The 288,358-nt window shown below is 42.0% G+C and overlaps 7 protein-coding genes and 1 long non-coding RNA gene across 29 annotated transcripts; 6 read left to right on the forward strand and 2 right to left on the reverse strand.

Annotated features, from left to right (window-relative positions):
• Positions 1-20,984: 20,984 nt before the first annotated feature.
• Positions 20,985-57,291, reverse strand: CA4 (carbonic anhydrase 4). Its single transcript, XM_073315411.1, has 8 exons — positions 57,213-57,291; positions 30,901-30,954; positions 29,113-29,283; positions 25,185-25,342; positions 24,108-24,200; positions 23,436-23,499; positions 22,636-22,799; positions 20,985-21,316 (listed from the first exon to the last, which is right to left on the reverse strand). The coding sequence occupies exons 1-8, from the start codon at positions 57,268-57,270 to the stop codon at positions 21,125-21,127; spliced, it is 954 nt and encodes a 317-aa protein (XP_073171512.1). The 5' UTR covers positions 57,271-57,291; the 3' UTR covers positions 20,985-21,124.
• Positions 57,292-65,023: 7,732 nt separating this feature from the next.
• On the forward strand, positions 65,024-85,563 carry ZNHIT3 (zinc finger HIT-type containing 3). The gene is made up of 7 exons (XM_073315413.1): positions 65,024-65,040; positions 76,283-76,415; positions 79,729-79,823; positions 81,867-81,898; positions 82,022-82,114; positions 83,423-83,503; positions 84,081-85,563. Exons 2-7 carry the CDS (start codon positions 76,344-76,346, stop codon positions 84,269-84,271), a joined length of 564 nt encoding a protein of 187 aa, XP_073171514.1. The 5' UTR covers positions 65,024-65,040; positions 76,283-76,343; the 3' UTR covers positions 84,272-85,563.
• MYO19 (myosin XIX) lies at positions 84,697-128,917 on the reverse strand. 7 transcript variants are annotated; one of them, XM_073315395.1, is made up of 26 exons: positions 127,034-128,917; positions 116,478-116,666; positions 113,114-113,254; positions 110,875-111,019; positions 109,668-109,816; positions 108,996-109,109; positions 108,130-108,262; positions 107,791-107,860; positions 107,241-107,343; positions 106,897-106,993; positions 106,293-106,369; positions 105,388-105,478; positions 101,336-101,507; positions 99,501-99,574; positions 99,276-99,397; positions 95,715-95,828; positions 95,064-95,240; positions 93,895-94,041; positions 93,207-93,314; positions 91,984-92,054; positions 90,734-90,840; positions 88,759-88,928; positions 87,825-87,954; positions 87,518-87,603; positions 86,684-86,992; positions 84,697-85,761 (listed from the first exon to the last, which is right to left on the reverse strand). In XM_073315395.1, exons 3-26 carry the CDS (start codon positions 113,123-113,125, stop codon positions 85,633-85,635), a joined length of 2,907 nt encoding a protein of 968 aa, XP_073171496.1. In that variant the 5' UTR covers positions 113,126-113,254; positions 116,478-116,666; positions 127,034-128,917; the 3' UTR covers positions 84,697-85,632. The 7 variants fall into 7 exon arrangements, with proteins under 7 accessions (XP_073171496.1, XP_073171498.1, XP_073171497.1 ...); XM_073315397.1 differs by lacking the exon at positions 116,478-116,666; XM_073315396.1 differs by lacking the exon at positions 116,478-116,666 and having other exon boundaries at positions 126,715-128,917.
• LOC140899610 (uncharacterized) lies at positions 106,309-117,789 on the forward strand. Its single transcript, XR_012155389.1, has 4 exons — positions 106,309-107,362; positions 110,102-110,616; positions 115,015-115,106; positions 116,489-117,789. It is a non-coding gene; the product is annotated as an uncharacterized lncRNA (long non-coding RNA).
• PIGW (phosphatidylinositol glycan anchor biosynthesis class W) lies at positions 117,858-124,547 on the forward strand. Of its 3 annotated transcripts, XM_073315410.1 has the most exons (3): positions 117,858-118,885; positions 119,182-119,308; positions 121,839-124,547. In XM_073315410.1, exon 3 carries the CDS (start codon positions 121,847-121,849, stop codon positions 123,365-123,367), a length of 1,521 nt encoding a protein of 506 aa, XP_073171511.1. In that variant the 5' UTR covers positions 117,858-118,885; positions 119,182-119,308; positions 121,839-121,846; the 3' UTR covers positions 123,368-124,547. The 3 variants fall into 3 exon arrangements, with proteins under 3 accessions (XP_073171511.1, XP_073171510.1, XP_073171509.1); XM_073315409.1 differs by having other exon boundaries at positions 117,858-119,308; XM_073315408.1 differs by lacking the exon at positions 119,182-119,308 and having other exon boundaries at positions 117,859-118,885; positions 121,839-124,545.
• On the forward strand, positions 127,268-153,435 carry GGNBP2 (gametogenetin binding protein 2). Of its 6 annotated transcripts, none has more exons than XM_073315404.1 (15): positions 127,268-127,362; positions 128,771-128,895; positions 134,351-134,431; positions 135,958-136,211; positions 137,052-137,150; positions 143,042-143,167; positions 143,287-143,400; positions 146,124-146,333; positions 147,467-147,641; positions 149,338-149,532; positions 150,460-150,610; positions 150,826-150,951; positions 151,045-151,196; positions 151,797-152,039; positions 152,765-153,435. In XM_073315404.1, exons 2-15 carry the CDS (start codon positions 128,803-128,805, stop codon positions 152,966-152,968), a joined length of 2,223 nt encoding a protein of 740 aa, XP_073171505.1. In that variant the 5' UTR covers positions 127,268-127,362; positions 128,771-128,802; the 3' UTR covers positions 152,969-153,435. The 6 variants fall into 6 exon arrangements, with proteins under 6 accessions (XP_073171505.1, XP_073171502.1, XP_073171506.1 ...); XM_073315401.1 differs by lacking the exon at positions 127,268-127,362 and adding an exon at positions 127,564-127,670; XM_073315405.1 differs by lacking the exon at positions 127,268-127,362 and adding an exon at positions 127,564-127,670 and having other exon boundaries at positions 146,124-146,327.
• Positions 153,436-167,579: 14,144 nt separating this feature from the next.
• Positions 167,580-234,004, forward strand: DHRS11 (dehydrogenase/reductase 11). The gene is made up of 7 exons (XM_073315525.1): positions 167,580-167,801; positions 214,147-214,356; positions 222,961-223,055; positions 224,546-224,675; positions 226,003-226,095; positions 228,361-228,426; positions 230,265-234,004. Exons 1-7 carry the CDS (start codon positions 167,670-167,672, stop codon positions 230,304-230,306), a joined length of 768 nt encoding a protein of 255 aa, XP_073171626.1. The 5' UTR covers positions 167,580-167,669; the 3' UTR covers positions 230,307-234,004.
• Positions 234,005-247,616: 13,612 nt separating this feature from the next.
• Positions 247,617-265,543, forward strand: MRM1 (mitochondrial rRNA methyltransferase 1). 9 transcript variants are annotated; one of them, XM_073316074.1, is made up of 6 exons: positions 247,617-247,685; positions 249,900-250,783; positions 254,177-254,270; positions 258,677-258,797; positions 264,517-264,636; positions 264,742-265,543. In XM_073316074.1, exons 2-6 carry the CDS (start codon positions 249,936-249,938, stop codon positions 264,780-264,782), a joined length of 1,224 nt encoding a protein of 407 aa, XP_073172175.1. In that variant the 5' UTR covers positions 247,617-247,685; positions 249,900-249,935; the 3' UTR covers positions 264,783-265,543. The 9 variants fall into 9 exon arrangements, 7 of the variants coding, with proteins under 7 accessions (XP_073172175.1, XP_073172174.1, XP_073172170.1 ...); XM_073316073.1 differs by lacking the exon at positions 247,617-247,685 and adding an exon at positions 247,694-247,911; XM_073316069.1 differs by lacking the exon at positions 247,617-247,685 and adding an exon at positions 247,918-249,237.
• Positions 265,544-288,358: the final 22,815 nt, after the last annotated feature.

Raw genomic sequence — 288,358 nt, forward strand, 5'->3', positions numbered from 1 at the left:
TTCCATTCTCAATCTAGTCAACATATTTTTACTTAAAGTATAAGCATTTCCAGCAAGTACAATTAATAGACATTTGTTTACCAAGTGGTCTTTCCTTGTTCCTCAGTTGTAACTATAACAACGTGTTGCTGTTTAAAGGACAAAAGCAGACTAAATCCCTCAGCCTCCCACCAGTATTTACTGCAAACACTTGCATCCCCATAATAAATTACATTTATCACAAGGAGAATTTTTGTAAGATCCCCTTGATAAAACATTGGCAGCATGTCACTGCACAGATCCAACTATTCTTGGCTGGTGGCCCAAGATGAGATTGAGGGTACCTCACTGAGTATTATATTCCTTACCCATCTTTCTACTTTTATTTATTTTTAATTTAAATTACTACTAGTGAAATATGAACCATGGGAAAAAGTAGCCTTTGGAGTACATAATGTTTTTAGATAGAGTTCGCCAATTAGAGAAATAATGAAGGATTGCTTTCATAATCTTCCAGGGATTTGATTACGCAACAAGATACAGGAGGCAAAGAAAACTGGCAGTGGCATGGGGATGTGTAATGAGGATTATCAATAACCAGAAGAATATGGGGTGGGGTCTTGGGACCAAATTTGAAGGAATATGAAACAATGGAGTTATTGTTTTAAAAAAAAGTATACCTCTAAATATGTTTTCCTCCCCAAAATAAGATCCAGAAGTATTTATTAGGGATTTAAATCATTCTCAATAGCTACGGCAATTCTCAAAGCACTTAATGCTTGGTATACTTAAGTTTTACCCAAGAAAACTAGAGATAGAGTTCAATATAATACAAACTTCAACAGGCAAGGAGTCTGAGTCATGAGCAGAGCTAGTCTACGTAAGTCCTTGTTGCTCTTGCAGCTCTGGAAGGTGTATGGCAGATAGATGCATAGTCAGTTCTCAGATGAGCTGGATTAGCTGTTTTCCTGAGGATTTTACACACTCTGAAGTGTGGTGTGTTTTGTTTTTTCTTTTGGTGGTTTTGTTTTTTAACACTCTGCATGAACGTTGTTTCTGCAATGACTATTATATGCACTAGCAAAGAGGCAGAATTAGGTATTGTAGGTTAACAGAGATGACAGTAAAGACATAAATAGTGATTTTATTTGTAGATGAAAGCTAAGAAAACATCCTCTCTGGTTCTGAACAGTCAAATTTTCAGCCAAGGAAACAATCTGCATTCTTTGTATATGTTTGTAAATAATGTACATACTTATGATGGGCTGTTCACTACCATTTCATAGAATCATAGACTTTAAGGTCAGAAGGGACCATTATGATCCTCTAGTCTGACCTGCACAATGCAGGCCACAGAATCTCACCCACCCACTCCTGTAACAAACCTGTAACCTATGTCTGAGCTACTGAAGTCCTCAAATCGTGGTTTAAAGACTTCGAGGTGCAGAGAATCCTCCAGCAAGTGACCTGTGCCCCACGCTGCAGAGGAAGGTGAAAAACCCCCAGGGCTCTGCCAATCTGCCCTGGAGTAAAATTCCTTCTAGACCCCAAATATGGCGATCAGCTAAACCCTGAGCATGTGGGCAAGACTCACCAGCCAGACACCCAGGAAAGAATTCTCTATAGTAACTCGGATCCCACCCCATATAACATCCCATCACAGGCCATTGGGCATGTCTACCACTAATAGTTGAAGATCAATTAATTGCCAAAATTAGGCTATCCCATCATACCATCCCCTCCATAAACTTATCAAGCTTAGTCTTGAAGCCAGATGTGTCTTTTGCCCCCACTGCTTCCTTAAAAGGCTTTTCCAAAACTTCACTCCTCTGATGGTTAGAAACCTTTGTCTAATTTCAAGTCTAAACTTCCTGATGGCCACTTTATATCCATTTTTTCTTGTGTCCACATTGGTACTGAGCTTAAATAATTCCTCTCCCTCTCTGGTATTTATCCCTCTGATATATTTAGAGAGCAATCATATCTCCTCTCAGCCTTCTTTTGATTAGGCTAAACAAGCCAAGCTCTTTGAGTCTCCTTTCATAAGACAGGTTTTCCATTCCTCGGATCATCCAAGTAGCCCTTCTCTGTACCTATTCCAGTTTGAATTCATCTTTCTTAAACATGGGAGACCAGAACTGCACACAGTATTCCAGATGAGATCTCACCAGTGCCTTGTAACTTGTGACTTGTAACACCCCCCATCTCTACTGGAAATACTTCACCTGATGCATCCCAAGACCGCATTAGCTTTTTTTCTGGCCATATCACATTGGCGGCTCATAGTCATCCTGTGATCAACCAATATTCCGAGGTCCTTCTCCTCCTCTGTTACTTCCAAGTGATGTGTCCCCAGTTTATAACAAAAATTCTTGTTGTTAATCCCTAAATGCATGACCTTTCACTTTTCACTATTAAATTTCATCCTATTGTTATTACTCCAGTTTACAAGGTCATCCAGATCTTCCTGTATGATATCCCGGTCCTTTTCTGTATTGACAATACCTCCCAGCTTTGTGTCATCTGCAAACTTTAATAGCACATTCCCACTTTTTGTGCCAAGGTCAGTAATAAAAAGATTAAATAAGATTGGTCCCAAAACCGATCCCTGAGGAACTCCACTAGTAACCTCCTTCCAGCCTGACGGTTCACTTTTCAGTGTGACCCGCTGTAGTCTCGCCTTTAACCAGTTCCTTATCCATCTTTCAATTTTCATATTGATCCCCACCTTTTCCAATTTAGCTAATAATTCCCCATGTGGAACCGTATCAGATGCCTTACTGAAATAGAGGTAAATTAGATCCACTGTGTTTCCTTTGTCTAAAAAATCTGTTATCTTCTCAAAGAAGGGAGGTCAGGTTGGTTTGACACGATCTACCTTTTGTAAAACCATGTTGTATTTTGTCCCAATTACCATTGACCTCATTGTCCTTAACTACTTTCTCCTTCAAAATTTTTTCCAAGACCTTGCTTGCTACAGATGTGAAACTAACAGGCCTGTAGTTACCCGAGTCACTTTTTTACCCTTTCTTAGAAATAGGAATTAGCAATTCTCCAGTCCTACGGTACAACCCCTGAGTTTACAGATTCATTAAAAATTTTTGAAAATGGGCTTGCAATTTCATGTGCCAGTTCCTTTAATATTCTTGGATGAAGATTAGCTTCCCGCCCCGCCCCCCCATTTAGCCCCATTAAGCTGCTCAAGTTTGGCTTCCATCTCAGATGTGGTAATATCTACCTCCATATCCTCCTTCCCATTTGTCATCCTACCATTATCCCTAAGCTCCTCATTAAAGATTGAGGCAAAGTGTTTGTTTAGATATTGGGCTGTGCCTAGATTATCCTTAACCTCCACTCCATACTCAGTGTTTCACGGTCCCACTTCTTCTTTCTTTGTTTTCTTCTTATTTATATGGCTATAGAACCTTTACTATTGGTTTTAATTCCCTTTGCGAGGTCCAACTCTACATGGCTTTTGGCCTTTCTCACTTTATCCCTACATGTTCTGATCTCAATAAGGTAGCTTTCCTTGCTAATCCCTCCCATCTTCCACTCCTTGTAGGCTTTCTGCTTTTTCTTAATCATCTCTCTGAGATGCTTGCTTATCCAGCTTGGTCTACAACTCCTGCCTATGAATTTTTTCCCCTTTCTTGGGATGCAGGCTTCTGATAGTTTCTGCAACACTGAGGTTTTTGTGTGGTTCCCTTTTTCCAGAAATTGCATATGCAAATTACCAGAGAGAATTCTTTAGCATTTGCTATTTTAAACTGTCTCTAAAAACATCTGAATCCAAGTATGATCTACAAAAAGGAGTCCAAAGCTCCTAATGCAATGTTTGTTTGACTGGACTAGTGAACATATGAAAGGGGCTGAGTAAGAGTTTGGGGAAGACAGAACAGGCAGCCAAGATCTTTAAAAAGCAAATCCCAAACACACACAGAGCATTTTAAGAGTCTCCAAATGGCTATTTTTTTCTCATTTATTCCGCTTGGTGCTGTACTGCTGGCTGAAAGGGGAATCTAACATTGTCATCTTTTTAGATGAGTTTCTTTTGTCTCCCAGTATCGAAAGTCTGCACTTAAAGTAGTCAAATGGCTTGCAGAAATTAAGTTTAAACAATCATATGGGATAAAAATACAAGTTACACTTGAAAACTTGACTTCTGCTTTCCCTTGAACACAGGCCTGGGTAGGACTGAGAGTAATCGACTTAATCTGAATCAAGGGAGATTTATGTTAGGTATTAGGAAAAACTTCCTGACTATAAGGATAGTTAAGTAGTGGAATACATTACCAAGGGAAGTTGTGGAATCCCTGTCACTGGAGGTTTTCAAGAACAGGTTAGACAATACCTGTCGGGGATTGTCTGGTATACTTAGTTCCGCCTCAGGGAGGGGCAGGAGAAGAGGGTGGATTAGAAGCCTTCTATAGGTCCCTTCCAGCCCTACATTTCTATGATTATATTAATTTCACACAAGAAATGGCATAGGTTGATTAAGGAGAGGGGAGAATGAAGTGTAAATAGCCCACAAATCTAGAGTTAAAATAAATGCAGGCAAAAGGACTTCCCTAAATTGGAGTTCATCTTATGAAATGAAAGGGAGGCCTTTCATTTTACTTCAGCTGAGTTTGGCCTCATCCACTTTTGGCTAGGCTTCTGGCTCAGTGAGGCCAGATACAGGTGGTATATTCTTTGTTCAAGGGGAAAGTGTTAACTCTTTCCCTGACCACCATTGGAAGGCAGACATACACCTTGTAAGACTATTTTTCATCTTGTGTATAATTCTTAATGTCCTTTTCAAAACAACCATAGAGCACCAGAAGGAAACAAAGTTATCGGTGAAAAAACTGACATGCAGACAGCGTAAGCTCTGAATGACGCCAGTAAGATAACCAAAGAGCAAAGAAAAGGAAGTTTATTTTCAGAAAAATAAACAATCCATGTATTCTTAGCTGGATTCTCTGTCTCGTGGTTTAAATCTAAACTACTTGCTGGAAAAATGCCACATCTAGCTACTGCCCCACAGGAAGAAGCATGCAGTCCAACTTACATGAAGGAAGATCCTTCTTTATAAGTGAACTGTCGCTCACGAAACCTTATGCTCAAATTGGTTAGTCTCTAAGGTGCCACAAGTCCTCCTTTTCTTTTTGCGAATACAGACTGACACGGCTGCTCCTCTGAAACCGTCTTTATACAGATACTCACCTGCAAACTGTATTCTTATCAGTAACCTTCTTAATACTTGGAGACTTGCATGTCCCAAAGAAAATACTTTTATCCGTTATTCCCTGGGCTGAATTAAAGGCAAAAGAAGGTTTTCCCACTTGTCCAAATTCACACAGTAAAAGTTGCCTTTGATATGTTTGTAAAAGATGTGTTAGATTCATATGTATAATGTTAGGGCTAGTGCTTTATCTTCCTTCCATTTATTAGATATTTGCAACATCTTCAGGTTAAAGTTTTCATAGACAGACATTTGAGCAAGCCTCCCTAGAAGAGGGAGCATTTCATTTTCGGAGCCAGATTTTTTTGGTGTGGCCTTTCTTGTGTATCACTTCGAGAACAAAGTTGGATAATCCATACACGTACCTTGCAATTGTTTTCAGTCTCATAAGTCAGACAAAACTGGTTAAAATAAAACCGTGTCCCTGCTAGCTCTGATGAATAATATTAAGAATCGTAGGCTTTCCCCATATCCACATTAAAACCTTTATAAACTGTTCTCGTTGTGCTGTCCTTTGAGTTCCTATCCCATAATCCCTGGAACAGCTCCCAGAAGGAATAGATGGTGAGCGGTGGGAAGTCTAGTTGAACTGTGTTCAGTCTGTCCATGTCCACACTGGCACCAGCATGGTTCAAATCAAGCAGATTGAGACTGAACCACTTCTGAAATGTGTTTAAAACTTGGTTTACTCCAGTTGGTTCTTAGAATGCTCAGTGCTGTCAACTTTCATGATTTTATTGTGAGTCTCCTATTTACTGTTTTTGTTTCAAAGTCCCAACTTTACAATTCATGTAATTTCATGAGAATTTCAGCTTTTGTTTAGAAATAAGTTTCTATCCATCGTAGTTGTACAGAAAAGCTTGGAAACGTGAGCCAAGTATTCACTGACAGCTCAAACAAACAAAAGGCAAATAAAAAGCACCTCCAATTATTACTTTTAAAATTTGATTTTTAACCAATGTAATGATTTGGGGGGGCTGACTCTATTTTTTTTTAATGCTCAGGATTAGCAATACTGCGTGCTTGTAAAAAAAATATGAAGCACCTTTATGTGGAGGCATTGAGGGGTAAACGTTTTAGGGAGCTAAACTAGTTAATAGGATGGTAAAATTTATTTAATATAGTCTCATTGTAAGGAGTGTTCTGGCCTTGTCCCGTCTCACTTTTCTAATTATTGACCAGTAATATTGGTTGGCAGACTTAAGGCCCAGAATACTCTGAATTGAGTTTGATCTGAATTGGGCAGCAAGATCTCCTGGTTTCTGCAACACTCTGGGCCAAAGAGTAGAGCTTTTTTCCACCAGCTTCAGGTAATTAAAAAGTTGTGAGGGTCTCATTGCACTTGATAGGCAAATTAACAATGCTATATACGTACATGCAGTATTTCTTGTGATGTAATGTGTTATATTGAAATCAGTTCATTTTAGGCCATCCCTACGTTTTAAATACCGTGTAGTTTTTTAGATGACAATGCATAACTGTATTGTAGAAGTTTTCAGGGAGTGAGGCTAGAGATTTTGGCAACTGAAGACATAGTGGCAGTTGTTGACATATGGAAGGTATTGGGAAGTGGGCTGTAAGTATCTACCTGGGAAACAAATATTTGGTAATGGATTCTTCAGTCTAGCAGACAAAGTTATAACAAGATCAAATAGCTAGCAAGTTTAATTTAGACAAATTCAGACTGGAAATAAGGTGTAATTTATTAACAGTAAGGGCCATTAACATTTGGAATAATTTAGCAAGGGTCATCATCATGGTAACTTCTCCGTTACTGGCAACTTTTAAATAAAGATTGTTCAAAATAAATTATATTGGGAAGGTTCTGTGGCCTCTGTTACACAGGTCAGATTAGATCAGTGATTCTCAGCCAGGGTATATGTACGTACAGGTCTTCCAGATGGTACAGCAACTCATTTAGATATTTACCTAGTTTTACAACAGGTTACATAACAAGCATTGGTGAAGTCAGTAAAAACTCAAATTTTATAGAGACAGTGATTGTTTATACTGCTCTATCTATTATGCACTGAAATGTAAGTACAAAATTTATATTCCAATTTTTATTTTATAATTATAGGGTAACAATGAGAGAGTCGGCAATTTGTCAGTAATTGTGTGCTGTGACACTTGTGTATTTTTATGTCTGATTTTGTGAGCAAGTCATTTTTAAGTGAGGTGAAACTTGGGGGTACGCAAGACAAATCGGGCTCCTGAAAGGAGTACAATAGTCTGGAAAGATTGAGAGCCACTGGACCAGATGATCTCAATGATGGTTCCTTCTGGCCTTGGCATCTACTCATTGGAATTTGGTAACCCAACTCAAAAACGTTATTTCTAATAATGAAATCTTTTAACTATAATTTAACTCCTTATCTCCAAGACCTAATCTTTCCTTCCTGTATAAAATATAGCCAGCTATTACAGAATTTTACACTGGATTTATAGCTTATTATAACAATCTGTAACACACTAACCCCACTTTTTTTGTCCTATGACTGCAGAGGTTTTAACAGGCCACTTCACCTTGATTGGTCTCTTAGAATATGTGTTAACTACTTATGCTACACAATCTGTTCCACCTTGTGCTTAGCTGTGACACTGAGGCTTTGCCTACACTGGACTTTCGTCAGCAAAACTGGTCATTCAGAAGTGCGAAAAACACACACACACACCCCCGAATGACAGAAGGTTTGGCGACGAAAAGCACCAGTGTGAACAGCGCTTTGTCGGCAGAAGAGCTCTCCCCTGCCAACAAACAGCGGTTACACTGCACCCCTGTTAGCAGCACGGCTATGTCGACAAAGCCTGAGTACTTTTCCCAGACCTGAAGAAGATATCCTTGTAGCTTGAAAGCTTGTTTCTTTCACCAACAGAAACTGGTCCTATGAAAGGTATTACCTCACCCACTTTGTCTCTCTAATACCCTGGGACCATTACAGCAAAACGACATTGCAAACAGTATCTAACTGATCAGTATTATCCCACCATGTTTTAGAAATGTCTATTTTATCTAAGTCCTCTTCAGTTGCTAGACATTCTAGTTCATCTATTTTTGCTGTTTAAGTTTCTTGCATTGGTGTAGTCAGGTATGTATAGATCTGGACTCAAACATTTTCCTGCTGCCTGTTAAATCACAGTTCCTATAAAACTCCCTCTGTTGTGCCAGGACAGGTGCAATTTTAAGGCTCAAGGATTATGTTGTGTCGCTTTTCATTCTTGTATGTGTGTATAAATGTATATAACCCGTAATGAGTTGGCAATGCTGTATTTTGTTGTGTATTTTTTGTAGTGGTGAGAGTCCTAAAAATGAAGGAGAAGATGAGGTAAAATTACTACCCTGTCGGTTAAAACTGGAAACGGTTGTATTGGTGTTTAAAATACCCTTTGAAGAATGTTAAATAGAAGAACTGCATCACGCCACGGAAGATGCCATTGCTTGGCTAGACTAAATAAATAGTAATTAATAAGCATCTGACTTCGGTAACAATCCACTGCAGTTTTTTAGTTGTAGGGAACTTTTTTGTGTGGAAAACTTCCTCAGCATAAATTTTGGATCATTGTACTCTGGTACAAAAATATCAATTTACAAGGCATGTAATTGGGCTGGGCACAAAATAGCGGCACCGTGCAGTGATAAATTGGTCAAAGCACCAGGAGCAGTGGTGCTAAATCTCTGGGAACAGAACAATGATAAACTGTGTGGTAAATTTACAATGGTGCCTCCTCTGCGAGGCTGAGTTCGTTGGAGGTCTTAGTACAGCAGATGAGGCATTAAATCTGCCAGGAGTGTGGAGTGTGAAGTGTTCAATCTGTTGCAGAGCAGGCCAGTGTGCTATTAAATTAACTTGATTTTGAGGAGGGGAGGATGCTGCAAGAGGAGGAAGGGGCAGCAAGGAAAACCGTAGTGATTTAGTGTGGAAAGATCTTAGGTGGAAAATTCTGAGGCGTGTCCTGCGTTAAGGTGGTGGCTTGGACTGGGGGGGGGAGAGAATTTTGAGGTGGCTGAGGGAGAGGGTTTGGGCGGGAAAATGTTGAGGAAGGTTGCACAGGCAGCTGCTGAGGGACACCGTGGGCGGGCAATTCCTGAGGGGGCTCACTGGGTTGGGGGTGGCTTGCGCTTGCAGGCAGCTCTTGAAACATTGGAGGAGAGAGAGAGGGAGGAACCCGGGGCAGAGTTGCTGAGCTGGAGCTATGCTGTTTGTGGTCTGGCCGCTGTGCGGCGGCATTATCATTAGCGGCTGCTCAGCTGCAGCAGGTGGTCGAGGGATAGGGTGACCAGATGTCCTGATTTTATAGGGACAGTCCCAATATTTGGGGCTTTGTCTTATACAGATGACGACTACCCCCTACCCCCTGTTCTGGTTTTTCACCCTTGCTATCGGGTCACCCTATTGAGGGATGGGGGAGCATTGCGTTAGAAGGAAAGCTACATAGCCTTGGCTTTGCGGATGATGGGCTCTCAGGTTGCCCTACCTGATGTCCATCTCCAAAGGAGCAACTACCAAGGGCTACCAAGATACAGTCACCCCCTTCCCATTGTAATGGGCAGCATCTTCCTGCAATATCTGAATGGAGAAAATACAATAAAGCTTTGGTGTTGGGTGGGTAACATGTGCATTTTGTGGAGAGTGCTAGGGGAAAAACATCTCTTATAAGCAATTAGGAGAACAAATGTGCCTCCACCCCCAGTTTACATCTTGAAAATTTTGGGGAACTTGGAATTGCAGATAAGAATGCAGAGACCACCACAGATAGTCACGTTTTGTAAATATAGATAAATGTGGCCACTAGTGGGGTGAATAGCAGCCAGTAGATGTTGCAGCTCTGAAGTGTCAGCCAAGCATGCCAGAGAAGCCGCTTACAGTATGTCTACACTGCCAGGTGAAGTTGTGATTGTTGTAGGGGTAGGCATACCTGTGTTAGCTTTAATCTAGCTAGCCTGGATAACAGTAGCAGTGTATCTGTGGAAGCATGGGTTAGCAAGCCTAAGTACAAGCTCTCAGTGTCCCTGCAGCACAAACATGATTTCTGTTGAAAGGTGGTGTCTGACTGTGATTCTCCAGCAACAGAATCTGCTCGTAGCAGATCAGGGTTTGATTCTTAATCCCTTGCTTTGCCCTAAGACATGTTTCCATTACATGTATTGCTACACGTTTAAACGTTCCCATCAATTAAAATTTGAGAAGTCAATCACAAGCACAGTCTGACATACAAGAAATACAGCTGCTAGTCCATGCTACCCACATTACTTGGATACCCCCCGTCTACCATTTTCCAGCCTTCTGCATCCTCTCCCTGACCGGGAAGCGAGCCTCCACCGGTTTGATAGGTGCAATCGAAGTTGGCATCAACCTATTCTGCTTGAGGAGTTTGCAGCTTCTGCTTTTCTCCCAAGAACAGATCATTCGAGAAGCTTGAGGAGGAGATGCCCAAAACATGTTAAAACTGTTTGTGGTTTTGCATTCCAGTTTCTTTTAGATCATATTTCTTTTTACTACAACACCTGCCTACTTAGAACCACAGGACAGGGTTGGAACATGAGTAATGGCCCCCCTGTCTCTCCAGCACCCAGGGGACTAGCCCCTACGGCTCCCCCAAGGTTTGTGGGTCGGGGGAAGACTCTGAGGCAGACGGGGAAGGGACAATTTCTCCAGCATTTGCTAATTTGGACTTGTTTCTACCCTGGCCCCATGCCTGTGGGCTAAGCTGCTCGCAGTACCGGCTGTGGTCGCTAGGGGTCGTTGTACGGCTTGTACAGCAGTGAGCAGCTGTTTGAGATCTACAGTCCCAGGTGTGAGACCCACAGACCAGAGCCCAGCAGAGCCTGCCAGGCGAATTCCCAGGCAGCCGAGGCCTCATCCCCTCAGCAATGGTGCACAAAGCAGGTAAGAAGGACCCCCTTGCATAGGGAACCTCAGCTTTTTCCTAGAGCCTGCAGCCTGCTGGGAAGAGACTAGGGAGTGGACTTGGGGCTTGCATGAGGAGAGGGGAAGCAGACATGGAAGCCGGCGTAGGGGCATTAGTGGCTGCCGTGTATGCGTGGGAAGGGGAGCTAGACTGGGCAGAAGCTGCATGGTAAGCAGGGCTTCAGGAAGTGGGAGCTGCAGAGGGGGCCTGGTTGGGAGCCATGTCGTGCCCAAGGTGCATGAAGGGATGCCCTGTTTGTCCCTTTCAGGCTGACATTTAACGTCTCATTTGTTTTAGCCGGTGTTAGGATTATTGTGGGTCTTCCTCATGGTTTTGTCAACTCCTGTGGGTGACAGAACTGAAGAGAATTCCGTTCTCAGCTCAGAATGCCTTCTGCCAATGGGGCCAAGGTCCCCAAGGTGTGTGGCAGCAAACCCTGGCGCTTATTCCATTTGTCCCAAGTATTTGTGCTGAGCACCCAAGAGTTTGGCTTCTAGGGTCTTTTTCCCTCCTGGACCCCCCATGAACTCATTTGTACCAGACCTGGTCTCTTCTTTGTGCAGGTCACCAGACCGAATTGCCCTTGTTGGCATTCTAGGGAAACAATTGAGAGGGAAGAGGGTGAACCTGAGGTTTAACCCACTAAGTCAGCCCCTTGTACAGGGTTAAGGGATGGTCTTGTGCATAAAGCTCTGTATTTCTAGCTACTGCCGCAATGGGCCATTACAAATGTGATGACTCAAACAGAGACATTGCTGATGGAATGAAAGAGAGATCTGAGTGATGCAGAGAGAAACTAGACATTACATTGGGTGAAGTGTGGCCTTGCAAATACAGTGTTGGCCTGGGATTTGGGAGACCTGCATTTTACTGCAAGCTATGCCCTGCTAGGTGACCTTGAGAAGACCACTTCACTTCTGTGTCTGTTTTTTCCCAACTGTAAAAGGGGAGCAATGATACTTGCCCGCTTTGTAAAACTCTTGGTCATCGATGGGTGAAAAGGGGTATGTAAGAACTAGGTACTTTTGTTGTTGTTAGATTGGGTTTCTGGATTCTGTTCCCACATTTGCCACTGACTTGCTGTAGGTCCCTGGTCAAATCACACCCCTTTTCTGTGTCTCACTTTATCTGTACAATGAAGATGATGCATTAGTTAAAGAATAGACTCACAGGGGTCTTTTGAGTGTGTGTGTGTAAAGCACTTTGAGAGACTTATGTGGAAGGCACTCCAGAGGGGCAGAAATATTACCTTTTTGTACTTATCATTGTATATTATTCATTCACTAGTAAATTCAAAGGCAAATACAAACCCAAGTTGTCTATGAAAATTACTTTTGTTTCCAGATTCCTCATTTTCCACAGTCTGGTCTGACTGCACAGCGCTGTTGTGTTTCTTGTTTTTCTTTTTTTAATCCTCTGTAAAGTGAAGTGTTCTATGTTTTAGTCATGAATTCTATAAAAGATGACACCACTGAGATCTATTTCTAGCTATATTAAAAAGGAATTTACCTTTGATCACTAACATTTAGCTTTTTGTCTCCAAAGTGTAACAGTTTGGCTTGGAATGTATCCCCCCTTTGCATGCATAGCAGCAGAAAATATTCACATATTCTGTCTTTGTACACTTCTATATAAAATCTGGTAGTGATTAAAAATAATTTATTAAGCCTCATGAGCAGCAGTGAGATATGCAAGTACTTTTGATATCCATTTCTGTAATGGGAAAAATTGAGGTACAGTTCACATTGGGACCACTGAAGGGTGTGTTATAAGCATCTGCTCAGAATAAAATCTGGTAGCTGTGTTGTCATTTCCACCTGCCTCTTCTACCCTTAAAGGCTCGATCTGGAAAGAAAAAAAAAAAAAGGCAACTTCAAATCTTGCTAACACTCACATGAAAAATGCTTTTTATATACTTGAACTCCTGCTTCAAAAGTTCAATATGTAGAAGGACGTGACCAACACAGCTGCACTGACGACATGTTCCTTTCCAATGTCTTGCAGATAATTCTTGATGGGTAATATAAATATGTGCCTTATGAGTATTATCTGGCATTTCTTGTCTCTCTCAGCTTCCTGAACTGCTGTGACCTGACGGAAAGCTTAATTGCATTTAGAGTTGTTTACAGTGACTCTTTCAATGAAGAACTGACTTCATTTAGCTAATAAGTTAAGTGTGATTGCATTAGAAATTAAAACTGAAAGAGGACCCAAGTTAGTACCTCAAATCTGCCACCCACACTCAAAATTTTGAGAAATATGGCAGTTTCAAATGCATGGGCCCAAAGCCAAGTATGATTCAAAATTGGAAGGGGCTTGACTTCTGGATCTATAATTGATATTACATGTATATGGCGTGTATATGCTCCAAGTGGAGATTCCTTTAAACAAGGAAAATAGAAGACTCCATGAAGTCCAGTAGGGACCTTAGTGCTCTATACAGTCCTAAAAATTACATGTGCAGTGTTTGAATGCTGCAGTGATAGCTACTAATAGAAAACCCTAAGAAGAATGATTCAGATGTAGTCCCAGAATGGCAGAGATATCCTTAAGAACATCTACATCTAATCTGGTGAGATTTTGCCATTCTGGGCCATAATCTCAATAGACAACTTTAGAAAAGTTTTGCACTTTCAAACTTGAACATTAACCCTATTCCTGTCTTGAACCCAAACGCTGACCAGCCACTGTACTGATCTGGATTGAAGCACCTCCTCCCTGACCCATTTTTAGTTAAGATCTTGTTCTCTTGATCAATAGCCTCTAACTCTAAAGTTGCCCCAATGCCCATTTTTTCAGATAACTTCTGTGTATAAATCCCTTTAATTGCCTTTAACCCCTTAAAGGAGAATGGATTAAAAAAGACTAATGGTAACTTGAAGGGGCAAACAAGGGCTTGTAATTTCATAGTTTGGCTATTAGAAGCTATTAGAGCTTCTCTAAATTGGTATCATCTTTGCAGTTCAAGCAGATGCACTGGCTAATTCATTAGAGAAATAGAAATGTAAGATGATAAATGGTTATGTATGTACAACCCCTGGAGCCTGCAACCGAAATGAACTGCGAATGACAAATTATTTTTCCTTAACTGTCTTCTAATGAAAAACCAAAGATCCTGCTTTAATCTTCTTTTTATCAAATAGTCCTTGCTGTAGCTTTCCTTGGATTTACCAAGTAACTGACATGTAGCCCTGTAATTAGCGCACTCAGATGTGTTAGCACGGAAGGTGGCTGGCAGCTTGCACAATGGTGATTCTGGCAAAAAGAGTATATTGGGCCAGATCTTCGACAAGTGTCAATCGTTATAGTTCCATTGGCCCATTAATATCTCTTCACTTTGCAGATGGCACCAATTTCCAGTTTGGTTTCAGGTGCAATTCAAAATACTGTCTTTAACCTAAGTAGCCTTTTGTGGTTTAGCTACTGGTTGTCTAACAGACCTTGTCTCTCCTTCTGTTCTACCGGGGTAGCTGAGATGAGCTGGCACACTTCCATCTTCGAGAATGCCTAGATTTTTCCATGCGGGGGGGCTGATGTTGGTGGATTCTCTGTTAATGGCCCTGGACTCCTGAATTTTCTCCCCTCCTCCTAGTCTCTCAGAACATGCATTAATAACTTTCTGTGTAAGTTGCAAGGCATTACATATAATAAAAATACATAGACTTTTTTTTCCTGAGGGGCAGGTAGAATGGTGGAAGGAGTCTTGTGTTTTGTTTTGTTAGGGAGTGGTGGGTTTTTTAATGACATGTCAAATTAATGTAATTGTTGTAATATAGGTGTTTTCAGTACTGAGCTTCGTGGACCGAGGCTTCTGTGATGGGTGCATGGTATAAACGGGAATAGAGTGCTTGAGCCTTAATTTTTTTATGCAACAAGAATAACGTGCTCCAGCCGCATGCCAAGTACTGGTGACAAGACATCAAACTCGTTGCTTGGAAGGGAACAGAACATTCCTGAGCTTGCACCGACCAAAGATAGGCTGATGCAGTGCATTGCCCGACAGCTGGTGCTGCATACTGATGAAAAATGATTCTTTAAATAAGTTGAACTGAAGACACTTAGGGAGAAATACACCCTTGTGCATAAAGACGGCTCAAGTCTCTTATCACCACTTGAGCCCCACTTTAAGGGCTTGAAGGTCAGCTTTACTCCAGACTGTGATCGGAAATGTTCCACCTTCTCCTCCAATAGGTCTTTGTGTCTGTGCGGAGTCACATCTGCTTACGCTGCTTACAGTACATTTTTATTACTTTTGTTTAACCCTCTTACCGTTTCAGAGCCAACACAACCTTGCAAGAGGGATCTGGGTTCTATTCTGCCTTAAGCATCTTGAACAAAATTATTCATTAAATTCCAAATAGAAAACCATTACTGTTGATGTGTGAGCCAGTAGGAATTTCAGCATATGATGGGCTGACAGTTAAATCAACAACTATCTTTTAAAATGTAAACTGAGTGCGGATGATCTGGCCTTATAAGGCGGAACCCCCTAATGTTCTCTTCCCTCTGTCCTGCAAAGAACTCCTGAACCTACACAAAGTTCCTTGCGAGACTGGGGCTTTACTTCTCAGAGTATAACTGCAGTTTAGATGATAAGGGGATTGATGCAGGCCCTGTACACTGGGGTAAATCTCACCCATATAGAATAAGAAAATATCCCTAGAGTAAGCTTGAAGTCTTCCACATTGAGGCATATATAGAATATGAAAGACTATTTTGTATAGAGCTGAAGCAATTGACTTTGTCAGCAGCGTTTTTGTTCTTCCCCCCCATCCAGCAGCTAAAATATTAGGGAGTGAATGAGTGTTGTCTCCTTCACAGTAAATCACATTTTCTAACTGCTTTTTGCTATAGTAGAATTAACATAGTTAATTAGTAGCACTTTGTCCATTTATAGGAGAAACTCAGTGCTTTGCATACAACTAATTCATTGTCTCAGAACCTTTGAAGTGCTGAAGGAGTACATCCATTTTCCAGTTGGGTAAACTGAGGAACAGCGAGGTGCCCAAGGTCACTCATGCAGTGAGGGACAGAATTGAAAATAGACCCCCACCCCACCCAGGAGTCCTGGAGCCCAGCACTGTGGTCTAACCACTCTTCATGCAGTTTGACAGCCCACCCTTCTGTGGTTGTGGAAATGAGTGAGATCTCAGTGAAGAAGGCTGTGACTACACCTTAAGGACTCTCTCATTGGATGCAGAGGTCTTGTTGCATGAACGGAGCATTGTTCTCGGAGAGATCATCTTGGGGAGTGATCACCTTGCTAAGATCTTAAACAGTGAAGACGCATGGCTTTTATACAAGATTGCATTGTTTCTGTTGTTGCCTGGAAGTCTGGATGGGGCAGCAAAACATGAGGCTGTCAAATAACTAGTTTACTACACGTTGTGAAGTCTCTTTGCTCCATAGCTTCTTAATAGTCTTCCTGGTTTTGGGAAATGGGTGGAAGTAGTGGAAGGCAGGTAGAATCATAGAAGATTAGGGTTGGAAGAGACCTCAGGAGGTCATCTAGTCCAATCCCCTGCTCAAAGCAGGACCAACCCCAACTTAACCATCCCAGCCAGGGCTTTGTCAAGCCGGGCCTTAAAAGCCTCTAAGGATGGAGATTCCACCACCTCCCTAGGTAACCCATTCCAGTGCTTCACCACCTTCCTAGTGAAATAGGGTTTCTTAATATCCAACCTAGGCCTCCCCCACTGCAACTTGAGACCATTGCTTCTTGTACAAAGATGTTTAAGGGATGGATGGATGCCTAGCTAGCTAGCATCTCACTAAATAGCCATGTGTCCATTCTGACATGAAGATGTACTGGGCGACCCCATGGCTCTGATTCCTTTGGATAAAATGGAACGCCCCCCATTTCAACAGGAGTGGAAGGGCACACAGCACCGTGCAAAATCAGCCCCTATAGTCTGCGTAATTCCAATATGTGCAATTAGTATCTTGGAGGCCAATGTAAAGAAAGGATCCTCCCAAAGATCTCTGGGACCATTGACATCATAATACACAAATGGAACAGGGAACGCTTCCAAAGGTACAACCTAAATTGTCTAGAAGAGATGGGGAAAATACCTTCCTCTTCTTAGCACTTGCTGTGAGGGCAGAGAGAGAGAAATGCAGGCCGATGGAAAATTGAGACATCACCATTCAATCACAAGCTTTTATTTTTATTCAGTTCTTGAAATCTCCTAAACGATATAAAAATACACTTACAGTCTTGGATATTCTCCTAAAGGTATAAATATCAATCTGCTTTTCCATTGTGGTTTTCAAGTCTTCATAATCAACTTAAATAGATACAGTAGAGAAGAAAATAATTTCCCACCCTGCCATTTGCCCTCAGTAAACTGTGTCCAGGCACCCTTGTATATCTCTCATATGAGTGACTATATGGATGTGATATTATAGTGTCCTGTACAGAAACATAGCCCTAAAGAAAAAGGCATAACTGCACTCCGAGTTTAAAATCCCTTTTTGAGATAGCCAAGATTTAAAATTCACGAAGAGGCTGCAACATGTTACATTACATTGGCTCAAAGGATTAAATCAGCTGAGACACTGCATCTCTCTGCATGTTGAGGTGATCAGAATTTAACAGGAGAAACCCATCTTCACAGTGTATTTCCAGTGTGTGATTGGATAAGCTCTGAAGATAACAACCCAAATCACAGAACAACCCCCTTTATATATGTATAGGTCTTACCTATCACACAAGTGTGGGAGTATTTTATAGAGCTGGTAAAAATCTTTCCATCAGAACATTTTTTTTTTCAACAAAACGGAAATGTTCACAAAATATCAATTCTAAACCAAAAAATTGGAGGGTTTTGATGAAAACCTGAAAAAAAAATTCAAAGAAAAATTCCACAGGGGGAAACATTACCTGAACAGTTCTCGTATTTTATTATTCAATGGGAGACAATAAAGGATCATCAAACCTCACTCTTCAGATTTAAGCCTCCAGTGGGATTCAGGAAGGAATTTTCCATGTGTGTGAAGCTAGATGTATTGGGTGGAGCTTTCCTTTTCCTCTGCAGCATCCGATACTGGCTACTGCCAGAGGCAGGATGCTGGACTAGATTGGACTAACAGTCTAACCAGTATAGTAACTCCTATGTTCCTAAAACCCAAGAGCAGTAGATTTAAAAAATAATCAAACCCTTCTTTAAAATTAACCTTAAGGAGAGAGAAGCAAGAAAATGTTCCCCTCTGGGTGAAGCGTGCCATGTATCCTGCAATACGTAGGATGAGCCCTGTATTGCTTACTGATTGATTGATTATTTTTTTTAACAGGTTGTGTTGTGCCTTAGTGTTGGAGGACATAGTGGATGCTATGAGTGACCAAAGCAGTTTCATGTCCCTGATTTGTGGTGCAGCATATAAATATATTGCCTTCAGAACCTCACTTTGGCACTCCGGCTACAAATTCCTATAAGTCCTCTGAATGGCTCATTAAACACACTTGCAGTGTTGCTTTAAAGTTATAGGGTTGCAATTAATACATTTTATTGCTTTAAAAAGAAAAGTCTTTTGTGATTTAAAAAGGGCTTCTTTATAGCTTTGTATTATATTTATCATGAGTGTTGAGGATGTTTCCTGAAATTAATTTTTATATATAGGGGCTGTCAAGCGATTAAAAAAATTAATCATGATTAATCACACTGTTAAACAATAATAGAATATAATTTATTTAAATATTTTTGGATGTTTTCTACATTTTCAAATATATTGATTTCAAATTGAATGCAGAAAACAAAATGTACAGTGCTCACTTTATATTTATTTTTATTACAAATATTTGCACTGTAAAAAAAATAGAAATAGTATTTTTCAATTCACCCTAATACAAGTATTGCAGTGCAATCTCTTTATCATGAAAGTTGAATTTACAAATGTAGAATTATGTACAAAAAATAACTGCATTCAAAAATAAAACAATGTACAACTTTAGAGCCTACAAGTCCACTCAGTCCTACTTCTTCAGCCAGTCACTCAGACAAGCAAGTTTGTTCACATTTGCGGGAGATAATGCTGCCCGCTTCTTGTTTACAATAAGAAAAGGAGTACTTGTGGCACCTTAGAGACTAACCAATTTATTTGAGCATAAGCTTTCGTGAGCTACAGCTCACTTCATCGGATGCATACTGTGGAAAGTGTAGAAGATCTTATTATATACACATAAAGCATGAAAAAATACCTCCTGCCACCCCACTCTCCTGCTGGTAATAGCTTATCTAAAGTGATCACTCTCCTTACAATGTACAGCTCACTTCATCGGATGCATTCTGTGGAAAGTGTAGAAGATCTTATTATATACACACAAAGCATGAAAAAATACCTCCTCCCACCCCACTCTCCTGCTGGTAATAGCTTATCTAAAGTGATACACAGTGTATACACATTGTAAGGAGAGTGATCACTTTAGATAAGCTATTACCAGCAGGAGAGTGGGATGGGAGGAGATATTTTTTCATGCTTTGTGTGTATATGATAAGATCTTCTACACTTTCCACAGAATGCATCCAATGAAGTGGGCTGTAGCTCACGAAACCTTATGCTCAAATAAATTTGTTAGTCTCTAAGGTGCCACAAGTACTCCTTTTCATTTTGCGAATACAGACTAACACAGCTGTTACTCTGAAACTTGTTTACAATGTCACTTGAAAGTGAGAACAGATGTTCACATGGCACAGTTGTAGCCGGGATCGTAAGATATTTGCATGCCAGATGTGCTTAAGATTCATATGTCCCTTCATGCTTCAACCACCATTTCAGAGGACATGTGTCCATGCTGATGACGGGCTCTGCTCGATAACGATCCAAAGCAGTATGGACTTATGCATGTTCCTTTTCATCATCTGAGTCAGATGCCGCCAACAGAACATTGATTTTCTTTTTTGGTGGTTCAGGTTCTGTAGCTTCCGCATGAGAGTACTGCTCTTTTAAGACTTCTAAAAGCATGCTCCATCCCTCTTAGATTTTGGAAGGCACTTCAGATTCTTAAACCTTGGGTTGAGTGCTGTAGCTATCTTTAGAAACCTCACATTGGTACCTTCTTTGTGTTTTGTCAGCTCTGCAGTGAAAGTGTTCTTAAAACGAACAATGTGTGCTGGGTCACCATCCGAGACTGCTATATTATGAAATATATGGCAATATGTGGGTAAAACACAGAGCAGCAGACATAAATACTCCCCCAAGGAGTTCAGTCACAAATTTAATTCATGCATTATTTTTTAATGAGCGTCATCAGCATGGAAGCATGTCCTCTGGAATGGTGACTGAACCATGAAGGGGCATACAAATGTTTAGCATATCTGGCACGTAAATACCTTGCTTCACCAGCTACAAAAGTGTCATGCGAACGCCTGTTCTCACTTTCAGGTGACATTGTAAATAAAAAGTGGGCAGCATTATCTCCCATACATGTAAACAAACTGGTTTGTCTTAGCGATTGGCTGAACAAGAAGTAGGACTGAGTGGACTTGTAGGCTCTAAAGTTTTACATTGTTTTGTTTTTGAGTGCAGTTATGTAACAAAAAAAATCTACATTTGTAAATTGCACTTTCACAATAAAGAGATTGCACTACAGTACTTGTATGTGGTGAATTGAAAAATACTATTTCTTTTGTTTATCATTTTTACATTGCATATATTGTAATAAAAATATAAAGTGAATGCTGTACACTTTATATTCTATGTCGTAATTGAAATCAATATAGTTGAAAATGTAGAAAAACATCCAAAAATATGTATAATAAATTTCAATTGGTATTTTATTATTGCTTAACAGTGTGATTAAAACTGCGATTAATTGCGATGAATTTTTTTAGTTAATTGTGTGAGTTAACTGTGATTAATCGACAGCCCTATTTTTATATATATAAAAAATCCTATTGATAAGCGTTAGAAAAAACAGCAAGGCTATGGTGTACAATCAGCTGTAGTCTAGAGCTTCTCAACTGGAGAGAAGTGCTTGAAACAAAAAATTAAAGCCCAGAAACCTGGTAGTGTTTACTGGAAAAGAAGACTCATGAGGTAGATAAGTGTTGGGATCACCAATAAAGCCTTTGCAGGAGGCTGTACAACGCTGACATCAGAGCGGTACACAGTTCTGTTCCCGAGAGGTTGAACAGGTCGGAAATTGTCGGTCATCTGTAATGTTTTATTCTCACTGAAGTAAAGCTTCTCCAAGAAGTTCACCACCTGCACACCACCATCCAAAAATAGTTGTTATTTTTCTGAGGGAAAGAAAAGGGAATTGTCCTATCTTGAGTCTATAGTTCCTCTCACTGTGGTGTTGCTCTGAACCACAGAGTATATTAAAGCTTAAATGGAACGAGTGCCACTAAAACTTGTCCCCCAGATCACTGATAGATGCTTCCTTCTAGCCCAGGCAGACTCTTTAAACTTCCTCCCAGCTAAACATCCTAGTTCTGTCTAAGCACAAGCCACCCTGGAAAGACAGGTCTTTTCTCTATGTTCAGCTCCTGCCCCCATCCCTCAGGTCCCTGTGACACAACTTGCGGGGATCAAGATTACATGCCTCATCTCCTCTGGTTCTTCTCTAGAGCCTAACTCCTGGCTACTTGAAGCAGAAATTTAGCCAGCAGCTGCCAGCTGTGAGGCACACCCCCAATTTCTGTCATCCCCCACTGCACTGGCTCACATCTGGCTGGGTGTTGGGTTCTCAGCAAACACCGAGCAACTATTGTTAATCTAATGGACTCAGTCTGATGGGGTATCACACTGTGGACATACTGATCATGGTCACTGTTTGCCGATGAACTGACCCAGAGGGGTTGTGCCTTGTCCAAGCCCACTCAATGAGTTCATGGTAGAGCTGAGATGGAAGCGCGAACAGATCATGACCAATTTAAAATATTCTGTTCTATTAAAATAAAATTCTAATGAGGCTCGAGGAAAAATTCATTATTCAGTTCTCAGAAGCAATTCAGCGACACATTCCAAAACATCTGAAGTTAGGGGATGATTCAGACCCTCATTTAGAGGCACTATGGGGCATTGGATAAAGCACTGAACTAGCATTCATCTGAATTCTGTTCCCACTTCTGTCACTGACTCACTGTGTGGCCTTTGGCAAGTCACTTAATTACAATGTGTTTTAGTTTCCCCACCTTTAAAATGGTGATGTTACTAACATTGCTTTGAGAATTGCTCTGAGATCCTTGTATACAAAGTGCCATATAAGATCTAGTATATGCCCACGCCCCTCTTTTGGAGCAGGGAAGGATTCTGAGTTTTGTTTTGTTTTTTCACCAAAATGAGTGGTGGGACAGATGGCAAACACGCTGGTCAGTGTGTGATCTGTTGTGGTGACATGGATTTAGAGTCTCTTAAGATTGGACTGCAAAGGTAATGGAGAAGGGGACAATCCTACATTGGACTTTGTGCATATGAGATCATATGTGGGAGGGAAGAAAAGAGGGTGGGGAGGGGAGTATGAGTGAGACAGACACAAAATGACCTCACTGCTCCTTTCAGTCTGTTACTCTATGCATTACCTGACTTTCACTCAGTATGATTGGCTCCTGAAATATTGTCCAGACGACAGCCTCGTAGCAGTTGGGAGTGGTCAGGGAGCCACTGTACCGATAATAGTGTGTGAGATCCTCTTTAGCTGGAATGAGCGATTCCAGGGGCAAAGACGGCATATTTTTTTGAGACCCTAGGAAAACAATGGAGAAACGTCAGCTGGAATGGACATGGTTACAGGTTCTCGGTTTACAGCTACCTTCAACTCTGGCTGCTACTACCAACTCTGTTGCAATGCCACCCTCATAGTCCCCCATCGCTGGTTGTGGGGGGAGGTGGGGGCTACTGGATGGGCATAGCCAAGGAACCACTGTGCCTGCCCTTCTCAAGAGCCCCTGCAGAGCACAGCTTCACAATATGGACACCTCGTGTGAGCTCTCCACTCCCTGCTTCCTTGCTGAAAATCACTTCAAAGTTTCTTCTGAATTGAGGGCAAGTCTACGCTTAAAATGCTACGTGGGCGCAGCTGCCCCTCTATAGCGCTTGAATCAAGATGCTCTAAGCTGACAGAGAGAGCTCTCCCGTCGTCTTAGTTAATCCACCTCCCAAGAGGCAGTAGCCATGTTGGCAGGAGAAGCTCTGTTGCCGACACAGCACTGTCGACATGGGAGGGTAGGTCGTGGATTTTTCACATTCTTGACCGACGTAGCTATACCGGTATAGCTCTGTTGTGTAGACCAGACCTTAGCCTCTGTAACGCCTAGGAACGTATAATGATTATCTTGTTAAATAAATTCAAATTGCTCGATGATAAATCCAAGCTCCTTACCTTTGACAGCAACTTCATTTAATATCTCTATTAGAGATTTATAGTTTTCATTTTTTGCACCGGTCTGAAACAATATTTTGAGTCAGAAAATGTATCCCTTTCCTCAGACATTTCCCCCCCACCCCCGACCCGTAACTTTTAATTTAATTATTAATGAAACAGAAAAGAAGTGGGAAAGAAAGCTGAACAAAAATCAATGAGCTGAACGTAACAGAAAGTCACTGCGGATAGGTCTACTCCACAGTCAGAGGTGTGACTGTTGCATGTGTAGACATTCCCAAGCTAAGCTATGATCTAGCCAGCTCGAATCGCAATACAGTGAGGCTGCCGTAGCATGGGCTTGGTGTGTGAGTACACACCCAGGGTCCTGGGTGGGCTTGTGTAGCCTGTGCTGCTTGTGGCATCACTGGTATTGTTGTTCACGCTCGCAAAATCAAAGCTAGCTCAGATGTGTCTACGGGTGCTATGCTGCAGTCATGTCTCTCTGAGTGCAGTGCAGACCTTCGCTAAGCACTAGAGGTGAGGCCAGACTTAAATGATTGATCTGGACCCCTGAAAACATTGGGGGAACTTTGGCTCCTGGCCAGTTCTACAGCCAAACCCTGCAACTTGGTCCAAGCTTTGGTAGGTGCCAGTCTGAGGTGGCCAGTTAAAAAAATCCTGGCAACTTACCTTTATAAAGAACCCCAGCACGGCCAGACCTTCTTCAACTTTCACTGCCTGCTCTATAGTGGAGAAATCCTCTTTCATGTGGACTATATGAAGCTGTAATACAGGCATTAAAGGTCAATTATTACTCCCTTTATAGCCATTTATCAGCAAATCCTGGCCCCTTCCCTGTGCCCTGGGCGTGGAGAAACCCCTGCTGTTCTACTGTGGAGGTGGAGCAGGGCTACTCCCTGCCCACAGCTGGCGAGAGGCACTGTGGAAGATATGGGACTGGTGACTTTGCAAAGACATGCACCCAAAGGCAGTTCCACCCCCCTTCTCCCCCATCTGTATAAGACAGCGGTTCTCAAACTGGGGGTCGGGACCCCTCAGGGGGTCGTGAGGTTATTACATGGGGGGTCACGAGCTGTCCGCCTCCACCCCAAACCCCGCTTCGCCTCCAGCATTTATAATAGCATTAAATATAAAGAAGTGTTTTTAATTTATAGGGGTGGGGGGGTCGCACTCAGAGGCTAGCTGTGTGAAAGGGGTCACCAGATCAAAAGTTTGAGAACCGCTGGTATAAGAGGAGCTTATGGGCTACTGCTGCCCTGAATCTGCAGTGGTTCCACTGTTACTCCATGACCTGAGGTGGAGGGTGATTTGCTCCCACCAACTCACTTGGGACCTTCCTGCATCAAGCCCACCTGGTTTGTCTACGGAGGGTAGGATTTGCCCTCACTGCTATTCAAGGAATTTATACCTGTCCCTGCACGGTCACAACAGAAGTATCTGAATAAGCAAGTGTGAGACTGGGAGATGGATGCTTTATAGCCTGAAATGCTACTGCCGTCTCTGAAGGCTAACTAACCCTGGGTTTTACTGCCTCTCCACATTTGCCTTTGCCATGCAAAACATCCAGACCCTGATCGTTTTCCCTCTGTGATCTCCACAGGGCTCAACAAACAATAAATTCTCAGTTATTTAATTCTCCTCCTGGAGTCTTGAAAAAGAATCTGTTGGTTTATTTCATTCAACATTAGTTTAAGAAGTCAGAGTTCTTGGACCCGGCTGCATTAACAGAGAGAGAATCTCGCCTACCTCCATAGCGTATCTCTCTCCATCGATGCTGTGTTCCGATCCAGGGCTGTACCCTTTGTCTAGCTTCATGCCCCAGTGGAAGTGAAACTCAATAGCCTTGTATTTATTTTGAAGACCTCCACCTCCAATCTTTGCTGACCCGCTAAGAGAAACTTTAACTGGTAGAAACAAGTAGTTAAAAAGAAATAAATTGTTTGGCTCTGATTTTAAGAATAGTTGAAACGAGCGAGGGGCATTGGTTGAGAAAGCTCTGGATCCAGAGTTTCCCAGAAGTTCACTGGGTTTTGGATTCAATGCTTTGGCTCAGCCCTTTATATTGAGTGACCTAGATTAATGAACTTCAGATCCAGATCTGACTCTGAACACTCCTGAGTACCGGTTCAAATGTAATTAAAATGGGGAACAGTCCAATCCCTATATCCAGGGCACAGGACTAGGAGTTCAGATACTGGATGATTTAGTTGGGGATTGGTCCTGCTTTGAGCAGGGGGTTGGACTAGATGACCTCCTGAGGTCCCTTCTAATCCTGATATTCTGTGATACTTGAGTTTCTGATTTGCTACATGACCTTGTGCTAGTCACTTAGGGCCTGATTTGCCAAAGTACTGAGCACCTGTGGCTCCAGTTGAAGTCTATGGCAACTCCAGGTGCCACAACACTTCTACAGCTCAGGCTATTAACCTCTCTGTACCTCAGTTCTCTCATCTATAAAATGGTGATAATGATACTTACCTCTCCTTGTAAAGGGGAGACCTATGGATGAAAAATGCTACATAACGGAAAAGAATTTGTGTGCTGCCATCTATGGATTATAGTTCTATTTATTTTGGTGAAAGCCAGTTAAATGAGCTTTTGTGGAAGCATCTTCATCTTCCTTTTTGTAATCAATCAATTGTTCTCATCAATTTAATTTTTAAATAAATCAATACTAGCTTTTCAACGCAGTGTAAGGTTAATTGACCATCTCTTCCTTGCTGGGAGCGTCCAAGTGACTGGTTTTTGGCAGGAGAGAAGCAAGAGCCTGTGCTTCTCTCACTTTTAAGACAAACCCTAGGTTTCTTCCTCTGTTATCTAGAAAAGCGATGTTGGACCAGGGATTTTTCCCTTTAAATGTACAGAGCTGCATTCTAGAAGGTGAACTTGGTCCCAAGAGGTTTATTTGCAGGTTTCTGTTTTTGTCGCCAATTGTGTGTGCTGCAGTATTTATTTGCTGTGAGGGTCTTGCAGGGTTTAGAGTTAAAGACACTGTTACTATGTCTCAACTGTAGGACTCACTTTCACTTTACACCAGTCTAACTATAGAGCCATGGTTTTCAACCAGTGGTTTGTGGGACCCCTGGAGGTCTGCAGACTATGTCTCAGATTTCCAAAAGGGTCTGCATTTCCACTTGAAATTTTTTAGGGGTCTGCAAATGAAAAAGGGTTAAAACCAATGCTATAGAGTAAAACTAGGTAAGTGAAACCCAGGTAAGAGCAGAGCTTGAGTCCGGTATTAACAGGAGAATAAAACGTGTCTCCGGGAAGAATAAAAATATTTTCTAGTGATAATTTCCCTTAACCGTCCTCTGCTTGAGAGATTTGTGATGCATTTGAAAACAGCAGCCTTTGTGCTCTCTGGGAGATGGAATTCGGACCTCCCTGAGAGGAAGGCTGGTCTGGTAGATAAGGCCCTGGATTGGGACTCGGGAGACATGAGTTCAATACCCAGCTCCCAAAGACTGGCTGTACTGTATGTCCTTAGATGAGTCATTTCATAGCTGTGTTCCTCACTTCCCTGTCTGTAAATGGATTAGTAACATTTCTTGTGTCTGTTTAGACTGTCAGGTCTTGTTGGCAGCGACTCTCCTTTACTATGTGTATGAAAGACACCTAGCGCAATGAGGTTCCAATCTCAGAGCAGTTAGGTGCTATTGAAATCTAAAAATAATAATTGCATCCAATCTTATTCTCATTGCACTTGCTCCCCCCGCTGCAAACCCCGTTTTGCATGTCTTGGGGACTTAAAGTTCTAAGCTGTTTCTACGATGGTTGATTTTTTTATACAAAGACATTTCTCGGAGCATCAGCCACGCTTTGAAGATTCCACAATTTTATATTGTACCAAAAAGGCTATTAACTTTGTCCACATTAGTGGAAAATCAGAAGAAGTTTGTAAGAAAAAACAATCTGCCTAACTACTGAATTTCAAAACAAAAATCTCATTGCCCAATCCATCTGTAAAGTGCTTTTTTAAATTTCAGCTGTCTCCCAGGGGAGCACTTTGCATTGGGGCCATTCAGATTCGGGGCTGGCTGTCAAGCAGCTGGTTCTCTTGACAACAGCCCAGGTTTTTTCAACTCTCCTTATGCTTTGGGGTGTCTTTGACAAAAAATGGATGCACACAAATATAAATACAGTTTTTTCATGCCTGTCCTGTACCTCTTCATACATTATTGTCAGAGTAGGAGGAGGTCAATCTTTTTGCATTGATTTTATCCTACCTGTTGTGGGTTTTGTGCAGCAAAAAAAAGTCACTGAGAAGGTCACTGGGGTCAGTTAGACCCCTCAGTGTTAGTCAGTGGGGAAATGAAAGTATTGCATATCCAAGGTCTTGGGGGGCGGTCTCGGACTGCAAACGGGTACAAAAATTTGAATAAAACATGATGGGCAAGCCATAGCCTCTTCTTTCTTGAAGAATTCTCAAGCTGTGATGAGCAAACCTGTTAGCATTTGTCTACATATCTGTTGTGGTTTTAGCATAGTGAAAACAGTCACTTAAAAGGCATTGGGGGCCCCCAAATTAATTATGCAGGTATTCCAGCATCAGATTGTCTTTATTTTGAGGCAGCCATTATTATATGATTATATGAATCCTACATAACTGTTTTTATCATCACAGTTTCAGTGTTCTTCTCCCCTCAGCCCCCACCACGCAAAAAAAAATACTGAAATGGTCTGTTGGTCTGTGAGACCACAGATAACATTTGCCTCATGTATCATCACAATTGTAGAGCAAATTGCGTTTCTTTGAAGATAGTTCCATCAAACTGATTTTCTGGGAAGCCTGCACTTGCTAGGAAAAGTTTCCAGGGAAGCCACGATTGTTGGATACATTTTCTGACAAGCCCACACTTGACAGATGCTGTTGCTGGGGCATCTGAGTGTGCTGGGTACTGATCCAGAGCCAGAGAAATGGAGAAGATATTATATCTGGTCCAGAGAATGAGTCAGAAAAATACATCAGAAATGTGTGAAGTGTAAATACTTTGCATGTTCAGAACCTGGGTCACCAATTTTTGCTCCATTTTTTCCCCCAAGTATTAGGCCATTGAGTTGCTAGTTTGCTGTATCTGTATTTGCTTTTATATTATTACTGTTGCTATCTATTTTCATTGTTCAAACATGGGCTCGGTTAGACCCTGACACTATTGTGTAGCTTTCTTTAAAATGTGTTTGATCCTGGGGTCAGTTAGACCCCAACACAAGTACTGTGTAGTACGCATCTGAATCTAGGAAAGTTTTAACTTGTGCATAGTTGTATAGTTCACTGGTTACAGTAAAACCAGCTTCAAATGCATCCCAATTCCCATGTCCCTGTCCCTCCCCCCCATTTTGACATAACAATATAGAAATAGTTGGGTGATTTTTGGTCCAATATGAGGGTTAAATCAGCACTAAGTTTTTAAAAAAAAAAAAAAGTTTTTTTTAGACTTAGTAACCTGACACCACACAGCACTGCCGCAGAGTATCCCCAGTAATATTTCTTCCCAATAGACAGACAGCCTGGCAGAACATTAAAGCTGAATCCGTAAATAGCTAATTAATCAGCTCTTGCCAATTAACTTCAGTGTGTGAAGAAAATAATCTCAACAGTGAAAATGTTTGACAGCAATTAAGGAGCTAATAAAACAGAGCAAATAAGTAAACCCCATTCATTGCCATAGCTTACCCGTATGCCCATTATTTACTATGGTCCAGTGAGGGGACTGACTGGTATTATAGCCTTCAAAAGTAAATGGTTTCAGGTCCCCTTTGTACTCCACTTTGTTGGTGACAATATTGATAGGTGACTGTTCATTTTTTCCACACTCCATATTTACTGTATTCCAGAGACGGGGTTCTGTTTAAGAGAAAGGAAAAATGGCTTTCATTGAAGGACAAAAACAACAGGGAGTCCGGTGGCACCTTAAAGACTAACACATTTATTTGGGCATAAGCTTTCGTGGGTAAAAAACCCCACTTCTTCAGATGCATGGAGTGAAAATTACAGATGCAGACGTTATATGAAGAGAAGGGAAGTTACCTCACAAGTGGAGAACTGGTTCTCCACTTGTGAGGGAACTTCCCTTCTCTTCATACAAGTTCTCCACTTGTGAGGTTACTCTCTTCTCTTCATATAATGCCTGCATCTGTAATTTTCACTCCATGCATCTGAAAGAGTGGGGTTTTTACCCACAAAAGCCTATGCCCAAATAAATTTGTTAGTCTTTTTAAGGTGCCACCGGACTCCCTATTGGTTTTGTGGATACAACTAACATGGCTACCCCCTGAGAATTGATGGACAAAGTGACTTCATCCTGATAAAGCCAAACTACCTCTTGGTAGATCTACATTTGCTTCTGAGCTTGGGAAAATTCTTTCAGTGGCAGAGTTTAATAGAGAGATTCCTTGACATGTTTACAAAATACTTAAAAATGCAAAACAGTGAAATGTGCCCAACAATGACTGATTGGTGCAACTGGAAAATGTAAGCAGATGAAGTGTGTAGCAATGCCCGATTAAATGGGAAGCATGCCTGTGTCGGACTTAGCTAATTGATCATAAACAGTAAAAATTTGTAACCTGTAGCTTAGAATGTATTTAAAAAGGAGGGATGGGACAGGTTTAAATTGCAGATCCATGTTCTAGTGTTTACTGAAGGCAGCACTGGGAGCCAGGAATGCCTGAGTTTTATTCCCAGTATGTTACATCTCAGCCTAGGTGAGACTAGATGCTCTGACTAGCATAGAAGCAAAGGAGCGAATGTGGTACAGCTGGCTGTTGTATCACTGGGCTGAAGTAAAACAAAGGGTACAAGTCCAGTTAAAATATAAAGACTTTTCTTAATGTAGGCCTCAAGTATTTTTAAGGAATTGCATGCCTGCCTGGTGCCTGTGGGTTATCTTTTGGGTATGTTGTAAATTCCTTTTACATTGACAGGAAAACCAGGAGGAGTCCAGTGACACCTTAAAGACTAACAGATTTATTTGGGCATAAGCTTTTGTGGATAAAAACCCCACTTCTTCAGATGCACTTTAGATCCACTTCTTATATTGGCAGGGTTTTCTTCAGCCAAAACCAAATTGGTAGCCAGAACAAACATTGGAGTCATTAACATATCTCTGTCCCCTTCTCTTAAATATCCTAATAATCATTTAACTTAATTGGACTGGGTTTTCCTCTTTCCGATGACATACAATCAATCGGATTTACTACATTGACATCAATGTTCTTGCACCTGTTTACCGTAGTGATGAATTTGGCCCGAGAATGGAGGCACAAGATATAATCTCTGAGCAGGACTGGCTCTAGGCACCAGCAAAGCAAGCACGTGGAGCTGGCCCTGTCTCAGAGTATAATGGAGTGGCATGTGATATCTGAAGCTGTTGTGGGAAGATTTGTATCACTGCTACAAGTAGGCCCTTTGTAAAACAGCACAGCACTAAAATGATTTCAGAAATAAACTGCTTAGAATTACCTGCACAGCTGGGGTGAGTGCATTTTTGTGATAGGTAGCACCATTCTTTCTCACCTGCAACAGAAGAAATTAACATTTCAGACAAACTTTACAAAATTGCATTAAAATGAGAAGCTGTATGAGTCGTTGATTAACTTCAGAATGACCACATAGAGACATTGGCTCTGGTACGGTGATCTAGGGAGAGAGCTAGCTGACCACACAGCTTTGACTCCCACTCCTTATTTCCAGCTGCTAAATTGCTTTAAAAGAAAGCTAAAAGTGCACAGGTACTTTCCTACTGTATAGTTGACAAAAGTATGTTATGTGATCATGCATGGGAGAAAAGGTGGTCCCTGGAGGAGAGAAGGTGTCCACAAGACAATCTCTCTCTTAAAATGTGTCCTGCTCTCCAAAATATGTGAGAACCCCTGGCTGATGACACACATAAATGTTGTGATTGTACAAAAAGCTCATTAGCGAATATTCCCCAGCCATCGTGTAAATCAGGTTGAAAGCTATGGCAAGCCTAGTCTTTATTAAAAAATGCAAAACCAGAATATGGGAATTGTTTTACTGGATCAAACATGAGTCCAGTACTGACAATGGCCAATACTAGATGCTTCAGAGGAAGATGTAAGAACCCTGCTGCAGTGAGAGGTTGGATAATTTCCCCCCTTCATTAGATCTGATCCTGGTCTTTGATACAGATGGCTTCAACCCTGAAACGTGGTTTAATATCCCTTTCAAAACCTGTGTTAGGATTAACAATTATAACTCTGGATATTCTTGTGTCAATGTCCAATCCCTTTTTGAATCTTGCTAAATTCTTGGCTTCAATGATTTTATATGGCAAGGAGTTCCACAGTCTGAATATGTATTGTGAGGAAAATGTATTTCTTTTTATCAGTTTTGAATTTGCCACCCATTCATTTCATGTCATGTCCCCTTGTTCTTGTCTACAAGAAACCTCATCTCATCTCAACCTAACAGGGATGGAATCTTTAAAAAAAAAAAGTTAGACCTTTAAAGATGATATGGTGGAATAAGGAATTTTCTTAAGAAATAAAGATCTCTCCTCATTCCAGCTCAGCTGAATTTGATCTCACTCAGTATGCCCAAGAGTTTCCCTCTGGAGCATCTTATTCTTGCTGTCTCAGGCCTGGTCTGTGCCAGGAAGTTAGGTCAATGTAAGCTGTTTTGTGTTGACCTGGTTGTTGTCTACAATTAAATTTGTCTCCACACCTGTGGAACTCCTGAGCCAGATAAGGAGGAGAAAGAAGAGCACTTGGGATGACATTCAATGAGATCCTGCAAGCTAGTGCTGCATGACGCTACGCAAAGGGCCTGGAGGGTGAACATCGCAGGCAGCCTGGAGAAGGAAAGAACGGACAGGAAAAAGGCCCAGGAATTCCAGCAGGAAAAGCAGAGGAAGATGCACAAGGATATAATGGAGCTTCTTCGTCAGCAAATGCGCATGTTGCAAACTCTTGTGAACCTTGGGCTTGTCTCCCTTTGCAGTCCCTGCAGAACTCCAGTGCAGCGTCTTCTTTCGCCACTCCCCACCCAACATTCCATGTGACACTGGGCAGCATCTCTGCCCCAGCAGATGTTAAGGACAACCACAGTTTCACATGCACTGTCCTCCAAGAAATCGCCATGTTCCCTGCTGATTTGGTTTTTCTTATGGCAGGGTTGGCAGTTTCCCAGGAAAATCTAGTTTAGGACAGAGTGCTGGTAAATACCGGTTTAAACTGGGAAACAAGAAAAAATAATTGCATCAGTGTCTAAAAAGCATAGAATGCATCTTTTCAAACTTGGATTCACCCATTCCAAACTGAGCAGTAGACTTGGTCTATCCACTACATCAAAGTTGGTGTTCTGCTACACAATGTGGCATGGTTAAACAGACCAGCTCTGGTAGCCTGAAACTCTGTATGCTTCTGATTGCTTAATGCTTCAAGCATACAACTCTGCATTATTGTCTTTCATATAATCAAATGTTTTTGACTTTTGTTTATATAATATTGAAAACTGAAATATGAATCATGATGTATAGCTTTCTTGAGAAAATACCAAACCAAAATATATACATTCTGATGTTCAATATTATAATTATATACATTAGTAGTACCCTCTCTGCAGCTTTACTTTTTATTTGTACAACCCTAAATTAATCTCTGAATCTGATCTGTGCCTTATGTAACATAAACATGATAACATAAGAATGGCCATACTGGGTCAGACCAAAGGTCCATCCAGCCCAGCATCCTGTCTACCAACAGTGGCCAATGCCAGGTACCCCCAAGGGAGTGAACCTAACAGGTAATGATCTAGTGATCTCTCTCCTGCCATCCATCTCCACCCTCTGACAAACAGAGGCTAGGGACACCATTCCTTACCCATTCTGGCTAATAGCCATGAATTTATCTAGTTCTCTTTTAAACCCAGTTATAGTCCTAGCCTTCATAACCTCCTCAGGCAAGGAGTTCCACAAGTTGACTGTGCGCTGAGTGAAGAACTTCCTTTTATTTGTTTTAAACCTGCTACCCATTAATTTCATTTGGTGGCTCCTAGTTCTTATATTATGGGAACAAGTAAATAACTTTTCCTTATTCACTTTCTCCACACCACTCATGATTTTATAGACCTCTATCATATCCCCCCTTAGTCTCCTCTTTTCCAAGCTGAAAAGTCCTAGCCTCTTTAATCTCTCCTCATATGGGACCCATTCCAAACCCCTAATCATTTTAGTTGCCCTTTTCTGAACCTTTTCTAATGCTAGTATATCTTTTTTGAGATGAGGAGACCACATCTGTACGCAGTAGTCAAGATGTGGGCGTACCATGGATTTATATAAGGGCAATAAGATATTCTCTGTCTTATTCTCTAACCCTTTTTTAATGATTCCTAACATCCCGTTTGCTTTTTTGACTGCCGCTGCACACTGTGTGGACGTCTTTGGAGAACTATCCATGATGACTCCAAGATCTTTCTCCTGATTAGTTGTAGCTAAATTAGCCCCCATCATATTGTATGTATAGTTGGGGTTATTTTTTCCAATGTGCATTACTTTAAATTTATCCACATTAAATTTCATTTGCCATTTTGTTGCCCAATCACTTAGTTTTATGAGATCTTTTTGAAGTTCTTCACAGTCTGCTTTGGTCTTAACTATCTTGAGCAGTTTAGTATCATCTGCAAACTTTGCCACCTCAACTGTTTACCCCTTTCTCCAGATCATTTATGACTAAGTTGAATAGGATTGGTCCTAGGACTGACCCTTGGGGATCATCACTAGTTACCCCTCTCCATTCTGAAAATTTACCATTTATTCCTACCCTTTGTTCCCTGTCTTTTAACCAGTTCTCAATCCATGAAAGGATCTTCCCTCTTATCCCATGAAAGCTTAATTGACATAAGAGCCTTTGTTGAGGGACCTTATCAAAGGCTTACTTAGATTTCCAGAATCTAATTTTATTCTTCATGGTCAGTGTAAGGTGCTGGCTTGTCCCCAGCCCATGGGGGACCCACTGCCACACCCACTCCTGCTTCCGGGCCAAATGCAAGAATCTTCTTTGTTCTTTTAACTGACCACTGCCTCCTAGGGCTCTCTCCCTGGAGGCACATTTCCCCCAGGCAGTTCCCTCTGCCATGCCTCTTGGACTTCGGCAGCCCACCTTGGGAATTCTTCCCAGCTTCAGCTCGTCCTTCCTTATTGACAGCCTGGTTCTTCATTGCCACAGCTGCTGCTCTGCCCTCTTCAGTTGCCAAACTGGGAGCACCTGTTTGAGCACAAGGAGCTGGACCTGTTCTTTTAAAAGGCATCAGTCACCCAGTGACAGAGAGCTATAATGTATGCCTTCCAGACCATTAAGAAGTGGGTGCCTAAAGAAAAATGTTCTCAAAATGAAAAGGAGTACTTGTTGCACCTTAGAGACTAACCAATGTATTTGAGCATAAGCTTTCCTGAGCTACAGCTCACTTCATCGGATGCACACTGTGGAAAGTGTAGAAGATCTTTTTATACACACAAAGCACAAAGCATGAAAAAATACCTCCTCCCACCCCACTCTCCTGCTGGTAATAGCTTATCTAAAGTGACCACTCTCCTTACAATGTGTATGATAATCAAGGTGGGCCATTTCCAGCACAAATCCAGGGTTTAACAAGAACGTCTGAGGAGGGGGGGGGGTAGGAAAAAACAAGGGGATATAGGTTACCTTGCATAATGACTTCGCCACTCTCAGTCTCTATTCAAGCCTAAGTTAATTGTATCCAATTTGCAAATGAATTCCAATTCAACAGTTTCTCGCTGGAGTCTGGATTTGAAGTTTTTTTGTTGTAATATAGCAACTTTCATGTCTGTAATCGCGTGACCAGAGAGACTGAAGTGTTCTCCAACTGGTTTATGAATGTTATAATTCTTGACATCTGATTTGTGTCCATTTATTCTTTTACGTAGAGACTGTCCAGTTTGACCAATGTACATGGCAGAGGGGCATTGCTGACACATGATGGCATATATCACATTGGTGAATGTGTAGGTGAACAAGCCTCTGATAGTGTGGCTGATGTTATTAGGCCCTGTGATGGTGTCCCCTGAATAGATAGGTGGGCACAGTTGGCAACGGGTTTTGTTGCAAGGATAGGTTCCTGGGTTAGTAGTTCTGTTGTGCGGTATGTGGTTGCTGGTGAGTATTTGCTTCAGGTTGGGGGGGCTGTCCGTAGGCAAGGGCTGGCCTGTCTCCCAAGATTTGTGAGTGTGTTGGGTCATCCTTCAGGATAGGTTGTAGATCCTTAATAATGCGTTGGAGGGGTTTTAGTTGGGGGCTGAAGGTGATGGTTAATGGCGTTCTGCTTTCACCCTGACCACACCACACGATCCATCGTCTATAGCCAAGCTCTGCGATACAACCGCATTTGCTCCAACCCCTCAGACAGAGACAAACACCTACAAGATCTCTATCAAGCATTCTTACAACTACAATACCCACCTGTGGAAGTGAAGAAACAGATTGATAGAGCCAGAAGAGTTCCCAGAAGTCACCTACTACAGGACAGGCCTAACAAAGAAAATAACAGAATGCCACTAGCCATCACCTTCAGCCCCCCAACTAAAACCCCTCCAACGCATTATTAAGGATCTACAACCTATCCTGAAGGATGACCCAACACTCTCACAAATCTTGGGAGACAGGCCAGTCCTTGCCTACAGACAGCCCCCCAACCTGAAGCAAATACTCACCAGCAACCACATACCACACAACAGAACTACTAACCCAGGAACCTATCCTTGCAACAAAGCCCGTTGCCAACTGTGCCCACCTATCTATTCAGGGGACACCATCATAGGGCCTAATAACATCAGCCACACGATCAGAGGCTCGTTCACCTGCACATCCACCAATGTGATATATGCCATCATGTGCCAGCAATGCCCCTCTGCCAGGGACATTGGTCAAACTGGACAGTCTCTACGTAAAAGAATAAATGGACACAAATCAGATGTCAAGAATTATAACATTCATAAACCAGTCGGAGAACACTTCAGTCTCTCTGGTCACGCGATTACAGACATGAAAGTTGCTATATTACAACAAAAAAACTTCAAATCCAGACTCCAGCGAGAAACTGTTGAATTGGAATTCATTTGCAAATTGGATACAATTAATTTAGGCTTGAATAGAGACTGGGAGTGGCTAAGTCATTATGCAAGGTAACCTATTTCCCCTTGTTTTTTCCTACCCCCCCCCCCCGACATTCTTGTTAAACCCTGGATTTGTGCTGGAAATGGCCCACCTTGATTATCATACACATTGTAAGGAGAGTGGTCACTTTAGATAAGCTATTACCAGCAGGAGAGTGGGGTGGGAGGAGGCATTTTTTTCATGCTTTGTGTGTATAAAAAGATCTTCTACACTTTCCACAGTATGCATCCGATGAAGTGAGCTGTAGCTCACGAGCTTATGCTCAAATAAATTGGTTAATCTCTAAGGTGCCACAAGTACTCCTTTTCTTTTTGCGAATACAGACTAACACAGCTGTTACTTTGAAACCTGTTCTGAAAATGGTGGAGCTTTACATATAGTTATATAATAGGTCTATCTAGCTAATCATTATATATATATATATATATAATCTATCTCCACATACACACCCATATACTTATCTCATATGACTTATAAGAATTGTAAGCCCTTAACTCACTGCCAGGTGAAGAAAGAGAACCAAATTAGCTTAGCTTATCACTTTAGCATGAAGGAAAGTTTCTAAATTATAACTCTAAATGTTTCCCTTTCTGTTTTCCAGCCATAACCTATGATCTTGTCACATCAATAAAATTCCTTTGTAATAAGCTATTGCGGTGAGGTTGATTGTCTTATCAAAGAAGCAAGTTGGCGTTAAATAGATATGCAGGGCTAAGGTGAATCTTGCTTATCTTCCTTTATTTAAGGTAGTACTAGATAAAGTTTGGGAGCCCTATTCAATACGATTATGACTAACAAAAAAAAAAAAAGGAATAGAATTCTTTTGTAACATTTACTTAGTTTTGCTGTTGTTTTATGTACATGTTGGTAACTTGTATAGAAATGTGAGTGAAAAATCTAATAAGGGGCCTCTGGGCACATTGTATCCTTTAAAAACAAAACATCCAGTAAAGTCAATATATGGAGAATGGCTATCATTACTGACCAATCTCCCACTCCAACTAAAAAAAAAAAAGAAAAAAAAATTCCAAATACGTAGCCCAAAGTACACTATGTCCACTGGATCCCCCTTGTCCACAAGTTTGTTGACCCCCTCAAAGAACTCTAATAGATTAGTAAGACACGATCTCCCTTTACAGAAACCATGTTGACTTTTGCGCAACAATTTATGTTCTTCTATGTGTTTGACAATTTTATTCTCTACTATTGTTTCTACTTATTAGCCCGGTACTGACGTTAGACTTACCGGTCTGTAATTGTCAGGATCTCCTCTAGAGCCCTCTTAAATATTTGTGTTACATTACCTATCTTCCAGTCACTGGGTACAGTAGCTGATTTAAAGGACAGGTTACAAACCATAGTTAATAGTTCCGCAATTTCACATTTGAGTTCTTTCAGAACTCTTGGGTGAATGCCATCTGGTCCTGGTGACTTGTTACTGTTAAGTTTCTCAATTAATTCCAAAACCTCTTCTAGCGATAGTTCAATCTGTGACAATTCCTCAGATTTGTCACCTACAAAAGACGGCTTAGGTTTGGGAATCTCCCTAACATCCTCAGCCATGAAGACTGAAGCAAAGAATTCATTCAGTTTCTCTGCGATGACTTTATCGTCTTTAAGTGCTCCTTTTGTATCTCGATCGTCCAGGAGCCCCACTGATTGTTTAGCAGGCTTCCTGCTTCTGATGTACTTAAAAAAACATTTTGTTATTACCTTTTGAGTTTTTGGCTAGCTGTTCTTCAAACTCCTTTTTGGCTTTTCTTATTACATTTTTACATTTAATTTAGCAGTGTTTATGCTCCTTTCTATTCACCTCACTCAGATTTGACTTCCACTTTTTAAAAGATGCCTTTTTATCTCTCACTGCTTCTTTTACATGGTTGTTAAGCCCCAGTGGCTCTTTTTTAGTTCTTTTACTGTGTTTTTTAATTTGAACCACAATTTGAATATGTAACTAAAACTAAGTGTGATGTGGTATGTGCATTAATGGAATAGTTTTTAAAATATAGAAAATTCCTTAAACTGGGACTCGTTTTTCCCAAGGTGGTAAAAACCATGCTTTTACCTGGTAAAAACCACCTATGATAAATGCCATGCCATTCCTATATTGTGGCTCTGCACACACTGGAGGATTGCGCATTCTATGCTTGCAACACTTATGCCAGTAGTGCAGAGCTGGGCAGACTTCTTGCTTCTGTCAGAGATGGCAGACAGCAAGGAGGGCCATGTCAGTTCGTGAAATTTTTAAAAAGGTGTGAAAATTAAGGGATATAGACGATATTAGGGGATGAATGCAGTGTTGTTGTAGCCATGTCTGTCCCAGGATATTAGACAGACAATGGTGGGTGAGGTAATGTCTTTTATTGGACCAGCTTCTGTTGGTGAGAGAGACAAACTTTCGAGCTTACACAGAGCTCTCCTTCAGGTCAGGGAAACTTACTCAGAATGTCACAGCTAAACTAATTAAGTAAAAATATATATATTCATGTTATAAGAAGAATAAATTTTACACTTTAATTAGAGCTTTTATAATAATATTTTGCATTGACATTTTTCATGAAAAAATTGGGGTTTTAATTAAATCTTAATTTTTTGGCAGGAAGACTTTCTACATGCAAAATTTTTGGCCAGTTCTACCAAATATTTAAAAATTTACAGAGCCCCAAAATGTTTAGCTCTGGCTTTCTCCAAATTGATTGAATCTAGGGTTTTGATTCAGGGCCATTTCCGTTGAAAGAATTGCCACACCTCCACAACTGATAACCAACACATCTTCTATATTATGAGACAGTAAAATGTGATGTGACAAGTATAGGATGGGATGGGATGGCTGGCTAACTTAATCAGAAGAAGCTTAATTAATAAATGCTGTCATAAATATAAAGGGAAGGGTAAACCCCTTTGAAATCCCTCCTGGCCGGGGGAAAGCTCCTCTCACCTGTAAAGGGTTAAGAAGCTAAAGGTAACCTCGCTGGCACCTGACCAAAATGACCAATGAGGAGACAAGATACTTTCAAAAGCTGGGAGGAGGGAGAGAAACAAAGGGTCTGTGTCTGTCTGTAGTCGTCTTGGCCAGGGACAGAACAGGAATGGAGTCTTAGAACTTTTAGTAAGTAATCTAGCTAGGTATGTGTTAGATTATGATTTCTTTAAATGGCTGAGAAAAGAATTGTGCTGAATAGAATAACTATTTCTGTCTGTGTATCTTTTTTGTAACTTAAGGTTTTGCCTAGAGGGGTTCTCTATGTTTTTGAATCTAATTACCCTGTAAGATATCTACCATCCTGATTTTACAGGGGGGATTTCTTTATTTCTATTTACTTCTATTTTTTTATTAAAAGTCTTCTTGTAAAACACTGAATGCTTTTTCATTGTTCTCAGATCCAAGGGTTTGGGTCTGTGGTCACCTATGCAAATTGGTGAGGCTTTTTATCCAACATTTCCCAGGAAAAGGGGGGTGCAAGTGTTGGGAGGATTGTTCATTTTTCTTAAGATCCAAGGGTCTGGGTCTGTAGTCACCTAGGCAAATTGGTGAGGCTTTTTACCAAACCTTGTCCAGGAAGTGGGGTGCAAGGTTTTGGGAAGTATTTTGGGGGGAAAGACGCGTCCAAACAGCTCTTCCCCAGTAACCAGTATTAGTTTGGTGGTGGTAGCGGCCAGTCCAAGGACAACGGGGGGGAATATTTTGTACCTTGGGGAAGTTTTGACCTAAGCTGGTAAAGATAAGCTTAGGAGGTTTTTCATGCAGGTCCCCACATCTGTACCCTAGAGTTCAGAGTGGGGGAGGAACCTTGACAAATGCCTAGCGGACTCTGGGCAGGTCAACCTGCATGGCGTTTGACAATCATGTTTTTTAATATTTAATATACCGTTGCAAAGATGAATGGCTGCCAATGTATTTTTGGCATCTCCAGCTAGCACAGTGGCTCATCATGTGCTTTAACACCAGAGTTGCATAGTGCAGTGAACTCAAGCACACTGAAGTGGCAGCTTCCTTTAGTGTGTGTTCTCCCAGGAACTGCTGGAAAAGAACTACTGCACCTTGAAAGCAACCTTGGTTCAGACATTAAGTGATTATTTTCCCTTTGCCCAGAAATGATCTGATTAAGTTCAATATACATGTTACTGGTTCATATATTGTGAGCTCGCAGGGGCATGGGACTGGCTTTTTATTCCGTGTTTAAATAGCACCTAGCACAGTAGGATCCTGGTTCATGACTGGGGCTCCTAGGTGTTGCTGCAGTCTAAATAATAATATACAACGTGATTTAGATCTGAGGGATGCATGTATCAAATGCATATTTCATTGGCTGGAAAAGCAGAGGCTGCTTCTTGGAGCTTTCAGACTATGGGGACAAAAGCCATGCAAATAGGGTCATAGAGGGACACGGGGAATCCCTTTGGGAGCAAAAAGGCATCACCGGGATGGTGTTAATAATCACAATCCACTATCTCCACATCCGTATGCCAGGGGAGCAAATGCCTCTGGAAAAGGATAGTGGGATATGTATGGATCCTTTCATCACCTGCCTGAATCCAGCCCAGTTCACAAATGTGATCAAATGTCCTCTGACACCCTGTTTGGCCTGTGTCAAAAGAATTTGTGGGTCTCCGTCCAGTTCCAGTGGGCAGGTGAATTCATCAGAAAAACCTTGGATCTTTAACCAAGGAACCTGCACATCCAGATGCTGAAAAATAACTAGAGAAGACGAGAGAAACTCCAGACCTCAGGCAGGCTGGGCTGCTTTATATCCACTACACGTAGAATGCACGGAGGCATATAATTTAGATTTGTATAATTTGTATACGAATTGTATAATTTGTTTGTACAATTTGGATCTGCATCTGACCTTGGGGGACTTTGTATGAACCTTTTAGAAGTTCAGAAATTACTAATAAGTATGTAGCTTTCTCCTATCACAGCTCTGGTTTAGAATGACAGATCATAGTATGGGCTAAATACTCAGGAATTCCTCAGGAAAGTAGTCAATAAATCTGAATGTGGGTTTCACAATGGGTGACAAGGATTCTTTAGTAAATATTAATTTTAGTACTTAGCGCTGAATTAATATTGGTTGTGAATAAGACTTTTATTATTTTTCTTAAGAAAAGTTGAGAACCAGGATGTTTACTGTATTTATGACTTAGTCAGAAACCCGCCTAGGTTATTGAAAAATTTGCATTATGAAGCAGTATTTGAAAAAGGTGTGATTTCTCCCTGTGTATGGGAGAACTTTGAGTTGTAAAAGTTCCCTTCACCCACTGGATTTGGTTTCTGAACCTTTCATTGGATAAGATGCAAATGATGATGGTCACATCCAGCCGGTTACTCATGGACTACAGTGCAATTATCCCCTAGAGTGTATTGTCTAGTTAAAAAAACAAGGACTACTTAGGGTGACCAGACAGCAAGTGTGAAAAATTGGGACGGGGGTGGGGGGTAATAGGAGCCTATATAAGAAAAAGACCAAAAAATTGCGACTGTCCCTATAAAATCGGGACTTCTGGTCACCTGAGGAGTCCTTGTGGCACCTTAGAGACTAACAAATTTATTTGGGCATAAGCTTTCGTGGGCTAAAACCCACTTCATCGGAGTGGAAAATACAGTAGGAAGATATATATACACAGAGAACATGAAAAAATGGGTGTTGCCATACCAACTCTGAAACTTGTCTAGTTCAGTTTTAAATATCTAAAGCAGGGGGCTCCTCCCACTTCACTGTCAGGAAACATTTCCTGGTGTACAGTGTACATTTTCCCTTTGCTTATCTTTATCCTTCACTCCTAGTAACACTCTAAACAATTCCTCTCCTTCCCTGGTGTATACAGTCTTCAAATACTGTCTCCCTGGTTTCCAATTCCTAATCCTGTTTAAACTATCTCATTCGGGTTTCTCTTGTGATCCCGATTTCCCCAGTCTATCCTGCCCCTCCCCACCTCATAGCCATGTCCGTATCCTTTTCTGGGTCTTTCCCCTCTCTTGAGTCCTCTTGCTTCTCACAGATCCTTCTAATTCTCTGCTCTTCCTCTGAACCTCCTTTCTCTCCTGTGCCCACTTTGACCATCTGACTCTTTCTCCTATCCCTCCCTCATTCTCTTTCCCCTTCCTCTGTCCTCATAATTCCTTTTCCTACGGCCATCTCTTACCTTTTTTCTTTTCACCCTTCTGGTGTTGATCACATTAGCAATTAGTGGGCAGATCCAGGAGATTCTTGGCCACCATCTGGTGCCTCCCCACTGTTTCTGCTTCCTGCTGGATGCAACCTAAATGCTTAGCACAGGAGCAGAAAGGGGGAGACAGCCGACAGGCTCAGCAACAACAGAAGGGAACCCTTGCTCCCAGGACAGAATTGTGGCTTGGTTGGCTACTTTGAAGAGTCACCAACCTGGGTGGTGGCATAGTTACTCTGCAGCTGGTAGTATTATAAATGAAGAATTGCTCTCCCTGGAGCTGCTGTTTAGATATCTTTCGCTAACACTGGAATCCATTTAATTTCTTCTCAAATCACAAGGAGCCTGAACGAGTTTCTAATTCCCATTAAGTTATACAGAGTTTCAGAGGGAATGTAACCTGCTTCCTAAAACTTCCAAGGCCTAAAAGCCAGAAGGTGATGGAGCAGAGCTTGTAGATAAAGGTTTTCCAAGTCTTATTTACAATAAGATTTTTTTCCCATCAGCCTCCCCTTTTCCAAGGTTGCTGTATTCTTTACTGGCTCTGCCCAGGACAATGCAAGGAAATGCTTCTTTGTGACTGAAATGCTGATATTCCCTTCCACAAGTGTCTGCTTCAAGGATGCTGCTGAATCACTCTCACTGATGCCAATAGCCTGGTTAAACTCTCTGCTGGAGTTTAGTTCCCAAAACTTTTGCCAGTTTTATTGGCACAAATGGGCTAAGCCATGAGCATCCACACTTAGCCTGAGTCTGGCCAAGATCTCAAAAGCCATGTGCCCCACTGGCCCAGAATGGAGCAGCTGGCAGTCGTTCTCTTTGATGCAGCCCTTCGAGTAGGGTGACCAGGTGTCCAGTTTTGGACTGGTCCAAAAGGGATCCTGGCAGCTCCGCTCAGCGCTGCTGACCTGCCCGTTGAACGTCCGGTTTGTGCCACGCCGCAGCAGGGCTGGCAGGCTTCCTGCTAGCCACTGCACTACAGACCGCACGGCTCCCAGGTCGGGAAGCAGCTGAGAAGTCCGGCTCCTAGCCTTGGCGGCTGCCGGGGGGGCTCTGCTGCTGCCCTGCTCTCAGGCGCAGCTCCTATGGGTGGGTCAGGGCAGGGGAGGAACTAACATCACGCAAGCACTCCGCAAGCGGCTGTTGAGGGGTTGCGTGGCACGCGTCTCTCCCGCTGTTGCCCGGCCCTCTTCTCCTCGCGTGGCAGGCCTCGAGCTGCAGCACGTGCCCTGCCATGAACCGTGGTCTGTGGCCCCAGCACTGGCGCCCAGGAGTTGAAGGTATGCGTATCCCCGTCTCTGAGTGCTAGGAATGGGGCTGCACCCCATCCCCCTCACTGCATCCCTCCCTGTCGCGCACCCCCATCGTTACGTCCCTTCCTGTGCCACTCCCAGCGCCCCTCACTGCATCCCTGTCCCCTCCCGTCCTGCCCCCAACACCTACCCATCCCCACCCTGTACCCCATTCATCTCCGTACACTGCTGCATTCCCATTATCCCCCTATACACCCCTGTGCCCTCCCACGTCTCATGCACCTGTAGCCTTCTGCCTCCCCCTGCATCCCCATCCACCCCGCATGCCCCCCACACCCGCTCCTCTCATCCCCACCGTGCCCTCTTTCCCTCCCCATCCTCTCTCCTCCACCCCCTGCATCTTTTCCCCTCCAGCCCACCCTCCTCCCTTCCCAGCTGCGTGATTTAGGCAGCCCCTGGAAAAGTGTATGAAAGTGTCTCTGTGCAGGCAAGTCGGTGCATTGTGTGTGTGGAAGAGACTGCGTGCCTTGGTGTCGGGAGGTGCGTGTATTGCCACGTGTGTGTACCTGTGTGAATAAAATTTGCAGCCTAACTCCTTGACTTTTATTCCTTTGGCTGGCTTGCACACACGCAAATTGATGACATAAAATATCTGTGTATTCATTTCATAACAAGTTTTTAAAAGAGAAGGGAACTCTAAAAGAAATGTATTATTTCTTAAAAAGTGAATGTTGTTGACTAGTAATTGCGGAAGAGCCAATCTATCAGACATTTCTTCCCATCTTTGTCTAGCTACGCTATAAACTCTTTGTTGCAGATTCTCTCTTTTTACGTGTATGTCCAGCACCTACCACCCTGGAGCCCTGATCTTAGCTGGGGTCTCTAAGCGCTAAACAACAATTGTCTTAATCCATAATGTGGAAGTATGTGTGTTAGTGCGTGCTAGACGTGTACACACACGTGTCTCCGCAGGTTTCAGAGGAGCGGCCGCGTCAGTCTGTCTCCGCAAAAAGGACAGGAGGACTCGTGGCACCTTCGAGACTCACCCATTGATTTGAGCATCAGCTTTCGTGAGCTACAGCTCACTTCATCGGATGCATACTGTGGAAACTGCAGCAGACTTTATATATACACAGAGAATATGAAACAATACCTCCTCCCACCCCACTGTCCTGCTGGTAATAGCTTATCTAAAGTGACCACTCTCCTTACAATGTGTATGATCATCAAGTTGGGCCATTTCCAGCCCAAATCCAGGTTTTCTCACCCTCACCCCCCCTCCCCACAAACTCACTCTCCTGCTGGTAATAGCCCATCCAAAATGACCACTCTCTTTACAATGTGTATGATAATCAAGGCGGGCCATTTCCAGCACAAATCCAGGTTTTCTCACCCCTCACCCCCCTCCAAAAACCACACACACAAACTCACTCTCCTGCTGGTAATAGCTTATCCAAAGTAACCACTCTCCTTACAATGTGTATGAAAATCAAGGTGGGCCATTTCCAGCCCAAATCCAGGTTTTCTCACCCCTCACCCCCCCTCCAAAAACCACACACACAAACTCACTCTCCTGCTGGTAACAGCTTATCCAAAGTAACCACTCTCCTTACAATGTGTATGAAAATCAAGGTGGGCCATTTCCAGCACAAATCCAGGTTCTCTCACCCCCCCCAAAAACACACACACACACAAACTCACTCTCCTGCTGGTAATAGCTCATCCAAACTGACCACTCTCCTTACAATGTGTATGAAAATCAAGGTGGGCCATTTCCAGCACAAATCCAGGTTCTCTCACCCCCCCCAAAAACACACACACACACACAAACTCACTCTCCTGCTGGTAATAGCTCATCCAAACTGACCACTCTCCTTACAATGTGTATGATTATCAAGGTGGGCCATTTCCAGCATAAATCCAAGTTTAACCAGAACGTCTGGGGGGGGGGGGGGCGCTAGGAAAAAACAAGGGGAAATAGGCTACCTTGCATAATGACTTAGCCACTCCCAGTCTCTATTTAAGCCTGAATTAATAGTGTCCAATTTGCAAATGAATTCCAATTCAGCAGTTTCTCGCTGGAGTCTGGATTTGAAGTTTTTTTGTTGTAAGATAGCGACCTTCATGTCTGTAATTGCGTGACCAGAGAGATTGAAGTGTTCTCCGACTGGTTTCTGAATGTTATAATTCTTGACGTCTGATTTGTGTCCATTTATTCTTTTGCATAGAGACTGTCCAGTTTGACCAATGTACATGGCAGAGGGGCATTGCTGGCACATGATGGCATATATCACATTGGTGGATGTGCAGGTGAACGAGCCTCTGATAGTGTGACTGATGTTATTAGGCCCTGTGATGGTGTCCCCTGAATAGATATGTGGGCACAGTTGGATGGGTTATTACCAACAGGAGAGTGAGTTTGTGTGTGGGGGGGGGGGGGCAGAGGGTGAGAAAACCTGGATTTGTGCTGGAAATGGCCCAACTTGATTATCATACACATTGTAAGGAGAGTGATCACTTTAGATAAGCAATTACCAGCAGGAGAGTGGGGTGGGAGGAGGTATTGTTTCATGGTCTCTGTGTATATAATGTCTTCTACAGTTTCCACAGTATGCATCCGATGAAGTGAGCTGTAGCTCACGAAAGCTTATGCTCAAATAAATTGGTTAGTCTCTAAGGTGCCACAAGTACTCCTTTTTCTTTTTGCGTATATCTGCATGTAGGTGTGGGAGTCAGTTTCTACAGATTTAATTATATAGGTATCTGGACAGGTGCATTTCTGTGGTTGTGCTCTATGGATTTGTATTTGGGCTTCAGGAGTGGGCCTTTAAGGGACTGTCCTAATTCCACACATACAATTACAATCACTTTAGTGAACAAAAAACATGGAGCAAGTTACGAAAAATGAGAAGAGGGGAGGGAAAGAATCATGAAAACCTTTTGTGAAATTTCTTTTTTTTTTAAATGACCCTTTTTGACTATTTTGCTGCCAGCTCTAGCGCCCTGTAACAAATAAAACCAGAACTTAGCATAATACATCTGTCAAAACAATAAATATGCCTGTTTGGGCCTTGCAGTGAAATTGAGCATGTGAGTGAGGGTGGGGGAGAGCAAGGGATGGAGGGAGGTGGGAAGGAGTGAGCAGGGGTGGGGCAGCGGGGAAGGGGCGGGTCAGTGGGCAGGGCAAGGCTGTTCAGTTTTCTGGAAATTAGAAAGTTGGCAACCTGACCTTCAAGACACCAAGGCCCAGCATGCCATGCTCCACTGGGAGCTGGGTGGCTGTTATGAGACCTGTAGTCTGCATAGAAGGACCTACATCTTGTAACAGATGAAGTCAGCTGAGGCTCAGAACAGCCAAGTGAACCATATTAGGCCCTTGTGCTACATTTTAGCTATCCCAGGGTCAAGCTGTGATGCAACACATACAGGATGTAACTCCATTCACTTCCTTGGTGTTTTATACCAGCGTGTATTGTGCCTCAGGGCCTCTTCTTCCTATACAAAGTTCAAGGTAGCAGCGTCCGTTAAACCCAGGGAGTCTTGTTTGTGCGTTTGGCAAATAAGTGCACACTTATCTCTGTTTCTACTCTGTCCAGTTTGTCGCTAGTTTCCTGACTAAAAGTATTTCTTGGCTCCCCTGCAGCCATGAAACAATACAGTTGTTTATTGTTTTGTTTTTTTTGTGAACATTATCATTTGTTTTAGCTACCACAGAAGGCACAGGGAAAGGGGCAGCTCCGTTTAGTTAGAACCCCACCCTCTGCTGTTTAACAGTTTAGTGGATAGCACGCTTGGCTGGGAATCAGAATACCTAGATTCTATTCCCAATCCTTGCCAGTGATCTACTATGTAGATCTTGTACAAGTCCCTTGACCTCTTTTTCATTAGTGTGCCCTCCTATAAAAGAGAGATATTAAATGAACTGTTTACCCATCTTTGTAAGGTGTCTGGAGATCTGTGGATGAAAAATGCTAAATGGTATTATCTATTCATTATTGTTAAACACACGGATTAAATCTCTGAGATTTGGAAAGCCTTTATGGCCCTAAGTGCCCTAAAGATTGAGATGCCTTTGTGATAGATAGTCCCTTACATAAAAAAATCACAACAGTATTCAGGTTACGCCCTGTCCCAAAGGACCAGCCACTTACCCCAGGACAGTTGCACGTTTGATCTCACAACAAAGACCACGCTTGTGGCCAATCCTATAATGATCTATCTAAAGATTTATTAACTAGGAAAAGGAAATAAGAGAATTGTATGCAAAGTTAAAGTAGGTAAACATACACACAAATGAGTTTTAAGTTTCAAAAGGCAATAGACACTTCTATAATAAGCAAGCTCTATAAGTCCCTTAGAGCTACTCCAGGCTAAACACTGGGGAATCTGTTTATGCCTCAAAAAATCTTGCCTTCAAGAATCCAAGCAGCACAGAGGTAGTTTCTTCTTGTCAGAAATTTTTATTTCCTTTCCCCTTTCTCTGAGCTACCAGCTCAGCTGATGGGAGGAAATCACTTGCACGTCACCTTTTCATGGGCAGGCTGGGGTGGCCATGGGGTGGGGAGAACAATCAACAAAGTCTTTTGTCCTCTGATGTTCCACAATAGTTTGTCTGGTGTCCATTGGCCTTCTCTACTGTGCAGGGCCTAACACCTTCTGTTGGAAGCCAGCATTTCACACTATTTCATATTACAGTGTTGTCTGGTGATTACACAGTTAGAGAGAATTGCAGTGTAAACACTCAAATATTACCTTACAATATGGGATACAGGTATTGTAAGTGAGATTAAAGCATATTTTTTTTTAACAATACTAACACCCAGGGGAGCTAGTCTACTTCCAGATATGAATATGTCAGTATCCAAGGGAGACATGGAGACCTTGGCATAAGCTGGTACCTGGTTTCCCAGCATCACAATCCTTCTTTTGATAGCTCTTAGTTTCCTAACATTACATTAGTCTTCCTGACGTTACGTTAAAAAAAATACTTAAACTGACCTATATGTTGTACTTCTGGTTACTGCTGTATTGTAACACTGGGGGGAAATTAATCCCTGGTGTACTCACCTGCAGCTTACAGCGGTACACCAGGAAGGAATTTGGCCCTTTAACTCTATTAGCAACGTTTTTGCATGCGGTGGCTTAGGGGTCAAAGTCACCCTCAGCATTAGTTGTGTTGGGCTAGCTTGTTTTAGGGGACAGGGGAAGGAAACCACTATCAGTTAACGTGCTGCTCATTTCAGGGAAGTTTTGGTTGTCAGCCTCGATGGGTAGACTCAGCCTCCAATATTTAACTTCTCGAGTGGTGTAGCTGTACCAGCTGGGGACAGAGATTTGTTCAACCAAGTGTCTCCAGTTCCCAGTATTTCTTCCCTTTGTATGATAATTTTATTCTTCACAGTCAGTGTAAGGTGCTGGCTTGTCCCCAGCTCATGGGGGACCCACTGCCACACCCACTCCTGCTTCCGGGCCAAATGCAAGAATCTTCCTTTTAACTGACCACTGCCTTCTGGGGCTCTTTCCCTGGAGGCACATTTCCCCCAGGCAGTTCCCTCTGCCGTGCCTCTTGGACTTCAGCAGCCCACCTTGGGAATTCTCCGCAGCTCCAGCTCCTCTTTCCTTATTGACAGCCTGGTTCTTCATTGCCACAGCTGCTGCTCTGCCCTCTTCAGTTGCCAAACTGGGAACACCTGTTTGAGCACAAGGAGCTGGACCTGTTCTTTTAAAAGGCATCAGTCACCCAGTGACAGAGAGCTATAATGCATGCCTTCCAGACCATTAAGAAGTGGGTGCCCAAGGAAAAATGTTCTCAAAATGGTGGAGCTTTACGTATAGTTATATAATAGGTCTATCTAGCTAATCATTATATATATAATTGTGACAAAACTCTGTCCTTGTCTCCGTGGGTCCCACATTTCCTGGAGGATTTCGCTAGCCTCAGAGGCTCACCATGACCCTGCACGTAATCCTTCTCTCTCTAGAGACAAGGGTTACAGTCTACTGAGCCATTTTCATCATAAGCCAGCGAGGGAGGTGAGGAGAAGTTATCCTTCCTTGCACAGTCTCTGTTGTCTTCCAGTCTCAGTGATTAATCAGGGGGCAAAGGTGGCTGGGGGGAGCCCAGGCCCACCCTCTACTCCGGGCTCTAGCCCAGGGACCCTAATAGTATCAGCTATGGTAGCTGACCTTTTAGAAACATAATACGTACAATTCCCTGGGCTACTTCCCCCACAGCAGCCCCCACTTCCTCAAGCTCCACTTCACCCTTACCTCAGGGCCTCCTTCTTTGTGCCTGATATGGTGTGTACTACCCAGCCTCTCTAACAGCACAACTACCTTCCACAGCTCCTGATGTGCACACCCACCTGACTAACTGGGAGGTTTTTAACTAGTTTCAGCCAGCCCCTGATTGGCTTCAGGTGTCCCAATCAACCTAGCCTTCTCCCTGCCTTCTGGAAAGTTCTTAATTGGCCCCAGGTGTCTTAATTGACCTGGAGCAGCTGCATTTCACTGATCCTGTTACCAGGGATTTGTTTAGCCTGGAGCTATCTCCCACTAGTTTTCTATGGCCATCTGGCCTTGCCCCATCACTATCCCCACATACACACCCATATGCTTATCTCATATGACTTATAAGAATTGTAAGCCCTTAACTCACTGCCAGGTGAAGAAAGAGAACCAAATTAGCTTGTCACTTTAGCGTGAAGGGAAGATTCTAACTTATAACTCTAAATGTTTCCCTTTCTGTTTTCCAGCCATAACCTATGATCTTGTCCCATCAATAAAATTCCTTTGTAATGATAAGCTATTGCGGTGAGGTTGGTTGTCTTATCAAAGAAGGAAGCTGGCGTTAAATAGATATGCAGGGCTAAGGTGAATCTTTCTTATCTTCCTTTATTTAAGGTAGTACTAGATAAAGTTTGGGAGCCCTATTCAATATGATTATGACTAACAAAAAAAAAAAAAGGAATAGAATTCTTTTGTAACATTTGCCTAGTTTTGCTGTTTTAGGTACATGTTGGTAACGTGCATAGAAATGTGAGTGAAAAATCTAATAAGGGGCCTCTGGGCATACTGTATCCTTTAAAAACAAAACATCCAGTAAAGTCAATATATGGAGAATGGCTATCGTTACTGACCAATCTCCCGCTCCAACTAAAAAAAAAAAAAAAAAAAAAAATCCCAAATACGTAGCCCAAAGCCTTGGACTTGTTTACTGGGAAGATGAACCTAATGCGACACATGCTGAAGGCCTGAACACTTGGGCTTCGTGAACAGTCAAAGGGAATGAGTTTCACATGCCCTTCTGCTTTCAGAATTTAGATCTAGGGACTGTGAGCAGAAGTGTCTCTGATTGCTATTGCTGTCATGAAATGAGCATATGCTCTCGCTGTTTTGAAATGACGCTTCCTATGAATGGTGTATCTGTCTGTCCAGGTGCTTGTCTTGCACCCTTTGCTGTAGCAGAGGGGAATAATCTTTGACGTGAAACTGGTGGGAAATGTCATTTTCCCCCCGGACTGGCTAATCGGATGGTCCCTTTCCTCCTGCAGGATGAGTGTACTGGATTGAAGAGCACTGGGGAGAAGCATGTAATAAACTGCACCTACACTGCTACGTGAGAGGGAGATGAACAGGGTGAGTGGATACAACATGCTGACCGTGCACTGTACTGACAACACAAAGGCCGATCCTTTAAAGAAGTTGAGGTATTAATGATGTTGACTCCGCTTTTTTACGAGAAGAAATTCTACCCAGTCATTAAATATTACCAGAGACAAAGTGAAAAGTAGGGGAAAACAACCTGCGAACTTTCAACTGTGATGCCCTTGGTTGCATTGGCACAGCAAAGAATGCACTCTCTTGCGATCCTTAGCCCCTTTATTGGCTGAGGAGCTAAAGCGTGTATCCAGCACGGGAGGACTTGTACTGGCCTATTGACTGTGGGGTCAGGCATCTGCTCTTGCACTATCAGCCGTATTCGTTGAGCGGTTAAAAAGACGTAAATGTTCCGGAGCTGCTGGTATGGCAGCAACTTGTTTCATACTGTGAGACAGGCTAAGGAACCGATCCTGTATAATCTTTTGAGCTCTTTACATTCGAAAAGTAATTCAGATTAAGGTACAGTGTGAATTTAAAGCACAATAGCTATTCCAGAATAACTCCATGTGTGGATATTCTTTCGGGAATCAGAGTACCTTATTTCTGTTTAGCTTGCTTATATCAATGAGTTGATTAATAAGATAAACAGGAACAAGGAACTCTGATTCCAGAATAAGAGCATCTGCACATGGAGTTGTTCATGAATAATTCCATGTGTGGACAACTCCTTAAAAAATGGGACTTGCAGGAGGCTTTGCAGAACCAGGCTCTGAATTCACTCCTGAAGTTTGATGGGGACTGGGGTATCCGGAAGATTATGTGCTTGGTATCCATGTGCTGTTGACCATACTGCTTTGAAATCCTTTTACAAGAAGACTGCTAAAGAGGGATATACAGTGGACTTATAAGAAGCTACGTTTTCTTCCTTCTCTGCCATATGTAATGAAGCCATGTCTGTCTGGCTGGAGGGTGTGTGGCTTGTAAAGGATTAAAACTGTTCAAGGTTTGTTTCATACAAGGCTATAATACCCTTTTGGACACCTCTGAAGAGGCTTCCTGCCATACTACCGGTAAGAACACACAAAACACTCTTTAATTAAAGAGCAATTGGGGCTTCTAACCCGCCATAGCCTATTACATTTCAATTCAGTACACTGAAAGTATATTCATTTAAAAGGCCATATTGTGCCTGAATATGTGGTACACCTGGTAATGACTGCAAGTGGGGACAGCTTCAGATACACCACGTAGCATATAGTGGTGTCTCCTGGTCTGCCACCAGTTAGGGTGTCTCATAAAAATGGAAGCGACTAAGTAAGAACAAACCGTCTAGGTCTCTGTCTCCGCAGTAGGAAGCACTTGAATGCCTGTGCTGCTTTGTTTTTATCTTTCGTTGGACTTTTAGCATTAAGAAGTGAATTAGACTGAAGTTGCTGCATTTCCATAGCCTCCAATCTTACTATAATCCTAAAGAGATGAATGAGTATGTCCTAAATTCCCCTCTATTCCTCCCCTCGTATTCCTCTTCTGTCTCTTTGCCATGCAGTCCGTCCACGCCTTTCTCTTGCTCACAGAAGCCCTCGGTTGTGGGCCAAATCCTCCATCCCAAGTGAGGTACGCTCCTGCCTATTCTGTGGGCTTGTCCAAAGCTCAGTTATTACTCCCTTATTAACCGCTCTTATTAGTTTAATGATTAATTGCAGGATTGATGTTTAATCAGAGGGTTGATGTGTTAATATTTTTACAGGACTTTGATGCTGTAAAGCACTATATAAATGTTAAATATTCTCATTGTCACAGCATAGATTGTGGGGCTATCAGTTCCTATGATGACTGAAGCCTGCGTTTCAGGCTTACAGGGCCAGGAGAAGAATAGTGAGGACAGAAAAATATTGGGCTGAGCATCTCCGGTTCTTGGCACATGCTCAGTAACCTGCAGCACGTAGTATTTCCTTCCTTCATGCTTACACTGGGTCTGTTGAGTAAGAGTTTGTCACGCTGTAGCTATGTATGAATGTTCGCAGGCCAACTCAGATAAGGCTTTACGAGTGTGCTGGCAGCCGCTCACTGAATGCTTACAAGGAAGAAAGAAAAGGAAGCACCAAAGAACCTATCCTGCTTAAGGATATAAACTTAAGATCAAAAGTCTGCCTGTGTTGTTGTCATAAATATCAAGGGAAGGGTAAACACCTTTAAAATCCCTGCTGGCCAGAGGAAAAACCCTCTCACCTGTAAAGGGTTAAGAAGCTAGGGTAACCTCGCTGGCACCTGACCAAAATGACCAATGAGGAGACAAGATACTTTCAAAGCTGGAGGGGGGAGAAACAAAGGGTCTCTTTGTCTGTGTGATGTTTTTGCCAAGAACAGAAAAGGAATGGAGTCTTAGAACTTAGTAAGTAATCTAGCTAGAAATGTGTTAGATTCTTTTGTTTAAATGGCTGATAAAATAAGCTGTGCTGTGTATATTCCTGTTTTTGTGTCTTTTTGTAACTTAAGGGTTTGCCTAGAGGGATTCTCTGTTTTGAATCTGATGACCCTGTAAGGTATTTACCATCCTGATTTTACAGAGGTGATTCTTTTACTTTTTCTTCAATTAAAATTCTTCTTTTAAGAACCTGATTGCTTTTTCATTGTTCTTAAGATCCAAGGATTTGGGTCTGTGTTCACCTATGCAAATTGGTGAGGATTTTTATCAAGCCTTCCCCAGGAAAGGGGGTGTAGGGTTTGGGAGGATTGGGGGGGGGGGCGGGGGAAGACATTTCCAAGCGGGCTCTTTCCTTGTTAGACGCTTGGTGGTGGCAGCAATAAAGTCCAAGGCCAAAGGTAAAATAGTTTTTACCTTGGAGAAGTTTTAACCTAAGCTGGTAAAAATAAGCTTAGGGGGTTTTCATGCAGGTCCCCACATCTGTACCCTAGAGTTCAGAGTGGGGAAGGAACCTTGACAGTTGTAATGGCCAAGGTAACTACTGGGAGAAGATCATGTTTTTGATAACTTGTTAGTGATATTTAATCTTGTGTTGGATGGTGAGGATAGGCAGGGAGGCGATCAGCGATTTCTTTCCTCCTTGGCTCTCCAGTACTAACCTGTCTTTGTGTTCTTTTCGTGTACCTCTCACTCTCCTTAGTTTTACATTAAATCTTAAGGTGACAGTGTCATGGTTCTGCCATCTTGGAGCTGGGTATGAAATATTAAAGTGTGTTTGTAAAGAGTTCTTGCCCCAGTAAGTGGAAATGGAAAAAGTTAAAGAATTCTTATGCCTTTATTTGTTCTGTTCTGTTTTATTTTTTTTGTTCTTGCAACTCTGCATTGCTATGAACAGCACATACTTTGCCTTTGCATGGCCCAGAGAGACATAAGGCTAGAATTTCGTGCAGACCCCGTCAGTGCCAATGTACGTTACAAAGTTTTACCTCCATGAGAATCAAAAATACATAAAGTAGAAGTACAGAAAATGAAAGGAACAAGGTCTGCCATATGTGTATCCTTTGAAGTTCCAGAAACTAATAGTTTGGGGTGGTAAATCTGTAAATCCTGTTCAGTGCTCAAGGGGAATGTGAGAACGCTCCAAGGTCCCTGCTAATATGCCCTGGGGAGAAATTATTTCCCTATCCCCACTTTGGCAGGTGTATCCCTGTTCCATAACATCTGGACCATAATGTGCTAACAATGGTGATGGCACTACAGATGGTTTTAAGCAATCCTCTCTCAAAAGGTTTGAATGTCTCTGTTGGAGCTGCCCAGATCTCACACGGATCTGTCATGTTCAGTCTTGCCCCTACCAGTGATCCCCAGGAGGCACTGAAATGGGATGCTTTGGGGGCACATTATGCTGCTGTTGATGATGGAATAACAATAGATATGTAGGAGCCGATTAACATCATTAAATTATTTCTGATGTTTCATGAGATGCTACCATACTGAGAGACAACATGGCCCAGGTTAGGATGTTTGCCGGAGAGTTAGGACTTCTGCATTTTATTCTTGGATCTGCTCCTGGCTTCTGGTTGACCTAGGGAAAGTTGCTTCAGTTCTGTGCCTCAGTTTTCCCATTGATAAAATGGGGATAATACTTAATGTACCTACTCTATAAAGCACTTTAAGATATATGCATGAAAAGAGCTTGGTGGTGGTGATGTTATTATTCTCTTACCAAAGGTCAAGGCTTCCTACAACTTGAGGTCCCCAAGCTATGGTCCCATCAAACCTGCTTTTAATTCAGCTCTGATCACTCATGTTTAGGGAGAACCCCTAAAAGTATAAACAGAGCCCTAGTAACTTAAGCTCTGTCTTGTGAATACAGCAAACTGTTATAGATTGTCTCTTATTTAAAAGCACAAACCTCTTTTATAAAAACAGCCCACCAAGAGTGCAGTCAGAGAGATGTGTGTTAGTAGCTGTGGGCTTTGAACCAAGTGGGAGATATATTAGTTGCTGAATACTTTGAAAAGCAGAGGCTTGTTGTGCATGTGCATCTGTACTAGATGTGGATGGGGAAGTTTATAGGAAGGAGGTTATTGGAAGTCTTAAGTGACAGAAGAGCCACACTGGTCAGATTGAGCAGCTGCAACTGTATTGCAATGTCATTCTCAAAGGATGGATGAGGAAAAGGGTAAATTACTGGATTGTTGATTTGGAGAATTAAAAAACCCCTCGCTGGGGTTAAACTCCTCCGTTTCAGTAGTGTTCTGTTCAGGTTTTAACACTGTCCTCATCACGTTCAACGTTTGCTGCTTTCAACTACTTTTGCCAGTGGATCTTGAGATGGGTTATCTTGTTGAAAGCTGCATCCCTTTCACAAACTCTCAGACACAGGGCAGCAATACATTAGATGCATCTGATAATACTGAATCTTTTTTCTTAATGATGCAGCCTGCTCCTTTTTAGGACAAAAACTCTCAGAGCCTTCATCGCTACTTAAGGACTGTTGTGTTTATTTTTAACTTTGATATTTACATGGGGAAGGATATTATTGAATAGTACTGCATTCCTGATCCAATATAAGCGTACAAAAGCCATCTGAAATTTTTGCAGTGCTGATGATAGATCATTATCTGGTATTAACACAGTCATCATCAGTGGATAGCAAAAATTTAATTAAAGAAAGAAAGAGAACTATAAATGTCTGTTAGTTTTTAAACAAATATATGGCTCTATCAGGCTAAAGTAGCATAAGACAAAGAACCTGAATTCTTTCATTTCTTACATTATTTCTTAGCATTATTAGAAGAAAAATAAAATAATTAGGCTACCTATAGTTGTATGCCATTTAAATCAGCATAGTACATAGGCAAAGAAAATACATTTTTACGGAATCTTTGACATTTATAATTACATATAGAGGTAAAGTAAAACCTGATGGATTTTCTTGGGGTGAAAAAATACTGTAACCATAAAGGTAAAATAAAACAGTCAGAATAAATCCACTTGTGATACCAACCCATAAATGACCTGAGAGAGAAACAAACAAATACCTCAGATTTATCATATAGAAGGATTAAAGAGTTTGAACAGAATTCAGTGGTATTCAAAATTCAAATAATCAAATATGAATAACCTTGATACCCAGGGGTGGGAAGAACAGCATGGTCTTCTTACCTTCTGTTGCTGTCTTGGCAGTGTGCAGAGAGAGCAGAACAAGAAAAATCAATTCCATTATCTATCTCCTATTCTAGATAAGATGAGTGAGGAGGCTAGAATCAATTAGGATGTGATCATATTTCTGCTCTGGGAGTTTTTATACAGGAGTAAGTAGTCGTGGTCAGTCCTGATAGCTGTAGTCAGGAAGGTGAACTCCTCCCCTTTCTAATTTCTCCAGGTATACCCTACTCCTGATTTGATTTAATTTATTAATTTCTCCCAAAACTGGAATTGTAGAAGGGGTGAGATTTTCCAGCACTAAATAAGTGTCTGGGGCTAAATGACAGATATTTTACTGACTGGGCAGATATCTTGTAGCCGATTAGTTTAGTGTTTCATTTCTATCCACTGAAAAATAGCAGCTTCTCTGATAGTGCACATGACCTTCAGATTAAGTGAGAGTATGTCCATTATGGTCAGTGCTTTGTAAAAATAAGAAGCTACTCAGACTTGTAGCAGGGTTAGAGACTGAAAAAGCAGGATCTCTTTGTGCAATTACAGTCAATGTTTTATCAAGTGCCATATGGCTTTCATGCATTTTGCCAGGCACCTTATGTGTGTGTGTAGTTTTAACTTGCTACAGTTAAATGAGAGCGAAACTTTTTCATCCAATGCTCCTTTAACTATAAAAAAGTGACGCAACTCTTCTGATTGCTGTGCTGTGCCATGCGATGCAGGTTCTTATACTGCCTCATCCCTGTAATATTGGAGTGCACTGATTCAAGGTGCCTGATTCACAGACAGGCTTTATGCTCTGCCAGTAGAGGTGTGATGAACAAGTCTACTAGCAAGCAGCATTTCCTTTCATACAGTGTATCTATTCAAACTGTATTGTATGCATCTGAGTTAGGGCCAGGTTATGACCCAGCCATGCATGAAAATAAAGGGGTAAAGGAGAGAAGATCCTTCCTGTGGCCATGTTAGTGCACTGTACGTCCTGGCTTGGATAGAAAGAGAAGAGTTGGAGTTGTCTGCCTGCTGCTTGCTCCATCAAACAGAAGTATAGGGAGCAGCTGGAGATGAGTATGCTGGGGCTCTGAGTCTTAAAGTGCCATCCATCAGAACTGAGCTGGTTTGAAGGGAAAAGCAAGGGTTACCCAGTAAATGTCTGCAATAATTTCTCCCCACGCACCTCCCAGTGCAATTACTTGACCCAGCATCACCTCGTATGAACGGAGCCTTTACACTGGAAGCCCCTGGTGCAGGGATCCTCTGTGTGCAGGTACATAGTAAACAACAATAATGGGCCAGATCCTGCAGACTCTTCTAAGTCTGTACTTGGGCAGATCTCCCTTTGCTTTCAGTTGGTGTCTTTCCTGAATAAGGTTTGGGGCCAATAATAACAATTTAATATCTCCCAGCTGATCTGTGATGCGCTGGCCTTTGTTTTCCCCCCAAGAGATGATGACTATAAATAAAGTTGTAACAATGAAGAGTTGCTATTTTTCCATCCTGGATTGGGTAGATTTAGAAACATGAATGGACAATAATGAACCTAGCACCTGGTGCTGAGCTGAATTGTTACTGCAGTAACAATAACAAAGGGGTTGGGGTGGGGGGTTGTTGGAGTTTAGAACTTCCTAATTTGGCAGCCTCTGTGGAGTTTTCCAAGCTAAGCACGTAGTCAGAGATGGGGGCGTCGGAGGGAGGGAGGGAATGGGTCGGTGTCAAGCGGAGGCCTTGAAGGTTGTGTTTATCTTTGAAAACTCGTGGCGAACGGGGGAAGTCCCGGATGACTGGAAAAAGGCTAATGTAGTGCCAATCTTTAAAAAAGGGAAGAAGGAGGATCCTGGGAACTACAGGCCAGTCAGCCTCACCTCAGTCCCTGGAAAAATCATGGAGCAGGTTCTCAAAGAATCAATCCTGAAGCACTTACATGAGCGGAAAGTGATCAGGAACAGTCAGCATGGATTCACCAAGGGAAGGTCATGCCTGACTAATCTACTCGCCTTCTATGATGAGATTACTGGTTCTGTGGATGAAGGGAAAGCAGTGGATGTATTGTTTCTTGACTTTAGCAAAGCTTTTGACACGGTCTCCCACAGTATTCTTGTCAGCAAGTTAAAGAAGTACGGGCTGGACGAATGCACTATAAGGTGGGTAGAAAGTTGGCTAGATTATCGGGCTCAACGGGTAGTGATCAATGACTCCATGTCTAGTTGGCAGCCGGTGTCAAGTGGAGTGCCCCAGGGGTCGGTCCTGGGGCCGGTTTTGTTCAATATCTTCATAAATGATCTGGAGGATGGTGTGGATTGCACTCTCGGCGAATTTGCGGATGATACTAAACTGGGAGGAGTGGTAGATACGCTGGAGGGCAGGGATAGGATACAGAGGGACCTAGACAAATTGGAGGTTTGGGCCAAAAGAAATCTGATGAGGTTCAATAAGGATAAGTGCAGGGTCCTGCACTTAGGACAGAAGAACCCAATGCACAGCTACAGACTAGGGACCGAATGGCTAGGCAGCAGTTCTGCGGAAAAGGACCTAGGGGTGACAGTAGACGAGAAGCTGGATATGAGTCAGCAGTGTGCCCTTGTTGCCAAGAAAGCCAATGGCATTTTGGGATGTATAAGTAGGGACATAGCGAGCAGATCGAGGGACATGATCGTCCCCCTCTATTCGACATTGGTGAGGCCTCATCTGGAGTACTGTGTCCAGTTTTGGGCCCCACACTACAAGAAGGATGTGGATAAATTGGAGAGAGTCCAGCGAAGGGCAACAAAAATTATTAGGGGTCTGGAACACATGACTTATGAGGAGAGGCTGAGGGAACTGGGATTGTTTAGTCTGCAGAAGAGAAGATTGAGGGGGGATTTGATAGCTGCTTTCAACTACCTGAGAGGTGGTTCCAGAGAGGATGGTTCTAGACTATTCTCAGTGGTAGAAGAGGACAGGACAAGGAGTAATGTCTAAGTTGCTGTGGGGGAGGTTTAGGTTGGATATTAGGAAAAGCTTTTTCACTAGGAGGGTGGTGAAACACTGGAATGCGTTACCTAGGGAGGTGGTAGAATCTCCTTCCTTCGAAGTTTTTAAGGTCAGGCTTGACAAAGCCTTGGCTGGGATGATTTAATTGGGGATTGGTTCTGATTTGAGCAGGGGGTTGGACTAGATGACCTCCTGAGGTCCCTTCCAACCCTGATATTCTATGATTCTATGATTGTGCACCAAAGTTTGTTCGAGCTCTTTTCAGTTGTACTAGGTGCAGATATAAGGTCTTTGGTGGGGAAGAGGGCGGTGGCTCCTCCAGAACAATTTCCTCTCACTGGTCTGGTTGCACTCCCTGAAAGCCAAGAGCTTAATTCCACACTTCATATACGTCATCCTTATTTAGGACCAAAGAATCAGGTTGAGAAACTTTGGCCTTCAAATCGGACTCTTTCTTTTTTCCTGTATACCCATGTTCATCCTCTCGTTATTATTTAATTTACATTACAGTAGTGCTTAGGGTATGTATACCCTGCAGCAGGGAGCAAGCTTCCCAACACAGGTAGACGGGCTCACACTGGATCAGCTTGAGCTAGCATTGCTAACAATAGCAGTGTGGACATCATGGCTCCGGTGGAGAGACAAGCTAGCCACCCAGGTTCAGACCCAGGAAGTTGGGTGGGCTTTTAGTGAGCTAGCTCCAGCTGAGCAAGCACAAGTCTGTCTACCTGGGCTGGGACCCTTGCTCCTAGCTGCAGTGTAATGTACTCTTAGAGGCCCCATTTTGTGCTAGGTGCTGTACATACATATAGTCCCTGCCCCATAGAGCTTACAGTCTAAATAGAGAAGATAGCTAGAGGGCAGGAGAAATGAAGTATTGTGATGGGGGAATTTAGGCATAGAGAGACTCAGTGTCTTATCCAGTGTCACACAAGAAGTCTGTGGCTGAGTTGGAAAATGAATCCAGGTCTCCTGACCTTTAACCCCAAGGCCATTCATCCCCTTCCATAGCTGTTCCTCCACAGAATATTTTGCAGTGGTTTCCTTGGCCATGGGTGGGCTAAGAACTGGGGACATTCAGAACAGTGGGATCCCCCCACACTTTGTGGTCTCTCTCTGCAGAGATTCTCCTTACCCCAAACCCTGGCCTCAGAAAACATTTTAAGTTCTCCCAGTCCAGACTAGCCCTTCCACTCTTTTGTGAACCCCTACAAGCCAGAGGTAAACCCTGTATTGCCTGGTAACCTGAGCAGCAAGCATCCTAAAAGGTATGCCATCATGCTTGGCGCTCGGCAGCAAAGACTTCTGGGGATCTCCTGCCGGGGCTTGGATCCTGGCCTCCAAGAGATCTGACCTTCGCCAGCCACTCCCCACAATGCTTCAAAGGATGTGCTGCAAGAATTGATGTGATCCTTTTTGTAACGTTCCTGAGGACTGTTTGCATATGACTAAGCCAGTCTGTTTCTGCAGAAGCCTGGAGACAGGAAGTAAAAGCAGTTTGCATCCTCTCCAGATGAATGGCTGGAGGCCTCTTGGATATCTGAGGAAAGCAGCCAAGGGAGGATTAAAGCAGGATCCTTTGGATCAGAGTACCATGGCTGGGGGGTGGTGGGGGGGGACACCAGATGGAACAGAGGCAGAGTAGCGGGCCACAGGCACCGTGCTCAGCGTATTGCCTCCAGTCAGCTACCTGCTTTGGTCAGCACCTGTCTCACTTCGGATGGAGATCAGAGAGCAGGAGAATGACATGAGTCCATCTGGGGAGGCTGGGGGCATTTAGAGGGACTAAGAATGCTGGAGGATTGACCCTTGATCAACTAGGGGCTCTCCAGTTGGGAAACCCGCCCTCAAGAATGAGAGAACGTGTGGGGTTGCTCCTGATTACACTGTGTGAAGGTTTTCTGCCTACGGGCTGGGAAAGCTGGAATATCTCTACCAGTAGGTGCAGGAAAACCTGGAGAGATCCAAGCTCCCAAGGCATCTTCTCTCTCCATTGAGTTAGCTCTGATCCTTCCCAGCAAGTCTGCTCTGCCATGCGGCTGCAGCCACAGTGCTCATTCTGGGGTGAGGAAGGCTGGCAAACAGTTCCTTCCAGACAGTGCATTGATCTGCTGAAAGGTGATGCTGGTTGAGTGTCCCCTTGCTGGTTTGAAACAAGACCTTTCCAAATTTGCTCATGAACTTGGTCGGGGGGTTTTGTCTGATAGTTTATTTTTTAAGGGAAGTGAATTTTTAGTGCTGGTGGAATGTGCCAAATTGACTTCCCTAGAGACTGAAGTCCTCTGTCTACAGACACGGGTACAGCATAGGTGGTGGCAGTAAAAGGCCACACAGCCCCATGGCTGCACCTTAACCCTCTCCTCGCAATCTTAGATGGCCAACAGATGTGCCAGTTTTGGAGCTTGCTTTTGCACTATGGACATGCCTTCTCCAAGAACAGAACTAAGACCCGTTAACCACCCAACCAGTTTGACGAGCCTCTGCCAGATTTGAACAGGTGATGAACATTAACAGCAGAGCCCTTTTCACTGTGGTGTGGGGAACTTATCCCAGTAACAGATCATTGTAGGTGGGGCATCCAGAGAGATTTGCAGGGCTTCTTGAGCCTTTTGGCTCAGTTCTTGTGTTACCTGCTTACTATCTGTTTTGTGTTATATCTGAGAACTGTATGCGGCATTATGTGCTCCAGTAAGTCTTTACCATCAACTATTGTGACTCTGTACCCACCTTCATGCAGTCTTTCTGGTCTACGGCATGACTGTGTGTGTATGAGTATGTGATGTTTCCGTCTCATAGGTAATGAGAGAGTTGTAACAGAAAACTTCTCCTTTAACTCAGGTGTTAGATTGTTTTGGTTTTTTTTTAAACTAAAGGACAATGGCTGCTACTCCTAGCCCTCAGGTGTGTGCAGGTGGTTTATCTAGGCATTGTGTTGGCCTTTTACAGTACATGGATTTGTTACACTGCTTCTATTGCAAGACCAGTCCCTTGTGCCAAACATTCCTCTAGTCTGAACATGGGTATTTTGGTTCAGGCACAAGTTGCGAAAAGCAGGAATGTTGAGACAGATGGGTTTATGACTGCAAATACAGGAAGCATTGTCTTCTTTAGAATTAAATTATAGGTAGGGGACTTCGCTGCATGACACGCAAGTTCCCTTTTTCAGTGTTGTATACATCAATGTCTTTCTCTTTTTAGACAACCTCATAAATTCTACGCAGGTTAAAAATTACAACCCTCCATTTGGGTGAATTGTACAGGCTGTACCATGCCTAAATACCTTTAAAAGTTTGAGCTTTAGTCTCTCTGTGCCTCAGTTCCCTATCTCAAAAACGGGAATAATAGTACTTCCTTCCCTTACAGGGGTGCCATGAGGATATGTGAAAGCTATGTGCAAGATTTTGAGATGCTCTGATATAGCAGTAATGGAAGTCATATAAGTACCTAGATTAGATAGATAAATTTTAAGTTTTCCTTCTCTTGATCTCTAAATCTATTTTTGGAAAATTCTTGATGAAGTATAAATGTGATTCTTGTCAGTTATAATAATTACTATTATTTATCGAGTGCAGGTAGTATAATAATTGCAAACTGTAATATTCCAGAAAATGTTTTTTGTTTTTGTTGTTTTTCCTTTTAAGGCTGTCCATGTCCAGGAGATGAAAAGGAAAAAGGAGTTTATTCACAGGGCCTGCCAAGGCCATTTTAGTGGATGTGCAGAGCCCGGAGAAGATTTTCAGGAGGAGTCTTTGGCTCTGTAAATTGGCTCCCATTGAAATCTGTGGGAATTTTGCAAGATTGGGCCCTTGATCTAGTCAGACTTGGGGTAGAATTTTCAGAAGTGCCTAAGTGACCTAGGAGCTTAAGTACCATTTTTCAAAAGTGGCTGTCAATCTGGCCCTTAGTCTAACAATGACTAACAATGCTGATAGGTGTCTAGAGGGAATTACAAAACTGCTCGTACAATTTAGACACCTAACTCCCACTGAAAGTCAATGGAAATCAGGCACCTAATTCACACAGTTGCTTTTGAAAATCTCACCTATCTGTGTCTTTAGGTGCCTAAATATCATTTTAAATGTGGCCCTAAGTCATCCTAACTTTCAGTCAGATGAAGGGTTTTTCTACACATGGAGTTATCCCCAGTTAGCTCTGTGTGTGGACACTCCTATTCTGGAACAAGAGTACTTGGTTCCTATTCATCTTAATCCACTGGGTTAATCGGTAGAGTTAATCAGGAATAATTCCATGTATAGACAAGCTCATGCATGCCTACATCACTTTTAAAAATGGAACTTACACTCCTAAGTAACTCAGGCACATTTAGAAAATGTTACATCTGAGAACTAGATTAGTATAGCCTTGGGTCATGTGCTACTTTGGCTGCGCAAGGTTTTCACTCCCTTCTTTTGCTTCTCCATCTGTGGCTTGTAGCTAATGTAGTTCTGTTAACTGGCTGCTGAACAATGATCTGAGACATTAAATCCTGATCATCTTGGATTCAAATTCCTGCTGAGGGCCACACATTTATGGCTAGAACATTTTCAGTTAACTGAAAAATTAGGACACAGAAATTCTAGAGTGGGACGGGATGGGGGAGGGGCAAAACCGTCCGTTTTGAAAGAGTCCCAGCAAAAATGTTGGAAAGAGATTATACACTCGACTCTTGTCTTCCTATCCAAAGAGGAAGGCTTTAATCCACATTAATTAAAACAAAAATTGGGTAAATAGGCTCCTTGTTTTTACTACCCCCTTTGCTGAATATTCCTTCGTTGCAGGCCTGCTGGATCTAGATTGAAATGCTGAGTAGATGCGTATTCTTGTGTCAAAACTGTGCTGGAGGTCATGGCAAGCAGGAATGGTATGTTCTTCCTTAATAAGGTCCAGCCTGCTCTTTGCCTTTCATAATTTGGGACAGGATATTTGCTGTCCACAGTTTGTTAAAAAATATTTTTAATAGAATGAGGGGATGGTTGGAAAAAATAGTTATTGTATGTTGGGCCTGTGGAATTTCATAGCAAGAAAGGTCTTGGGGCTCAAGCATAAAATGGTGAGCCAGACCTGGGTTGTGTTCCTATTCCTACCACTGCCTTTCTGTGTTTCCATGGGCAAATCACTTAACCTCTCGGTGCTTCACTTTCCCTATATGTAAAATAAGCATAAACGACTGGAGGGATAACACTGGGTGATGTGAGGTGCAACGGAGACACAAAATATTGTCTTACTCATCACATTGCAGTGCTGCATCTTCTATAACTTCAGGAACAGTTTTTGCGCATTTATTTAAAATCACGGTAAAATTCTGCAGTCTTCAGACAGGCACGTCTCCCGTTGGTGTCAGTAGAAGTTTTGCCTGAGTAAGGACTTGCAGAATTTGTCTTAGATATTTTACAAACTGCTTTTTGGTTTCAACACAAAACCCAGGATGCATGATATCCCTCATAGGACAAATTCTGACATGCCTTGTGCTAATGTATATGGACAAAACTGTGCATGACTTTCCCATAAAGTGGACCCCTCTCAGGAAGCCCGCCTAGGTGCGATTCTACCCAGATCCTGGCAGATAGTATTACTGACACTCATTATTTGTATTACAGCAGCACGTAAAGGCCACAACTGAGACCGAATAACATTATGCTTGACACTGTACTGATATATAGTAGGAGATGATCCCTGCCCCGAGGTGTGAGAGGTGTGAGAGGCTAGTTGTGCATGTGCCCTGCACTTCCATCTGCACAGAGAGAAAAGGGGGTGTCTTCAGGGGGAAAGTGAGCATGCTTAGCTCCATTGCACACTTCCTGCAAGCTTGACCCCAGTGACATGCTGTTCAAAACTCTATAGTCCAAGCTCTCTCTTGGTGCCAGTGGGCATTTTGAGAGTATTGGGCCTTCCATGGTTGGGTGTCACAGTTTCAAAGTGAATGTTTCAATGTAAGACCAAGACTGAAGGACTCTCGTTAAATTATTCAGCGCTGGGTGGCTCAATATTCTTAAACCTAAGCTAATGTATACCAGAATGTAGCACTTAAAAGTCATGTGACACTGTGGACCTAAAGGGTTTGATGTTGGAAAGTGACCTCTTGTACCCATAAACATGCTACTTTACATTCTCATTTGTCTAGCTAAAAAAATTATAGTTTATTGGGACTGTTTTTTGTCTGCAAACTTCCTGCAAGCATTCCTGAGCTCTGGTCTATCGGTAATAAAAAGGCCGTAATTTCCTATCTCTTTATATCTGTTTGCTGACCGTAAGAATGGTTAAAGTCACAAGATGATCTTTCTGGTGCCATATATCTTCTGCATGGTACAGTACATTCCTGCAACATAAAATATGGCATTTAAAACAAAGCAATCAGCAGGTTGACTGATGGCTGGGCAAGTGGCCTGTTAGAGATGCATTCAATCTCATTTAAAAAAAAGACTGAAAGCTGCAAATTATGCACATAGCTAGTCCAAGTAACCATGTGTTCCTAGAACCACTGTCCTGGTCTTTCACCTCCTGCCAATGACCTCTATTGCAGGCTATGACCCACCTGTTGTCTCATGTTTCGAATTAGACTGCAAAGTCTTTGGGGTGGGGACTGACCTTTTTTTTTTTTTTTTTTGGTGGGTTTATACAGCACCCAGCACAATGATGGTTCAGCCTGACTGGGGCCTCTGAGTGCTCCTGTAATATAAATAAATTCTTAGATTTAGAAGAGAGCTAGCGAGAGAGAGGCCTGATCCAAAGGCCTGACCTGTATTTTTTTCTTGTCTTGCCACAACAAAATTTGGAAATTAAATATATCAGCAAACTCTTTCCCATTTTAAAAATTCAAATAATATTTTTAAATTAGGCTAATGATTCACTTGAAAACCTAACAGACCTCAAGACAATTTTTTCCTTTATAGTGCTCATAAGAGATGACGTTGTTTAATGGTTATCGTGTGGGGGCTGAGTGTCACGGCTTCTGGGTTCTACTCCCTGTTTGGAAATTGACTTGGTGTGGGACAACTAGGACCTGATTTTTCAGAGGTGCAGACAACCCACAACTCCAGCTGAACACCAAGGGATCAGCATGTCTGAAATCGGACCCTAATTGTTTCAGGCTGGCACTCAAGAACTGGGGCACCCACTAGTAGTGGACATTTTAAAAAAACATGCCTCTCCAAATTTCTGTCTCTCACTTTATCGGTAAAATGAGTACACTAATACTTGCCTGCCCCACAGAGGTAACAGGAAGCTTAATTAATGTTTATAAAGCACTCTGATATCCTGGGGGGAAAGGTGATACAGAAGAGCAAAATATTGTTATTACTTAGCATTTGTTTTCACACTATATAATATAATAATACCTACCTCTTATATAGTGTTTTTCATCAGTAGGTATCAAACAGCTAGATATAAATCAGTTACTTTCTGGTAACACCAGGTACACATCTAAACCTGTTGAGCTTTTGGCCAAGGGAAGGTGGAAGGAAGGATGTTCTAATGGTTAGGACACTAGCCTGGGACTTCAGTGACCTAGGTTCAATTCCCTGCTGTGCTACAGACTTCCCCTGTGACTTAAGTAAGTCACTTAGTCTTTCTGTGCTTTAGTTACTCATCTGTAAAATGAGGACAATAGTACTTCCCTACTTCTCAGCAGTGTTGAGGCTAAATAAAGATCACCAGATGCTCTGGTAATCATAGGACTGGAAGGGACCTCGAGAGGTCATCTAGTCCAGTCCCCTGCACTCGTGGCAGGACTAAGTATTATCTAGACCATCCCTGAGAAGGTGTACGTCTAACCTGCTCTTAACAATCTCCAGTGATGGAGATTCCACAACCTCCCTGGGCAATTTATTCCAGTGCTTAACCACCCTAAAAGTTAGGAAGTTTTTCCTGATGTCCAACCTAAACTGCCCTTACTGTAATTTAAGGCCATTGCTTCTTGTCCTATCCTCAGAGGTTAAGAAGAACATTTTTTCTCCCTCCTCCTTGTAACAACCTTTTTTGTAATTGAAAACTATTACCATGTCCCCTCTCAGTCTTCTCTTTTCCAGACTAAACAAACCCAGTTTCTTGAATCTTCCTTCATAGGTCATGTTTTCTAGACCTTTAATCATTTTTGTTGCTCTTCTCTGGACTTTCTCCAATTTGTCCACTTCTTTCCTGGACACAATACTCCAGTTGAGGCATAATCAGCACCGAGCAGAACGGAAGAATTACTTCTCGTGTCTTGCTTACAACACTCCTGCTAATACATCCCAGAATGATGATCACGTTTTTTGCAACAGTGTTACACTGTTCGCTCATGGGGAGGCCCAGGATAGATGTTCAGCTCTGGCAGAGTAGGTGGTCCCCAGTCTAGCATAGCTTTCATTCTCAGCTTTAAACCATTCCTTATATATATTTTTGAAAGTTCAAAACTCTCTTGCAAAAAGCTGAAAAGAGAGAAGTCTGGCTTCCTCTACATAAATGCATAATAAATCAGCACTCTCTACTACTTCACTAATATCTCCTTTAATCTAATAATATCGGATGGATTTTTAAAATTTTATTTGGCAAATCCAATAGAGAATTAAGAAGATCCCTGAGCTTTTCACAAAAGTTATTTATGCTCTGTTTGATATTACTCTTTAATTAGGCTATCACTTCACATGATATTTCACCCCAGAACACTAGATTCCCAAGAGACTTAAGGTAACGTTTTCAAAAGTGTTAGCTTCACTTTGGAGCCTCAGTTCCATTGAACTTAGGTGCTTTTGAAAAATTTACCCTTAATAACTTTACTGCTGCTGGTCCCACTGTTCTCCCCTTTTGTCTGACTTGTACATCAGTGGATGCAGTGGATCTAGCTGGATGCTGACAGGAACTGCTGCCCCTCACGGTATTGCCAGGGAGGTAGTGATAGTGGCAGAAATAGTAAAAGAGGACACAGCAAAACAACATGCCAACTGCTTGGACGATGAAGTCGTAAGAGGACAAACAAGAGTGTATAGACAAGCATTAACACACAACTTTTTGTTGGTCACGCTTTGCACTGGGTATGTTTCTAAAGGGTTAATATAGCATGAATAGATTTTTTTTTTAATAAAGGGTTGATCAACTGTTGTTGAGTCAAACAGGTCGATAGTTTGCTTATAGCCATTCATAACACCTTGGCTGATGTTCTTATAACCCTCTATAATGCATACTATTTACATTTGTAACATGCTTACAACACCTATTAAGCCTTTATCAACTTTATAAAGGCATCCTTAATATAAAGTGGGATTATTTTGGTTTCCTTTTCATGTCCATCCAGCCTTTTCATATGGATTTCTTACCTTGGGTTTCCGGTTTGCTGAATTTTGTAAAATGCTGGCAGAACTATTGTGATTCACAGATTCATAGATTTTAAGGACAGAAGGGACAATTTTGATAATCTAGTCTCTGACCTCCCATATAACATAGTCCATAGAAATTCACCGATGCTAGGAATTCCTGCATCAAGTCCAAAACTGCTGTTGGAGTTATAGTGTAGTGACATTACCATTTCACTGTAATAGATGCTTATTTTGAATAAAAATTAATCCTATGATTATAGAATAATGATGCAGACTCATGACTTGGTGCATCATCAGCTGATTTAAAATTATTCTGTAATTATTCTGTTCTATAAACTTTTCGGTATAACCCAATTTGGTTATTTTGCTCACAGGAAACTTGTACCAGTGGGTCCTCATTTTGGACAGCCAAATAACAACATAAATATTTCAGCAGGTCCTCTGTCCAGAAGGTTTTCTTGTGATAAAAAGAGAGGGCTGTATATAAAAAAAGATAAAATTTTATGGACCAAAAGCAGCTGTTTGGGTATAAAAAGGTACCTGTGTATGTGTACCAATGCAAATTCACATATTGATTCACTGTTTGCATTGGCTGATATGATGTAAGAAAAGAAAGCCATCAGACTCAGCAAAAACTTTCTAAGGGAGGATTATGTGAATATTTGCCCTTTTGTGGTACTCCCAGAGAGCTCTGATACTGTCCCACTTTCTTCATTTTTCCCACTCACAATGTGTGTAGCTGTAGAACATTCTTTATAACAACAGTGACCTCTACTGTCTAACATGCGTTTTTATAATGTACATTCCAACACCAGCCTTCTTCCAACGAGGCTGAAGCACTTTAAACTTGGTTCTTGAAACTCATATAGCTTTTTAAAAAAATAGATCAGAAAGTAGTCATTAATTGTGCTGGTACCACATGGAATAGCCCATAATGAATATATGCAAATACAGATGCTTGTCATTTGCCTTCTACAAACGTGTATCAGGACTAGATAAATACATATGATGGGATTTCAAAGCACCTAAGTAGCTTAAGTGCTTAACTTCCATTGATTTCATTAAGAGTTAGGTGCCTAACCTGCTTGGATGCTTTTGAAAATCCTGCGAATAGACTAGACCCTCTTATTCAGTGTATGTTTTAACTTAAAAAGAAAACAGTAGGAAGTGTTCATGATTTACACCATTGTTAGAGAGAGGAGACTCAGGCCCTTATATTTAGCTATTGGTCATGAAGCATTTTTGAATGTCCTGCCTGAAAATGATGTTTCTGCAAATATAGGTTTCAGTTCTGTAATTGGCTCTGTTTGGGCAGACCCTTTCACCTGCATGAAGCCCCTCTGGGACATTGCAAAGGGGTTTGATTGCAGGCTTGGGGATCTATTGTCTTACCATGTCTGTACTGTGCTTAGAAAAATTGAACAGCTACTGTTCAGACCAATTGCAACTGTGAGAAAACAGGCATTTAGCTACTAGATTGTTGGTTCTATCAAATTGCTGTTAGAAATTCTGATGTATTCCCTATGTAATGTATTAGGCACACATGAACTATATGTATTTTTGTGCATAAAACAATTTTGAATTTTAACTCAGGGGATGCTGTGTTGTATGAAAGCTTTAATGGTTAGTAGCATTTCTGGTACTTCAGAATCATTCTGAGATGAAAGTACAGCTCACAATTCTGTGTGAGAGGCTGGATTAAGAAATTATCAGCCCTGACTCATATCGGGTCTAGAAAGAGGCAGAAAATGGCTGATTTTAGTTAAGAACATAATACTAGAGGTCTGTAAACCATCCAGGATATGAGACGCTTTAAGATTTGCTCTGAAATGAAAGCTGGGCAATAAATTGGCATCTTTTTCTACAAAGAAATTGAATTGAAGACTAGGGCCCTGAGCCAGCAAAAGCATGTAAGCACATGCTTAACTTTAAGCACATGAGAATTCCACTGAAATCAATGGGACTACTCACAAGTTTAACTTTAAGCATGTTTTTAAGTACTTTTCTGGATTGGGGCTCAAGACAGTGAAGCTAAAATATTGTTTTCCACATTTAATTTCCACCCAATGACATGCTCTGCTAAATATTACCATACTAGCATATCTATCTCTGTCTAATCTATCTATGAATCAGGGCCCAAATTCACATTAGTTTCTATTTTTTTATACCGTCAGAGACTTTATAATTACTAATCTGATCATATAATGCCACTGTAGGCAGTGAATATTTACTGCTTGATAAAGGTTGCCGTAGGCAGGGGAATGATACTTTATTGAATATGTTTGCCACCTTTGGTTATCCTAGCAACCTGAAGGGGTTTAGCCATGCCCCTGAATTGATAACCAAAGCGCTTAAATGCACCAAGGGTTGAAGTTTAATCCATTATTAGGATGATATCGTGGCAACAGAAACTCCATCAAAAAGATAAATTTTTGAACTGCCGAGCAGGGGGGCAGTAATACATCTTGTAGTATTCACTCTCATGGGATATAGGATATACAAAGCAGTGTTTTTTAGCAGTTTAAAATTGGATTTTCCACCATGAACAGATACCTGAACTGTTCTGTCAACAGCACTGAAATCTGGAGCTCCAATCTAGTCCTTGCACTGGGTATCCCTCAACTGATCATGAACATAATATCTGTGATCATCAACTGTGCGGTCATCATTACCATATTGTCTACAAAGGATCTGCATAAACCCATCTTTATTCTTTTCTGCAATTTGGCTTTTTCTGATCTCCTCACCAGCTCTTCAGGCTTTTGGATTTCAATGCTGTTCATCACTAATCCAGAAAGCACAATCTTTGGATCCAAAGATATCCTCATAGTTTATGCCTTTTATACTATGTCTATTCTGTCCACCATCTATAACTTAGTCAGCATTGGAATTGAGCGCTACTTGGCTGTGGCAGAAAGCCTCAGGATGAGATGCAGGGTTTCCAGAAACCAGTCGCTGGCTGCAGCTCTAATTAACTGGGCAGTTGCATTCTTTTTGGGTTGCATACCTCTAGTGGGGTGGAACTGCTTGCACAACAAAGAAAACATCTCTGCTCTCTATAGCCCCTTTTGTGTTGACTACCTCATCTTAATCACCATCCCCAACTGTGTGGTGGCTTTTATTTTGCCTCTGTTCACCTACCTTAGCATCATTGCCGTCTTGAGGAAACAGAAGTTCACAGTGGGAGCGTGTGGACAAACCACTGGCACCTACAAATCAGCTGAAGTCCAGGTTGCCAGAACTGGTGTCTTTATCTGGCTTCTGGCACTGTTTTCCTATGCACCTTTCGTTGTAGGAGTTGTGTTAGATGCAGCCAACCGTCTGTGCCCCACTGACCTGTATCCAAGTGTCTATGTGTTTCGAAACTTTACTGCTATGATGATAACCATGAACTGTCTAGGGAACCCCATCATATACACGCTCCAAGTCAAAACACTGGGGAGTAAGCTCAAGTTTTTGAAGTGCCCTGCCAGCAACCGGGTACAAGTCATTGGGAATATCTGACCCAGTCTGGAATTGCATATGACTAACAACACATTCTGTCTGTCTGTCTATCTATCTATCTCTGCATGCATGTAGTTCTTCAGATGGACTATAGTTCTCTCTCGCAAAGCTACACTCAGATTTTAGCATGCCAAAGATTGGCCTACAACCATGGGTCAATTTCAGAACTAGGGCAAGTGGACAGCTCCCTGTTGCAACTTTGGCAGAGGCAGGGCTGGAACTGCTTAACTCTTTCATAGGCACCAACATCACTGATTTGAGCTCTTCAAGTCTTTGCTTTGTAATGCACCTATGGAGAAATTCATACTGAGTGCCTGTGGGAGCAAAAAACCCAAACAAGGGGAGCTTTTTTTAATGAGCAAAAACTGGCTGTGAACATTAGCCTACTTCAGTCATTGGACTATAGAAATGCAATCATCCAAATGGTCTGTTAGGTGCTTCTCTGGATGCACCCCTGTTGGTCTTGCTGTGATAAAACAGCAATGCTGTTGTCTTGAAAGGAAAGAGTTTTGTGAGTTAAATCAATTTTCTTTACATTATTTTAATTTTACTCGATTATTCAGTTAACCCTTGACCCTGAACACAGGAATTGTGAGTAGCAGTTATTTGTCTGCTGACAGTTCTGTGTATGCCTGATTTGTCTCTCTTTATTGGAAACATAAGATTTATTTTGCATTAAGAGAAAAATAAATCCATGGATACTATTTACTTTGCATTGGAGATGTGCTTTTGCTGTGCTTGCATTACTACCAAACTTTCTTTTTTTATATTGTTTCACGTTGTTAAAGGAGACTTTGTGTTCATTTACACGAAAATTTTCAGAAATAGTGGAAAAAATTAGTTTCAGCTATTTATTTATAATCACTTTTCTGTGTGCAAAAATTTATTTCTTTTTCTATTAACATAGCACTCACTGTAGTTTACTGTAGACCTTTTAATTGCAAAATATAGATGAATTGTGTCTTTTTTTGTGAAACATTTGTGATCCTATACTTTCTACCTTTTCAGTTCTTCATATTTCTACTTTTCACACTGCATCCACTTTAAAACTTGAACTATAACCTCAGTTAAAAACACACTTCAGTTTTACAATATCAAGACTGCAATGGAGTTAATCGTGTACCAAGAAAATTGTTGGAGTTTTCAGATAAAAAGAGCAAACATTTTATAACTGGTATTAAACTTTGTTCATCTGCATCTAATTAAAAAGAGGGAGGGTTCCCCACCCCCCAAAAATTGGATACTTGAATAGTTTATTTTTTCATATTTCCTTACGTAGACTAGAAAATGGAAAACTAATTTTTCAACTCTGCCCCTTATTGTTCAAAATAAACTTTTGGGATAAATGTTTTGGGGGGATTTTTGGGATAGAAGTTTTGAGTGATCTGAGGTAGTCCTAAAGCACTACACATATGGTTGTGAATACAGAAATCTGCACTTAGAAATCCTTGTTACACAAGCTCACCTTTTTGATCGAAAAGGCTACTTAAATGGACATTGTCTGGTGTGTGAAAATACAGTAATATGGATTCATAGTCACAAAACAAACACACACATCACATAAACAAAACAAAATCATCATTTGAAAATCAGCCCTTGAATTGCTGGTTTGGAGTTTTGAAAATGAAGCTGTTTATTTTTATACATTTCAAGGTGGTTTTTGTTTGTGCTTTGGGTGGTTCTGGTTTGTTTGTTTGTTTTGCTTTTAATTATTATTCTGAAACCTCTAAAGACTTAGGTGAAATTTTCCTTAAACATCATCAGCCTTTTATTCAGAGGGTCTGAAACAGCAAGTTTAGTTTACTATGATGGTAACATGCATCAGTTAAATTAACACATAGGTAAATTCAACATTTACGTACTGGCAATTTAGTGTTTTATGGATATTGGTAACAAAAGCCATCTTGACTGTGACACTAAATATGGAAAATCTGGGAGGTGTTTTTATATTTTTTTAAGCAAGCATTTAAAAGCCATCCATTACTTTTAAGGAAGTGACAGTACCAGGTAAACAATAATGAATAATCATTAAAATAAATGATGTCCTATAGGTCAAGTAGGACAAATTCTCTTCTATTTCTTTTAAATATTACTGTATTCTTAATTGTATTTCAGAAGTTACAACATCTAAACAGCTGTTTCTCACTAATTATATTTCAACCTGAGTTGTAAATCAGGAGATTATAATCTGCCCTTTAGTGGGTTTTGTTTTTAAAGATAAAACTGGGGTGTGATATTTATTTTGCTTAGCTGCATTAACAGCCATGTTGACCTTGGCAAGCTGACATGTAGCAACCAGAATATTTCATTTACCATTTATCTATGCTGGTGATTGTAAAAGATATTGAAATTCTTTTAAAAGCAAGATAACAGACAGTTGGCCCGTAGCCAGAAAAAGAAAAGTTAATCTCAAACCTATCAATTCGCAAATAAAACTTTGTACTGCTACAGCCCCTTTTGTTCAGGCACAGTGCTGTTCCTACTAAAGTCAATAGCAAAACTCACATTGATTTAACTTGAAGGAAATGTGGGCTGGGATGTAGAAGATTGGGGTTCTCTTTCTGGCATTGTCACTGATGTGTGACTTTGAACCAGTCACTTCACTTATCTGTGCCTCTACTTCCCCTCTCATGCTGTGTCTATTTAGACTGTAAACTCTTCACGGCAGGAACTGTCTCCTGCTCTGGGTGTGTTCAGTGCCTCCCACAATGGGGCATTGATTTGATTTAGGGTGTGTAAATATTGCATCAGTAATAACAGTAAGAAGCAGGAGAAGGTACAGTAATTAGGAATCCAGATTTGTTTATTTTTTCAAATTTAAAAAGCCTTCTGTCTAAGATACAGTCGATACTATGTACACCCAGAAATATATTAGATCATTGACCTTAAATAAGATCTTCCAACTCATCCATATAAATTCCTCCGCCCCACTTCATCATGTTATTCAGCCCCCTCCTCATCGCTGCCCCTGTAAAAGCCTGGTAACACAGAAGACCCTTACGGCATAGCCCAGGTTCATTGTATCCAGGCTTTGTTGGCTTTTATAGGGCAGAGTTAATATCTTAAGATCCATTCAGAAAGCTAGAGAGAGCACAGGTGTGAAATGTGTGTTCTGCTTGGAACACCACAAGAGGGCAGCTGCATTCCGCACTGTAAACTTGTGAGTAAGTGAAGCAGGATTTGCAAGTGGTCCTCTAGTTTCACAGGAACTGTAGATCCAGTGCTGAAAATATGAAGTAAAATACTCTGGATAGTTACAATATGCTTATCACTGTGGTACCTGAGTGTGTATTGCATTTTCCTCATCAGTGTGCTGATAAACCTACAATGCTGCCTGTCACTTCTGTTGATCATTTATGCTGCAAAACAAATGCAAATCATAAATCCAAAGGCACCGAAACTCAAACTTCCCTTTACCAGGCTGCTGTTCGTGAGTGATCACGTGAGTATTGTGCTTGTGCTTTGTGCTACCCAGACTGTAAGATGAATTCTGGTAACTAACATTCATTAACATAAGAATGGCCATACTGGGTCAGACCAAAAGTCCATCCAGCCCAGTATCCTGTCTGACAGTGGCCAATGCCAGGTGCCCCAGAGGGAGTGAACCTAACAGGTAATGATCAAGTGATCTCTCTCCTGCCATCCATCTCCACCCTCTGACAAACAGAGACTAGGGACATCATTCCTTACCCATCCTGGCTAATAGCCATTAATGGACGTGACCTCCATGAATTTATCTAGTTCTCTTTTAAACCCTGTTATAGTCCTAGTCTTCACAACCTCCTCAGGCAAGGAGTTCCACAAGTTGACTCTGCGCTGTGTGAAGAAGAACTTCCTTTTATTTGTTTTAAACCTGCTGCCCATTAATTTCATTTGGTGGCCCCTAGTTCTTATATTATGGGAACAAGTAAATAACTTTTCCTTATTCACTTTCTCCACACTACTCATGATTTTATAGACCTCTATCATATCCCTCCTTCATCTCCTCCTTTCCAAGCTGAAAAGTCCTAGCCTCTTTAATCTCTCCTCATATGGGACCCATTCCAAACCTCTAATCATTTTAAAAAAAGAAAAGGAGTACTTGTGGCACCTTAGAGACTAACAAATTTATAAGCTTTCATGAGCTACAGCTTACTTCATCGGATGCATTCAGTGGAAAATACAGTGGGGAGATGGGGAAATAGTTTTACGTTGTGTAATGACCCATCCACTCCCAGTCTCTATTCAAGCCTAAGTTAATTGTATCCAGTTTGCAAATATAATTCCAATTCAGCAGTCTCTAGTTGGAGTCTGTTTTTGAAGTCTTTTTGTTGTAATATTTTGACTTTTAGGTCGTAATTGAGTGACCAGAGAGATTGAAGTGTTCTCCGACTGGTGTACTCCTCCCCCCCCCCCCAATTGCTCAGACAGTCTTGTCAACTGCTGGAAATGGTCCACCTTGATTATCACTACAAAAGGTTTTCTCCCCCCCCCCATTAGCTCATCTTAAGTGATCACTCTCGTTACAGTGTGTATGGTAACACCCATTGTTTCATGTTCTCTGTGTATATAAATCTCCCCACTGTATTTTCCACTGAATGCATCCGATGAAGTGAGCTGTAGCTCACGAAAGCTTATGCTCAAATAAATTTGTTAGTCTCTAAGGTGCACAAGTACTCCTTTTTCTTTTTGCGGATACAGACTAACACGGCTGCTACTCTGAAACTAATCATTTTAGTTGCCCTTCTCTGAACCTTTTCTAATGCCAGTATAACCATTCAGTTTAACCATTAACTCTGCAAAGAAGTAAATGTTTGCTTTAGATTATCTTGTGGCCATTTAGGGGGTTCCTTCTCCCTCTACTTGTTTTCAGATCAAACATGGACACTAGCTTTCAAGTCTAGCACTCCTGATCACCTTGCATGGAACTGAGACTTGTTGATCAACCGGCAGTAACCTGCAGGATGCTATTATCACTTGGAGACTGTATAATGTGCTCTACAGTGTCCATCCCTTTGCGGTGTCTTATAAAGGGATTCCTTCCAGAAATATGTCACTCCATGTAGCAGATTATTACCATAGCCACAGTACAGAGCCAGTGGTTCTCTCTTTTTCTTTTCAGAATCCCTATTTTTTCATGGAGAATTCATATTTTTTCCTACTCTGTCCCTCTCGTCTGGAAGAGTGCCTCTCCTTTTATCCATCTAAATTCCAGACTATTTCAGAATCTCATCTCAGCTAATGATGCCTCTAACCCTCTTCCAGGCCCATCCCTAGACCAACAAAATAGAGAGAGTGGGGGAGAGGGAGAAATGTATGAGTATTTTGTAAGAGGGTCCCTCTATTTCTCACAAGAAGCCTCTCCAGAGCAGGACTATGTGGAAAACAGCACTGTGAGCAACTCCCTCTTTAAAAGCGAGAGCAAAGCAACATGTATGGTAGTTTATCCAGGAAGGAGACATATGCTTTTGTTTGTGGATTGCTGTGAAAAAGAGAACAACTTTTAACCTTGTCTCCTTGTTGTAAACTACCATACAGCCTTAAATCCAATATACATATGAGAAGGAGACATACTATAAAACTATAACTATATAGTTAAAACTATAACTTCTTCTTTTAAGAGATGTGATGGTTTTAACATTTCTTTGAACATGTGTGCTGTCCTTGTATGTATTTTGGAGTTAAGGCTGCATGGGACTGTACAGAGCCAGGGGCATGAACGAGTTGTAGAAGGAGGATAGCAATGGGCAAGAGTTAACACATTTTATATGGGTATAGACAGAGCAATAGAAGCGTGGTTCTTAACTATATGTCTGCTAGTTTTTCAGTACTTGAAGAAGATGTTATTGAAGGTGACAGTGTAACCTTAACTAACATTAAACGAACTAATGTTTTCTTTGTGTGAATACAATAGATATTTAATGTTCCAAAAAGTGATCCATAGTCTGAGGTTCATCAAATTCACATTGATTTGTCTGTCTGTCTGTCTAATTTTCAGGCTCCTAGTGAACAAAGCAGGTCATGCTGATGTAGATTGCTTGTAGGTAATGTTTCTAGGAAGAATAGAATAGAATGAGCCCATAGTCTCCCAGGTAAAAAGTGCCAAATATCTGTTGAAGTTGCATGAATTTACAGGGAGATTTTCAAAGGCACAAAAGGCAGCTTGAGCCAAACTCTCAATGAAAAGCTAATCAGAGTTGGTCACCTGACTCCTGTTTTATGCCTTTGAAAATCTCCCCGTAGTTGACTTTGTAGAGCATTGAAAGGTTCATTCCAGCAGGTGTCACTATAGTCAACAAAAATATCCAGTCTGGATGCATCAAACTAAATTCAACCATCTAAAAGGGATGGGGGGAGGGGAGAGAAGAAGAGTGACTCAAAAAGGAGGAGAAAAAAATTCTTCTGGGGCAGCAGACCTGACCTTCTCTTTTATGTGGGCCTCTAGTGTAACTAAGTGTATGTCTACACAGCCTGTGAGAGTGAGGCTTAGAGCCCAGGTTGACACATTTAGGCTTCGCCTACAGTTCTAAAAACAGCGGTGTAGACATTGCAGCTCAGGCTAGATCTCGGGCTCTGAAGTCTGGGGTGTGATATCCTAGAAAAAACTATAGAGAGCTTTTGAGTCTGTAAATATACTGGCAGCTGTAAGCTAAGAAAATGCTCAGGTTGTTTTTGGTTCTTCCGATGTTTGTGAGGAGTGGGATTTTGTACATTCCTTGTATATAAACAAGATTGCACCAAAGAAAATACCAGATTCAATCAATTTCTCCTTCCAGCTGGAATATCCCCAGGGCCCTGAAATTGGGTTGAAAAGCTACAGCTGCATGCCCACCCTTTCTTTGCAAGTGGAAGCCACGCAAAGGTCTCAAAGGTAAGTCGAGTTATCATAAATTTAGCTAATGACAATAGAAACTCCAGCCAGGAGAAGAGGAAAAATGCTTTGTTAACTGGAAAGCAGCTCAATATTTAGAAGCAAAGTAAAATGAGTTAATGGGTTCTCAGATTCTTACACCATGTCCATCAGCACAGTATCTGAACTCATTGCAGGACTGAAAACAAAAGTGGTGAGGTGTCCTTCCTTGGTCCTGTGGGAGTGAAGTTATGGGCCCATCCCTGCGATAGTGCTGTCTCCTCAAGGCATGTGTGGTACCCTGGAATCTCTAGACAGGGTCATGGTTCTGGGGAGTGGCAGAGGCACGGATCTGGTGGGTGGAGGAGGGTTTTTTTTTATGTACCTTGGAACCAGACCATTCTGAGCCTTGAAAATAAGGTGTAAGAACAAGGTTTTCAAAGGTATTTAGGCACCCAAAGATGCAGCTAGATGCCCTATTGCTGTTTTTAAAATGCCTGTCTTAAACCTGGAAGCAAACAATTCTATGACTATGGGTGACAAAGGAGGAAAAAGGAGAGAGTTTTGTTTGTATTTTAATTTCTGGGAAGTGCTCCGCCGCTCCTGGGCCGAAGGCAATAGAAGTAGGTTGAAGGGGTGGACAGAGGAGGGGAGCCAGTCAAGGAAGTTGAATACAAGGGTGAGATGCTTCAGTCACCTGAGGCTGGTCTATCCAAATATGTAACACAGCACCCCTCCGCTCCCAAGGTAAGGAAGGACAGGGTGGGGAGTGGTTCTCAGTTAAGGGCTGAGAGGCCACAGGGGCTCAGACCCAAGGACCGGGGCCCATGCCAGGGCCCCCCGAGGGCGTGAACAGAACAGGGGTTCAGCCAGCGCTCCGTACGTGCACCCCTGGGTGGCAGGAGCCTGCACGGCCCTAGGGCCCAGTCTCTAGGGTGCCGCAAGTCCTCCTCTTCTTTTTGCGAATACAGACTAACAGGGCTGCTCCTCTGAAACCAGACACGACCCCGTTCTCGCCCCAGGGGCTGCCTCAGAAGCACCGGCGTGCCTCTTGAGGGCGGCCAGCAGTGATGCTCTCTGTGCTAAGCGCCTGGCCCTGGGTCTTGTCTCCTTAATTCCTCTTCTCTTCCCGCCCATCTTGTCTCCTGCTGTTGCTCGGGGTGTCCCCAGCGGCCAAGGCCCCCAGTCCAGCGGGCAGGGGCTGACCCGGGGCCTCCAGCCCCCCCCGCCCCCGCGCTGGGGGCGGCGCGCATCGGCGATGGATTAGTAGAGCCGGGTGGAGGCGATGGGCGCGCGGCTGAGCGGGGCTTGGGGCGGAGCCGGAGCGCGGGCGGCGGCTGGGAGCGGACGGAGCATGGAGCGGCAGGGCGGCGGCTGCGGCGTGTGCGCGGGGCGCGGCGCCCCCCGGTACCGCTGCCCGGGCTGCCGGGCCAGATAGTGAGTGCGGGGGGCGCGGGCTGGGACCCCCCCCCGGTCACGGCCGGTTAAACAGCCCCCTCCCCCCCCGGTAGGGGCACCCGGCTCCCAGGCCCGGCAGGTTCCTCCCGTGACCCCCCCTCCCGGCAGGGGCCTCCTGGCTCCCGGCCTGGGCCGCTCCCCCTCCCCCGTGCAGTAGCGGCCCGTGGCCCCTCAGCTGCGAAGGGAGCCTCGTGCCGGCTGCCGGGACGGGTCCGCCCCCCCCCGGGGCAGCGGCCTGCGGCAGGGAAGGGGATCCTCGTTCTCCGCCCGCCGCCGGTTAGAGCTGGGCGCGGCAGCCCCCGGAGCCCCGCGATGGCTCTTTCCCCCTCGGGGGGGGGGCGCCCCCTCTGTCCTACAAGTGAACCAGCGGAGCCGCTTCGTTTCTGCCTATTCGCCGGCGCTGCTGGGCCCAGACCCCGTGCGGGGAGCGGGGATACTCGCTGCGCCGCGGGGAGCCGCTGCTTGTCCCCGAGGTTGCTCGCTCTGCAAGGAGCGTGGCTGCAGTTAGTCTCTGGCGGCGCCCAGGCACCCGCTAACGGGTGTTTTATTAAAAAAAGGAATGGCTCTTTTTTTTTTTATACTTACTTACACTGTTCTTTGTTGTAGTTGTTCTGTCCCCTGCTACAAGAAGCATAAAGGTAAGAAGATGACTTTGGCTCAGCGCTGTACATTGTTCGAAAGGAGTTTTTAAGATACTGCTCACTTGCAGCTGTGTGACCTTCCTACTGTGGAGAATTCATGTAACTTTGAATTTTTCATAGACCAGTGTAGACCCAAACAGGATCAGGTTGGAAAGACGCTGATTACAGACCCATCCTCACCTTTCAGAAGAGTTAAACCAGTGGAAAATGAAGGTATGTTTACTTCCTTTATAAATATACTAAAAGCATAAATTCTGGATATCGATTACCAAATGAGCCTTCTGTGGCTTCTTAGCAGAAATGGTCACACAAAAAGAACCAAAGAGTTCATCTTTCATCTGCTTGGTTACTGCTATTTTCTCATTGGAGAAAGAAAAATAGCCCAAAACCTAGGGACTGGGAAAAATTAACACGCCAATTATGTACCCAGAAAAATAGAGGACAAATAGGTATTTGGTTACCATTTATTCAGTATTCAGGCAAAAAACATTTGTCTGCTAAAGGGAAAAAAAAGTACAACTGTCCACTTATTTTATATTAACAGTGGATAGACATGCCTGATTTAATAAATGTCATCAAAAGTTTCACTCTCTCTAATAAAAGTACCAGAAACACCACATCCTGGATATGGTAAAGAGGCTTTCTCTGTAATATAGTTAGCGAGATCTAATGATTAGATTACTATGTAATGTTTTTCTAAACAAAAGCTCATTGTGGTAATGATTATAATTTTGTCTGATATTTAAATGCAGTGATTTGTAAACCTGTTAAAACTGCCTAAATACATTTAATCCCCCCATAAATAGACAGGTTTTTAATACATAAAATTAAAGCACATTATTATAAAGGCTGTCATTTGAAACAATCTTATAATTGTTCCTACTTTTTGCTGAATACTTGCCTGTTTTAGCAAATGCCTGCTATTGTTTATGTAAGGGAGGGAAAGTTTTTCTATAACTGTAGAATGTAGCCTGTTTGGTTGGAATAGTACTGCTTCCTAATAGAATTGTTCCTTTAGCTGGTTAGAATATGCTTAGAACCCAGAATCCTTCTAAATAGCTATCTTTTGTAAAGTACCTTGTGACAAGCTAATGGGCTCTACAGCTAACACATGTGAGTTTAATCGGAACATCTGCTTTTTTATTTTAAATTAAATATGTAGCTAAGACTAAACTTGAATGGGTAGTTGTCCAGATTTTCAAATGAGTCCTCTACATTTATACCAAAAGCAGAAGGGCCAAGTCCTTTTTCTTTAGAAAGTGCCATGTGAGTGAATACCTATTCAGTGTTTCAGGTATTACAATTGTGTAAGGTCTTGTCTAGGAGACCTCTACATTGAATGGTACTCAGAAGGTTACAGGAAAGTGGGATGAAGGAGTCTAGGTATTTCACAGCTGAGGTTTACCCCATTGCCAGTGGGTGATCTGAGTTCTAAATGAGGGATAGTAGATAGGAGTCACAGCAACAAGACGAACATTTCTTTCTATTTTATCAGTTAAACCACATTTCTGTTTGTCTTAGGAAGCCATTGGTCTGTAGATGATATCCTGACAGAAGATGATGAGGTGGACAGAGTTCCACTGCAGAAACTCAAACTCTTAGGTAATCTTTAAAATTAATGTGTGATGTCTACGGTAAGACCTGACACCAGTTCTGCTTCAGTCAACACCTAAGAATTCTATTAAAAGCTAAGTTGAGAAATTCAGTGCTCGGTCTTTAGTTCTTCATGGGAATCTTTATTATACCATTAGTAAGGTGTGTGTTAGTTTTTGTACAAAAACTAAGAGTAATTTCCAAATAAACTGAATTGGGAGTACCATAGCACATACACAAGGACAAATAAGCAACACATTCTTTGACTGTACTGCTGGACTTATTCTCCAATTGCAGGAAATTAGGTATTTACAAAAGTAGCATCTGCTGAAGCTTTGGGGGGTGAGTTTAAGTCCTCTTAGACAACAGATAATGGGAAAGGTTGGGCTTGGGTTTTTCCTCTTAAATATGTGTGTAAGTTTCCCTCCTACATATTAAGTTTTTCTGGTTTCCTCAAGCAGATGCAGCATTAGGTTGATTTTAAAAAACAAAAAACACACTTTCAAACCCATGATTAATCCCCTGCATGTTTTAATTTCAATGTGGCACTCTTCCTCCTTTAATTAAGTTTCTATTTTTAAAATAGGGGAGTCTAAAGAACTGAGAAGCTTACTACTCAACCCCCATCTGCAGCAACTTCTGTTAACTGTAGATCAAGCCAAAGAAAAAGATTCCCTCATGAAAATATATATGCAAGAGCCATTATTTGTGGAGTTTGCAGACTGCTGCTTGAGGGTTGTTGAACCTCCAGAGAAAGAGAATTGGCTTTTGGAGTGAGACTCTTCAGGAACAGAACTAATCATGAATTTTTCTAAACCTGGAAGAAATGTTTTATTACCATGTGCTTTGCTGAAACAGCCTCAGATGGTTCTCTCTCTCCCCCCCACCCAGTAAAACATATTTAACTCCTGGATGTCTGCACTCTAATTCTCACCTCCAGCGTTGTCATATGGTAAGCTTTGTCACAGGTGGCTGAAGAGAGGGGGAATATGTATGCATCTACTAGCTGTAATTGAAGGTTAGTGTTTTAGTGCTGTGACTTACTTTCTCTTAGTACAGGTTCCATTGCCAACAGTAGCTGTGCTAGGCATTGCTGCTGTCAGGTGTGTAAGGAAGGAGAAAGGTTAGATTAAGTCCCCTAGTGTTTAAAACTTTATCCTTCAAGCATTTGACAAACCTTGCTGAGAAATTAGAGTCCAGAGAGCTGCACAAGATATTTATTAAAATGCTAGGTAGGGAAGATTAACAAACAAAACATACATTTCCCTGCTTCAGGTCAAGCAAGAGGAAAAGAGCCCTTTTGAGCTCTCTTGCTCTAAAGGTTCCCATGCTAAGAAACACTTCTGCCCCTGCACAATCTGTGACCCTAATCCTGGGGATGGGTGCAACAGTGAAGGGCTCTGGACCTTAGCAGCATCAAGAGGGCGAAACTCGTTATATACTTTTTAAGCAGTTAAATTGTATTGGTCCAAACTCAGATAAAGCAGCATGTTAACTTTTCTTCAGCTGGTCAGATACATTGAGTCCAGTCTTATGATCCCACTTTTCCTGAGCCAGTTGTGTCCAGCACTAAGCTCCACCAATTCTTGTATTTTATTCATAAGCATTAGCAACCTGTTGAATTTTAGTGCTCTTCGAGGTAAATGGCTGTATGTTTGCCTTGGGGGGGGGGGAGGAGAGATTGGGGGATGATCCCTAGTAGTGTTCAGATTTCTTGAAAAACTCACTGTTGACCTCTTACTTTTCCCTATGCAGTGGAGGGCTGGAAGGATATTTTACATCAGATCATAGAGCTACTTGTTCAATTATTTCCCCCAAAATATTTTAGTTCTATTAAAGGTTGTTGTGATTTTGTTTGTCCTACTGTAGTGTTTTCTTGGTATTAATACTTCCTCTATTACCTGTAGGAGAAAGTAAGAAATCTGTGCTAATGGCCAATATATCTGTAATACTTACATATGTGACTGGGGTGGGGGGAGGAATCAAGGTTCCAGGGTAGCAGCTGATATTTTTAAAATTGATCTGTCTCATACATGAATATTGTAGATCGATTAAAACATTTAGAAGCAGCAGCTTGAAAGAAGTCCTTCCTTGAAGGAAAAAGTGCAATAAATATTTATGGTGGCCAAAAGTTCAAATTATGTAGTGAGCAGTTTTCCCCTATCTAGTAAGATTTGGTTGAATCCAGCGATCATACAGGCTTGGTTATGTGGACTGATGTTTGCGTGAGGCAGTGGAGACTTCTTGCAGTGAAACTTGACAGAGCCCTAGGAAGAAAAATAATTAGTTTTTAGTTGCAGGGGAGGGGGAAGAAATCAGCCACACACTGGGCTCAGTTTGCTACCAGTCACCAACCCACTGACGTTAGACTACGTGCAGAGCGAATAAATACAACTCCCTGTACGTGGGGGTGGGGAAATCTGGCCCTCAGACTTCAGGGAAGTTACAGCAGAGAAGAACTTGTACAATAAGCTCTTCAAACCAGCAGGGGCTACAGTACTACATTTTTAAATAGGAGATTTTGGTTTTGAATGCCAACGTGCATGCAACCAGTGGTTGGAATTTAGGTCCCCCATGTGCTGAGGCTTACACAAATGTTCCTTCATGCTTAGCATCCTATGATGGCATCTGAGTTTATTTCATGCTGAGAAACAGGACTAAAAAAAAGCTAGGCCTTTAAGTAAAGAGCAGTTCATGGAGAAGCAAGTGTGGGGTTGTGACTTGACCAGTTGGGGGCAGTTTTACCTAACTGAATCTTTCCCCAATTTGCTCTCTTCTGGAAACAAGTGGGAGAGGAGATAGTTCAGTGTTGCCCTCCTCTGAATTCTAGAAAGCCCTGGTGTCGCAGATTTTTTATAGGCCCATACTTAGCACTTCTGCAAGCATTTTCGTATCAAAAATGCTTCCAGCACTATATTAACCTTCAGCGTCCTGATGGAGTGCACAAGTTATGAAACTGCAGATAATTATAAGTTAAATGACATGCCTAAGGTCATAGGAAGTCTGGCTGAGCCAGGAAGTCTCGCTCAGCCTTGGACATTCGTGGGGCAAGGCTGTGGCTTACAAGCACAAAAGGCTCAAGTTTGGACAGTAAATCTCACTAGCTATGCCGTTACGTAATAACCAGAGTTTGTTGCATGTCAGGTCATACTGCTGACTTTGAAGTGTTCTCAATATTAGGTACGTTACCTGTGGGAGTGCTCTAATGGAAGTGATGCCACAGCTGAACAGATTGCTCTCCACTTTGTAACCGTGGTTCCGATGAAGTATTTTCAAGCATGCCAGAAGGGACAGGTCTTTTCGAAACCCAACCACTGTAACAGGTGCAGTAGAAAGAACTAGTCCAAGAGGCCAGAACTGGATTATTGCACTTAGAGGCCAAGTCTTTTCCAGTGGACTAGGTGACCGGTCTAAGGAAACGGTAGCACCAGGAACAGGGGAATGGAATTTTTCTTCAGCATAATCCAGCTCCTCTGCTGCTAGCGCATCCATTCTTGCCTTAGGGAAGAGAGACAAAGCAATATTCCTGAGAGACTGAAAGGAGCAGAGGTAGCTAGTTCAGAAGTAGCCCCCTATGCCCTTAAGTTATTAGAATCTTCCAAAAACAACATGGGCAATTTAACCACTAGGACAACATTCTGCAGAATTAAAAGAGTCTAGGTGACTGGTTAAAACACTAACTCTCCATTAAATGAAGCTGAAGAGCAACTGAGGAGTTGATCCCGCTGCGCTCAAAGGGGACTAACTGCAGGATTGAATTCTTGCCTTTCTCCCATCCTTCAGCTTGAGAAAACTAACTCTGGTCCCAGGAGAGGAGACTACAGAGACTGGTTTTCTCCTTTCCCATTAAGAGAAACAGAGGAGGCATATTTATAGTAATGGGAAGGAAGGAATAAAACAGCAAGTCACAGCACTGTACTTTTAAGTTGTCTTATGACTACCTGAAGGAGGAGAATATTTTTAAACACTTAAAAAGAAGCAGGCAACCAGACACTGACTCAATGCAGTTCGTATGGTACTTACTTTCCATTTCCTCCAGGCACGCTTTATAACAGTAGCAGCCCGGCGCATTCCTTGAAAATGTTTCTTTGCTAACCAGGAGCGAATAGCTGAAGATTTAATCAGAAGAGTCAAGAATAAAGGAACTGGTGTATAGAGGATCTCAAAGCCTTTACCTGTAACAAAGCCAGTTGTATACATTTCCTAATTGTAAACTTTGTGCCAATGTTCAGTTATGGCACCCAGACCCTGGCACTTTGAATATTATTTAACCCATCTGGAAAAATTACCTTTGGACATCAGAACCACACCTGTATCGGCTTTCACCTACCAGCTTGGATGATGGTAGCAGACCATCTCTGCTTTGATAGCTTCCTCTGCTTAAATCTTCTCCAGCAACACTGAATGCAAAATGCTTTCTCAGATAGTACTGCTGCTCTTCTAGCTTCAAGTTGTTCTAGCTGTGGCAAGGAAAAAATCTTGCCATTAGTAGACTGCATATTCATTCAGTCATTTAGGAAAAAGCTGTGATTGGCCTCTCATTTTTCATTAATTTAGAAGATGGATCCTTTGGTATTTTGCATGAACACATTTCAGAAAACTATTAAACAGTGGTGGGTTAATGTCTCCATGGAGACATGAAAATATTTCAGTTTCTAGAACTGTAGATCATGTTTTTAAAAGCCAAAGAAAAGACATACTAATTAGATAGTCTGCTATTCCTAAAGTGAGAGGGAAGAGACCTAGGGGTGGGGAAGTGCCTAGAAGAAAAAGACTTTCTATCAAAGCCAATGCAAGAAGCTTGTTTAAAGTGGTCTGCTTCATTAGCCTAGGCCCAGTTCAGCAAAGCATGTAGCTATGAGTTCAGCAACATGTTAAGCACGTTGTGAACAGGAGATTTGACACATAGGAGAGGAATGAAATTTATCAGCCTGAAACTGAATATAATCTTCAGTGCACCTGTGACGAGCAATAGCAAATGAGTGGGCATGGAAACAGGTACAGTCTGGGTGAATACCTCATGTCCCTGACACAATGGAGATGGGGTTTTTAAAAGACTAAATGCCTACTCCCATTGGAGCGTTCTCACCACATACCAAAGTGTAAAAGGTTTTTTTTGTTTTTTTTTTAAATAATGTGAACAGGGTGTGAAATTCTGGTTCCACTGAAGTCAGTTTTGTCATTGTCTATAATGGAACTGGGCTTTGACTCATATTGCAGAAGCACACCCTTGTTCTTCCAGGAGGTGAATGTAACGTGCTTACCATGAAATTGGTCATAAAGATTTTGGTTTTTCCGCAGTACATCAAAGAGTTGTTTGATTTGGTCTCTGTTTGCTTCAGGGAAATAGCACTTTGTCCCACGGTCACTTTCTGAAGAATATCATGGATGACAAAGCGGAACGCTTCATCATCATCTGCTGTTGGAGTCAAACCTGCAAAATGCAAGATGTTGAAGGGAGGGAAAGTCAAGCATCTAATTAAAAAGACTGGAAAATTGTCTCAATATAAGTGAAAGGGCAGAATTACTGCAATGGTTAAAACCACCTACGTAGAAACTGATCAGAAACAGTCAGACTTGATTTGAACAGATAAACAGATCCTATGCAATCTAGAAAACAAAACTGAGAACAGGAGCAAGCGGCAACGGATTTAGACCTTCAGTGACAATGTTCTGCAAAAAAGCAAAAGCACTGAGCAGGACTTCACCACAGTGCTTTAGATTGTAGTTTTAAAAGGGAAACATTTGATACACCTAAATAGGAGATGATTCTGTCAATGAATGAGGGATTATTCTGGCCACTTTTGAGATAGGATGGACACAATTCTAGTCACGTTATTAGGAAATTGCCAAAAAATAAAGAATGGACAGCAGAGTGAGCACGAGAATGAGGGAAATTGGTTGAGAAAAGGTTTCACATGGTAATTTTTCTTTTGGAAGAAGGAAGACTGGAGGATAGACAATTCAGGCTAGAACTACTACATATCTCTTTCCGAGTATAAAATAGTGCTGCCTGGTGATTCTGAATGTCAAATATAGGAAGCTGGAAATCCCTGCATCTTTCCACCCCTAACAATGCATGCGTTTCTGCTTGTTCATTGCAATACTTATTTCTCTTTAGGAAATGGAAGAGTTGGAATAAGCAATACATTTAGGCTGAATGCTGAAGTTTTGCTTTTCTTGCCAACAGAACACCTGGGGATGAGCAGTGCTTCCATTGGCCACCACTGGGAACCAATAGCCGTATTGCTTATTCAACAGGAAATAGTTTCCTCCTCTTCATCCTCAACCTGTTACCTACTACAATAAAGAGGGAAAGTAGCTAGTCAGGAGAAGGCATTTCCCAGGCCAGTGTCCAGTAAATTTGTAATGGCGAGCCACAGACAAAATAGTTATCTGCTTATACTTTACTGCATATAACTAACCAAAGCTAAGCAATCGTTATTTTCCCAGATACAAGGAGACTGAGCGAGTTAGAACCTCTTGCACCAATGACCAATGTTTCCTAGCTTACCGGGCTTCCTTTTTTATGTTAAAAGTTAGATGTACAAACTTAATTAGATTAAGGTTAAAAAATGGATTAATATGGTGCACGTTGCAGATACTTTCCATGCCAAATTTAACAATGAATGAGCTGGTACGTCTCCTAATAGCCCCTCTTTCAGGAATTCACAGCATATGTATTACCTTGTGAATAGGATTACTTTTTACAGTGCATCCTCAATTGTTGCTCTGAAATACAGACTCGCATAGAGAAGTTTGCGAAAGGTAGAAGAAGCAGTATAATAGCAGCAGCAGAATCCAGTAAAGCTAGAGGCCAATTGTATATTTGGCAACAGATACATGAAACAGAGAAAGGACCGTAAGCAAACAAAAAGAAACACTAAAATTCTTCAGTTTACTTATCTAATGCAAAAAACATAAAAATATTCACAAAAGAAAAAACAGGATCATTTGAAAAATTGTATTCTACTCCAGATGAGAATACAGCTATCTGCACAAAGATGGAGGGTTTAGCATGGAAGTAATTTTAGTTAAACAGTTTTAAAAACCTGCCTTAAATGCCAGATTGTATGGAAATTAAATTAAATGACTAGAATGTAAAAATACTATGAAAGCTCAAAAATGAGGTACTTCCCCAAAACTGAACATGTGATAATACAGTAGCTGTATTTGATTTATGCAATATCAAGAAATTCTGTATACTACAGTGAGCTGAGTGAAATGAATAAAACCTACCTCTTTTCTTCTTAGCGGGAGAGAAACCATTTTCATCTGGCATTGTATTGGATGTAGGTGATTTTCCCAGCACTTTATAACGCTCAGTAAAACTTTGGAAGGAGACCCTGACAGCCAAAATGAAAATCAATCCTACATGAGTACCATTTACAGTATGGCTCAAATGCTTAAAAATGATCTTTTAATGAAAAAAACCAAACTAATTTTTGGTGTGAATTATTAAAGGAAAGGATGAGCAAGGTTCCATTGCACACAGGTATAGACTTAGTTTTTGTTTAGGAAATTCTACACTGCAACAGCAGATATTCCATGCCCTGGTTTAAACAGGATTATTCCATTTTTAGTTGGTTAAACCCACAGAGTTTTACTACTGGAGGCAAGCTAGCTATCACTGCGACTTACTGCATCACAAAGCTATTCTGCTGTGTTAAGTCTTGGCTCTTAAATACAGGACAACCCTGCAAAAGAATTGCTCAGATGGCTTTAAAAACCCACTGTTTCTATGAGAAAAATCCAGAGACAGCACTCATGATAGCTGTTTTTCAAAAATCTCCACCAAAAGCTAATGGATTTAGACATTAGCTAACTAAAAATGAGTGGGAATTGTGTTGCTAAATCCCCGGTTGGTTCTCCAAATCTCAGTCTCAGAATACAAAATTCCTTACTAAGAACAGAATAATTAAGTGACTTGTCTGTGCCACTGGCAGATTTCAAAATTGTCATGTACAAAGGCTGACCTGATCTAGTGGCAGCATAATGAACTGTTACACTGATGTGGGGGTGGAGAAATGGACATAGGTGACAAATCTTATACCCATATTTCTTAAGCCAACAGGTCATAGGGCTGTTTCCTTTCAGCATGGAGATTTTAAAAAGGAAGGTGGGGAATTTAGGCCTCTTCTGTTTAAATAAGCGGAATATGCATCTAAAATTCTCTACACTATTTTGAAATTCTTCACCAAGGTGCATTTGTCTAAATAAGCCATACAGCAGAATATGTAGGTTTCCTGCCAATTTACATTTGGCTAATCAGGTAAGAGCTTATCTGTCCACTCAATCTCTATAATAACAAGTACTCAACAATTACGTTGTAATATAAATATGTAGAGAGGGATGAAATTGTCCCTGGTCAAACTCTGTGGAAGCCAGTGGAGTTACACTAGACAAATCTGTCTTATGAAGACTAAGCAGCTATATTCTGAAGATAAAGTAAAGTAAACACAAGAAACTTAAAATTCATTAGGACTTACCTAATAGGAAATCCAGCTGCACTGATGCTGATAGTTTCTACTATGCCACATGCCTCAAGCTGACTGAGAACCTATAGCATGAATGTAAACACTTTCATTCTGTTTAGGTATTGTTTACCAGGGTTTCTATCAGTGCAAACTACCTTTGATAACCTACAAGTTTTTCAAAAGACTTGAACCTTTCTATTCAAAAAGTTTCCAAGAGCAATTAACATTCACCTGTTCAATCTCTCAAATCTGTTGATTCTTTGAAAGATGGCAAAGTTATGGAGCTCATCTCCCACTTACTACAGTGGGAGTTTAGCTTAAGTACTGTAGCGTGAGTGTGTTAAAACAAATGATACATTACATTTAACTCTGAGCAGAGAGTTAGACAGGACTGTCCTATCCCAGACAGTTTGCCAGAAGTCTTGAAACTTAATTTCGTTAGGTGTCCGATTTCCACCCCCTCACACATTCAGCTCATTCACTAGTGGCAGAAGTTCCTTTACTTTGTGAAGTAGGTTGTTTTGCTCCAACCCCAAGCTAAACTTTTACCTGCAATTTGTACTGAGGATTTGCCACCTATGTGCCTCACCACAAATGGCAGGAAACTTATCCTGAATTTTCCAACCAGATTCTTGTTTTGAATGTCAATAAAGGACCATCAAGGTAGATCCTTTGTAGATATAAGCATCAGCGTAGCTCCATTCAACAGAGCTTTTGATACACCAGCTGAAACTCTCCAAGTTTAGCTACAATTGCTCAGCTCCCAAAGAACCTCCCACTCAGCATGCATTTCAGCTGTTCTCATCTGAGTTGGCAGACCTCCTTCTATAGAAACTAGGAGTAGGCACAGCTTAAAGGTGTGTATTCTAAAATAGACTGTGCCATTAAGATGTGTCTTGACTCAGAGCTAGGTTGAGTGAGCGCCAAGCCCCCCAAACCACTAAATCCAAACTTGTACTGAACAGCATCATCTAAGAGAAACTGAGGTTTCACATACACAGTATTTATCAATGAAGCTGCAGTGAAGAGATCCTCACTGAAGATTCACCCTAGTTTGGAGAAGTTTAAGTATCATCTATGATACCTCTGGTAAGTTCCCTTGTCTCAAATGAAACTTTCAAGTTATTTGCTAAGAAAAGTGCTTTACAATCCATATCATACAGGGCCTGATGCAAAGCTCAGTATGAAACCAATGGAAAGACATGGACTCTGAGGAAAATTCTTTGTAGAGTTACCTCCTCTTTTTCAAAGGTCATTGCCTTGCAATCAGCATTAGGCTTGATGCATCTGATGTAATGAGGTGTAGTGCTTTGCAAGATCCGCATCAGACGTTCAAGTGAACCCTATAGAAACAAACATAGCAATTATTAATGACCATGCCATATTGAGTCCCTTTTGTTTTTCCAGAGTAGTTTGGCTAATCAATAATTATGTTTTTAAAAAATCCTGATGTTTATTCATGGCAGTGTTCACAGGCCCACAAGAGCAGAACTGCTTAATTTCAGCATAATAAGCACAGCTGGTTTTTTTTTTTTTTTAGGACAGCTAGAACAAATGATCAGTATTCCTTTAAAGATAGCTTCTGGCACTTTTTTATTTTGGGGGCAATTCAATGTTTGTACGTGGATTGATTGCTCTCTGCCTGGGGTTGTAGCAAGTCCGGAGACGGAGGTATCGGTTTGACATACAGCCACAAGATGGGTTAAAAAGCACAAAGGAAGTACAACAGACTCCAACTTCTACTTGTTTAAATACAGAGGCTCTCTACTCAACAGTGGAGTTTTATACCAGTGTATCAAAACATTATTTGGCACAGAGTCAGGAAATAAATGGAAGGATTTTACCATAAGTTACTTGAAGACAGCAGCAGAAATCAGGCAGAAGGATATAGTATGTAAGTAGCATCACTCAAACAAAACAAACCTTGAACTTGGAGACCACTGTAACTGCTGCTGCTCTGTTCTGGGTTTTGGTATCATTTTGGCACTTTTCTGTCATGGGAAAGAACTTCTGAAGCAAGCAGTCTTGGGAATTCTTCAGAAGCTGGAGTAACTCCAGTGGAACTGGGTCCTATATCAGCAAATACACGTCACTAGAATTTGGTGGAGTTACTTGGATACATAAGGCACCCTTAAAGATGTAACTAAATAGTCATCACATTTGGCATCAATAAGGTTAGTAAATAGGCTGTATCAGAATTTTATTACACAACAAAAGCAATGGTTTAGAGACCATTTCAGATCTGACCCCATGTATTGAATATGAATTCACAAATACAGGAAAATGCTGAGAGTTAGACCATATTTACTAAAAATGGTGTCTGTTACTAGCGTTTTCTTATGGAGGGATGGCACAGTGAGAAGACTAAAGCACTCATGGAGTTTAGTTTAAGTTAAGCTGCCCTAGGGCTAGTTAACTAATCATCAGGTAGTCCTCATAATGGACATTAAAACACTTTCCTATGCTGAATAAGAGATGATATTCACTGCATCACGATACCATTTCTTAAAAGTTCCTTGCAAAAAAAGGTGACTTGCTGTATCAGAAATGACATAATATAAAATAGATTCTTGTGTTCACAGATTACCTCATTAACTTCCTGGTAGGCATGGTGCAGAAAGACGCTAAGTTTTAAGTTTCCATGTGATATTAGTAAACGGCCAAAGGTAAGTCCATGCTGCTGTTTCCCTGATCATGTGGAAGTTTAAAATCTGAATTTAATATTCATAATTAAATGCACGACGACAGTTTTGGAAGCTGATGTCCGCTAGTCACAATATGCAACAGTAGTGCAAACGCCTCGACGCTGCCCCAGCAATATGACCAAACCCTGGAGAGAACATCTTTAGGGGCGAGAGGTCATGGAGTCTGCATGGCTCCCTTAATCCTTGGGCCTCTGAGCCTGCTACCAAAGGTGCTACCTGTCCTGGTGATTGTTCACTAGGAACTGGACTGAGATGATCAACCCCTTTCACATGGCCAAAACAGTCATCTACTAGTAGTGGATGCATGCACCATGTTAAACAGCAGTTAAACACTATTTTAAGGCTAGCTTCTTTCATGAGCCATGTGCTTATTTTTAAAATACATACCCTGTTTTTCTCCACCATACCTTCCACTTGGTAACAGACTTTGCCAGCATAATGGAAAACAACAAAGTTTGGCTTCTTACTAAACTTGTCCCGGCTTATGCACCCATTATGAGACAAAGCGTTCTCAATTCGGGTTTGGAACTGGCCGACATTAGAGGACCTGTTCAGACGACACTCCTGTGTAATGAAAACAAAAGGCAGAATTGCAGCATGTCCTATTTGATATAGGCAAACTTTACCTGCGCAACAAATAAAATCTTTCAGGCATTAGTATACTTAGACAAGTAAAATGCCTTAAGGTCGATGTTGCATTTGGTATTCCAAGTCCTTTAATGTTAAAGTACTTTAAAAAAAAAGTGACCCAGTCATTGGGGTTCTATGTTTGACATCAGTGGAGTGCCTGGGATACCCTGCAAGACTGGGGGAGGGATGTGGGGAAAAGAAGCTCCCATATAGTATTATGGGAACAGTTGGCTCTTTCGCCTTTAAGTGAATCTACTATGAAGCTCACTGCTGGCAGGTTTCGTGCTAAATAGAATGTACACACTGTATACCTGCTATCAGACTGGTTTTCTTTGGTCATTTTCGGAGACAGTTGAGGAAAGGAAGAAAAGCAGGCGAGACAGAATTATCAGTTCAGCTCAAACTTACCTCATTCAGCAAAGAAAAGATGCTGACAGGGTTTCCTTCTATCAGATCTAGACAGCTCTGGTTATCCTGATAGTTTATGAAAGACCACTCTAGACCCTCTGCTGCATATTCTTCCTAATACAAGAGAAATGGGGAGAATGTTCTCCTCAGGGCCCCAGTATTTCACATAGGGCTTTTGTCACTCGACATACAGTTGTTTCATGTTGGCTTTTTAAAGAACAAGTCAGTTCATACCCTTAAACATCATTTTCTGAACTACAAATGTTTGGAAGTTTTTTCTCACATAAGAGCTCTAAAATCTTTGCCTAATACCTAGTACCAGAACCCCACAGGGCCATCTGTAGGGGATAGGTGGGAATTGTGCAGCTTTTCATAAAACTGCAGAGATGCTTTACAGAGCAAATCACACAAGGTTAAAGCCAAGTTGTGACTCAGATGCCCCTTCAGGGTTCCCTTAAAGGGAAAGGGTGTCCCACACGGTCACCTTTAGGGCAGAATTAAGCCCTAAGCAAGAGCTCACACACCCACCCGCTAACAGTTCTGTGTTTGAAAACTAAATTAGATCCAAAAGGAAAAGGATTGTATTGCAGTTAAAAATCAATGTAATTGATTGGAGTACTGCAGTTGTGATGCAGAGTTCAGCATTCTTACAAAACAAAACAGACAAGTGATAAAGCAGAACGAGTTCTCATTTTTGTTAACTTTAAAAGTGTGTGGCAAGTTAAACTTGCTTAGGCAGACTCACGAATGGAACGTAAACTCTTTGGCATGCAGCCATATCAAGAAGGGCAAGAAGTCAAGCAGTGACTTGCAGCTGGCATAAAATGGCTCTGTAAATGGAGATTAGGATTTTGTTTCAGTCAGAAGGGGAAAAGTCATTTGCGCACATGCGCAAAACCTGGTTTCCATCTGTACAGATGGTTAACCCCTTGTGTGCTGGCAAGTTGTACACAGTCATCCCAGGAGAGCAGTTTAAGAAAAAAAGTCAGTGGAACACACAAGCGTACAAGATCGTGAATTTCTGGATAACTTACACTCGGGGCCACTTTTGCACTACTATGCTATCTCCTCACTGCCACAAATACTAGATAGCGTTGTATCCTTCAGCTCACTTGAAAGGGCAAAAAGCATAATGGGGATATATGAGTAATAATGGGCTAGAATGCAACAAGTATGTTACAGTAGCAGCCACAAGCCCCAGTGAGGGTTGGGCCCCCGTTGTGCTAGACACTGTACAACTTGGCAAATTTAAACACTTACAGTCTGAAGGTTTATAGGTCTGAAATTTATATTCAGATGCATCAAGATCTAATTAGCAATGAATTTGTTTGTTTCTTGTGATCTAGCCAGTGGTTGCAAAAACAGCTTCGCAAAGTGCAAAGTATTTTCATAAATGTTTGTATGGTTCTAAATTAACTCAAGCCCTTCTTTTCTAGTGGTTGAAATGCAGAGTAGGAAATACTGCTCGTCCTTTCCCAGGGCTATTTCCCCACTCATAACACAGGGCAGACAGTAAGTGTAGGGACAAGGGAGTGGCAACTTGGTTTATGAGGAGTACTGCCAAGGCAGAGGGCCCACGCAAAGCATTAGGTATCATTTAAGCGCTTATTACAGGGCCCCGCATGAGCTCTCTGCCCGGGGATGAATTTTGGCCCTCAGGAACTGCCCACAAGACCATTACAGAGCCATGGGTTTAACTCCTTTGTTCCTAACAGGAAAGGGGTGCTGGGGCTGCAATTTCTGAGGAAATCGCTGTTCAGACTCCACGTACCTTAAGAGATGCCCAATAAATTCAGCAGCACCAATATGCCCCCGGGATGAGCTCTGAACATTTCAGCAATTCCCAATGTCACCGGACCCTCGGTGACAGCTTTTTAATATGTACGTGGATACACGTTTTATTTCCTCCACAGATGGTCCCCCTCCCTGCAAGGGCCCCATCCGACAATCCTTGGTCAAGTACGCCCTGGTCTACTCTAGGACTTTAGGTCGAATTTAGCAGCATTAAATCGATGTAAACCTGCACCCGTCCATATGATGAAGCCCTTTATTTCGACTTAAAGGGCTCTTAAAATCTATTTCCTTACTCCACCCCGACAAGTGGATTAGTGCTTAAATCGACCTTGCTGGCTCGAATTTGGGGTACTGTGGACACAATTCAACGGTACTGGCCTCCAGGAGCTATCCCAGAGTGCTCCATTGTGACCACTCTGGACAGCACTCTCAACTCAGATGCACAATTGTTTGCCGTTGCTCTGATGCAGGGAGGGGTGACTGAGGACACGGCTTACAGGGTTGGCTTCAGGGAGCTAAAATCAACAAAGGGGGTGGCTTTACATCAAGGAGTATTTCAGGCAGGACTTCATGGAGGGTTCCAATAAGAAATGGTGCACCTAAGTTATTGTTCTTATTGGAACAAGGAGGTTAGCCTGGCCTCTGATTGATACATGGCTAGATTTACCTCGCTGCACCTTCTCTGTGAGTGATTGCAGTGTGACCTAGAGGAATGAGTCCCCTAGACAGCGGAGCGGGGGAAGCAAATGAGTACAAAACAAATCTGGTCTATTTCTTGTTTTGATCCACTCCATCTATCTTTTAGATCTTTGGCTGGCGGCAGACGGTGCAGAAGGAGTGCTAGCCATCCTCATCTCTTGCCTGCCCAGCAGAAGATGGTACAGTATGACTGCTAGCAATCCGTATCGCCTGCCTGCTCACCATAAGACGGTTCAATAGGCCTGACTGCAGGACTAAAGAGAATGGCCAAATTTAGTCCCTGCGCCCATGTCTGCCCAGGCGCTCCCAGCCAACATGGCCAGGAGCACCTTGGACACGACGAGGACGGCTACCAGTCGTATTGCACCGTCTGCTGCCAGAAGGCAATGGATTGCTGCTACTGTGTAGCAATGCCATACCGCGTCTGCCAGCACCCAGGAGACATACGGTGACGGTTACCTGAGTGGGCTCCATGCTTGCCGTGGTATGGCGTCTGCACAGGTAATTCAGGAAAAAAGGCGCGAAACGATTGTCTGCCCTTGCTTTCACGGAGGGAGGGAGGGATGGAAGGGGGGGGCCTGACGATATGTACCCAGAACCACCCGCGACAATGTTTTAGCCCCATCAGGCATTGGGATCTCAACCCAGAATTCCAATGGGCAGCGGAGATTGCGGGAACTGTGGGATAGCTACCCTCAGTGCAACGCTCCGAAGTCGACTCTAGCCTCGGTACTGTGGAAGCGCTCCGCCGAGTTAATGCACTTAGAGCATTTTCTGGGGGGGGGGGGGGGGAACGACACACACTCGAATATATAAAACCGATTTCTAAAAAAAAGACTTCTATAAATTCGACCTTATTCCGTAGTGTAGACATACCCTAAGTAATCCTGACCGACCTGTGCAATGCCCATTATTTCTGTGACAGAGTAAAAATTGCATAATCAGGCCATAAAATAGAGTTTTAGGTTAAAAAACCAAAATCAGTCTTGTAATCAGGAATTTAGCAGTATAGTGACGTAGGAATAAATAAAATGGCCTTGTGTTAGACATCTTGTGGAGGGACAGTACCTGTTGTGCCTTCAGATAGTGTGCTACAAAGTGCTGTTGCAGTTTCTCATTGGCATAGTTAATACAGAGCTGTTCCAAGTTGTTTTCAGGAAAAGATTCAAAACCATAAACGTCTAACAAACCTGGAGAAATATGGGAAAATATTTATTTTCTATCAGATCTAGTGTGTTTGGGTCTACAGATTTACTTTCTACTCTTGAATTAAAAAGGGACTAGAAACCATACCTATAAAGTTGGTCCACACAAGAGAATCTGCATAGATGCTTCCATTTATCACTAAAACCAGCCAGTCAAATAATCTGTAAATAACAGAACCCTGATTAGCTGAAAAGATTTATATTTACAGGGTAAGTGATCAGTTGATTTATGTTTTCCAGTGATTTTTTTTTCTGATTCCAACTGTTACTGCCAGTGCCCCAATATTTTATAGCTTCCCACTTTATCTTGGCAGCTAAACTAATTTTTATGAAGTCAGTGGTAGGCCATGACTATTTGAATAAAGTTAAGAGACCTCCTCAAACAAATGAAGAGCCCACACACCCCTGCCACTAATTCACTTAATTGTGTCTAATAAGTTTTGAAGAGCAGAAGACTATACTGTAATATGGGAACACAAGGTCAAGACCCTATTTTACTGTGTTTGTTCCCTTTACTCCCTCTAGTCTCATGGAGTTTGGTGGGAGTTTAGCAGATTAGTACACGTATTTAGGTATTGCTCTGCTCAGCACTGTAACGACTAATTGACTTAGGAGCCTATGGCCCTTTTGAAAATGGCACCTAAAAAACTCCTGTGGACCTAAACCCTTAAGGGCTTGATTCAGTTAAGGACACAGGGCCTTATTCTGCCTTACTTTACATCACGTTGTCTCACTCAAATCAAAGGGAAGTCAGAATGTGAAGGCAGAATTTGATCTAGAGTTTCTTCAAGAAACACAAAAAGAAAAGGAGTACTTGTGGCACTTTTAAATAAATTGGTTAGTCTCTAAGGTGCCACAAGTCCTCCTGTTCTTTTTGCGAATACAGACTAACACGGCTGCTACTCTGAAACCTGTCATTCAAGAAACGGTTTTCTTTATTTTAAAATCACCTATACCATGTTTTTTATCTTCGACTGAAGTAGCACCAGCAGTGTGGCCCCATTGTGCTGGGAGCTGCACAAATACAAGACCAATTCCCACAAAAAGCTTACAATCCAAGGCCCTAGTCATACAATGAGGTACGTGCTAAGCCCCTTATCTATGCAGAACTTATTGTAGGATCAGGGTCTCGAAGTGGGGAGGAGAGGGAGGGAGAGAGAATATGCACATTTGTTTCTCTAATGTTTATCAGAAGGCAGAATCACATAGGGCTATCATGGAAGTTGATGAGAAGAAAAAAATTTTCATAGCACTGACCCATGTATTCAAACTATTTTAACTTGGAGATATATCTCTAGTGCTGCATCTAAACAACAACAGTGACTCGTGCAATAAGCAAACTTCCCGCTTTCAAAACATAAGTCAAATATCTACAGTGAGGAGCACTGGCTCAGGATTCCTAAGCTTTTTCATAATATAAGCCACATTTTTAATGTATTTAAATCCCACTAGTGATTGCACAGACCACTTCTCCTTCCCATTTGTAATTGCATAACATCCATGTAAGCAATTGCTGTATTTGCAAGAGAGAGGGGAAGAGTAGTTGTTTTTCAGTTGTCTTAATGCAATTTCACAGCTGAAACTGAAAAAGCCAGTGCTATAAAACAAGAGTTTGGAAAGTGCTGCCATATTATGCTTTTTTAAAATGTTTATATACATGAAGCTATTAGAAAGTTGAAAATGCTAAAAAATCCTCAAATGTTCAAACATGTAGAAGATAAAACTTAACCGATTAGAAATGTTCTTGAACAGACATCACATGGCAAGCTTTCCAAGGACAAGTACATGTAGTCATGCTACATAGGCTGCAGAGGAATATAGTAGAAATGACTGACTGGACTAGGATAAAACCCTGTTGGTCACGTTGACACTTTAACTAAACCTTGTATAGGCAGTCAGGGCAACATTGCTGATGGAACTTACTTAGCATAGATCACTTTAGCCAGGCAGTCCCTTCTTGTTTCACATTCTAATCTGGAGCATGGCTTCTTGAAGACTTGTTGCTGTTTTCCAGCAGTTATAGTTCGAATTCTTAGTGTTTCCAGTAGCTCCTCTACAGATACTTTTAGCAAGTTTGCAGTTGTCTTCACAAAACCTTATTCAAAACAGCCAAAAAAGTATCATAGGAATATAATCTGTTTCTTAAAACCTAAGCACCTTCCAGAAATTTAATATATATTAAAAAGTGGCCTTTGGATAGCCCACACTGAAGCTTCTGACTTCATGGAATATGCTCTTTTACTTTTAAGACAGAATGTTGTAAGACTAGCCTCTCATTTTGAATGCCCACTAATTTTACCCGAGTTGCAGGTGCTCAACAATGACTGTTTAAAAAACACACACCTGTAGGGCTATGTCTACACTGCAATGAAAGCCCAGGGTTAGAACTTGAGTCAGCAGACCCTGGGTTTGTTAACTTAGGGCTTGAGCATCTACACTTATTTTTAGCCCCAGGTTAGGAATTGTTGAACCTTGAGTCCCAACTTGGAGCTCAAGCATCTACACTGCATGATGTGGACCCACAGTCCAATCACTCATATTCCAGGACTTCCTAATGCCCACCCAAAATGTGGCTGCTCTAGCTTTTTGTTCATGGTGCAGTGTGGGAAAACTTGACTGTCCAAACTTGACTGTCCAGAGGACAAAGGATTGGCCTGTGGGATTGTGGGACACTTTTGATGGACTCCCAGAACATGAGTCCAGTAGTGCTGAATCTACACTGCAAAGCAATAGGGCTTGAAGCCCAAGGGGTCTTGGGACCCTGGGTTAGCACTATTTGTGTGTAGACAGACAGGCTCAAACCTAGCGTCCAAAGTTTGAAACCTGGGCTTAAAATATAGTGTGGACATATCTTCAGTGTCTAAAACTGGCCACCCGAAATTAGGTCACATCTCTTAAAATATACCCTTGCCTGTTTACTTTGTCATCTCACATAAGCCCCAGCATGCACTGCCCAAAGAGGTCTCTAAATCCACGAAGGGTAGTATACAAACAGTTATTGCTAGGAAAATAAGAAACGTATCTGGCATAGTTCAGGAAAGCAGACTTCGACTCCCTCAGGGAACGAATGGCCAGGATCCCCTGGGGGACTAACTTGAAGGAGTCCAGGAGAGCTGGCTGTATTTCAAGGAATCCCTGTTGAGGTTACAGGGACAAACCATCCCGATGAGTCGAAAGAATAGTAAATATGGCAGGCGACCAGCTTGGCTTAATGGTGAAATCCTAGCGGATCTTAAACATAAAAAAGAAGCTTACAAGAAGTGGAAGGTTGGACATATGACCAGGGAAGAGTATAAAAATATTGCTCGGGCATGTAGGAATGATATCAGGAGGGCCAAATCGCACCTGGAGCTGCAGCTAGCCAGAGATGTCAAGAGTAACAAGAAGGGTTTCTTCAGGTATGTTGGCAACAAGAAGAAAGCCAAGGAATGTGTGGGTCCCTTACTGAATGAGGGAGGCAACCTAGTGACAGAGGATGTGGAAAAAGCTAATGTACTCAATGCTTTTTTTGCCTCTGTTTTCACTAACAAGGTCAGCTCCCAGACTGCTGCGCTGGGCATCACAAAATGGGGACGAGATGGCCAGCCCTCTGTGGAGATAGAGGTGGTTAGGGACTATTTAGAAAAGCTGGACGTGCACAAGTCCATGGGGCCGGACGAGTTGCATCTGAGAGTGCTGAAGGAATTGGCGGCTGTGATTGCAGAGCCATTGGCCATTATCTTTGAAAACTCGTGGCGAACCGGGGAAGTCCCGGATGACTGGAAAAAGGCTAATGTAGTGCCAATCTTTAAAAAAGGGAAGAAGGAGGATCCTGGGAACTACAGACCAGTCAGCCTCACCTCAGTCCCTGGAAAAATCATAGAGCAGGTCCTCAAAGAATCAATCCTGAAGCACTTGCATGAGAGGAAAGTGATCAGGAACAGCCAGCATGGATTCACCAAGGGAAGGTCATGCCTGACTAATCTAATCGCCTTTTATGATGAGATTACTGGTTCTGTGGATGAAGGGAAAGCAGTGGATGTATTGTTTCTTGACTTTAGCAAAGCTTTTGACACGGTCTCCCACAGTATTCTTGTCAGCAAGTTAAGGAAGTATGGGCTGGATGAATGCACTATAAGGTGGGTAGAAAGCTGGCTAGATTGTCAGGCTCAACGGGTAGTGATCAATGGCTCCATGTCTAGTTGGCAGCCGGTATCAAGTGGAGTGCCCCAAGGGTCGGTCCTGGGGCCGGTTTGGTTCAATATCTTCATAAATGATCTGGAGGATGGTGTGGATTGCACTCTCAGCAAATTTGCGGATGATACTAAACTGGGAGGAGTGGTAGATACGCTGGAGGGGAGGGATAGGATACAGAAGGACCTAGACAAATTGGAGGATTGGGCCAAAAGGAATCTGATGAGGTTCAATAAGGATAAGTGCAGGGTACTGCACTTAGGACGGAAGAACCCAATGCACAGCTACAGACTAGGGACCGAATGGCTAGGCAGCAGTTCTGCGGAAAAGGACCTAGGGGTGACAGTGGACAAGAAGCTGGATATGAGTCAGCAGTGTGCCCTTGTTGCCAAGAAGGCGAATGGCATTTTGGGATGTATAAGTAGGGGCATAGCGAGCAGATCGAGGGACGTGATCGTTCCCCTCTATTCGACATTGGTGAGGCCTCATCTGGAGTACTGTGTCCAGTTTTGGGCCCCACACTTCAAGAAGGATGTGGATAAATTGGAGAGAGAGTCCAGCGAAGCGCAACAAAAATGATTAGGGGTCTGGAACACATGAGTTATGAGGAGAGGCTGAGGGAGCTGGGATTGTTTAGCCTGCAGAAGAGAAGAATGAGGGGGGATTTGATAGCTGCTTTCAACTACCTGAAAGGGGGTTCCAAAGAGGATGGCTCTAGACTGTTCTCAATGGTAGCAGATGACAGAACGAGGAGTAATGGTCTCAAGTTGCAGTGGGGGAGGTTTAGATTGGAGATTAGGAAAAACTTTTTCACTAAGAGGGTGGTGAAACACTGGAATGCGTTACCTAGGGAGGTGGTAGAATCTCCTTCCTTAGAGGTTTTTAAGGTCAGGCTTGACAAAGCCCTGGCTGGGATGATTTAACTGGGAATTGGTCCTGCTTTGAGCAGGGGGTTGGACTAGATGACCTTCTGGGGTCCCTTCCAACCCTGATATTCTATGATCGTTAGAGAACTTAACCCTGTCACAGTAGGAGGAGTCAAGATTTCCTAGTCCAACGTATGCAGAAAATGTAAACTACTTAAGACCGTGCTAACTCAAAAAAGCAGCTGAAGTGTACTAGAAATTATTGGGCCCAAATTAAAGCCACTGGAATTTGTCAGAACTTGTGAAACAGAAATATGAAGCCTTCCTGATTAAGCCACTGTTAGTTCCATGGAAAACTGGGGCCATTTAAATTTAGGTCATAGAGATGATCTTTGGATAGAAGGAAAGCAGCTTAATATATGTTCTCCCTTGTAAAGTATCTAAGGCTGCAATTTGACAGACTTGCTCAGATTGGAATCTCAAAATGGAATTACAGCCTGAATATTTAAGCACATAGATATATATAAAACCTCCAGTCTAGGTCTCTTTGCCTCCAGGGGCCATGTGGTGTAAGTATACGACTAAGAACAAGGATCATGATTCTTCCAACAACTCACTCTGTGCCTTTGTGCAAATCACTCAGTTCCCCTGATCTGAAAGACAGGGATCTCTCACTGGGGTGGGACGATTACATTAGCATTTGTGCAGCATTCTGATGTTTTATAAAAACAGATAAAAGGAATAATGGAGAGGGTACAATTAACTGACAGTTCTTGTCATTCCTCTCCCCACTTTGGTCTCCTAATGAAAGGAAGAATACAGTATATGAGATTATGTACTTCTGACATCATTAGGTCTTTCTGGTGCCATTATCTTTCAATAGTAGTTACCCAATAGGAAACTAAACACTAAAACTACGCATGTTTGGGGCCTCACCTTTGGCATTATCTTCTGGTTCACAAGGCTGGGATTCATCCACTGAATCAGAGAACTGAATGTTACCAAGGTGTAGAAGTCCTGCTAATATCTGCAACATAAACAGTCATTTGAATTCTGGAGTTCAGATTCACCTATCATTTTTAGAGGCATCTGGGTTCCAAATACCTCAGAAAAACAGCACAGCAGCGGAAACATTTGCGCAAATATGCAAGCCAGAAATCATTTGAAAGACGCTGCTTATATTTTTTTAAGCCACTAATTTAGTGCCTGATCCTGCACTATTCAAGTAAATGAAAATTCTACCATTTATTTCAGTGAGAGCAGAATTGAGCCATTGGAAGTTAACATTTACACTTTAGATAGGATATCCTAACCAGAACTACTATTAGTTTAACATCTGTCTACAAATTACGTTGAACAAATACAGTCAACTGCTGAAATGAAGCATTAGAAGCACATCCTCCCGATCGTCCCACCACCCTGCTCTGCTGCTAGCAAGGGCTCTGAATGCAGCTGAACAGATGCCAGGAGTGGGCAGGATCGTCAAAAAGATCTTGGGGAATGCCAGAGGAGAGCCATTTTCCGCACCCACAGACAGAAACGCAGAAGTTGTGGGGACTACTGCAACAATAGCCAAACAGGTTCCACAGTCTTGGGGAGGCAGGGTAGGATTCCTTACCCAGGATTCTCACTCAGGTTTAGGATTTGCTGCTAACAAGTCAAACCCTGCAGTCCTTACTAATGGGAACTTTGCCTAAGAAATCAGTAGGAGATTTGCCTGGTAAGGCAAGGACTGCAGAATTTGGTACTAAGACCGATCACACACCAAACAACCAAATGCATACCAAGATCCTTAGTTTCAAAGATGAGTTTACAGATATTGCAGAGTGTTTTTATCTGACCTTAAAAATATTGTTCTGTGTGGAGCGGTCAATGCCCAAGTGAAACATTGCCTCTCTGGTCACCTCAAAGCAGTCCTCTGGAAAGCCAAACGGGTGTTGTTAAAAAAAACAAACACATAAACAAGCCACCCAACACCACTCTCATCCCTCCAAAACAGCAGTGTAGACAGGTCAGCTGAAATTTTCAGAGCCTAAGGTGGTGGGGCACCCCTTTGAAAGTACCAGCTGCAAGCACAAGACCATCTGCTTTGCCAAACCAAAGGAGCAGAAGTCATACTATTAATTATACTACTGCCACTGAGTGACTTAATACTGAACCTTTGTGGGCCCCAGAGGTTAGGCAGCAAGTTGTTGAAGCAGCCAGGTATCACACGAGGTTTGTAAACTTAGCCTCAGAGAAATGCCAAGTACAAATTCTTAACAGTGTAAAGTGAAATCTGAACAGAGTCAAAGTCAGGCAGGTGGCTTTGTGAAAATGGAACATAAATCCAATGTACCAGAGCCCTAAGTCTCTATAGAGTGATTTTTCTTCCTTAAGACCATACTCCTATGGGCCATTAATATTCTACATACAACAGTCTCAGTTGTCAACTTTAAATCTTACCTTCCAGTGTTCTTTCAGAATTTGGCAGCCAGAAGAAATTGGCACCCTCAGGCAGGTTCCATTCCAGTCTTTCATCCTTTGTGGCACCTTTTGTGATCTTGCAACAAAAAAAGAAGACTACTGAATCCTAATATTGTACGAAACATAAATGGCAGAGTGATGATTAGCAAACTGGGAACATACTTAATGGGATGATAACACAAGGTCCAGAAAACTGAATTAAACCATGAGTAAAAAACTGAACTGTTCTAAACAGGAAGTTGCAAGCAGATCTTCTGCCAGATCTAATGGTTCTATCACTAATGTACTTTAGAAATACCTAGATAAATTAATCGAGTACAAACCTGATAAAAAATATGAAAGTTTCTTTCACGCGGGGCCTGATAAGCAACTCTGGTTTTCTCCAATAGAAATGTTTGGATGGAAGCGCTAGTCAGATGTTGTGATCTAGAGAAACAACAAACAGGTTAGTATATGCCCTTAAAAACAGAAGTCTTATGGACAGCCCGTTGTCACACAGCATGCAAGGTGCCCCATATCTTTTAATGCTGTTTTAAGTTTCTGGTGTCTTTACTTAATTTAAGAACTCTATCATAGTATCTTTAATAGATTAGCCATGCAAGTGCAGAGTAGTCCATAGGTACAGTCTTCTGGACTGAAAAGCTATCTTTGCAAGATAGATGTCCTTTCAGTGTTGACAACGTACTTGGTAAATCCAGGAAACATTAATTCATCCCAATATACCAAGGTATGTTACAAAAAACACTCCATTCCATGTTCTGTGGAAGACTCGAGACACACGTTTGCAAGAAGAGAAAGTTGTGAATGTCAAAAAAACAACAACACAACAAAAAACCACCACACAGCTTGAGCATTTTACATAATAATTAATACCTGTTTAATTGAAGCTGGATATATTTTCCAAAACGGCTACTGTTGTTATTCCGAAGAGTACATGCATTTCCTGTGAAGTCACCAGGAGCGGGGGGACACAAAGCATAATTATTCTCCAATAATGGGGAACCAAAAAAACCAGAGCTTGTTTTAGTCTTCTTCTAGGGACACACAAATATATAGGATGATTTGCATGCTGCTTGAGTATTTCAGAGGTGATTTTTTAAAAGAGTAATAATGGGGAATAGTGAAGGTTTGAATAAAAATTAAAAACGCACAAACTGACAATGTAGTCATGGTTTTGTTTCTCCTTACTATTGACATAAAAAAGGGCTTTACCGAAAGCTTCCATAACAGGGTTGGAGTCCAGCACTCTCTTCTCTATCCTCTCCACTGTTTCATTGCCTTTAGGAGAGGTAGATGATGCAGCAACAGTAGCATAAAATTTCATAAGACATCGGGAAGTCCAAGTCTAAAAAGAGAATCTTGACAATAAGCCTTTGTCTGCTCTCACATTATTAATTAGATGCAAGTCTGACAAGAGCTTTGGCTATGAGAAAACAACATTGTGCACCTAGTTATTATGTTGAGGAAAGTGATTTTTTTTTCAAATGCATGAAACAAGCTTACGTGCCTTACTGGACTAGGTTCTTGTAAGAAAAATGAAGGTACAGCTATTCAGAAACTATAGCCAGAATTGACAGCTATAGTTCACATACAGCTTTGCTTAAGTGCTTTGCTGAGCAGGGATGGACTGTTGAATCAGGGTCAGAGTTAGAAGCTGAACTCCTCAAATCTTGTGGATGTGTTGATACAATTTAGCGTAAGCCCCACGTGTCAAGTCCTAACAAAGGGCCAAACTCAGCTATCCTTACCTTGATCTCAACAGGAATTTTACTCTATTAAGAACTACAAATAGGGTCCAGAGAGCAGTTTTACTGAGCATGGCACATTTGAATTTAACCAGAGTGCATTCCCCTCCCATCTGTCTTCCCCCATACTATAATGGCTTACAGTTGGCTGCTGTATTTTGTACCAATTGCATTGTGTTTCTCTCTTCCTTCTTCAAATTAGAGAGCTAGCTGAAATGCTTTGTACCACATTAAAGTCTCAGAACATGCTAACAATGTCAGAACAGTGGCCTGATTAAAAAGGGGAGGCAAAACAAACAAACAAACAAAAACAAAAAAACATCCTATGCTTACCTTTCCAGCACCACTTTCACCACTAACAATTATAGACTGGTTTATCGGTTCAATCTGGCTTTCAACATTTCTGTAGGTCTGTTCAGCCACAGCAAAGATATGAGGTTTCAACTCCTAACAATAAAGAGTGTGAATGTATGTGTATATATATATAGTTTGAAAAGGAAGACAGTTATGTTTAACACAAAGCAGAGTCTATTACTTAATCCTCACTCGCCCAGTGAGGTAGGGAAATAGAACTGAACAGAAGAATTTGGGCCCAGGAAACAGAAGCAGAAGGATAAACTATGTAACCTAAGGCCACACAACAAGGATTAGACCTCAGGAGTTTCTGACTAAGCTTCACGCTCAGGTCACTAGAACATACTGTCTCTTCTTCTAGTTGATTGAAGAATTTGAGCACAGAAATATCAATCACATCTTTTCTTCTACATAGAGCTCTATGTTAGGTTCTAAATCTAAAATTTGAGAAGCGCACTTAACTATACACTATAGGAATGAACCTGGCAAATAGAAGAGTGCGAGAGGAGAAGGCAAAAATGCACAAGAGCCCTGGCTGAATAAAGCATATAGTTTTGCTAGAAGTGGTTCTAACACAGCTGGTTTATTAGTTCAGATTTGGATGACTTCTCATCTCTTTTGCTTTGTAAGAGGAACAGTCATCACCGTTACCTGAGGGCGAAGTGCAGTGTGGTACTCTTTCATAAGCTCAGGCAAATAGAGGTGACAGATAGGTTGAAATGGATTTACAGCCACAAGACTGCAGCCAGCGTATGTATAAAACACATCTACTGTGTACCTTGCTTGCAGACATTTCAGTACTGAAATAAACATACGTTCTATTAGCAATTATTGGAAACAAATGTATTTTGTTTTCCCCAGTCCTATTTGTATAAGAAATATTTAGGAAATACTATCTTTTCTACCTATTCACAGATGGATTTAAATCTGATTTTTACAGAGTTTGAGAATAGTCAAATAAGATAATTTCTAGCATGTCTACCATGAATAAATATTCATCTTATAGGTTCATTTCTGGTCTTAAAAACAAAAATTTAAAGAACACCAAATTTGACTAATTAATTTCTTATGCATTCTCATTATAGGTTCCACATACACAGCCCTGGAGATTGAATCATCTATTCATTCACAGAAAAAGGAGAAAGCATTGGAGAATTCTCCACATTGTACCATCAATATGCCTCATCTCAGTCTACAAAGGACCATTTTTAAAGTTAAGTGAAGACTGCAGTTTCCAAGCCTGATTTCAATCCTTGGCTTCTCTGCAAAGACTATTACAGTAAGAGGGCTCTACTGTTTGTGATGGTGTCTTGAGATAAGGAAATCTGTTAATTGAAACTGGACAGAGCACAAAATCCTTTCGCATAGCCATGTAAGAGCCATCCAGTAACAACTGCCAACCACTACCAATTCAAGGTGTATTTGAACCAGTGACATAGGTGAAAGGTTTTTTGTTTAAATCTTAGTTCCATGTTGCTGAAAGACCGGTGTGGGTTTAAAGCAATGCTAAAGAATATTGATCAAGCCAAGTTTAAAGACTGATCTCAAGTCACCAGAAATCTCTCCATTGATTTCAACAGGCTCTGGATCATGTCCGCAGGTACTATTTTCATGCTAGTATTACAGGGATCAGAATAGCTGACCACAATATATTTTGTATGCAGTATTGTTGTAGCTGTGTTGGTCCCAAGATATTAAAGAGGCAAGGTGGATGAGGGAATATCTTTTAAATATATTGAAGTTGATCCAATAAAAGAGATTGCCTCATCCATCTTGTCACAGTATATGTTGACAGTTATTTGTTATGTGAAGTGAAGTAATCTTTCAGGAGATGCCCCAGACGGCCACAAACACTGACCTGTTGTTGTGGTTACAGGATTAACTTTGGTAAGGTCATCTAAGAGATGCAATTTATCTTCATCACTCAGAAAAGCTTTAACCTCTTCTTCGAATGAGTCATTAAGCTCATTCTGGATGGCAGGATCTCTCTTTGGGCCATTCACCTGGAAAGCACATATAAAAGATAACACCTGTAACAGACTCAACACCAGGGTGGACTTTCACCTCTTCAACTGCAGTTTAAAGTCCCTTTCCAGTTTCCAAATAAGACAGATTTGATTTAAGCTCAGTCTTAGCAAGAAACAAATAATTCAGCACATTTTTACTACTGGTCTGACCTCTCTGCCCAGGAAGTATTAAAAAAAATTATTATATATCTCACTACCGTGGAAGTTGTGTTTCAGTCTTTAGACATGCTTTAGAAGGTGTTTATTTGATGCATGAGAGATCGTGAACTAATGACAATTTTTATGGGCTTAATTCATCCCTGGTGTAATTCTGACTCAAGAGGAATGACACCATGGATAAATGTGTCCCTAGATGTATAGTTCTTGATGTTGGCAACTTTGTGATTCTTTAAGAACAAATACACTTACACAGTCGTTCATGACCAGGGGATTTTGACTCCTCTAAACACCATATATTCAACACAAGATCTGACTCAAGGAAATGGCCTATTAGCCTTAATGGCTGGTGCACAGATCATATTAGTTGTCAGAGGTACTAAGGCTAATGGAGGTTCCCCAGGCTTGCCTTTTTTGGAGCCAAACAGTGCTCCACAACTATGGTTTTGCAATGTGTATATATAGTGCCCATTTGGAGAGGTGAATGGAGAGGTTATGCTATTTTGTCTGCATGAAACCAGAATCTGGCCCTCTACAAATAACTTATTTAAAGGTTTTAATCGGAGCCTCTGGGCTCCAGTGTCCTTGAAAACACTGTTTGGAAGGTCACTTGTTTGTTAAGCGTACATAATGAAAAGCATAGCCAGTACACACAGGTTTCAGGTGCTGGGTTGTTATTTTTGGGCAAATGCTGATTTTTGCATTCCTTCCTGCAAGCGTTCTGTCGTCCCCCCCCCCCCCCCCAAATTATGTAACTATCATTAGCGTTACAAGTTGACCACGTCTTAACACGCTGTTTTTTGTTTATACCAAAAAGCTGCTGCATACAGTTAGCAAATACAATTTGTTAACTGACCTCAGCAGCATTCAAATGGACAAACAACATCCTCTAGACACCACTTGCACATATGGCTCTGCAAGAATAATATGCAAACTAGAATAATAATTCCTCAAAATTAATATATGCACTTGGGGATCTCCAATTTCTTTCCAGATTGGATATAACTGGATTTAAAGTCATGCACAATTCTATAGCATACGAATAAAAATGTGCTTACCAGTAAAGTTGAATGAGAGAGAGTAGGTCAGATGTTGACATGAACATGGTTTTCATTATCATACTATGTATGAGCATTAAGGGACCCAATGAGTTCACAGCTGGACATGCTGAACTACACAAAGCCAAATACTGCTCTTCAGATAATACTCGAGTTTTGTTGTTGTTGATTCCCCTATCTGTGGAACAATATGCATTGTTCTCCCCCGGCCCTCTCATCGGTTTACTGTTTAATGTTTACGGTAGATAAATGGTTGCAAACTCCATTGCAGAGCTGGCTGTAATAAGTCCTGGAAAAGGAGGCTTTTTTGCTGGCTTGTATTAGTTAGCCCAACTTCCTTGCATTCACTTTCATCTATTGATATTTATGGCTAAAATCAAAAATATGCAAGAATTGGCTCAACTCTTAAAATCCAGGTAGGAGAAAAAAAGTGCACATTTTAACAATGTCATTGAAAATTTAATTTGAAGAACGATGATTAAAAAATAGTGATAGTCTATTGTAATCCTGCAATTTCTAGTTTTAGTGGTTCTACATCCCTGAATGCAGGCCTACCTAAATTAATGAATTGCCAGTACTCACTAGTCTTACTCATTTTATCAGCCATATATAAAAAACAATCTTTAGTAACACAGATCAAAACCTTAAACTTATCAAATCTAGTGTCTTGATATTACCCAGAGGTTATTCACAAATTTGTGGAGCAGCTGCAGGGCAACAAGGGAGGGGGAAAAAGAGGAAGAGCATACTTTAACAATCTCCGATTGTGGATTACAAATCAACTGAACCTCAGCCCAGCATTATTTTATGACAAAAAGTTTAAATTAGTGAAGACGGACAATATTGGGGCTTTTACCTGTTTTGGCATATTATTCAGTTGTCTGATGCTGTGTATGGGTGAATTTGTAAAGCTCTAGAAACAGGACTCCTGCGTAGGAGAGTTGATACCGTGAAGGCCTTCAGACTGGTGGACCTTGTTCAAGTCAAAGTGGAGGTCCTAAAAGAAATCAACTTTGTTATTTCAGAAAGAGTAATGCAAACCACATAATTCTGCACTGTTTTCCTGGAGAAGAGACTCAAGCCTGAACTCTAGTACGGATGTAATATTCTTCTCTAGAGAAGCCAGCCCCACCAGAATAAGGAGTTAGTTAACAATGGAGCTAGCTAGTTTATACATGTTGTTACACTAACAATAAAAATACTTGGTTTGCCCTCAGCCAACCACTTTTAAGCAACTTGATCTGTAAAGGGATTAAAAAAAAAAAAATTAATACTCCCAACATCTGTGCTCCACCAAGTTCTACTACCAAAGAGGGGGCATAAAATATTTTCAGCCATGGGGTTGAAAGAAGCAAATTGAATGAGTTTTAAGTGTCCTAACTAGGAAACATGCAGAACCAAGAACTACTTGGCTTTAGATGCACTCCTCAATTAGATTTCAAAAGAATTAGCCTGTTAAATACATTTTTATTTAAACTACTTAAACTTACGGAGCCTTACTTATAGAGCTATTTCTTTTGGGCTCATTTAGATTCCAAGTGGCCCATTAATCCTGCCCTCCCCTTTGTTGCTTTAATTGGGCCAAATTCATCACGAGTGTAATTTCAGAGGTTCATTGACATACGCTAATGATCAGTTTGGCCCATCATCATCAAATCATTCATCACCAATAGAGCAGTGTCAAATCTAGTCTTGACTATTTCCAGCAAAGGAGATTCCACTATCTGTCCTGGCATCTTGTTCCATTGTCCCAAACTATTCTTACAATTCAGTTTGCACTAATATTTTAACATGTGTTCTCTACAGAAGTGTAGACTTATAGCTACTGTTTGATCACTTCTAATCCATTTCATCCAGCCAGACCACCAGACAAGAGCTTCCCTCAAAGACACCTTTGTACTAAACTAAGTTGCAGGTGCCCTCCTGTCCTTCACCCAAACTTCCCAGTGAACATGAACTTGTTAAGCTCTTAGGATTCCCAGCCAGGTTCAGAATCAAGGTCCTTAAAGTTGCAGAATGCTGTGATACCAGACCAAAGTGTCCTATTTTTAACAAATTCTGTATTTCAGTGCAACTTTCATTATGTGTTTAAGTCTCAGAAGTCCAGGTGAATAACTTGATTGCATTATGCATAACCAATTCTAAAGCATAAGTCATTTTGGCCCAGATCCTCAAAGGTATCTAGACACCTAGCTCCCATTGATTTAAGTAGGAGTTAGGCCCCTCAATGCCTTTGTGGAGCTGGCTTAAGAATGCGGGGTCAACAAATTCAATTCTACTTCCACTGAAAATAACAGGATCTTTGCCCTTTACTTGAGTGGAAGTAGATTCATGACCTAACTGAGTACATTTATTTAGGTGCATCTCCTCTAATTCTCTTTGTACTCACTGAAGGAAGAAAAAAAAAAATTAAATAAAGCTTCTTTAGGAAAATGAGTTGTGTGAACATTTATTTACTGCAAAATCAGCTACTTGGTTTCTCTTGGATTAAGAGGAGTAAAGCATAGTGTAAATTCCTCACAATGAAAATAAAGTTTATCTTCATTCCTGCGGTTACATCAGATAGGAAAAGTTAGTGGGTCTGATAGCATCAGTGATGTCAGAGCATTTCTGGATAGGGTGCGACTCTTGAAAGTTAAAGCAAGACATACTTGCTCATTACTGGCTTTATTCTGCTTCCCCTGAAATCAAAGGGAGTGTTCCTATTTACTTCAATTGAAGGAAGGTTAAGCCATATTTTTTGCTTTCTTATTCTAGCAATGAAAAAGGATTGATTGTCTAGGCTTCAATAACTGTATCCGTCCTACCACACATCCTAGATGGGTGAACTGCCGTGGTTTTAGTTTCATGTAAGTGGTGTTTAAAGATAAGACTTGTTTAATAGTACAGTGATCCTTAATTTGAAAGATCCAGAGAGCAACACATGTTATTAACAGTTATGCATGGAACTGTTATACCCCACTCTGCACTTCTCTACCTCCTTCCAATCTTAAAATATGTAAGTGCTTTACAAACTACTGATTTAAATCTTACAAGCTGTTGAAACAGGGCAGGAGAGAACAACTCCAGTTTACAGATATCAAACTAACTGCCCAAGGTCACACAGCAAATCTGTGACAGAACCAAAAATAGAATCCAGATCTGACTCCCAACCCCATATTTTAACTATTAGACTATACTTCCATCCAAGCACAACACCAAAAAAAAATAGCTTTTCCTGACTACACTGGAGACATCTATTAGAAAGTGATTTTTAAAAAGGGGAGGGAGTTTGCACCATCTTCTGCATTGTGTTCAAAGTTATTTGTTTTCTGCCTTCAATTAATCTCTGAAAGGGGTTTTATTTAAAGTTTTCCCTGATTATGTTTCTATTCAAACACACACAATTTAACCTTGACTGAAATTATCTCTTTGCGGTCTAGGAATTCTAGAGTAGGCTTTGCTAGCATTTAGTTTAGTGTTACCCTTCCCATAAGCAAAAGGACATGTAAAATAAGCAGACAACCCCCTCTAATCCAGATTTGCGACCAAAAGACACTTAGGAAGGAAACTCCATTTCTACAGTAAAAAGAAAAGGAGTGCTTGTGGCACCTTAGAGACTAACCAATTTATTTGAGCATAAGCTTTTGTGAGCTACAGCTCACTTCATTTCTACAGTGCCTATATAAAGTTAAAGATATAGTTCTGTAGTGCATAAAACAAACTATTTATCTAATCTACAGATGTATGCTGGATGCTTTATAGTAAAACAGTTAGCCTTATTTTTAATTTAAGGCATTATTGCTGATTTTAAATATGATTTTTAGGCTTTCAAGGGCACCCCAATGACCTTCTGAAGTTGAAAACTGTTTTTAAATGCAGTCAGTGAGTGGTTAATTCTGTGGATTGGGCTGAAATAGAAAGAGTTTACACTCTACGCATCTAGAAAGGTCTATAGCAGAAAAGCGTAAAGCAGAATGGCTATACCACCAATCTCTTCCTGATCTCAGAATGCGTAAAGTGGAGAGGACTGTGTAGAAGTGCAGGGAATAAGGGCGAGTTTGTGCAGCTGGGGGAGAGAATTTGACTCAAACACTCCCATCATTAGAGATAAGGGGCGGGGGAGAAGGAGCAGATCAGACGTTAAACAGGGGAGAGCGCGGGACGTGGGAGAGCGCCGCAAACGTTAAATGGGGGGAGAAGAGCTGGAATAAAATAAATATCCCTAATTTGGGACTCACCCGTTCCATAGGGCGCGCACATGAGACTGCAACCAGGCAGGCGGGCAGCCGGGAAGGAGAAAGCTGCTGCCGGGGCCGGGCTGGCCAAGCAAGGAGGAGTTGAAGGCGCAAGGGCGGAGGCTGCAGTTTGAATCCGGAGAAGAGCCCGGTCCCACACCCTGGCCGGGCGCCACCCCGCCCGCAGACAGCCTGGAAAGAAGAACGTGACCGCCTTGGCCTTGCCTGCCGAGCCCAGCGCTTCTCCCGGCCGGACTGATTCAACCGCGGCTAGAACCACGTGGCGCCAGGAACACACGTGTCTCTGGTTCCGGCCCTCGCCCTCCCTGCTGTGGGTTTTTTGGAAGCAGGAGGAAGGGGCTGGGAACGTTGCTGGCATCGATCTCTGGAGTAGGGGCTGGTGGGGCTTTATGGCAAATCCAGGGGTGTTGTCCTGAATCTTTAAAAGCAGCCCCTAATGCAGAGATGCTAACAACATTTTCTCCCACTTCCTCCTCCCAAACTTGTATGTGCCTGCATCGGTCATGTACATACATACGCTAAGGGAGAGGGCATGTGGGTGTTTTGGTACCACAGGGGCGTGGCAGTGGGGCTTTCTGTTTTGCAGTGTCATTTAACTGTGCCTCAGTTTCTCCGTCTGTAAAATGGCAATCTCTGTCCCAGGGAAGGATCATTCGAGAGTCTGAATTCATTAATATTTGCAAAGTGCCTTGATAGAAGTGCTACATAATTTTTATAACCTTTTCTGTAGTCTCATTTTCAAGAAATACCACATTTAAAATGTCATTTCCCACTCCTGCAAAGACTTAAAGTACATGCTTACCTTTAGGCCATTTTCTTCAATAGGACTGTCACATGCATGAAGTTGCATGTGGCTTTGTAGGATCAGGGCCCTAACTATTGACAGTAAATTATCACTCAGAACTAAAAATACAAGTGTTTTTATTTTAAGTGCTTATCTTTAACTCTCACACTTCAAAATAATTAAAAAAAAACAATATTTCACATAAAATCTAATGCCTAGACCACGTGAAACCTCTGTATGTCAACAACAAAGCTCAAACAACTAATTGATAACTTCAGCATCAAACCCTCAACCATCTTATTCCATAAACACTCAGAGGCAGGGGAAAAGTTGTTTTAAATGGTCTGTTTATGTAAGACAACAACACCTACTCTGGGTGGCTTTGGGGGGGTCACTGATGGGAGGGCGGATGGACCGGGGGAACAAAATGTTCATGGGCAGCCAACAGCAAGACTGGGAACTTCTGGTGTCTCAAACAGCACGAGATTATAGGCCCTATAGGGGATCAGGACTCAGAAGAAGAGTTTCCACCCATTTTAAACTGCACAACAATCCTGTTTTTTGAGCATCAGGCCTATATCCCATTCTTCTGTTTTGCAGGATATTAAGGAAAGTGTTAAAAAACTCAGTGCAGAACAAAAATTAGGACGGGGGAGGTACTAGAGTAGTTTTCTACCTAGTTGTCTCCTCCAAAATGAAATGTTCCAGTATTTTGTGAAAACATTATTTTAGAGGTCATTGTTATAACGGTATATCAATTTACCAAAACAGTAACTGCCAAATTCCACCTATGGATGCTCATCTGCAATTCCCATTGACATTAAGGAAAGCTGACTTCAATTGAAATTGAAGGTACATATCTGAGGGTGACATTTGACCCTAAAAAAGCAAGTGAATTGCATCTCTTTGTATTTACAAGTGTATGGGGATTTAGGCAACTCTTATATTCTCTACCTCCCTTGCCAACATTTGGAAAGTATAAAAGGGACATTTAAAGAGAAAAATAGAGACATTTAAGAGAGAAAAAATGTGTCTTTTAATAACAATGCTTTGCATTTCTACCGAGTATCTTGCATCCAAGAATCTTAAAATATTTTACAATCTTTAAATAATTAAACAGCAGAAAATCCTCATTATGTAGCTCAATAAACCCCTAGATTGGATTGGAAGAGATTTCTGGAAGAAAAGAGTGAAAAAGTAAATATTTGGGTTGCACCTAAGAGGGACAGTAGAGATATATTCCACACCTGCACACTCCCTAATCCAAAAAACTGTATGTAGTGGTAAATAATCAGGTATTGTCCTTTATATGAGTAGAAAGTAGGGCATGGCTCCTCCCCCCCCCCCATTTGTTTTTCGTGATGGCAGCTTTATACTAAATAGAGAAGAGGTTATTAGCCAACTGTGTGTTGAATCAGGCAATAAAGTAAAGCAGACTGGTTCCCTTAATGGTGAAAATGTTTGGAGGAAACAGAGTCCTCATTTACCTCTCTAGATGTGGATTTGGGCAGGCTACTACCGGAAGTAAAAGCAAGCAGAAGAGAGAGAGAGGGAAGAAGAACTTCATTTAACAAGCAAATTCCCTTCCTTACAGAGAACGCTCATGGTGAGAATCTCCTGCATAATAAATGTCAGAGTCACAGAAGTTATAGAAATTATTAAAATAAACCGTTATTATTTTTCATATGCTGGCTAATGCCTCAGAGCTCTTCCAAAATTACTTGGTATCTATCATCTCTTGTGGGATGTCACAAAAGTGTAAAGAAAGGAAACTACTAGATGGAACCATTGCTTAAAACCGTCTTTGAACTCATTTTATTTAATTGACTTAATGTTATATGATGCAATATTTTGGTTAATTTATTCCCGTTATTTATCTAGTGCTATTTATGTACTTTACAGAGAGAGAAGAGAGCACGCTTGCCCTAATGCCTTAAAATCTAAATAGACAAAATACAGACAAACTAGGAGGGCCAGGAGTCCAATACGAAAATGAAGTGATTGATCAGTTGAATTTAGCTGTATCTTGGTATGCTATATATTTGCAGTGTTCTTTGTTGTTATTTCTGTGAATTTAAATTAAAGAATTATGAGATTAAGTAAGGCCCCAATCATGGAAACACTTACACACTTTCTTAACTTTACTGCCATGAGTAGTTCATTTCAAAGGAACTACTCACGAAATTAAAGAGACAAGGTGGGTGAGTTAATATCTTTTATTGCAGTGGTTCTCAACCAGGGGTACGCAGAAGTCCTCCGGGCGGTACATCAATTCATCTATCTATTTCTCTAGTTTTACAACAGGCTACATAAAAAGCACTAGGGAAGCTAGGACAAACTAAAATGTCATACAGACAATGACTTGTTTATACTGCTCTATATAATATAAGCTGAAATGTAAGTACAATATTTATATTCTAATTGATTTAAAATTATATGGTAAAAATGAGAACATAAGCAATTTTTCAGTAATAGTGTGCCGTGAGACATTTGTATTTTTATGTCTGATTTTGTAAGGAAGTAGTTTTAAGTGAGGTGTAACTTGCAGGTACACAAGACAAATCCTGAAAGGGATATAGTAGTCTGGCTCTCAACCTTTCCACTGTTTTTACTGGACCAACTTCTGTTGGTGAAAGAGACAAGCTTGTGAGCTTACACAGAGCTCTTCTTCAAGTCTGGAGTAGGTTCTGAGATCTGAAAACAAGCTCTGAGTATGGCTCAAAAGCTTATTTCTTTCACCAACAGAAGTCGGTCCAATAAAAGCTATTATCTTATATCTAATATCCTGGGACCAACACGGCTACACCACCACTGCAAACACAGTAATAAAGTTAAACGTGTTTAAGGCCTAAGAGAGCAGGGGTGGTGAATTATTACAACATGCTGTGGATGGAGAGAGAGCTAGTTTCAAAAGTATTTATAGTGGTAGGGAGACAAGGTGAAATTGATTATTTAATACTTAGTCCTGCCATGAGTACAGGGGACTGGACTAGATGACCTCTCGAGGTCCTTTCCAGTTCTAGGATTCTATGATTTATTCCTATTTCATAATCCTGAGGCGTCATCTTCTAAGGAGCATTTGACAACAAAGTTTGTGCTGGATAAATTTTCTAGGTAAAGAAAAGAGAGAACAGATGGTTGCTAAAGGTGAAGGCTCCAAGAATTTTAGCATGACAGCTGTCAATGTACATCAGTGCCCCTCAGAATTTGTGTTTGATTAAGCTGCTTGAATCTTTTTTTTTTTAAATGGTATTAATGGAAATGTAAACTAATATGTTTGATATGCCTTTTTAAAATCCATTTTTGTAAACTTTTGCTGGGTTTGATCTACTAATTTGAGTTAAAAGAAAAGGAGGACTTGTGGCACCTTAGAGACTAACCAATTTATTAGAGCATAAGCTTTCGTGAGCTACAGCTCACTTCTTCAGATGCATATCTGTTGAAATCATTCTGCTTGCCTGGCTTCATCAACAAGTAAGCTTTCAAATTTATTATTTAACATTATATGCAAAATTATTGTTAGTGCTTGTGAAAAATGAGGGATTAGCTTCACTGAAATGTTCTGTATGTATCCATAAAACAAGTGAAGCATGGGCAGGAGCAATGCTAATTTTCCCACCAATATGCCTCCAGTGTAACCTAGGTCCTTCTGAATGCTGCTCCACACAGGCCTATATGGAACAGCTTGCAGAACTGGGGCCTTAAGAGGATACTTCAGTCAGTTTCTATTGTATTTGGTTTCTTCATTGAGAATGTAAACAAAGGTGCAAATTGTGATGATGTTTCTGATGTGGACACGGGCCACAATCTTCCAGACTGTTTTGTGTTGGCAGATCACTGCACCTGGGTGGAGTAACTTGCAGGGTTGGAGTCTTCTCCATGAAGGCCACTAGTTTAATCCGCACATGCCGCCGAACAGCTGTCCAATAGATAATGACAGCTTTTTTGTTGCAGCATATTTAATACCTCTAAATGTATTCTCTAAAACAATGCTATGAGACTAGTTACATATATATTTTAACATTAATAACTTTCAGAAAAAATCCTTTGGTGTAACAAAACTATGTTTAAAAATACTGCTTCTAAATGTCTCACTATAACAAAGCAAAATTTGTATGCTAAACCTTGGGCATAAATCCTGCAGACACTTACATATGTGTTTAACTTTACTACTGTGAGTAGCCCCAAGTTAAGCACATACATAAATGTTTGCAGAAGTGGGCCTGTTATTGTGTGGGGTGGGGAGCGGAGGGGAGGGGGGAAGGAGGCTTTTATTTTTTATTTTTTTTAATAGATATTTTAAGAATCATTAAAAACCAACAAGATGGCCAAAACACTTCTTATGACATTGCATCATTTCTTATGGGAAGCGTATGTTTTGGGAGGCAAAAAGAATTCACCTGTAACTAAAATTAAGTTGGTACTTATGAAAATCATTTTTATTTAATATGTCTTATGTTTCCATATGTAAAAGGAAGCGGAGCGTAAATTAAACACAAACTTGCAAAACATTCTTGCACTACAAAAATTAATCCTAGTTTACATTTTGAATTGCATAGGAAGAAGAATGTCACAAAAGCTGCTGAAAGAAGCCTTTATCAGTAACTTAAATGGAACGAGTTTTCTAGAAATTTCAGTAGGTTTAACTCTAGCTCCACTGTGTATAGCTTGCAGAGGTTTGCTGTTAATTTTGTATAATCTGCACAATGGAAGACCTTTACATTCAAGAAAGTATCATCTACTACTCGACTTTACAGTGCTAGTAGTTCCTTTTGTGCTCAGCTGTACAATTTTGTCCCCTGTACTCCCTCTTTTGCCAATAACTATTGGGGCCTTCTGTGCAGGATTATTTTATAAAATATACAACAGACGAAATCATTGTATCAGGACTCCTCTGAAGCAAATCATACATGATTTCCTGAAGACTAGCTTAGAACCAGACTACATTCCGTCAATAACAGTGTTTCGTGTTTATGTCAACATGTTAACTGCAATCAACATTCTAGCAGTGGATTTTCCACAGTACCCCAGACGGTATGCTAAAACTGAGACCTATGGAACAGGCGCTATGGATTTTGGAGTGGGAGCTTTTATTTTTGGTAATGCTCTTGTTTGTCCTGAAGTTAGACAAAAAACAGGTGTGGTGCAATCCAAATTCTCCTGTCTAGCAAGACAGTTGTTATCTGTTTGGCCATTAGTTTTTCTTGGCTTGGGACGACTGATCAGTGTTAAAGCTGTAGAGTATCATGAACATTTTTCAGAGTATGGAGTGCACTGGAATTTTTTTTTCACTTTAGCAACTGTGAGAATGACCGCATCACTACTTTTAACTCTATTTCCAACCAACAAATCATGGATTGTTTCTATGATCCTTGCTGTATTTTATCAGCTTATTCTTGACACTACCCATCTGAAGATGTTTGTTTTATATGGGAGTGATGGCAAAGATACAAGGGTTGGATTTTTAAATGCTAACAGAGAAGGAGTGTTCTCCCTTTTTGGTTATCTGGCTATCTATATGGCTAGTGTGCAAGTGGGGTTATATTTGTTAAAGAAGAGAACTTTAGTCAAGGACTGGATTGAAGTAATATGTTTCTTTCTGCTGACAGTTTTCATACTCTTTATATTTCTTCCTATGTCTCAAGTTTATGTTGAGCCTGTGTCCCGCAGGATGGCTAATCTGCCTTTTTGCATCTGGATAGTTGCTCAGTGCCTGATATTTTTAATCTGTTTTTTAGTGACTGATCTTATTTTGGTGTTTACAAAACTTCTAGTAAATGGGTCTCGAGTGCCTTGCTGTTGGAATTTTACACAACCACCTAATACAAATACAAAGCACGATTCAGAGCCCACATCTATCAAAAGAGAAAGACAGTGGCTAAGTATTTGCATAATTAATGCTATTGATAAAAATCAGTTAGTTTTTTTCTTGCTAGCAAATGTTATGACTGGCATAGTGAATATGATGATCGATACAATCCACAGCAATGCCACATTTACCTTATTTGTGCTACACTTGTATATGTTTACTAACTGTTTAATTATGTATATATTGCATGCAAAAAATGTAATATTAAAATGCTGGTGACTATTGAAACTACTTGTGTTCTAGTACTTTGTATCTTAAGTGTACAAGTAAAATTTATATTTTGTTATCCATGCTCAAGTGATAGTTTTAATGGAAAATACAAATTTTGTCTTAGATTTATTTCTGTGCAAACACGTTGGTTTGTAGTATACTGTGAATTTATGATTTATATCTAGGCTTGGCAGGATTCAGTTTAAAAAATTTTTTGACAGCTAATATCAGTGTTTATTTTTAAGCATTTTCCCTATGTTTACCAATTTAAATTTCAGGTGTGCAAAATTATGGGTTTTAAGCATTTTTTTTTTTTTTGTATTTTTATCTATTTAAATTTTCACAATTGCGGGAAATTATGGAGATCAGACATTGGGGAAGGTCAGACAATCATTTAATGACAGTAGACATTGAGATTCAAGAAGTTAAAGCTTTATAGCTATTAATGCACAAATTGTCAACATAACAGAACTTACTAAGTAAATATCCTTAAATCAAACTAAGTTTTTAAGCAGCATTTTTCTTACTATGCTTTTCTGTAAATTTCAACTATTATTGATGGAAATATTTTTTGTTGTTGTTGATTTATGTCCTGACAGTGAAATTGACATTTACTGGAAAAAAACCTAATCCTTCCAGGTCTATTTTTACCAAATGATATCATCACCCAGTGAAATTTATGGAAAATGTTAACACTTTTTTAAAAAAAATAAACACCTTATTTACATTTCTGGATCTCTTTATTTTTAAAAATACATTTTAAAGTATTATCAACAAACTGTTTATTGACCTTTGTCTTGATCTTGCAAACACCTGTGCACAAGAGTAACTTTACACATTGAATACAATAGGACTATTCACATGTGCAAGTGTTTGTAGGTTTGGGGCCACTGAATGTACATTAACAGTTATTCCTGGATAAGGCCCTGGTATGAATAAGGTATTAGAAACAATTATTTTGTAAAAGGAAAATTTTATATTGAATAAATGAATATATTAAAAACTGTGACTCCAATCCAGCAAAGATTAATTTTTTGAGTTAATCATGTGCGTTAACTGTGCTTAATTGACAGCCCTAATTCATAGTACAATTTTCTGATAACCAATAGTACATATTTATTAAAAAGGATTCAAGCGTTACTTTAGGTGGCAACCAAACTAAGGCCTCAGTCATAAACTCAGAGTGACTCACGTGTATTAATGGTTGGGAGATTTGGAGCCTAAGGCCCAGATCCTACAACGACCTCTGCCTGGGTGCAGGATAGGGATGTATATGGGTATGATAAAGTTGAATTGTCTGTTGGTAAAAAAAGCAAACTACATCTAGCAGGCTGGGCAAGGTATTATTTAAATTGCACTTTGTTGAGCAAAGGTTTAGGTCCTGATCCTGCAACTGGTAGAGCGTAGGAGTACGTCTATGCAGGAATAAAAGACCGGCAGCATAGCCACAGCTGGCCCAGGTCAGCTAATTCAGACCCTCCCGCTTTGTGGGGTTGCAGAACTCAGGCTCCAGCACAAACCCGAACATCTACACAGCAATATTACAGCCCTGCAGCCTGAGTCAGATGACCCAGGCCAACCACAGTTTTTAATTGCTGAGTAGATTTACCCTAGAGGAGGCCCGCTGTATCTGTGCAGTGCCCCACTGACTCTAGTTGGGTTCAAGTCCAGGAACCTGCTGTTGATTGCAGGACTGGAGGCTTGGTTTGTAATGAAAAAGACTAACAATTGACCCCTGTAAACCAATAGGATTGTAGTATGCAAATAAATTATGAAATAGGGGATGGGGTTGGCTCTTTTATCTCTGATGTCACAGTCCCAACAATGAACTATTCATAGTAGGTGGAAGATGGCAGAACTCCACATCATGGGTCAGTCACCCATTTTTAAATCTATATAAAGTAAGTCATTCACCACTGAATTAGTGAGAGTACCAGTTAATTCATGTTCCTTATTGTCAATAACAAGCATAACAACTTCTGGCCTGAGGCAATTGGCATAGTTTTTAGGACAGAATGTTTAGTCCATGAATAGTTACAGATAGCTAACCATATTTCATGGGCAGGTTAAAAGAACCAATAAATGCAAAGCAGAGTTCTTTGATTAACAAAGCTTTTCAGGTTAACTCCTGTGTGATGATTTGAGAAGCTAGCACAATATGAACAAGACATTAAATCATTTTTTTGCTTATCACTTTCTAATGAGAAATTAAGTGAGTTTCCAGTCTACAGTACCAAGACCCTGCTGGAGAATTTAGGCTAGAGTACATGGGGCCTTGATAATGATGGTAGGAGAATCTGAGATTGCATTTTGATGTTTGTACACATTTTAGCCGTGGTTTCAGAAATGGTTCTGAACAAGTTTTCTCCTGCCTACACATGCACTCTAATCATGTTCAGCAACAGCTATTGTAGTATCTGTTAGCAGCAACAGCTACTTTTCATGATGTACACAAGGCTGGAGAAGTTACCTAATTTGTCCCAGATGACACTGAAAATAGGTGCCCGGTGGGAATTAAACCTAGTTCTTATTTTAACCCCATCCCACACTCCCATTTTCCCCTCTACCTTAATCAGCAGTCACATAAAATGCAGGGGATTTCCTTTTTAACCCCCAACTTTTTCTCCTTCCCTTACTAGCTTTCTAATTTCTCTTTCACCTTACCCACTTCCTCTTTATATGCCCTAGGAGGGAGGGTACCAGGACTCAAGCAATTTTTTTTCTTTCATAACTGATGCTGCAAGCCCAGAGCTGCAAAGCTGTCTTCTTTGGGTGGAGCTCATTAACCTGGCCTCATCTGTCTTCTTTCAAGGGTTGGGGACGTGTGTGTGTTTCTGGGAGGCAGCCCTTCCTTTCCCCTTAGGCCCAATTTTGAGCAAGGGTGTTTTTCAATTGTGTTAGCTCAAGATTTAGCTTAATAACCTGACTGAAAAGCCCTGTTAATACTTGTATAATGTAGGCAAACGCAGAAGAGGGCCTGTTAGCGGGTGATAGTGTAGCCCAGTACCTCATCTAGAACTGGGTTTTAAAGGTGTGAGCTTAGCCCATGCTAGAAAAATCTAATTCTGTATAAACAAGGCAAAGGGCATGCCTGATAGCACAGCTTCAGACATGTTAGTCTGTGTCCTCACTGGCATTAACAGAGTTTTTCAACTATGTTAAGCCAACCCGCCTCAGCTAACATGACGGAAAATCCTCTCACCTTTTTTCCCCCCTCAAGACAGGGCCTTCGAGCTGGTCTACACATAAGTTTTACTGGCATAGCTATGTTGGTCAAAGAGGGCATGATTACTTTTTTTTACCAACATAACTATGACCACAAACGCCCTAGCGTGGACACAGTTAAACCAGCATACCTGCTATAGCCAGAGGAACTCCATAAACGACGCCCGTGTAAGGATTTTAATACCCATGTAACTGTGGCCAACACTGGAGCATTTTGCTAGTAGTTTTATTGGCATAACCAAACCCTCCAAGTCAGGGGTGTCTCTGGGAGGTGCCGTGGACTATGTTCCCACAGAGGGTGGAGAAGTAGCTGACTCTCCATAAGGCCCCCCTCACGGGGTGTGTACCCCTCTTCAGACAGGGGGCTCCAGGTCCCCTCAGAGGAGGGTGCCCCCCACCCTCTCTCTCTCCCCAGAGGGTCTCCCCCCGTGAGGGAGGTGCCCCCCTTACCCGCACAGCGGGGAGCGCGTTTCCTCAGCCAGCGCCTCAGGGCAGACGGGAGGGGCGGACCGATCCCGCCTCGCCGGCGCTGCCCCGGCGCCTCTCCATGACCCGGGGCTGCCCCGAGTCCCCTCACACTCCGGTTCAGCGGGCACTATCCCCAATACCCCGGTCCCTGAGAGCGGAGCACTTGACGCCCCGCCGGACTATTTCCCGAGGCGGCGGAGGGAGCCGGGCGCTGGGCCCCCGCGGCTATTTGTGACACCTCCGAGGCTTCCCACTGCCCCGGTGAAGGCCGAACCCAGCTCGGAGGCCCGAGGAGAAGGCGGTGGCGGGAGGTAAAAGGTCGGCAGGGCTGGGCGCGCGGCCTGGGCGGGTCACTCGCTCCGCCGCCCGGGAGCCGAGTGGGTAAGAGGGCGGGGGTCTCCTTTCAGCGGCCTAGGCCCGGGTGACTCCGGCGGGCGAGGCTCCCCTTCGGCGAGGGCGCAGGGCCGGGCGCGGGGACGGTGGTGGGGGGCGGTTGGGCCGCGGTCTCTCGCGAGAGGTAGGCGGGGCCGGGGTGGCGCTGAGGAGACGCGGTAGCTGGGGCCCGGGCCGTCCGCTGGCTTGTCACAGCGCCTCAGGCTGCGGACTCGCTCGGGAGCCGGTAAAGGCCGCCGCGGGGCGAGCGGGGCGGCCTGACAGGCCCCGCAGAGGGTGACGGGGGCGGCCGGACAGGGGAGGCGGGCGCAAGGGGGCCGGGGAAGGCCCGACGGGAGGGGAGGGCCCCGCTGTCGGGATCCCCGCCCGCCGGCTGGCTCCGGGCTGAGCGGCCCCGGTCGGCGCCCAGGCCGGGGAGTTGCCTGAGCGGGTGGGTCGGACGCGTGGGCCGCAGGCAGCCTCTGGTTCCTCGGCGTGCCCAGGAAGCGGCCGGGGCAGGGCGCTACTGGGCCCCGGGGCGGCGACGCTTTGCTCTGAGCTGGCGGGGGCCGGGTCTCTGCTGGGGGGCCGCGGAGGGAGCGGGCCCCTCTTTCCTCCTCCCGAGGCGGGCGGCGGCGCCCTCGGAAGAAGGGGCCCGGTGGAGGGGAAGGGGCCCCGTCCGGGAGCGGGGGGGCCGGGCTCGGGAGAGAGGAACCTCCTCTCCGCTCCTTACATAACCGCCGTGCCGGGAAGCGCCCAGGTGCTGCACGGCGGTGACCGCCCCGCAGACGGGGCTGAGCCCCACGAAGGGATGGGCGGATCCTCCCGGCCCCCCTCTGTGTGTGTCAAGGCTTCAGGGTAAAGGCCTATTGACAGCCCGGGCGGATTCTTCTTCTCCCCCCTGCCCCCGGTCGTAGTGATCCCGCAGGAAGGGGGTTGAGTCCTAGTAAGCCCTTGATAGGCCTGGGCAGACTTTCCGTGATCTGCCACAGTGCCTCCCCGTGGTTTGGTGACACCCCAATAGAGGGTCAAGGTTTGACTCCTCCCACGTCCCGCTGTCTCCTCCCACATGCTGTGTCGCATTTCCCAGTCTTTACACCTTACGTCCCATCTCTTATCCGTCTGAGTTTCTTCCAGACCCAGAAACAGTGACCTGAGTACAGAAAATGGGTGTGGGCTGGGCGGAGGGGGTCTTTTGCATTGGTGCCTGGAAAGATGAGATTTTTAATGTACACCCTAGTGTGTTGAATCAGGCGATCTGTTGAAGTGGACTCATTTCCCTGCTGGTGAAAGTGTTTTGTAGAACCTGTGCTCTTATTTACCTTTCCGGGGCTTGGCTGTTTGCAGGCTGAAGCTAGGAGGAAGCAGCAACAGCAGAGATGGCGCGGCTGGCTGCAGTTTGCAGAGACGGGGAAGAGGAATTTCCCTTCGAAAAGAGGCAGATCCCCCTCTACATAGATGACACCCTTACAGTGAGTGTCTGTTGTACAAGTGACACCTAATCTCTATATGTATCTAGCTGAGCACCTAGCAGTTACAACATAAACAGAGGATATGTTGCAATTCCTAGGCGAGGCCTTTCTCTTTAGACATGCCTCTTAGGCTCCTCCTTTGAGTTCTCTCAATGCGATAATCTTTGGGAATTGATAACGCTTAACGCAGCAATGCGGTTTTCACCAGACTTCTTCAGAAAAATATAGGTGACAAAATCAGAAAATACTTTTTGCTTATTTGGGGCCCATGTATGTACAATTTCCAAGAAGTGGTAGGCATTGTGTCTGTCTACCCAAAAGTAAGGCAAAGCAATCTTTAAATAATATAGGATTAATATAATCGGTGAATCATGAAACTCGGGTAACAAACGAGGCTGGCCAAATATAAGTGACATTTTAAAATAAGTGAGAAGAGGATTAAGTGGATTGGTGGTAAATTTGTGTTTAAAATAAAACAATTTAGGGATGTTGATGTTGTTTAGGTCCTGCATCAGAACATTGTCCTTTGTACAGTTCTCCTTGAATTGCTTGATGGTTTGGTTGTCCTGTCTCTCATTGCACTCTTCTAATGTTCAAAATCTACAGTCGTGTGATTTTTTTTTTTTCTTCTCCCCTCTTCCCTATCTGGTGAATGTGGTAAAATTAACTGAATGTAATTTGGGGGGCTTTGGTTTGGGATCCTCTTGGGTGTTTCACTGGAAGGTGCAAGAAAACCCATAATTAAAAACTGTGGCACAACGTGCCTATAGAGGAAGTGTCTTCCTAACCCTAGCTGGTTAGTATTTGCCTTATCCCTGAAGCATGAAACTTTATCCCTAATTTTATTTTTATCCAATCTAATGGAACTGTGGATAGTCTCATCCATATTAATGTCCTCTTTTTTAATCCTATTAAGTTGTTGGCCTTGATCTATCTGGTGACAATGGATGATATATGTTTATTTTAGAGTAACAGCCGTGTTAGTCTGTATTCGCAAAAAGAAAAGGAGTACTTGTGGTACCTTAGAAACTAACCAATTTATTTGAGCATAAGCTTTCATGAGCTACAGCTCACTTCATCGGATGCATACTGTGGAAAGTGTAGAAGATCTTTTACACTTTCCACAGTATGCATCTGATGAAGTGAGCTGTAGCTCACGAAAGCTTATGCTCAAATAACTTGGTTAGTCTTTAAGGTACCACAAGTACTCCTTTTCTTTATATGTTTATTATGCATTGTGTAAAAAGTTTCCTTTTATCTGTGTTAAATTCCTGTTTTTCTATTTTGGTGATTTTCCTGGCTTGTATTATGAGATGATGAATAGGAGTGCCTGATGTGCTGTATTTTAGCTGTTAAGTATTTTGTATACGCATTTCTCCTCTCTGGACTAAATAGTTCAGTCTCTTCATATGGAAGGATATTCCTGCTTCTAAGCATTTGTTACCTCTCTAGACCTCTTGTATTTCTCCTGTGTCTTTTGAAGTATGACTAAAATGAAATACAGACCAGGGAAGTCTTGCTGTTCTGCCTAAGTCACAATTTGGGTAATTTAAATTTTGCTTACCTAAAATTCCTTCTTATTTTAGTGGGCTGAAATATTTTTCTCTTCCTGTCCTAAACGGTTAGTGTTGTTCAGTGCCATCAGACTGTCATTGTGCTTTTAAACAAGAGGTAGGCTACAGTTGTGATTGAAGAGGTTCCTGTGTATAGCGCTAAGTTGTTTTGTGATCCCTTTAGGTGAAAGGTATTTGTATAAGTACTGTCATTCTCATTATATAGAGACATTACTATTGGTTCAGTCTCATTCTGTTACCACTATGGAGTCACAAAAAAATTTCACGTTTCTACATATGCTGGAAGCTCCTCTTTAACAGTTATGGGAATAGTAATTGGGTGGTCTCCTTGGGTTTTTTTGTTTGTTTTTTGTTTTGTTTTGTTTGCCCTAGGTCTTAAGTATCTATAATACTTTTTCAGATACTTAAGAAAAAAGTAGTGCATGTTCTGCAGTTGTCTGCAAAGCTTAGCTCTAGTGCTTTACTTTTTTTTAAATTTAAAAGTTATCAAATGAGTGTTTGTTTGATGTAAACAGGCTGGTAGTAACCCATCTAAAACTTAATTAAAAACATAGGTGATTGAGAAGGTCTGCATCTGTATAAGTCATTATGCAAACTTAAACTCTAACTGAAGTTTAGAAACAAAACATCAAAGTGACCCGAAATTGGTAAATGTGTGTTTGAACTAAAATGTGGTAGAAACTTCCTGCATCATCTAGGAATAATGATAAAGTGGCATAGACATTGCACAGATGCAGTATCATTTTGCCCCTTTAAATGAAGAGTGCGCTAGCTTTTGTGTCCTGTCTTCTCATAAAGAGAAATTGCTGAAAGATTAAAATAATTTACCTTTTCAGTTTATGAAAATAACATACTCTATATGATTTGTAGAGGGGATGGGTTTGATTTGGTACTGTGGGGACTTCCTCTTCCATTTCAGAACCTCAGGAACTGACTGGTTGCTGTTGCTCCTGTCCATAGAACTTCATCCAAAAGCTTAATCTTTGACCGTTTCACTGTACTGTTCAGGAGCCTTGGAGGGCATTCTCTGATGTTGGGGTGGAAGACAGAAATTACTTATTGGCCTTTCTTCACTAATAGCAGCAGATCATTCTGGTACATAGCACATTCCCAGTTGGAGTATGATATCAACACTGACAAAGAACGTCAGTTTCAGGCAGCTGGTGGAAATTGCTATGTGCAGCATGATTGCATACCATATGTGGCATTAACTGGCAGAGAATATATAGGTGCAGGGAACAATTATTTATATTCCAGTAGCACCTACAGGCCTGAACCAGGTTAGCCCATTGTGTCAGGCACTATACAAACATAGTAAATGTAGGAAACCAAAATCCTGCACCAAAAATGACATGCTGTTGCTCGCAAAGTGTTATGGACCACAGAGGCATGTAAAGTGGGACCAAAGGAAGGGCAAAAAAGAAGTAGAAACCATAAATGGCACAGGGTAGTAAAACAGAATCCTCTAAAGAATAGAACGAAGCATTCATGTTCTAATGGGACAAAGGTGCTTTCAAGGCTGGGAGAATAGATATTATCATTCAAGTAAACGTCTTTCTAGCTGAAAGAGTAGTATTGGCTGGCTCTAAAGAGAGATGCATCAGAGCTCTGGAGTTGGTTTCAGTGTTGTGGGGGAAGCAGAAGCACAATGAGGATTTCAGAAGATTGCGCCCCTCTTCTCTAGCCAATTAACGAGGCAAAGGAGTTGGTGAAAAGGAAAATGGAAGCAAACTACTTCATTTTTAGAGTTGACATGTTAGTTCAGCTACTTGTCCAATTTAAAGGGACGGTAACAACAGAGACTTCTGTTAAATTACAGGGTTTTTTTCCCCCACACGTTAGCTCACTGAAACTGAATTTTAAAAATAAATTTGACTTCTCTGCATTTCTCTGTTGGAAAATGAAAATCGGTTAAGCAAACTTCACTTTTTTTTTAGTCAGTCTTTCTTTGCCTCTCCATGGTGCAATTTGAAATGTAAACGCTGAAGCAGGTTTCTTGTTTAAAACAAGGATGTTTCTATCCAATGGAAACAATTTTTTAAATAAAAATCTAAGTTTGGGACTGAATTTGAACTGGTGTGGGCCCTGATTCCATAAAGAGCTCTGTGCAGGCTGATCCTTACTTACTTTAGTGGGGCTCTGTGAAGACTCAATGATCCATGCACCTGGAGCCAGGTGTAGCATCAGGGCTTCAGTTCTTTCAGTAGTTATAGTCAGCTGAGTTGGAATGTTCTCTGCAAGGTTGTTAAATGAAATTAAAGGTAATAAGAGGAAGAAATTTAGCTATAGTTATTTGGTAAGCTACTAGAGTAAGAGTGGCATTGTAATATGTTACATTTTTTAAGTAAATGGTGTTTAAATTAAAGGTACACAAAACTTGGACTGTCTGCAAAAGATTAGCAGATTAGTTTTCTGCATCTCCTCTGTTATCTGTTATACACATTGGAGGAACTGTGAAGAGACGTATCTTAATTGTACCTTTGAAGGAGTCCAGTTCTGTATGTCTTGTGGAATGCGATGAAGGCAGGGAATAGCAATTTGAATACTAAAGGAAGAGACTTGTGTTCTCCTAACTGCAGCTGGTAAAATGTTTTTTTTATTGTTCCAGACAAAATATTTGTGCACCCTTGTTAAAATGGTAGAACAGAATTGCCTGTTGAAACTCCCGATCCATGATGTGATACTGAAATTTAAAATAATATTAACTGGATTGAGGGAACTTGCACTTTGTAAACAAGAAAATATTTTGCTGGGTTTTTGGGTGCAAAATAGATTTTAGTGCTTTTCATTATTTAAATAGTCATGTTGTTTGACTCTCCGTTAGCAAATGGCACCATAAGTGAATACCAAATCACCTTATTTTTCCATCTTTTGGCTTCCATGGTGCATGATAAGTAATTAGGCAAGAAATAGTATGAAATATTGTACCAATTATCACATAGCTCTGTGGATTTAACATCTTGCTTTGAACCACTTGAGAATTGCACCTACAGTCATCCAAAGCAATGTAAATGCCTTTGGAATACCTTGTTAAATTAATATTTTCTTAAAATTGATACTTTGCAAGAATAGACTGTGAAGTGATTAAACTGTCGTACACATGTTTCCATAACTTTTTTTTTTTTCTGTAGTTGAACTATTGGATCACTTTATATAATGCCTTGCAATAATGTGTGGTGGGTTTTCTTGTTTGTTTTTAATTGAAGCACTTCTTCAAATATTGTAGATCAGGGTTCTGAACCTTTTTCTTTCCGAGCCCTCCCCCTCCCCCCAACATGCTATAAAGACTCCACAGCCCACCTGTGCCACAACTACTGGTTTTCTGCATATAAAAGTCAGAATTGGTGTTAGCAGGTAGCAAGCAGGGCAGTTTCCTGGGGGTCCCCACAAAACTGTTTGGCTTTAGCTTCAGATGGCGGGGCTCAGGGCCCTGGACTTCCACCCCATGTGGTGGGGCTTCAGCTTTCTGCCCGGGGCCCCAGCATGTCTAACACTGACCCAGCTTGGTGGACCCCCTGAAACCTGCTCGCGGCTCCCCAGACCCTGGTTGAGAACCACTTTTGTAGATCATATTAGTAACATAAATATTGCTGTCTAACCTAATGATTGTTGCCACTTCCTAAAGAAATGTTTTAGAAAAGCACATGTTCTAAAGTGTCTTCTAAAACAGCAAGACAAAGTTGAATGCTTTGCTGACCATTCTGATACCTCTGTATGGAGTACTCTTACATTTAAAGTTTCCATTATTGTAATGTGAGAAGAATGAGGCGATTCAACAGGCAACTGTACATGGATTTTTTTTTTAAAGGAAGTAGAATAAAGTCAGGTCTGGATTATGTTTGAATTTTTGTGTTCTGAGAGGTTATTTTTTTCTTGTTTAGATGGTGATGGAATTTCCCGATAATGTGCTAAACCTTGATGGACATCAGAATAATGGTGCACAATTAAAGCAGTTCATTCAGGTAAGACACAATCCTTAACTTCCTGTCAGTTTGAAAAATCCATTTGCCAGATTTTACTTTCTCTGGTTACTTGCTTTATGGTATGTACTTCTTCAAAGCTGTATCAGTCACCATGTTGATAAAGTACATTGCTAGCTTGATGTGCAGTGAAATGTGTCTTGGGCACTAGCACCAAAAGACACTGGATACATTACGCTTTTGTCCCATTGCAATTGCTGCTCCTTTATTTACACTCTCTTCTTTCCAAAGATGAAGTACCATGTTATTTAAAACAGAAATTTTAGCAAAGTGACATCTGGTTGTCAGTGTGTATTTGTGTATTATACTTTACAGAAACTGTGATTCCTAATTCTATTTTAATCCATTATTTGGTTTCAGGATGCTGCTAATCTGTTTATTCTATTATAAATAAATTTGTCACTTCTGAACATAAGGTGCCTGCATCTACTTCCAAGGCAGGGGTGAATGCACTAATTTATAGTATGGTTAACAGTGGGATTCTAAAAAAGCAAATTTGTGGTTCTCACAATTTTTGGTGTGGAAAACTGTATGTTAATGAAGTTGGCTTTTTGGGGTGAGGGGGATATCCTGTCTCTCCTTCTTTATTCTACCTCCTTTAGGCTGGGGTTGTCAGCAGTAGACAAAGTAGCTTCTTTCAATATTGTACTTTAGTTTTAACTGTGGTATTTCTGACACAGATGCTGCATGTAAAGTATTGCTATGCAGGATAATTGCACTGTTTCTTCTGCTGTTAGTCAAGTATTGAGTAGACTTGCGGCATAGCATCATCACTGCTACACTGTTGCTTTATTTATCTCTGACATTTTGGTAATATTTTTATGTTGGTATTCCTTTAAAGACTTCTATCTGCATTTTTTACATTTGTTTCAAGTAACAATAGAAGATTAGTAACATATATTTTTTTTAAAATGCTTTTCCCTCATTCATACCCCCAACTTGTGCTTTTGATATCTGTTTGTATGGTCAGTTTCACTGACCACAGGGAAGAGAGAAACATGCTGTGTTGGGTTTTTTTTGTTTTTGTTTTTGTTTTCTTAAACAGGTGTTCAGGCTCCTGCAACTATAGAAATGTAATTGAAAGTTGAGGGGCTCTTTATTGTTATAGGTGTTAAAATCAAAGTCTGAAAGTTGTATCCCATATTCAGTAAATGATGATGATTAAGCAAAATGTTTGTTTCCAAGAAATGGTACACACTCTCTTCTTTTAAGTTATTAATTTTTTAATATGAAATTGCATGTAGCTTTCAAGAAAAAATCCTTAAGTGTGGCCTGAATTCTTAATAGGAGGACTTCAAATCTCACTCTCCTCTCCCCCCCCCCCCCAAAAAAAATGATATTTAACTTGACGGAGTGAGCTGGTGACCTGAAATTTTGGAGCTGCAGACAGTATCCACTAAGGAATTTTGAAAGGAAACTTCTGTGAAAGTCTAGAATTCTATAATAAACAACTTTAAAAATCAACCCTTTAGAAATCTTAATTCATTGCATCTCTCTCTATCTCTCAGCGACATAGTATGCTTAAACAGCAGGATCTAAATATTGCCATGATGGTGACATCGCGTGAAGTCTTGAGTGCACTTTCTCAGCTTGTCCCATGTGTTGGCTGTCGTCGTAGTGTGGAACGTCTGTTTTCCCAGCTCGTTGAGTCTGGAAATCCAGCACTTGAGCCCCTTACGGTAGGGCCAAAGGGAGTCCTTTCTGTAACTCGAAGCTGTATGACTGATGCAAAGAAGCTTTATACTCTATTTTATGTGCATGGGTAAGTTTAACTTCTTAGTGATGTATCAAAATGCAGTCACTCGGCTTATTCTTTCCATGCCCCTTTCTGAAAGAAATAAGCTAACTTCTGCATGTATGTTTTGCTTAGTTTTCTTGTTGCAGATATGAACGTATTATTGGCACTGTGATCAGATGCTAATTAACTCAAAAGCAAAGCTGAACTGGAAATTGTGTGATCTGTTAAACTATTAAAGTTTAAACTAGCTAATCTTTCAGATGACAAGTTGAATTTGTTGCTTTTTCCAGTTGCAAAAAGGATTCAGAATTAGTATTAAGATTCTTAGCCAATGGCTTCCAAGTGGCCATATGTGACTTTCGTTGGCATGTCTAGAGGAAGGATGCTTGCAATAGAACAGGATTTTCCTTTTTCTCTAGATTGTAATCATTAAAACAAATGATATTTTCTTACCATTTTATACTACAGTAAGTTTGCGCGTGGGGTGAGAGGAAGGAATGCTTTAGTGTAGGAAAGGTTGGACTTAGTAGGCACAGAAGAGGCTTTGTTTTCTATCGATAAAGGCATAAATGTGTCTGGATGGCATATTGGACTGTGATTCGTATTGCTTGCTAGAATGGTTGGTTGGGAAAATGCCTACTGCCCTCCCCTCCTTTACCTGAAACGTTTTACCGGCAAAGGCAATAATGAAAACAGGAAAAAGAAAAGCTTAGAGTTAATAAAGGAGTGGCACAGTATTTGTATCTCTGATAGTGTCTGTAACAGGTTGTCTTCATTTAATGTTTGCTGGATAATCTTGTAAAGATTTGTTTGCAAAATTGTAACTTCAATTTTAAAACTGATTTCTGAAATGTGTCTACATAGGTCCAAATTAAATGATATGATAGATGCAATTCCAAAAAGTAAGAAGAACAAGAGATGTCAATTGCACTCCCTAGACACGCACAAGCCAAAACCTTTGGGGTAAGTTAAGAGAACTTGGATACTACGTCACTAAAGTATATTGTGTACATTTAAAATCTAAAAATGTTCAAAGAACAGAATTATAGATGAGTAGTATTTCCACAATTTGTTGTTATGAAGAGATAGTGAAAATTCTGTAGGTTTATCTGATTTTTGTAGGCAGAGAGATGGGGGGCCAGCAATATACAGTATGGAACTGCATGCATAGGTCCAAAACCCTTTTAGCAGCCTCGCAAAAGCAAAATTTTATAGCTATAAAACTGTTTCGAAGGTCGTATTCCACTGCTGTAACTTCATGTCTGTGAACTTTGAGAGTAGAAATCTTCACCAGAAAAATCTGATTTGAAGACTTTGAATGGCCCCATCTACATTGGCTTTCAAACCATATTTTAAAAAGTGCATATATATATTTTAAACATGTATAGCATTGTGGATGGAGCTAAACTAGTGTGCAGCTGTTCTTAAATATGGTTGGAAAGCCAGCACAGATGAACACTTGCAGAGATTAGAGCAAAGTCTGTCTTTCACTTAAACAGTGGAAACTTATAGCTCTCTCACACTATTACTGTTATTTTTACAAGCCAATTTACTGTTCGGTCTGCTGTCAAACTGAAACAATTGTACAGTGGTGTGAACCTCATTATGTTAGCTCAATGTTAATTTGAAACCCAGATATGTTCACTTATCCAGTCCACTTAACCACTACTGAAAAATCCAACCAATGCATGCACATCTTAAACGTAGTGATATTTTTATATTGTTAGCTTGAAACAATATTTCATAATGGGTATAGTCAACATTTTTTAATTTGACAATTCTTTGCTGATTTTGGAATGGGTGGGTGTCACTTTTTTGTTATCTTCACAAAAAATTGCATAATTATGAAAATTGTGAAGAAAATCCCCTCTTTTACCAGGTCTTTCCTAGGAATAGCGCCATAAGCTCTTTGAAGCCGGGACTGTCATTATCTTTTACTCGTAAAGGTTTACATAATGGGATCCCAGACTTACTGGAATCTATACATTACTATAATTTAAATGTTAAATAAGTCTTTATATACGCAAATAGCTAACTGTTGTACAGAACATTCCGATAATTGTTTTCTACTGTCCTGCAAATCTGAGCTAAAGAAGTGTTTGTTTATATTGCTGTCAGCTAGTGTGTTGGACTCCTGTGATAGTTTTTTTTATGGATTATAATACTTGTTTAAAGCAATAGTCAGTTTGGTTCAATAAGCTCAGTATTTTAGGGCAAGACTACTTGCCACAAAATATAAAAGTTGAAAATCTGGGAGTAGCAACATGCAGGATTGCGATCTAGGGTGACCAGATGAGATGGACAAAATATTGGGACACATGGGGGAAGCAAAAAAAAAGGCGGCCAGAGCCGAGCTGCTGAAGCAAAAAAAAAAAAACGCCAAAGCTGCAATATCGGGACAAATTTTTTATCGGGATGTCTGGTCACCCTATCGCAATCATATCAATTTGGGGATAGCAATATGCAGAATAACAGTCGTATCTACTTCCCCATGTCCAATCCTGTGAGTATTTCAGGTGGGATGTGGAGTTATTGCAGTTTTCTACTACCTCCATCCTAACAAATATGATGTCAGTATCAAATGAACGAAGACAAACTGTTCTGAGTGGCTCGTTCTGTTGTCACAGTTCCTCTGCCCAGGTAGCTGTTCTCACATCAACTTGAAATATTTTCTCTCTAACGTGACCACTGAATCTTCTTCTTAATAAACAATTAGGCCTAACTTAGTCCCTAAGCCCTTGGTCAGAGCTCTGATGTGTATGTTAATGCATATTAGTAGCCCTGATTCTCTTAATGTCGTCTACTGAATTGCTAATTGTTTTTTTTATCACGGTTATTTGCTTTATGTGGCTGGATTTTTTTGACCCTGTGGAAAGAATTGAGGGGGGCGTGGAAACAAATAAAACCACAGTTCCTTTGGGTGGAGGGGGGGAATCATGATACTAACATTACAGTTGCAAACCACCATTCTGTCAGCTCTGCTTCTATGTTGTATCTCTTTCCCTTTGTCTGGTCTATTTAGATGATGATATCTTCAGCACAGCGACTGTTTTTCATGTGTGGGGGTTTTTTTTTTTTTGGTACAGTACCTAGCACTGCAGGGTCTCATTCTTGGTTGGCCCCTAGGCACTGCTGGTAATCAAAAGAGAATGTGTAATAAAGATAAATTAGATCAGTTTTCATGTGTTTAATTGTGCTTGTAGAAGCTTTCTGTAAGTCTTTCATACATCTGTGTGAAAGTGTGCAAGATTCATTGACTGCAGATTTTATGAATAAACATGTTTTGAATTGAATATATAGTATGTTAGTATAAATAGACTCAAGTCTAGTTAACCATATCGTTTATTCAAAATGTGATGCCATAATATTTGACTCATTTGGACTGTGCAGAGCTTGAAGTATTAAAAATGCCTAAAATTCATTAGTTCCCTCCACCATCATAGGCGTGTACACACTTCAAAATATAGTTGGCTTTTTAACTGTAAAATTTACTAGTTGGCTGCTGCTATGACATCTTGCCATTCATGTTGTCTGTCTTGTTTCCATATTAGGTCGTGGTCTTTTGATTTTAAAAACAATTCAGGCAAATAAATAAGATATACTGAATCTCTAGTTGGGTGGGATTTACTTTGCTAAGTTGAATGGTGTAATAACGGACTGCAAGGGATGTAAATGTAACTAAGCCCGGGTCTACGCTACGCACTTACGTTGATATAATCCCCTGAGCAACGCAGTTATACCAACTGAACTCCCCCTGTACACAGCACTATGTTGATAGGAAGTCTTCTCCCATTTACATAGCTACTGTCTCTCTGGGAGATGGAGTACCTACTGTCGGCATAGGTAGCGTCTTCAAAGCGCTACCGTGGTGCAGCTGAAGTGCTGCAAATGTAGACAAACCCTTAATTAGTAAAAGAGAAATTCTTAGAAAATCTTGTGATCAAAAGTATAAGACTAAGTGAAACAAAGATCCAATATAGTCAATGCTGGAGTTGCAGAACATACCCTTTAGAATACTGCAGCATGAGTTAAGGAAAAGGAGAGTGCATATGTGTTTACAAATATGTATAGGGAGATGGAGACATTACTCCATTTTAGCTTTTCTTTCAGAAGTCCAAATGAAAGCATGAATTTATCTGATCTCTGTTGGTTTTGGAGGCAATAACTGAGGATTAGTAGGGGGCAAATAACCTAACTTTTTTCAAGACTAAACTTAAGTTCGTGGAGGGGATGCTATGATGCAGTTGCCTACAATGGCATGTCGCTCATGTGCAATTGCTATTAGTAAACAACTCTGGGGGCTAGAGATGGGATAGTAAATGGGGAGAACTTTGAGTTCCTCGAGAATTCTTTCCTAGGTGTCCGTTGTTTGGGTCTTTCCCACATGATCAAGATCTAACTGATCGCCCTATTTGAGGTCAGGAAGGAATTTTCCCTAGTTCAGACTGGCAGAGACCCTGGGTTTTTTGTTGTGTTTTTTTTGTTTGTTTGTTTGATCTTCCTCTAGAGTTTGGAAGCTTGCTTGTTTGAACTAGAGTAAATGGTAGACTCTTTGTAACTTGAAGTCTAGATCATGAGTTGAAGATTTCACTAACTCACCCAGAGGTTATGGGCGTATTACAGGAGTGGGTGGGATGAGGTTCTGGGCAATGTGCAGGAGGTCAGACTATATGATCATGATGGTCCCTTCTGGCCTTATAAAGTCTATGTAAATGTTATCCCTCATTGGAATGTATAGGAACCTTGTCAGTATCAGTTGTGCTCTGTCTTTGGCAGAGTAAACAACAACATGTCAGAGCTTGATCAGAAGTTTCAGGTTGTAGGACAAACTTTTTTTTTTTTTTTTAAACACAAACTTGTCTTTCATTTATGATGTCCATTCTCTGAGAGGCTGGGTAGGAGGAGGGAAATAAAATTGATACTGTTTTTTGTTTTGTTTTAAACTCTGTATGTCTTGAACTTGAGATAACAGTAGCTAGTCATTAGTTCCATCTCTGACTAGATTAAATATTTCAATAAAGAGAAATATAGTTGGTAGTACACACTGTTTTGTGGCATAAGCAGAGGCATAGAAGCTAGAGTAATATAGCAAATCCAAGGGAATATGACAACTTTAGTCTTTTTTGCACGTTGATTTCTGTAAGATGAATCCTCAAAAGCCGCTTTTTCTCTAATAAATGAATATATATCTTATTCTCAGGTTGAATCAGACCAAAGAGGATTATGAAACAGAATGGTTCATACATGAACATAATTAAAATTTTGCCTTAGCTCTCTCAACTTGCATTTTATATATATATATATTCAATAGTATGCAAATTGAGGCTTCCAACTCTCAGATAATGCTGTATGTAGTCAACGTGTGTAGGAAGTTTAAATTACATGGCTTGCGGTTTGCTTAAAATATACTGTTCAATATAGTACTGCATATACTATTATATATTGCAGAAATCCTCAGGTACTAGCAATATTGCTATCAACCCAACTAAATTTGCAGTTTTGAATGAAGGCAAATGTATTAAGAGCTTAACTGAGGAGGTGGTATAGAATTTACGTGTGTGTCCAAGAATAAATAGTTGTGAATGATCTTCAAAGTAACTTCTGACTGATTTTATTTTTCCTTTGCAAGAAGCCTTGCCTTTAAATAAGATAATCACAGCTTTGCATTATGCATCTTATATATAAGATTTAACATGGAGTTTTAATTTGTTTTCAGTAACATACTAAATTTGTAGTTATAATTACAAATAGTCAACTACTGTGGTTATTGGCTGACAAGTAGTTAGGAGCCTATAGTCATACCATCTATTGAATTGTAAAAAGCATATCATTATTGTGTTCCCTTTGGGGCTCAGAAGATAACTTTAGACTCCACTTCAAGTCTTAAGGATTATTTACACTTGGAAATTTTATCAAAAGAACTGTTCTAAAATAGTTATTTTTGACAAAAGCCCCAGTGTGGACACTCTTGGGCCTGGTCTACACCTAAAACTTAGGTAGACCTAGCTGTATCTCTTAGGACTATGAAAAAAAAAGTCACTCCTTGTGCAACATAGGTTGTCCCACTTTGACGGAAGAATTTTTCTGTTGACATAGTTGCCGCCTCTCAACAGGGTGGATTTACTAGTGACCGAAAATCCTTTCCATTGTCGTAGTGTGTCCACACTACAGCGGCATAGCTGCAGCTGTGCTGCTGTAGTGCTTGTGTAGTGTTGACATACCCTTATTTTGGAATAAGCGTGTCCTTTTCTGATTTAGATACATCCTTTTCGTCCATAGGCGTATTAATGCTGGAATTTATACAGAAATAAATTTTCCAGGGTAATTGTTTCCAAATCGCTGTTTCGGTAAACTTCCAAGAGTCAGCAAGCCCTTCAGTAAAAGTGAATTGTTTCTTCTCTGCCATACAACTGCTAATTCTTTCAGCAAATGTATGCTGTTTAAGATAACTGAAATATGGTGTTTTAGCTTTGAACTTGAAGTAGTTGATGGTATTGAAGCATGTCTTAATTTCAGATTGCAAACTAAATATCAATTTGCTGTGGAAATAAAGATTGTAGATACTTTACATGAAAAGTAGTACTTGATTTTGGGGGTGGGGGAAATGTTACCTACAACTTGTCATTGAGATCATGATTCTTGCAGAAAACAAATTCCATTTGATAGTCCTTGTCACTGATTTTATGGAAGAATAATAATTTTTCTGGGACGTGCAATGCTTTCCTGTATCTTGGAATATATAGGATTCAAACTCAATTAGCTACTGTAGGATTTTGATAGCATGTTTCAGGAAAACATTGTAGTTTACTCTAGACGTGTTATAGCTGTAATTTTTTTTTAATACTATGCTACAGTGAAGGGAGCAATAGCACACTCAGTACAGAGAAATTAGGTGCAGATAAGAAAAATAGTGAAGACAACAGGAAGGAGAGCAAATGTAGGATCACTTTCCACTATGGACCTTTCCAGGGAGCTGCCAGGTAAAATAATTAAAGAAAAATAACACTACTGCTTTCCTCTCTCTCTCTCTTTCTCTCTCTCAAAAGAAACTAATGTGCAGTTTTTGTTTTTAATTGGTATGGTATGTTTCTTTCTGCAGGGGTTGTTGGATGGATGTGTGGGAACTCATGTCCCAAGAATGCAGGGATGAAGTCGTTTTAATTGATTCTAGTTGTCTTTTAGAAACATTAGAAACATATCTGCGAAAACACAGGTAAGTTAAGGGAATTAAAATGTTTTTTACACTCTATACCTTACATACTGGGGATTCTCTCATGAAACAAAGTATATAAAGAATACAGTTTGACGTTAAAGGTCAATTGAAAAGGTCTTTGTTGAGCTCTGACAATTTTGCAAAGCTCTGCAATAGTTGATGAGACACCAAAAAACAAGATGTACTATTTGGTTGCTTGATAGTAATAATGCGTCATAGCAGGAGAAATGTAGAACCCTAAGATCAGGCCTTAGCTTACTTTCCATTTATGATTTTTAGCTAGTACAACACTGTAACTTGTATCTTAATTCTAGCTACGTAGTCACTTGAGATATGAAATGGCATTCTTTTTTTTAATATATTTCCTTTCCCATTCAATAAAGATTGTGGAAGTCTTATTTGCAACTATTAAACTATCATGTGGCAGCTATTAGAAAAATATCAGAGGCAGTTGACTTATCTGAGGCATCAGCATTTGATTTGATGTAAACTATTCTCAGAAGATAACTTAAGAATCAAACTCCACATGTTTACACTCTGTGCCCCTTTTTATTGAGTTTGATTGAAGAGTATGAGCAGTACTTCCAAAACTATTTCTTGATCTGAGAGAATATTGTGCTATAATTGACCTTTTTAACTTGCTCTTGTAACTTAGTCTCACAATTTAATCAAAATGTAGTAACAAGGCAATGCCTGGATAGAACTTCAGACCATTATTTTAACTTTCTAGATTGAGTGTATTTAAAGCAAAACAATGGTAAAAGTTTCTCAATACTGTTTCCTGTTATACTTTTAAAAGAGCAGGTAAAAATCAACCATATTTAACCATCAAAATATGCCTATGTTTTATGTATTAAGTTAATAAAAACAGTATTTCCAGTGTTTGACATTTTAGGTCCTTTATACCATATTACACTTTGTAAAAAGTGTTTAGTTTACCCCTTGCATTAGAAAAATATATGAAGTAATTCTTTCCTAAATGTGCAATTTCTGCATTTTTTTTTTTTTAAACGTATACTTCTCTTAGAGTTCAATTGATCTGTGGATCAGCCGGCTGGCTGTTATAGCTGTATATTTCCAAAAAGGTTCAATAAAAACTTGTTTTGCCATAATATTTATGGGCCCCGTTCAGCAAACTTAAGAATTGCTTTCCGTTTAGAATTAACTGTCTTAATTTGGAATTACTTTTATGCTTACACTTTTAAAATAACAATGAGAACAAAACCAGTGAAAGTAAGGGTGTTCAATTAGGGTTGCTATAGCATCTAAATTATTTTTAATATTGTAAAGTTCTTAATGATCCTTTGGCACCATTATCTCTAATGCGTAGGAAAATATAGGACAGTGTTTTTTTTAATATTCTGGTCAGTGTGGCAACTGGTGAGTGTGCACTAAATCACAACTGCATATGCATGGCAGCTATCTTACCAAATTAAATTCTTTACCTTACAACAATCCAAAGGTACCAATATGTATTATGAGAAAAGAAAACCTTAAAATTCATAGGAACAGAGTGTTTGATAAAACTAATCAAACAGCTGTCTGTCACAAACAGCTTAAGTCTTTTTACAAAATTCAAAATAGCCTTTAGTTGGCAGTATGCCTAATATAATATGTTACTGGAACCTGGATAAATATTTCTATTTTCCCTCACTTGACCAAATAAAAATAGGATATAAATGGGCCACTGCTTAGCAATTGAAACGTGGTTGACTTATAAAATATTGTCTCTTTCAGTAGATAAAACAATTTTTGTGGGGGGGGTTAGTGGGGAAATATAACACCATACAACCCAAAGTTGACATAAGTAGGCATGCAACTTTTCAGAATTTAAAACTGAACTAGGCGCACATTGAGTTTGGACCATAGACTTTTTTCTGTAGCTGTCAGTCATTTGAATAATTAAAGCCTTGAATATCAATATTACTTCTCAAAATAGTTTTAAGCTTGGTTCTATTTTTTTAGATTTAGCACTTTTCTAAAAGTGAATAATGCACTTCACAGCTAGTTGAAAGCCCTTAGTGCACTGTTTTATGACACACTTAAGGTGAATTAGATACCTTGTATAACCACACATCTTTGTGCAGCTACTTGCACACATTTTATTTGTTTAATATGTACACTTCGCTGTAGTAAAATCTAAGGCACTAAAGTAGTTTATAATGGAAATACTGATCTTATGCAGCACATACTAGGTAAGAATGTATTCTTTGATGTCTCCCATTATTCACTGTAGTTACTTAAAACATTCTGAAGTCGCCTTACAAAGTCACTTACAATGTGCCATAGATGGAAAAATAATTTTAAAGGTACAGGAATTGTTGTGCTGGCTTGGACCAGTGATTCACCTGGTCCAATATCTTGCAGGAATCTGCATAATAGACAATATGGAATAATCTGTCCATAGGGGAAGTTTCTTCCTAATGCTAGCAGTTTGTGGTTGGTTTATGCCCTAAAGTATGAAAGGTCATATTAACAACTTCATTATATTATAAAATCTACTATATACTTTGGATATTATCAATGTAAGTCTTTTTAACATTTTTGTTTGAAATATCTTAACTTATAGTGGTTTAGTTTAATAAATGTAATATGCACGGTTATATTCCTAAATGACACTTATAATGGTATTAAACTCTGTTCTAAATTGCTACTTCAATAAGAATACTCACTCCTACTCTTTTTTTTTTTTTTTTTTTTTTTTTAATTTTATTTTAATACAGGTTTTGCACTGACTGCAAAAATAAAGTGCTTCGGGCATACAATATTCTTATTGGTGAACTAGACTGCAGCAAAGAAAAGGGATATTGTGCTGCACTTTATGAGGGTTTGCGTTGTTGTCCACATGAACGTCATATACATGTATGCTGTGAAACAGACTTCATTGCACATCTCTTGGGTCGAGCTGAACCAGAGTTTGCAGGAGGGTATGAGTATGTAATTTGCTAGAATGGGCTATCTAGCGCTTTGCTTCTTTATTTTATTTCTGAACATATGTTGCAAGAGTGATGATTAATATTTTCTGGCTCTGCTGCATAACGGATTTTTAGATGTAACCATTTCTGTTTGATCTATACCTTCATGATAATGTTTCAAAGCAGTGAACATTTCATTAATCTCTTGGCTCATTTAAATCTATAAGCAAAATTGTAAGAAATTGTTAAATGCCTTGAAATTAATTTGTTCACTCGTTAGGGCTGCCTTGCTTTCCCATTGAGGTGTTCAAGATATGTGAAATAGAACGGGAATCCTGAATGAAAGTTTTACTGAGTAATTTTATATATATAAAATCCATAATTTAAAGATTAATTTAGCCACTGTCCTAAAATCTTCCACTGGTAATATAGTTCTGAACTTGAATAACTTAGACTTTTCCTCACTGTTGTGCGTGTTGTGAGAAAAGCAGAAGCATGATGTTACAAATACTTGTTTTTAATAGATAATGGTTTATAAACTGGTACTGGGATACAGTTGCTTTATTGCAAGGTAGGTAATTCGTAAACTTGCATTCACCTTTTTTGAAAGATGTTATAAACATTTTGTTTCCTACTTTCTCTCTTAAAGGTGCAACTAAAATTCTCACTAGACTATAAACTAGATAGACGATGAATCCTAGAAAATCAAATGTTTAACTGTGCCCTACTGACATTCAGAATTATAACAAAGTTCTTGCAATATCCCTCCACCAGTAGAAATCATGTACTGGTGGGATAACTCCCCTCGAAAGCCATAGAATGGTAGATGCAATGCAGCCTTAAGGTGCTGTGCACAGGTGAACGTGTCATGAGAGCGATTGATGCAGCTTCAGATTTTTGTTCTGGTTCCTTGTATTTTGCATTTGCATGCGGCACAGCAGAACTCTATACAGTCATTACTGTCATTATGCAAATGTCTCTTCAGATTGTTTTATCTTCTGTAGAAATGTTCACATTCAGCTGCCTTAAATGTACAGTAAATAGATTCTGTTGACTTTCTTAATGAAAGGAATAGTTTATTACTGTGCATATCTCTACATCAATAAATTGTTCATCATAATCCAAACCAACTCAGTATAATCTTGTTCCAGACGAAGGGAAAGGCATGCTAAGACAATAGACATAGCCCAAGAAGAGGTTTTGACTTGCCTGGGTATTCATCTTTATGAAAGACTACACCGAATCTGGCAAAAGCTACGGGCTGAAGAGCAGACATGGCAGATGCTTTTTTACCTTGGTGTTGATGCTTTACGCAAGAGTTTTGAGGTAAAAATGGGTGGCTATTTTAAAGTCTTATGACTGAGCATTTAAACTAAAGGTTTTCTAAATTAACTATTAACTTACAAAAATTATCTAATTCTTCACCATTTATGATTTTCATTCTGACATGAAATGCAGCTTCGACAATGGGAAAAACACCCCATTATTTTATTTTCCAGTCCAGTGCTGTTGTACGCTGGACTCTCCACAGTGAACTAGGTCACAGGGACATGGTGAAATCTTCTCTGTGCTACAGGTTTTAGCTATGCTGTAATAAGGTTACCTTATTTAGTTTTAACTATGGTGAAGAATTGGAAGGATGGGGAAGCCTTTGAATTACAAATGCTATAGCAAAATGCCTACACTCAAACAAAACTGCGTTCACTGGAAACTTCCAAGTACTTGGGGGAAGGGGAGAACCTACAATACCTAAATTTGGGTCAGAACCTTATCTGAGTGTCCTTTTAACATTTACTCACTCATGATCTCATGCATCCTTCAGTGCCTTTGACACTAAAATTCCAATATTTTTATTGGAATAGTTCTGTTTTCCTCATCTTGTATATTATATGGTTTTTCTTTTTTGCTGGTTCCTTTTCGTAATGACTGTTCTGTGTCCAAAATCTTTATGAACAAGTTTAAAGAAAAAGAAAAAGATGAAAATCCCCATTGGGTGAAGTTTTAACTAGATTAAGGCTCAACTTGTTCCCACCTTATAGCCTTACAAAACATTTTGTAAGAATTTTTTGTTGTTGCTATAGATGTGGCTCTGAATTACCAGTGCTTTGCATTTCCAATTCCCTAATAAGGGAGCTGCTTTAAAAACCACAGCTATGGGGGAGCCTGATTTTTAGTCATAACATGACAGGTTTTTTATTTTGCAAAACCTAAAACCTTTGTTTTCCAATATGTTAAAACACACGCTTGAAAATTAAAATCTTCCTGTGATTTTTTTCGAAGGGCTGGTCTACAAGGGTAGGATGTAAATATAAACCATTATAGTGAGACTGGTATAACTCCCCAAAGCTTGTGTTGCTTTGGAAGTGGTTTAAGCTTAACCAAGAAAAGCCACTCTTATTCCAAGATGAGTGTCCACATAGGGAGTTATGTTTTGTCAAAGTTCCCATATATGCACGCCCTTATTGTGATATTCTTAACTCTAAATACATTATGGAAGATTCTGATGTTTTTTTAAGGGTTTAGATTTCTCATCTTGCTGATGCTCCAGGCAGCTATACCCATGAGAATACTGCTATGTCTTTATCTGTGTTGCAATAGTACTATAATTATTTAAACAGAACATTTTTCCAAATCAATTTTCTTGCTTTACTCTTCCACTTTTCACGTTGGACAAGGAACATTCACAAATCTGTTTCACTAATGTTTGTTTTCAGGTTTTCAATGCACTTCAATTCCACTTACATTTCTTGAAATAATTAAATCATTTAATAAAATTTATATTGATGCATTTTTATTCATAAGTCTTCTAGGAGCATCCTTCCCAAAAATCTAAATTTGGGGCCACATTTGAATTGACAGTTTTCCTTAAGCACTGGGAGTGATCGTGCTATGATTGACTCAAAGTGCCTTTGAGTCAAACTACTTACCAGTATATCCTTTTTATTGCCCTTTCTGTTTTATAAATGGAGAAGCAAAAGTTTAGCTTTAACTCCTTTAAACAGGCTTTGAATTTTATTAACAGATGGCTGTGGAAAAAGTGCAGGGTATTAGTCGATTGGAACAACTCTGTGAAGAGTTTTCAGAAGAGGAAAGAGTACGAGAACTTAAACAAGAGAAGAAGCGCCAAAAACGGAAGAATAGGCGGAAAAATAAGTGTGTGTGTGAGATTCCTGCTCCCTTACAGGCAACAGAAGAGAAAGAAATAAGTCAGGAGAAGGTAAATATTGCTGATCAATTGGTTTAACAGTTTCTGTTGCTATTGATTAACTAATTTTGAGTTAATAACACTCTGCGTTCTCTTGTTCATCACGTTGTTGGACTCTACAGTGCTTTTTTTTTTAATTTAATTTATGTTTATTGAGGGACTAACTTTTTTTTTAAAGCGTCTCTCTAAGGAACTTTATACTTCTTTAGAATAGTTTTGCCTTCTTGTAAAGGAATAATTTTCAAACAAGAATTCTGATTTATGGAATTACTAAATCTAACTCTGGTTATTTGAATAGGTAATAACCTAATTTTTTTTAAAAAGATGACTTAACTAAAGAGAACATCAGGTTTTGCATGCTACTCAAAGACAAGTACCACCAATGATGGCCTTTTATAAAGAGACTAAGGGTATGCCTACACTTTAATTAAACGCTTGCAGCTGGCTGATGTCAGCTGACTTGCGTTTGCGGGCTTGGGCTGAGGGACTGTAAAATTGCAGTGTAGATGTTTGGGCTAGTGCACAAACCCAAGCACTGGGATCCCAGCCCGAGCCCTGCAATCCCAAGTCAGCTGACATAGGCCAGCCACAGGTGTTTAATTGCAGTGTAGAGACACCATAAAGTACTCTTCCTTACAATGGCTTCAAGTTCTGTGCTGCTGAATCTAGCTATCAGTAAATGTACCTATCTTTGAACTGTTGGAACAGGGTTCTCCATGGCCATGTTCTGGGAAAGAAAGGATGTCTTATTTAAGTTTGATATTTTGCTTTTTGAAGTGATACAAGCAATATGATATTTAACAGCCTTATCTGACCACAGTAGTTTCTCGTGTGGTAGGACTATCCTTTCTAGAGATTTAAAGAAAGCAGAAATAGACCAACGTTATCAGCTGGCTGGTTATTTCAACACTTGCGTACCTCTCTTGGTTTTGTTTTAAGGAAAACGCAGACTTCATGGACAATAGTTGCAAAGCCTGTGGTAGTACAGAAGATACTAGCAGTTGTGTAGAAGTAATTGTTACCAATGAAAGCACTTCATGTACCTGTCCCAGTAGTGGCACTCTTTTGGGTTCGCCTAAAATAAAGAAAGGTATGTTAAACTCATTTTTTATAAGTGGTTATTCTGAAAACATTTTAATGTAGGGTGAGGGAAGATATTTTCAGACACTTTCTTTTGGAAAAAATAGTTGGAAGAAGTAAGAGAATATGAATTAAAAATTTAAGAGCTTCTTGTTTGTAGATCCCTAACTAAAGAACCTATAACTTAACTGCTGTAGATTACAGTAACTTCTCATTTCATCTCAGGTTTATCTCCACATTGTAATGGTAGTGATTGCGGCTATTCATCTAGCATGGAGGGCAGTGAAACGGGATCTCGGGAGGGTTCAGATGTAGCCTGCACTGAAGGCATTTGTAACCATGACGAAAATGGTAGGTTCAGCAAGAACTTAATGTTAACATTATCTTAGTGTACAGAAAGCATAGAAGATGTGTTTGAGAGAGGAAATCAACTGTCTTTCACAGGTGATGAGTCATGTGTCCACCGCTGTGAGGATAAAGAGGAGGATGGGGATAGTTGTGTGGAATGTTGGGCTAATTCTGAAGAGAATAACACAAAAGGCAAAAACAAAAAGAAGAAAAAGAAAAGCAAAACGTTGAAGTGTGAGAACGAGCATGTAAGGACAACTGCTTGCTTTAGAATTCTAACTTAGTTATGCATGTATTATAAAATAATTATTGCAAATTCCCTAATTTGGATTGTGGCTAATGCTACAGGTATAAGCAAGATGGTGTGGGTTTTTCATCTCCCTCCCTCCCTCCACTTTCTCATTCAAAAAAAATCTTTGAAGCAAGTATCAGATTGTCTTGAAAAAAGTCTCTTTATTCATCAGCTACCTATACACTTTAGTAGTGCATTTTTCCCTTATGCCCTTTCCTCTTCCTGTATACCTCAACCCTGTTCAGGTGGGACACACCTGTGATAGGCTAGTTATCTCTATGGTCCCGTAATCAATAATACGTAGGTGAAGGTAGTAAACTAGCATACCAAGTGCCCATTTCCCATCACCTGAAGTATTCAGCATTTGAACTGGCCTTCTCTACCCCCTTTCTAAATACTGCTTTGTGGAATTGTTTTTGTGAGGAAATACTGTCCGGTGTGTCTACCAAATCGTTGTATCCCAATCATGAAATCAATTCAATATTACAGGTTTAAAAAAAAAAAAAAAAAAAACTTCCAGTAATCCATTGTAAATTATCTTAACTCTTTGATTCAGAAGCGTGGAAGTTGTATTGCGGACCCAAGTAGCCGGGAGACCTCAGGAAATACCATGTGCAGAGAGTTTCCCCTTGACAAGCCCAGAGACCCCCAGGCTGAAAGCTGCTGCAACTCAGAAAAAAATGGGCAGCAGCTGCCTTGGTTTGACCCCAGGAAAAAGGTGTCACGATTTGCAGAATCTACAGAACCCTCGCTTGCTCCTGACTCGGGAAAGGGCACCAAGAGCTTAGTGGAACTCCTTGTAAGTAACCGTTCGTTTGTTTGAAGGCATAGGTTTGTAGCCTGCTGCTCTGAATCTTAGGTTCTGAGGAATTCCAACTCTGTATGTGGTATGCTAAGGCTTGGTACAGGGAAGAGGTAAGTGGAGATGCACCTCATACCTTGTTCCCGGTGTTCTGTTCCCGGTGTCTGGTTGGTTGGTGTTGGTGAGACAGCCTTATGGGAGACGTCTCATTCTAATTTTTGAGTAAGTTGAGTCAGTGGAATGAATAATAGTGGCAGAATGGCAATCTTGTAATGAAGATGTGAGCACCATTTGTGCTCTTGTGGAGCATGCTAGTGCGAGCACAGATTTTCTCAGACCATTTCCCCCTTTTTTTCATTGATCTGCATCACTCCTTATTTTGAAAGTTCCATATTAATGCCGTAACCTTTCACCTGAAAACAGAATAACTCTCTAAAGTGAAACAGTGCTGCTGCTTAATTTTGCCAGAGTTCAATGCTGAGTAGACACCGCATGTAGCAAAGCATTGTGAATCAAACCCAGATCACTGGGCTAGCTAGTTAGGACTTATGTGTTGCCACCATGTGACAATTGTTCTTTGTTCAGAGCAACTGTAAACTTTGAACAACACTGTACATAGGTATGAAACTTGAACTGGAGACACTGTCATTTTACAGATTAGAGAACGTGCAGTGTTGGAAGAGCAATGTTCATATTTTTAACTATCTTTTTTTCCTTTGTAGGATGAATCTGAATGCACTTCTGATGAGGAAATCTTTATCTCACAAGACGAAATACAGTCATTTATGGCAAACAACAAGTCTTTTTACAGCAATAGAGAACAGTACCGACAGCATCTGAAGGAGAAATTTAATAAATACTGCCGCTTAAATGATCACAAGAGGCCCATTTGTAGTGGTTGGTTGACAACGGCTGGAGCGAACTAAATACAATAAAATAGCTCTCTTTCATTGAAATCCTCAAGATGACTACTGCGCCTTCTCTTTCAAAACCTTAATTTAGTGACTTATGGCAAAATTTTATCTTAAAATCAATGTGATCCTTTTTTTTTCCTTTTTCTTTTTCTTTTTTTTTTTTTTGGTGGGGAGATTGGTGGAGGTGATTTTGTTAATTTTGATCTTTCTTCAGGCTTGTTTCTTTAGTTGAGTAGCTGTGCAAGCCTCTCATAATTTATGCCATCTCTTTTCATTACATGTTTCTCTTACTGTGAGACTTACAAAAAGCAACCTAGTGGCAAAGTAATGTTGTACCTATAATTCTGTACAGAATGACAATGAGCTGAATATAAGATTTTACAAATAGACATCCATTTGCAAAATGTTTTGGATGTAATATGTTAAAGCGCAATGTGCAAAATTTAAATAAAGAATATTTATTAATATGCATAGTAAAAGTTGGTTTAGATGTTTCTACTTTTCATAACATTGTGGATATAAGTATTACCAAGTCTTTTCAGTGCAGCTAAACTACTGTACCATCAGTCCCTGTTGGTAGGTTTTGATAGCAGAACTGAGTTGAGTTGACCTGCCCTTTTCCATACAAACTGATTAAATGCTATGTCTGGACAAGACAAATGCTAGTACTGATGAGTAGTATCCCAGCGTCTCTTCCTTATTTTCCTCCTTACCTCACAAAACAGACTGGAAGCTTCATTTGAACAAATGAAAAGCAGACAGTATTTCAACACACGTGGAGGGTTGCTTACTGGAGTGGTGGATGCCTTGGCTGGTGGAAGCCTGGAAGATGGTTTTGAGTAGGTGACTACAGGTGCTTTTGCACAAATGTACATTCAGCTTTGGTTAGTTTAAAAATACAGTAACATAATGTTGCAGCCTATTAGTCTCATGGGATTATTTGTTCAGTACTGAGGACAGGAGGGGTGGGAGAGGTATGCCAGCATGAAAAATGATTAGCCTTCTGATTCTTGGTAGATGTGGATTACACAGGTTGTCTGCAGTAGACTACATTCAACTGGAGTAAATTGGTACAACTGGCGTTGAAGTCGTTGGGAACTATCCCCTTACTTTATGGTGGATTGTAACCAATTGTGTCCTGCTTTTACCGTACGCTTCATTCAGAACTTGGTGTTAATAGTAGTGCTTTTTCCAAAGACTCTGCAGGTCATGGAATCATCCGTGTACTTCATGGGATGGGGCTAAAGGAAGTAGCTTTTTAAAAAACAAAAAACCCAAAGCACGCAAATTTTTCAACATGCAAAACTCAATTAAAATTGTTGGTACTTAGAGCAGAAACTTCCACGTTTATATTTTGTACAATGAAATTGGCTTGCACTCCACTGATTCAGAGTCTCACTTCATTTTTGTAGACTAATATTTTAAAAACACTGTTTTGGTAAAATGTGGTGGTCTTGAACACATGTTCTCCCTTAACGTGGAAATGGTTCTGTTGCTGGTTAACTAGGAAAATCTATGGTTTGGTAAGACTAAATCTCTGATGAAAAATACAGGTAAATCTCTGATCACGCTGCTGGCCTACTAAGTATGCAGGAAAGAACAATCTAGTCAAAAGAATATCCAAAACTTTCTGTAGCCAATAATCAAATTGCTTGTGATGCAACTGCCTTTGCTGGGAAAGAGATGCAAGTGATTACACAGTCTTTACACATCTTTGAATTGAAGTTCTCTACCATAAAAGTTGATGTTTTTGGATTGGCATAAGGTTTTCCTCACTTGGCTTCCACCTCTTATTTCTGTTGATAGGAGACTTCAGAAATAGAGATTCTCTAGTATCAGTAAGAGCGTGGTTGGTTTTCTTTGCTTTACAAAGCAGGTTCATATGTCTGAAGTCTAGATCAAAGTTTCATTTTTTATTTTTTATTTTTTGGCTGTAATATGAACAGGCTGGGAGGGAATCTTTTCTTTCCTTGGGTCCTCTTACTAATTAAAAGTAAAATACTAATGTATAATTTAAATATAGTAAAAATGTCACTTTCAAGCATAGGTGCCAAACTACACAGCTGAATGCAACTGTTTTATGCAAGTACAAAGAAATAGATGAGTAAGTCTTAATTAGCCATGTGACTACTGAAACCATTTTTGTGGATCATCTGTTTGACTTTGTAACATGGGAGTGTTAAATCAGTTATTTCTCAGCAGCAACATGGTACATGTTAGATGGGTTAAAAACTGGCCACTGATGAGTCTTAATAGACTCTTCATTGTCAGTTATTTCTGTTAGGGTCCCATTTCTAGTAGTAATCTGTTCTAGGCCCTATGCTATTTAACACTTTTATTAATGACCTGAAAGAAAACAAAATCATCATTATTGATAAAGCTTGCAGATGACACAAGTTAGCGGAATGGTAAATAATGATGGATCACTGATACAGAACAACCTGGATTGGTTGGTAAATGGGGCACAAATGAGCAATCATAGAGTCCTAAGAAGAATGTAGGACTGGAAGGGACCTCAAGTCAACTAGTTCATCTGCCCACATGGAAACACAGAATTAAGTATACCCAGACCATGAATTTTAACAACCCACTCTTCTTCCCTGCTACTATGGAGTCAATATAGTCTTGATTCTTGTATTGGTGAAGAAAAATGGTGATTGGCCATTCATTGCCTTTCTATCCTCAGGTAGGGGTGTGAGGGCATGCATGGCATAGGTGCAGTCCCAAAAATACCGCTCAATAAAAGAATGATCTTGTGTATGGAGAGAATGCTCACTTACAGCAGGATTCACATGGACAACACATCTTGAAGGATTACAGTTATTCTAAGGTGTAAGTAACCATTCTTTATCAGGGCCACTGTGATTCATGTGGCTAAAGTTTGCAGTGGTGTGTTTAGCCATGTTGGTATCAGGAGTTTAGAGCAACCAGGTGGGTGAGGTAATATCTTTTATTGGACCAACTTCTGTCGGTGAAAGAGACGAGCTTTTGAGCGAGACAGAACTCTTCTTCGGTATACAGTGTAACCCAATTATCTAGAGCTCCCAACTGTCTGAAACGTGGTCCTGTTCCTTTGACATCTATTTGAGGGAGTTTATAATATGATGATTGATTGACTGCATGAAAAATACCATCATTAACCAAAACCTTTAGTTAGGTAGACTCCATCTCCCTTATCCCAGAGTTTGAATTATCAAGTCTGTAAGTAGAATTATTTGGATAGAGCATTCTACGCCTTAAGGACTTGCAGAGGTGGGCTGTAAGAAAATAGATGCTTGCCCTTTTTATGGAGGGCTATATAAAAGGAAAGGGACAAGATGTCTGGAAAACAAAATGGATAGCCCATGTAGAGCTGAACAAATTGATTTTTGGTGTGGCCATTTTTGGTTCAGCTTCACCCAAAATAGACTTTTTGTGGGGTTACTCAATGAAACAAAAACCTGAGAAATTCATTTCAGGTTAAATTAAACATTTTGTTCAACCCAAACTAACTATATTGTTCTGGGTTGAGCAAAACATCTCATTCAGCACCACAGGATATTTCTCTTTGTTTTTGTGTGTGCTCTGCTTTTTTTGTTCTTTAATCTAGCTAAATGTCAAAACCTTTCATTTTAAAAAGTTGAAACATGACTTAGAAAAATTATTTAAAAAAAAAAAAAGCTGAAACTCTTCACGGAATTAGACGCAAATTTGCGAGTACTCATTCCTCTGGAAACTGCATAAACTATTTTGTCCAAAAAACTTCACGCTGCTCTAATGACATGCCCTTGTAAAAATTGCCCCCTTCTCTTTAAAGCACCTCTTTGAAATAATGAGAGAGTGAGTCTCTTGAAACTGTTCTTTTTAAAAAAAAAATCAAGACTTTTCTGTTTTTTTGGTATGGCAAATCCATGAGTTTTTCAGCTCCTTACTATGCTAAAAAAGACCGTTACAAACCAAAGGAATATGTGTGTTTAGTACTATTGTCCACTTGATGGCGCTTTTCTGGTTTCGTGTTGCATTTGTTGAAAAACACTAAGGATACTTCAGCTTTTAAGGGAAGAGAGCTCTTTCAGTTCCCTATCCTCACAAATGAGCTAAAGAAGTGCTACTTTGTATTTAAAATAAATCCATATAACCCAACCTTTCATTTTTTGTAAAACTAGGTATCTTCATACTTCAGTGAAATGCTGAATACTTGTGACTCTTGGATTTTGCTCTAGGATTTGTTGGTTTCCTACAGACTTCTGTAATTTCATTCTTGTATGTTGGAAATGGAAATAAATTTTAAACCAATTAAAACTTGATGCCAAACAGCACTTTAGGAGAGTGAGAGTGTGAAGGTGGAAGGAAAGCATCTATTTCAAATCTGGCTGGCTTTTTTTTCAAAGTGGGCTCCATAGTAGGTGGTTACTCCTGATGATTTCAACCAGAAAGCTAGAGATTGTAGTTGGTAGATAAATCTTGAGGGAAGGTATTTGGGCATTTTTATTTTCCTGCTCTGGATAGGAGTAACGCCAGATGAATTCACTGAAAATTTCTTGTATTTGCTGGCAGGAAAATACATCTAACAAGAGAAGTTGCATCCAGCAGGGGAGTCCAGGGTAGAAGAATTCTGTGGAGTTCTTAGTTTCCCTCCACCATTGCATGAATTCTGATTCGGGAGCATGGTCCATATAGTCTTCTTAATAAACATGGACCTGAAACCCTGAAAAATGATTACCCTCAGCCTAGAGGAAAGACAGACTTGGATCCAAACTTTGACTCGGGATCTAGTTTTTAGAACCTGTACCCTGTATTAGGGCCATCTATATCTAGCCAGACTGTAAGTGCATGATTGATTGTTGCTCTCGCAGAAATAACGTGTGCCCATAATGACTCAGAAATTACAGATTTTGACCTATAATAGACTTCTGCATATAATGACCCTGATACTAGTGTATGGTCCTTGCCACGTACTTAGTCATCAGAGTACCCATATAATATTTCTGCACTGCTGCTTAAGACATTATCACTGTCCTGGTTTTTATTTTTATTGGAAGAGCAGATTAGCAGTTGCAAGTGCTCAGCACCTTTCAAATTCATGCCCTTTAACTGTGTATTTATTGCCTTTAGGTTAAAATTATTTGCCCATTTATTTGCATCTAGTTTTCTAAACTAAGACCTGACCATTTGTCTGGTGTGTAAAGAGTATCTAGAGGGTCTTTGCCTTCATAATTTCTAGAATATGGTTGAGATCATAACACACACAATGTTTGGAAAAACAGGAAACTTGGTATGTAGTCTGAGAGCCCAGCTTTCTTCTTCTTTCATAAAATCAAATATCCTTGCTTTTGTATCAGCTGTTTTTATTCAGCAGTTTCCTCAAAAGAATTTCTACAAATTATTAAAACATGATCTTCATTTCTTACGAAGGAAGCTGACAGTCCTTAATTAAGCTTTGCTTATCCTGTGAACCTTTTTTCCTGTTTGATCTTATGAAATTTTTCCCCTCAGACTTCTTCTCACAACTGAAATTAATGGAAGTCTTTTGTAATACCCTACTGTCTGTGTCCCTGCATTTTTCTTTTAAAATTATATGACCTAGGCCAGATGTTCTACTGTTGAGCAGGGCTAAGCACTTCTCTGCAAGAACCTGATTACACCCAAATATATCTTTCACGTTGACAAGGGTGGGGAGAGGGAAGTTGCTTCTGGATGGCAGTAATTTATAGGGCTGACATAGGGCTTGTGGTGATTTGGCTCCATCAGTGGCTCCCAGAGGCCTATCAAAAAAGATCGCACGTGAACGACCACCCCCACATGCACTAACATTAGACTGCCTCTTCCTAGTCTTCTGGGATGCTTCCTAAATTGAGTGAACTTGTAAACGTGTCTGAAAACCACTCTTTCAACATCTGCAATGTATTTGAGTGCACACCGTTTGGTTTGGTGCCCGATTGATTTTAAAGGCTTCCAGACTTCAAAGAGGCAGCTCTTTTCCTTTTTATATTAAGATGCCTCTTGGGATCCGCTTTAGGCTTAGGTTTTGGAGAAAGTTGATACTCTTCTGAGCTGGCTAAATTTTCTTAGTTTCACTCTGTCGCTGTCCTATTTTACTGAAAAGCTGGTCTGTGTGTATGAATTTCCAGTTTTTAAATTCTATTTAAAATGTGCACCATCAATAACAGTAAATGAGTTTTAGTGTGATACGTAACCGTATTAGAATGATTTGAGATAATAAACTGGAGTATGATTAGGAGAAGTGGGGTGATGTTAAAGGAAAGCTTAGGCTGAATATCCGGAAAACTTCTGCCCATGGCAGACTGAGTTGATAGTTCCACAAGGAGGTGGTGTTAGCCCCTTTACTTGAAACATGTAAACCAGACTGGACAACATGCTAGTAAACGTGCGCTAAGAAACAATCCTGCATTGGCAGGGACATGGACTGGATGGCATAAGGGAGCTTTTTCATCTGTTATTTCTACAATTCTATGATGTGGAGGTGGTGATAAATCTTTGCAGGAGTGGGGGCCCTTGTTTGTTCTACACATTAAGGTAACGGGCTTGACCTGCATGCAAATATGTTACCCACAAGCAGTATGGGCAGACACCTGCAGTAGCTCTATGTTTGGGGATGTAAGGATCTAAACAAGCCATCTCAGCTACTCAAGCATATTAGGCGTGTCTATGGACAAATAGGATTACAGCAAAACTCAGCTGCAAATATCCCTGCTGTTTATCTGAGAGGCTCAGTGTCCCCTTTGGAGGCTTCCTTGTCTCAGTTAAATATAGTACCTTAGAGACTAACCAATTTATTTGAGCATAAGCTTTCGTGAGCCACAGCTCACTTCATCGGATGCATACTGTGGAAACTGCAGAAGACATTATATACACAGAGACCATGAAACAATACCTCCTCCCACCCCACTCTCCTGCTGGTAATAGCTTATCTAAAGTGATCACTCTCCTTACAATGTGTATGAAAATCAAGGCGGGCCATTTCCAGCACAAATCCAGGTTTTCTTAACCCCCCCCCCCCCCAAAAAAAAAACCAAACACACACACACACACACACACACACACACAAACTCATTCTCCTGCTGGTAATAGCTTATTCAAAGTGACCACTCTCCCTACAATGTGCATGATAATCAAGGTGGGCCATTTCCAGCATAAATCCAAGTTTAACCAGAACGTCTGGGGCAGGGGGTAGGAAAAAACAAGGGGAAATAGGCTACCTTGCATAATAACTTAGCCACTCCCAGTCTCTATTTAAGCCTGAATTAATAGTGTCCAATTTGCAAATGAATTCCAATTCAGCAGTTTCTCGCTGGAGTCTGGATTTGAAGTTTTTTTTGTTGTAAGATAGCGACCTTCATGTCTGTAATTGCGTGACCAGAGAGATTGAAGTGTTCTCCGACTGGTTTATGAATGTTATAATTCTTGACATCTGATTTGTGTCCATTTATTCTTTTGCATAGAGACTGTCCAGTTTGACCCATGTACATGGCAGAGGGGCATTGCTGGCACATGATGGCATATATCACATTGGTGGATGTGCAGATGAATGAGTCTCTGATAGTGTGGCTGATGTTATTAGGCCCTGTGATGGTGTCCCCTGAATAGATAGGTGGGCACAGTTGGCAATGGGCTTTGTTGCAAGGATAGGTTCCTGGGTTAGTGGTTCCCTGGGTTAGTGGTTCCTGGGTTAGAGTATTTGCTTCAGGTTGGGGGGCTGTCTGTAGGCAAGGACTGGCCTGTCTCCCAAGATTTGTGAGAGTGTTGGGTCATCCTTCAGGATAGATTGTAGATCCTTAATAATGCATTGGAGGGGTTTTAGTTGGGGGCTGAAGGTGACGGCTAGTGGCGTTCTGTTATTTTCTTTGTTAGACCTGTCCTGTAGTAGGTGACTTTTGGGAACTCTTCTGGCTCTATCAATCTGTTTCTTCACTTCCGCAGGTGGGTATTGTAGTTGTAAGAATGCTTAATAGGTGCCACAAGTACTCCTTTTCTTTTTGTGAATACAGACTAAAACACGGCTGTTACTCTGAAACCTGTCAGTTAGATATGTAATTAGGCAGGGTTTCCCCCACCTCACATTGATTATTGTATAATTATGTAATTAAATTAATGTGCAATTACAAAATTAGTCCATGTAATTATCTTTTCTTACCACTTTTTCCTTTTCGGGCTCAGCACACTTACTATATGGTTAGTTACTTCTTCCCAACACAGTTTAACACTCATCAGTTGGTCCAACCTTCTGATAAGCTCTTTCATGTGCTTCTGTGTGGTTTCATCCAGAACAACTCCTACAGTTTCAGGAGGTTGGGTTGTAGATTTTTCTAACACTCCACCAGCATCTTGGCTTTGCAACCTTTCCATTTAGTCTCTTGTACGCAGGACTCCATGTAATTATGTGGTTTAAAACAAAAAGGTTGTGAAAAATGTTTACTTCTCTGCTGTAGTGAAAAGTGTTTGCTTTTGTAACTTCAAAATCACTGAAATCCCCATAATTTTTTCTAAATCCCATCCTCCGTGCCCCAGTGCACCAAAAAAGAATGGAAAGGTCATCTTCAAAACTTTGATTATATTGGGCTATATTCATTCCTTTTGTAACTCATCTGCTTTCATTAGAATCACACCTCAAATTTAGCCCGGTGATTGTTTTGTTTGTCTACTGCAAAAACGGCCACATGATTTCTCTTTAATTGTGTACATTTTTTTCAAGCAGAGTTTGTATGTGAAGTTCCAGTCCAGTGTGACTGTTTAAATCCCATAAAGCTGAACTTAAAATGGAAACACTGGCACAGTTCTAATTATAGCACACTGGAGACTGCTGCTATAATTATCCTGTGACCCCAGGTGCACCATCAACTTGTATCTTATTTATCATACTTAGGTCATTTCCTGGTACTAAGTAAAATGTAGTTTCTGATTTTGCTGGTTGTCGACCAAATTAATTATTCCTGTAAATATCTGCATGTAAGTGAAATCATACTCAGTTTACTGTATTTTACAGAACTCCCTTATCTTCAAGGCAAAAGCTTTCTGACTTTTGGGGGGAAGTTGCCCTTGAAGTCGATGATGGTTCCTGTACTGTACTTTTGTTTTGTTTAGAACTATATTATCTGAATTCAAAAACACCTGCCATAGTGGTTAGCTTGTAAATGAATTTCCTTAAAAACACTACCACTTTCACCATGCAACAAATTCATTCCTGGTGCTATTCCATGGGCATCAACAAGATTACAGGCGGGGATGAATTTGGCCCAGTCGAGGACCCACTGACAAACTTTCATTGATAGCAGGAGGATCGGGCCCATTATTGTCAATCTCCTGGGTATTGTTGGTTGCCTTGTCCTACTGGGTTTTTTCTTTCTGTTAAGGTATACACAGCCTGATAATTTTGTATTCTAGTCAGTGTCTGAAACTGAGTAAGGCTTAGCTAGTCCCAATGACATGTGCTGCTTCCGTTTTGCGTGAGTGTCACTGACAAGCCCCTTTTCCAGCCTAGTGAATTGTAAGCAGTTTTCTTTAAAGATTTCATATCCCTTCAGATGTTCCCATCACACAGCTTGCATTGCTCAGGTTATTTATTTAGGGCCTCATCCTGGGAAGCGCTGGGCAACTCCTGCAAGCTGTTGAGTGGCCTCAACACTTGGAATAGCTCAGTGGTTTGAGCATTGGCCTGCTAAACCCAGAGTTGTGAGTTCAATCCCTGAGGGGGCCATTTAGGGATCGGGGGCAAAAATTGGGGATTGGTCCTGCTTTGAGCAGGGAGTTGGACTAGATGAGCAGGGAGTTGGACTGAGGTCCCTTCCAACCCTGATATTCTATGATTTTATGAACACTCAACTGAGCTCAGAGTACTAAGGATTGACCTACATCTTTTAGGATTGGGTCGTTAACTTTAAAGGTCCTTGGAGCATGACCTTGTTTTCTTATGTGTTCAAAGGGGTGTAAGTGCTAAAGTGCTGTAGGAATAGTAACAAGTAGTCACTGGAGGCTTGACAGCTCTGCTCAGAAGTTGAATTAACCATATCACTGCAAAATGACATTTGTGACATCAGTTGTCTGGTACAAATACATTCCTTCTAAAGGATGCTCTCTCTCTCTCAGAAATACTTAATTAGAAGAAAATGTAAATGCCAACCTCCCCTAGTTTTTCCTCAGGTTTTCTATACATTTCAAGCCTTATAGATACTGCACATTCAAAATCATAGGGATAAACCAAGCATGATCTAGTGGATAGGGCACTGGACCTGGAACTAAGAATACCTAGGTTTTATTCCTGACTCTCACTGAGTGGCTGTGTGACCTTGGGCTAGTCATTCCACCCTTCTGTACCTTTGTTTTCCCTCACATCTTTTATCTGTCTTGCCTGTTTAGATTGTAATCTCTTTGGGGCAGGGACTCTCTCTCATTGTGTGTGTGTGTGTGTGTGTGTGTACACTGACTAGCAGAATGGGGCCTTGTTGTCCCTGGGACCTCTATGTTACTGCAGTACAAATAATAAGCATGGTAGGCAAAAAGAGAAACTTACAGCTTCCAAGGGGTGGGTTTGTCTGAAGGCAGATAGCGTCCAGGTCACTTTTTGCCTAGCTTTCGGAAGTGCTGAGTACTCCCATGTCCCATTGTGATGATTGTTCAGCACCTCTGAAAATTCAGCCCTAACACTGAGAGTCTCAATTTCTCAGGACTAACTTATTTAAGAACCTCTCTACCTCCTCACCTTGGGAGGCTGCCAAGGCTCACTCGAAAGCCATAATTACACAGTTTCCCTTTGACTCTCCAGATTTTCCTTATTCATAACGTGACTTTTGAGCACTTCGCAGGAATAAATCAAATTTGTTCCATTTAATGGGCACTTGATTTGTTTCAGGTTTTAGGACCTGCGCTCCGGAGACTTGTCACCACTTGTGGTGGAGAAGGCGATAATTGCCTACCTAAGCCAGGAAAAAAGGTGTTTGCTTACTCTCAAGTTAAAACAAGAAGTCAAAGTGAAGGAAGGATGGCTTTGCGGTTAAGGCACTGGACTGGATCTGGATTCAGTTGGCACTTCGGGCAAGTCACAATCTCTCTGTATCTCAGTTCCCTATCTGTAAACTGGTGGTGGTGATCCCTTTTTTATTCCCTCCCATCCTGTGTCTGTTTAGCCGTTAAGCTCCTCAGACAGGGACTTACTATGTGCATGTACAAAGACTACCCCAATGGTGTTCTGATCTTGGCTGGATGCTCAAGGCGGTACTATAAGGCAAATAAATAATGCGAGAAGCCAAGGTAGCCATGTCTTCATCTATTTGCCCATCAAAGCTGTTGGGAGAATTTTCAGTTCAATTTGACTGGACTGAGTGATCTTTTTGCCAAACAAATAGAAAGTTTGATTTGAAAAGTTCCATGTTAAGGCTGAGGTGGCAAACTCTGTAGAAGAGAAGCTAAAATGTTATGTAGTCTAACCTGTCTATCCAACCCATGCTCATCACTGGTAGCAATAGACTTGGTCTTTGAAAGAGATTGGGGCAGTTGGCCTCCTTAAGGCATTGATAGACATACAGTCCTCAGTCTAGTGGCAGCAGCACTGGGAGTCAAAACAGGGAAGAATTGGGTTGAAGAGGGGTGAAACAAATATAAAACTATTTATTTAAAAAAAAAAAACAAAACCTGCTTGACAATCACCTTTAACTGTCCCCAGATACATGGTACACAGTCATTCTGGATGAAATGCTCTGTCCTACACACAGATTTGATTTATTCCCATTTATTGTTGCTATAATTGGCCTTTACCAAACCCTCCGGTTTAATGTAGTTTTTTTTCCTAATCTGTAAATATACTGGCTCTTGCTGGTTCCTCTCAATGGCCTACAGTTGTGTTAAAAAGATAACGGTATTCCCATTGTTTTTTTGTATCTGAAGTTAATCTAGTTGGTGATCTATATAAATATCTCACATTTTATAGCCCCTTTGAGCTCAAAGATCACAAAGCACTTTGCAAATTATATAAATATGCAACATGGAAATGCAGTCATCGGTGGCATTGAGGGTGGCAACCAACTAATCCAGCAATGGTGGAGAGGGGGAAATGTCGGTTAAGAACCCTGAAGTGAATCTCTGCACCTACAAGAAAGGCCAAGGGATCTTTGCTATCCATGCAGAGAAGATCAAATCTTCCCTCTACACTGCCTGGTACACGGTTAATCTACCTTCTAAGTGATGATGGGCTGAGTCCACCCTGATGGAATTTAAACTTCAAGTCCCCGAGAGACTAGGTATTTCAATCCTGATGTTTAGTCCTAAGAGGGTAAGTTCCTATCTCCCCATCCCTGCCAGACCCAATTCACTTCTCCAAGTCTTTATGAAACTCCCCCATGCCATCATAAGGGTCTCATTGCCCCCACTACCCGTTTCTCATGAAAGCATCTTATTCTATTGCAAAGAGAATGTTACTACATTGTTACAAGTGTTGCCTTCCTCTGCCTCCTGTCAATGGTCTGAGCTTTGTTCCTTCCCTTTGTGCTTTTTCCTGAGCAGTGTCAGCCTGATGGAGAAGAGGGTACTATGGACAGAATAGACCCATGGTTGACTGCATATTCCTAATGACCCTTGGCCTGGCTCTGACTAAGCCATCCTCACCTCCTTCCGTTTCTTTCAACAAAGGCAAGGTTCATCTATTTGCTAAAGCATTAGCTTAACAGTTGGTTTAAAAGTAGGAAAAGGCTGTTTTCCAAAGGACAAGAGGTGGGTAGCAAGTTGGCTGGTGGTTATTGCTGCCTGGCTCATCTGTTGTTTTTATTCTGCATAAAGGGCCCCAGACTCTGAAGACTTGTATCTATTTGTTACATAATATCTTGTTAAATATGCACCTCTCCTAATCTTTAGCTGCATGTACAAAGCACTGCAAGTGACAAAAAAGACCTCTCAGAAATTTCCTTCAGCTCACAAACAAAACTCCAACCAGCTCTAGCCTCCTGGGAAACCCTCAGTGCATAGGTAAATCCACAGGGCCTGCTGCAGGAAGAACACAGTCAGGCATTGTCAGACTCATGGAGGAAGTAGGTTACAGAACCCTAGGTGCAAAGCTCATCTCTTTAGCCAGGTCTTTGGGTGAAATGCTGCATTACTGAAGCCAACGGTAGTTAAGAATCAGGCTCTTTCTTTGAAGTAGGTAATCTCAGAGCCCAACGTTGCTTCCATTGATACAAAAGCTCCTTGGGTGTAGAATCAGGCCCTCCGTTCTGTAGGTCACAGGTTCTGAGCAGTGACAGTGTGACACTAGTGTATTCTGTGTTTTAAATTGATTTTTTTTTCATGGATGTAGATTTTTTGAAATAAGAGCATTGTATAAATTAAAATAAATAGCAGCATGTATACAGGAGTCTACTCCTTTTTATTTAGAGGCATTTCTAAGATGCCTATAATGTCGAGCTCTTCACAAATATTCGTGAATTTATCCTGATAAACCCCTTTCCCCTGTGCGGCAGGGGAAGTGTTATTATCCCTATTTTACAGGTGTGGATTCTGAGGCACGGAGAGGTTAAAGGAGTTGCACAGGGTCACGCAGCTAGTCTGAGGCAGAGCTGAGACTGCAGCCCAGCTGTCCTGACTCTGTCCTGTGTCTTAACCATAAAACCATCCTTCTTCTATTACGGTAGCCCTGGAAACCCCCTCCAAGATTGGGGACTTACTGTTATTGTTGCTGTACGTATATATGAGAGGGTCCCTGCTCTGAGGAGGTTACAGTCTAGAATAGGCAAGGTGAGAGAAAAGAAGTATTTATTATCCCAGGTGAAGGCTGGGATTATCAAATGAACCAGTAGTCTAACTCCCTTCGGCTCCTTGTCGTGACGAGCTCAGGCTCACACAGGCAGGTCCTTAGCAAAGCTAGGACCAGAACCATGAGTTCGGGACTCGCAATGGGGGGGGGGGGGCGAGCCCACCCCTTCCCCTCTTCTGTTTAACCTACCTGCAGTAGAACCTCAGAGTTACGAACGCCTCGGGAATGGAGTTTGTTCGTCGCTCTGAACAAAAAGGGGTTCTTTCAAAAGTTTACAACTGAACATCGACTTAATACAGCTTCGAGACTTTACTACGCCGAAGCAAAATGCTGCTTTCCCTTTGTTTTTTAGTAGTTTACATTTAACACAGTACTGTGCTGTATTTGCTTTTTTTTTTTTTTTTGTCTCTGCCGCTGCCTGATTGCGGCCTTCCGGTTCTAAATGAGGCCTCTGGTTGACTGCTCAGTGCATAACTCTGAGGTTTTACTGTGTCTTATTACTGATTATACTTTATTATCTGCACCCTGGTAGCATGGAAGTGCATGGACCAGGACCCCACTGCGCTGTGTTTGGCATTGTACAAATGCCACAAAAAGACAGTCTCTGCCTCCAAAGAGTTTAAGGGCTTTGTCTCATCTGCTTTGCATTCCCTCATTTTTATAAAAAGAACAGGAGGGCTTGTGGCCCCTTAGAGACTAACCAATTTATTGGAGCATGAGCTTTCCTGAGCTGCAGCTCGCTTCATTGGACGCACCCCGGGGAGCTGCAGGGCTGAGGGCGAAGAAACCCAGGGCAGGGCAGGGCAGGCTCCGGGCTGCTGAATATTGAATAGGGCGAGGGAGAGGCTGGGCTTGGAGAAGGGGCGGGAGGAGAGGGGCGGGGACGGATTCATCCTCCGCGGGCAGGAGGCTGGCTGGTCTCCCGTGCCGGCCCGGGGGACGGCGGCTCGGCCGGGTGCGGGGAGCGAGTCCGGGGCCATGGAGCGCTGGAAGGGCAGAGTAGCGCTGGTGACCGGCGCCTCGGTGGGCATCGGGGCGGCGGTGGCCCGGGCTCTGGTGCAGCGGGGCATGAAGGTGGTGGGCTGCGCCCGGAGCGTGGACAAGATAGAGGTAGGGAGGGGATGGGGAATGGGGGGGGGGGGGAGAGAAGGGGGCTAGGAAGAGAAGGAGCAATGGGGAAGGCGTCTCTGGGGGATCCCCCCCCAACCCCTGAATTTTGGGACCCGGGAGGGGGGACACACTCATCCCCTTCCCCACTGGGGCGCAGCCTCTCCTCCCGCCCCTTAGCGCTCCCGGTGCGGGCTGCGGACAATGCCGGATTCCCACCCCCCACCCCCGCACGTGGGGGAGCCGAGGTGCCTGGGGAGGGGGCAGCTCGGAGCCGGGGGTCTAGGGGCAGGTTGACGGGTCCCTCTCAGCAGCTGTGAAGGGGGGGGGGGGGGAAACCTTCCAAGGGGCGGCCCGGAGCGGGAATGGGGGATGAAAGAGATCTGGGGACTCCGTGCAAGCAGTCCCTGTCCCCATTATTCTTCCAGTGCATTTTGGGGGCAGGGAAGCGGTTGGGAAGTTGGGGGGAGGCCCTCAGTTAAACTCTTATTCCCCCATCTGAAATTGACGAGAGCTCTTCCCTTCCCACCTCTCAAGTCACCGGTTAAAGTTGCAGATCCCCTGTGTTTGTTTATAGTCGCCCCCCCAGCCTTACACTCTCTATTGAGCTCTCAGGTTAAAATTCAAGGCCAAGATTTTTCCAAAGTGACTGGTAATTGTGGTTAGCTCCATTATGCTGGGGGGGGGGAGAGTGGGGGTTTGTCTCATTTGAGGTGCCTTGAAAGGGACCTGGTTTCCAGAAGGTGGGTTCTTAGCACTTTTTGAGCTTCAGATCCTTTGAAGGGATCTCAGGCTGAGCACTCAAAACCACTAGCCGTTTTTGAAAATCATGGCCCATATTATTTTGAAAGGATCTCCTGTGTGTATTAGAAATAACCTATTTAGCTTAAATTTTAAAACTCAACTGAGTTCTCCTAATTTTTGCTGTTTGTTTACTTTCCACACTTTTCACCTTGGAAAATAGTCCTGTCAATTTCACTTCTGTTTATGAGCCCAGTTTACTCTCTGGTTCTAGCACAATGCTGCAGTGTAGGGGTTGCAGACATTTCAGGGAAACCATGACAAAAACTGTTGCCATTGAAATTAAATTGTAAAAATTCCTGGAAATATTTCTATTGGTGTTAGGATTTCTAAAGATGAGTTTTTACAAAACCTAAATTTAGGGGAAAAATTGACCTGTGTCCCTCTAGTTAAATAATACTAATAAAACACTTTGACCTCAGTAGATGAAAAGATGTATAGAAGTGCGAAGTATTACATTATGCAGCTGACTGTATTTAAAATGAAGCAGAAAGGAGGGTTGGATAGTAAAGGGTGTGTTGGTTAAGGAGGACTACAGGGAAAAAAGGTCAGATAGTGTTATGAGGGTAGGGTGACCAGACAACAAATGTGAAAAATCAGGACAGCGGGTGGTGCGGTAATAGGAGCCTATATAAGAAAAAGACCCCAAAATCAGGACTGTTCCTATAAAATCGGGACATCTGGTCACCCTACATGAGGGAGATTGTGCAGGGTAGTTGGGTAAGGCGGCATTTTGCTTTACAAGGGCTTACCTCCATTGCAGAATTGTATGGTGTTTGAAAATGATTGTGAACAAATAAGTTAGCCGACATGATTCTGACCACATCTAAGTGGACAATTTGTATTCAGAATCATCATCAGGTCAGCTAAGTGTGATTCATGATCAGTCAGCTGATATGAAGCTAAACACCATTTGTCCTGGTCTAGACAGACCACTCAGATATGGTCAGCAGCATCATGTCAGCTAATTCAACTGTTAAAAGTTATGTTCCGGCACAATACAATTTTGCAGTGTAGAAAATCCGTAAGGGATAATAGAGGGATAGTGGTGAGATTACAGAGGGAGTTTGGTGCATAACGGTGAACATATCTTATAACAAGATAACCTTAACAACTAATGACAGGTTTCAGAGTAACAGCTGTAGCTCACGAAAGCTCATGCTCAAATAAATTGGTTAGTCTCTAAGGTGTCACAAGTACTCCTTTTCTTAACAACTAAGTGACCTCATGACTATATTTCTGTAAAAACCTCATGTGCTCATCCTCCTCTTTCCCTCATCTGCTATGGCTTTCACTTGTTGTGTTATGGCTACCAATATAACCTAAACTCTTTGGGGCAGAAACTGCACCGTGCTCTGTTAGAAAAGTTTCTGGTACATTTTGACTGTTACCCACATTAAGATAATAAATACCATAGTATAAATACTTTGAGTGTAAATTTCATAAAAAGGTAGCTGGAGAGGTGAAGAATGGTTTAGTATTCTGCATAACTGTTCATGCCAGTTTGAAACCTAGTGTTTATGAATGTGTATTATTTCCAGAAAGGGCTGTGAGTGAAGTTCACTAAAGATACTCAAGTCACCTGTGATTGTAAGGGTGAAATACATTCACGTATACACTTTTTTTGGGTAAGACTACACGTTGTCTCATATCTGGTGGTTGCTGTTGTAATGGTCAAAGGCACATTTAATTGACTCACCTAGCAATAAATGTAAAATATATTCTCTCCTTTGCCAGCTTGATTACACTTTGTACAATAATTCAGTTTTATTACAAATCTTTTAGGCCCCCAACTCATCAAAACAGTTAAACACATGTTTAACTTTAAGTTCAATCTTGAATTCACTGGGTCCTACGTACATGCTTAAATGCTCTGACGAACTGGGGCTTCAGTGCGTAAGTTGGAAAGTCATTTTTGGAGTCGAGGTACACCACTAGCCAACTATAATTATATTCCTCTCAGAAATCACTGGGTAGCAGTTACTTATTATATTTTTATTAGGTTACATCTAAAACACACACTGTGTGTGCTATTTTGATTGTTAAATTTGTTGCCTCGCAGTTTAGGTTTAAATCCTTTGAGGGGAAGTAGCTTGTTAATCTAGTTGGGAAAATTTAGGTTTCGCTAGAGAGTGAGGCATGCTTTTTTTCCCTTTTTATTATGGAAAGATTCCCAAAAGCTTGATTTATCCTTTGTCCAGACAGATCTTTCTGTGCAATGTTGGCTCTACAGAGCTAGTTAAAAGCTAAGCAGTAGCATGGTTTATGTAAATATTGACGACACCTAATGATCTCCAGCAATGTATTTGGAAATTTGAGGTACTAAAAATGCTGGCTTTATTGTTATGCCCCTACAGAGAGAGGGAAAAATTACTTCCCAACAAGCCTGAATTTGGAGGCTAGAGCTTGGGGGATGAGGTGGCAAGACTCTGAAGACAGAAAATACATGTAAATAGAATATGGTGAAGCTTTGGGAGAGTGGCTGTAATAGAGAAGAATACCTGAGACATCTAGGGAACATGGGAAGGAGGATGTAAATATCGTGGCCAATAAGGCTTTGGGAAGACTTCTCTCTCAGAAGGATTTGATATCCCAGCTGCTTGTTTATTTTATTCAGGTCAGTTTCTTGGCTTTATTATCAATAGGGCTGCTGCAGATACATGTTTAATAGTCTCTGTTTGCCTTGTATAGTCTAGCCATGCAAATTAATTTCAACTTTTTCTTTCATCAGCTCTTCCCCTGAGATTTCTGCCCTGTTTCTAATCAGATTTTTCACAAAGCTCTTTGTTCAAAGAGAAGAATTGGAGGTTGTACCGTTAAGTTTTAAACATAACCAAAATCCACCTTTATTTACCACCTACTGCCTGTATTTAAGATATCATTTTATTGTTTTTTAGCTTCTGTGTTGTAGGAAAGTATTATTTTAAAATTGTCTGAAAAACAGAATTGGTTTATGTTCTGAGCTGACTGGGGGCCATGCAGCATTTTAAGGCACTTGTATTTTATGTGTGGTTTAATACATTTTATCTAGGCCATGTAAATCCATCTGAACATTGGAGAAATGCTGATCTTGCCATAATTGAGGTTAAAATAGCTTTTCATTTTAAACACAGTTTTGTCCCTACAGCAAACTTCTCCAGAACTAAACCAAATTAGCTGAAATGTTATAGATGTGATTTTTTTTTGTAATGCCAGTGTAAGAAATTTTTTGGGCAAGCCTAAGGTATATTAGTTATTTGGGACCATGTTGATATATATATTTTTGGGGACACCAAAACTCCAAAATGGTTTGGCCTAAAACCTCCAAATCGGTTTTAATCTGTTGGGGTTGGCAAGGACTGGTACCATGGAGTAGTTTTGTGGATGGAATTGTGCAGTTATTTGAAGCAGTTTTTGCATAGCTTAACAACTCCGTGGAGTTTATAAACTCTGGATGGCCACCACATGGGGAGAGGCAGAGGGAAACCACATAGGGTAGAGAGGAGTGGGCTGGTATTCAGGGGAGCAGAACAGAGAGAGCCGCATGGTTGCGAGATGAGAGTTACACCTAACCAGTCAGGAAGCAAAAACAATGTCATGTGACCCATCTAGCCAATCAAAATTAATGAATATATTTTGAGTTTAAAATATAGATAACCACAATTACCTTCTTCTAAGCAAGCTATGATAGTAGTGTTTGCCAGATAACTCTGAACAATGAATGAATCTGAAAAATGTATAAGTTGGTTGTGGATGATTTGCAAATAGAGAATGGTCATAAGGGCAGATTCTCAGCTGTACAGATCAACATCACTCCAGTGAAAGCAAGGAGCTAAGCTGATTTACCAACTAGAATCAGGCCTTCAATTCATTAAATATATTGTTCCCTATGAGTTATTCATTTTGCTTTAGTTTAAAACCAAAGCCAAGTACTCCAGTCTTGACTCCACAGGTAAACCCTGCAAAGAAGGGGAATTTATGTCTGTAGTCACAGGCTACAAACTTCTTAAAATCTTCATCAGGTCCTACTTCATTTAAAAGTCCTCCATCAGATATCTCCATCTTACAAAAGGTAAAAAGGTAAAATCCTGACTCCACTTAAGTCAATGGAAGTTTTGCCACTGACTTCCGTGGACAAAGATTTTACCCAGAGTCTGAGCCAAAGCCTATTGAAGTCAGTGGAAAGATTCTTATCTACTTCAGAAAGCTTGGGCTCAGTCCCTGTGAGCACAGGGCAGAATTAAGGAATTTGGAGTGGCCTCAAATCAGTATTGCCAGCCCCAAGCATTCAAAACTCACAAGTCAGACTCCAAAATACAAAACATTTTTTGGGGACTGATCTTTATTTGTCCTCTGGTTTTTCAGCCATTGCTGTGTTTGTGGGTAACATTTTCAAACTTTTCTCCGCAACCATGAGAGCTAGTAGCTTACTTCAAAAAAAGCGGAGTCTCGTGTAATCACGTGACTCCAAGGGCTGGGGCTTTAAGAAGAACACCTCATATTTTGAGTCTCCATAAATGTGTGACAGTAGCAACACTGCATTTCCATACATTCTAATATTTTGAGGGTCAGGAGGTGCTGTGTTTTATTTTTAAAGATATAATCTTAAAGGTCACCCATACAGGACAAAACAAACAAAACATCTTTATGAAATGTAACCAAGGCGTGAAAGGTGTTTTTTTGGTTTATTTATTTTTTTTTTGTGTGTGTGTACACTAGAAATTCAGGTTTTGTCTAACCGGATACTTCATGAAAACTACGAGGATGATGAGATCATAACAGATGGAGAGCTGAGCAATTTGTCATGGGGGAAACTGGTTTATTGTCAGATTATTTAAAACTCTATTGTCTTTTGGCTATTTAACATTTCCTTTTCCTTTGTAATATCTTGTAAATGATGCCATTGTATGAGTTTTCCTTTAAAAAAGAAGCCATTTCCAGTATTGCCTTGGTCACAAGTCCTTCTAAACTAGCTCTATAATAGCTTTCATTATGGGGTGATTGGTTAGCATCAGATCCTCCTAAAAACTTGCTGTTTGCTATAGAGGCATAGCAGAATTTGCCAATAAGATTGTGATCTGTGGAGGGTCAGGTTAGTCCATTATGATAATGAAGCGCTCTAATCTGAAGTTGGATAACATTATACATATGCAAGAGTAATGTTTTGTCATAATCTGTCAACGATTGTTTACCCAAATTTTTTATAAAGTCAGAACTCCTGGGTTCTGTTCCCATCTTTGTTTCTGTGCCTCAATTTATTGATCTGTAAAAGGGAGATGCTCTTGCTTACTTAACTCACCAAGTGTTTTAGGAGGCGTAATTATTTAGGGCTTGATCCAAAAGCCCATTGAAATCAGTGGGAGTTTTACCATTTATTTTATAAGGCTTTGGATCAGGCCCTTAATATTTGTAAAGCAGTTTGTGGTTTTTAGGTGAAAGGAGTTATACAGATGAAAATTATTATTGACATTTCATGGGAGGCTTTGGTAAAGTGGCCTTTTATCTTGCTATTTCCTTTTCATTTAATCTTCATTATCATATCTTTAGACTGGCATTAAATCTGCACAGTTCCTAATACACCTTTGCTTTTTTAGGTATCCATAAGCACTGGCATATGGTAATGCATACATCTGAACTTTTTTGAAAAATTGCAGATAATATCCTGCAAGTGGGTTGCGTGGTTTACTTGGAGCTAGAGTTTTTATATATTTAGTTAATCGAGTTGGACTGGTCTTTGTGAAACTGTACTCCTCACTCCACCCAGCTACATTATCCATCCATTCACAAAGGAGTTCTGCCCTGCTTGTATGAAACACAAACATGAATGAATGTTCACTCTGAAACTTGAATCACAGATGATCACCTTTCACAACATTTACTATCCGGTGGAGCAACATAAGCACCATTGTAACATGTATACAGACTTTCATTTAAAGTGGTGTTTTACTGAATATTGGACTTCTGCTGGGCCTCTCTGGTACAGTAGTACTGGTTAGTTTACTGAGTTGTGTAACTGATGTTGGTAATTGCACAAAACTTTTAAAGGAGAGACTTTCCAAAGCATCTGAAAGATTTAGGGCAGGAAAGTCAATGAGGCTTGTGCTCTCTAAATCTCATAAGTGCTTTTGAAAATCTCAGCTTAATGGTCTTTGTTACTCAAACTTTTCTGGCAAAAGTACATTGTGTATAATGTGGACCTCAGAAATGCTATCTTTTAAAATCTTTGCTTTTTATTAAAACCAGCACAAAATGCACATTTTATACTTGTAATTTATTTGTATATAGATTGTGTTGCAGAGTACCCAAATGTCCCAGATAAGATCAAGTTCCATATTCTAATTCTGTTTAGATTCTTATGTCACTGTAGAATCTGAGCATCTTCCAGTTGTGCATGAAGTAATGCACTAACATCTGTCTTGTGTGGGCCATTCTTTCTCTCAGCCTGTCCCCAGGGTGGAATTGGATGTGCAGTGTAGTGATTTGTTTTGCTAGGGTTTTGGTTGATTGGTTGGTGGTCATAGTTAAGTGTCCACACGGCTCTGTTTTTGCGTTAGAGGAGACAAGGTTAAAGAAGTACAGCTTGCACTTGGAACAGAGGGTGGGAGGTTTCTGGTGGTCCTTAGCTCCCAGGGAAGGTCATTCCGCCGTCTCAGACTGGCCCCCAAGAAAGCTGTTTCCTGCACTGACAAGCTTTAACCTTATGTTTGTAGAAAGTTCCATTTTGGAGTGGAGTTGTTAACCATAGTCCTCATCTTGGAGATGTAGGTGATCTTTTAGATATCCTGGGTGTAGGCCCTTCAGCACCTTGAGGATAAAGGCCTTGAACTTGACTATGGGAAACTAGTGTAAAGAGTGGAGGTCAGGTTTGTGTGCTAGGCATTATACAAACACATAGGAAGACATGAAGCCTGCCCCAAAGAACTTAGAATCTAATTTGAAAGTTGCAAAATGCACAACACAATTCCCATTGAAGTCGATGGAAAGTCTCCGGTCAACTTCAGTGGGAACTGGATTGGGTCCCAAGTGAGTGAAACCAGGGGTACTGGAACATTATTTATAGTGGGGGTGCTGAGAGCCATTGACCTAAACTGTAAACCCTCTAAATGATGGAAACCACTTGAAGCCAGAGGGTGCAGCAGCACCCCCAGCACCTGTAGTTCCAGCGCCTATGAGTGTAACAAATATTAGCTGGGAAGTGGGGAGAGAGGACAAAGACAAGGTTAAAAAGAACATGTGGTTACATAGATTCATTTAGAACTTGGTGATTTCAAATAAGTCAAACCGCTATCCCTGACTGCGGCTCCTCTGAGCCATCACTCTAAGGCTGGTTTCTTGAAGGCATCACAGGGGCAGTGGGTCTTGAGTAGGGAGAGGGATAGCTCAGTGGTTTGAGCATTGGCCTGCTAAACCCGGGGTTGTGAGTTCAATCCTTGAGGGGGCCATTTAGGGATCTGAGGCAAAAATTGGGGATTGGTCCTGCTTTGAGCAGGGGGTTGGATTAGATGACCTCCTGAGGTCCCTTCCAACCCTGATATTCTGTGATTCTATGATATGATATGAAAGATGAGTGGACCTATGGATTAGTTCAGGGAGAGCATTTCATGTGTAAAGGGCAGTGTGGAAGGAAGCCTGGTCATGTTTGGGAGAGAAGCAGGCAAATGGAGAGCTCACGGCTGGCATCAGTGGGAGCGATGGGAGCAATGCAGTGAGAGACAGGAGCAGATGAGCCAGGAAGGGAATTAAAGGGGAAGAGAAGCAACCTGTGTTTGATGCAGTGGGAAATGGGAAGGCAGTGGAGGGGTCAAAAGGAGCCACGGTGACATGGACTATTTGAATGGATTGGAGAGAGGCAGTGTGGGTGCTGAAGAAGCAATAATGAGGGAGGAGGCAAGAGTAGGCAAGACGGTTGGTACAGTATGTATCTCACTGATTAAAATCTAATACATTGATAGATAAACCATTGTAACTCTTGTATATAGAAAATAAATTCAAGCCATCTTTAACTGGGGGAGCATAAATGGTACGGTTTAAAAACAAAACCAGATAATCATATTCATAATCTCTAATCCTTCTAAGGTAAACTGGCTGGAACCACCATGTGTAGATGTTTTATAACCTACTGCAAATTGGTGACTGAGAGAATATGTAATCTTGTGGGGGAATTTATCTAGGGCAATAAATACTATGTCAAGATTTCTTAATCTCTCGGAAAATCAGATAAGAGGAAGAGGCAAGATTACAAAGGAGTTGCCGATTTGTGGTTTGGGGTTTTAAGTGGTGGTGGGAGTGGTACGCTCTTTACTTGACTTTGAATAAAAGTAAAATGTTAGAGCTGGTCAAAAATGTTGTGAAAAATGAAAAATTTTGGATCAGCTCTATGAAACAGAGCATGGGCCATTATTATTTAGTTAGACCATCATTTGGTTTCAGTGAGTACAGTACTTACTGTGTGGTTTGATTTGGATCGATAGTTATTTTATCTGTGTGGCACAATAAAGAGCTAGCTTAGTCATTTGGATTTATCCTATATAATAATGTCCCGTAGTGATGGTCTAAAATAAAATATTCTACAAGCCCAATCCAGCAACTGTGACTCACGTAAAAGTTCATTACTCAATTTAAGTCAGTTTCTCACCAGCGAAAGTCTTTAAATCTTAATCAGTGCACTACGCTTGTGAGTAAGGGTTACTTGTGTCAGTTGTACAATTGTGGTGGTCTTCTATAATTAAAGTTTGGAGGAATAAGATAACCCTGCTTTTTCTGTGCAAGTCTGCTAAATTAATTTGTCTAAAGACTTGTTTTTAAGTGGGAATCCTTGAGGCATTTAAGCAGTAATACAGTTCTTGGTGGGTACGGAAACCCAATATTTCCAACGTTTAAGTACAGGTGTATTCAATGTTCTTGAAGGGTACAGGCACTGCTGGTCAACCTTGATTCCGCATTACTAAAGTTTTTGGGCAATGCATGTATTAAAGTCAAGCATGTACTTAAGGGCTTTGCTGGATTGGCCCCAGAGCATTTAGTACTTTGCATTAAGTGACTCACTTGTGTGGTTTCTCTTATCCTCTGTGTGGGAGAAGAATTGTGTGTACAAGCAGTGTTTCATTCTGGGTGTTGGACTCTGTGATCTGCAAGGCTTTTTCCATCTTGAATTTCTGACTTCCGTTTCATAAAACCATTCTGTAGTCTGAAACCTGCGTGTGTGAATATAGCATTTTTCGCTGGGTGTTGAGAAGGGCACCCTGACAAATTTGTGAGTGTTGTAACTGAGAAGACTTGGTAACACAGCTGAATATTTAAAAAACTCAGATGTTTCTAAAGTAACAAGAAAATTCAAGCAATATTTGAGATCTGTTCATGTCACTGAGAATAAAATATCCCATCTCCTGGCTGTACTGGCTGATACAACATTCTCTGCTCCTCTTACTTAAAAATGTAATGCATCAGTTACATTTTGCAACACTCTCCACCTGAGATAAAATTTGAGTATTTATTGGTAAGCATAGGGTCTATATGGCTTGGAGGCATAATAAAGGCAGCTGAACATCCTGTCACTTGTAACAGTGTGCTTTTTTTTATTAGAATGCAGGAACATATTAAATGTTTTCCTCTGTAAGAAGAGGCTTAGAGTAGAGAGAGAGAGAGAGAGAGAGAGAGAGAGAGAACAAAGCTGCTCCTATGGGATATGAAAATGAATTCCATGTGTAAGAATGAAACCAGATAGCAAGTCACTCTGCTGCTACTCCTTTCTATCAGCCAGCAGAACATTACTCTGTGTAATTTTCAGGGAACATATTTGTGCTAATTTAACCAGTACAATTATAAGAAGGCTTTCAACGTTAAATCATGTATTATTAACACAGTGCAGTAGGTGGTAGAATGCTGCACAATAAGACAAGTGGGCTAAGCATAGAGTCCCTCTGCCTAGAGAATTTACAGTCAAAATTCTATGTCATCCTGTTCTTTCAGGTCCATTCAGACTGGATTGTATACCCTTAGCTGGTGGATTTTTTCTTTTCCCTACTGACCTTAGTCGTCAATGTATGGGTTGTATATTTATGTGATAAAAGTGCTCAGCTGGGCTGGAAGAAATCCACTCTCCTCAACCCCTTGGCTGTGGAACTATACCTAAAACTACTATTTTAAAACTCTGGGGCTGGATTAACCCCCCTCTCTTGTCCTTATGCACATCCCAACCAATCCAAATAGACAAGAAAAACAAAGGGTAAGAGAGAATACAGGCACAGAGAGGCGAGGTGACTTGTCCATGAACAGTGTCAGGAGTAGAATCCAGGCCCCCTGTGTCGCGGTCCAGTGCCCTATCCACTGGACCATGCTGCCTCGTGTACAGCTCTCTAGTTTTCTATTTAACCAGATGGGTTTGGAGTACAGAGGTCGATTTTTCGTTTCCTTTTGTCTAAATGTAATAGACTTCAGAGGCGTATTCACCTCACCCGTGATAATTCTGTCCATGTTTTATTTATGTGTATTCTTCCTTTTAACGGTGAGATGCTAGTTGCTAAAGAGGACGTTGTGGTTCATGTCGCAGCATTAAGCGTGGGACACAACATTACAAGACTGAGACAGGGTTAAAGTATTTCCTTGGCTCCCTGCCACTCCACCACAAGAGGGGAACATCAGAGACGCGTGTTGTCTCGTCGTCTGTGTGCTGCACACACAACACAATCCAGACACAGCAGGGGGAGGCAGGCGCGTTACGCTGACGCCCTGGGGACACAGCTGCAGCAAAAGTATAGCAGACGGAGCACAGCTCTGACTGTAGCAAAAGGATGAGTTCAGTGGGACTTGATGCAACTGTGCTAACCACTGCTCAGGGGGCTACCTCGTATTTCATTACATTTAGCGGCTGCTTAGGGAGATTGAAAACTGTTTCTAAACTAGCTGCTGGTATGCACAGGGCTAAACTGTATTCACATCTGCTTTGCCAGGGTCAGGATGAGTTGTGAAATGCTTTTTAAACACCTTTCTTTCTAGTTTATATAGGGATCATCCTCCCATCCTAGCTGTATTCATTTGGGGCCAGATCCTCAGCTGGTGTAAATTGACTTTGCCCATGGAACTGTCAGTTTAGACAGGCTGAGGATCTGGTCCCATTTCAGAAAAGTTGATAGGTCATTAGGTTGTTGGTTTCCCTATAGGAGAAAAAGTTTCAAGGTGAATTTTTTGGTGGTTTTATCCTTCTCATTGCTCCTTACTTCCTCTGCCACTCTTTCCTTTTCGCTAAGATTTGCAAATACATGTTCTTTATTTGCCAGCACTGATCATGGTTGCAATGTACCTTGGAGATAGGTGGCAAGGTGGAGTGAGCCTTAACTATGTTCTAATACCGGTATGCATTATGAAATTGTGCTCACGGCTGCCAAGGAATCTAACTGTAGATAATTTGACAGGTACCCAAAGGTACTTTTGCTCTTTTCGTCTGTAGATCTCAAAATGCTGTAGAAAGATGGGTATCGTTCTCCCCATTTTACAGACGAGAAAACCAAGGCACAGATTGATAAAGTAACTGGCTTAAAGTCACATATCAGGTCAATGGCAGGGCAGAGGGTAGCACTATCTCCCAGCCCATGACTCTTTCCACTGGACCATACTACCTCTTTCTATGATTTGTGTTTCTCTTGGTGAATAATTTTTCCATCTTAAATTCTCCTTTAAGTCCTGCGTTGAGGCAACTTTCTAGCTGAGGAGGCCTAGATGTGGCTTCCTCTGGAAACAGGCAGTGTAACCCCCGGAAACATTTGAGCAGTGTGAGGTGCTTCCTTTCTTCTCCTCTTGGTTTTAACACACATCCTTGAACAGTCAGAGATCCATACATGTCTTCCCTTTGACGATTTGCATTAAGATCGCCCGTGGCAGCTGTCACTTATTTCATTAACCTATAGGCTTTTTAAAAATGTTGTGAATTCATTGCTTGTGAACGTTCCTGGATTGACAGCCCAGGAAACTGAGGTCTTCTATGTACAGAACATGCACCGCTTACCCACACAGCCCCACCTGTGTTCCTTACCCTGCCTCAGGTCGTTCAGCCTAAGGATGAGAGGGAGCTCAGCTGTCTCTTTCAATCTTAGCCTCTCTGCTAAAAAAAATAACAAAATGGGAGCTTTTTTCCTTTTCTCTCTCCACACATCTGGCCATTAGGAATTGGACTACTTACATTGGAAGCTATTTGAGGCAGGGACCATCTTTTTGTTTTGTGTTTGTACAGCGCCCAGCACCATGGGGTCCCAGTCCACAGCTGGGGCTCCTACGTGCTACTACAATAAAAAATGGATGAATGAGTTAGTATCTTATTATTATTTATTATCACACAGGCCACCCAATGTCCACCAAATTCAATAACTTTCAGCCACTACTAATCTAGGTTGGATTAGGATCAGGGACTGAAAAGTAAAAGGTTCAGGATCCCATTACATAGTTCCCTTAGCCAGCCATTCCCCCCATGTTCTTAATAAACAGGACAAAACAGGAGGACCAGAGAGACCCAAACTAGCAAAGGGGAGTGTTGGGAGATCAGACAGGATATAACTGGTTTCACAGGTGTGTTTTGATTTTTCCTTGGATTGCTTTTAATAATTGATATTGTGTCCTACAAAACAACTTATTTTGGTAGGCTGTACACAGCGTGATACAATGTGGCTCCAGTTACAAGCTTTAACAGGTTAATTTTAATGCATTTGTGACAGTTATTGATCAAAGGTAACATTTATAACCAAGGCCTACTTTGTCAAGGTTAGATGTTGCTCAAGAAACAGCCTTTGATAAGATGAGCTATTGACTGTAAATTCTAGACGCCCAGCTTCTTAACAGATTAGTGCTTTCCTTTTCAAGCAAGCTGTAAGTAGGAGGAGGGGGAAGAGAAATGCCGGGCCTCAGTCTCCCTGCTATATGCACATATATAAATGTTCACTCTTTAAAACCTCCCGATATATCCCACTTGTATATTTATTATTTTTAATTACTGGTAGTACAGTAAGGCCAAGAGAGAGCCCAATGGAGATCAGGGCCCCAGTATGCCTGCAGTGAAGTCCCTCCTGAAAAGTTTGCATTCTAAACAGACAGACAAAAGGAGGAACACAGGCCCAGAGAAGAAATGATTTGTCCAAGATTATTGCCAGAGCCAAGAATTCAAATCAGTACCGGTCAAACGCCCTATTCATATACAGCTCATAGAGTAAATGCAAGCAACCTGCATAAGAGCTGTAGCCATATCAGGTGCTACTGTATTCCCCTCTTGCAAAGAAAGCCCCATTGCGTTGGGCTAGTACTTGGATAAGACACCGCCAAGGAAAAGCTAGGTTGTTTGCAATTCAGTAGCCAGCACTCTTTCCTCCTAGTCAGCACTGAACCAAGGTACTAGGATGTGTTGCACCGTTTTTGACATGTGACCTTGTCAGGCTCTTGCGGACATTAACAATCCAATGGCATTTTCCACAAGAACAAGAATGCTGGCCCAATTCCAGCTCATTACATTCTGTCTCCTTAATAAATTCCCCCTCCAGCTTCAGGTAAACATGGCAAATTTACTTTGTCCTAAACAGTTGTGTAGATTTTAGGGTTGCCAGGCATCCGGTTTTGGACCAGAACACCTGGTCGAAAAGGGACCCTGGCGGCTCTGGTCAGCAGTGTCGACGGGGCTGTTAAAAGACCGGTCGGCGGCACAGCAGCGCCAGGGGCTAAGGCAGACTCCCTGCCTGCCCTAGCTCCATGCAGCTCCCGGAAGCGACTGCCAGGTCACTACAGCCCCTAGGCACCGGGGCGGCCAGGGACCAGGAGGCTCCACGCGCTTCCCCTGCCCCCAGCACCGGCTCCACAGTTCCTGTTGGCCAGGAACCGCGACCAATGGGAGCTACGGGGGGCAGTGCTTGCAGGCGGGAAGGCAGAACACACCGCGCAGAGCCACCTGCCCATCCATGCACCTAGAGGCTGCAGGGCCCTGGCGGCTGCTTCCTTGGCACCGCAGTAAGCGCCGTCGGGATCCTGCCCCAGCCCGGAGTCCCCTTCCGCACCCCAAACCCCTCATCCCTGGCCCCCACCCCCAGACGGAGCCCTCATCTCCCCCAACCCCCTGCCCCCACCCAGAGTCCCCTCCCAAACCCCATCCCCGGGTAGGATTTATTTTATGGCAGTGTAAACTGCTTCAGTAATTGTGGGTCTTTAAGCTTAATTGGTTCATATTTATCAAATTATCCTTTCAGTTCTTTTGAGTCCAACCCGAACTTCCCAGCATTTGGTACCTCTGGTTCAGTTTGGTATATGGGTTGCGTTCAAAATCTTTCCCAGTCCTGAACTTGAAGTTCCCAGAACACTAGACCACTAAGACTTGGGTAGCCTTAATTTTCTGAATACCACTAAATGCTGATCACTTTAAACCACAGTAATTGGTGCCAGAATTATAAAATATAAAGCAAGAGGAAAGCTTTAGACCCTATATGTACTTTGTACAGTATTTTGGTTAGTTAACTAAATGGTAAATTCTCTCTCAGTGTATGCACATGGGAGTAAATTAGGTTCTAGGAAAATTGCAAAGGTGACTCTCAAAGCTACCCTTCTACTCCAGACTTATTTCTTTCTGTCCAGTCTAAAATCTTGGCCCGTCTCTCTGATATCTAGCCATCAGCTGAAGTTCAGCATGGCTAAAACAGAGCTCTTCGTCGTTCCTCCCCCAAATCCCTCCTCACTACTTCCTTTCTTGATCACTGGGGACAACATTAGTATCCTACCTGTCACTCAGGCCTGTGATCTGGGAGTCCTCTTCGATTCGGAACTCTTTCTAGGTCCTCACATCCAGGCTGTGTCTAAGGGTTTGTCTATGCCAACAGTTAGACCAGAGTAAGCTGGGGTCTGACTCTACTCCACACTAGCCTGCTGTGGTCTAAGTGTCCTTGTGCACACTACCACTGCATGTTCACAGTTTGTGAGAATGCTTCGCTCTAGTCCTCCTTCAAACAGGACAAGATCAAAGGGCTCGAAAGAACTGTTAAATTACCTCAGCAGCATGCATCCAGGTAGTGAGGCCGGTCAGTGCCAAGTAGATTTACAGCCCAGCTTACTGAAGTCATCTTCTTGTAGATAAGACCTAAATCTTGCTGATTATTTCTGTATAACATCTCTCACATATGACCTTTCCTTTCCAGCCACACAGCTAAAACTCTTGCCTAGGCTTTCATCAACTTGCCTCCTGATAACTGCAGCATTCTTCTCTCTCGCTTTGTGAAGTGCAGTCTTGTCTTGCTCATGTCCGTTCAGAATGCTGCTTCAAAGGTCATTTTCCAAACCCATTGCTTTTATCATGCTGCCTTGCTCTCTGACTCACTTCACCAATGGTCCCTTCTCTATCTCAACAAGCACCAGCTGCTTGTATCAGAGGGGGAGCCGTGTTAGTCTGTATCCACAAAAACAACAAGGAGTCCGGTGGCACCTTAAAGACTAACAGGTTTATTTGGGCATAAGCTTTCGTGGGTAAAAACCTCACTTCTTCAAATGCATGGAGACTTGTTTTCACCTTCAAAGCTCTACATGTCTTATTCCCACCATATCTGCCATCTGTAGTTCACTATTGAAATGTCAATGCCCGCCTCCAACTGGCCATGACGTTAGCCCCAAGGACCTGCTTGTTAAATTTTCAAATAAGCTCCATCATGCTTTCTCCTACACTGCCTCTCACACTTGGGAGGAGCTCCCCATAAACGTCTGCAAAGCTACCTCATTCTCCTCTTCAGTCCTTCCTAAAAACTCTCCTTTACTACGATTCCTAAAAAAAAATTGACAGCAGCTACGCTGGTGTACTGAGATCACGGTCTGTCATGCTGACCAATATTGTCTCATTGGTTCTTTGTACTTCCCCGGCAGTCTGTCTGTGCCCCTCTGTTGATCTCTTGTGTTATACTTAGATTGTAAACTCTTTGGGGCAGGTACAGACCGTCTTTTTGTTCTGTATTTGTACAGCGCCTAGAACCATGGGGTCCTTGTCTATGAATGGGGCTCCTAGGTGCAATGGTAAAAAAATAAATTTCCTTTCTTGTTGAGGGTAAGTGGTACATTTTTGCTAGTGATGTTTTAGCCTGCCCCTAAGTTAATTAGCCTCGGGACAGAACTGTACAGAACAGAATCCAGCTTGAGAACGGTTAATGAGAAATGTACTCGATTCCAAAATGATTAGCCTGCTACATCAACCTCAGAAATTGCCTTGGAATTTTCTAGGTTAAATAATAGTTAGGCATTTTGTTAATAGCTTCTTGGTAATATTTCAGTTCATAGTGTCTCTCTAAAATAACTCCGTTTTACAGGTGACAAGATGGGTGAGGTAATATCTTTTATTGGATCAACTTCTGTTGTCTCTGCATGTCTCAAGAGCTTCTCTCTCTCGCCAACTGAAGTTGGTCCAATAAAAGATATTACCTCACCCATCTAGTCTCTTTCATATCCTGGGACTGCCACAGCTTCAACTATACTGCAAATGTCAGTTTTAAGGAAGACAGTCCCGGAAAGTAATATGAGAACTTTATCCACTGTGATTTTTAATCCTGTATCTTTAAGAAATAAACCGAAACCAGGACTATTTCTCTTGTAGGTAGAAGACACAACACAAGTCGGTAGTGGCTTGCTCCTTCATGAACAGCCCTTTGGTTTATTTGACGTCAACCAGACTATCATGTGTGCTAAGTTACTCCTGTGTGTTTGCAGGATCAGGCTCATGTGCCGTAACTTGAAAGGATAAAGAAAAGGAGGACTTGTGGCACCTTAGAGACGAACAAGTTTATTTGAGCATAAGCTTTTGTGAACTACAGCTCACTTCATCGGATGCTGTAGCTCACAAAAGCTTATGCTCAAATAAACTTGTTCGTCTCTAAGGTGCCACAAGTCCTTCTTTTCTTTTTGCAAATACAGACTAACACGGCTGCTACTCTGAAACTTGAAAGGATAAGGCCAGGTCAGCGTGCAGGGCTATCTCCATTGTCTCCTCTGCATAGTAATGGTGGTGTAGTAGGGAGCTGTTGTGGTCTGAGGATAAAGTCACTGCCGGTAGGCAGTTTAACGGGGTATTGATTCAGGAAGTGGCAGAATGTCGATAGGGAGCACAGGCAGGCGTGTGTGTGTGTGTGTGTGTGTGCGTGTGCCCAGCTGGCTGAGGAGAATATAAATGCTGGGCGGTCTAATAAAGACAAGGTGAACCTTGCTGGCCTGTGTTGCAGTCTTTGTTGTTACTTTTCTCATGTTCAGAAAACTGTAACAACCCCTCAAGCAGCTGTCTCCTGAGTGAACAAGGCGGAGGCCTGATTTTCAGAGGTGCTGAGCAGCCACCGTGTTTACTGACTTCAGTGGGAGAAATCTGGCTCTGAGTGCTTCCTGGTTGTGTTGCCATGGTGGTCTTGGAAGATGCTGCTGCCTGCTCTTTTTGTCTTCCCAGGGGGGTTAGAACCTGCCCGCTGCTTCCCCCCCAGTGCTGACCACTGTTATCGAGGAGTAAAAATTGGTCTCCTAAAAGGCAGGGATTTTTGTTTGGGCTGGATTTCCTCTTATTGACAGGAAAGGATTGCAGAGGCTCTGTTAGAGGAAGCCCCCCTCAGGAGCACGCAGCTCAGAAAGCTTCTGTGCCATGGGGGAGCCCCATTAATTTGACACTAAATTGGGCCCCAGACGCAGCTTGCCAGAGGCTTTTTTACGACCTTTAAAAATTTTAATGACCTTCAAAATTTCCTGGCCCCCTGCAAAGGCTTGTTTTTCTTTTGTGGAAGCAAGGGCTGAGAGACATTGAATACTAACTGCCTCTAAGAAACCACCCTTTATTGCCCCTTGACCAGATTCCTTTCCTGATCAATGTGAAAGAGATCCTGTAATTGTGTTTTGTGAGCAGCTGGAAGAAATACTTCACTGCACTAAACAGTTTCTCAATCCTTGAATCGAGTGAATTGAACATGTTTTAAAAAACAAATTAAAAAAATAACCCTTGGGTGTTTATATTTTTCAACTATGCTTTGAAAATCTCCCATCTCTTCCCCTGTTCTTTTCTATTATTATTTCTTAATGAGGTTAAAAAAGGACAGCCTCCGATTCAGTACAATCAAGATATTTTGCCATCCAAGCCCGTTATTGTGCCTCAATGGTTGAAATAGAATAAGCGTTTATGGAGGAAGAATTAGATAAATTAGACCATCTGCCTAGTCCCACATCTTCCGAATTCATCTTCTGACCACAGTGCTCTGGATCTGTAGCACTGAAGAGGTGGACACTTTTGAGGGTTGGCTATGATTTATATATAGTCCTCTCTGCTTTCTAACCAAAAATAGTCTCGCTTTTTACAGCACAGTTAGAGGTGGACAGAACTGTAGCCAGCCGTAAGAAGGGTGATTAGATTGAATGGAAGGATGGGACAGTGGTTAGGGGATGTACCCAGGGGCGAATTAAGAAATATTGGGGCCCCGGGCACAAAGAACATTTGGGACCCCTACATCCCTCTCTGCCATAGGGCCCCACCTCCAAGGCCCTGCCCCCTGGCCTGGCCCAAAGCCGGGTCATGGTAAGAGCTGCCCAGGGGCCATTGTGAGGAGCTTTGGACCCTTCACTTGCCCTGGGGGACAGGGACACGGGCTGGGGGCTGCTCAGATGCAGGGTCCTGGGCTCCTCACAGCAGTCTGGGCTCACTGGACAGCTCTTACCACAGCCTAGGGCAGTAGTCCCCAAACTGTGGGGCCCACCCCCCTAGGGGGGCACAGAGGAGTTTGGGGGGTGCAGTGAAGCCCTGTCCTGCCCCCAGCTCCAGCTGGGGCTCTGCTCTTGGCTGCTCCCCCCACTCACAGCCCCCAGCCATGGGCCACAGCCCTGGCCCTGGCTCCCGGGAGAGGCGCAGAATGGGTAAGAGGGGGGTGCATGACCGAAAAAGTGTGGGGACTCTTGGCCTAGGGTGACCATGCTTCCCATTTTGGCCCCAGACGTCCCGACTTTGTGCGTATGGCAAAACTGGGCATTTGTCCCATTTGCGCTTGCCAGCTGATCATCACGGTGATTAGCTGGCAAGAACAAATGGGACAAATGCTCAGTTTTGCCAAAAAGGAGCTGGAGGCAGTGTGAGCGGGGGAAGAGGTGAACTTCGGTGCACTCGGGCCAGCCCTGCCCAGGGGAGGGGAGAGGGACGCAGGCGAGCTCCGCGACGGTGGGGGTGGGGGGCTGAGACCATCTCCACGTTGTGGAGGGGAGGGAGAGGGGCTCGTGAGTGAGCTCCATGCCGGGGGGGGGGAAGAGGGGCTTGGTTCAGTCCCTCACAGGACGGGGTGGGGGTGCCTCATTCTAGCGCTGGGTGTAGGGGTGCATCTCGGTCCAGCCTTGTGCTGCGTGGGGTGGGAGGGACCCCTTGGTCCAGCCCTGCGCCACACAGGACGTGTGTGGGGGTGCCTCGTTCCAGCCTTATGTGTGTGGGGGTGCACATTGTTCCAGCCCTGGCCACACAGGGTGGAGTGGGGGCCCTTGGTCTAGCGCCATGCAGGGTGGGGGGCTTGGTCCAGCTGCACGCTGCGTGGGGCAGGGGGCCTCCTCTGTCGGAGGGGGTTTGGGCCAGTTCAGCGTGGCGCTGGGGCGAATCGGCACCTCAGCCAGCTCCGCCTGGAGGCGGGGGGGATATTACTCACCTGGCGCTTCCCCAGGCTTCTGGCTTGGCTGGAGGTGAGCCTCGGGGGGAAGAGGAGGAGCAGGGGGTGTGGCCAGAGTTCTGGCTGCTCCTGTGCGGGCCCCCAAATTGGTGGGGGCCCCAAGGCATGGGCCCCATTGGCCCATGCGCTAATCCGTTACTGGATGTACCTAGGACCCGGGAGACCTAAGTTCAAGCTTGAGGGCTATCACTAACTTCCACATGTGACCTAGGGTAAGTAATTTAACCTTTCTGTACCTCAGATCCCCGTTTACAAAATGCGGAGAGATACAGTGGTAACTGAGAGATACAGTGGTAACCCAGGGCCATATAAGTACAAAGATAGTAAAACTTTCTTTAAAAAAAAGAATGGGGTGGACTCTTACTGGCATTACTTACCATTTCAAGAGAATTATATCAGTAACAAAGTATTGAGTCAAGATCAAAGACTCATATCATACAATTATTTATTTATTCATTTATTTGTTTATTATTATTATTTATTTCATTTATATCTATAAAGCAGCTCCAGTATAGAGAAGAAAACATCAGGTGCACATTCTTTACCCTTTGTTTATTTGCATTTCCACAATGCCTAGGAGTTCAACTCATGGTCCAGGACCCTTATGAAGACCTTGTCAGAGCAATGAAGAAAAAGAGTCCAAATTACTTTAGGGATGAATAGAAAAGGAAAGTGAACTGATGAATTTAAAAAAAATTTTTTTTTTAAAGCTGAACTTACATAGGTTACATTTCAATTTTCAGTATCTGTTAGGAACATAAACGACACAAACACCGATTTATTTGAGCATAAGCTTTTGTGAGCTACAGCTCACTTCATTGGATGCTCACGAAAGCTTATGCTCAAATAAATTGGTTAGTCTCTAAGGTGCCACAAGTACTCCTTTTCTTTTTGCGAACACAGACTAACACGGCTGTTACTCTGAAACGAACACCGATGTAAATTAGATCTGAAATTGGCCCATTGTTGCTGGTAGCCTAAAGTACTGTTGGTATTTGTGCAGATATTTAATTACAATATGTCAAATCTGCAGCTGTGTGTTTCCGCTCAGAAGTTGGAATGTCTATCTCTGTTGTATGTGTCTTTCACTCTGAGTATTACTATACCACTCTATGCTGAATCCTTCACTTCACCTGGCTGGGGGTCATAAATCCAAAACATATTAAAATTCAGTAACCATCAACTATATTTTGCTAGTGGGGAATATCAGAGCCTTGTGAGAGAAGCCTGCTCCTTTCCAAACATATGTTAATCTTCCTTTTCAGAATTCATTCAGGATTATAGTGGCATGTAGTAGTAGCCAATGAATCGGAGATAAATGCATGAGGAATATAATTTCCTCTCCTGTACACCCCTGGCATAAATATTTGTCTGAATGACATTGGGGGCTGTGTGGGAAAATATCCAGCCCTGTATTTGGATGTTTAAAAAAAACCAAAACACTGGGGAGTGTTGAAAAGGAAAAAAAGACTGATCTTATAGCAGGGACCTGCTGTTCTTGTACTGTTCTTTCCATGATAGTGTTTGAGTGATTTCCAACCAGTCAGCAGGCTGCTTTACTGACAGGCACGTTTCTTATAGTGTGGCACAGATTGCAGCTGAGTTGTTGGAAGTTTATCTGTCTCCTTCCAACTTTGTTGCAACTGAGCAATTCACGCCTGGAATTTACCAGACTCCGTCCTTTGCTGTTACTAACACTTTGCCCTCCTACCCAAGGTTCTCAAAGCCCATGAATGGCTCATCTCGCAATGCCCTATTTTACAGGTGAGGAAACTGAAGCAGAGTATGGTTAAAGTGAGTTGCCCAAGGTCAAGTAGTGAACCTGTGGCAGAATTGGGAATATGGCTCTATTCTCCTTGTTCCCACTTCTGAACCTTAGCCCCAAGACTGTCTTTCCTAGACCCCCCGTGTCAAGTTGTTGTTTATTATTTGTACATTGGTAGCACCCAGGTGGCCTGTTCATGGACCAGGACTCCATGGTGGTTGGTGCTGTACAAACACAAAACAAAAAGAAAGTGCCTGTCCCTCAGATTTACAATTGACATAAGTGTGCGAGGTCACCCTGGCCATCTTGAAAAACTCTTGTGCCAGTGTTGGGTGGCACTTTATCATTTTGCCCCTGGGTGACATTCAAATCCATGAACCCTGTTTTACAAAGAAATGTTGTCCCCATGTGCCTGCAAGCGCCTTGGCCCAAGATTGCAGAAGGTATCAGTATGAAGAGAAGGGGGCAGAGGTGAAGCAAGACATTCAGGGCCTCTGGCAGATATGAGCAAACTATCTAGCAAATCTGAAACTAGCTGGTTTGGAAGCTGGGAGGGTCAGTGATCCTTATTAGGGGATGTGGGAGAGTTCTAGAAGTGGGGGTGGGAGGGGATCAGGTGGGAAGTAATATGCTGGGTCAGGAAGTATTCATCAGCTATATGGGGATAGGGATAGTTTGGGTAAGTTGGAGCGGGTTCAGCCATACAGTTCATCTTTCCTGAATGGATGTTGAAGGGAGGAGGAGCTTAAAAATTAGGGCTGTCTCCAGAACCAGGGAATGCCTTGTGGCTACATGCTCGGAACAAAGGCCAAGTCCTGCTTGGCAGATCCCATTGCACAAAGTATTTTCCCTGCTCTGTTGTCAGTCCCTCTGGGTGTGCATGGGATGTAAGAGGACTCAAAGAGCCTACTGTTCAGTTGTATTTTTTTTTTCATATGCAGGCATAAGCATTTTGGAGCCCATTGGTGCAGCTTGATTTGGTGAATACTGGGCTGATTAGATGTAGACACTGCTGTTTAGGGTAACTGTGGGGGAGGAGGCGAGGAAGGTAAGTATGTGTGTGTATGTCCATCTATAAAGCAGCTCCAGTATAGAGAAGAAAACAGCAGGTGCACATTCCTTACCCTTTGTTTGTTTGCATTTCCACAATTTTGGCTTTGATTTATAGCTGTTGTCCGTACAAAGGCTCACACAGCAAGGTTTTAGGGGGGAAAAAATGAGAGCAGAGGCCAGTGTTCTGAGTATTCTGGTGGGAGGCTGGCTGAACCACTGTGCTGTTACAGGGGACTGTGGTGTATGATGCTGACACTGCAGGGGAGGGAAGCGCTGACCACAGATGCTGCCTCAATATTGTTGCTCTGAAAAATCCTTCAATTGTGACATCTTTCCCCGCTCTCTGCCAGCCCCCAAGTGTATTTTACTTGAGGGGAGCCTAGAAAATCAAGACGGAGGCGGCCTGTTAGATCATCTACCCCATCTCCTGGGAACCCCTGCAAGATAATTTCCCATGAAGTATTTTTCTAATGCTTAGCCCTGGTTAGTTTGAAAGATTCACCACTTCCCTTGGGAAACTGATCCACAGCCCAAGAGATGTAATTGTCAAAAACAGATTTCTATAACATTCAGCCTAATTTTTCCCTTTAATTTAATCCCACTGCCCCTAGTTGCATCATCATGACTTGTTCATTAATAAAATAATTTTATGCAAGGGTATGTGTGTTTGGGTGTCTTTCTATTTACTTCGATGAGCTTTGAATCAAGCCCTAAATTCATACAGTGTATCCAGAGGTGTTTCCCACCTTTCTGGAGCAGACTTTCATGGATACTCCCACAACTGCCGCAAGAACTGATCAAGCGTAGTTGAATTAAAACAAATTAGCAACATCTAACTGTATACAAATATCGTCAGTTGTGATAGAATAAAATAGAAGTGTGTGTGTGTCTGTGTAAAAGTATCTCTCTAGCTGATATTGAAATTCAGATCCTCCCCTCATATATTGCAAGCACACACTGCTCTGTATCAGCAGGTTGCCTTGGAAATTTACTCCCAGGTAGGCAGTGATCCATACTGTAATACATAACAAGTCAGGCATGCTGGGTGGAAGAACTTGCATGTATTTTGGACAACACAGTCTTTCACTAAACCCTCCCCACTGTGAGTTACTCAGACTGCCGAGTGTCTGGCAAATGGACACGTATGACTGCAGAACATTTACTTCCTTCTTAATGGTAACAATAATGTTCTGATAGAAAACAAGGGTGGGGGAGGGGTGAGTTTGAATTTGTGTTGTGGAACTAACTGCCTTGTGGAATTAAGGAAAATGCAGAAATCTAAGATGTTCAGGATATTCACACTTCAAGGAAAACATTGTTTTAATGAGCTGTCACAATAGAAATGGCATATTCCCCTCCGTGTATACTCCCAGCCCAGAAGAACACTATTAGCAATCACTGCAAAGCAGTGTCTTTAATCTTGATGTGGAGAATGATTATTTATGTGCTTTAAGGTAGCCGGAACACTCATTAAAATATAAGCGGAATTATTTGACTTGTACATATCAGACTGGACATTTCATAGAATCATAGAATATCAGGCTTGGAAGGGACCTCAGGAGGTCATCTAGTCCAACCCCTTGCTCAAAGCAGGACCAATCCCCAACAAAATCCTCCCAGCCAGGGCTTTGTCAAGCCTGACCTTAAAAATATCTAAGGAAGGAGATTCCACCCCCTCCCTAGGTAACGCATTCCAGTGTTTCACCACCCTCCTAGTGAAAAAGTTTTTCCTAATATCCAACCTAAACCTCCCCCACTGCAACTTGAGACCATTACTCCTTATTCTGTCATCAGCTACCACTGAGAACAGTCTAGGTCCATCCTCTTTGGAACCCCTTTTCAGGTAGTTGAAAGCAGCTATCAAATCCCCCCTCATTCTTCTCTTCTGCAGGCTAAACAATCCCAGTTCCCTCAGCCTCTCCTCATAAGTCATGTGTTCCAGTCCCCTAATAATTTTTGTTGCCCTCCGCTGGACTCTTTCCAATTTTTCTACATCCTTCTTGTAGTGTGGGGCCCAAAACTGGACACAGTACTCCAAATGAGGCCTCACCAATGTCAAATAGAGGGGAACGATCACGTCCCTCGATCTGCTGGCAGTGCCCCTACGTATACATCCCAAAATGCCATTGGCCTTCTTGGCAATAATATAATACCTTGTTCTGTGTGTAGAAGGCTTCCTGAGTTAAATGAGGGTTCCTCCTGTTGCCTGGCACACCCTGGCAAGATGATTTATGAGGTTGCAGAAGCTATCAGAAGAAGGTGGAACACTCAGGTGGAGCATCTGTTCATTGTTAATGATTCCCTGTAACAACTGGATTCAGGAGCACCGTTTTGAAGGGATCATTAATGACACCTACTACACAGATAAACTGGATAAACACAGAACAAAAAGAGGTTTCCCTGTCCCAAAGAGCTTACAATCCAAGTAACACATGCAGAGCTCGGTGGGTTGGGGCCAGTGCAGAAACCCTTTCAAGTGCCCTTATAAACATGAAGCCAAATACACTCACTTATGCTAATGACGAATCTCCACTGACCTCAATGGAGTTGTGATTTCTCACACCAGCCAGAGTTCCTATGATCACCTGTAACCACCCTGAAATCACCTTTGCGTTGCATTGCTTCTGCCATAGCAATTCATCTGAGCTACTTGACTGGCAGTTCAGTAGATGCTGATAAGACAGCATTTCTAGCACTGCCGGCATCCAATCTCCCTTCTTCCCTCGCAGAGTAGCTGCGACAATGACTAGTGGCAGCTGTTCCCTAGCTGCTTCCCATGGGTGCTGCCTGTCACTGTGCACTGTTAATAGACGGTGAGTAAGGCCAAGAAAATCCTTGTGTCGTGTTCCCTCCTCCACAAACATCAGCTCTAATAATTGATCTGCATTACATATTATTTAAAGGTTTCAGAGTAACAGCCGTGTTAGTCTGTATTCGCAAAAAGAAAAGGAGTACTTGTGGCACCTTAGAGACTAACCAATTTATTTGAGCATGAGCTTTCGTGCACGAAAGCTCATGCTCAAATAAATTGGTTAGTCTCTAAGGTGCCACAAGTACTCCTTTTCTTTTTGCATATTATTTAAAATAGTTTATTTTGCATGCCAGGAGCAGGTCTTGACTAAGAATATCCTGTTGTAATATTACAATTATGGAGAGTGAAAATTGTGCGTTGGGAGCTGAATTCCCTATAGATTCCACCAGCTTTTGATCACATCTTCCTTTGTCGAAGCTTAGAGGTGAGCCTGACGGTTCCTGGGGCAATGTTATAAATTCGTTCCTGCTAATGAGTCAGCACTTCAGATTCATTTGGTGTAAACTATTTAGAAACTGCAAGACTCCTCCGTTCTCTGTTAGCTCCTGGTGTTGGAGTTCCATGTTGAATGCTGATGTGATGTCTCGTTAATCTGCATGTGTTCGCCTTTCCACTTGCAATGTTCTATTTCAAAAGCCCAGATCCTCAAAGGTATTTAGGTGCCTAACTCCCACTGAAATTAATAGGAGTTAGATACCTAAATACTTTTGGGGATCTGGGCAAAAGTAGTCTTTCTCTTCTACCATGCCTCTTGGAACAGAAGATCTGAGTTGAGGAGCAGTGTACTCACTATGTTTAAAATACATTGGTTTAATCCATTTAAAAACAAAAAGTTAGGGGGATTTAATACCCAAATATTGCACCAGTTTAGTTAAACTTGTTTTGTAAATTGATTTAGTTAAACTGGTGCATGTTCCTGTGTGGATACACTTAAATCTGTTTGAAAGAATTTAGTTAAATTGATATAACTCAGACACTGTTTGAATGTCTCCCAAGAGGGCTTTCCACCTGCTTAATGAAATCATTTAAAAAGCCAATTGTAGTTAAACAAGGACTAAACTTTTGTTTATAGGCAACCCCAATTGCTTTTGGTGATTTAAAGATAAACAAAAAAAAATCTAGTTCCTATTTAGTGTTTTCGTCTGTAGATCACAAAACACTTTACAAAGGAGATAAGTATCATTATTCTCATTTTACAGATTGGGAAACTAAGGCACAGAGAGGTGAAATGACTTGACCAAGGTCAATCAGCAGGGCAGTGACAGAAGTGGCAAGCAAATCCAGGTCTCCTGTGTCGCAGTCCAGTTCACTATCCATAGGTGCTGGAACTAGGATCTGCTACACCCCTGGCTTGAAGTAGTTTCCATCATATACAGGTTTCAGAGTAATATATACATATACAGGGTTTGCAGTTTGGTGCAATGGCTCACAGCACCCCTACTATAAAAATTGTGCCAGAACTCCTGGTGCTGTCCGCTGGGCTGCAGTGCCTTTCTTGTGTTACCATCCTGGCTTTACATCTTATTTAAAACAAGCATCAAACTTGTCAATAAGTAAAAATGGAAATAACTTACAAAACCCAATTTCCTTTCACCATTGATGCAGTTTTTTTGTTTTTTGTTTTGTACTTCACTCACCTTGGAAAATGAAAATAGAGGAGACAGTTTCACTTTCCTTTCTAGTCAGTTTCTTGTTATGGAACATTTGGGTTACAACACTGCAAGGTGAAATATTTAAGACTTTGATATAGCAAAGCGCGTAAACATTTACACCAGTCTGTCCCTTTCAGGAAAGTGCTTAAGTACATGCTTAACTTTAAGCCAAAGGGATTTAAATACCTGTGATATACAAGTGGATGGAGTAGATGTTCTTATGGTTCGTTCTGGCCTTCAAGTATATGAATTAAGCATAGAGTTAATGGGTTAGTTTGCCAAATCAGGGCCTAAACCTTTTTTAAGAGTCATTTAAATATTTATATTAAGTTTTTGTAAAATCTTTAAGAATTATTTACTGGATCCTAAATTTTGGGTCTAAAATATGTAACTGTGTCCTTTACAATTGTCTAGTGCACAAAAGTCTTGTGAGGACTGCTGCTGTCTATTTTTAATATTCATGGCACATGTCATATACAGCAAGATGCAGTTTTTTAAAAAAAAGGTAACCAAATGTATCCTAAACAGCTGGACCAGATTCCTCCTTTGGGTCTTTATTGGAGACCTAGTTCTTCTTTCCTTTATGCTAGTTTAGGTCAAGGTTAACACAGACACAATCAATAGTAAGACTGGTATAAGTGAGAGGACATTCCTGCCCTATAGATCAAGTATCTGATGCAGTAGAACCTCACTGAAGGGATGCTCCTTGCAAAACATTGTGCTTAATGAACAATTATAAGTCTAACAGGATGTTGGGAATGACCTGCTCAAATCCTGCTTTTGTATTGGCTACTTTTCAGGCTTAGCAGCTAGGAAATACTGTCTCTATTGCAATGGGTGGTTCCATTTTTAACTTTTGAACATGTGAAGTAATTATTTTTTCTTTGTTATATTTTCCTAATATATAATGGTACTAATGGCCACCTGGCTGGCACTTAATGACAAGCTGGGTTAAAGGGCTAGGGCTTCATCTGAAATCTTCAACTCTACCAGCTGGTGGTTAACTGCCAGGAAATAATCTTCCCCCATAGGGCATCCTGGTTTAAATGAGATCATGACAATGAGATTGATTGTATAGGATCAAAAGGAGTTGGGATTGGGCAGGAGCAGTGATTAGATCTCCGGTTAGACGCTAGGAAAACATTCCCAGCCTGATTCCAAATCGTGTTTAACTGCTTACACGTTTCAGACCCATTTTTCACTGGTGTAAATAACCCCACAAGTCACAGAGCAATGAAGAATCAGACCCTTCGGCCTGGTTTACACACAGATTTTGCACTAGTATAACTATTTTGGCTAAGGGTGAAAATTTTTCCCGAAATTATTATACTAGTACAACCCCTAGTATGGAAGGAGTTATACCTGTATAAAAGTCCCTTATTCTGTGAGGCTCATTCCACCTCCTGTGGGAATAAGCTGTACCGGTATAAGCACTTTTAACTGTGTCTATGCTGTGGGGGTTTTGGTGCTGTAACAGTAGTCATGTAGTTAAAGTAATGCAACTCCTGCATGTAGAAAAGGCCTTAGTTGAAACTGTAGCAAGGGTATTCAGCTGATAAATCTGTCCTTTGAAGTTCACCTTCATGTACCAAATGCTTACCGTATGCTTTTAAAATTTCCTGGCTTTCCCATTTCTGTATCAAAGCTGTCACTTCATAGACATCAAGGTGATTAGCTTAGTATAAATGTCTAGAGAGACTCACTGTATTACCTTTTGTTCACCCCCTGTAGGTGTGATCAGAAGCTGACTAGTCTCTGCGTAAATGAAAATCTGGCCTATGGAAATGGTCCAGCCCTATTTGAGTTCTTGATCATCTTAACAGCAGGGAATTTACTGTTCTGATCAATGTCTATTTCCAATGGAGAATGTTAGGAGGGATTAGCCTAACAAGCTAGACAAATTCAGACTGGAACTCAGGTGTACATTTTTAACAGCAAGGATCATTAACCACTGGAGCAATTTAGCAAGGGTTGTGATGGATTGTCCATCACTGGCAATTTTGAAATCAAGATTGGATGTTTTTCTAAAAGATCTGCTCTAGGAATTGTTTTGGGGAAGTTCTATGGCCTGTGTTATACAGCAGGTTGGACTAGATGATCACCGGGGTTCCTGCTGGCCTTGTCGAGTGTAGTGGCAACTAAACTACAGGGTAAGGACTCAGATCTGGGTTTTGGTCCTTGTTCTGTTAGTCACCTGCTGTGTTACTTAATGCCTAAATATTTTCAAATCCTCTATCAATTTTCAGTGCCTCACTTTTTGGGAACCCGATTTGAGACATCTCTCATCTCAAGTTGAGACAGAAGGCTATATAAAGGCAAAAGGATACAGTACCAGACTGGAAGTCAGGCGACCTCGGTTCTCTCTGTCACTCTGTTGTAGTGTGACCTTGGCCAAGTCACTTCACCTCTCTGTGCCTCATTTCCACTATCTGTAAAATGGGGATAATGGTGTGCACCCACCTTTTGTAAAGTGCTTTGATATTTATGATTAAAACAGGCAATATTGGTGCTAAGTTTTATTATTAATATTACTATTTAAGAGCTGTGAGCAAAGACAGTAAAATGTATTATTTATATAAGAACATAAGAATGGCCAGGTCCATCTAGCTCAGTCTCCTGTCTTCCAACAGTTGCCAGTGTCAGATGCTTCAGAGGGAATGAATAGAACAGGGCAATTTATCAAGTGATCCATTCTGTGTTGTCCAGTCCTAGCTTCTGGCAGTCAGAGGTTCAGAGGCATGGGCTTGGGTGTCCCTGGCCATCTTGGCTACTAGCCACTGATGGACCTTTCCTTCGTGAACTTATCTAATTCTCTTTTGAACCCCATTATAGTTTTGGCCCTCACAACATCCCCTGGCAACGAATGCCACAGGTTGACTGTGTGTTGTGTGAAGAAATACTTCCTTATGTTAGTTTTAAATCTGCTGCCTATTGATTTCTTGGGTGACCTCTGGTTCTTGTGTTTTGTGAAAGGGTGAGTAACACTTCTTGATTCACTTTCTCCACACCATTCATGATTTTATAGATCTCTACCATATCTCTGCTTAGTTGTGTCTTTTCTAAGATGAACCTGCCCATATGGAAGCTGTCCCTTATCCCTAATTATTTTTGTTGCCTTTCTCTGTACTTTTCCCAATGCTAATATATCTTTTTTGAGATGGGGTGACCAGAACTGCACGCAGTATTCAAGCTGTGGGTGTGCCATGGATTTATGTTGTGGCATTATGAGATTTTCTGTCATATTATCTATCCCTTACATAATGGTGTGTAATGTTCAGTTAGCTTTTTGACTGCCACTGCATAATGAGCAGATGTTTTCAGAGAATTATCCACAATGACGCCAAGATCTCTTTCTTGAGTGTTAACAGCTAATTTATACCCACAAAATGATGGGGTCTAGTTGGGATTATGTTTTCCACTATGCTTTACTTTGCATTTGTCAACACTGAATTTCCTCTGCTATTTTGTTGCCCAGTCACCTAGTTTTGTGAGATCCCTTTGTAACTCTTCACAGTCAGCCTTGGACTTAACTGTCTTGAGTAATTTTGTATCATCTGCAGACTTTGCCACCTCACTGTTAACCCCCTTTTTTTCCAGCTCATGTCTGAATATGTTGAACAGCACTGGTCCCAGTACAGATCTTTGGGGAACCCTGCTGTTTACCTCTCTTCACTGTGAACACTGTCTGTTTATTCCTACCCTTTGTTTCCTATTTGAGCTCTCTGTTGGCTCAGCAGCTGCTATCCTTCTGAAACCCAGAGAAAATGTCCCTAAGAGTTAAATGATGCCCTGGAAGAATATCACAATCTCCTTCAGTTTGTAGAGTTGCCATCCATATTTTCCATAGCACCATTTCTTTGCAAACTTCCATGAGGCTGGTCTATCTTTGAGGAGAGCCTGTGACTTTCCTTTATTCACAAGATCCCATTAAGCGATTTTTGGCTCAGACTGAATGCCAGCGATGTACACCAGGCACTTTGTTCTCAAAGAGAATTTGCTAGAGCAGACGTAACCTGGGAGATGAAAAGAGCCATCTTGATTCATGTTTCTGCAGGTGGCAAACTGCAGAGAACAACAACAACCAAAAAAATAAACCCCTCAGGAGATTTTCTGGGATGATTGCTGTGGTCAATCTTGACAGCGGAGCCCTTCATTAAGTGAGGAAGAACTACATGCTGTTGTATGTGGTTTCTAACCCCAAGATGATGAGATTAACTAGAGGCAACGTGTGTCCTTTGCAATCCTCAGGAAAACAGCATTAGCAGCTCTGGATCATCATCAGCTGGTCTACCCTTCTGTTTTGTTTGAATCTCCATCAAGGTCCATATGCTTGGGTTTATGGCATCTAGGCCTGATCTTTTTTCATGCCAGTGTTGTACTGAATGTTTAACAACACTAGCCAGCTGAATGTGGAAACAGAGAGGTTAGAAATGTTGGTTTCTCTCTGGCTCACAACAGTGCACTGAAAACTTATGCTGAAAGCCAAACCAAAGAAACAGCAATGGATCGCCTGAGAAGCCTGAAATTGCAAAACTAGTTTCTTTCGGTGCAGAATTAAAAATTTTCCCCATGGAGGGGAATAAGGGGGGCAGAATCCTGGAGTGGACTTTAAATGGCATGACGGATCTCTCTCTCTCTGGATACATTTGAGGGTATGTTCTCATTCCCCAAGGGAATATGCAAAACGCTTCCCCCAGGCTTCCCTGTGGTCTTGTCCACACAGTCAGTCCCGTGAGTGATGCCAGCTTCAGCACACCCAGGGGGCAAAGGACTGAAGTCGAACCTTTAAATATAAATCACTGTCTGCTAGTGTTTCTGTTCTTTTCACATCACCATTCGGATGCTGCAAGCATTGGCAGATCTATTCTCTCCCCTCAGTCTTCCCCTATGCGCTGGCCTACGGCAAGTGGGCCTGATTCTGGTCTCTCTTTCTCCAGTGTAACTACATTGACTTCAGTCATATTATTTCTAATTTACCACTGATGCAAGTGAAATCAGAATCAGGCCAAGTAGTAACCTTTTGCTGGCCAGGGCTAGCTCTGTGAGGGCCAGATCCTAAGCTCATTGAAGTCAATGGAAAGCATAGATCAGAGCATGAGGGCTTGTCTATGCTACCGGCCAGATCCACGGGCAGCGATCACTCCAGCGGGGGTCGATTTATCATGTCTAGTATAGACATGATAAATCGACCGCTGATGGCTCTAATGTTGACTCTGGTACTCCACCTCAATGAAAAGCGCAATGGGAATCGACGGGAGAGCGTCTTCTGTCAACACACCACAGTGAAGACACCGCAGTAGGTAGATCTAAGTACATCAACTTCAGCTACGTTATTCACGTAGCTGAAGTTGTGTAACTTAGATCGACCTCCCCCCCTCCCGCCCTCCCCTCCTTCCCCCCTGTAGTGTAGACCGGCCCTTAGTCACCTTCTGCCACCATCCCACCTTTACCTATTTGGTTCTGTGTTACTTCTTCCCTAATCTAGCAAAGATGAAGGGGGTGAAGCATGTCCTAAAGTTTTAGTTGTTCCCTATTCTTCTGAACTGTCCCATGGCTCTTAGATCAGCCCTCAAAACTGGAGAAGCAACAACTGTTTAAACCTCCCTTGAGTAGGCATGTGCCTCAGAGTAACCGCAATGATTTGTCCTATGTGCAGAAGTGTGCTGGGAAACTTGCATATACAACTGGAGACCATATAGACCTGGCTGGGGGGGAAACTTGATGAGGATTTGATTGGCTTCCCCCCCCCCCATTTATTTTAAAAACATTGAAATTACATTGAATTTCAGCCAGCTCTACTGATCTTTGGGGTCGTGTGGGGAGAAATGTGTGTACGTGTGTAATTTCCCACACACAGTTTAAAATTCCCCCTCTCCTACCATTATTTTGAATCTTAGAATTCAGAATTAACTCAAATTTGAAACATTTTGGATTGCTCCAATAAACCTGCATCAATGAGAATGAAATAAGAAAGACTGTGTGTGTGTGTTTCTCTACACTTTTACAGCTTGTAAATGTATGGTGTTGGGGTGTTTTTTTTGTTTTTTTGTTTTACTCTTTCTCTTTGTTATCCAAGATGCACAATGATTCTTGGTAACCTTGAGATACAGTGGATGTCCTGTTTTTGTTTTCTGTACCTTGGTACATTAACATCCAATGACTGCATCCTGCTTTACCATGATGGAAAGTGACAGTGACCGTTAAAATTCCAGGCACTGCTGGAACAGTAATTGAACAAAATTCTCACATCATCTTTGGGTGTACTGCAGTGCACTTTGTAAGTTTTTTAAAAAGAAGAGCAATTCAGGAACATTAAAAATGGCCAAGACTTGCGAAACTAAGACTAGCTCAGTCTTGAGCCTACCTGATGTTTTATTTCATTCTTGTTACATCTCTGCCCAGTTGTCTTGCTGTTCCCAGTAATAAGAGACAGGTGAAGTCAGTTTGGAATTAGTTGTTATTAATTTTCTCCACTCTCTTCCCAGCCACCCACAGTTAGAACTTTTTAATGTTCTGCAGATGCCAGAATTTGGGGGTATTGCCCCACTTGCCTCAATTAAACATTTAATTACAAGATGTTTAATTACAAGATGTTTAAAAAAAGAAAAGGAGTACTTGTGGCACCTTAGAGACTAACCAATTTATTTGAGCATGAGCTTTCATATAATAAATTGGTTAGTCTCTAAGGTGCCACAAGTACTCCTTTTCTTTTTGCGAATACAGACTAACACGGCTGTTCCTCTGAAACCTGTCAAGATGTTTAAAAAGGCCCTTTTACACTGATCTGGATGTAAATGTAATTCATGCCCATTTTAAGGCCCCTCTGCACTGTAAATGAGAATCTGATCCAAACAGTTTTGACACTGTTTCACAGGATCAGGTCTCCAGTAGGTTTACTCATGTGCCCTGTGTTCTGTTTTCTTCTGTATCTTGGGGGAGCAGGGACCTGATGGGTGTGTGTGTGTGTAAAATCTCTCTATCTCTATCTATCTCAAGTGAAATTTCTTAGGGAGACTCAGCGGGGGAGAGAATTATCTTATCAGGAAGAGGACAGAAGGAAATATTCTTCCAACTGACCGAGCTCTTTGTGCTGCGTGTTAACTGCAGCATTTGGACTAGTGTATCTTAATTTCCTGAAAAGTTTATTTTACACGGCAGTGGGCATGATGGCTTAACATGTGCCGTCTGCTGCTCAGAAATCCTAAAATCGAGAGTGACCTTTGGTGTCTGAGTGCCTGGCGTAGGTTGTTTACTAGGACTTCCTGTTCCCTTGGCACGACGTACCAAGATACAGTGATTGCATTTGGGAGCAAATTAAGATCTTATCCCAAGTACAGAAAGTACATGGCCATGGACAGGCTTATGGGAGCAAAGAATGTGACCGCCAATGCTGTGGAGACTCTTCCGCTGTGATACTTTGTAACAGGCAAATATGGCGTGATAAGCTCTCCCTTTTGAGGTATTGGCATCCAGGCTGCAAGATTGTTTTCTGGCTGGGAAGATCTCTGAACTTGGGCATTATGTCTCTCTCAACCACTGAAATAATCATGAAAGCTGACGTCTTGATGTAAAGCTACGATCAAAAGGGATGAATGGCCCCTTCCATCTTATCAGCTGTGTCCGTCTAGAGTCTCATACGGTCATTGCTGTATTTGCTTTCTAAAACCAACTCTCTGTATAACTTGGATGCTATATTAAATTTTAATCTAAATTTGGGTTATTGCAGATTGTTTTGTATGTAATTTATGACTTTTAAAACCAACTTTGTAATTTTGAATTATCTAAGCCCTATACCCAGATCTACAGACACTCCTTCCTTAACCTGTGTATTATATAATTTTAACATTAGCTTTGATTAAATTTTAAAATCTGAACACCTCCCAGCAGCTCTGGATGCTTCTTTTAATTTGCCTAACTGCTGCTGGCCTTTTAAAAATGTTTCTTTAAGTGTATGCTACAGTCTTTTCCCCTCTTTTTAAACACACATCTTCCTTCAAACCTTATCAGCACACAGTGGCCTATCAGCAAAATCACATAGATGGCCAAATGAAACCACGCACAATAAGGGGGCGGAGGGCTATCGTTCAATCAGAGGGGCAATTTTATGCTGTGTTCTACAGAAATATTGGCTAGCTCAGAACAAGCAGAGCCCGACAGACAGAATGATGCTATTCAAATGTATCGATTTCCCCGTCATTTAGGCTGAACTCAGCAAGTGCCCCCCCTTTTGTTCTGTAATGCTAGTAATAATAGTAATCACAGTTTGCGTTAGTATAGCGCCTTCATTTAAGTAATTTGAAGTGTTTTAGGACCTGATCTAGTGCCCATTGAAGACAATGGGTTTTGGATTAGACCCTTAGACATTAAGGCTGAGATTTGCAAAGTCGCCTAAGAGATTTGGATGTCCAACTCCAATTAAAATAAATGAGAATTGGGCACTCAAACCCAATCTCAGCCTGTGAGTCTCCTCATCCCAGTGGAGACTCATTGGAGGTTGTGACTTGCCTAAGGCCACACAGCAAGTGATCAGGAGAGCTGGAGTCAGAACCCTGATCCCCAGTTGTGCCTCCCAGGTCACACTTTTAGGATGCAGAATTCATTAAGTTCTGCTAGGGAGAAATTTTCTTGTTAGGATTTTCTGGCCTCTTTGACCATGTTGCTGTCTCTCCTCATATCCACGAAAGCCAGAGGAGTGAATGAGTTGCACAGTTCTGAGTTATGTTGCTGTCCTAATTTCTGCTGGCAGATGAACAGAATGTTGATTCTTGCAAAGCTGTAGGGGGCCGTATATTTCAAAGTTCTCTCTCTCTTGTTCGCACATTGCATTGAGGAATCTGTCGCATCAGAGGCAAGCTGGAGAGGAGCCAATGCTCACGCTTTGGTTTTGTGGTTAACAGGTCCCGTATTATTTGTAAATACACTGCAATCACACATCAGTTCACACTGCACTTCCTCCCATTTCTCTCTGCAAATCTTGTGACATGTAGAGAAGATTTCACAGTGTACTTTCCCCCCCATTTTCCTTGTGCGCCATAACATTTGTTTTTTCTCTGTCTCTAATGTTTATTTAGAAGATGATCATTTTTCTTGTGCCCCCTTGGTGACTCTGACAGATGCTCTCTACCTCCCTGGGTAATTGTACAAGTGGAACAAAGCATTCTGAAAGCAGAATTCCCACTGCCCTTACAACAGCAGATTCAGGGTGCATTGTAGCTGCTTACGTCCTTGGAACCTGCATAGTTTAGCTTTCCTATGTGCAACAGGGTTAAGAGAATCTGTTTCCTTCATTCTTAGTCATGGACTGATGAAAAGGAAAACCCTTTGAGAAGTGCCTGAGCTGCAAAATTTGGCTCTGGAGTCAGATCTCAAACACTCTGAAAGTTCAGGGAGTGAAATTGCCAGTGAAGTCAATGGCAAAGCTTCCAGTGACTTCATTAGGGCCAGGATTTTAACCAGGGTATTTAGATCTGTGGGCTTTGGCTCATTATATTGATATGGACCAGCTGCAAAATTCAGATCTGGGTCTTGGTTTCAATTCTGACCAACCCCAAATTTCATAGCATTTGGACCTGGAGGTTTTGTTTGAAGTTCACCTCTGTGATAGCTGACAAAAAAATAACTCTGTTAATAAGCAGTGAAAGTTGCCTGCCAGGCTTGTTAGCGTCCCCCAGACAGGAGATACCTTTAATGCATTGGTTTATCACTCTTGTTATACTGAACCTCTGTCCTAAGTGGGAACTGGGATGCAGAGGAGCTGCAGGGGCAAAGCTGCTGTCCATTTACTGGGACGCTTTTGGGGAAAACATGGAGGGTATCCTTGCAGGGTTTTCAGCTTCCAAGCCTCATCTCACTGGTGTTTCTGTAAGACAACGCAATCTGTGCCACTGTATCCCGTAGAAATGTAGTTGGAATTTAGATAGGCAGCCTTGTTGGCCACTCAGGTTCCAGCTTGGATTAGCACCTTACCCGGATGGGGCCTAATTCAACAGCCATGGAAGTCAATGGAAGGACTCCACTGATTTCAGTCGGTCTGGAGATGGCCCATGAGGAAAACGCTGCAAGCAGCTAACGCCTTAGTTTTACATCTCATCCAAAAATCAGCACGTGCTCTGAAATCCTAGAGCCACACTACCACAGTTATTCACCCTGGACATGGAGGGAATGGTGCCATCTCTGAAATCCTTGACCACACCCTCTCAAGATGCTCCTTGAATGCCTCCTGTTCAAGCACTGACCCTGCACAAGGCTGCATAGATCACGAGAGCAGGTCAGATCACAGCACAAGTTGGTGTGGCTGTGGGCCATTTACTGATTGAATTTTTGCAGAGGCAACATGTTATCTGTTTGCATTGTCAGGATGCAACACAAATCAGTCTCCTGTGGAGGAAACTACTTATGATACGTGGTATGTCACATAGTCATGCACTGTTGTGTCCCCACTGTCCTGCAAACGCATAGGCCAGTCACTTTGGATACAGAGAGAAGGGCTATAAAGGAAAAGAAAGCTCCCTTTAATGCCATGTACATTTTATTTCACCCGCTGAAATGTCACATTGGTGAAACGGCTGCAGGCTACAGAGTTTGCAAGTGATTTGGTGGATGTTTGTAGCCAGAGTCCATCTCTCCCCAGCAGCCAGACATCATGTGACTATCGCCTCATACTGGAAGCTGTCACTGTCTCTAATGTGACATATCAGCGATGAGATGCTGTTTCTCATTAGCATCAGGGCCCTTTGGAAGGGGTGAGAGGGGATCCTCTGGAGAATTTTGGGCTGTGGCTGTTGAATGATTAACACACACAGAGAGCCGCAGAACCTCTCATTTCATTAGCTTTGTATCATTTAGTTTGATAAAAGAGCTGGATGCTTATAATAATCGCCGATCATGATTAATTAGCAACGGTAATGCATGCAATTGCTGTGTCCTTTATCCACACTTGTGTGTGTTAAGCCTACAGCTTGTCACCCTCCATGCTGTGACATTATTTATTCTCTTTATTAGTGGCTCCGATCTTGTAACGAGACCCCTCTTGTGCGGGGTGCTGTACAAGTATAGAACATGTGTATGCAGTTAAATAGTGTTAAAAAGACTTTCACATCCAGATTCAGAATCTTGTCTGTGTAAATATTTTTTTTAATATGATCATTTACATTTTTTCCCTCTCAAATGACCTGATTTTTGCCTTTAAAAATTCTCATGGAGATGATTAAGGGTTTGCTCAGATTAGGTCACAACCTCCCAGGCGAATGGATACAAAAACATAGGATAGATAAGCCACATGGAGCTAGATCATTGTATTGTTTAGATCATTGTATTGTTCTTGATGCAAAACCTGATACAGGGAAGCAAAAGTCTATTGCTTTCATGCCCCCTTCTGATCCCAGGGGCTGTTTGGACATGGCTTTTGCCCTGTGTGCAAGTTTGAGGAGCCTCAATGTTGCTCTAAACTAGGGCAATTTTAAAGCAGTGGAAGCAGAGACCAGGATGTGGCTTCCAGGGTGCGAATGCATAGAACAAATGCATTACAGTGTGTAGGTGATGCACTGGAAAGCTATTCAAGCTCCTGCAATAAAAGATGAAAACTAAGCAAGGAAACAAAATACAGTACCAATGTTAATATCCCCTGTGAATGTGTGTGAAGATTCTATTCCTCTCTGCATGCAGGCAGGATTAAAAAAAAAAAAAAAAACCTAATAAACTCTGGGCCTGATTCCCCTCTGACTTACACCAGTGTAATACCATTGACTTCAAATGACTTACACTGCTGTGAGAGGAGAATCAGGCCCTTAAAGCGGCACAAATAAAGAATAAATTGAGCCATATTTATGTTGGAAGCATACACATTAGAAAGCACGTACATACAAATTCCCTTTGGTTCCCGTAATGTAATGCTGCTTTATGAGTTTTGCCTCTTAAATTCAGGGGGAAAACAGGACAAACAAACCCAAGTACAATAGAACTGTGGAAAAAAATGTATCCAATAATCTTCATCTTTCTGTTCAGATACAATGAGCCCTAAGCCTCACCTGCACAAAGACCTTTTCTTAGGCTTCTTGTGAAGGAAAAGAATTTCACCCTGTTCTCACTTGCCAGGTTTTTGATACCGGATCATTATGCTTTTCACAATGTAGAGTTTGTTGTTTACTATATGTAATGAATCCCAGTGCCCTCTGAGCATGGTATACATGTCCCTTTTTTTGTTTTTTAAGGGCAAATATTCAACAAAATTGAATATAAAATTACATTGTGCAAACTGACAGTGACTTGTAACAAGGCGCTTTTGCTGGGATTTAGTTGCTATTTAAAGGTATGACTGTGTGATTGCAGTTACACTGGTGTAAACCAGGAGGAGCTCCAGACAAGTCAGTGGGGGTAACGCTCAGGCCAGTATTAGGGAAGTTGGTTTGTAGTTTAGGGAACAATTTCCCTGCACCTTTAGTTATTTACATTAATGCAAAATGGGGACAAAAGGCTACCAGATGATAATGGTAGCACTTTAAACCATTTTAGCGTGGTGTGATTGTATACGATGCAGGAAATCGTGAACTGGGCCCACAGCTCCTGATTATTAGTAGTAAATAAAACATTATTTTTATGACTGTAGTGCCAAGAAGTCCCAGTCATGGACCAGGCTGTCAATATACTAGGTGCTGTCATCTCTTGTTTACACTGTTTTTAATCTGGTAATGCCATTAATTTAGTGGAATTATTCCTGGTTTGCAATGGTGTAGGTGAGATCATAATCAGGCCTTGTCTTCATTGCTGAAAAGGTGTGTGTGTGTTTTTTACCTCAGGGTAACTAATATGGTAAAAACATGGTGAAAGCCTGGCATTTTTGCTTCACCTCAAGGTAAATTAGGCGAGGTCAGCACTATAACTCCACGTGAAGTTTAGACTTTACCCAGTTTACCTCATATAAAACTTAAGTGCCTGGTCTTTCCTGTATTTTTAATTCAGGATGGTTCTTGCATGTTAGTTACCCTGAGATAAAAAATGCGTCTTTTTTTAGCAGTGAAGTCAAGCCCTAGGCCCAAAGCCTGAAACCCTTACTGCATTCAGTTCAGCGCCGTTATTCCTGTGGGATTCAATAGAAGAGGTGTGTCTGGGGAGAAACAAAACACAAAGACGTCTTCCTTTTGCTAATGTCACTTGGGGATGTAGGGACCAATTCTCATTTACACTGTGTAGACACGTAAAATGCTACAGCAGCACACATTCAGCGCTGCAGCTGTGTCGCTGTAGCTCTTCAGTGTAGACACACACAGCAATGCTGGGAGGGGTTCTCCTGTCGGTGTAGTTAATCCACTTTCCAGAGAGGCGGTAGCTAGGTTGATGGAGGAATTCTTCCATCGACCTGGTGCTGTCTACAACAAGGGTTAGAGACAGAGACAGCGACATCTCTCGGGGCTGTGGATTTTTCACACCCCGAGAAATGTTGCTGATGGACATTTTCAGTGTCAACCAGGCTTAACACTGCTTTGCATCACTCTAGCCATGTAAAAGGGGTGTTAAAGGTGGTGTAAATTACCTCTTGTTTGGATTCAGAGTAGCAGCCAGAGTAGCAGCTCATCGGAAGTGAGCTGTAGCTCACGAAAGCTCATGCTCAAATAAATTGGTTAGTCTCTAAGGTGCCACTAGTACTCCTTTTCCTCTTGTTTGGAAGCTCTGAGAACTACTTTAACCCTGAATTACACTTGCATCCACTCTTAGTCCCATCGCTCTTTTATGCTGCCAGTGTAGCATAAAAGGGCCTTCGCATAACTGAGAATCAGGCCCAAGGTGACCAGCTAAATTTCAAGGAAATAAAGGACAAGGATATGGAAAAAATATCAGAGAGAGGTTAATTTGAAAGGACATCACCTTACAGACTCTTACTCGTGGTACAGACTTTTGTATCACTCTGTACTATTCTTTGCATATTTACAGCTTGATTTTTTTTTCTCTTTTATCTGGGGCAGGGTTTGAGTCTTGGTTGACTTACGCCTTGTCTCATCATTTGCACCAGTGCTGAGTGAATGATTCCCGAAGGATCACGTTCCTTGCTTTGGCACAAACAGTGCTGATCTGCTTGTGACTTAAGTCCCTCCCCCAACCTATCTGAGGTCTCACCACCTCCCCACAGGTCAGCAGGCAACCTTTTGCTTCACTGCAGTAGCCTGCAGGATGTGAGATTGTCTTTCCTTCTCAAGTGCTTTGTCTTTTAAATGACTCTTGTTTTATGTATTCAATCCCCCCACCCTTCCATCTGGCTTTTATATTCTTACTTTTTAGAGGTTTTAACCATTCTTGTTTCTTATGTATATCGTTTATAGTGACACAAGGCCCTATTTGGAGGTGCCGTGTGTGTACATTGAAAGCTTTATGAATATTATTTTACATGGTCTCCAGCTCAGATACCATGATAATGAGTGGAGGGTGAGAAAACCTGGATTTGTGCTGGAAATGGCCCAACTTGATGATCACTTTAGATAAGCTATTACCAGCAGGACAGTGGGGTGGGAGGAGGTATTGTTTCATATTCTCTGTGCATATATAAAGTCTGATGCAGTTTCCACGGTATGCATCCGATGAAGTGAGCTGTAGCTCACGAAAGCTCATGCTCAAATAAATTGGTTAGTCTCGAAGGTGCCACAAGTACTCCTTTTCTTTTTGCGAATACAGACTAACTCGGCTGTTACTCTGAAACCTGTCCAAACCTGGAATACAGTAGCTCTTTCCCACCCAAGATCTCAAAGTTCTTCACAAACATGAATGAATAAAGCCTCACAATATGCCTGTGAGGCAAGTCAGAATTAGGCTTGTCTACACTGGCAATTTACAGTGCTGCAACTTTCTCACTGAGGGGTGTGAAAAAACACCCCCGAGTGCAGCAAGTCTCAGCGCTGTAAAGTGCCAGTGTAAAGAGTGCACCCGTGCTGGGAGCTGCGCCCCTGGTGGAAGTGGTTTTTTTTCGAGCGCTGGGAGAGCTCTCTGCCACAACCACACAAGCCACATTAAAGCGCTTTAGTGTTGCCAGTGGGATACGTTCAGGTCAAAATGTTCAAAAGTAGCCGCTGATTTTAGGTACCCACCTCTGAGATTCTTTGAGCTGGATTCTCAGCTGGTGTAGATCAGGATAGCTCTGTTGACTTTGATGGAGTCCCAAACTTCCTGAATTTTAAGAGCTCTGAGAGTGCAAACCTCCAATTGAAGTCAGTGGGAGCCGAGTGCCTCTGAAAATTAGGTTCAAAGGAGAAGATCAGCCTCTAAAGGTGGAAGTACATGAAACAGTAACTTTTGAAAATGTGGCTGTGATACACAAACGAATGCAGTAACTGGGAACAAAACAGAGGTTTTCTGACTCCCCCTCCCTGACTGAGCCCCCCGCCCCAAAAAAAAACCCCTCCAAAACACCCCTGAAGCAGTTGCTAATATTTTAAAATTCTGACTGGAGCTAATCAGAAAATGAGTAGGGGAGAGAGAATCACATTTTGTTGTGATTTCTCTCCCCGCCCAACCCTCTTGGGCAAAAATAGATATTTCAATGGAAAATGTAATCAAAAAGGTGAATTTTGAAAAATGTGAACCAGCTGTAACCCTCATATTTTATGGAAAAGGAAGGGGAACAGTTAAGAGAATCCAGTTTCATTTACTGATTTGGTTTTTAATTTTTTCCCCCCAAAGAAAGGAACTCTTTATATGCTATATGTTGTTATTTAACATTCCAACTGAGTATTTATATTCCAAGAAGGCAATGTGTGAACTCTGGTACGCTTTCACTCTGTCTTATATATTAATTTTAAAAGACAATGTCAAGGTAACTAGTTCCCAAAATGTACACACGGTGGGGGATCCTGGTTTCATTGAAATCAATGGGAGCTTTGCCATTGCCTTCGGTGGGGCAGAATTTATTTCACCCCGTGTCTTTTAAAAATGAGCTAGTTCTTTTAATGTCGATGTTCCACTGATGCTTCTTTGACAAACTGATTGTTGCGGAGAGCTCAATTTAAATCACTCAACCGCTCCTGCTGCTTGCATTAACAAAGCTCTGCGTCTGTATTTTTGAGAGTGAATTTCACTCAGACCCTGTCCTCTACAGGACTCACCAGAAGCCAGGCATGGTTTTTGCTTGCCTTTTAGTTGTTGTTTAAATTACTTGTTACTGCAAAGACTGGTTTATAAAACAAACGCCTCAGTTCAACTGGGAAGAGCGAGGTTGGGTGTACAATAGTTTAGTCACCGAAGGCCGTAATACAGTACTTTGGTCTAACTCTGGTTGTTGGGTTGAGTATGGGTGGTTTAGTGGCCTCTGATATACAGGAGGTCAGAATGACCTAAAAGCATTAATGATACGTTTTAGTCCATTTTGTAGAGCTAACCCCTTTGAATATATCACTTGGTAAGGGAAGGGTAATATTTATTATTATTAATTATTTAATAATAATTGACCGATTTAATTATTTGTATCATTATTAATACTACTAATATATATTATTATAGATGGTACCTTTTACGTCTGTCACAGTAAGTCACCTTGGATGATCAGGGCTGGATCACTAGCCTGGGAATCATTCTTGCACAGCAATGCTAATGCCTCATCCAGTGCCCGCTCACATCCAGGGGAGTCTTTCCATTGACGTCAGTGGCTGCTGGATCTGATCCTTAGACCTTTACCTCGATCGCTTCCTTGTGGGCAGCAGACAGGCCAGTCCTCCCAAACCTAAGTGCCCTTTAGGAAGATTCCTTCAAGAGCTGGTGCTTTGTAATTTATTTTGGCTAGTTAAACCACATGAATGAAACTTAAATCAACAGCAAGTCACCTCCAGGCGTGGACTCTGTTACTGTACATTTTGGGGTGTGCCAAGACCTCAGACCCTCGGTGGATCTAAATCAGTGTTTCATGGTGCATACGCTGTAGTGCGGATGGCGCTGAAAAGTACTTGTATGGAAGCCAGTCAGCTTAAACCAAGTCCCTGATGCAGCTAAGACCTAAACATGTGCTTAACTTTAAGTACATACTTAAGTCCTATTGAAATCAATGGAAAGCTGAAGCTAACAGTGCAGGATTGGTGTGTTTGGAGGACCTTTGACTTGAATTCATTCCTCCCCAGGCCTGATCCAGTTCCCATTGAAGTAAATGGAAAGGCTCCCATGGTTTACAGTACTGGATCGGGCCCTAAATTTGCTGACCATCTTCAGGACAGAAGGCAAAGCTATCTGTTTTACAAGGCTTTCTCTCCTTTGGGTGTTTTTGGGGGGATTATTTGATAAGAGCATATGTTTTGTTTGAGTTACTGCCCAGCGGCTCAGTGGACAAATTTTGCTTTTTGTTGTTCTTTATTATAAATGTAGAGGTTGACAATTATGTGCACCATGCAAGGCGGCTGAATTAAGTGATCTGAATAATAAACACATTTAAGTGTTTAAAAAATGACTTCAGTGAAGGATAATTGTCTTGTCCAGTGAAGAGTCATAAGGGCCAAGACTGAACTTTATATAAATCCTTTAATGGTTCTGAGAACACAGTCCATGCTGTGCCCTGGTTCAATTTCTTCAAGCTTCTTGGAAATGTCTGATATTTAAAAAATCTGCCAGGTGCAGAGGTGATCTTCTTACTGTAAAATACTACAATCCAGCACACACATTAGACAGCATGGGGCCAGATTGTCAGCTAGTGTAAATCAATGTAACTCCATTCACTTCAGTGGAATGATGCTGATTTACGCCAGCTAAGGATCTGGCCTTACAAATGCAAACCAAGGGGAATTCAGTTTTGAGTGGTTATGTCTGTGACATTTATAGCATCCAACCCAAGAGGATATGCTCTGTGGAGCTGGATGAGCAAATGTAATGTGCAAGTGACAGGCAATTAGCAAGACAGCCTATGCTACACATAAGATCAGGCCTCCTCTTGCCAAGTCTGAGACCTGGTTTACACCTAAAACTTAGGCTGATGTAGCTACATTGCTCAGGAGTATGAAAAAATCACATCTTGGAGAGATGTAGTTAAACTAAACTAATCCCCGATTTAGACATGGCTTGGTCGATGGGATGATGGATGAATTCTCCCAACTACTACCTCTCGAGGACGTGGATTTACTACAGTGACTGAAACCCCCCTTCCATCGCTAGAGCAAGTGTCTACACTACTGTGCCTCAGTGGCATAGATACAGTAGTGTAGCTTGTAGTGTAGACCTAGCCTTAGTCCCTTTCTGCGAAGATGTTTTAAAATCAAGGGTCAAGGACCATAATTTTAGTCATCAGAACAGGAGATTCTGGCAGCCTTATCTGCAGAGGCAGCGTGGTCCAGTGGATAGGGTACCACGCTGGAATTTGGGTTCTGTTCCTGGCTCTGTGACCTTGAGTGAGTCACTTCCCCGTCTGTGCTTCTGTTCCCATTGTCTGTCTCTCCTATTTAGACTGCAAGTTCTTTGGGGCAGCGACTGTCCCGTACTATGCATTTATACAGGTCTAGCGCAGTGGGGCTTTGATCTTGGTTGGGGCTGTTAGGTGCTGCTGTAATACAAACTAATAACGAAAGTACTTGCTGGCAGAAATGAAGTGCACAGCTGATCAGTTGAGCCTTTCCCAGGGAAAGGGATTCTGATTGCTTTTCTCTTCCTTCCTTTTTTCTTTCTCTAGAAATTGGCAGCAGAATGCCAGAGTGCGGGATACCCTGGCATCCTAATTCCCTATAAGTGCGATCTGTCCAATGAAGAGGAGATCCTATCTATGTTCTCTGCAATCAAGACTCTACATCAAGGGGTTGATGTGTGCATCAACAATGCTGGCTTGGCTCGCCCCGAGCCCCTGCTGTCTGGGAAAACGGAGGGTTGGAGGATGATGATAGATGTGAGTAGTTTGCCCGCGAGACAATGGGAACTATGATGGGCTGGACAGAGAGAAGTGAGTCTTTGCCATGACCAAGCGTTTGGATGCAGAGACAAGAGTCGCCTGCTGGCTGGGTGCTAGGGGTGGGAAAATGTGTTTTGCCTGATTCTTGAACCATCTGGAATGTAGCAGTGATTAGAGTAGGGCACAGATTGGGGGAAAAGGGAGCAGAAAGGGAGGGAACTCTCCACTGGAAAAAATAGGGCAAAAAATGGAGCAGAGACCAGGTGGAGTGAAAACCAAATACAAAGAGACAGTGGGGAAATAAGGAGCAGGGATGGTGAGAGGACATCCTAATTAAAAAATACACTGTGGTATGTCTACCTAGGTATTTATCTGGCCCTCATCACTCTAGTATCTGGGCACCTCACAGTCATTCATGGATTTTATCTTCAGGCCACTCCTGTGAGGTAGAAAATTCTGTTGTCTCCACATGGGGAACAGAGGCATTAGGTAGATAGTGTCTTACCCATGGTCACCCAGGCAGGGTGTGGCTGAGCCAGAGATCAAACCCAGTTTGAGTCACAACCCAGTGTCCTAGCCAATAGACCCGCCTCTCTATCTTGATATGCTGTAGGCATCCACTGGTCCTGGCCTAGTTTGGGGTGAGGAGTGATTATTTTTCCCCAATATAGTACTCATCACAGGCTTCTCTTTACCAAGAAACATAAGTTTTGGTTTTAAATGAGATCACTTTCTGGCAGGAGGTGAAACATGGGTATAAATTTCATGGGAAAAAGATTGGCAAATGTGAAGGCACAGCCTAACAAGTAGTCTTAGAAGTGTTGCAAAATCTCCACCCCCCACAAAGGTTCACCATCTCAGTTGAGCACTGTTGCTGTGTGCTGTTAAACAACTGCTGTGTTCCACCCTAGAAGTGTTGCCTGATCTTTAGATTATGTATTAATTATATTGATTACTTAAGAATCCTCAGTTATCACTTTGGGGGCTGCCAGATTCTTGCCCCAAGATCATGCCCAGTATTATTTAAATTATTATACAGTTGGGAACCCTGATGTACACAGTTGCAATACACACACTATAGGAACTCTCTTATATTTACAAATATAGTTTATTAATATATTTAGCACGGTCACAAACACCCCAACTTAGGAAGATAGATAGAAATACGACAGCATGTACATCTGCACACCCATATACTCACACCATCCCTTGTAGAACAGCCTGAAACGTTAGCCATCGTCTTCCTCATCACCATCACCTTCCTCATCTTCATCAGTGGCCATCATTGTGGCACCTCCCAAGGACTAAATCTCTCTCTCCTACCCCCCTTAAACTTTTATAATACATTATGCTGTTGCCGCTATGTTTGATGCATGTTCAGTAGGGGATTTTTCCCTTCTCCTTATTTGTATTTCCTCACCTTACTGATGTTGGAGTGTCTTTTTCCTACAGGTTAGTTTATCAATGATCCTAACTTATTATCGTATACGTCTGTTCGTTACCATGGCCCTTTTGTGGTTAGGTATCACATTTGTTATTTCTGTCCTAACTGGTTATTTTGGCTCTTTCCAAGTTCCAAGTGGTGGTGTACCTGTTAAGTTTAAAAGGGTATGAACTTAGGAAAGCCCCTATGCCAACCTACTTCAATGCATTCTTTATGTTAAAGGTTGCAGCCATATATGAACCATATGCTTTAGTTCATCACCATTTATCTAGTGAAAGGTCCCAAACCATATGTATGCTAACTTTGCCTTAGCTCAACATACAGGATGTGGTTTGCAGGTACCTTATGTTACAGCCAAAATATACGCTAATATAAACCTATTATAATAAAACAAATAATCAAACCCATAAGAAACGTATAAGAAAAGATATATAGGCAAGTAAGCAGGCCAGCCTTAAATGTATCTCATGTACCTGTTATGTACGTCAGTTCGTTGCCAGGACACTTCTGCAGTTAAATTATTTATCTGTGGTCTGAACTTCCCCTTAAACTCCCCAAATACTTGGGGTTTTCGGTTGGGCCGTTTATCTGTGCAAAGTTTATCTGTTCAAAGTTCACAGGGTCACAGGTCTTAGCCTTATGCTAACTTGCTGAAGCTAATGTCTTACAGGATACAGGCCTGTAGGTTTCTTGCATTACTGCTAAATCTAATGCAAATCAGAATATAATGCAAAGCAGTAAATAAAGGCAAACTAGCCCACTGGGCTACAGAAGTGGCAGCATTCCAGGAGAGTCTGCTACATACCTGCAGGATGACTTCATTACATGGATAGGTCTGCCGTTGCTGTCCTCTTTCGTGAAGGCAAAGACCACAGTTTGCTTTCTTGTGGCTTTGCCACTTGTGGACTATTCTGCTTTTTCTTGCCAAAACTATGCTTCGTCATTTTGTGTTACATGGATTCCAAACTATGGATTGTGATATTACTGGGGTCTGCAATACTGCATCACTGTTTAATTCTGAATTTTAACTGGATTATATTTTACCTTGGGACTGATTTTCAGAGGTGCTGAGCTCCCATTATTTTTAACTTGGGAATGGCCTCGTTTTCATTTTAATTGAAAAAAGGACCTATTTTCAAGCAACCCCCTCTCCAAATCACCCTCCCCCCAAACAAAAATATGACAAATCCAGTACATGAGCCCCCCCCTTTTTTTTTTTTGACTTGGTACCAAAATACAAAAGCTTTCAATTTCATGTAGATTTGCATTTTGTCGTGATCGTGTCACACTTCTTCAACACGGAGGTCCCCTTTATAGTAGACAAATGCTCCAAAGGTCTCCTTGGAAGTGGATGATGTATCTATAACCCACGGCTGATTAATAGATTTCATGTGATAGAATGTTCTCTCTTGGTCTGTGTGTAATATTGGTGACCTGGAATCTGTGGCATGCTGATTCCAGGAGCCCTAGAGGATGGTCCTATCCCTGCACACTCAGGGAGTCATTACCACGTAGTTGTGTCAAATGTCCACTCACATAAGGGTATGTCTAGACTGCAGCCACTGGGTGTGATTGCAGCCTGAGCCAACATACCCCAAGTTAGCTTAAATCTTGCTTGCTCAGGTCCGTAGTCAGCCGCCCCTCAGCCTAATAAGCTATAGCATTCCTTTTTTTCTGGTCTTTATTACTTTATTTTCCGTTCAAAATCTGGTTAGAGCTGGATACCACTGAGCCGATTTCACGTGCCGTACTAGGAAATTGTGAAATTCTATCACATTATTTACAAAAACAGTCTTTTATGATATGTACATACAGTACCTAGCATAATGGGACCAGAATCTTAGCTGGAGATACTACTGTAATATTAACAATAAGTGCATGTATTTATGGTTCTGTTTTCTGTACCACACTGTGCCTTTAAAGGTCAGAAGTCCAGCTGCAATGGAGGCAGGGTTGTGAGGTGATGTGGGATCTTACAGCATTAAAGATACTTTCTGTTCTCTCTCCCTCTTCTGGAAACTTTATTTTTTCTAATGTTAAGTTATGGGAAATGACAAAGAGAGTCCTCCATACTGGAAATGTATGTTTTGCTCATTGTGTGCAGACAACATACCTGTGTGTGTCTGCTTTGACCTAGCTGTGGCATTAATTGTCAGGATGATGTTACGCCGCCTGTGATAAACCGGGATGTCCAAATATTATCCAAATGACGGCTTTATTGAAAGCTTGCAAGCAGCTGAGAGCTGAACCTAACTTTTGTCTAATGAACCCAGTTTCAGTGGCACTTTCAATCTGGAGGGAAAGTCCATGGAAACCACAGGTCCCCGTGTGCTATAAGCCATCCTGATCTGAGCAGCTTTACTGAACCTGGCTCATGACTTTTAACCTGCTAGTAAACATTGAAAATGCCATTAAAAATAGCTCTGGGTTTTTCTTCCTCTCTGAATAGTCCCCTTTTCACAGCTTGGAAATCTCACTCTCTGAACACACTGTAGCTGAGTATAACTTTCGGTCTGGTAGTGGGGCTTTTGCTGTCTCTCTCTAACTACATATGCATCAGAGGGATATGCTTACTGAGTGCCACATGTGTGCCTCTAATCAACATCTGTCTGGTCTGGTTCTGATGCACTTTCCAAAACTTTTCAAGAATTTCTTGAAACGGAGGCTGCCAGCTCCTTTCATGGGCCATTGGATCTTCGCAGTGCTCTGAATAGTACGTAGAGAATTTCTTCAAATGTTCTGCAGGAAGAAAAGCATTAGAGAACGCTTTTATTTTGAAGGGTGTTACGGAAGCATTTCAAAGTCCAGCTGTGCTGAAGGAGAGGGGAAAAAAAATCCCCAAATAACCGTAGATCCCTTCATTAGGAGACATTTATGGCCTTAAATCTACTGGAAGGGTTTTTAAATTGTTCCTTCTTTCTTTACATCATTTATGAGCTTTTGAGACTGACTTTGACTTTTAACGATCCCTCTTCCCATGTTTCTTCCTTGAAACCTGTCCCTGTAGCTCCACCAACCGAAGATGTGCTATCATTTATTTATTACAGCCCCTAATGCTCTGCTGCAGGATTCCAGATCCTCATCACCTGAACTGTTGTCTGTTGTTTATTCCCTCCGCGCCCCTGACTGCTGGCTTCTTAGGGCATGGACCACATCCGCTTTGTGTCCTCTACAGCACTGAGCAAGCTGTTGGCATTTAACAAATGCACAGTGCATGAGTGTGAATTTTATGCCACTCTGGCCCCATAAAAGGGCCTTAAAATGAGTGGAAATATCCCCTAGCCTGAAAGTATCCACAAAATGCCCCTTGTACAGAGGAGCTCCTTTGAATGGTGTGGAGAGAGCCCCTGGCTCCAGCCCCTGGTGTAGGGGGACGTCGGGGGCATCACGGATGCATACTGCATTACGGCTATTCTTTGTGTCCCGGGGCTCACAGAGGGCTACATTCGAGCAGTCTCAAGGCAGGGGCTAGCCAGGCTCCTGCAGGACCCCAGCATATGGGGCTTACAAAGGTGGTTTAAAGCCACCCTTGTGCCCTTCCCCTAAGTGCAAGAATGGAGCAACTGGGAAACAAACCCTGAGATTTTTATCAGTCCTTGGTCGGATGCACTCCCATTGACATTGGCCAGAATCTCGAGAAGGACCTCCGATTTGGCTGGTATTACAGCATGGTTTTGTCTGAATTTCCCCCTGATTCTGTTTCCTATTAAGGTACTTTGTCTCCAGCTGGATGGGCAGAAAAATGGCCTCTTGCCAATCCATTGCTGAGAGAGGAGAGGTATATTGGTAGGTATATTGCTCAGCTGATTCTATTTTGGGACTCCCAGCAAATTACCAACTTTTCCAATATCTCTTTATTGAGTTTCTTTCTTTGAATCACTCCAGGTAGAGCCAGAAAGTAGCGGAGAAATTGAAAAGGTCAGAAATGAGAACTGGCTGATCCCAGGCAAGGTGGATCAAAGGCAACAATCCCTCTGATCAAAAATAGGAAAGGTTTTACATGTATTGGAGCAGGTCCTCAGCTGGTGTTAATCAGCGTTGCTCTGTTCACTTTGATGGAGCTGTGCCGATTTTACACCAGTTAAAGATCTAGCTCATAAAATCACAGGCAGAATGAAAACAATGTTTGCTTCCTCAGCATGGCTCGTCTCCACATGTACAATGCAGCTCCCGGCTAGGGTGTGAACTGGGGGTGGGGGTGGGGGGAAGGGTTCAAAAGCACTTATATGATTTAGGGATATAAAACCCAGTGGGGTTTTGAAAATCTCACCCCAAATCTCAACGCCCAACGAGTCATGGGATGGCTCTGCATTATCACAAGGTGGTGGCTTTGGGATAGGAGTGCACACACACCATACCTGGAGAACAATCCCTGCATCTCCTGGCACAGAGAGGCTTCCAGCAGCCAGGTTTATGCCCAGAAAACAGATAACCAAAGGTTAACGTTTAACACCAAATCAGAGATCTAGGCTTTCAAATTCCGCAAGAGCCACCACCTTGTGCAATGTCTGGTAGGCCTTGAAACTTTAATGGCGTGATTTATGGCTGCCCCCTGCAAGGGTGCCCAAGTGGGGGAGGATGCAAAGAGCCTGCATCCTCAGTGCAGAGGTGGGTCATAGTTATAGCCTTAGCTGTATAGGGGACACTCAGGGCTAAGCTCCTCCAAAGGGAAAGGGTTAGGAGGCAGGGCTGTAGTCCCACCTGTCATGCCCATCCACACCAGCCCAAAGACTCAGGTTCAATTTCTCAAAGGTATTTAGGTGCCTAACTCTCACTGAAATAGGAACCTAGATACCTTTGAGTGCCTGGGCCCCAGTATGGTGCTTTCACCACAGGACTATCCTTCCTCTCTTTTCGTAGAATAGTAGGACTGGAAGGGACCTTGAGAGGTCATCTAGTCCAGTCCCCTGCACTCAAAGCAGGACTAAGTGTTATCTAGACCATCCCTGATAAGTGTGTATCTAACCTGCTCTTAAAAATCTTCCATCTCCTTTCCTCCGGTTTATGAGATTTCCATTCTCCCCTCTATTCTCCCAGCTTGTTTATAATATTGTGCTCTAAATGAGACCGGACTAAAGTCTGCTCAGCCTTCTACATTCTGCTCAGGAGCATCTGGAGTCCTGTGCTGTGTACACACCTTATTTTACACAGTAATCTTTGAACAGCTCCTTCACGTTTTACCCACTGACCTTTACAGTCACGAATTCAAGCAGAACCTTCCATCCACTCCATGTGGGCTACGTTCCAGCCCAGAGGCAAAAGATACTAGTATGCATACTACCATATTCAGTAACTCTTGCATGGTGCAGGGTTGGGTGAAAAGTCCTGGCTCTCTGGGTCTTTTGACAGTTCTTCATTGACCGGGGGTGCTTTTTGCAGTTTGTTTGACTATACCTCTGCTGTGCGTGTATGCAAAGCGACAATACAGTACCGTGTAAGGCACATTTTCACAGAGGCCCCTGAAACGGGTAGCTCTGACGCTGGCAGATTTTGCCAGTAGATCTAACACGTTCTCCTGGAGAGGCTTCGACTACTTGAGATGATTGCGAGCCTCAGGACAAGCAAAATGAATCCTGGCAGCTGCTTCTTCACCTTTGTCCAGCTGAGGCGTGGAGGCTCTTTGATGCTACGGATAGATTTCCCTACACTTGTCACTAAAGTAGCGCCGTTAATAAGATTCGTAATGTGGTGGGTGGGGTTTTTGTTTTTTTTTCCTGATGGTAAAACGTTAACTTTTGGCATCCTCCCCAAACGTAACTGCATGTTGTAAAGCGCTCTGTGTTGCAAGATCATGATGATTTTAGCTCTCTACATTAAACAGTGCAGAAATGTCCCCCCGGCCCCCCTGTCCTTGCTCCTTCAAATAGCCTAATAGAGAGGCAAGCTGCCAGATCCCCAGCTAATGTAAGCTGGCACGGCTCCATTGACTTCAGTGGAATAATGCTGATTTACATCAGATAAGAATCTGAGGCCATTATACTCACAACTTTACGGCTTCACGGGGAGCAGCACTGGTGTTCATGGAGGCTTTTTGTGCTACTAAAAGCCAAGATCTGTATCGCAAAGGTTTTTTTTTTTTGGTTGTTTGTTTAAGATTTGGATTGAAACAATCCATTCACACTTCCTTGACCTTACTAACTGTGAAATCAAATAGATTTGAAATACCCTGCCTATTCTGGGCTTTACTCCAGCCCTGGAATACAGGGCAACTTTGGTGAGACCTCTAGAGACCTCCCACATAACCAAGGTAAATTTTTAACCTGGTATGTGGGGATCTTAGCCTCAAGTTCCCAGTGTGATGGCATTGTGCTGGCTAAATGCCCAGGTAGTGTTTATATGCTCAGCCAATGTGTAGTAAAAAAAAAATTTTTTTTACTATTATTATTTATTATTATTATTTAATTTATTTATTTTTATTGTGGTAGCCGTGAGGAGCTCCAGTCATGAACCAGGATCCCACTGTGCTAGGTGTCATACAAACACAGAATAAAAAGTCAGTCCCTGCCTCAAAGAACTCACAATGAGAAAACATAGTTTTCACTTTCCCGTAACTCAAAACCAACCAAACACGAGTTTCCTCTCACTTTGTTTTAAAACAATTAAATCAAATTCATACTGGCTGAGACAAAGCCTAGAGAATTTAATCCCCTAAAATGAATGATGTTGTTGTTATGGTATCAAACTTTACAAGTCCAATAGATACTGTAACGAACTGGCTAGGGTGTATATATCACCACTGCACTCTACAGGGTGGAATCAGAACTGCCTGGCATTTATCTGAGGACCTATACTGGTGACAGCTAATGGCGGGTCTTTTTTATCTCAAGTTGTAAGAACCTGTGCTTTGAAGCTGAAGGATCAGACTTCTATCCTGCTAAGTTCTGAATGGTAGTGGTTGAATTGTAGTGAGAACTGTGAAGTCCCAGGTGGCTGTGGATTCTTTGCAAGTCACCAACGCTAGTTCCAGCCACATTTCCCTCCATGACCTGTTTTAAAGTGCGTGTTAGTATATTTAAGCAAAACCCATTTCTTTGGCTGCAGTGTGGTTACATGGGGTGTAAGTCAAGGCAGAGTTTAACCCAAGCATACAAGGATGAGCATGAAATCCCTGATCACTGCAATGGGCTTTAATCTTCATTTTTTCCCTGCTATTTCAGGTCAACGTTATGGCCGTAAGTATCTGCACCCGGGAGGTCTATCGGTCCATGAAGGAGAGAAACATTGATGATGGCCACATTATTAACATTAACAGGTGAGAGACTGGATTGTGGCTGTCACTGAAAATAACCCTAATTTGCTGTGGGTTGGCTTTCTTCGCTGTTTTCTTTTGTTGCTTTACAGTGCAAAGCTATCCATCCCTGTCTCCCCTGCTGCTTGTCTCTGGAAGTCTCTGTATCTCACTGGGGGTTTTTCTGTGCATCTGTGTTTTTGGGCCTTTCTGTTTTTGATACCAAAGATTCATGCAGCAGGTTGCCAGTATGTGTTGCTGACTAGTCCCACATTGTTCCATGCTCTAGTAATGGGCCTGTACTGTAGCACTTCACAGCTTCTCCTTTTCCAGATAAGGCTGCTGCTTGTGCCTCTGTGCACGCGGTATCGGGACACAGGCTATCAATGAGCCCTCTTCTCTCCCAGGCGCCCACGCTGGCAGTTCATGGACAACATTCATTCATGTAAAGCCTGAATGATGGAGCTCTGTGTGGGTGAAGTTTTGGGTTTGGGAAGATGAAATTCACTCCTCTAGCCCGGGACCAAGGTACAGGCAGAGACAACAGCTGACCCACTTAAGAATCTACACAAACACATGGATCTTCTGGTCTCTTCCCTGGCCCAGACTCTTCGCTGCCCACTGAGCTGGCAAATGTAGGGGTAGCATGGAGAAGCCGTCTGGGAAGGGGGACTCCATTCACAGCCACGATGTAGGGTTTACACATTTCATTGGCCCTCTGCACTGGCATGATACAATCCCATGTCTGGTACTAATATTGACTTCAACTGATGCTGGGCCCTGTATGTTGTCCTATTCTGTTTGTACCTACAATTACAAACTTTCCTCTCACCTTCTAATAAACTCGGGCTTTGTTTACTGGAGATTTTTCGTGGTTACAACCATTGGTGTCTATCCAGCCATATAGCACCAGTACAAATCACAGCTTTTAGCTTTTTTTTTTCTTGTTGACTCTCTGGTGTGGCTACACCACTGACCAGCTACCTCTGGTTAACGCTCCCAGTGTAGACAGAGCCTTAGTGTTATCCCATATTGAAGCCCTAGGAGCTCGGTCTTTGGGATGGGTCTGAACTTTCTTTTTAATTTGTTTTGGGGAACTTCAGTAGAGCTGGTTAAAAACTTGGAACATTTTCATTGAAAATTTCAAATGTTTTCAACATTCTGACCACTCCTGTCAAAAGCCAGAAAGATTGTCATAAAAATGTTGCCCCCACCCCTTCAAAAAAAAAAATTCCGAACTTTTCAACTAGTTCTAGAAATCAATGGTGTTAAAAGAAAAAAAAAAATCTCAGCGTACATGATTCCCCCCATTTCATTTTATAGTTGACTATGCTCCTCCACTATTCACAGCCCATTAGCGGGAAAGGGGGAAATTCCATATGTACTCATCCATGTCGGATAGGTAGGTTGTTTTCCCCCCATCCCTCTTTGGGGTGCTGGTTCCTGTTTGGGACTTCTCAGGCTGTTCCCTGCTCTCCCCCCCATCACCCCCTTTCTTTCTGTTCTCTTCTCAGCATGAACGGTCACAGTGTCGTGCCCCAGTCAGTTGTTCATTTTTACAGTGCCACCAAGTACGCGGTTACAGCATTGACGGAGGGGCTAAGACAAGAACTTAGGGAAGCCAAGACTCATATACGAGCTACAGTGAGTGGTTTTTCTCTCGGCTGTTGTAATGAACAGTGGAATGCTCGCTCGTGATGTGTGTCGGAAGTTTTATCTTTTGAGTCATGTTTTTGAGGGCGAGGGTAGCACTCCTAAACCAGAGGGCTGAAGACCTGTTCCTGGCTCTGCCTCTGACTTGCTGTGTGCCTCAACTTCTGGGCACCCAAACTTGAGATATCTCAGGCCTGATTTTCAAGGGACGTTGAGAACCTACTACTCAAACATACAGGCTCTCAGAACCACTGTGTTATGTTTCGTGGCACACACCGAGAGAAGTTAGATAAAAACATAAAAACTGTTACCACAAGGTTGCCATGTAACACTGCTTTATTTCTTAGAATTCAGAATAACACGTAAGAGCCGCAAATAAACAGAGAGCGAGAAAGCAGACTGCTCCCTAAAACAGAGCGGCACAACTCACCCAACCTTACTCTAAGCTGAATGCTGACTGACTGCTGTTAGACTCATATCACATGATCCCCTACCAACCTCCCTAACCTGCAAGAAGGACCAGGAAAAATCCCTGAAATTAAAAGTGACAGCGTACAGATTTAACAGTTTTCAGAATACCACACACTGAAAATCAGCACCTAATTTGTCCAAGTTAAACACCCAAAAGTTGAGGCAACCAAAATTAAGGATGCTTGTAGAAATTTAACCTATCTATGCCATAGGTCCCTCATCTGTAAAATGGGGTTAATAATTCTTATCTACCTCACCAGGGTCTGAGGAGGCTTAATTCATGTTAGTGAAGTGATAACGTGAGTATAGACGTAAGTATAGAAATGTGAATGGACAAGGCCTCGCACTGGGAGTCATGAGACCTGTGTTCTACTGCTGACTTTGTCCCTAACTCACTGAATGACCTCAGGCGAGTCACTTAGCCCTTCTGTGCCTCAGTTTCCCTTCTGAGAAAGGGATGGGGAACCAGACCAAGAGACAGGAGATATGGATTCTGTTGGGAGAATAGCCTTTTTTGAGCTGCAGTAACTTACTGAGGAAGCAGGGGAAATGTATTAAAAATGGATAATACCAGTCAGATAGTAGCTTTGCTCGAACTGTTTAGTAAGCTTGGCTCTCAAAGGTATTTTATTCAGCAGTTATACTGTGTTGCAAGTTATTTTGTTATTTGCTGTGCTGAACCTTCTCTTTGTGGGGTAGGGGATATCTATCAGAGGTCCCCATGGTAATACCCTTCAGTGATCTTTAAGTCAATATCTATTCTCTTAACATAGTTGTCTTTTTTTTTTTTTTTTTAAATGAAAGGGGAGTTACAGATCCCATTAGGATGTGCTCTGTTCTTTTCCAGTGTATATCTCCAGGACTGGTGGAAACTGGATTTGCTTTTAAACTTCACGATAATGATCCAGAAAGAGCTGCTGCAACCTACGAGAGCATTAGGGTAGGGAACTGAGAAACTAATGCAGAGTACATTTACACTGATTGCATGGCTAATTATCTCTCTCTAACTAATAATCTTTTAGGACCCCAAGTCTGCATGTCACTGAGCACTTCCTGAAAAATGCTCAGCACCCTCAACTCTCATTGAAATCAATGGGAGGTGAAGGGACTCAGGACCCATTAGGAGGTTCTCAGCAGGATTGGACTCTTCAGACTGAACCACTGACCTCCACATATACCTTGTAGATTTTAATATGTCTCAGTCTTTTTTTAAAATTTTCTTATTTACAAGAAGAACATCCAAGTATAAAGATCAACCAATTTTTAACATTGTGTGGGTTTAAGTGACTTGTGTCTTATTGGAGAGAATGTGTACTCCATTAGCTACTACACTTTCTGAAAGTTCGACCTTGCGGTTTTGGAAATTCAGACTCTAACCAGCTTCTTGTAGAGATGTTGGTTTAAAATATTTTTTAAAAACTAAGCATCTTGCCTTCGGAGCTCATCTTAAATCTGATTTATTTAATGAAGTGCTGTAGGAGGAATATAAACCCTCATGCTTCAGGACACAAGCCAGCCTCAAACTAATGGAGGTCAGGAAGGAACCTTCCGAGGGAGCAGATTATCCCTTAATTGACAAATGCAGGGTTCTTGTACCTTCCTCTGAAATGGCTGGTACTCATCAGTATGGAGATGGGTCACTGGACTGAATGGGTCACTGGACTGATCCAGTCTGGAAATTTTAATGTTCCTAATTATTACGCAGTTTGTCCATGAAGTCTGGAGTGTCACCCCATTCCTCATAAAACCCCTAGCTTTCTCTTAAAAGGTTGCTTTTCCATATCTCTCCTAGTTACATTGCCCCCTCTTCCCCACTACAAAAGCAGAATGTAGGTCTCCATCCTGGGTAAAGGGCAGAAAGTTTAGGTCTGTGAGGAAGTACATCGGGGCTGAGGGATGGAATCTTCAACCCAACTGATTGGTCTGACCCTAAGTAAAGCCATGAGCTGTAATCCAGGCCAAGGATAAGAGTATCAGATATGGTCTGATTCTTCTCCTCCCCACCCTATGCAGGATTTTGGCCCAGTGGATCTGTGTAATGCACATTGTCACAGGCCACATCCCTTGCTCACCCCAAAACCTCCTTTCAAAGGGGGGAAATGAGGAGTCTTGCCAGGGTGATTTTCCCATGTGTGGTTTCTGCTGCTGCTGCTATCCTTTGCTTATTGGGCCAGATGTTTTTGGACACACCCTGGGACTTGTCCCTTTATCTTTAACACAATGACTATACTGGGAGTTTTATTCTGATCAGCCTTTTGGGTTGTAAATATATTAAGAAAGTGTCTAAATAAAACAGATCCCATTAAAACAAGCTTAAAACCCAACCTGAGCCTGCCAGAATCTATTGTGTGTGATCACAATTTGCCTAACCTAGGGAGCAGGTCTCCCTTGGCAGCTTGAAAACTCTCTCTGCACATCCCAAACTCACTAGTTATGCAGGTTAGATCATGGTACCTTTTTTGTTTATACACAGTATGGAACATAAAAGCCAGCACAAGTGAGTGATGTGCATAGAGTATGTTTAACTTTGATACTGAATAGTCTGCCGCTGACTAAGGCAGGGAGAGAAGAGTATATATTTTTCCTTAGCAAACAGCCCAGTTCTGAAAATCTATTGCTCTGGTAAAATCATCTTTGCAGGCATTAAATTATGACTATGCCACTGGCTGAAAATCTGCTAGACGTATTTGCAATATGTCTCATAGGGATAGTGTCTGAGGTCCGGAAAGGTGAAAGACACTTCCTAGGAGTGGCAGAGTGGTGTAGTGGAGAGCACACGGTACTAGAAGTCAGGAAAACGAGGTTCTAGTTTCTGTTCTTCTGCTGCCCTGCTGCGTGACCTTGGGCAAGTCACTTTCTCTCTCTGCTTCTGTTTCCCTTCTGAGTCTTGCCTGCCTCATCTATTTAGATTGTAAGCTCTTTGGGACAGCGCCTATCTCACTATGTTTTTGTACAGCACCTAGCACACTGGGGGCCTAATCTCAGCTGATGCATCAAAGCACTGTTGGAATAGTAATATTAATAATAGCCGAGGCAAAAATAAAAACAATCCACTTCCCTTGTTAAATTGTTTATGCCGTTTTCCCCATGTCTGTTTTTCTTTTTGAAATGCACTAAGTGTTGTTTGTTAAAAACTGAGCAATTTTACTGTTATATTTTCCTAAGTAATCCTTTGTCTTGGCTAATATTGGTTCTGTCTTTCCAGTGTCTAAAAGCTGAAGATATGGCCAATGCTGTCATATATGTACTAAGCGCTCCACCTCATGTACAGGTAAGTTGCAGCTCATGTAAAATAACATCTCTGTTGGGTGTAACTGAAAGAGTAAAGGGGAATTTTGCAGATCTGACATCTGTTAATCAGCGTTGTAGTCTCCATATCAGCTGTGAGCTCAGAAGAGCATGGCCTAGGGATTAACATTGATCATTTTCGTTTACATGTACCTTATGGCAACATTGAAACTGCAAGGATCCAACCGCTAAAGACTGTACGTCTACAAGATAAAAAGTTCCTGCCCCCAGAGAAAAGTTATCTGGGACTCCTTCTAGAACCTAGATAAAATGGAAGGAACATGGACATCTCTTGCCCCTTCTGAACTGAATCGCCTGATGTCCTGCTGACATTCTTGGGGTTAGATCAGATTCTACCAGTCACCAATTTAGGGCCCAATCTTGCTAAGTACCCAGGGTCACAGAGGATGCGTGTGGCGGAGCAGGAATTGAATGCAGGTGTCCTACAGGGCTAGCATTCTACCCACTGAACCATCCTTCCTGTCCCTCAGCTCTTCCCAAGGTGTACTGAGTACTTCACCCAAAGATGCCATATGGGCTGTTAACAGGTCTGACACCTAGGTGCACCCGCTCCCCTCCAGTGGCTGGTCCACACAGAAGATAACAGACTACTACTGCTGCTGCTCCTTTAGTTCCAGAAGCCTGTGCTTTTAGTGCTAAAGAGCACAGGTTCTGTTACCAGTGAGGACACCTGCAAGCTGCGAATTCAGAGTGAAGTATCAAATTTCCAATACCTCACCACAACTAAATCCAATAGTTCTTAGACACTGAAGAGCTGATCCTCTGCTCCTGGCTGTCTTGCTTTTATGCCTCTATTAAATTTGCATTTGAAGTAGTTTTTACTTTCAGTTGCTTTTAAAATCACAATGAATTTGTGGCTCAGACATGAAAATAACTTGTGTTATGCACAAACTCCACTCATTCCTCAGCTATATGGCCAGATTTTGGGTGCTGAGCACTTCAGGAAATCTGCCTGATACCTATTTTGTACTCGCATTATGCCTCTTCATCGAGGGTCCCAAAGGGGTTTTCAAATCTTTTGTGCTTCCAGACATATTTTTCACCCACTATATAATAAATAAATAAATAGTTCGCTTCTCTGCTGCATTTCAGCTCTTTGCTGATGTGAAGTGACAAACCCCCGACAATCCACATTTGTAGAGTCTCTGAAAAAAATATTAATGAGTGGAGACCCATGTAGATATCAGTCCATACCACGAAAGCAAGAAAACATGTCAGATGACTTTGGACATGAAAAAAATGTCTAGCAAGATCTTTACATGGGCTCCTGTAAAGCCAGGGCATGAGACATGTGGATATAAGAGCGGTCTTTCTGAATCATTACAGTGGCCCGTTTAGTCCAGTGTCCTCTCTCTGACAGTGGCCACTACTTGCTTCAGAGAAAGTTGCAAGAATCTGTGCTATAAGCGGTTATAGAATAACCTGGCTGTGAGCAATGTTCCTTCCTGACTCTCATTCGGTAGAAGTTGCTTTATGCCCTGAAGCATGAGGATTTATAACCAATATCAGTTTACGCTGTCTTCTTTCTCTTCTGTGTACTAAGATTAAAATCACTGTAATTCTGTTAGAAGAAAAAAATCATGGTTAAAAGAAAAAAACCTGTTATTAAAAACTAACAGAACCTAATGACTGGTGGCTGAATAACTCTGAAGGGATCTATATCTTGTCATATGCATTGTGTTCATTTGCAGTTTGTCATTATTATGTTTCACTCATGTTTAGCGTGTTTGTTTAGCACACTGCGAACCTTTTAAAATGGGCTTCAGTGCTACTGTAAAATCACCTATTGGTCTTTTCCAGATCGGAGATATTCAGATGAGGCCTACAGAGCAGATTTCATAGCAAATGAAGAGGAATGCAAGCAGCACCATGCATCAATCCCCCTTCACACCCTCCAGCAGTTTAGGGTTTCATCTGCTGGTTGACAACATTTTAATTGGATGCCAAGGATCGCATTTGAAGAATTAATTTTCATTTTCTCTCTCTGAGCTGGTGCTGAGCCAGTAAAAAAAATTACTATTGGTCTTGGGTATCTCTCCCCCTCACTGTTACTGTAAATGTAATTTGAAAACACTGCAGGGAAGCAAATCAGTGGAATACTGTATATGATTGGTTTGGGTTTTTAGTTTAGTTTGTTTGGATCTTGTTTGCTGATGCTCCAGACAGACACAGGTGAAGCGTCATGAGATATTTGCCAACTTCAAAGCATCACTTGGTTGCTGATTCCTTTCTGCTGTTGTGCATTCTTTGAATTGTTGCAATGAATTAAATGGCACATGACCTGTCACTTTCTTCTCTGTTTTTTAAGTATTATTGTCGGAGGTGTCCCAACTACTTCATTTGGCAGATGTGATTTCCACCTCCTCCCTGTTCAGCTGTGACATACTAATGCATTGGAAGGAGATTTCCTTTGTACTTAGAACAAAGGATTTGTCTTAATACCAGTCCTCTCTTCTAAAGTCAAAACAATAGACAAGACATCCGCTGTCCACCTTTTTCAACATACATAATGCTTCAGATTTTTGGTGTATATTGTGTATCAGTCAATCTAATTTCTGTTCCTCTTGCATCTATTCAAAGCTAATTTTCCTTGTCAGTAATGGCGCATGTGACTCCCCTTCCCCATTGTATCCCACAGTGCCAGAAGAAGTGTAAAGAATACTCCTTTCCTGTTTACATGAATTGTGCCTGACAGATCTGAAGAAGTATCTCTGTGTGATTGCCGTTTCTCTCTCTTTCTAGATAGGTAGATAGATGGAGGGATACGCACCTGAATTTCCACAGGTTAGGGAATGACGATCTAACGTATAAGTGGCATAGTTAAAGTATGAGTGAGTTGTTTGGTCTTTTTAATAAAAGTAAGATAAAATTGTGTACGGTCTTCTTGTGATCATATATATCCTTTGTACCATCTCGTAGCATTCTTGATGTTTTTGTATGTTTGATATTTGCATGCAATGACACTTTTTGGAAGTATTGACGCAGTCTTAGAAATGCTGTATGGTGCTGTTTAAATGCTGATTGCTGAAAGCTAGTGAGTTGGAAATGTTGAAACTGTGAAATGGTATACGATCAGATTCTTTTGGAGTTGTGGGGGAAGAGACAGAGGGGTGAACCATACTGAAGCTGTCCAGAATGCATGACTTCTGCATAAAACCTCATTCTGCTCTCATAACCGGTTTTATGCTGGTGTAATTCCGCTGAGTTACACCTGATTTACACTGGTTTAGGACTGAGGACAGTAAGGCCCATAGCTGATTACACTTACAGTTGCGAAACTACTTTCGCTCCCATGTTTAGGCTCCGTTAGAATGGTATAAAAGAGCCATAGGTGTGCACTCCAACCTGATATGCAATTGTGGAGCTGTTAATATGTGTTGCCTTAAGATTCTGATTTCACTTCTGCTGTGCTCTCAATTTCCTGTAGCATTTCTGGTGGTGAACCTGCTGTATTAGGTGGAGCAGATTTGGTCAAGGGACCTGAGCAAGGACTGGGAGCCAGGGGACTTGATTTTGATATCTTCACGTACACTAGTTTTACACCATCTATGGGTGTTACTCCTTGTTTATATCAGTGTACGAGAGACCAGGATCAGGCCAAATACCTCCTGAATTCTGACTCCCTCTTTATCCTTGGGCAAGTCACTTAACCTCTCTGCCTCAGTTTCCCCATCTGTAAAATGGGGATAATAATACTTACCTACCTCACAGGGGTGTTGTGAGGACTCATTATCTGTTTTGTAAAGCACTTTGAATATGAAAAGCGCTATGTAAGTGCTAAGTATTGTTATTAAGTATTATTAATTACATCTTGTGATACACAGAATTGCTTGTGCCAAAAGTTGGCAACAGTAGACAGATATGGCCAGAATAGCTGGTAATGCATACATTAGTAATGCTAGCATAAATGAAAAAACATATAACTTTTTTTTCTCTTTAAAAGTGTGTTCATTATTTTTTTTTTTCTTTCCATTCCTGGTTTCTCATCCCCCTCCCTCCTGGGTAAGGCAAGTGCTGACTCAGCCGTTTCTGGATTTGGCTTTTTAATTCATTGCAGGGTAAATTCATCACTGTGCAGGGGACATGAAACAAGCAAATGCACCACTCAAGTCCCACTTAACCAGGACCAGCTCTAGGTACCAGCAAAGCAAGCACGTGCTTGGGGTGGCACAATTCCAGGGGCGGCATTCCGGTCATCCTTTTTTGTTGTTGTTGCTTGGGCAGCATTCCCCTGGGTGCTGAATTAGGGGACACCAGTGCAGCCTTGATTAACAGACGCTGTCCCTAACAACAGTCCAACAGAGCTCAAGACAATTGGCACATGCTTTTCTAGATACTGGAGCCCTTGTTGTGCTCAGATTTGTGGCACTGGGGTAAGGAGGGTCGCAGCATTAGTGCATAATTGCAGTGAGACATTTTCGAAAGCTGCCCTCCCAGATTTTGTACAGCACCCTTGTGATATTCAGCTTGGTTTAACTTTAAAACTCTTCGTGTTCTTCCAAGGATTTATATGCATTGGGAACTGGAGCTCATCATTTTGACAGATGTACTTGTGCCACATTTGTGATAGTCTCTGTTTGCCAGAAGCTGGGAATGAGCGACAGGGGATGGATCACTTGATGATGACCTGGTCTGTTCATTCCCTCTGGGGCATCTGGCATTGGCCACTGTCAGAAGACAGAACACTGGGCTAGGTGGACCCTTGGTCTGCCCCAGTAGGGCCATTCTTATGTGTTGTTATAAAAAGAAAATATTGGAAATGGTGACAATATTTGGAGTCTGAGCCAAATTAATGTTTAGAAATAGGAAACCTGCTGCCCCTGTCCAGCAAAGCATTTAACCACATGCTTAACATTGAAGTCAATGGGAATACTCACACGCTTAAAGTTAAGCACATGCTTAAGTGTGTTTCTTAATCAGGGCCTAAATTGATAATTCTGCTTTGAATTCAGAAAGCATTACCTAAGGTATCTTCCTATGATTTAGTTGGGGTTGGTCCTGCTTTGAGCAGGGGGTTGGGCTAGACGACTTCCTGAGCTCCCTTCCAATCCTGATATTCTATGATTCTATGAAAAGGGCCATTCCAGTTTGCTAGTGTTCCTTAAAATATGAACTGGCAGCCTCATGGTTTTAAAAGTCCCATTCAAATGCTTTTCTACATTTGTAACCTTCTCAGACTGATAAAATAATGTGTTGTCTTTCAAATTATTTTGCTTCCAACTGTCCAGTATATTTTCTATTCCAAATTTTTTAGTTAAGTTAAGTTAACTGCCAGTTAAGTTTCTACCTTTGGCTGATTTCCTAAAACACGTGCAAACCTTTAAGGGGCTTGAAAACAGATGGCTAGTTCTGCTGCTCTGCCTCTCATTTACACTTACCTAGATGGATTGCACTTCGAGCCATCTTTCCAGAATGATGTGGCATTGGCAACACGACTAGGAAGAGGAGGGGTTGTTTTGAAACTCCCAAACAGAAGGGTGAACTGTTTAATTTATCGATAGGTTTCTAATTGTGAACTGTAAAATAAAAAGAGAAAAATACTATGGCTTTGTCCTACTTTTTAAAGATATAATATACAGTTAAATCCGTGTGTAAAAAAACACTTGTCTTATGAAGAATTCAAGCGGAGTGATTTCAGGGTGGAGAACATAGCTTCCTTTGTTTTTGTACAGGGCCTAGCACATTGTTGGCACTACTGGAAACCGATGTTAATTCTTGATGTTAAATTGTAGCAGTGATTGTTTTATTAAAGATACAGATGTCCTTTCTGACAGTATCTGCCAATGCCTGTGTCCGAATATGGCAGAGGGAAGATTCTCGGGTTACATCTCTAGGAATGGGTGACTCAGAAACTGGTGAAAGAGCTGGTGGTGGTTTTGCTAGCTGTTAAGTGATGCAGCAGGCAGGCGGAGTTGCAGGAGAAAGACTTTTATTGAACATGCATAGAGACCAGTGTTTACACGTAGAGAGGCCACTGTTTGTCAGGTAGCACTGGGCCACCAGCATACAATCCGGAGCCTCTGGTGTCACACCTAACTAGATCCCTCCTGAAAGCTGTCCCTCTTCCTTCAGTCCCACTCTTCATAGTACAGGGGCAAAATGAACTATTTGTCTCAGCATTTTAAGTAAACACTTTCCAACAGAGTGGTTTTAAAACAACTGGGTCTGGGTCTGATCCCTTCCTCAGGTGGGCCCCAAGCGTGCAGTCAGGCCGCCTGGGTTGGCCTTGCACCTGTACAGAGCCTTATTAACTTCAACAGGGATCCACCAGAGCACCCAAATGAATCCCACTGCACGGTCTGTGCTAAGGGTACTCTCGCTAAAACCAAGGTCTCAGGTGAGTAAAGGCTGATGGTTGGGCCCTTACTTTCATGGCAACCATTTGTGTAATTGCTTTAAAACATACAGAGGATGATCCAAAACCCACTGAAGTCAATATAAGGCGTCCCAATGACTCCAGCGGACTTTTGATTGGCCTCATGGAAGTTCGTCTTTCAGAGGGAGATGTCTGCAGAAAGAGCATTCAGTTATCTCATGAATAACCAGTTTAGGTTGGACTCTGCTACTCGTCCTCGCATTGAATAGTACCTTAAACTGCAAGTACTTCCACTGATTTCAGTGGGACTGTCTGTGAGGTAAAGTACTAAACATCGGGGTGGCAGACTCTGACTCTGAATTGCATTTTTGAACTACTCAAGAAATGAGCTACGACCACCCTGGAAAACATAGACTTGCATCTGAAACTAGCACTGTATCCTTGTAGGGAGTCTTTCGTTCATTACTGGGGGGGCAATACAGAAGACTCTTTTTTCCATCATGGCTATTTATTTATGAATCACCTTCTAATTTACCCAAGTGCAAATAGAATTGTTTGCAACCACAAACAGGTGGTTGGAAAAGAATTGTTAACTGAGTATTAACGAATGGTTGGGTGTCTTGTGAGCAGCCAGAAAGACCTTGTGAAATAGAAGGGCAGCATTGCCAACTCTAGTGATTTTTATCATACGTCTCCTATTATTTGCTATTTATCATGAAGCCCTAGCTCCGGGAGTCATGAGTTTATGTGAGAATCTCAGCTTTCATTAAAAAATAGTAAGTTGCTAGCCGTCTGCAGAGAAAACCTTAGAAAGGTAATGTAAGTGCATTCTAAAGGTTCAAAAACCAGAAGGCAAATAAACAGAGCCCAGTGTTTCTTTACATTTTATGATTTTAAAGCCAATCTCATGATTTTGGGGGCCTGATTCATGATTTTTGAAAGTTTCAGGTTGACAATATTAGAACGGACTAAAAGAAACTTGACTGGTTCTATTAAATCCTTTGTTGTTTAAAAGATTGTCCGAATGTTAGAATACACGCTCTGGGTCTTGAACCTCCAGGTTTGCAGAAGGGGCTCAGCACTTTGCAGGAGCTGGGCCTAGGAGAATTACTTGTGTGAGCAAGGTGTGCAGGAAAAAACCCTAAAGGTCCAAAAGCTCAAACTAACATTTATTATGGACATGATCCCGCACCCACTGAAGTCAATGGGCACAGTTCACCTTTGTCCTGCACCCAGTTTAGTCATTTACACAAGTGTAAAGAGGACATAAAAATACTTCCAAATCAGCATTTTGCACTGGTGTAAAGGTGCAGGGTAATAGTGAACTGGAGCCAATGGGAGCAGATTTGGCTGATTCAATGCATCGTTTATGAACCATTCCTATTTGTAATCCTAAATATGTTGCAAATATGATGTAGCTCAGTTGTAAACACTTAGGGTAAAATACCAGCCTCAGTAAAGTCAATCGTAGTTTTGCTGTTGATTTCAAGGGGTCGGGATTTCACCTTTACAATTTGTATTTCCAGCTGGTTAGACATTGTTTGGACAGATTCAGCTGTCCACTGAATTTTACAGCCTGCCTGAGTGCACAATGCCTTGCAGAAGGGAGTCACAGATAGCTCTGGAGTAACTGACGTTCTCTCACTTGCTTTTTAATATTTAAGGCACTCCTTGGGCCTCAGAATGTACATGTGCTTCGTGCCAGGCTGAGAGGCCCCTGAGTTCTCAGCAGTTGTTTTTTTGCTGTTGGGTTTCTTTGGGTGGTGTTGCTGGAAGCGAGGAGTTCAAGAACAGCTCTGGAAACCGGCAACACATCAGAGGAACCTTTCTGAGGCCCCGGTCCCACAGAGGGACCCTTCTTACCACACAGCGTCCCATTGACTTCACTGGGGTTCGGGGTGGACAGAAGAGACTGCCCATGTGGGTCCCAGATGTGTGCGCGCAGACAGATATCTAAGGCCAAATTCTGCCAGCCTTAAACCAGTCTGTGGGCCAGGCTGTGGCGAGCCTCTGTGCATGCATGAACACAGCTTCCATCTCAAGCCCTCTCTACAGGGCCCAGCCACAGTCACAGCCCTTAGGCTCTCACAGTCAGGAGCTGCTCAGAGCTGGCACCCACAGGGGCTCAACTTTCGGCAATGGAGTGACTCCAGAATTACACCAGCGTACAGAAGAGGAGAAGCCAGCCCAGTTTGCCTGCATGCAGTGCAATGCGTCCTCTGGAGCTTCCCTGGGGGCTGGAGCTTCCCTGGGGGCTGATAGGGCTCCACAGAGCCCCCCGGTCGTGTCTGTGGCCTAGTGGCACAATCTGACCACGAAACCGGAATAAATCCGTTAGTTTAAAGGGATACAACTGAGAGCTAAATTTAGCCCTTAGTCCCCGCCAAAGTGCACCTTTTTTTCTGGCTGTGCTGCCACGGGCTGCTAGGTACACCTGACCCCTCCCCGTAAAGCTGTGGAGGGAGGAAACACTGCTGGATAAGGCAGCATTGTGTAGTCTCTTCATGTCGCCTGTCCTGGAGGCTCATCCATCGGTCCATCGGTGCTTTCTGGCAAATACAGCAGCCTGTACTCTTCTTTTATGTTCTTTGTAACCTCGCCCGTGAAGATACAACATTGACCTTTACCAGGCCATATATATTCCCCGTTGATAAAGGTCAATTATCCAGCTAGCTTTGTTCTGCCCAGCTGCTTAAGTTTTTTTTTTTTGGCTCTGCTGAGGCTAATTTTCCTGTCCCAGTTGTCAGCCCGTTGATGACATGGCTTTCTGTTTGATTCCACTCCGCATTTGGATGCAGTTGTTGTCCACCATCCTGGGGGGACCCTTCGTGAAGGCGTGTCTGCTCAGGCCGGTTTCACATTCTGCTGCACGTTGCCGGTGTCTGCCTCACTTTGCAGAGGACAATGGGATCTGGGGGACAGAGTAATTTTCCCATTGGTATGTGCGGGATTTACAGAACTAATTTAGGCCTTCTCTATCCTGGGGAAGTCCTATTTCCAACTCTTGGTGTCACTGCCCCAGTGCAACTCCCGTTGTAGCAATGATCCAAATACTAGCTTTGCATGTGGAGGTTGCAGCTCTGCTGATGGCTGAAATCAAGGTAAAGCCCCAGGAATGTAGACAAGACCTTGCTGCACATGGGGAGAATCAGGTTGTAGCCAGTTGTCAAGCCTGGTTCGTAGGTTTACAAGCCCTGAGAGAGGATCAGATCTCTGCTCTCCAGCCATGTAGAGACCAGGAAAAGAATCCATGTTTAAAATGTTAGCTAATATGTGTTTACATGCTTGTGTAGACAAGGGTCTAACACTTTTTTTTTTTTTTTTAAAGATGATAAAGCATCAGCTGGTTTTGTTCAAGTTTCAGGATTTAACTTGTTTTCCAGCATGACCTATATTCCTAGTCTGGCTTCTGACTGCAGCAGCCTCAGCGCTTCTGCTGAACGCACCGCTCCTGCTCTTGCTTTCCCTCCTGCGCAGTGTGGGCTCTGCTCTGGCTCACAGGCCTGAGCCCCCAGGCTCACTGGCGGAGTGGTGATCAGGGCACGGCAGCTGCTGGGAAGCAGGAGAACGGGGACGGGCTCAGCACACACCTGCTCTGACCCCAGCCTGTGGCATGGGATAATTAAGTGGTTAAAAAAGTACCGGTGAGTTTTCTGTTTAATGTCTTGACAATGAAAACCTGATAATTGGATCGCAGGTGCTTGAGCCCTGCGTTAATGAGCTCAGAGGCACCGTGATGCACCGTGTCTTTCGTTGGTGTTAAGGATAATCTCTTTAACCTAGTAACCCCTAGAGATATTGGAAACAAACCACTGGTTACAAAAATGCGGCTGGTATATGACCCTTTCCTTGCTAGCTCTCTGGTTGTCCTGCTACTATAACTTTAAGGCTCCAGTGAAATCAAGGAAGGGCCAGCCCTTACATACTGCTGACTGCTATTACATCCCGTTTATTATCCACTCAGACCTATGGTGCTCAGCAATAGCCTGGGGATTAGCACTGGGCACAAAAGGTGCCCAGATAGTGCTATGGAACTAAGGGACATGGAAACACTGAGGCGGATGGGCAACGGTTGGAGCAGGAGATGGGGACTCAGCACCTCTGGGTTCTAGTCCGACCATTGCTACTGATGCACTGTGTGAGCTCAGTGAAAGCCCTTCTGTGCGTAAGTATCCCCCATCCGTAACACGGGAATAATATGAATACCCATTCCATGGTGTCCTGATTGTCTATAGGTTGGAACTGGGACCTTTTGGTGTTGCTATGTCCTAATTTTTCTTTTGTTTTCTAGTGTGAGTGAAACCATGCAAACTGTTGTTGCTTTGCAGAGCGGTTCCCCTGGCAAAGCCTGTCTCTCTGCAGATGGGTATGTAGCTCCATCAGCAGGGGAGACTGATGGATACCTCATGATGACAAGGCCCCAATGTGGGATGCAGTGGGGAGAGAGATCCCCAAAACGAGCAGCTGCCCCTGCCTTAAAAAAAGAAGCCTCTAAAGAAATGGTTTGTATTGTCTGTAATGGCAGCTACATGACCTGGTGTCAGGAATGTCAATTCTGGATGATGATGAAAGCGAGAGGCCACAACATTGGATGGGACTGAGACAAATTTGGGTCTAAACTGAGGGTCATCCCGCCTAATGAGGGGCAGTTAAGAGGCAACAGGAAGGTACCATGTTCAGACTGTCAAACCCAATCAGGGAGAAGACAAAATGTTCCTTTAACTGTGGTCAGCAAAGCAGAAGCCCTGGTTTTGAAAAATGCTTTGAGTTTGGAAAGCAGACAAAAGGCACTAATGGAATACAGTATATGGAGCACATCCTGCTCAGGCTAAAACGGAAGCTAAAAACAAAGCTGTCGCTGAAGGATCATGGTAAATTAGGAGCCCTAAAGAGTGTTCTTAGGTGGATTAGGTGGTGAGGATATTTATCAGGGTTAGTTACAAGCAAGGGCATATAGTAATAAATGCAAAGGTAATAAGGATTGCTCTATACCTCTTCCTTTGGGTTAGGGCTTGTTGGCACTCCAGTTGTGTCCAGCTGAGCATGGACAGGTTGTTCAGATCCACAACCTCTGCCCAAATGCTACAGTGATAAGTATATTATAGGGTGACCAGATGTCCCGATTTTATCGGGACAGTCCCGATTTTTGGAGCTTTTTCTTACATAGGCACCTATTACCCCCCACCCCCGTCCCGATTTTTCAAAGTTGCTATCTGGTCACCCTAGTATCTTATAAATCAATGTACAGGAGCTAGACAGGTATAGCGCATGTGTCTGCTCATTAAAATCAGCGGCTACACTATCATCTGTTTCGGCGGGCTCAGGATCAGGCCTGTAGACAGATGCATATAGGTAGGGCACTGTCAGGTTAAAAATCCGGTTTCAATGGACATTTTTTAGCTGTGTTACTAATGGCAGAGGGAGAGCTCCGTACCCGCTTTGATGCTGAGGAATGACTTTGGTGACTTGTTCTCTTCTGGGAAGCAAATTAGATTAATTTTTTTCTCTTAAGTAAATGTCATTTCTGTTGGGGGGGTCGGGGGCTGACTCTTCTGGAGCAAGGCCTTGATGTGTTTATAAACTCATGCAATGGCAGATGGCTACTACCCTGATGGGCACCTTATAAATGCAGGGGGTAATGTCTCATGAAACCTGTTGCCGTTGTAACATGCAGACTTGCTTCATTATCGCACTGGAATGAATCAGGAGTAATCCACTGAAGCCAAGTGAGTTACACCAGTATGAAACTGGTGTGAGACCTTGGGCCTGATTCTCAGTCACACAAAGGTCCCTTTTCACCTGACAGCATAAAGACACCTAAAAGTCTGCAGAAAACAGACCCTAGCTGGTGGAAAACTGCTGACCCTGCCCAGTGGCAGGAGCTGATGGAGGCATGGCCGACGTGCATTGTACTACAACACAGTAACTTTTCTCTCTCGCTTCCCACGGCCTATTTATAAGGCTAGAAGGCTCAGGAGCACAGAGGGCCAAATATTGCTGGAAAATGGAAGAGCTCCCAAAGGATCCCAGTCTCATTGAATTGCTCTTTCCCCGACCAATGTCTTTTTGGACCTGATCTCCAGGTGCCCAGGCATGTGAGAATAGAATCTGCCTCTGCACTTCTAAGTTTGATTTTATTTTTGTGGGTGCAAAGAGTTTGTGTGTGTGTGTGTGAGAGTGTGTGTGTTCTTCACAATAAATAAATAAAGCTGGAGAGGAACATATGGGCCTGCTTGAAAATGCCATCTGCCAGCAGCAGCCTGCAACTGCTCTAAATACCAGAGGGTAGGAAAGGCAAGTTGCCATTTCATCTTTCTATTTCCTAAATGAACACAGTTTTAATGAATAGGGCCTTAGGCCTTCTGATTTACACCCACATACACACAACTGCTTCCCACTGCCTCTGGTCTCCAATGCACAGCTGTAATTAACTGTCTGCCTCAGCATCACAACAAGGTGCTGGAGCCAGGTTAATGCATGCTCTATAGAAATGAAAGATGAAGTAATCTATACATTCCTGTCTCTGTATATATCTTTTGTTTTTAAAGTGAGTTGCTAATGATTTACTGTCTTTTAATCAATCCAAGATAATAATAGTTTGTACTGTTACCCTGTGTTTATCACATGGTGCAGGGCAGAAAGGACAACTGGCTTCACCTTTCCTATATAGCATCCTAGACTTTTATGGAGATGGGTAAAGGAGGCAGGGTAAAGGAGGCTGTATTTACAGCCCTCAAGGATTATGAGGCAGAAAACCCCTAGAAATGGTTTGATTTGAAATAAGCACACAGTGGAGACACGCTAAAAGGGACAATGTCGGTGTTTTTAGGCTCAACGTTTGACTAAGCTGAATGTAGCGAATGTGTTCCCCAGAGGCGCACACTTGTGATCAGGAACTGTGAAACCTACAAAGGTTTGTGTTTGAAAAGGGCTAGCGTTTGGGGTCTAAATTAGCTATTACCACTTTAGAAAGAGATCTTGGAGCCATTGTGGATAGTTCTCTGAAAACATCCACTCACTGTGCAGCGGCAGTCAAAAAAAGCGAACAGAATGTTGGGAATCATTAAGAAAGAGATAGAGAATAAAAGAGAAAATACCATATTGCCTCTATATAAATCCATGGTACGCCCACATCTTGAATACTGCGTGCAGATGTGGACACCCCATCTCAAAAAAGATATATTGGAATTGGAAAAGGTTCAGAAAAGGGCAACAAAAATTATTAGGGGCATGGAACGGCTTCCATATGAGGAGAGATTAATAAGACTGAGACTTTTCAGCTTGGAAAAGAGATGACTAAAGCAGGATATGATAGAGGTCTATAAAATCATGACTGGTGTGGAGAAAGTAAATAAGGAAGTGTTATTTACTCCTTCTCATAACACATGAGCTAGGGGCCACCAAATGAAATTAATAGGCAGCAGGTTTAAAACAAACAAAAGGAATTATTTTTTCACACAATGCACAGTCAACCTGTAGAACTCCTTGCCTGAGGATGTTGTGAAGGCCAAGACTATAACAGGGTTCAAAAAGAACTAGATAAGTTCATGGAGGATAGGTCCATCAATGGCTATTAGTCAGGATGGGCAGGGATGGTGGCCCTAGCCTCTGTTTGCCAGAAGCTGGGAACGGGTTACAGCGGATGGATCACTTGATGATTACCTGCTCTGTTCATTCCCTCTGGGGCACCTCGCATTGGTCACTGTCGGAAGACAGGAAAATGGGCTAGATGGACCTTTGGTCTGATCCATAATGGCCATTCTTATGAGCCCTAATGTGGTCATATCGGGCAGTGAGTTGGAAAGAAAAACTCATCCACTGCCCCAGAGCTATGTTGGGGGGTCCTTGGACCCAGAGTGCAGCCTCTCTACACAGCGGCAGCTTAGCACAATGGGCTCCTGGTCCCTGACTGACGCTCCTTGGTGCTATGGTAATACGAATCATAAGAAATAACAGTATTGAACTGAAGTGGATGGAGATGCATTGCTGTGGGCCCAGTGGCTTTGAAGGCAGTCTCTTAAGAAAGGAGATTGCCTAAATAAAAGTGGCTTGTACGGGGTTCACTGTACACGTGCGGAGAGATAACGTTGGCTCTGTTTAGGGGAGTCATGGGCAGGTTCCCTGTGTAAATCAGCAGGGCTCCATTGAAATCAATGGAGATAAAGCTGATTTACACCAGCTGGGGGCTGGCCTAGGCAGCACAGCTGTGTAGGACTGTTCCTGAATGCCTCTGCATCTTGGAGCCCAGAGCCAAGCAGTCTGAAGACAGCTCCTGACACCCCCCGACGCTTGACGGTGAAAGCCAGAAAATTCATTATGTAGAAAAAGGTTTCATTATTGCTGCAGCCACTTAGCTATTTAATTGAGCCAAGGGAAAAAAAATCTGATTTATTTCAAGGCGCGTGAAAGGTCTGTGCTCCCACACAGGCACTTCCCATCACAGCTGGAATTGCCCTAAGGAGACAGAGCATTTATCCTTCCCCAATAATATATTTTATGTGGAGTAAAGAGAAGAGCTCAGTGGCAGGGTTCCAATCCCACCAGCCCCATATTCCGCCTAATATGTTATTACACTGCAGATTGTGAGGCTGAGCCCAAGGAATTGTTTTCCTCTGTTCTGTTTCCTTGCCATTGGTTCAGTCACAACCCTGCTCCAGCTGGGTGGTGCATGTGTTGTCTCTGGGTCACAGGCAAAGTGTAATAGAAGTAGCACCTTCTCTAACTATGTTGTGCAGTCATTCACACCTGCTGTTCTAGGGATACGTCTACACAGCACAGAAAACCCCATGGCTAGCCTATGCCAGCTGACTTAGGGTCACGGGGCCCAGGCTGCGCGGCTGTTTCACTGTTGTGTAAACTTCTGGACTCAGGCTGGAGCCTGGGCTCTGGGAAACTGCGGGGTGGGAGAGTGGGAAATGGGAGTTAGGTGCCTAAATGCCTTTGATGATCTGTAGCTAAGTACTTGGTGCAGAAGAGTAGCTTGCGAGCTGAAGTGTGTACATACACCATCCAAGCTGCTGCTGTTCCTGAACACACACAATCAATGAAAGTACATTTTCCTTTATGCACACTGCGGATAGTGTATTATTACAAAAACTAACACTCGGCTCTTTCCATGTTCAAAGTACTGTACAAACATGAGTTCATGCTCCAAACATCCCAGAGAGGCAAGCAGTATCATCCCCATAATACAGATGGAACAAATGCGACTCAGAGAGATTAAAAGAGATGGCCAAGTCCGTCAGTGGCAGGGCCAGGATTAGAACTGGTTTTTTTCTTCTAGACCGGGTTGTGTCTCTTCGCATCATCAAGTCCTTTACAGGCATTAATTAAGCTTCACGACACTTAGATAAATGGTATTTTACTCATTTTACAGAGGGGTAAATGAAGTCCCATGTCATTGGCTAACTACTGGACATGGGTGTCTATGGTACGGCTACACTAGCACGTTTACTGGTATAACTTATGTCAGGGGTGTAAAAAACCACACCCCTGAGTGACACAAGTTTCACCAACAGGTGGGCTCTCACCAGCACATCAAAGAAATAGCAAATGTAATAAATATAACATAAATAACATAAGAAAACATGTCAGCTGCCCCTGACTAGGCACCATGAAGAAATGTGGAGTATTATGTCCTCCTGAGATGCCTTGGAATGCGGCATAAGCAATTGTGAAGAATGCATAGGCAGAACCATCAAGAAAACAGATCCCAGAGGACAGAATGGATCCTTTCCAGCCCTCAGCCCAGCTAGGTTATTTGTAATCTTTATATGCTGCAGCCTCAGCCTTAACTGCACGGAACATCATAAGCAATCTGGGGGGAGAAGGCAGCAGCAAAGTTTGATTTGGTCTGTTACTGCAGCAGAAATCCAGAGGGTGATGTCCCCAGGACACTGCAGTCAGCGTGCAAAGATTCCTTCTATTTCTAGAACCTCCTGACCTGGAGGAGGAAACAAAGTGAGTCTGCAGCTCTGAAACTAGGATGTCTCTTTTTATGGATCCTCCCAGTCTGTGTGTGGGCACCATAGGGGCTCAGCACTGCTGCGAGGACAGCTGGCCACTGGCTGCGCAACAGAGGGGCGTGGATGAGTAGCAAAAATATGGACTTTGCTTCTGATGAAGTGAGCTGTAGCTCACGAAAGCTTATGCTCAAAGAAATTTGTTAGTCTCTAAGGTGCCACAAGTCTTCCTTTTCTTTTTGCGGATACAGACTAACACGGCTGCTACTCTGAAACCTGTTTTCAAGCAGGGGGACTGTGGCCAAGTGTTTGTAGGACAGCTCCTTCCATGTGCTGTCTGCCTATGTTGAATCTAATTCTACATACCAAGCTCTGCTGCAAGGCCTTATTCAAATATCTTTGATTATTAGAGATAGGAGGAGTCACTTCCCCACCCTCTCGTAATATTTAAACAACATGCCTTAGAGGGAAAGGCAGACAGGGCACTCGTTAGAAGGTGATTGTTACTGGGGGCACAAGTCCTTCAGGCAGGCCATGGGCTCCTGTGGGAATGTTCTAATGAGACCATATGAATTATAAAGAGTTATTAACAACAGCAATCTAGAGCAAAACCCTTCACCTGTCTCCAGGCTCTTGCAGCTCATTGAAAGAAACAATTAACTCCCGCACACACACACCCCATCCCACTCCTCAATGTTCCACCGGATCTTTGGATGGAAGGTCCACATATTATTGTTGTAGAAGTATCCTGCGCACAGGGACTTGCTGGGTTGTGACTGTACGTAACCAGCTGTCACACAGCTTTCTCAGCGTTGGAAAGCAGGATGTGCATTGCTTTTGAGTGCCAGAGAAAGCAAACTGGCAGGCGAGCAGGATGGCACGTAGTGGGCACACATCTGCCGTGTATCACAGAATTTGTGGGACAGCCTAGATTTTGTCCAATCAATCCCACATCCTGGAATCTCAGCTTATAGCACAATATCCAGTCCCTCTGATATTGTAACAGTTTTATGACTCAAATGACACTAGATCTGCACTTGAAAGTTGTACTAATATAACTATGTCTGCTAGGGGTGTGATTTATCCTAGTATACACTGTAGTTTAGGCAGAGTTATACCATTATAAAGTTGCATTATATGGTATAGTTATTCCCCTTGCTGTAGGAAAATAGCTATACCAGTATAGTCCTTTATACTGAACCCACATGAGGAAGGTTCCACTGCTTTGCCTACATTGATTTATTAAAGGGTACAACTTTGTATTGTCTATGAGGTCTATGTCATCCAATCATACCAGTATGTGATGCTACTGCCTTCTGACATCATGACACAGCCTCACCAGATCATGTAACATACTCTCTTGTATCAAGTCATGGGCAATCCGGAGATCTGAAAAGTGGCAACCTGAATCCACCATCACTGTGCTTTTAGCAGCAGGTCACGCCCAACCTCCGAGCTGGCATTTTAGAACTGTTGCAGCTTTTTCTTTGAGAGGAGCTGAGGCGTTTGGTCATTAGCAAAAGAAGCTGCATTTTTAAACGTGCATTTTCAAGCACAAGCCTGAGCCAGATTTCACTGAAGCCAACAGAATTACACCTGGGATGAATTTGGCTCTGTAAGATTTGTTTATGCTGTCAGCCTTGTCAAGCATCTCTTTACCCTAACTGGATTTTAACACTGTACATCAGGAGGTTTTCTGTGCATTAGTAGTAGCCAAGCTCCCTCTGCTGGCAACCAAGGAATCAAACATCTTTAGCAACTTGGGCCATTCTCTCCCATGCCCAAGGTTCACTAAGTTGTGGAAATTAAATCAAGTTGTCAAACTAGGACAGATAAAGAGCTGGTCGCTGTCTTTGGGAATTTCTGCAGAAGTGCATCACTTTACAGAGAAGGGAAGTAATTATTGCCAATAAGTTAGTTTTTCCAAGAAAATATCAGCAAAGCTGGAGACCTAAATACCACTCCCAGTTCTGCTGCGTGACCTTGGCAAGTCACTTCACCTCTCTGTGCCTCTGTCTCCCCTTTACCTGTCTTGTCTATTTAGAATGGAAGCTCTTTGGGGCAAAGACTGTCTATGACACTGTGTTTATAAAGCACCTAGCGCAAGGGGACGCTGATCTCCGTTGTGGTCTCTAAGTGTTACTGTAATACAAACTAATACATACACTAAAGGATAGAAAATCATCATCATAAATGACGTCTTTACAAAATAAGCTTATATCTCAGGTCGTGGAACCATTTAGTGTGCAACTAAAGCCACAGTAGGTGGGTGGGAGTCAAAAGCTTGTGCTCAGCATGAGATTGTGTGGTGGTGGTCGTGGGATTTTCCTCAGTGGGGAAAGCAGGCAAATCTGCAGGTGCCAGGCCAGGTCTCTCCTCTCAGTGCACGCTGCCAAGGGGCCGTTTTCACTTGGATATTCTGACCATGGGTCCTGAGCATCTGCTGGCGTCAGCATGATTATTCCCAGCCTTCGGGCACGGCAGCCGGTCCCACAGGCGCCCGGCCGGGTATGGGGCACTTCTCTGGGCTACGGCTCTCTGCAGGGAATGGCGCTCTCTGGGGCACAGGGCCCACGCCGGCCCACTCCAGGGCACACCCACGGTCACCCCACCCTGGGAGAACCTTGGGGGCCCTCTCGGGCTGTGCCAGGACATGCAGGACGCACTGGTCCCCCGGACAACCTCCAGGGCGCAGCTGATCTCCAGCCCCTGGGGCTGGTGCCCCCTGCCCAGCAGCTGCCCCCCCCCGAGACCTGCTATAGCCTGAGTGACCCAGCTGCCCACGCCACCAGGCCTTCCCCCCCCACCACCACGGGGCACGCCCCGCAAGGGACAACGCCTACCAGCAGGTGGCGCTGCAGGGCAGGGCGCCCCGCTGTCCTCTCCTCTCTATGGTGGGTTAGGGGCGGGGCCTGGCGCGCGGACCCGGAAGTGGAGTGTGAGGTAGGGGAGTGGGTGGGGGCGCCCGGCGGCGGCGGCAGGGAAGAGGTTGCTGAGTTCTCAGCCCTCCCGGCGAGGGGTCACCGCTGGCGGGGTCTGGGTGACCCCTCCCCCAGCCCGGGGAGACTGGAGCCGCTTCCCCTCCCCCCCCCAGCCCGCTGCGCTGCCTCCCGGGTTTCCCGCCCAGGGCCGCAGGCCCGGCTCGCGCCCCCCGGCCCGAGCCCCGCGGGTAAGGCGCCTGCAGCGCGGCGTTGTCTCCTCCGCGCTGGGCCCGCGGGGTTTCCCACCCGCCTCCGGCTTCGCAGCGGGTCGACAACAGCCCCACGCCGCAGCCCGGAGCTGGGCCCCGTTCTCGTTTTCCCCGTAACGAGCCCTGTTGCTACCCTGCTTCCAGGGCCCCCGTGCTGCTTGGGCATCTCCTGCCTGTCCGCCCGTGCCGTGGCCCAGCGCAGCCGAGGCAGAGAGCACAGGAGCTGCCCGGAGCCGCAGAAGAAGTCCGTGGCCGAGCTGGGAATTGGACGGAGAGCCCTGGAGTCCCGGCCCTGTCAGCCCTAAAACCCGCAGTTCTTTCCCCCCTGGAGGCCGTTTGTTTCCATCTTCCTGTAATCCAGGGGCTCTCAAACTGGAGGTCGGGACCCCTCGGGGGGTGGTGAGGTTATTATACGGGGGTCGCGAGCTGTCCGCCTCCACCCAGGCCCCGCTTTGCATCTAGCATTTATAATGGTGTTAAATATGCAGAAAAGTGTTTTTAATTTATGGGGGGGGGGGGGGTTCGCACTCAGTGGCTTGCTGTGTGAAAGGGGTCACCGGTACAAAAGTTTGAGGGCCACTGCTGTAATGCTACTGGATAGCAGACGAGTGCCTTGGTGCTCGGGTTTGCAACAGCAGCAAGCACTTGAAGATGACTGAAGTTTAGCCGCAAGGAGCGATGCAGACTTGGTGCAGCTGCTTATTGTTTTTATGTCTGTAGCAATATATTAGGCTAATAAAGCTATGCCCGAGAGGGGAATGGGGAGGGTCCAGTGGTTAGGACACAAGCCTAGAACGTGGGAAACCTTGCTTCATGTTCCTGCTCTATTACAAACTTCCTGTTTGACACTGAGTCCATCACTTAGCTGCTCTGTGCCTCACTTCCCCATCTGGAAAACTGGGATAATAATAATAATAGCTAGTTCTTATCTAGTGCTTTTCATCAGATCTCAAAACACTTTACAAAGGAAGTCATTATCATTAGCCCCCATTTTACAGATGGGGAAACTGAGGCATGGAAGGGGGAAGTGACTAGGCCAAGGTCATCCAGTAGGCCAACGGGAGAGCCCAGAATAGAAAGAAGGACTTTCCTTCCTCAGGGTGGTATTGTGACAATAAATACGTTACAGTTTGTAAGGTACTCAGTATGACAATGGGGGCCATATAAGAACCTTAAATAGACTATATTCAGTGTGAACAAGTCCTGCCAGTTGAGTTTATTACTATAAATATATATATACTTACACAAAAAATATGTATATTTATTTCCTTCATGGAGTTCATCAGTAATATATCATGTAGACAGGTAATACTCAGTATGACAACTTTATTGCAAATCTATGAAATACTCTGTCACATGACATGGCACAACCTATGGCTTCTTAAGTCTGTTGATACAATCAGAAATGCTTAGATTAAATAGATGTGTATTTAAAAGAAAATCATGCAGGGAACATTCTTAACCATGACTGTAAGTTATTGTTATTGGCCAGAGCTTGAGGAGGGCTGGAGTGATGAAATAGAGGACCAGATCATTAACTGATTTAAACGGGCATAGCATCTTCTATTTGAATGATGCTATACCAGTTTCCACCAGCTCAGAATCTGGCCCAGAGTATTTTAACTAGATTTTGAGAGTCAAGCTGGACACTTTCTGTGGCTTACATGTGATCATCAGTGAAAGATTCTGCAGTTTGAATTTAGCTAATTCTATTAGTGATGCATGAGCGAGAATGGAATCCAGCTCATTCTCCCATGAGCATATTAGGCTAATATTAAAAACTTATTTTAGTCAGCAAAAAGCAGCTATGACTTGGAACACAGGCAGGGAGTAGATGTTAAAGTTAAGTGTAAAGTTTCCATTTGTAAATAGTCCTTTTTTCTGATCATAAGCATGTTTTAAAATTGTAAATATCAGTGGTATATTAACCCATATTGCATAACTGGCCCTTTATCTCCTTTTTCAAGGGGTAGCCGTTCTGAGGGAGGAGACTGAGTGGTAGAATGGCCTTTGTGGTGGAGATGGTGCCGATCTTCAAGTTCAGCATCTGGAAAGCTGCAAGAGTTTCATTTACTTTTAGTTGCAACAGTCATTTTCAGGCAGTGAAACATTTTTCAACTCAGGAGAAGGAGCCCTCGCAATCTGCATCACCCCCAGGGTTTGGGAATGAAGGAAATTCACACCACCACGGCAGCCACCATCTTTCAATGTCGGGACTTGGGGATGCTGCACAAGTGATGCCTAAATCACATCCTCCTCACAAAAGCTATAAAGGTCTCGCCCGTCAGAAGAATTTGCGGTGGCAGTGGAAGTCTAACATGAGAAGCACTGAGCAGGCTGCATCTTCCCGTGAGGAATTTAGGAACCTGAGAGAGGATGACTTTTCAAAAGAGTGGAAAAGACAAGTGCCAAAGCCTACATCCATTGAAAGGACCAGAGGTTCGGAGATCCTGTTTGGCATTGCGCCCTGCTCCCTGGCTTTGTCGCAGTCAAAGAGGGACTTTTTCAAGTTATTCCTCAAGTCGGGCAGCAGCTGCGCACGGCCTGTGATGGAAGAGTTTGCCCAACGAGCTAAGGCCTGCGGGGTCCCCGTGCACCATGTTAGAAGGCAGGTGCTGGATGCCCTTTGCAAAGGTCAAGTCCACCAGGGAGTTTGCTTAGAGGCTACTCCTCTCCATTTTAGGAGCTTGGAAGAAGCTGAAGCTTCCCATGTTGGGGTTGCCACTGGACTGGGCACACAGCTGATTTGGCTGGTGCTGGAGCAGATACAGGATCCTATGAATCTGGGTGCAGTGCTGCGTTCCGCACACTTCTTAGGAGTTGACAGAGTGGTGACCAGCCAAAAGGACAGGTAAATTTTATGCTTTGCTTCTGTGGTGGGGTTTCCTGTTCACATTACTGCTGGCTTCCAAAGGATGTTACTATCTTGCATATTTGTATAGCTCCTTTTACCCTAAATGACCCCCAAAGCGTGTTCCAAGCAGATATAGAAACTACGCTGGCTGCTGAAGCTCTGCATATGGGAGGCAGCATGGCTTAGTGGATAGAGCACTGGCCTGGAGAGGCCTGGCTTCTATTCTCAGTTCTACCCTGGGCCAGTTGATTGACCTTAGGCAAGTCAGTTCACGCCTCTGTGCCTGTACAGTTTCCTTGCCTGTAAAATGGGATAATAATGCTGACCTTTGTAAAGCACTTTGAGAGCTACTGATGAAAAGCAGGTTGAGTGTGGTACTATTGTTATTTCACCCCATCTACAATCTTTGATTTTCACTTATGAGTCCTCCAATAATTGGAAAAGCTCCCACCTCTTGTTTACCAAGTGCCCTCCCTTTCCTTCAAATCCCTTCTTAAATTCCCCTCCTTTCCACAGGGCCTTCCTACGATGCTCCTCTCACCAGTGCAGTCCCATGTTTTGTTTTAGTTTCTGTTAGATTGTAAAGTCTTTGGGGCAGGGACCTAGATCTCTTATTTGCTTTGTCTAGTGCCTTGTGAATTGATAGTGCTGTGTAAATAATGGCAGCATTAGGATATCGGCTTTGCCTGCTGCTTTGGGACAGATGCTGATTTCATTTCAGCAACCTGTGCTCCTTCAGGGATGGAAGGTGGGGAAAGTTTTGTTTGCTAACTCCTCTTGGATCTCTCCATTTTCAAATGCATTCCCCCCTTTTATTGCTGAAGTCCTCCTCCTATACCTGAGGCTGCTGAAGTCAACTGCCTCAGGAGCCAGTTAATGCAGTTTCCATTTTTCAGCTGGAAGGGGTGGGGGGTGCACCTTTCCCCATTGGACTGCCCTCTCACTGCTTCTGCAGCAGGACGATGAGTCAAAATCAGAAAATCCCCTGCTTCCTATTGGACAGCGTGTTGTGTAGCCACCAGCACACTGGGCAATCCCTGATTGTTGCTTTTTCCCCTTATTGCTGTAGGAGTTTCTGAGTTGCAAAGGGATTAAAAACATATCTTAATCTTTGGCGTTCTAACTGCCCCCTCTGCACTCATTCATTTCAGTGACCGAAAAGCCATTCCCTTCCAGCTGTGGAGAGATTAAGGGATTTTTTTTCTGTAGTCCAAGTTTTCAAACCCTATGGGTTTGATCCTGCATGTGGAAGGACTCCAGGATATAATGAGGATTTGCTCACATGTTCTTAACTGTCCTGTCCCCCAGTGCTGTACTATTAACTCCACATAAAGGGAACTGGAGCCTTTCTCTGAGCTTATTCTATACAAGCTGCCAAGAGTAATTTCCTTTTTCCAGTAAATATTGCTTTGTTGTCTCTGCCTAAACAGTTCACCGGTCTTTCAAATAAGAGGTAAAACCAAGGTCCTTTTATAGGCATTAAAGATTTTATCATCCTTTTTGTAAGGATAGAAGAGTCAGTCCCACCACTCTGGATGCATTCCAGCTCAGGTTGTTGCCTCCTGCCTACCTTGTAGTTTCAGCTGGATGTTGCCTTCTTCACTTTCGGTCTTAAATTGTTGAGCTGCCATGTTCCACCCCAGAAGTGGATGGCCATATCCTTTTATAGGGTGTGTGTATATGTTTGAGCTACTGAGGGTTTCAAGGCAATTAATCATGCCCCAGCTACATCAATTTTGATTTGTTCACTACCATGACAGCTGCGCTCCTTTGGGTCAATGCAGATCACAAAGCCCAGGAAAAAGTGTGTGAGAGGTGGGGACGAAGCATTCTCGGTCGAGGGGATCTGGCTATGGAACAAACTCCCAGAGGACATCGGGTGAATCCAGAGTTTGACCATCTTTAGAAAATCTTGCAAAGCTTTCCTCTTTGAGAAGGCCTTTACATCATAAAAATGACCCTCACAGAACTGACATGCTTTCTACCCCAAGATGCTACCGAAAAAATTGAAAACCTGTACCCCCAAGTAGAGTTTTGTCCTGAAACAGAGCTGGAGCCCCCTTGAAGTCTGCTAGGGAGAAGACTATTGCTACTGATTTTAGAGGGAAGGCATTCAGCTACTGTGGTGATGGGCAGCAGTATAGAACCTCAAGATAGCTAGAGAGATGGGATCTCTTGGGATGCAAAGAGATTTGTAAGCATGCTCACAGTTCTGTGCTGTGCACAAACACACACACACATGCAGAATGCCAGGTGTCCGTAGCTCCTAAGGGCAGTGTATAATCTGTTTAAAAAAGCACAGGTGCTGCTAGTCAGAAGAGCCCTGAATTCTTTACTACCGTAGGTTTTTTTCTTTCTTTCCTTCCACAGTACGTTTATTCTAGTCCCTCTGCCTCTAGATTCAAAAGTGCAAGACTGCTGCTTGCACGATTGCAAGATTTGGCCTGGTCCCTGCTGTTCTCACTCTAGGGATAATGTGTTCTTGCACCTCTGAGCTGTGCTTTTCTGATCAATATCACTTGCTGAGCAAGTCCACCACTGTGTGTGTTTTTTGGAGGTATATTTTAATGTAGAGGGAATATGATTATTTTGTAGTAGAACTATTAAGGTTGCACCCAGAGGCCTCAGTCAGGGAGTAGGGTGCCACTGTGCTAGGCACTGGACATGCAGATACCATAAAGATAATCCCTGCCCTAAAGAAAGTACAATCTAAGTATAAAATGAGAAACAACAGGTGGAAATGGACAGACATGGGGAGCACAAGAGAATAGCGAGAAGATTATGAGAGGGGTGATGAGCAATGGTCCCAGCAGACCAGCAGCCTAACTATTGCATTGTAGGCATCACAGCAGAGGTAGTTTTAAGGAGAGATTTTAAGGAGGACAGTGTAGAAGCCTTGTGAGGCCAGTGATAATGGGAGGGATGCTCACTTCTCCCTGCCCTCTCTCTTCTGAACAGCTTCTGCTGAGGGAGGCAAATAGGGGATTAGCCCAGCTGATTCAGGTGTGTGGCAGGAGGGTCTCATGTATGCAAGGCTAGGATTCACATAGATTTTTAACAACGGGGAGGAGTCACCAGTGCAGTAGGTACATATAAAGATAGCCAGAGGTATTTAAACTTGGTTTGATGAGAAGTTTTGTTTTATTACCATTTTTAGTTAGTCTTGGTGTTCATTGTGCTCAAAAGTACTCCTCCAGCCTCGTCCCTGTGTTCCTGTCAAAACCTCCCATTCCCTATAAGAAAGTGCATCTATACAGTGATTAGAATCATTTGTAAACCGATTTAAAGTGAGTCATGAAGGCAGTAGGATGACCTAGCAAAAACAGTTTTTCAGGGTTTTTGTTTTGCTTTGTTTTAACTTGGAACTTTTCTTGGCTTCTCTACTGACAGCTGCCCCCTTACTCCTACAGTGAGCAAAGCAAGCGCTGGAGCCATGGAGGTTTTGGAAGTATACAGCACAGATAATCTCCAGAGATTTCTGAAGGTAGAAGAGCCCAGCTTTCCGTTTTTATTTTCTTTGCCCTTTTACCAAGAACTTTCAGGCTGTCTCACCAGCTAGATTGCGTGGCCTGTCAGTAGGGGAGATCACCATTTTACAGCATTAGGTGCATAGTTAAAAGCTGTTACACACATATCCCCGATGACAGAGATGGAGGTTTTCAAAGGTACAAATGACACCCAGCTTCACTTACTATCTATAGCGATAAGCTGTATCTTTATCTATCAAGTAAATAAAGGCACTTGCCTGGGTTGATGCTTTTGAACTAAGGATCTTGTAGCCTTTTAGCATGAATAGCCCATAAACAGCTAAGGGAATTTAAAATAAATAAATATCTATCAGCTGCTTATTTTAGGCCACCATACCATGTATTAGCTGAACAATAACAGGACTGCCACTTATTCTGATTCTCCTCAGTGGTGAGAACCTGGTTCAGCCACTTTATTATTTATTTGTATTGTGTTGGTGCTTATGACCCCAATCATGGATTAAGGCCCCATTGTGCTAGGCGCTGTACAAATATGTAACATGAAGATGGTTCCTGCCCAAGTGAGTTTACAATCTAACTAGATAAAAATCCCAAACTGTTTTTAGACTAGCAGTAACGGCCTCGGTCCAAGGCGTCTGTGGAAGAACTCCCCACGGGTTGCAGACAATGGTTCAAGCCAAAGGAGACTGTGCAGTGTCTGCTTTCTAAGGGGGCTAAAATCAGTAAATAAGTTGCAATAAATGCATTGCAGGGCCAGGTGAGTACCTCTCTCCGTGTATCAATGGGTGTAGATCTTAATGCTTCATATAGGAACATTTTTATAAACTGAAATGAATAAAGGCACCTGCTTCCATGGTGTCAGGGTTGATGCTTTTGAACTAAGCACTTTGTAATCCTTTTGAATGAATGTCCCTTAAAGGGCTAAGGGAATTTTCAAAAGCACAACTCCTATTGAAAGTCAGTGGCACTTACATGCTTCTGAAAATCCCCCTAAATGTGCAAAGAGAGCAGATCTAATATTGATGTAATTTATGGGTACAGTTTTCAAAATCGACTGAATCCCATTTTTGGTGACTTAAGTTACTTTGAAAAATGAGATTTAGGCTCATGAGTCACTTAGATGCTTTTGAAATTTGTACCCTACACCTGTCTCAGTGTGACTGATCCTTTAAGGGGAGATGGGTCCCAGCCCCACCCGTGACACTTAACAGGTGGAGAGAATGATAATATCACATGACAGGCAGGTCATGCAGCTAAATCAGGCTTTCTGAGGGGAAAGTTAAAAAGGGAGCAGGAGGATTGTGTGAGCAGGTCTACACAACTCTTCTGAGCTCCCAGGCACTGGGCTCGGAAAGTGCAGAGCCAGTACCGGCTAGAGTGTAGGGACCAAGCTTGCTGAAGGAGAAGTTTCAGGAGGGGGTTTGTTTCCTTTAGAACTTGGTATTAATAAACCAGATCCCAAGAAGGGGTGTTAGCTGATACACAAAATCTTTGTGAAGTTATTAAGGAGCCTGAGAGAAAGAAACTGCTGCAGCAACGTCACTGAGCCCAGAGCAAGTAGGCAGCTCTACGATAGCCTTTCGGAGTATGTCCGCACTGCAGCTGGAAGGAAGGCTCCCAGCCCAGGTGGACAGATGCACTGGGGAGGGCTCAAGGGAGAACAGTAAAAACAGCTGTGTGGACATTGCGGCACGGGCAGTGGTATGGGCTAGCTACCAGAGAGTGGATCCACTGGGTCAGACGAGCTTATACTTGTGCGGCTAGTGCGTGCTACCACCCATGCTGCAACATCCACACTGCTATTTTTAGTGCGCTAGCTTGAGTGGAGCTAGCGCCTAGCTGTCTTCCCTGGGCTGGGAGGCTCGCTCTCAGCTGCAGTGTAGACATACCCTGTGAGGCCTCTGTTGAGTTTGTGCAATATTTCTCTGTCTTATGTACCACCCGCTACAGGCTGCTGCTCAGAGGCTGGTCACACGAGGGCAGCATTGTGCAGCAGTTAAAATGTAGAGGAAAAGAGAAACTGTGGGTGGGTTGAAATGCTGTGGATGTGTTCACCTCGCTGGAGGGGCAGCTACAAAACAAATCTGGAGATTTGAGCTCCATAATGAAGCCTCTGATGAATGACTCTACAGAGAGGGAAGAGGGCTTTGAAAAGGCTCTTTAAACAAAAAATATCCTTGCATTAGGGTTGCCAGGCTTCCAGTTTTCAACCGGAACTCCCGGTCAAAAAGGGACCCTGGTGGCTCCAGTCAGTACTGCTGACCGGGTTGCTAAAAGTCAGGTCCTCCTCGAACGCCGGCCACTCACACCCCAGCACACTCCCAGCCTGCCCCTGCTCCGCGTGGCTCCCGGAAGCAGCCGGCATGTCCGGCTTCTAGGTGCAGGTGTGGCTGCGGGGGCTCCACACGCTCCCCTTGCCCCGAGCGCCAGCTCCGCAGCTCCCATTGGCCTGCACCTCAAATATCCTGTTGCACCCCAACACCCTGCCCCAGCCCTGAGACCCCTCCTGCACCTAAACTCCCTCCCGGAGCCCGCACCCCCTCCTGCACCCTAACTCCCTTTCCCAACTCGGAACCCCCTCCCGCACTCTTAACTGCCTCCTAGAGCCCACACCCCAACCCTCTGCCCCAGCCCTGAGCCCCCTCCCACACTCTGAACCCCTCGGCCCCAGTCTGGAGCTCCCTCCAGCACCCCAAACCCCGCCCCCACCCCAGAGCCTGCACCCCCAGCCAGAGCCCTCATCCCCTCCTGCCAGAGCTCTGGATGATGGTGAGATAAAAAGCACATAAAAGATATTGATATTTAATTGAAACACCTGGAAGAATCGCAGTGTTGCTATAAAGTTCAATTTATTAACATTTTGGGCCATTGCTGAAGTCCATTTAATTGGACCCAGATTGGTCAGTCTAACCTGTGGCATCACAGGAGTGTAAATTTAATGTAGTGTAATGTAAAAAGTGCAGATTTCACAGGAAATGAAGCTGGCAAGAAACAGCAACTTGACTCTTGTTAAAGTGGATTTTCTAGTTAAAGGGACCCTGGCCAAATTAAGGCACCTGTACTGAGATTTTATCAAACAAAATGGGATTCATAGTCTTCTAAACTGCCACTCAACAAGAGTAAGGGAAGCAGAATTGGCCCACTAGTTAGATAAGGGCACTGGGAGCTGAAAGTGCTCAGAGTGTTTGAAAATCAGGTTCCATGTTTAAGGGCATAATTTTAGGCACCCAAGTTTGAAAATTTTGGTTTGGGCTTCTTAAGCTAGGCCTACACTTAAAGTTTTGCAGGCATAGCTGTATTGGTTACAGATGTGATATTTTTTTTAAGGACTTAGCAATGCTGGCAGAAATCTTAGCAGAGATGCAGCTACTGCAGCAAAAAAATCCTTTTGCCAACATAGTTTATTTTGCTCACCAGACTGGAATAAATTATGCCAGCAAAAGCACTTTTTTGCTGGTATAAGCTATGTGACAGATATTTGCAACCCCTTGCAGTATGTTTGGGGGCATTGTGTTAAATTTATATATGAATGTGTTCTACTCCAGAGGGGAAGGTTACCGCAGCTCCTCCAGGAACCAGAAACAGTGGAGTTCTATTAAAGTGAATCACTTAGGTTGCAAACACCTCCAGAGAGGTACCACCCCCTTGGGAGGTTTGCATGTACTGGTTTTCCCAGAAACCAACAGACAGAGAAAGGGATTTTGGTATTAAAAGGCTGGGTTTGAACTGACTCAGGGCCTTCTTTCTGATCCAGCAAACGGACAAGAGGGACCCCGACCCTTGCGGAAGGGTTGGAAGGACTTTGGCCTACTAGGGCCTCCTAAGACTGACGGGTAACTCCTGGTATGTTTAGTGTGTGTTTAAATTTGTTTACTGTTTTCTGTATGCTTTCTCTGTAATTCTTTCTACTTTTAGAAAATGTGTGTGTGCTTGGAAAGAGCTGTGTGGTAACTTGTGACAGCTGGGAATACACTGTTCATAGCCCTCGGAAAGAGCAACAGGCTGGCCTGCTGGGGATATCACAGCAGGGAGCTGTGCAGCCTTAAAAATCCCTGGTCAGAAGGGAGTGGGAGAAGGGTCCCTTCCCAGAGACAGGGGATGGCTGGAGACCTGACTGGGAACTCCTGGAGTGGCCCATGGGGGTGGAGTTACAGGTGCAGTTACCCTGAAACTGTGACAAGCTATCTTTACAGTAGCAGAGTTTTGCTGGAATAGCTATATTGGTATAATTTGTGTAAACAAGACCCAGATGTATTAAAAAATGAACAAACAAAAAGAAGCAAAGTAGATTAGCTACATGGTTGTGCTGAAAATCTAAAAGCTTGTGTGTGTATGTATTGTTTTTGTGAATTTAAAGAACCTGGAATCATATTTTTCTTTTTTGTCCCGTTTTCTTTCTAAGGCTAAAACTGAAGAAGGCTGGGAAGTCATAGGAACAGTCAGCAAATCTGAGGTCGAGGATAAGGTCCCTGTCATCAGCTGCTTAGAATTTCACTGGAATAAACCCACTGTTTTAGTATTAGGTATGGTATGTTGCAAAACTTTAACTGGGGTGAAGGTCTGTGATATGGAGACGTCACCTCTTAAGCTAGTGCTGATGTAGCAGTGTTGTCTTCGTCACATTAACTCTGAAAAGAAGCTAAGCATCAGGTGACGTAAAACAATCACTCTGTCTGGGACAGTCATATCCGAGGTGCCTATAAAGTGAATGTGCTAAGGGGAAGCTTATTAGGTGGACATTTGCTCACCCTTTGCTGAGTGGGTTATGCCTAGTGGTGCAATAGATGGGAGAGCAGCAGTTGGCTTTTCTTTTTCTTTTTTTTTTTTTTTTTCAGTTTAATGAGCCAGCCTGAAAACCTTTCCTTTTATTAAAAAGAACCCTGCAAATTTAGTGCTGATGATAAAGAGACTAGCAACCCAGTCCCTGTTTAGTCATAGAATGGGTACCGCAGGGCAAATGACAGTTTCGCTTCCTCACACCGTGCCTTGATCTAGGCTGACCACTTACAGGAGTGGCCAGGGAGTTCAGTATTCATCTGTACATGGGGGTACCCAGAGGTCTTCCAGGGTGTACATCCACTCGTCTAGATATTTGCTTAGTTTTACAACAGGCTACACTAGCAAAGTTAGTACAAACTAAAATTTCATACAGACAATGACTAGTTTATACTGCTCTATACATTATATGCTGAAGTCTCATCAGCTCATGCCCCTTCTCGACCTATGCTGCATTGATGACATCTTCATCATCTGGACCCATGGGAAGGAAACCCTGGAAGAATTCCACCACAATTCAACAGCTTCCACCCCACCATCAACCTCAGCCTGGACCAGTCTACACAGGAGGTCCACTTCCTAGACACCAAGGTGCAAATAAGTGATGATCACATTAACACCACCCTTTACCGAAAACCCACCGACCGCTGTGCCTACCTTCATGCCTCCAGCTTCCATCCCGGACACACCACATGATCCATTGTCTTCAGCCAAGTGCTGAGGTACAACCGCATTTGCTCCAACCCCTCAGACAGAGACCAACACCTACAAGATCTTCACCAAGCATTCTCAAAACTACGATACTTGCACAAGGAAATAAGGAAACAGATCAACAAAGCCAGACGTGTACCCAGAAGCCTCCTGCTGCAAGACAAGTCCAAGAAAGAAACCAATAGAATTCCACTGGCCATCACATACAGTCCTCAGCTAAAACCTCTCCAACGCATCATCAGTGATCTACAACCAATCCTGGACAATGATCCCTCACTTTCACAGGCCTTGGGAGGCAGGCCAGATCTCGCCCACAGACAACCCGCCAACCTGAAGCATATATTCTCACCAGCAACTACACACTGCACCATAGTAACTCCAACTCAGGAACCAATCCCTGCAAGAAACCTCGATGCCAGCTCTGCCCACATATCTACACCAGTGACACCATCACAGGACCTAACCAGATCAGCCACAGCATAACTGGTTCATTCACCTGCACGTCCACCAATGTAATATACGCCATCATGTGCCAGGTGCTACAGGACTCATAAGGTGCAATGCCCCTCTATGTACATCGGCCAAACTGGACAGTCCCTATGTGAAAGGATAAATGGACACAAATCAGATATTAGGAATGGCAATATACAAAAACGTGTAGGAGAACGCTTCAATCTCCCTGGACGCACAATAGTAAATTTAAAGGTAGCCATCCTGCAGCAAAGAAGCTTCAGGAACAGACTTCAAAGAGAAACTGCTGAGCTTCAGTTCATTTGCAAATTTGACACCATCAGCTCAGGATTAAACACAGACTGTGAATGGCTCGCCAACTCCAAAAGCAGTTTCCCCTCCCTTGGTGTTCACACCTCAGCTGCTAGAAGAGGGCCTCATCCTCCCTGATTGAACTAACCTTGTTATCCCTAGCCTGATTCTTGCTTGAAATTTATACCTGCCTCTGGAAATTTCCACTACATGCATCCGACGAAGTGGCTATTCACCCACGAAAGCTTATGTTCCAATACGTCTGTTAGTCTATAAGGTGCTACAGGACTCTTTGCCGCTTTTATATGCTGAAATGTAAGTAAAATATTTATATTCAAATTGATTTATTTTATAATCATATGGTAAAAATGAGAACGTAAGCAATTTTTCAGTAATAGCATGCTGTGACACTTGTGTATTTTTATGTCTGATTTTGTAAGCAAGTAGTTTTTAAGTGAGGTGAAACTTGGGGGTATGCAAGACAAATCAGACTCCTGAAGGGGTACAGTAGTCAAGAAAGATGGGAGCCATGGAGATACAATATTAACTTTTGTTCACTTCCAACCCTTTTGTCATTTGAAGCGACTCTAGTTTGTTACTAGACCCCTGAACAATGCACACCTCTCCCCCCCCAAACTTATCGTAAGCAGATAACGGAGATGATTGCAACGAATTTATCATGATGGTGTCTTTTATGGAGAAGTGTTTGAGTTTATAGGGTCTGAATGGTAAAGAAGCAAGTGGACGTTACAGCTGAAGTAAGAAACATTGCAGAATTCATCCAAGAATGCATATTTGGAAGCTCTTTTTGCTGCTCCATGTGAGCAGGCAACAAACGTGGTTTGAACCATTGCACTGAAAGGTAATGTCATGCTGATGATCAGCCATTGAGGGGCTGTAATCCTGCCTGATGCTACCATTTACTTGGCTCTGAAGACATTTCTTTAATTAAAATGTTTATTGAACTCCAGGAAATACTGACAAGACAACACAGCAAATCTGGCATCTCTACAAGATGTGTGGCACTATATTACAAAGGGAATAGAAAGGCTGGCAACGCAGATGATGGACCACAAAGAAATACATACCAGAAACAATGACAACCGCAAGAGAAAGGAAGAGAGAGAAAGTGACAGAAGTGTCATTATCTTGAATTATGAGAGATTTCTCCAGGAAAAAGTCCAAATATTCTTTTGTCAGGGGAGACTGGAGGCTGATTGGTAGATGCATGAGAAGAGTTCCCAAACCTTACAACAGTAATGACTTCAACTCTCTACTGAGCACTAACTCTTCACTGAAAAGAAAATTGAACATTATGGAGTTGTGTGATACTGGGATTGTTTGAAGAAATGTCCTGGATCTAAATATGTAGCGTACCTGTAGCAGCAAACAGAGAAGAGCAGCAATAAATTAGTGTGGAAGCAAGCTTCCCACACACTGTCTTATAAGAAAAGTGTTACAGACTTGCATTTGCCTTCCCAGCATCCTAGTCAGCTACAGTCTTGCTTGCTTGCCAAAGAGAATGATCTGAACAATATCTCTTAATGTTGTCTGTGTGCAAAGTCAATGCCTAAGGCAACAGATTGACTTCCCTAGAGACTGGAGATCTCTGCATGGGCCAGGATAGGATTAGCTCCCTTTCCTGTCCTGCCAGCTATTCATATCCTTTCAGTTCTTGGCATGGGTGCTGAGTCTGGGAATAAGGGTGCCTACTGTGGTTTTGTTTATTTGGACACCTGTCCACTTAGATCAATCAAATTCATTTTTCACAGGCCACTGAACAACCATCATCTTTTGGTCGCTGCTTATTTTGGCTGGATTTGAGTTGTCAACGTCCAACGCTACAATAGTTAATGATAACATAAATTCTGGATGTGATATTCAACATCATGCTTCATGGCGTAAGCCAAGTTCTGACTACGTGGTGTAGGAGGTTTCTTGCACTGTCCTCTGAAGCATCAGGTGCTGGTCACTATGGAGATGGGATACTGGACTAAATGGACCATGATCTGATTCAGTCTGGCAAATCCTAACTTAATGGGATGCAGAGCCTTTCATCTCTGTCAACCCCCCGAATCATCAGGCCACACCCTGAACAATATTACAGTCAGAAATGGGGACAAAAAAAATAATTAAATGATTGCATTTCAGCTGCACTCTCAAGGAGAGACAAAACTATGAGATTAAATTCAAAGAGCCAAAGTGGTAAATGTTTTGTGCAGCAATATAAACTAGCATCTTGTATTAGTTTATCTGATTCCATCAGCACTCCCTCCCACATCATTCTCTATCTACAAGTCTTTTTGCCCTGAATTTATGGGTTCTAATTATCTTAAGCGACTAAGGCCATAAAAAGCTTTGTAAAAGCTGGAAGGAAAATTGCTGCTTTTATTGGGAATCATAAGACCCTTATCAGTGAGAGAAAGGGAGTGTTCTAGGAAACATGACACCTCTGACAATAGCTGCTGGCCCAAGCTGAAGGAACACACCATAATATGAGCGCGAAAGGCTGATGAGATGAATGTGTTTGAAGTTATAAAACTTTTTTCTCTTCTGTATCAAATCAAGAAAAAGTAGAAGGGAAGGTGAAATCATTGCTTTTGCCTCCAGTATCTTGTGACTGAGAGGAATGGTGGCCCAGTGGTTGGGATGCTAACCTGGGAGACCCAGGTTTGATTCCCTGCTCCACCTCAGACTGCCTGTGTGACCTTGGGCAAGTTACCTTAGCTGCTCTGTGTCTCAGTTTCCAATCCATAGTATGGGAATAATAGCACCGCCCTATCTCACCGGGGTGTTGAGTGGATAAATACATTAAAGACTGAGGTGCGCAGATAGTACAGCAATGGTGGTAATATAAGTACCTTAGACTGGAGAGATGATTTGGTGACAGCATTAGAAGATGGAGGCTTGCAGGCATTTTACAGAGACAATTCCAGCATGTAGGACAGCAGCTAGGTTCTAGAGTAATAAGCCTAAAATCCAGTAGAGATAGCCAGTGTCTCTATTATCAATCCCTTTTTGGCAAGGCTAAGAAAGGGGAATAGGTGGCTTCCTGTTCCATGGGTCTATTCTGTTGACTGCAGACCAGGGACCTTATTCTGTGTTTGTCTAAACTCTGCCAGGTGCACCTGTGGAGCTCTATAAATAATAGAGCCGATCTGGAGTCAGAGGTGGGGGGGGATGGTACTGGGGTTAGTCTGGGCCTTCTGAATTCATTTGTGCACAAGTGGAATTGTTTTAAGCAGCTCCCTTTCCATTTTCCTTTGTGACAATGGAAGCCAAACTACTACTAATGACCTGGCATAGATTTCTACTCTGCTTCACTAGTGTATCAGGTCAAACATATTAGGGTTGTTGGATGGCTTAGCAACTAATCAATTGAAGCCTCTGGTTAAACTCTCTGTGTTCACGAGTTGCACCCAGCTGGTAGTACTGTCTATTGGAAAAGTTGAACAAGTCAATATCAGTAGAGACATAGGAGTTGCTGTACCAGATCAGACCATTGGTCCATCAACCCCTGTATCCAGCTGCCAGCAGTGGACACTATGAAGCTTCCTCTGCTAAGTACCTGGTCAACTGTGCATTGCTCTACATTGAGAATAGGGAAGGATTTCCCCTGGCCCTTGAAAGGGTGCTATGAGGCTTTGTAATGAAAGTGCTACAGAAGTGCAAGGTATTAGCACTGGCTCAGAAACTCCCTAGACCTCTAAAAGCAAATCCAGACAGGTTGAAATGGGCCAGTAAGGAAAACTGCATGCATTACTGTCATTTGTTACCTCCGATTTCAATTTAACAGCTGGATCCTGCAAAACTGCTCTTGATCATGTATATTGTCCTATGGGACAAAGTCAATGGGACAACTTCTGTGAGTCAGCGTTTGTCAGGAGGGTGTTTTGACGGTTTTATTCATAAATCAATAGCAGAGTTGTGAAAATGTGCGAAGTTGGCGACACAGATCCATGAACATACCCACATCATATCTTTTTTCTGCAGGGAATGAAGGGTATGGGCTATCTTCGGAGACACAAAGTTTGTGCCACAGGATGCTAATCATCCCTCCTGGAAGAACGTTGCAGCCTGGGATCGAATCATTAAATGTCTCTGTTGCTACTGGTAAAAATAATTTAATTGCTCAAACTGATTGCAATTCCTGTTTCTTTAAAGATAAAAATTTTCAGGATGAGTTTCTATTAATGATGCCTTTTTGTTTTTTTGCAGGGATTCTCTTGCATTCTATATGCAGCCAAAAAATAAAGTAACAGAATGTGATTTTTACCATGAATTGCGTAGATCTTTACAAATCCAACCCTTTTGAGCAGGGAAAACAGTTCAGTGTTGTGTGGTTTCACTGACAATAAGTAGAGGTGGACACCCTTTTGCACTTTCCAGAGTCTTTGTACAGCTGTGAGCTCCTGAGAAGCTAAGGAGAAAGTAAACACTGAACCTTCTGCTGTGAAATGTTCAACTTAAACTTTAGAAGATTCCAGATACCATTCCAGGTTATGTCCAATGTCCTGCACTCCAGGTTGTCTCTGCACAATATTCCACCTGAGCATTGGATGCACTTGCTTCATCAAGCTGTGTTTACAGACTGCAAAAGCTCCAGGAACCTGATGAATACATAAACTCCCAAGAGACAAGATTAAAGGAAAATGTGACAGAGAGAAAGCTAGATTTCAAAAGCGGAGCCAAATCTCTCTGTGTTTACTGATGCAAAACAGTCATTAAAGTAAATGAACCTTGGATTTTTTTACACTAACACCCCTTTACAGAACTCATTGCAGCAAAGATCTCACTAGGAATAAGGACTGCAGAGTCGGGCCTATTCTGTATTTTTTTCATAGTGTGATGGTGTTTCCCATTCCACATCACTGTTTGGACATCTGAAAAAGTTGCATTGAATCTGACTGTAAAATAGGTCCGTAAACTCAATCGTGTGACAGATGTGACCTATAATGAAACTCAGTTGAGGGGAAAAAAAGTAACCCATTGAAATAAAACTGTCTAAAGATTTGTCATAGATTTGTGTTAAATTGTTCCTTTTTTTCTCTCTCATATGATTAGTGAACCAGGACACAGTGTATTTGTGTGAGCTGTGGGTGAGGAACAAGGATTATAGAATCATAGAATATCAGGGTTGGAAGGGACCTCAGGAGGTCATCTAGTCCAACCCCCTGCTCAAAGCAGGACAATCCCCAACTAAATCATCCCAGCCAGGGCTTTGTCAAGCCTCACATTAGTGGATTCACTAGCATGTTCTCTCATTCACATTGTGAATGTTCCTCTTCCATTATGGTTCTTGTCCTGTAGAAGGCTGAACACCTGAGCACCTTCAACTCCCATTGAAGTCAATGGGAATTCATGACATTCAACATCTTGCCTTGCATTTGGGTGTGTGTGTGACGGAGGTTTCATTTGCAAATATTTCTGGCTGGAAAACCACACTTGTTAAATTATTGAAAACAAAATGAATGTTATCGTTTAGCATCTTGACTATTTTATTTAGTTACTGTGGCCCTTTGCATAGGATCACTCATTAACACTTGATTTACAGTGCCCTTTAGGGATAATTTCAAACAATTTAGCTTACTCCATCCCCCCCCCTTTCAAATGAGCAGCTAAATCACTCAGAGAGACTAATTAGACTTTCCTTTGAGCTAAATGAAGTCTGTAAACTCTGGTCTGTGAATCTGAAAGTTTTTCAGATGTTTCAGGCGGGTGGTTGATTTCATAGTCTTTGGAAAAGCTGTGGTGTCTGCCAGCCCAGTCGCCATTCCATTGCCTGGATTTGCCTTGGCTTATTTAGTAGGAAGGAAGGTGATGTCCTAGCTCATTTTCATGTACGTGAATTCCTTTCTGGGATGCTGTAGGTTCTAGATGCAGTGGGTGTGAATCTGTGTTACATTTGTATTTTGCTAGCACTTAAAGGACACAATCAGATTTGGGCCTCATGGTGTTAGACGCTGCACAAGCACATAATAAATGAAACCCTCCCCGCCAAAAAGAACTTTCAGTCTAAACAATGCTATCGTCCCAATTTGTTGTTGTTAGGGGATTTTGTTTTTTTTTTTTAGCGTAGTACTTTCTTTGGTTCCTTTGTTTTTGCAATCTCTCTTCATCGCAGCCCTTCTTTGGAGCAGTTATGGGGTTGGTTCCTGCATTCCTGTGCAGACCCAAAAAATGCCACTGAAATTGATGGGAATTTCAGGTGTGCAAGGAATACAGGCTGCCCCGAGGCGAGATGCTCAACTGATGTAAGTCAGTGTAGCGCCATTGAAATCGGTGGAGCTATCTGATTTACATCAACTGAGGTTCTGGCCCATAGTCTTTGTCAATATGCTATGGGAGATTCCATTCTTTACTTCACTGTCAACCATTTCTCCCTCTTGTTCTTGCCATGGGCCTAGGTTTCTGCGGAGAAGTGTTGCCGTGAAATATTTCCTTTAGGGTGGATGCTTGGGATCTGAAATGAACAGAGTCATAATAATCTTGCTGCTCACTAAGGTGCCATTCCTTCAGGATTTCTTTTTGCATTATCTGAGGTGCATGCCTCTGGCTTGCTATTTTTACCAATATTTCCATTCAGTTATACTTGGCACTGTACAGTCTCCTTAAAACCTTCTTGATGAAGCGAATGGTTTCTCAAAAAGGGAATGGACCTTGAAGCCTTGCACAGGCAAAGTTCATTGGCATTTGCCTTGTTTCGAAAACTAACTTGCCAAATATTTTCAAGAACTGAATTGTCTTGTGGCTGCTTTGCACACATTATTTTTCCTTTGATGCTGGCACCTAAATAGCCTGCTTTGTGCAGCTCATAGCAAGATCCCACCGACTGGCATTTGTTACAAATTGTTGCTCTTGGCATTTCTTAAAGCATGGTTTCAAATTGTTTTTCCAAAGACAGAATCTGTGTACCTTTTTACATTAATAAAATAGAGGATTTGTTTATATGGGAAAGATGTACTGGTATAACCTGAGGTGTGAATTTAAACCAGTAGACTTAAACTGAGTCAAACCTGTGTGCAAACACACTGATTTTGGTATGGGAGTGGTTTTTTTCAGTTTAGCTTAAATTGATAGAGAAAAGATTTAAGTTTAAACCAAAGTAAGCCCCCCTTAAGCTAAAATAAGAGCATCCACATGGATTTACACTGGTTTAACTATTTTGGTTTAAAAACTGATTACATTAAACCTTTGCAACTTTTCCATGTAGACATGGACAGAGAAAAAAGTTGGGATAGAGGTTAAGGCATTGGTCTGGGACTTGAGAGATAACGCTAACATTCGCTCTGCCACAGATTTTCTGTGTGACCTTGGGCAAGTCACTTAATCTTTCTGTGCCTCAGTTTCCCTTCTGTAAAATGGGGATAGTAACACTTCCATTCTCCCACCTGTTTATTTACATTGTAAGCTCTTCAGGACCAGACTGTCTGTTTCCATCTGTTTGTATAGTGCCTAGCAAACATTTCATATTAAGGCCTTTTGGGGTAATCGTAATACAAATGAATAATAGATTGTGATCATCTGTGTTTTGTGTTGAATTCTTGACATTTTACCTTTATTTGGCCTGATTTTTAAAGGTGCTGAGCACTCATGTTTCCTATTGCAAACCAGGGAAGATGTGGGTGCTCAGCATCCCTGCAACAGACTCGTTATACTTAATTATATTTTCCCCTCCAACTCTTAATTGAGAAAATAAAACACTCGCCAAGCAAACAATTATTATTTTGTGGAACACAGCTCTTTGGAACTCAGATTCTTTGTAGTCATCAAATTTAAAGGTGAGAGCTGTCTATTAGGTGACATTGAAACAACTGGTTGCTGGAGAGTAGTAATGCTTTTCTGGTAGATATATAGCATTTTAGTTTCCTGTGCAGAATGAGTCAGTTTTAATATAGTAATAAAAAAGGCTAGGGATAAAGAAAGGTTCATATGAATCTTTTCCCTGTATTTCAGGTTGTTATTAAGGAGAACCCTTGTTCTGTCCATTAGGTGGTGCCCACTATGCATTTTTGCATTAGGGGAGGAAAGAAAGATTCTAGAGACTTAGAAGCAAACAAAATCCATCCTTGTTAACATCAGGAGAGGAGAATAAAGCCATTTCTTTATTCTTGTCATATAGGTAGGTATATATTTTTTTCTATGTACTAACTGATTTTTTTATGTAATTAGTTGGCAAGGGGAGGCATATCCTTAGGTTTGATTTGCTCCTGTATGTATGCTGAGAAATTTCTTGTAATTTCAAGTGTAAGAATAGTAAAGCAAAGTTACACATTAACAAAGAGGCAGTTGTAAATAACGTGAACATGTTTGACAATTATTTTGCCCATTTCCTGAAGGTTCCAAAAGTACTTTGCAGACACTAGACCTGTAGGAATTCTGATACACAATTAGAGATGAGTGGAGACTGATGGGAACTTTTGGAACATTATGTTGTTTTGTTATCCTCCTGTTGTTATCGTTTATTGCCACCCAGCTCCTGTCTGTTGTGAAGTCCTGATCCTGACTTCCTGATATCACAACATGCTGCTGTGTAAACTGTGGCTTCCCACTATCATAGAAGGAATAAATGCACTTGGAAGTGAGAGGATATGGAGGTCAGAATGTGAGAATTTAGAGCCAAACCTTGCTGCTCTTACCCTTAGAAGTCAGCCATGCCTACTCACATGTGGAAGAAGCCTAACAGAAGTTGGCTTTAAGTTTGTGAAGAGCTTAGGGGTGGAGAAAGACCTATTAGGTCTCCCTGGCCAGTGCATAATTGTTCCCTATCGTATGTACAGATGCAAGTGCTTTGTTCAATCTTGTTTTTAAATGTGCCAAGCAGTGAGGTTTCCACCACTTCTCTTGGTAGATTATTCCATAGATTTTATAGATCTCACTATTAGCTTGCACATGCATATCAAAAATAAGAAACTGTAGTTGTTTGTCTTGTAGTTTAATTGCATTTACCAAAAGGGATGACAGACTCCTTGCCTTCTTCTCTGTTTTTTCTCATTCTTGTGGTCTTTTATGCTCTTTTTGGTAATCTGATTTGGCAACAGAGGATCAGAGGACAAGGGCTGGCCGTGGCATATAGTGTACATTTCATGGTAGCAACATTGTTTTTTAATTTTTTTAATGAGTCTGTGTATTTAACACACTGCTGGATCTCTGTGGAAATGCATCTGGTGTGCTAGTGACTACATTAGGTCTAATGCAGACATAGGGTAGGGGTATGAATTGACACACATGTACATGATTCAAAACGCCAGCTCCACAAATGCACTGAGTACTTAGAATTGCATATCTGTTCCTGAGTAGCAGCCGTGTTAGTCTGTATTCGCAAAAAGAAAAGGAGGACTTGTGGCACTTTAGAGACTAACCAATTTATTTGAGCATAAGCTTTCATGAGCTACAGCTCACTTCATCGGATGCATACACGAAAGTTTATGCTCAAATAAATTGGTTAGTCTCTAAGGTGCCACTAGTACTCCTTTTCTTTTTGCGGATATCTGTTCCTGTATTTATATGTGCTGTATTAAAGGTATTGTAAGCGTATTAACATTCAGTCGGGACTGCGTTCTCTGTTCTCTAGGGTTCTTCCTATCCAAATCTCCAGGGAGGGAGGGTCACTTGATGCTCTCACTCTTGTTTCATTGTGCTGATATGCATGTCCTTTCACTGCAGCAATTGACCAGGTGGCTGGGATAGTCACGATCATTTGCCATCAGAATTTCTCTCCATATTTTGACCCCTATTTTGCAGGATGCTGAAAGCTTCCTAAGAAGCACTGAGCACCCTTGAATCCCATTGAGATCAACAGGAGCCAAGGATCTTTGGCCCCCTGGCAGGATCATGCCCTTTGAGACAGAGCTCTGTGCTATCTCATTTGCCCCCTGATTTAATAAATGCGATTCATTAATTGGATCATTGCCTTCTTCTCCAGTTAATTTCCTGGGTATTTTTAAATGTTAAAATGTAGTTTTTATAGTCTTTCATTATTTTTAGCCTTGAGCTTGAATATAATTGTCCCTGTAATGTAACTGTAAAAAAACCTCCCAGCTTCATATCATAAAGGAAGTTATTAATTGTCATTTTTGCGTACATTTGCAAGATCAAAACATGTTGGCTGATTACTTCTGTTTGTACATACCATCTCTTTGATACTTCGATATGAATAACGTGAGTGTGTAATTTGAAAGTCAATTCTTCCCTCCCTGCTGCTTGTCATGGATTATTTTCAGGAACATATTTACCAAATTGATTTTAAAATTTCGTAATTGCCCTTCTACAATGATTTTTCAATAGTCAAAGTGTCTAAGCACACTGGCAAAATATTTTCCTTATTAGTTCAGTAGATACTTCATGCACATTGTGTCTTTGCCCAGACAAAGCTGAGTACATCTGTTTCATGCCCAATCTTCACTGTTCAAGCGAGGCATTATTTAAAGGGACTCCATTAATTTAGTTTAAGTCCCAAATTTAGGTTTTGTGCTTTAAAACAGAAACCCCAAACCCCCACAACCCAAAACCTTTTTCTGAAATCAAATACTTGTCTCAATGAGATTTGCACATATACTTGGATTGGAATCTCCTTGGGAGCAGAAACTGCCTTCTTGTTCTGTGCTTATACAGCGCCTAACACCAAGGGGTCCTGATGCATGTCTGGGGCTTTCACAAGACAAATAATAATAATAAATTCTAACACTTGTGTGCACAAGTGATAGCACTGTGTGCAGCAGACGTTAGTGCAAATTTAGGTGCTTACATGTGCAAAATTGCACATACATAAATGGAGGCTATTTCTAAAAATACAAATATGTTTTATTTTCAGTTGAAAGATTTTAAATTTTTAAAATTAATTTAATCATTTCCCTGCCCCTGCCCTCCCATGTTAGGAATCTGGCCAATACCGTTTTAGTGCAGGAGAACTGCCTGGATTGTAAAGTGAAAGGAGTGCAGAAGGTAAACAGACCATGCATCCTGGTGAAAAGTAAAGGAGATTTGAAGGCTGAGAATGTCAAAGCTGCCTAAGGGACCTGGACACCCAAATTCCATTAATTGCAATGGAACCAATTCAGGAAAGCTTTTAAAAGAATGTGCTTATACCTTAAAACTCTCCAAAAACTTGACAGTGATTAGGCAGCTGGTGAGCTAACATCACTGCCCATCATGCTGACCAGTATTGTCTCCTTGTTTCCTGGAGCTCTCACATCTGTCTGTATCCACCTGTTCTTTCTTGCCGTATACTTAGAGCGTAAATACTTTGGGACAGGAACCATCTTTTTGTTTTGTTTGTACAGCACCTTGAGGTCCTGATCCATGACAGTGGCTCCTGAGGGCTACTGCAAGACAAGTAATAATACTTAAGTCCCTTCCTATTCAAGAAAGTACTTAAGCATGCGCTTCAGGTGTGTGGACTTCAATGGAGCTTAAGTACATGCATAAAGCTAAACACATAGTCAAATGCTTTGCCTAACTGGGGTCACTGTGTCCAAGTCTCTTGGGATATGTCTACACGGCCATAAAACCACCTTAGGCTTGTGGGGCTTGGGCTGTGGGGCTGTCAAATTGCAGTTTAGAAATACGGGCTCGGGACCCTCCAGCCTGAGCCTGAACATCTACTTTGCAATCTTATAGTGTTGCAGTCAGAGCCCCTTGAGCCCAAGTCAGCTGACATGGCCAGCTGTGGGAATTTTACTGCAGTGCAGCCGTACCCTCAGGCTTCTTTGAACATCTCTGCCTACACGTTCTCTCAGGTTTAATCCGGTAAAGTTTTGTATCTGTAATTCAGTGAGGGATTTAAAAATAGATACTTTTTTTATATCTTGGCAGTGCCCCCTCTTAACAAACATACAGTGCATATCAAATTCTTGTTTCTTGTTATATCTTAAAAGGGATATAGATGTCATATTTGTTTTAGATATGTCATAGCTGTTTAGTGAACAAAGTTCTCTGAGTTTTCCATTTACCCAGTGCCTGCGCTCTACCTGTTTATACAGTGCACAAAGCGGATGTATGGTTTTTTGCCACAATTATAACATAATCTTGATAGCCTCTATGCTTACTAACCAAGCTGCAACACTGAGCCTGTTGTGCTTGGCCTGTTTTCATTGGCTCTTACACGATTAAAATTTCTAAGACAGATGGAAAATCCCCCACCGAACTCCAGCGCTCTGCCTCATGCTGGGTTAAATACAGCCTGGGTGTAACACAGCTCTCAGCTTTAGAAGGGTTAATACTCACTTCCACTTGATTTGACTTTGGCCCCTTATGCAGTGTTTTGATAGCTGTACAGAGAAGTTTACACATACATACCCCGTCTCTCGTGCATACGATTAACTCTGCATGTTAATTTCTTTGAGGCTCACACATGTCCCTTTTCAGAGGGGATGCCAATTAACCTTCTCCCCCTAAAGCATACAAACATTAAATGTGAAAACAACATACACACAATGCCCCTAACCCCAAGTTGTGAACAAATCCCAGCTTGTTCTTTTTAGGAATTTAAAAATGATTTTGCAGTAACCTGTCTAGTTGTTTGTTTGTTCTGATCTGAAGTGTAAAGTCTGGAAATCAGTGTAACATGATTCTGTTTGTCTTTGAGAGGATGAGTGGTTAATGTTACCGAAATACTTAGGTCCCAATCCTGCATTGAGCGCTGCGAGTGCAGAACCCAGTGCTCATATAAATACCCACTGAGACTCCCCATGGATGCATGCTGTCGGATCTGATGCTGGGCTGGCGCTTAGGTCCTGATTAAGCAGTCTGTCGCTATTCACATTGACATCACTAAAAGAAAAGGAGTACTTGTGGCACCTTAGAGACGAACAAATTTATTTGAGCGTAAGCTTTCGCATGAAATGAGCTGTAGCTCACGAAAGCTTCTGCTCAAATAAATTTGTTCTTCTCTAAGGTGCCACAAGTACTCCTTTTCTTTTTGCGAATACAGACTAAGACGGCTGCTACTCTGAAAATTGACTTCACTGGCACTAAGCTCAATGGGCCAGATTTTTAAAGGTATTTAAGTGTCTAAAGATGCAGATAGGTGCCTAGTGAGATTTTCAAAAGTACCTAGATGTCTGTCTCCCATTGAAAATCCCGTTAGGTGTCTATCTGCATCTTTAGTAGTCTAAATACCTTTAAAAACCTGGCCCCATGTCTCCTCCATTCCTATAGGTGAGAGTTGAGAAGATTTAGCATGTCCCAGAATTGGGCCCTTAAAGAGCTTTTTAAAAAGTTCCTCTTCTGACTTTTTCCTGAGGCTGTTTTCAAGAAAGTTACATAGTCATCATTTTGTTAGCCGTATCATGTTTGTTAAACCCAACGCCCCACCCATTCACTATTCCAGGTCCTCACCACTGTTAATTGTCCCAAGTTTGTTTGTGTCAGCCTTATAAAGAGGCCGTGATGAAAATATTGCTTGTTGGTTCATTTTGCAGACTGTTCTTCCTGAATAAATGATACCTCTGGGTACTGTGTTGAATCCTCCAGCCGCACCATAGTGATAATCGGAGTTTGTAAATGTAATCAACCTTGAGGTCTTGTTACTTCCACAGGTGCAATTAACATTACCATCTGCTAATCCATGATTAACGATGTTTACAAATATGCTACAACATGTTAAAATGTGCCTGAACTCTTTCCCCCCCCCCACTTTGTGTGTGTGTGTGTGTGTGTGTTACCATTAGAAGTGGAAGCATGGAAGGAATTTCCCGGTGGAGGGTTCTCAATACTCCGCCATTAATTCACAGGATGTTTTGTTTTCATTATTTAAAAGTGCTGTTAAACTCCAAACCAGCTGTAGGAATGACAAGTTCAAATCAAAAGGTCGCTGCCGCTAAATGGGATTTAATTGCATGGGGGTTGGGGCACTAACTGATGAATCTGAATAATAAAACTTTGTTGGAAGCGACATATGGCGTGGTTTAAAGTAAATTTTTATTGATCATCCCACAACTGATGTGTTAATGAAATGGCAGTGTTCGCTTTGAGTTTAATATTGATGTTGAGTTTTAATAATGTCACACAGGAATATAGTGGCACATGGCTTTTAATGGGAGTTTTTATAAAAAAAAGTTGTTTTTTAGTAGTTGCCTTTTTCTTTTTAACAAACAAAGGAATGTATTACAGCTCAAATACATGTCCTCCAGATCTATATTACATGTAATTTTTCTGTAATTGGTAGAAGCATAAAAAAGCCATCGTATTTGCCAGTGAAACTTAAGTTACCATGATATTGAAGTGTGATACTATTCTCTGTAAGACTTGTGTTACTCAAATATTGTATACAATCTGTTTTTGTTTGCTACAGACATATTTTTGTTATACACTGTGTATATACATGGAATATTGCACCAATATTAACATTAAGGAACATTCATTTTTGACACACAAGGTCAAAACATTATTTGGTTACATTGGAAGGTTATTGAACCTCACTATCCTTCAGTTTAACCATTGGTAAAATAAGAATATTATAAGGCTAAAATTCAAGAAGTTTGGCGTTTTCAAGAGAGTTTAGGGGAGTCAGACACCTAGCTCTCTTTGAATTTTCCGTGCAATTTGGGCATCTAATTCTCCTTAATTATTTGAAAAATCTCAGCCTAATATTTGTAAATTGTTTTGAGATTCTCAGATGGACGTTGCTATGGAAATACATATTGTTGTTATGCCCTCAATTACTAGGCTTACCAGGGTCTATTAAGAAAGCCAGTAATATAGAATCGTAGAAATGTAGGGATGGAAGAGACCTTGAGAGGTCATCAAGTCTAGCCCCCAGCACTGAGGAAGGACCAAATAAATCTAGACCATCCCTGGCAGGTGTCTGTCCAACCTGTTCTTAAAAACCTCCAATGATGGGGATTCTACAGCCTCCCTTGGAGGGTCTGTTGTGCTTAAGTTTTTGGGAACATTTTGTAGGTGAATGTTGTTTGCATTGATTCGCATCATCTAGTGTACTGGTTTTTTTTTTTAAAGTTGTTTTTGGTTAATGGATTTGGTAAAAATGTGTGACCAGCCGTACTGAATGGTTGTTTGGTGATTCAAATTGGGGATATTCATTGTTCACGTGTCTGAAATCAGATCTGGTACCATTCTTCTGCATAGAACAGATTACATCCTCAGACCAGTTTGATCTCTATGGATGTCAGTGCAAGAACATCATTGGCTATTGTCCTATTCAGATTGGGTCTGATCCATTCTGTGTCCACCTAAATGAATGGGACTTAAATGGACAAAAATGATGGTTGACTTAAATGGATGCAAGATCAGACCCATAGTCTTTTTTGGATCCAATCCAGGTTTAGTAAAAATATATGTGGAAGGTGTTTACAGTTCTCCCACACAGATCAAACTGGCCCCACAGGTTGACCTAGTGTCCAGATTGTCCCCATATTGATGAAGATGAAGTGGAAGCACAATGAGATTAAATGACGTCCAAATCCAATCTGATCTCAATCTGGAAGTTCATGAGAAAAATGCTGCCATGCCTGTTCAGATCATGCTGATCCCAGGAATCAATCCACGTTCCTCAAGGAAATTCACAATTAATCATAAACTATTATGAGATGTTTCAGAGTAACAGCCGTGTTAGTCTGTATTCGCAAAAAGAAAAGGAGTACTTGTGGCACCTTAGAGACTAACCAATTTATTTGAGCATAAGCTTTTGTGAGCTACAGCTCACTTCATCGGACGCATACTGTGGAAAGCGTAGAAGATCTTTTTGTATTGTGTGTATAAAAAGCTCTTCTACACTTTCCACAGTATGCATCCAATGAAGTGAGCTGTAGCTCACAAAAGCTTATGCTCAAATAAATTGGTTAGTCTCTAAGGTGCCACAAGTACTCCTTTTCTTATTATGAGATGAATTTTCCTTTGAGACTGGCTTGGTTCCAGAAAGTTAGTACAGTTCACACCCATGTAAAACTAGGTATAAATGAGAGGTGAATCATGTCCCAAGAGGATGTGAAATGGTGTATTTTGAATGTGGCTATTTTTTGTTCATGGGGCTGTTTTAGCAGCAAACAAATCCCAGTACCAGAGTAAAAATGGGAGAAAGGAAGGATGGTACAGTGGTGTGAGTGCTAGCCTGGGCCTTCAGAGACCTGGGTTCAATTTACTACTCTGTCATAGACTTCTGGTGTGACTGAGGGCAAGTCATTCATTCTTTCTGTGCCTCAATTCCCCATCTGTAAAATGGAGATAATAGCACTGCCCTACCTCTCAGGATAAAGAGTATAAGATGCTCAGAAACTAGAGTAATGGGAACCTATAAGTACCTCATCATGACAAATGTCCCAAAGAAAGTGCATGTCTGTTTGTTCCTCCATCTATCACCCGGTGCCCTTTGTGAAAAGTAATACGTGCCAAAGTATGGAGAGAGGCAACAATTGTGCCCTTTGAGCTCAATAAAAATAGCTGTTGATAGCTTCTGAATTGTGGAAAGCTTTCAGTGCTGCTTTTCTTTAGCGCTGGAATTATTCTGCTTACAAACTGTATATGTTTAGAGTAAGTGCAGCATATGGCACTTATTGAAACCAGCAGTCTTGGACATAACACGCTGGGGTTCCAGTATAATTACCCTTCTCTTGTCTTTTTTCTGACTTGGGTTGTTTTTTTGCCCAGTTGTCAAATGGAGTGTGCATTACTGGTCTGTCTATTAAGCAATCACTCCTTATTTGCCTAGCATGTGACTTAAAATATGGGGAAAGGTAATTGAGTTGCATGTAATGCTTGCTTATAATCAATAGTTTATATATTTTAAAGTGTAACAATGCAGTATGAATTTGATGCAAAGTTAATGCTGCCAATTTTTTTTCTGTTGGCCTGTTTTAGAAGCTGCAAAATCAGCAGTTTTTCATGTGCTCAATAAGTGATGAATCAGCTGTTTTATTTGAATATCTAAAAATTTGATCCCTTACGTCATGTAGATACTAAGGTCCTGGAGCTGCTGTTCCTTTGAGTGTCAATTTCACAGAGCAAAAGGTCTACTAGCCCCAGTTCAGCACAGATGTATACGTCTTAAACATTTTTTAAAAATGTCTCTGGCTAAAGTTTTTTTTCTTAATCCAAATGTCTTGAACTGTTGGAAAATAACATTCAGGCCAAGGATTATTTATACTGTGGCTGCTTTGGACGCTGATTGCACAAAGTTATCAACTCACTACAAAAGTTGCATCTCTATGATGAGGGCGTATGTGTGCAGATGAATAATAATACTTGGCACTGATATTTACTTATTTAGATTTATGCAGAATTAAAAAGGGGCTTCTACGGCAGGGGCGTTGAGGGTCATTTAGTAACGGCAAGGAAAATTGCTCGTGCCCCTTTCCTTGGCTTTCCCTGTGGGATTATTACTGAGACATAAACACCACCAAATTGTGCATCAATTCTGAAGAATTGAGTAGTTTTGCAATTTCACACAAAGATTCTCTAAAAGCCCAATGAATAACATTGGCGTACATAGACTAAGAACCCCCTTCTCCCCCCAAAAAAATCACCTGCATTTTTCGAAATGGATCATAGGTGAATTGGCAGCATTATAATATTTAAAAGTGACTGGGGATGCACGTATGATGTGCTAGGATTTGTATTACCCAGCAGAATAAATTAGGCAGCAGTGTCTGTCAACATGTTCACAGCTTTACCTAGCCTCATTAGCACCTCTCAGCAAAGCGGCGCTTGTTCAAACTATAACACAAATTTTTTACTTTAGATTTCATCTGTGCGTAACATACATTTTGATGTAAACAAAGGTACTAAATGGCCTTTCAGATCCTTTCCTAATGCCTTTTTGTAATAGACGGTCCTGAATTAAAAACATGTATATGTGACTTTAAAAATTTTCTAAGTGACACTGAAAACCTATTGTAAAGTAGGATTTCTTCTTGCAAAATTATTTTAATGAAATTCTGGTTTATTTTCTGAGTATATTTTACGTCTTTAATCCTCCAGAGGGGTGTTCAGAGGCAGCACCTCTTTTCAATGCCAGGGAAAACGTACCTTTCTGAAATGCATGGAGGGGGAAAAAAAATCAACCCACCACCAGAGGCAAATGTATGAGATAAGAATAGACTTGAAAAGCTTTGAGGTGGTTTATGGCCTCTCTTGAAAGAATAACAGTTCGTGTATTTTTGTTATGGTGCAGTTTAATGATGCTTGCAGAAAAAAGATAAAGTAGAAATGGAAATATAAAATTAAACCAGGAACTCTAATGTGCTTATTTTAGTTACTAGTATTACCTGGGGAAAGTGTACTCAGAGTTCTTTATCTAGTGTAAATATTTGCTTTTGTAAAAGGAAGGGCTGTTAGGACCTTGCAAGATCAGGCCCTGTGTTAAAACATTACCATGTATTCTGACACCTTGCAGGGGGACATAACAGGAAGTGATTTTTTTCTCCCCCACTTCTCTCTGCTTTATACCAAGTACTGCAGTAATTCTGACTGGATCCCATTCCAAATTCCCAGTTTGATTCCTGCTGGTGTCTCCCTGCACCCCTTTAACAGATTCATCATTGGCTTAATCACCAGTAATTACAAGTTGTACTTTTACTTTCTCTTAAGGTTCATGCAGTGTTTTAATCTTTGATTGTGTGTAGAGGGAGGAGCTGGCTCATGCTCAGCCTGCATGCTCTTTTGTTTAGATTAGGTGCTGCTTTTGCATCTCGCCTTTTGTTTTTAGGGACCTGAGATACTCTAAGTGGCTTTGTCTCTGAATTCTTTTGGAGACAGCTCCTTTGGCTCTCCTTGGGTCTTACTGCGAGTTCTAATCATAGATGTTTAAATTGTCTAATCCAAGGCTGCTCGATTGCAATTGCCCAGGGTCCAATAGCAGAGTTTCTAGGATGTGCTGTTGTCTGGGTTGTCACGCACCCCTCCAATGACCCACATGCCTGCAGAGGGTAAAAGTCTGGAAAGCAGGAGATTTTCTAACACAGAGACAGAAAGGGGGCCTTTTGCACATTTTAAAAAATCTCTTTTCCACCTGTTCTTTGTTGCTTTTTTCTCGCTTTTTCCCTTTTCTTTGATTCTTTTGGGGGCGTCTCTCCTCTCGACTCCCTGCTCTCCATTTGTTGCTGCTTTATTTTGTGCCTTTCACTCTGCCTCCTGTATTATTATTGTGAATTTTGGAGGGGGCAGGATTCCTTGTAATCTCTCTTCTTGCCTTTGTAAACTCTTTGCAGGAAGAGCTGCTCAGTGGAAGGGCTGAAAAGGGCTAGTCCTCCTATCCTGAGATTGCAAGCTGTATGGGGCATGGCCTGTCTTTTAACCATGTGTACGTACAGTACCTAGCACAAGGGAGGGCATGATCTCTGACTAGGGCTTCTAGGAGCTACCACAATACAAATAGTAAACAATAATAATCAACATCACCAGCTGACTAGCCATCAAAACGGAAATTCCCAAAGGCACCAGTGTGAATGAGGCTCCCAGTTCCCATTGACTTTCCCACTGAAAATCTCCCACCTAGTCAGTTTTCCCTCTTACATAATTATGTGCCTGGAGGGCTCATGTTACTACTGCCCATGACGTGTGGATATGTAGAGACTATCAGTCTCCAAGGCTGTCAGTCTGGCCCCGTTCACCCCCACAAAACTCAGCTAAGAGCTGTATTTCAAAATGTATTTGTCTGCTCTCTATTCGCTTCTGCTGAGGTTCTTATTTCCCAGCCATTCACGGTGGTGTCTGAACATCTTTAAGATTTGCTTGACTTTAACATTTGATTCCAGCTATGATGCTTTAGGCTATCATTATAATTAAGGATTTGTCAGCATTGCTCTCAGGGATTTATAACTCAGCAATTTCACATTACTAGGGCGACAGCCTGGCATCCCAGCATTGTCATGTCACATCCCCTCCACAAATGGCTGTTTCTGTGTAGATAATGTTCTCCCACCTGTGAGCCTGTAGAATGCTACTGCCCTCCTTAACCATAGTGCGTTGCTGCCATAAAGACCATATCTGATTCTGATAGATCAGCAGGCGTATTCCACCCCCTGTGGCTGGAATCTGCTATTGCTAGTGATGGTGGTCAGCTAATCGGAAGATGGAGAAAAACAAACTGAACAGCGCAAACACATTTCAAATTCAGAAACTTCCCTCTTGCTTCCAGTTAGCATCTAATAAGGGTAGGTTTTTTGAGCCAGTTCACCGTTTGTGAGCACGTTACGGTTGTTCAGTAATAAAGACAGCAACTGGTGTTATTTTCTTGAATGAGAGAAACGTGGCCTGATTTGCCATGGTTCCGAGCCACCTGCAGCCCCGGCTGATTTCAGTGGGACCTTGGGGCTGATCTGTGCCTCTAAAAATTAGTCTATATCTTTCAGTCCCCTCTCAGGTTGTGCAAACGAAGAGACCAAGTTAACTGATATGTACCTAGAGATGTTATCTTGACTTGTAGCAGTTCCTTCAGCCTCAGCATGTTTAAAAGTTGATCTTATAAAACAAGTAAAATAATGTCATGACTTGTGATAACATTAAAGGACCATAAAAGCCACACCCTTGTCTCCTGGCATTTGTATTATTATTTGTTTTACTGTAATGTCTAGGAGCCCTAAATATGGACAAGGACCCCGTGGTGGTAGGTGCTGTACAAACATAGGACAAAAAATGGTCTCTGCCCCAGAGAGGTTATGATCTAATTATAAGACAATAGCCAACTGATGGGCACAGACAGACAGGCCAATTGGGGGAGCACAAAAAGGAGACAGTGTGCGTAGCTGAGTGCAGCCCTGGTCGATCCAGTGCAGCTGGAGGTTGGATGATGCTCTTGATGTTTCATATTGTAACCTAAAACGTTAGGCAATGACTTGATCAGGGCTAGATTCTGGCTAGAAGACATTGCCCATGGTAACAGCATTGTTCATGCACATCCCTTGGCAGTAGTGCCAACGGGCTTATGCTTGAAGAAGACACAATGGCTTTGTGCTTGAAGAAGGCACAACGGCTGTAAGAGTGCAGGTTGTCGTCTGCTGCACCCTTTCATAGGCTGCAGTATACGATCCTTTCTGTGCTGGCCCAGCGCTGCTTGTCCCTGTGCGAGCCTCAACCCCTGCACCTCCTCTCCAGTTTCTAGCACCTGCAGTTTCTACATCCTGAGAGCAAGATTGTGCCTGGACCCCTGCTCCGAAGTGCCATCTCCATCACCTTCGCCATTGTGCGCCTGTGCCCTCGTTTACAAACCACGTGCCACTGTGGTGGAGCAGCAGCACTTCAGAATCATTTGCCGGCCAGGGGTGGTATTTATGGAAATGAAATTAGTTACCGAATGCTGTTGTGAGGGATGATGGAACATGGGCTACTCAAGGAATTTCTTCGCCGTGTAATGACTGCTTAGTGCAGAGCATATTTAGAAGATAAACACTCTGAGTGAGACCCTTTGAAGCCAGTTTGGAAATCTTTAGAGCTGTAGAGAAATGACCCTTTAAAGAAACGGGGGCTGGCTACACTAGGCTGGCAGACGTCCCTTGTTTATAGGTTTCAGCCTAGACTGCATTGCATCCCTTTCACCCAGATGCCTTTTATAGCATCACTGTGATATTTCTATGGAAGGAAGTGTGCTCTGGAGGAATGGACACAAGGAAAAGATCTGACTGCTGAGCCTGGCTCTGTCACTGATTCACAGTGTGACCTTGGGTAAGTCACCCTTTCTATCTCTTTCCCTATCTGTAAAACGGGGATAATGATGCTTACCCACCTACCTCATGGTGATGTAAGGATTATTAATTACTCAGTGTCTGCACAGTGCTTTAATATGCAAAGTTGATGTAAATATTAAGTATTAGTATCATGTTAGAACTGACATTTAATGGATTTCATTCTGTTTTTATCCTTTCTGGAAAAAGCCCTCCAAAAGTTGCTTGCATGTTTTAAAAATCAGTAAATGCTTGTGTTCCTACAGTGGTGCCCAGTGACAATAAGTAGTTTCCATGCAGCATGGTTGTTGCTATTTATTATTCGTTTCTTCTATTGTGATAGTGTCCAGAGGCCCCAGTCAGGGATCAAACCCCATTGTGCTGGGCATGTGTGCACACACAATGAAAAGATGGTCCCTGCCCCAAATAGCTTGCAGTCTAAGGGTGATGCCTAGTGTCTTAGGTCAATTATACTCTGCCCTGCAGTTCAGACGATGCGGGTGTGAATAGCAGTGTGCAACAAAGTGCTGCATGGTAACTCCCCCTTGTGGACGCGAACTAAGAGGTTCCTAGTTCATGTTAATCTAATCCTGTTTGAAGAGGACTAGGTTAACCTGAACTAACTGCCCACAGCTCCCACTTGGGGGAGTTACAGTGCAGCACTTTGGTGCCCACTGCTATTCACACCCCTGTAGTCAGAACTTGGGTCAATATAGACATAGCCTTAGAGTTCAAATCTGGATTCCCTTTTACATTTCCCCTTGCCTATTACCCATTCTGGGTTTTTTGTTTTCCTACAACCCGAGGCCTTTCAGGGCTTTTTTCTAAACTGAACATAAGTGCTTGGCATTACCCTTCATATAGTTGTCTATGTTAAGAAAAAGAAATAAGATTATTCTTGACACATAGGCATGTTTTTCATTGTCTTTGTAGGTTGAAAAGCCACCTGCCTCTGAGAAAATCCATACTGCGCTGTTCCCACTCCCTGACTGTGTTTTACAAATCCTGTTGCTGTCCCCTGTTGTGTAATTTTAATACCCTGAAGAGCGTTCATATCATCTGTATTTTGTAATAAGTTGGTTACTTTGCAATAATGCAGAGCCTTTCAGCCAGTGATCTCTCTGCACTTTCCACATTCTTATGAAGACAGCACACCTCTGAGGTGTTATCAGCATCCACATCACACATGGCTGAAGTGTGACACCGGGGGTTCCTAAAGGCCACAAAGGGCAAAGATGCCCTCATGCTGTCCACACCTGGGCAGAAGTCAGCGACAGAGCGGGGAGCTGAACCTGTGAGACTGGATGCTCCATTCCCAGCTATTCTAATGACTAAACAACATTCTCCCTCCTATTCTCCATCACTCTGTTAAGGTTTTATTTTTCCTTCTTCGTGAGCTATTTCATAATTAGCAGTTTGACTCTCCAAGAAAATTCGTGGCCAACATCCAACTCCAACGATCCAACGACCCTTACTCCTGTGAGTAATTCCACCAACTCTGTTTGAAAATTATTGGGAATCGTCTTATGAGTAAAGCATGTAGTTGTTTACTCTTTGTAGATATAGTGGTGATTTGCTAGGTTTAGATAAGTTCTCAACCTAAAAGTACAACAGGCAAAATTACATTTGAGTTCTGACATACATCGAATCATAGGATTGGAAGGGACCTCGAGAGGTCATCTAGTCCAGTCCCCTGCACTCATAGCTCCATGCTGTCTCATTCCAGTCCCTCTCTAGTTGGTGAGCCTAGTGTAAGGGTCACAAGAGTTAAGCTTGTAGATGAATTAAGTATGACACGTGGCCTTGAGCTTTACTGGGTAGATAATTTTTCCGTTTCTTTCATGGATCCGAAATAGAGAGCAGTTTGTTTATAATTAAAGTACTTGAGGATTTATATTTTAATTCAAATAGCTGAAAAGAAGCAGTTTCTGTGTAGGTTTCCTCACTATCAGAATCTAAAAAAGATTATTATGTAAATTTTTTCTATCCTAAATTCATTATAATATTCAATTTCAGGAAATGCTCTTGACCATCTGCTGCTGCTCTAAGAAATGAGTCTTGGAGATTGTTTACTACCAGAAATATTGTAGGTCTTTAGGCTGTATCACAGTGGAATGTGGGGGCAATGTATTTATTTCCAAATCCTGATGTTATAAATCAGTAATACTAAAGCCACAAGCCTAGTAAGTTATTAAAGGATGTACCCTCTACTGGTGAAGGTACATGTATCATGATACAGCTCACTATTGTTCAAACATCCCAGTTAATACCACAGCTTAAAAAAAATACAAATTCCATAGTATGTTGCCAGCGGTGAATTAGAATTAGAGTGGAGTAAGCACTTGAATACTATGGTGATGGGTGCCAATAGAAGAACCTTGATGGATGGATGCATAGCTAGGTAGATAGGATGCATTTATATTCTCTCTGAGGCACTTCAGCTATTACGGTCCATATTCTCTCTGAGGCACTTCAGCTATTATGGGCCAAATGCTCTTCAGCTATTATGGGCCATATTCTGAAATACTTACTCACAATGGATAGCTGTGAGTTTAGCTGTTTACTCTTGTGACCCACCGGTCAGGGTGTGTTGTGTGTCCTGTTTTGTGTCTGATCCACAGAGGATGTCAGTCTGGTACAGTCTGCAAGTTACAGAGCCTGTCTCTTTAGTACAAGCTGTAGAGACTCATGCTTTTAATTCTGGCTTCCAGCACAGGCCACCTGCATTTCCAGGCTCTGTGTGGGTGGGAAAGCAGCTGTTTCTGAATCATGGCTTTGGTCCCCCAAAAAGAGCAATCTCTTTTTTAATTATAGAAAGTACACTCTCCAATAATTGCTTTAAAGTAAATGCAGATTCCTGCTGCTCTGCCCCTAAATGCATCACCTCTGTCCTTGGTCAGGCTCTATTTAAAGGGTCTCTGATGTCTTGAAAAGAATAGCTGTAGTTTACAATATTATTAAAATAAACAGCCTTTCATAAAATACGTATTGAACTATAGATTTAGCTTTATTAGTCTTCTAATAAAAAAAAAAGTCCTAGCTCCATTAGTCAACCATTTATGAAAACTGCAGTTTATGGAACGACCCAAGTTTAAAAAAATATTTTATTAGAAATTCATATTCATTATATGAAATCTAATTTGAGAAGGACATTTTCATTATGGTCCTAGTACAGGACTATGATTCGTCTAGGTCCTCTCCTGCTAAGCCATTTAAAACAAAATTAGGCCCCTTTAGTGGGAGAGATGTACAGTTGACCACTCAGCTGATATTTTCAAGTGACTGCTCAGTGGGGGATTCTCAGAGGGCCAGCACAACGGCTATTTTGAAGACTTGAATGGTACATAGGACTTGTGCAAGGGTGAATTCACTAGCCTGTAAACCACAGCATCCATTTTAGGGCTAGATCCTAAGCCATTGAAGTCACAGAAATCAGGGTGCTGTTCCCAGTTCTGCTGTGTGGCCTCAGGGAAGTCACTTAACTTCTGTCCCTCAGTTTCCCCATCTGTAAAAATGGGGTAGGAATACTTACTGATCTCATAGAGGTGTGGCGAGGCTTAATGCATAGTCTGAGCAAAAACGCTTTGAGATCCTCAGCTGAGGGGCACTATAAAAAATATCATTTACCAATTATTGTAACCTCTAAGCTTGCCAAGACAAGTCAAATCCTGATTTGCAGAGAGCTATCCACCCAGATGATTTCTAAAGAGTAAAGCTACCCAAACCTCCAGACAAAGAGGAAATGCAAGGGGAAGACCTCTTTATCAGGAACTGTGCAGGACCAAGAGCCCATAGTTACCACTGCGCCACTATGAAGTTTAATCTGTTTTTTCCAGTAGCTTGTCAGTTGTTAGCTGTGTCAGAGGCAATGGCTGAAACACAATGGATGGTGATACAGATGTGTTAAGGGAAGCCCTTGCTTCTCAAGGCAAACCTCAAATCTTTTGTTTGGCATTTCTTTTTGCCAACATCATCATTAGCATTAGGAAGTTTATTACAAGACTTTATGCTGCTCCCGCCCTCTGATTTTTTAAAAAACGGGTACCTATTAAATATGATTTTTCTTTTCTTAGCTTCAGTCGACCAGTGTGGCGCTGTACACACTGGCCCATCTCCCCGCACAAACCAAAATGAAATTCCCAACAGGGCCATCAATAGCGGCTGCTGCCTATTGATTAGGATGGGAGCCTGAGCAGTGATGCTTGGAGCAAGAATGTGCTCTCTCTTCATGGTGATTGGGTCGAGTATTGACAGGTTGAATTGGCTATCAGGGTCCTATTATGGGAACAAACGTCTGCTGGCTGTACATGGGCCGGGGGGTTGAAGGCAGAGTGGTGTCTCTAAGGATTAGACTCTGTAAAATGACCAGCCCCAGCCCCAAACATATTAACTTCTTTTCACTACAGCAGAGGGAACAAAATATTTCAGTTTATAACTTGAGTCACTTTGGACTTCAAGAGTAATGGTCTATAATATGTGACTCGCTGCACCTGAAAGTGGCAATAGTTAGGAGAGCTAGTAATATTAACGTGTGTGCAGGATGGGGGACTATCCATAAGAGCTAGTACTCTTAATAGGAGCATGCAGCATGGGGCTAGTAGGATAGACATGGGAAAAATTTAGTAACCAGTAGTATTAAGAAGTATGCAATATGTGAAGTATTAATAGATCAGTAGCATTAATGTGGGAGGTTATGTAGCATGGAGAATATTCAGTACAGTTAATATGAGAGTATGTAGAGTATTTAATAAGATTAACTATTAATAGGGGAGTGTGGGGAGTATTCGGAAGGGTTAGTAGTATTGGTATGAAAGTGTGCATGACAGCGTACCTATTTATAAGAGCTGGTAATATTAAAAAGTCTGCAGTATAGGTCTACAGTATCAATGTCAGAGTATTTAAAAATACAGTATTAAATTAAAATTAATTAAATTAATTAAAATACAGTATTAAATTTAAAAAAAATACAGTATTCAGCGGAGCCAGTAGTTTTGGTAAGTGGTGCAATATTGAAAGCATTCGGTAGGGTTACTTAGGGCTTGTTCAGTAACATTAGTTTTATTAAAATGAGTCAATGTGGCCTGGGGAATATTCAGAAAGGCTAGCGGTATTTAATAGAAGAGGCTGTAATGTGGGGAACGTTCAGTAGGCCTAGTATAAATGTCTGAGCATAAAGTATAACAAAGAATTATTTTGTTCCTGTTGTTCTGCATTCATGTACAAACCAATGAAAACACCATTTTCTTATCAGGAACCCTTTCTAGGATTCGGTATTCAAATACTCACGAACGTTAATCGTCTTACTTTCCCTTCATTAGGGAAATTTTAACTCTTGTCCTCAGTTCTGAGTAGATATTTAAGCTGGTAATAATGTGAGTCAGAGGGGAATTAGCTGGCTCTGCCTGCCCATTCTGTTTACGAAGACCTCCAAAGATCATAGCTGTAGAATTAAAGGGGTATAAATTTGCATTCAAATTATTTTTCTGCTGTGGAGGGGTTCATTTTTAACATGATGTGAGGAATATTATGTACATTTCCCCTCCTTGCCATCTCTTTTATCTTTAGCTGCATCCCTCCAAGCTTTTGGCATAGGTATAATTAGGTATGAATCACGTACTATTCTCCCACAGTGCAGTCTCAAGGTTAGTTATTCTGTAGTGACCAGTGTGTTGTGTTGTGTTGTGGGTGAAAGATTACCTGTAAATTCTCCTTCCATAATTTATTTCCTCAGCCAAGGAACCTGTTTAAAAACTAGCATCTAGATGTAGCCTGCCAGTTTCTAGAAAACTTCTGCCACTAGGCCAGATTCTATAATAATGGAATAGCTCCACTAAAGTTAGTCATAAATAAGATCAAAATCTGGCCCTTGGTTTCTAACTTAGAGGGAACGGTAAGGATCTTACCGCTGCTTGATATGAACAAAAGTCACTGACTGTCCCCTGGGACCCATTTCTCTTGAGGATGTTGGGCTGGGTGTAATGGGAGAGGAGGGGACCTACCACCACTCCTCAGGATGGGCACTGCAGCTCTGTATTGCTGGGATTGCATGGAAATGCATCCCCGTTTCCCTTAGCAGCTCTTACCTGCTGGGGCAGGAGGTGGGAGATGAGAGACAAAGGGTAGGACTTGAACCTTGCAGGGTGGGTGACCATGGCATGCCTGTGCAGAGTAGGGTGGAGATTACCTTCAGCCTAGCTAGATTCCTCCCTTTGAAACAGAGC

Source organism: Lepidochelys kempii, chromosome 17 (genome assembly GCF_965140265.1).
Source record: "Lepidochelys kempii isolate rLepKem1 chromosome 17, rLepKem1.hap2, whole genome shotgun sequence".
Taxonomy (NCBI): Eukaryota; Metazoa; Chordata; order Testudines; family Cheloniidae; genus Lepidochelys; species Lepidochelys kempii.

What these genes read in the sequence shown, in the direction of transcription:
- CA4 (XM_073315411.1), bottom strand. Translation starts at nt 57,270, where the DNA reads ATGGAATTGATTTTTCTTGTTCTGCTCTCTCTGCACACTGCCAAGACA. An exon ending in CACTCACCCCAGCTGTGCAG is followed by an intron (nt 29,284 to 30,900) that starts GTAATTCTAAGC and finishes TCTCTTAAACAG; the next exon opens with AACCCCGTCTCTGGAATACA. An exon ending in GAGAGAGATACGCTATGGAG is followed by an intron (nt 24,201 to 25,184) that starts GTAGGCGAGATT and finishes CCTGTATTACAG; the next exon opens with CTTCATATAGTCCACATGAA.
- ZNHIT3 (XM_073315413.1), top strand. Translation starts at nt 76,344, where the DNA reads ATGCAAATCATAAATCCAAAGGCACCGAAACTCAAACTTCCCTTTACC. An exon ending in GCCACGCAAAGGTCTCAAAG is followed by an intron (nt 79,824 to 81,866) that starts GTAAGTCGAGTT and finishes TCTTTGTTGTAG; the next exon opens with TTGTTCTGTCCCCTGCTACA. An exon ending in TAAACCAGTGGAAAATGAAG is followed by an intron (nt 82,115 to 83,422) that starts GTATGTTTACTT and finishes TGTTTGTCTTAG; the next exon opens with GAAGCCATTGGTCTGTAGAT.
- MYO19 (XM_073315397.1), bottom strand. An exon ending in TGTGTGGACCAACTTTATAG is followed by an intron (nt 99,398 to 99,500) that starts GTATGGTTTCTA and finishes ATATTTCTCCAG; the next exon opens with GTTTGTTAGACGTTTATGGT. An exon ending in GCAGCTGGATTTCCTATTAG is followed by an intron (nt 90,841 to 91,983) that starts GTAAGTCCTAAT and finishes TTTGGCTGTCAG; the next exon opens with GGTCTCCTTCCAAAGTTTTA.
- PIGW (XM_073315409.1), top strand. Translation starts at nt 121,847, where the DNA reads ATGTCACAAAAGCTGCTGAAAGAAGCCTTTATCAGTAACTTAAATGGA.
- GGNBP2 (XM_073315404.1), top strand. Translation starts at nt 128,803, where the DNA reads ATGGCGCGGCTGGCTGCAGTTTGCAGAGACGGGGAAGAGGAATTTCCC. An exon ending in ACATATCTGCGAAAACACAG is followed by an intron (nt 143,401 to 146,123) that starts GTAAGTTAAGGG and finishes ATTTTAATACAG; the next exon opens with GTTTTGCACTGACTGCAAAA. An exon ending in TTCGCCTAAAATAAAGAAAG is followed by an intron (nt 150,611 to 150,825) that starts GTATGTTAAACT and finishes ATTTCATCTCAG; the next exon opens with GTTTATCTCCACATTGTAAT.
- DHRS11 (XM_073315525.1), top strand. Translation starts at nt 167,670, where the DNA reads ATGGAGCGCTGGAAGGGCAGAGTAGCGCTGGTGACCGGCGCCTCGGTG. An exon ending in GTTGGAGGATGATGATAGAT is followed by an intron (nt 214,357 to 222,960) that starts GTGAGTAGTTTG and finishes CTGCTATTTCAG; the next exon opens with GTCAACGTTATGGCCGTAAG. An exon ending in AGACTCATATACGAGCTACA is followed by an intron (nt 224,676 to 226,002) that starts GTGAGTGGTTTT and finishes GTTCTTTTCCAG; the next exon opens with TGTATATCTCCAGGACTGGT.
- MRM1 (XM_073316074.1), top strand. Translation starts at nt 249,936, where the DNA reads ATGGCCTTTGTGGTGGAGATGGTGCCGATCTTCAAGTTCAGCATCTGG. An exon ending in GTGACCAGCCAAAAGGACAG is followed by an intron (nt 250,784 to 254,176) that starts GTAAATTTTATG and finishes CTCTACTGACAG; the next exon opens with CTGCCCCCTTACTCCTACAG. An exon ending in ACCCACTGTTTTAGTATTAG is followed by an intron (nt 258,798 to 264,516) that starts GTATGGTATGTT and finishes TTTTTTCTGCAG; the next exon opens with GGAATGAAGGGTATGGGCTA.